The sequence below is a fragment of the Hemicordylus capensis genome, chromosome 3 (genome assembly GCF_027244095.1).
Source record: "Hemicordylus capensis ecotype Gifberg chromosome 3, rHemCap1.1.pri, whole genome shotgun sequence".
NCBI classification, from domain to species: Eukaryota; Metazoa; Chordata; class Lepidosauria; order Squamata; family Cordylidae; genus Hemicordylus; species Hemicordylus capensis.
Window position 1 is genome coordinate 246,622,246 of NC_069659.1, and position 220,737 is coordinate 246,842,982.

Consider the following 220,737-nt stretch of genomic DNA (forward strand, 5'->3'; position numbering starts at 1 on the left):
TGGCTTCCAAGGCCCAATGAAGTTGGTAATGCTGTACCAAGTGTTCAAAGGAGAACATATTATTTGCTAGACCAATGGGATGAACTGTGGATGCAGAATTCTCCATCCCTGCAACAGTCTTTCAGAATATGTTAAACTTATCTTGAGAGCTGAGTGAAGCCATTATTCTTTAATGAGAGCTGAACTGAGTATGCCATCTGACATCACTGTTAGATGTTGATAACAATAACTTCAACTGTGCATTTTATTTAAATTACCAGTGGCAGTTACTGTAATTGCCTCAAGCAAGGCTATTAGGCCTGGAAAATATTATTTACAAAACTACTATACAATTTATGATAAGTAAAAGTTCACCTGGTTGCTCAAGCTAACATCTGTATTTGCCCTGCTAACAGGGAAAGACACTTTTAAGTGGCGGTTCTTTTATATTTAGCAGGGAGAGAGCAAACAGCAGTGTTTAGGATGAGCCCTGAGGCCTTTCACATTATTGTTAATCTTAGTTATAAGATTATTTTATAACTAAAATTATTTTACAGATTATCACTGAGGGAAAGATAATCTGAGAACATCATATATAATGGACAGTAAATTTGTTGCCTTTGAGTTAGCCTTGTCTGTATGGTCATATGCATTCTCCTTTACCTTCTTTTGTGCCAGATTGGACAATATCTCCCTTCCCCCACCGGCCCATGCAGACAAAAAGGGGAATATGCAATACACATTGCCTTCCCAGACGTGTCAACCGTCCTCTCAGTCAGCTCTTTTATGGTGTGTTCAGAGAGGTGCACTTAGGTAATTTTGGAGCCTGGACCTAAAGGCCTTTGGAGCCCCCTCCCTGGTGGAGCCCCCCCCACTGCAAGTTAAGCATCATTCCCCTACACACACAACACACACACACACACACACACACCATGACAAACACAGTATTTTTAACCTGTGGGGTATATTTATGCAAATATGCAGTAGCAGAAACCTTTCAACATGCAACTTAACATATTCTCATCCCACATTCTATTTATTTATTTATTTATTTATTTGATTTTTATACTGCCCTTCCAAAAATGGCTCAGGGCGGTTTACATTACATTACATCCCCCCCCCCCCATTCCCTCCTCTGTCTCTAATCCATCCGGCACAGGTCATAATCACACTCGGCCGCCCAGTGCAGTGCAGGCCAGCAGTGACCACACCACCTGGGACAGTCTAAAGAGGATTGGGGGGGGGGACAGGGGGTGTGGAGGTCCTGGACTTCAGCCCCGAAGTCCAGGGGTAAGAGCATTACTGTGTGTGTTTGAAGTGTTCATCCAAGGTGTTTGGCTTGCATTTTAGAGCTGTGGTTTGGATGAACTTCCCCGACCATGTGATAAAAGGATGTAACAGGAGGACGTCTGGCAAAAGCATCAGGACATGCGTGCTCTTGGTGTATCTCTCTTTTAAACTGTGTACAACAATTCAGGGGGAGTTATTGTCAAAACTGGCTCTCTTAAGCACCTAAATAAAACCTCATTGTGTGCTGGGTTTTTAAATGAAGGATTCTTCTCACTGCATCTTCACCCCATGACACCTTCCACTTGACCACATCTATTTTATTATTGGTATCACAGTGCCCATGCTTTGTTAGTCAGGATGTCAGCCACTGATTAAAATTCATATATCAGGCATAGGGAGGGGAGAAGAAATGCAGCCCCCCACCCCCGCCAGCACACACAGTTATGAAGGGGATGCAACAAGAGTGTATCTATCAGAGTGCCCTTCGTGGACATCCCAATGCCCTCCCAGTGTGTCCCTTTACTGTGTGTGTGTGTAGGCCTTGTTCATCCAAATTGACTGCATGTGCTCCAGGCATCTGGAGTAGGTGTAGGGGGCCATTCAGATGAACGGCTCCCCCATGTGATAAAGTGATGCACCAGAAGGGTGTCACGATGTCCAAACAGGATATCCCAACATGCTCTCTCAGTGCATCCCTTACTAATTGTGTGCTGTGGCTGTATCATGGGAACCAGCCCTTTGCACAGCCTGTATTAGATGTACAGCCTGGCCCCCATCCCCAGGGCTTGTGGAGGGCTAAAATACCATTGAAAATGTTTTCATTGATGTTTTAGGATTGTTTTTAATTTGTTGTTTAATTTGTCTGTCCTGGGATCTTAGAACAAAAGTAAAGGTAAAGGTAAAGTTTTGCCGTCGAGTCGGTGTTGACTCCTGGCGACCACAGAGCCATATTTAGGTGGCTGCTTAGAACACAGGGCAGTATAAAAATATAAATAATAATGGGGGGGATTAGTACAATAATAAACAACCCCACAAAATTCAATTACACTTCCCCAAACTTTCCTGACTTACAGCACGATCTTATGCATGCCTACTCAGAAGCAAAGACCCACTGAGTTCAGTAGGGATGCTTGCTTCCACCTGTGTACAGGTTTGCAGCCCCTAAGCTGTAATCCTATGCACATTTTCCTGGAAGTAAGGCAGCAGCGATATAGGAAGATGCTGAAAGGCATCATCTTATACTGTGTGGGTGATGGCAATGTAAAGCCCTCCAGGCATGTAGGGAGGCTGGTGGTGGACTGTGTTCGGCCACCGCCGCAACCTCCTGGCCCCACATCTGACGTCACATGCAGGGTGCCAGCTAGCTACGCCCTCACATCTGACGTCAGACGCAGAGTGTGATCTCGCTCCCAAACGGGGCTGTGCGATCCCGTTTGGGATCAAAATCAGCACGCGCTGCATTTGCAGCATAGTCGGAGTGACTCTCAAAGGCAGGGAGAGCTGCTCCTGGCCTTGCTGCCAACGCAATGTGGGCTGATCGCCCTCCCAGACAGGGCTGCACGGCATGGAGAGTCACTCCGGCCATACTGTAAACGCAGTGCGGGCCAATTTCAGTCTCAAACGGGGCCTCATGTGAAATAATGCCCCCAGCTTCTGACATCAGACACGAGGGGGGCAGGTGTCTGGGGCCGCGCTCACAGCCCCTGGGGGTGGCAGCCCAGGTTCTTTGAACCCGTCCGCCCAATGGTGGCTCTACCCCTGAAGCCCTCCTGTATTCTACCAAAGAAAATCACATGGCTCTGTGGTCTCCAGGAGTCAACACCACTCAACGGCATAATTTTACCTTTAAGGCTCACCCAACACAGTGGAATTTACTTCCATATAAACATGCAAAGGATTGCTCTTCAGACAAAGTTTTTAAGATCTATTTTGCAGATCCCTAGATGTGTCCCAAACGTGATCCTGAGGCTGGAAGCCTCAGGTATTCCTAGAGTGGAGGCCCGGGTGTGGCTTTCCATTTTAAGTTACTGGCTGAAGTTACATTTCTTTCCTACAGGCCTTGCTCATTTTACCCTTATGGATAGTTTTAACTTCCGGTGGGAATTGTCAATTTTTTTTTGGTAAACTAAGCCTTTAAGGTTTAGCTTAGATGTCCTGCTGAAGACGGGATTCATTCGTCTAAGATTGGCACTAAATCTGGTGGCCTCCCAGCTCCAGGCAGTCTTGGAGGAAACTGACTATCTAAATCCATTTCAAACTGGTTTTCAGATGGGCTATGGGATGGTGACTGCCTTGGTCGGCCTGATGGATGATCTCCAATTAGGACTTGACAGAGGAAGTGTGACTCTGTTGGTCCTTTTGGATCTCTCGATGGCTTTCGATACTATCGACCATAGTAGCCTTCTGGAACGTCTGAGGGAGTTGGGGGTGGGAGGCACTGCTTTGCAGTGGTTCTGCTCCTACCTTTCTGGCAGATTCCAGATGGTGTCGCTTGGAGACTGTTGCTCTTCAAAATCTGAGCTTTTATATGGGGTCCCTCAGGGCTCCATACTGTCTCCAATGCTTTTTAATATCTACATGAAACCTTGGGAGAGATCATCCGGAGATTTGGTGCTGGGTGTTATCAGTATGCTGATGACACCCAAATCTATTTCTCCATGTCAACATTATCAGAAGGCATATCCTCCCTGAATGCCTGATTGGAAGCAGTAATGGGCTGGATGAAGGATAACAAACTAAGACTGAATCAGGACAAGACAGAGGTACTTATTGTGCGTGGTCATCACTCAGGAAGCGATATTGATCTACCTGTTCTAGATGGGGTCACACTTCCTCAGAAGGAACAGGTACGCAGTCTGGAAGTGCTTCTGGATCCACAGCTTTCCCTGGTTCCCCAGGTTGAGGCAGTGGCCAGAAGCGCTTTCTATCAGCTTCGGTTGATAAGCCAGCTGTGTCCATTTCTTGAGGTTAATCTCAAAACAGTAGTACACTTGCTGGTAACCTCCAGACTTGATTACTGCAATGCGCTCTATGTGGGGCTGCCTTTGTACGTAGTCCAGAAACTACGATTAGTACAAAATGCGGCAGCCAGGTTGGTCTCCGGGTCATCTTGAAGAGACCAAATTACTCCTATATTACAGGAGTTGCACTGGCTGCCAATAAGTTTCCGGGCAAAATACAAAGTGCTGGTTATAACCTATAAAGCCCTAAACAGCTTAGGCCCATGGTACTTAAGAGAGCATCTTCTTCTGCATGATCCCCATCTTCCACTGCATTCATCAGGGGAGGCTCGTCTGTGGCTACCTTCATGTCGTCTGGTGGCCACCCAGGGATGGGCCTTCTCTGTTGCTGCCCCGAGACTTTGGAACGCGCTTCCCATGGGAATAAGAGTCTCCCCATCTCTAGTGGCTTTTAAAAAGTGTCTAAAGACTTATCTTTTTACCCAGGCCTTTTAGCGTTTTAACTTTTTAAATCCTGGATTGTTTATTATTTGTTTTAAACTGTTTTTAGTATTTAATTGATTTTAATGTTTTGTTTTTGTTGTGAGACCCTGAGACCTTGGGTTGGGGCAGTATAAAAATGTGCTAAATAAAATTAATTAATTAATTAATTAATTAATTAAAAACAATGGATATATGAAATGGAGGCGCAAATTGATTGGTCTTTAACCCCCAAGGAAGGTTTTTTTGGGGCTACAGCCCTATAACAAACCTGTGAGTTATTTAGATAAACTTACAATTGCTAAATATCGCAGGATGTTCACATTGGCCCGATTTAATGTATTACCTTCTGCTAATTTGGAGGGTAGGTTCAGAAAGATTCCAACAGAACAGAGACTGTGCCTGTGTGATTCTGGAGATTGGGAATAGATTTCCCACATTTTACTTTACTGTTCTCTTTGCAGGGACTTTCGTAAACATTTTACTGCTCTGATATTGGTCGATTATCCAGGGCATACAGACATATTTTATGTTAATTACTTGCTTTCTGATCAGAAGGAAGATATAACAACTAATGTCGCAAAGTTCTGTGTGGTGGCTAGGAAAGTTAGGCATCAGATAGTAGACCAGCTCATGTAACTTGGGGTTTATTTGTTATGCTGGGATATTATACCCAACAAACTACTGTAAGCACTGTTGATTCTTATTTGCACATATGTTTTGCATTCTGGTCTTTGACGGTAAATAAACGTGACTGACTTACTGATTGCTCTCGTCTCTTAAGCCTGAGTACTAAAGACCAGACCAAATGGGTGTCACGTATCACGTCAGGTTTTAAAAAGTGTATTGGGTAGCTGTTTGCTGTCAAATGCCTCAAAGAAGTTAAAAGTGAACCTGAGAAGAGCCATCTTGCATATCGCACCCACCACACACTGTAAAAACTGACGGGACACGTGACCCAGGCAGATGTTACGACGATTCTTAATTGCGAAGAAAAAAAATAAGGGACGACAAATCCCCCTTATGTACGCAGGATCTCCAGAGGAAAACTGTTGACTGCACAGTCCAAGGAGAGAGCACCTGACTTTTCTCTGCAGGAAAGAAAAGGCTTTCCCCATGATCCCTCGGTTTAAGAAAAAAAAGGCGCCTGCCGACGGGGCCTCGAATGAGAGCAGCGCGCGACGTGCCCATCTTAAAACTGGCAAGAGTCTATAATTGGGAGGATGGAGTCGCCCCTGAGAAGGCGCGCTTGCGGCTCGTTCCTTAGCCGGCCCTCTCAAGCGCCAGCCACAGTTTCCGACAGGGTCCTTTTTGCTGAAGGACGCGGATGAGAGGAAAGGCCTAAGCGCGCCGCGCCTCTGCTTTTTCCTCCGGAGCAAGCAAGCCCGTATCACCGTAGGCAGGCTCCGAGTATGGACAAGCCCGAAATGAAGCTGCCCAAGGCAGTAAGTAGCGGCCTTTCCCTGCGAGAGCGGCGGGGAAGGCGCAGGGAGCCCGAGCCTGTCGCCCACTGAGTGGCCTGTGGCGCGCTTCGCTCTTCCTGCCGTGCAAGGAGAAGGGGAAGTCGCTGGGGGTCGGACGGACTTAGCTGGCCCTGTTAAAACTGGCTGGTGACGATGTGCCCCTGTGGGCAGGTGGAAAGGGGAGGCGACAGTTCTCCACGTCAAGGACGTTTTCTACATCCGCGTTTCCATTTCCCTCGTCCCAATTCAGAATTTGGCGCACTCGGTTTCTGCTTTAGCCGAGTCAGTCATTCTGGGTAAAAGCTGCAATGGCTTATGTGTGGTGTGATGGACATAGTGTTAGATTTAAACGAGAGAGGCCAGCGTTCAAATCCTGACTTAACTTACAGCTCACTGGGTAGCTTTGGATCAGTCACTATTTCTCATGTAGATTTTCTTATCGAGGTCGCTCGCAGGGTTGTGAGGATAACATGGGAATCTGTGCACCATAGTGTATCAATATACGAGTTACATTTGGATTCAAAATGGCTCTGTTTCTCTTTCTGAATTATATTGGCAACCTTCACGTACATTAAAAAGCAATTTTAGTGTAGTGTTTGATTAGCCTCAGTTGATGATATGAGTCTACTGACTAAATAAGATCTCACGTGTTCTGCTTTGCTCCTGGGCACTTTCCAGTCTAGCTGCTCAACAGCAGCAAAATGCTTCCGTTCAGGCAAATCACATTTGAAACGTAAACAGCAGGGAGAGCAGTCTCGGGGAAACTAACAACCCGAAAAAACAGCAACCTTTTAACACTGGATACACAACGTCATAGCACTATATCGCAGTGATTAAATTCAAAACAAGGCATCAGAAATGTGAACGGCACCCTGCTGTCATTGTAGGGACTGCCGTGTAACAACACAGGAAGTGTGGAAGCACACGAGATCTGTGACCCCACTGCAGCGTGTAATTTTCCCTCCGGTTCCATATTCACAGTCACTACTGCACTATAGAATTCTAACTTTATTCATAATGTATCAAAAGGGTGGGAAAACATTTCCACAGCACAAAATCATGCATGTTTACTCTGAAGCAAGTCTGGTAGAATTCAGTGGGCCATCAGGCAGCTGCATTTGGTCTCTAGGATGTCACCATTTTCTTATACTCCTTTTGGTCTACTATACTATTTTACAGAGATTCAGAATTTTAGAGAACAGATAGCCTTCACTAAAGCGTGTTTAATCTTGTAGCTTTAACTATTCTAGAGGGAAGATATAAGCAGGCCATATCCTGAGAACATACCTGCCCTTGTGGTCTAAAGACCATAGAAGACCTAGCACACATTATTATCCAGTATCTGCTGTATGAGAAAGGGAATTGCATCTAGGGCATATCCTGCAGAACTATGAGACAATGGCCTCATCCACACAGTAGTTTGAATCTAGGTTTAATGTGGGTTAACACATTTGTGTGATTGTGTTAACCCATTCCAAGGCAGGAATCTCCAGTTATAAACCACCTTGGCATGGGTTCACATAATCATGTCAATGTTGGTAAGCCACATTAAACCTAGATTAGAATGATTGTGTGAACCAGGCCACTCTCAGCCAATGATGCAGTGATAAATGGTTTATCTTGTGTGGACATGAGAAATATGTAACCACAATGGTAGTTTGCTTTTTGTCTGTAGCAATTAATGTTAGAAGAAACTCTTTGAAAGAAAATGCTGTGATTTGCTGGGGGGATTCTGAAATTTAAGTTGATTTAATTTAGGGTTGTATTTTTATTGGTGACTTTCTGCTATGTTTAATTTATTTTATATATTTGTGTGTATATATGTGTGTGTGTGTGTGAATATATATATATATAGAGAGAGAGAGAGAGAGAGAGAGAGAACATATATAACTGGTTATTTTATTGCTATGACTTGATGAATTGTATGACTTTTTATGGCTGTGTATTTTTACCAGTTTTGGCTTTGCTGTGGTCTAATGAATAATGAAAATAAAACCCATCTAGAATCAGTGGGCCTTGCTCCCAAGTTAAGTACATGGGATTGTTCTTATCATGCATATCAGTATATGCATCAGAATATATCATGCATATCAATATATGATATACTCAGTGAAGAATGCTATGAGGTGATTAATCTGTGTGTCCTATCACTGAACTGCCCCAATCTCATTAAGTTTTGTATTATCACTGCAGCCATAGTTGAGAATCTAAAGTAAACTGCAAGAGCAAATCATTCCTTATTAGCAACCAGGGATGCTCTTTCCCCTGGACTTGCGGGTCTAAGTCAGCCCCTAGGGGCCCCCAAATCCTCCACACCCCCTGGGGCCCCCCAAACCTCTTTAGTCTGTCCCTGGTGTTGTGGTTGCCACTCTGTTCTGCCGGCCTGCACTGCACCAGGCGGTCAAGCGTGACTGTGACCTGTGTCGGGTGGCCGAGCGTGACTTCTTTAGAGAGAGGGGGGGAGTGGGGAAAAAATATGTGGGATGGGAATATGTTAAGTCACATATTGAAATGTTTCTGCTAATGCATATTTGTGCAAATATACCTGTTCTATTTCAGTTGATGTTTGTGCCCTCAAGAACCCACATATTAAAAATACTTCATGTGTCACGGGCTGCGTGTGTGTGTGTGCACGTGCGTATGGGTGTGCAGGGGGATGATGCTCAACTTGTATTGCGGGGGTTGGATTCCAAAGGCCTTTAGGTCCATGCTCCAAAATTACCTAGATACAGTTCTGTCAGCAGCCCAAGAAATGGCCGTAGAGCTCTCATTTCTGGAGGCTGGGATAAGAGTTAAGTTCCTTCACCTTCTTCAGGCTGCAAACTTCTTCTATAGTGATGGGTGATAGAAACTATCGTGGGACTTCTTCAAATTAAAAGGCATCTGACTGCTTAGTTATTCTACACCTTTGTACACCATGCCTTTTCATTTGGAATGACAACCACAAATCTAATGTAGAATTCTTCTCTCCCCCACCAATCTGTGGAGAAATATATCCTGTTAAAACTGCAGAACCACTGTATGGTATTTTTAAAACCGTGTGTGTAATTTACATAACAGGACCAGGGGGGAAAAATGCTCACTGCGTTTGAAGTAAATTGGCTGACAGAGCAAGAAACCGCATGGGGAGTGAGCACTATTGCACTAGCACAAGAGGACAGCTTACTTGTGCTAAAAGTGGCAATTGCACAAGACAGCTCTAGTGCTCTTGCACAAACATCAAATCAGATGTCACATGTGCACAACCACAAGGATCCAAACGGTGTTACCATATGTATCCAAACAGAGGACTACTCTGAATTTAAGATATAATCTGTATTTAACCTGTCTGTTTTAAGGGGTTGTCTTAAATTCAGAGTTGACCTCTGTATCTGTTTATCTGAAACAAGGAGAATTCTGAATTTAAGATGACCCTTCCCCCAATTTCTGACATCAACTCTGCTTTATTTAGAGGCTTTGGCTGAAAGGCTGAGGCCAAAGGCAGGACATGGTTGCCTCTGTTATGTCTGAAGGCAGCCATTGTGAAACTACATTGGAAGAGAGTGTGGGTGATCAGGAGCAGCCTCAGAGCTACATAGAACATTATTTCTTAGCCCACTTCTGTTCAAATCATGCAACTCTTCTTTAGCCATTCGAAGGATTACATTCTGAGAAAGTGTGGAAGATGAATCAAGGTTATTCCTTGAATAGATGAAATCAGTTGCCCCTCAGGACTAACTGGGCTACGAAAGCCCAGCCCGTTTTTGCCAGTGCATGTGAACTGCCGGGAACCGCATGGCTCCCGGCGGCAGCACAGCAGCAAACCCTGTTAGGTGTCCCTGCTATTAGCCAGGGCTTAGGGTGCGTGCACCCAAAACCTGGGCTAACAGATCGTGTGTTGGTGCCACACAATTCCTCACGGGACTTACACATGAGTAGCCTCCTGGCCTACATCAGGAGGCTCCCCAGAGTGCACCATGCAGTCTCATGGTGCATTATGGAAGTTCTGGGGGCCTCCTGGCCCCAGAAACCTCCTGCTGCTAGCAGGAGCCAGCCATAATCTGGGCAAGTGACCTGCCCAGAGATTGCAAGGGAGAGCAGATCATCTGTGGGGCAGGTAAGCGTTTCATGGCTTCCCCCCATTGCGCCTTTGGAGTCCTTTCTCCGATCATGAGAAAGGGCTCGCAGATTTGTTGCAGGTCATAAACCACTTTGGCATGGGTTCACATAATCATGCTAATGTCAGTAACCCACATTAAACCTAGTTGTGAATGACTGAGTGAATCAGGCCTGTGTATCATTCTGAAAGGGAGCACGGATATGCAGGGATCTATTGCCTTTTCTTTCCTTGTCTCCTCCTCCTATGCTCCAGTTTGGTTTGCTCCTCTCCTGGGGAAAAGGCATGGAGAAATCTCCTGAGCTTTCCACCCTATTGTACTTCCTCTTGGTTTATTAACCCAGTATGTCAGACTTAGGTCATCTTAAGTGGCTCAGCGGGGAAATGCTTGACTAACAAGCAGAAGGTTGCCGGTACAAATCCCCGCTGTTACGTTTCCCAGAAACTCCTATATCAGGCAGCAGCGATATAGGAAGATGCTGAAAGGCATCATCTCATACTGCGCTGGAGGAGGCAATGGTAAACCCTTCCTGTATTCTACCAAAAGAAAACATCAGGGCTCTGTGAGTGCCAGGAGTCAAAATAGACTTGATGGCACACTTTACCTTGTTCTTATGTCAGACTTATCATAGTTTAGCTTTGTTAACAGCAACTGTTTTTAGTTTTTTAAAATTTGTAGGGGAACTGTGACTGTTGTCTTTTAAGTCAGTGTCTTGTGATCTATTGTCCTTATTAAATTTACTGAGTGCTTTGTTTTGTAATTTCCCCCCAGATCCTTGGCCATGGGGATTATGATTCTGATTTTAGTGATGATGAAACTGGGGAGAAATCTGACCAGCGGAAAAATAGGTAACACACTGTACTGGTAACATTAAAAAGTCTTTGCTTTGTGTCAGTGACATTAAGTCATACTCAACTGTCATTGTTCCACCTATAGAAGATTGTGCATGAAAAACAAACAGAACGGTTTGGTTCCTTTGCCTTTTCCCTCTCAAGCTTGACAAAGCATGCTGTCTCCAAGGAGCAGTGAAGCAGTGTGGGGGGGGGGGGGGGCGTGCAGAGAGAGAAAGCTGCCACGTCCATCTAGTGGCTTTATGCCATCAATTTCTTTCAACTTTGTGCTTCAAGAACAGCACTGAGTGTTGGCTGGTCTTTTTTTTTTTTTTTTTTTTTGCTTTTATTCTGCCACATTTCAGCAGGATTCATCAGGTTATGGAACAAGAGATCAAAGTAGTCAAGGCCAGGTGGCAGCAACCTGTGTAGGAACTGGATACCTGCTGGAAGGAAATTAAGGACTGCTGCTTTTGGCTTATTTTCTATAGCTTCTTCCTGGCAAGTAAAGATGCAATCCTATACATGTTTGTTTTGTTTATTGGTTTGTTAATTTTTTATATCGCCTTTCATTAAAATAATCTCAAGGTGGTTTACAAAGCATTTAATATAAAACCATAAAAATTACACAATAAGAATTAAAATGGAATATAAAAATTATAAATCTAAGTTTAAAAAACATGTACAATATAACCATAAGATACAAAGTAGCAGCAAACAAAACACTCATTTAAAAGCTTGGGTAAAAAGCCAATATTTTACTTGCTTTCTAAAAACTGGTGGAGGCTGGGGAGCGGAAGCCCACCGGGAGAGCATTCCAAAGTCTGGGGGCAATGACTGAGAAGGCCCTGTAATGTGTACATGACAGGCGAGCCTCCCTCATTGTCAGCACATGGAGCAGGGCCCCCTCTGATGACCTCATTGAGTGGACAGAAACCTTTGGGAGCTGGCGGTCCCTCAGTTATCCAGGGCCCAAACCATTTAGGGCTTTAAAGATCAAAACCAGTATCTTGAATTGGACCCGGAAACAGATAGGCAGCCAATGTAGCTCTTTCAAAATGGGGGTAATATGGTTCCAGTGGGCAGCTCTGGATAACATCCTAGTTGCTGCATTTTGCACTAGCTGCAGTTTCCGAATATTCTTTAATAGCAGCCCTATGTAGAGTGTGTTATAGTAATCTAGACATGACGTGACTACGGTGTAGGTAACAGTGTCCAGATCTGCCTTTGAGAAAGGGACACAGCTGGCTCACTAGCTGAAACTGTGCAAAGGCATCCCTGGCTACTGTCTCCTCTTGAGTTTTCAAAAGCAGAGCTGGGTCCAGCAGTATTCCCAAGCTGTGCACTTGCTCTTTCAAGGGGAGTGCAACCCCATCCAGAACCGGTAGAATCTCCTCATCCCGATCGGCTCTCCTACTGACCAACAGTGCCTCCATATTGCCCGGATTCAATCTCAATTTGCTAGCCCACATCCATCCTATCACTGCCTCCAGCCACCAATTCAGGATGTCCACTGCCTCCCTAGCATCAGGTGACAAGGAGAGATATTGCTGAGTGTCATCTGCATATTGCTGACAATTCAGTCCAAGTCCCCAGATGACCTCTCCCAGCAGTTTCATGTAGATGTTAAACAGCATGGGGGACAAAACCGAACTCTTCAGGACCCCACAGGCCAATGGCCATGGAACCGAGCAGTAATCTCCCAGCAGCACCTTCTGGACCAAGAAAGAAAGGACTAACCCAAGAAAGGACCGAAGCCATGGTTGATGGTATTGAATACCGCTGAGAGGTCCAGCAGAACCATCAGGGATGCACTCCTCCTGTCAAGTAACCAAGGCAGTTTCAGTTCCATATCCAGGATGGAAGCCAGATTGAAAAGGATCTAGATAATCCATATCATCCAAAATCCTCTGCACCTGGGACGCCACCACACGCTCTATCACCCTGCCCAAAAAGGGAAGTTTAGAGACAGGTCTATAGTTATCCAGGTTGGAAGGCTCAAGGGAGAACTTTTTAAAATAATGGTTTTACCATTGCCTCCTTGAGGCATGATGGCATCCTGCCCTCCCTTAATGAAGCCATTGATAATCCCTTCCATCTGCCTGTAACCCCCCTGGCAGCTTTTATTAGCCATGAAGGACAAGGGTCAAGAGCACACAATGTTGCCCACACGCAGCCCAGGGTCTTGTCTACATCCTCAGGCTGTATTAACCAAAAAGAATCCAATACAGTAGGACCAGATGGTACCTGAGGCACATCTGCTGGAACTGCCAAAACCCTGGAGTCCAGATTGGCACGGGTGCGAGTGACTTTATCTGAAAAGTGATAACGGATCAAAATGGGCTGTAGATGGTTCTTCCCTCATTACCTGGGGGGATGTGAGGAGCAATTCCTTTGCTCCACAGAACAGCTTCGTTGGTCTGCACTGAGCAGATGCAATGGAGGCGGAGAAAAAACATTCCTTTGCCGACCCCACCGCCACAGAGTCGTCCCTAAAATGGGCTCTAGTTCGTGCTCAGTTGGATTTGTCACGACTCTTTCTCCAGCATCGTTCTAGACATCATCTGAGTTGTTTTATTGCCCTAAGCTCTGAGGAAAACCAAGGCGCAGAACGTGCTCCACCAAGCCGAGGAGAGCGTTTAGGAGCAACCATGTCAATAGCCTGGGGTGTGCTCTTGTGCTCTCACCTTGTGCTCTGCACCCCTGGGGCAGCCTGGTCTTTTATAGCCAACAAGGATCACCTGGAAGGGTGGAGCAGAGGCGGACAGACAGTCAGGCCCCGTCCAAGATGACTTCTCCTCCCTTGACTTTGAAGGAAGCCCGACTGGGCACAGTGGGGTATATTTCCGCTTAAACATTCATATGGTTGTGTTGCCCACCTAGCATCAGGAAAGATTGTTCTTAGGATATATATCAGTTGACAACCATGACTGCTTGTCTCACCTTACCTCCCCAACTGCAGTTGATGAAGGGTCTGTCCTGACATAACATTGCATGTAGATGTTATGAGGCAGACATGGCAGCCACATAGGATGCCAGACCTTTAGGGACACCTGCCTGTCAAGAGGACCACTACCTGCAGTTTCGGAAGAAATGCAGAGAGGCAGCTTTGCAGTTCACTGGCTGAGTACCATCTTCTGCATTCCAGGGGACACAATAAAGACTCCAGTTGTTTCTGTCAACTGCTGGGAGCATAGTGAGAGTTGTAAAAATTAGGAAGTAAAGCTATGACAGCCATTAAAAATGAAAATAAGAAAATAATATCCTGTTCAGCTCCTGGTCATTTAACGTGCTATGCTGTTTGACATTTGATAGGACATGAAGGGGTAAAATTTAGTTTGCCTAAGGCAGCAAAAAAGCCTTGAGCCAACCCCTGGCTATATGATACCACTTTTGGAGTGATTCATTTTGAGAGATGCCCACATGCTAAATTTCTAGAGAGTTGAAGCCTGCCTGGAAGCCAGATCTTACTTGAAAGCCTTTCCTTCTGATCGCTGATATCGAAATCCTACTTATGATTGCTTGATGGTGAAGGAAAGGAATTCTGCACACTCCCAAAACTTCTAATGTTTGATTACTAAACCTTAAATTAAGCCTTGAATTCAAGTGAAAAACTATATTGGAAATTAAAGGTGGTACGGTTCCATTTGTAGAATTATTAGATATACTCTTTGTGTTCATTGATCTTTCATGGAGGGAAAAATCCATGTTGGAAAGACCCCAAGTAGGTGTACTGCAGCAGTCACACTGTGGCCTCAACATAATGCAATGATATACCTCCACCTCTTTGTATAGGATGTAGATTGCCTGCTCCCAATATTGAATTCCTTTAATATTTCCACAATGCTAAACATGATGAGGTCATTCACATAAACAAAATCTCTGGTGCTAGGGAGGCTGGGGTGAAGGCAGGATTTTACCTTTCATCCCTCACGCAACTGCAGTGATTCTCTCGCCATGCCGCTCAGCCGCGCACACTCTTGCTGCGGCGTTCTGGAGGCTGGGGGAATGCAGCCTGGCCTCTAGAAATCCCACAATGCACCGCACAGGAAGTGTAGTGAATTGGGGGATTTCCCCACAGCTGGGCTCTCTAGCTGCCTCTTTCTCTGCTCAGGCAGCCAAGCAGATACACAGCCGGGGACAGGGACTGTGCAAGCCCGGGTAGGGCTGCTTGTGTGAACAGCATCGTTGATTGCTTCCTCATTTTATGATGGGAATAATAGCTCCATTCCCAAATACAGAGAAATTTAGATGTTGAATGATTGCACAGCATGAGGAGCGATGCTCTATGAAACTAGTGGGGAAAGGAACATAATGTAACTTTCTCTGTGTTTTATGCCAGTTGTATGGAGATAGAGAATGAACTGGATTGTATGAGCTGGATAAATGAGAAGTTCCAGATATGGTTCAGTATAAGGCCAATAGGAAGTCCAACTCTGCCTGCATCTACACACATGTTATAAGAACATAAGAAATGCCCTTCTGGATCAGGCCCAAGGCCTATCTAGTCCAGCATCCTGTTTCACACAGTGGTCCACTGTAGCAATTGTGTTTCTTTCAGTTGGCTCTCTTCTAAAATTAGTTTCTGATCATGGCTGTTTTCCCTTATTTAACACCCAAGTTACTGCTATTTTCCTATGTAAATTTTTGAATAGTCAAGCGTGTATATTTTAATGATAACTTTTAAAAAAATATACTAATTTTGTGTTTTTATCCTCCATCCTTCATGGCAAGCAATGAAGATTCAATTCTCAAAAAGCCCTTTCAAAAAGAAAGGCAGAGCAAGGTGGCCCACAGACAGGTGGCGACGGATGAATGGGACAGGTACTTTAACACCTATATGGAATGCTTCGGAAACAGAATTAAGGACATGGCTTGTACAACTGGAATAATATTTTGTTTTTCTAGGGAAGAAGCAAGAAATAGAAGATTTCATTTCATAGCAATGGATGCTGTATCCTTTTAAATATGTACTGTATTGATTAAAAACACACAGCCTTTTGGTTTCTTTGAAATTTGAAACAAATTTGTTTGGGAGGAAAATCTTTCTGAAAGAGAAATGTATATACAGTCTTTAGAAGGTTATTTCCTTCTAAAAGGATGAGATTTCATCTTGTTTCATCACATATGATGAAACATCAGGTTTAAAGAGAACCTGGTATTGTAGGTACTGTATATCAGAGAAATGGATTTTCTCTGTATAAAGTCAAACAGCAGTCACGAATCAATTTGGATAAACTTTGCTACATATGTGATATTGGTTACAGAATGCTTTGCTAATAAGCACTGTGACAGGATACCATCAAACTCTTTTCTGCCATTTGCCTACTCAGTGCCATCTTCAGAGTCCTCCGTGTTCATCAAGGCCATGATAGGGAAAATTTACTAAATACTTTTTCTAGTGCCAACACTCATCCTTGGCTAAACAGAAAACAAGCAATTAAACTGATAAATCTTGGTAGCTAATAAAACAATTGATTTTGTAAGCCAAAAGTAGGGGCTCTGTCCTTCTGTCATGAAACTAGAAGGGAGGATTTCAATCAGTGACCCCTTCCCACTATCAGTTGAATTGCTTAACCCACTTTGGAAACACCCATGTATTCATGAAGCCTTTATTTACCCATACCCCCTTCATTTCCATGGTGCACCTGTTGCTATTATATAATACTTATAATATAATTAAACTTAATATAACTCTTATGTTTAATCTTACGTTGGGGATGTGTCTGAAATGTGATTCAGCATCCTAATCGCAGCACAATCCCTTTAACAGTGAGGGCTTACACAGCCCCTTTAACACGTAGGAGAGCAGGTCCGTACCTGCTCCTTCTCTGCTCGCCGCCACTTCCATAATCACGGCGCTCCCCCCAGCTGTGATTGCGTGCTGGCAGGGTATCCCCCAGCTTTCCCTGTGTGACGTTGATATGCACATGGCCTCCGTGCATGCAAAACATGTGCTCCACTGAGCAGTACTGCACTATAATACATCATATGTGAGATAGGGATGTGCTCGAAACACGATTCAGCATCCGAATTACAGCACAATCCCTTTAAAACTGAGGGCTTACAGAGACCCTTTAACGCAGTGTGTGCTCAACTTTGTGCAGGGGCAGCTGTGAGATACCCCGCCAGCATGCCATAATAGCGGGGGGGAGCCCCGCAGTTACGGAACTGGGGGCTAGAGGAGGAGGAGCAGGTATGGATGCAGCTGGCGTATCAGCTGAAGCTGATAAACGAAACAGTGGCTGGGGAGGAGAGGGGTGTGCCTCACGCTCCCAGCTGGCGAGCACTTCTTTCCCTGAAATGGTGCTAAACTATGGTTAGGGGAAGGGTGTGTGTAGTGGTGGTGGTGGTGGTGGGGAGGAATTTGAGATGATATGAAAGAGGAGCATAGAAGAATAAATTCTGCAGCTTGCTCATGATTACTAAACCATAACTAGCTCTTGGGACTGTTATGTCTCCACTGGTTCATATTCACATACCACTTATTCAGTGTTTAAGCCAGCACTCTGCTACTGTTGACACTACGCAGTGGTTGGTGGAGGGTCGTTGTTGGGATAAAGCATGGAGGCAGAGGATTATATGAAAAAGCATTCCCAACTACATATGCCAGCTTTAGAAATTTGAAAAGAGAATGATATTCGCTCTCGCATACCAACCTTGAAGTTCAGACTCTCCATTAGTACTTTGTGATCATGATTCAAGTAAAGAAAAACAAAGTGTATACCTATTAATGGTTATCCAAACCCTGCCACCGCTCACCGGGAATCTGCTTTTGGGGATCCCCCAAACACCAAGGATAGATGTTTGAGGGATGCAGTGCACTTGACAGAGAAGGGGAAATTGGTGAAATATTGACTCTCCTCTTGCTCAAGTGCAAGATAGTGCAAGTGGATGGCGGAATTCAGATAAATAACAATATTTTGTGTTATTTATTCAGATTGTGTTAATACACAAAAGCTTTAATTAACGCATTACAGTTTAACTTGTTTTCAAAAGACTTAGTTTAGATGTAACAGAGAACCTGAAGATAAGCTCAAGTCTTGCAACGGTTTCAGAGGAGCTGTGTGATGTTGCAAAGTGCTTACATTTCATCTAAGAAGTTCTTGAGAAACTTTAACTTCTTAATAAATATTCCTTAGGAAGCCTGCACAGAACAAGGGAGGAGAGTTGGTCTTGTGATAGCCAGCATGAATGGTCTCCTTTGCTAAGCAGGGTCCACCCTGATTTGCATTTGAATGGGAGACTACATGTGTGAGCACTGTAAGATATTCCCCTGAGGAGATGGGCCGCTCTGGGAAGAGCATATGCATGCTTGCACGCAGAAGGTTTCAGGTTCCCACCTTGGCATCTCCAAGAGAGACTCCTGCCTGCAACATTGGAGAAGCCACTGCCAGTCTGTGTAGACAATACTAAGCTAGATGAACCAATGGTCTGATTCAGTATAAGGCAGCTTCCTCTGTTGCTATCAAGAAGGAAGTTGGAAGATCGGATTTCAAACTAGGAGGGAGGGAGATCAAGCTTGTGTTCCTCCTGCTCAACTGATAAAAGTTAGTAGGTTTGCAACAGCCTGCACATCAACTAGTAAATATCACTGAAATACACCTTTTCCAAAGTTTGTTTGAAAACTTAGTGCTACTTGGTATATCTTAAACATTTGTTTAGTGCTGTATTTTTAACTCTAGGTGTAACCTGACTTCAGAATCTGCCTCTTTACAGTTGATGTACCGTAGAAACTACTTTTTCTCTGTATGCATGAATTAATAGTAAAATGAACAGTTGTTCAGCAGACATTGATAAGAAAATTTTAAAGTGAATTCCTTAATTCTGTTAGTATGCAAGACATAAGAAACTTGTGAATGACTATATTTTGTACTATGGTGGTAAGAAAGAAGACTTTAGACGTTCAGGGTAAGTACAGGTACAGAAGTCTATCCACATTTGTAAGTTACTAAGTGTAGTTCAAGGCTGAGCATGTTGTGAGAATGGGAGGAGAGCTGGTCTTGTGGTAGAGAGCATGAATCATCCCTTTGCTAAGCAGGGTCTGTCCTGGTTTGCTTTTGGATGGGTGACTACATGTGAGCACCTTAGGGGTGGGGCCATAGCTCATTGCAAGAGCATCTACATGCTTGCCTGCAGATGATTCCAGGTTCACTCCCTGGCGTCTCCAGGGAGTTCTCCACACAGCAGGCTTTACTATGAGTTTTCTGAGAGGCTTTTCTGTGAACTCAAAGTTATCCCAGAAACCCAACACAAAAAGTCGATTTTTTTACCCCAGATATAAATTGGGCTGCACTCTAATGCGCAGTAAAAAACCCAAATTGCATGTGAAGTGCTCCCTGATAGCCTGCAGGGACTAGCCTGTCCAATAAGTGAATGCACGCCCTCTATTCCGGAGGAGGTGCGACCTAAAGGGCTTTAAAAGCCCTGTGTGAAAAGCCTCCAGGTAGGGCTGCTTGAAACCTTGGAGTTGCTGCCACTGCCAGTCGACATAGACAGTATTGAATTAGATGGACCAATGGTCTGACTCGATATAAGGAAGCTTTCCTATGTTCCTAATTTACTTATACTTGTTACTTGTTCTGCTGCTTACTCACAATGAGATGAATCCTTGCTTGGTGCTCCAAATGACATGGAGTTTGCGGTTTCTGACCATGAAGACTGAGCTTCTTGTAAGAAATTGTTGAATTATTGAGCTCCTTGTAGGAAATAGCCCAATATTGTTTGTCTGTTTTGCATAGCAATTAGATTTTGAAATGGAAGCAAATTTCAAAAGCTGAGTATGACTGCTCTGGCCTGGGGGCAGGGGAGAACAGTGCAGTTTGCTGCTTAAAGGGGAAATATCTAGTTATCTGCTACCAAGATTGGCCAAAATCGAGATATCTGCTAGCAGGATTGCCCAAAAGAGCTGTTTTCATCCTGTTTTGTAATTTTTAAAGCATGTTGTAAAACCTGGTTTTCTTCTGTGAAATAAATTATGAAGTAAAATGCAACCAGTAAAGGTGTGATTATCTTCTTTCTTTCTAGTTTAAAAAATCCATCTGATAATTAGACATACTTATATGCTTTTTCTTACAGAGCAAATGACAAGACTGACCTTGATATTGTAAGGGAGAACCACAGATTCCTATGGAGAGAGGAAGATGAAGTTGATATGAACTGGTAACTTGGACCATGGTCGAGATCATTTATTTCTCCCTTTTTTCATTCATATACGTCATTTATGGTATAAACTTGCATAAACCATTTAGGAAGTCGAATACTACATCTCTGTGACCATTCATGATGGAAGATAATGAGTTTTTTGAACTGTTAATTTAAAGGAAGCTCATTCTAAAAAGGCCTATAAAATAAGGCATCTCCAAAGGTGTTCCTAATCTGTGCTTTTAAAGTATTTTAAGAAAATATTCCATCTGTAGTTCCTCCCATTGTAATAGTACAGTTTTAAATAATTTTCTGCTGCAAGTAGTAACTATTACTTAAAACAAACTTGCTAGTATTTCTAATTTGCCTGTATCTTAACTAGAATAAACTTCCATCATTTGTCCCCACTTGTATTGTTTTATATAGCTAATCCATAATAATGTCTTCTGCTTTTAGGGAGAAGAGACTTAGCAAGAAATACTATGATAAATTATTCAAAGAGTACTGTATAGCAGATTTAAGTAAATACAAAGAGAACAAGGTATAAGCTTAACTTACATTTAATCATTTTCAAACTGTATATCTTCAAATATCTAAATTTCATCTCCTCCTATAGCCATTAAAATGTATGCTATTGAAGAAGCTATATACATATAGAATATAGTCCAGATCCTGTATTCATGTTAGACAATAATGGATACTCAGAAGAAGAATGAGTATAGGAAGCAGACCACTGGATGGCTAAATTTTCCATTACTGTTCAGTGTCTGCTTCTGACAGTCAGTTTGGAAACCTAAAGATGAGTTTGCCTGTAGTGATTATACCTAGACAATAATTTTTCAAGGACTTACTCCATTGGATTCCACAAAATCATAGGGGCTGTTTGGATTTTACTTTAATACTTGCTTCTGTGTGCATTGAGATTAGGAGTGGGCCTCTGGCTTGCTTCCTTCCTCTCTGACCCACCCATGTCCCATATGTAAGAAGACCAAAGCTTCATCCATTTCAGAATCCTTCCAACAGCCAGATGCTTCTGGAAAGTCTATTAAAAAGGTCTGAAGCCTTCGTCTGCTGCTTGCCCTTCAGCATCTGATATCCGGAGACATCCTGCTTCTGAACCTGAAAATTCCAGTTGATTGTCTTTGCTAAAAGTGTTGATAAATCTTATCTGATACCCTTTAGACCAGGGATTCTCAACTCCCCCAGGTGTTATTGGACTTCAACTCCCATAATCCCCAACCAAAGGCCACTTTTTTCTTATTTTCACATAAACATAAAAGTTGTGCCAGCGAGTCGGTGTCGACTCCTGGCAACCACAGAGCCATGTGGTTTTCTTTTGGTAGAATGCAGGAGGGATTTAACATTGCCATCTCCCGTGCAGTATGAGATGATGCCTTTCAGCATCTTCCTATATCACTGCTGCCTGATATAGGTGTTTCCCATAGTCTGGGAAATGATGGTCTGGAAATTCAAACCAGCAGCCTCTTGCTGTTTGCATCTTGAAGCAAATGCAGAGGTTTAACTGGCCTGGTTTAACTGGCAGAGACAAAAATAGACATAGCCCTATTCTGAGTTACAATGGTCAGAATACTCCTTGGCATGTGATTGTTGCTAAAATGTATTGTGTGACAGTTCCAGTGTGCCTGATGATAAAAAGGGAGTATAGTTGGGTGGCCTATATGTTGGATCTAGGTCAGTATACTAGAACTGCCAACTTTATTGTACAATGTTCTTTGCAGTCTTTCTTGTCTTTCAAAGAGGAGTTGGGGAAAAAGTGCCTTTGAATGAAGGTACACAGAGTAGGCCTATTTGTTATGCAGGGTTTTTAAGTTCAGTTATTGTTGGAGTGGGAGGGAATGGAATAGTTGATCACTGGAATGTGCACACTTAGTATTATTTCCCTTCACCTCTCTCTCTCCTTTTATGTCCATCTGCATGGACAATTCAAATCCTTTATCTTTGTCTTCTCCCCTTTGAATATGATATTTCTCTGTGTGCTTAAAATGTGATTAAATGCTGATGCAATCCCCCGCCCCACAGCTAAATAACATAATGTCAATACTTTGTGGAATCTAATACATATAGCTTTTGTATATTTGAAAACAAATATGTCTGTTACACTCTAAGAAGTGCAAACTGAATGATCTATTTCAGATTACCACATTGCTGGCACCATGTACTTCTTACATGATGCCACTAACCTTGCTGTTGGTGATGCTAATTTAATTTGGGTGATATTTTTTCCTTTAAATAAATTTTGCAAATTAGCTTTTATTTCCATTGTAGGTTTGAACTGAACAAGTTGTAGATATTGGTAACAAGGTATCATTAAGCAGTTAGATTTGGCTTGTATTTGGGGCACGTTTAAGAGTTTTGAACAAATAATTATTTTTTATGGCTAATGTGCAGCTTGCTGCAAGCAGCCAAATGTTTTCAGTGAAAGATTGACACAACACATAAGATGTAAGGAGGGAGTAAATCATTTTCATGAGGAAAAAAGTATCTCTTTGATCTGGATCGTGATCCGTTGCACTCATAGGGTGGGTTCTGTGCCTGCACAGATTGAATTGACTAGCTCCTCGAAGCATTTAGCCCCAGCCCTTGCATGTGGTGTGTTTCCTCAGTTTGGGCGGGCTACTCCTCAGTTCCTTTCTGACCACCATTGGGTCGGCACCTCGGATAGTGAGCTCCTCAGACCGGAACACTTTCTGTGTAAAAAATTACAATAATAGCTTAGTTTATGTGTAACGATTCAGACTGGACCAGACAATTCTTACTCTAAATACTCTCAACTTAGTGGAAATGGATGGACGATTTATTCGGTTATGACCTTGGATTGGACTCGGACTTTAATTCACACACTTGAATATTGTTTCCCTTACTTCTCTACCCTGTTATGGATAAGAAAAAGACTTTTAAGTGCTATGTTTGCTGCAACGCTAAATTCCTGTCAGCAGAATTTAGCTGACAGGTTCATGATTTATGTTTGCTTTGTTTGGGGGAAGAACACAACACCTCCACCTGTAAGATTTGTTTAACTTTCTTTCATCAAACAAGAAAAAATAGAGCACTATGGCTGAGAGCTGTCCTTTACCAAGATCTCCGATTGACGCTCCCGTGCCCTCAACATTAAGTACGATGTTGACGTCGACATTGGGCATGATATCCAAGCCGAAGTTGGGGACTGTGCTGCACAGTCTAAATCCTTGACCCGAGCTTCTGCAGCAGCTTTTACCAGCACATTTAGAGCACCAAAGCCACCTTCGGATTCTTCCCATCGTAAAAGGCATAAGTCCTGGCACTGGGGCTCCAATGCCGGAGAGGTGTCACCACACAAGAAACACTGGGATACGAGTTCCCGGGCTACCACTGAGGAGGCTTCCACCATATCCCTAGCCACTGCTTCCCCGATTATGTTCCAGTTGGTGCTGATGATGCCTCAATCTTGACAAAGGGTCTTTTCTGTGAGACGAAGGACTCCACTATGGAGTCCATCAAGAAATCAAAATCCACTGCAAAAACATTTTTGGCACCTGCCCAATTGTATACTCCTAAGTACTGCCAATATGGTAGGTAGACGGCAGTACTCTTATAAGCTGACAGACAAGAGAGACTTCTGCAAGCCTTACCTACTTTTTGGAAGGAAGCATTTCAACCAAAAGTCTAGGACCTCACAGGGCCAACACCATAAACCTGCTGACTAACAAACAGCATCTTTGATCAGGGGGTCAAGTCTACCGATTCACCTCACCCAAGAGTCTCTACCATCGACTTCTCTCCAAACTAACATCCTAGCCACCTCCAACATCAGGCTGGCAAGTCATGCCTTCGCAAGGCGCAACATAACATCAGACCATTGGATCCTTCCCATAGTCCAAATGGGCTATGCCACTGAGTTCGCAACCCTGCCAGCATTCAATGGGATCACATACACACCTGAATCCCCATTACTGATGGAGGAAGTTTAGACTCTTGGACAAGAGGGCAATATCACTTGTTCGGTGGACAGATCAGTGGCGGGGTTTGTAATCCCACTACTTCCAGTTCCCAAAATGAGACGGGGAACTAAGATCAATCATGGACCTGCGGTGGCTGAACTGTCATGTGGATGTGCACAAGTTTCGCATGGTAACATTGCAGAGCATCCTTTCTCTTCTCCAGGTAGAGGAATGGTACACAATGTTGGATCTCCAGGACGTGTACTTACATATCAGAATCCAACCACAGACAATTTCTAAGGTTTACGGAGGGACACTACGTCTACCAGTACAATGTTCTGCAGTTTGGACTGGCGATGGCACCCTGTGTATTTACGAAATGCATGGCTGTCATCGTAGCTCACCTTCAGGCATAGGGCCTAACCATTTTTCCGTACCTCAATAGTTGGCTTCCGGCAGGAAGACAAAAAACGAGTTAACTTTGCAAGTCTTGACAGTCCTAAGTTTACTCAAGGATCTGGGCATTCAAGTCAATTGGACAAAGTCCAGACTGAAACCTGTCAAGTGCATAGACTACATAGGAGCAGTCCTCAATGTACCAAGGAATGCTTCCTACCCAAAGAACGCTTCCTCTGCATCAAGGCGCTAATGTCTTCCTTTATGATGCAACCCAGCCAGAAAGCCCACAAAATTCAGAAACTACTGGGCCTGATGGAGTCATGAAACTCCACTGTGCAGTTCATCAAATTATGTCTCTGGTGTCTTCAGCTTTGGTTTCTGTCTGTATTTCGTCCGAATGTGGGCAATGCACAGAAGCTCTTAACGATTCCACCACCAATCCTTGTGTCCCTACAATGGTGGACAAAACAGAACAACCTACTGTCTTGAGTTCCCTTCCAAGTACCCCAACCTTCTGCCTCGTTGACGACGGACCCATCCTTACGGGTCTGGGGAGCCCATTGCGGGGATCTTCAAGCTCAAGGTCTGTGGTCACTGAGCCAATGCCAGATGCACATAAACTACTTGGAGCTCTTGGAGGTGTTTCAGGCTCTCAAACCCTTCTAGCCATCCCTAACAGACAACCTCTTCCAAGTCAGCCTGGACTCGAAGAGGTTGCTTAAGGGGTTAAACAACCTTTACCCACCTATCCAGCAACCCACTGATCGATGGAGCCTATCCCTCGTCCTATCAGCCCTGACGGAGCCTCCATTCAAGCCAATGGCTACAGCATCTCCTAAGTTGGTAAAGTTGAAAATGGCTTTTTTATTAGCCATAACGTCGACTTGCCGTGTCAGCGAGCTAAATGTCTCCGAATGGAGAATTTAGTCCCCTTTACTAAGTTTCATGATGACAAGGTGGTGTTTTGCTTGGAATTCAGGCCTAAAGTAATCACTGACTTCCATATTAATAGTGACATCGTTTTACCTATCTTCTTCCAGAACCCCGCGACACCTCTCGAGAGCTCATTGCATTCCCTGGATGTAAGATGTGCTCTCCTCTTCTACTTGAAACTGACCAAGCCCTATAGAAAGACAAAAAGGCTTTTTGTAAGTTACAAAGGTAATGTGAAAGGCTACCAGTTATCAAGACAGAGACTCTCCCACTGGATCATGGAGTTGATATTTCTGGCTTATAATCACCAAACAGTGGACCCTCCTAAAACCATATGGGCCCATTCTATTAGGGCTTATGTTACTTCTGCTGCCCATATGGTAGGAATCGAGCTCAGAGACATCTGCACTGCAGCAACCTGGTCCTCTGAGCATATCTTTGTCAAGCATTATGCCATGGACCTTGGCTCTGCAGTTCAGGCCAACTTCAGGAGGGGTGTGCTGAAAAGGGTCTTACCTTAGCATACTATGCCCACCTTCAGACTGACAGCTTGTTAGTCACCCACTCTTATGAGTGCAACGAATCACGATCCAGATAAACAGGTTGCTCACCTGTAACTATTGATCTGGTAGTGATCCTTTGCAGTCATAAGACCATCCCGCCGGCCCCTGCTGCAGTAAGCAAAGTGACAATATGTCTATTTGCAGAGGAAAAAGAAACTATTTACCTTGTAGAAATGTACACTGATTCCATAAGAACTTTGGATTCCAATGTTGGTCCTCCAGGAACTGAGGAGAAAATGCTAGCCTACCCAAACTGAGGAAACACACCATGTGCAAGGCCGGAGCTAAGTGCTTTGAGGAGCTAGTCAGTTCTTCCCGAATGGTCCCGCACAGGCACAGAACCCACTCTTATGACTGCAACGGATCACTACCAGATCAATAGTTACAGGTGAGCAACCTGTTTTTCCTTCTTACTTCTTTATTTCTTAATTGTTTCAATTTCCTGTCCTCTAGCAGTAATTGGACTCTATGAAATCTGTGCTTATAAATGACTACTGAGCAACATAGCTCAATATCACGTAATAAATTGGGAAAGTTAAATGTTACGCATAAGAGGTGGGGCCTCAGTTACACATATCTTGGATGCCTCCATGCTCCTGGAATTGTTTTAGTTTTTACTGAATGTGTATGTGCAAAATACTCATTGTATGCTTTTCATCTTTCTGACAGTTTGGATTTAGATGGAGACATGAGGGAGAAGTGGTATCAGGAAAAGGCAAGTTTTTCTTTCTCCCTTTCAGCTATAACTTATCTGTTCAGTTTGGGGTTTTTTTGTTCTTACTGACTGACTTATGATATAGTAGCAAAGCTGATCCCCCCCCGCCCGGAGAAGTACAAGTAACACATTGTCCAATTAACTTGTGTAATTATTTTGTCATTATATTTTACGGCTGACATCCAGACCAACGCAGCATTGGAGCTGCTAACTCTGTACTGGTGCTGGGGGAGCAGCAGTGATTTTTGTCTATCTTTCCTTCACTCTGAAACCCATTTACCCATTCTCATTTGTCCCTGAGAATTGCATGGCTCTCAGGGGCATATTTTCAGCAGGCACCGTGGATTCAGACTGAAGGAGACATCAACAAATACCGCCCCACCCACATAGCACAAGTGCAGCGTTAGTGGCATCAGAGCTGCAACAGTCTGGATATCAGCTAACATTTCCAAAGTATTAACTCATCTAGAAGAATAATGGCTGGGGAAATAATTATTTTACTTAGAAATTTTTGTTTCAAAGAATGTTACCACTTTTGTCAATGCAATCATGGGTAGTAAAGGAGACTGGGCAAGAGAATTGCTAATGCCCAATTTTCCTTTTTTGTTAAGAATATGTGCATGTCCTGTGTATATTCTTCTCGTCTTCAGCAATATGACACAGCAACTTCTTTGTACTCTTAAACCCTAGTGAAATGGCTGTGGAATAACTGGGTGGGTGACTACTTGGGCTATGCATCCGAATTGTATGCATCTGCCTAAAAATGTACGTAACAGGTGGTATAAAATTATGATAAATAAATACATACATTTCCATTCCTGACAAAATGCACCACCACCCCCGGCGCTGAGCTGATGCAGGTGTTTCTGGCATGGCCAGCTCCACACAGTACCTGCCATTTCCAGGGCAGGGACATTTTCAGCAGAACTGGAATTGTGCAGGGACACTGGGAGGTTATGCAGGGATGCTGAGAAGGCACTCAGGGATGACTGGGGACAGTTAATTCCCCCCAGAGTAACTACAATTTCCAGATTTGCTCACATGCCTTCTTGGCATCCCCTTCGTACTTCCCTGGTGTCCTCCTGTGCCTCTGGTTCTGCTGAAAAGGTCCCCTCCCAGTGCTGGAAATGGCATGTGGGGCATGAACATGGCAGCACTGGGGGGATGGCACTTTTTAAAATCGGAATCAGACATTCCAAAGCAGAGCCCTAGCACTACTCATTACTCTGCTGCCCAGAATCCAAGCCAACACCTTTTTCTAAACTAGGGCTGGCCTGGAGAACTAAGACCCACCCTTGACTTGTTCCACTTCACTCCAGGCTTGCCAGGTCAGCTGGTCATGAAGGGACAGCCTGGTCTGGATCACATTGAGGAAAGGAGGCACTCAGCCAAATTCCACGGTGCATGGTAAGCCCAAGCACTCAGGTCTGTCTGACCCTGCTTCCCTAGCAGACCTTGCTATCTGTGCGGCTCAGACACATTGCCTGCATTGTCTCATGGCCACATATACCTTCTGGGCTTGCATTCCTTCCTTTTGGAGAGGAAGTCTCATATTGCCAGGACACATAGGACCAAATGACAGAGTTGTGGGAACTCGTGTCTGTGTTTGTGTGTACATGTACAGTGTGCAAGTTCAGGTAAATAATGTACATCTTCCACAACTGTGGTACTAATGATAGTGTGTGACCACAGGTGTTTATTTTAATCATGCGGTAGGCTTCTCATATATATCATGCATTGTAGAGTGGTTCTAATTCGTTTCTGCGTGATAATTTAAGAAGCCTCAAGTTTGCTTCACAAAGATGGCCGTGCTGCTAGAGTGAGTCATCAGCAGGCACTGGCACAGATTAATAATCTAGTTCACCACTAAGGGGTGCAAGCATTCAACATTATAGTAAGGCTTTCTAGATGTAGTTGTGTAGTATATTTTGCTGAACTTATTCTTGCAACTCACCTGTTGCAATATTCTTGTTAGGATTCTACACCTGTTTTGCATACATGCCGATATACAGTAGAGGGAGATCTTACCTGTTTGTTCACTTTATTGTACAGGAGAACCCCATTATCTGAGGGGGGGGTACGGATAGCGAAACCATGGATAACAGGGCAATATGGTAATGGGAATTCACCTAGCCAGCAAAAGGAGAAAAATGGAGTGGGGGGAGTGCCATACCATGCTCTCTGTCCCTGACTGCCCAGAAATGGCTCCAAAATGTGGAAATTTTCATTTCCCCCCCAGCAAAAAATCAGGGTTTGCCCCCCCCCCCTCAAAAGAGCCAGAAAATGGCTCCCTAGCCAGTGAAAAGAGCAAAATAAAGGGAGGGGGAGAAAGTGGGGGGAATGGGGTTGCCCTACCATGCTCTATGTGTCCCCAGGTGTCCAGCAATGCCCACTCAACGCTGAAATTTTCTTTTTTCAGCAAAAAAAATCATGGGGGTTTTGTTGTTGTTGTTGTTTTACATAAACGAGCCAGGAAATGGCTCTCTTACTGGCGGGTGGAAATGACCTCAGAGGCCACTGACCTCAGAAGTCATTTCCGCCCACCCCGACCCATGGATACACGAGTCTTAACCCTTTAGTTGAAAATTTTTCATGTTTATACTGGGTTCAGGTGGCAATTACCTTACCGCAGATATGCAAAACCAGGATGCTGGGTCCACCATTAATGAGGTTTGCCTGTATCTATTACAGGATTTGCTCCCACTGTTCCAGTTCCGAAACTGAAGCACTCAAGGTGGCTTACAGAAAACAAAAATGATAGTACACTAAAGGCAATAATCATTCGAACAAATACTTAAAAACCAGCAACTAAAACCAAAAAAGAGCCCCAAAATAAGCAAAGTATTTCTAGGCAGCAGGTCTAGATAAATAAGCTTGTCAAAACCCAGAAGTCTTCAGTTGATGATGGAACACTGGTGGGGAGATGGAAAACTGAATCTTCCTTGCCTAGGAATTTCACATTCTAGATGTCAGAACAGAAAATATCTGGCTGTGAACAATTATACCTGTTTCAAGTCCTGTGGTTTTTGAAGCACGTGTGTGAAAAATCATCATCAGTAATTGAAAACTGGCTGACATCCAGACCATTGAACTGCATGTGGAAGGATGTTGTGCTAGTGCAAAGCTGTTGCTCTACCTCTGGAGTCCAGACTAGTGTTGTCTGGCTTGCATCAAGCTTACAGTTGCACAGTAGTTGTGCAATTGTGGCATGCCTCATTTGTGTTAATGCAGCGGTTCCCAACCTTTTCTTTTATGCGGACCACTATGTTGCCATCTAACACTTTTGTGGACCACCATCTAAGCAAACCATTTTAAACATTTTTAACATAGTCCTTGACTGACAGGAGTCAAACATATATCAAGGAGTATTAAAAATGCAGCTATTTCTAATAATTTATTATGTTCGCTCACAAACCTATTGCATTCATCACAGTAAATTTACCTGCAGTAGGTCCACCTGTGGGAAAAAGATAACACTTGTGCAACGGGAAGACTGAAAATGGAGGCAGTTTTCTCCAATTCCCCCCCTTCCTTCAGTCCAATTTCTCCCCTAAAAATCTGCCCCTGTGGATTGGGAGATCTTCCAGAGCAGGATGGCATGTGGCTACATAAGAGACACACAGGATATTATTATTTTATATTTATCCCCCCCCCCGCCCCCATGGACCACCTGTAGTACTCTCATGGGAACCACTGTTTTACTGGGAAGTTTTGTGCAAGAGTGCTAATTCTGCAGATACCTGTATTTTAGTGCAACTAAGCTATTTTATGCTAGCACATCTTTGTTCTGCATGGAATTTGTTGCTCTGGATGTTAGCCACTGATATTAATTTACTGTTGACATATTTCTTCTAAAATATTGCTACTTAGGCCAATTAACTATTTTGGTCGCCATTTAGTAAAGCAAGTTATATTTTCCATCAAAGCCAGAATTTTTAGAGAAAAGGTTTTCATTGTAGGTTTCATTGACAGTGTATCTGGATGTATGTTTTGAAACTTAATTAGAAAATGTGCATTATGTAACCCTACGCAGTATTTTACCACCAAAAAAAAGATAGAATTTAAATAGTAATATATTTATGTGAGAAGCCACCTAATGGCGCAGCAGGGAAGTGACTTGCCTAGGGAGCAAGAGGCTGCTGGTTTGAATTCCCAGACCATCATTTCCCAGACTATGGGAAACACCTATATCAGGCAGCAGTGATATAGGAAGATGCTGAAAGGCATCATCTCATACTGCACGGGAGATGGCAATGTTAAATCCCTCCTGCAGTCTACCCAAAGAAAACCACATGGCTCTGTGGTTGCCAGGAGTCGACACCAACTTGATGGCACAACTTTTATATTTATGTGAGAATAAGAAAAAAGGGCTTAACTGGGGTCTCTGTTTAATAACCAAAGAGAGCCAGTGAAAGCTATAGAGGGAGCTTTCTGAACTTTTAGTCTGCAATATATTTTCCCTCCCTGCTAAATTCTCGATGTCATAGAACCGGTTGCTGTTTTACAGCTAGACACGATGTGTAATTGAAGATGATTGGTTAAGTATATTCATTTCTCTCAGTTAGTACTTACATGTAGCTTAAATGTGCAGTTGCTAGGAGTAACTTTGGCTACGTATAATAATCGTGCATGGCATCCAGATCTTCAGTGCAGCCGTGTGCTACTGGTGGAAGGCCCTTTTGAGAATGGAAGGTGAGTTTCACTAATGCAAGGACTCCTTTTGGTCATGCAAGGACTCCTTGTGCAAGTGCAACTTTCCTTCTGTTCACCAAATATGTGTGTGCTGATGGTGCACTCCTGTGCCAAAGGTCTGGATGCCATCATCATATCCATACATGCAGAGGCTGAACATGCCGTATTAGTGTTGTGTACTATTCTTTATGGATCTGTCACATTTGTTTCTCCTGTTTCCTCCAAGAAGGGATACTTGAGAGTGCTGTTGCATTTTCTCCTCCCAACACCTGTGAGAAAGGTTAGGCTAAGAGATAGTGGCATCAGCATGTCAGCAAAGGATGATCTTTTGACATTAAGTGTTAAGTAGCAAGAACATTATCTGCTATTCTACACACTTCATTATACAAGCATCGTAATACCCTTGCAGTAAGTAAGATGTAAAAGCTGTGTTCTGCCATTATAAGCCCTGAACATTCTATTAGGCTGCTCTCACGCACAGCCAAGACTGGTCTAGGGTAGCTAAGCCCAGGCTTGGCTGCCCATGGGAACTGCAGGGAACTGACCAGCTCTGTGCGGTGCCTCAGTGGCAAACCTGGCTAAGAAGCCAGGTTCCTAAACGAGGTTAAGGGAATAAGCACTCCCTTAACCCTGTTTATCTGGCTGTATGTCAGCGCCAGCTGCTTTCAGCCAGTGCCTAAGCACTGATAGGCACCTGCCTGTTGCTGGGGAGAGCCCACAATTCATCGCACACTTGTGTGGTGCATTGTGGGATTTCCAGGGGCTTAGATGAAATGTCCTGACCCCTGCACCTCCACGCTGCCTGTCTGGGCATGCAGTCTTTGTTTGCACACAGCCCCCTCACCCAGATGATCTGCAGGGAAGGCGAGCTGAAAACTGCATTCTTAAATAACCTTACTGGAGAGTAAGCAGTATTGAATACAGTAGAACTTAATTTCCGAGTAAGCATCACATCTACTTAGTCTCCACATTTTATGCAACAACAACTAGAGTCATTGATAGGAACAGTATGAGGTCATTCATACACTCAAAACTGTGTTCTACCTGAGTTTGGGAGCTGTGTGTACTTCCAGTTTTCAGTTGTGTGGAAGCAAGGTAAGAGGAAAACCTGGGTAGAAGTGATTATGTAGAAGCAAGGTAGGAGGAAAAGCTACCCAGGTTTTCCTCCTACCTTGCTTCCACACAATCACTTCTACCCAGGTTTTCCTCTTACCTTGCTTCCACACAACCGAAAATTGGGAGCACACACAGCTTCCAAACTTGGGTAGAACACAGTTTTGGTTGTATGAATGACCTCCATGTCTGTGTTCTTTAAAGTCATTAACTGCATTTTGATTTTCCCCTGTCGTTGATGAAGAATTATGTTATGTCTGAAAACCTGCAGAATAAATAGCCCATTGAAAAGGGAGCCTTTGTTTTCCTTATCCTTTGGGTTTGAGACCAATCATCATGACAAGACTTAAAACACTGGCTGTAATCCCAACTCATTAAAATCAAAGGGAGCCTTGACATTGGCATGGTATTACTTTCCTCCCCTTTTAATGTTAGGATTCATGAATGTACTGAATCTGATGAAATATATGAGGAGGAGAAGCTTTAGCCTTACAACTGGTTTTGCACTGCAGAATTGAAGTATCTGAGGACACTGTCAATCCAATGGTTAGCAGCTTAGGCAGAACATTCTGAGGTTAATCTTTCAAAAACAGTACTGGAGGTGAGCCTATTAATGCAGATCCTTACCACCAGCTAGGCATGTGGATGGATCCTTCTTCAATTGGCTTGCCATCACTTGTCCTATGTACAACCGTGGAAACAGCACTGTGCAAACAAAATCAAATACGAAAGGTTAGGGTTTCACTTAGCAGGGCAACCCTTAAGGCTGACACATACACTGCTCATTTTATGAAGTTTCTGAGAAGTTCTGTATTTTAAGGTAAAAGCTAACATACTGCAACCCAGATAACTGCAATATTAACTGCATGTGCCCAGCAGAACTTTTAACTTGTTTGTTTTGAACAACAGCCCTTCCTTCCCTCAACACAACCCCCAGGGGAGTTAAAAATAATTTAGAGTACTGAATGAGCTGGGGCTGATGTTTAAGGAGTGGAGAATGTCAGAAATATTCTGAGCATGCTAAAAGGAGTTCCCTGTATCTGGGACATAAAGTACCTATTTCTGTCAGTAAGACGTAATTAATAAGTAATGGAAGGTTTTCAGTAATTATATTCATGCATTTTTCTATGTTAGTCACACTTAAAATATTTTATGTTTTGGATCATAAAAGTATGTGTGTGGCATTGTAAGACCATCACTCTTTACTAAGCAAATACTCTTGTAAGATACGAATATGAATACAGTGAATATTTATATACCACTTTTCAACAGAACTTCCCAAAGCAGTTTACACAGATATAAACAATCAAACAAATAAATTAATGAGAAACAGCCAAAATGGGAAAACAGGTAGGAAACAGCCTCATCACAGTTGTTTGATAATTAACTAACTAATGGGTTCCTTTGCCCCCACCCCTTACCCATGCAAAATACCAAAGAGATTAGGTCTGATTTGAACTAGTCTAATCTGTTAAATTGTTTTTCTTCTTTGTAAATATTGGGCAATGTTAAACAAATATAGTGATAGTTTCCTTTAAAATGGATTTCATTGCCAGTAAGTCACCATGACATGTCATGTTATATAATAGTAAAATGGTAGAAGAAGAATAAATCAAATCATGAACTAATTAATTAGTGTTGTTTTCTGTTTTGATCTCTCTGCAGGTCAGTTTGTTTGTGGAAGTAAGCACTGTGATGAAAAAGAAGGCTTGAAGAGTTGGGAGGTGAATTTTGGTTATATTGAGCATGGTGAAAAGAAAAATGCACTTGTTAAATTAAGTGAGTCCTTTATGTAATTAGTGTTGACATTTACGTAAATATGAATGAAGCTTGGTAGTTGCATTTTTAATATTAATGGACACACAGGCTAGATAAGTGCAGTAGGGTACCTCAGTGATACTAAGTCCACCACTGTGTTATGTTTAGCCTCTCCCCAAGCTCCAGTTATAGGTAAATTTAAATAGAGAGTTTATGAAAAGAGAATGCAATCTAGTTCCACTTAAAATCAGTTGGAGCTTGTCTGTTCATTCCTATAGAGAGCTGATGGCATCCACAGTGGCCCAGTCCAACACTCTTGCTTAGCCTCAGAGCCAAAGGAGCCAGAATTGGGGTCCATCTAGTTCAGTATTGTCACTGGCAGCCCTTCACCAGAGCTTCAGACAGGAGTCTTTTCCAGCCCTCCCTGGAGATGCCAAAGATTGAACCTGAGACTACGTGCATGCAAACAAAGTCTACCATTGATTGTTAGCCCTTCCCCAATGCTGTTTTAAAAGGAGCCTTTAGGTAGATTAAGGACAGTTAAATGCTTCTTTTTGCATTTTTTCATAAAGCTAGGACAATGTGCGGGTAGTATGCATATATGTGAAATTATATTTTAGTATGACAATCCTATGAGAATCTGAAAGGAAAAGGTATGGAAAGAAATGTTGTCAAACCTTCACCTGAATAGCAGAATCTCTCATTTTCTTTCTTTCTTTCTTTTTTAAAGGGCTCTGTCCAGAATGCTCTTACAAATTAAATTTTCATCACAGGTAATGCACCACTTGAAGTACACTTGTCACAAACTTTGAGTATTTAAACGGTTTGTCTGTCTATCTTTCCGTCAGTTACAACCACATTTCTTTGGGCAAGGGGAGCCTGGGAGAGTCCTATTAAAATAATAAAACTATGAATATAAATATATGCATTTAGTCCTGGGTATTGAACTGAAGAAGAAAGCCACTACACAGCAACTGTTTGAGGCAAGTGTTTGCACATTAAGCGACACTTTAATCTTCTTCCTGGGTGGAGGCACTGGAATCCACATGCTTTGGTTAAGTGTAGGCAAGACCCAGTTCAGATGAAACCCAGCATACCTGAGTTCAGCTAAAATGAACTCAAAAATGAACTTTGTAGGCATTGAAAAACTCTCCATTTTAAAAGATGAATATAAATGTAACTTATTTTAAATATGTTCCACAAGTTGTTCAGTTTTAACCCTTCAAATGTACAAGGCCAGCTGCTAAGGAATTAAAATCTCCCTCTTGTAGCATATTTCTATATATGCTTGTAGCTGCACGGTCACATTGGAAGAACCTTGACGATTTATTTCTGTTTATAAAGGAGAAGAGAAGTCAAACCAAAGAAAAAGAGAGGGAGCTCTGAACAAAACTCCCAAGTGCTGAAATGTAAGAAGTCAAGATTGTCTTCACCACACAGACACAAGTCAAAGAAAAGAAAGAACCATAAAGGTAAAATACACCTTGGTGCTTAATTTTTTAAAATTTATTTTAACATGCATAATTGGATGTTTGGCCCTGTAATAATAAAAGCTTAATTGTATATTTTGGAAAATTACTTGCTGAGGCTGGAACTCGGTACTTGTGACAGAAGAAGTCAAAGGGGTCATGGGAAGTTGGGAGCCACTGCTGGATTATTTCTCACAGATGGAAGATTCGTCACCAGATAGTTATAACTTTGAAGGTGAAGTGTTCCTTGGAATGAAGAGAAATTGAGGAGGAGGAGACTAACCCTAATCTTGCAGTGCTCTTAACTTGCTATTTGAAACCAAATTCAGGTTTCAGAGTCACAAGAGTATACTCAGATTTGAACATTAGCCCAAACCATTTTTAACTTGTTCAGTGTATGCCAGAAGTTCCTGGCATTTCCCTGTGATCTATTAAAATGCCAAGACATACTGATAAATGTTGTGTGCCATTTATATACATACTAGTGTTTTCTAGCCTGTTGTAATAACGGGCGCTAGTAGGGGAGAGTTTTGCTGCCTTCCGCTGCCGTCTCTGCCTTCCCCGTAGCCCCTGCCCCCGCCCTCGCCCTCTCCCAGCCGGCCCCGCTTGCCTGGCTTTCCCCCGCCGCCTCCTCCACTCGCCGTCCACCGCCAGGCTTCGTTTTTTCAGGGCGGCCGCTTCTGGCCGCCCAAGATGGCCACCGGGTGCCGGTGGTCGTGTCTCCCTTGCCCTGTTCTGCGCCTGCGCTTCGCGCAGGCGCAAAACAGGGCAGGGAGGCACGAACACACACTTGGTGTCCGTCCACGGACGGACACCAAGCGTTTTATTAGAGAGGATACAAATAAATGCATACATAACTAATTCATTATAAAAATTCCTTTCCCCCCTAGATCAGGTATCATCGGATGAATCAGATGACTCTGATAAAGGTAAACAATTTAAATGGTTATCAAGCTTTCAGAAGGTCCTGGGCTAGCCAGCTGGCATCAGGGGAAGGAGCAGATTTTGCCCCCACTTCAGCCATGAATCTAGTGTTTTTCCTTTTCCCGTGGCAGTGAGCAGCAGCCACATCAGGAAAAGTAAAGATCTGCACTCAGGGACATTGTTAAAGAGGCTTTTCTTGAGAGGAGAAAGTGTTTTCCCCTTGTCTTTTGATGCCTGTTTATTTTGTACCAAAAAAACCTAGTGGGCACTGCTGAGGTCAGATGTACCTTCATCCTGGGTTCTGGTTTGAAATCACACCATGGTGAAACAGGGAAAGGAACATATAAGTGTGAGTGTGCGTGCATAAACATGCATGTTTAAGGAAAAGGCACACAGTTCTTAGAAAGGACTTTGTTTTTGAACTCAAACTAGAAAGGAAAGAAACAGAGACTCGATCAACCTCATTCACAGCCCAGTTAGGAGAGAGCATTAAAATGTAAACCCATTGAATATCATTAAAGTCCTTCCATTTACATGTGGTTATACATTCCTAATTCTTGTCCCAATTTAACATGAATCTGTTGGGCAACATCCTAACCAACAAAGTGTGTGCTAGTGTTTCAGATTGGATTGACTAGCTCAGCAAGAGCACTCATGAGGTGGAGGGGGTAAATTTCAGTCATCTCTCTTCCCGTACAGACCTCGGGGAATATTTTCGGGTTACACAGAGGGCTTCAAGAGGAAAGGGAGGTTGTCAGAATTTGCCCCTTCCCACAAGCATTGGTGCTGCATGAGTCTGGAACTGGAACCCTTATGCATCTCACAGAGCACTGGCACTCTGTTAGGATGATAGCCTTTGATTCCGTTGGGCCAAGACTAAGAACAACGTCTTAACTGGGTTGTAGATCCAGCTGCATTAATTTTTTCTTACCATTATGTACAGTGTTGTCTGTTTTTAAAGAAGTCTTGTTAATCAGACATCGTTCAGTATGTGAAAAATGTTGTAGAGTTAGATAAACAAGGTTAAGTCACTGTAACATTATTTAACAGGTTCAGGCAATAATGATGAGCAAGATGGTCCTTCTGATGCTGATTTTTGGAAGGGTCCTCCACAAGACACAGAAGAAAAAACACGGTCAGTCCTGAGACCCTTAGTTTACCTGCTTTAAAACAATCATGCCTGTTTGAAATGAATATATATAGATAATTTGCCTCAGCATTGATAGCCTTTACAGTCTCGTATCTGACTTCAAGTTCAGAATAGGTCCTCAAAAGAACTCCTAAGCAGAGATCCATTTTCCCTTGCTTACTGAAATGTTTGTAAAATATAACTGTAATGCCTGCTCTACCCCTAAACGATGGACAAACTATTGCTAGTTAAAAAATTATTAGCCTTTGGAGGATCCCCTGCCCTGGCACATCCCAGGCTTCCTATGAGTTTTTGTTTGCTGGTCAGATCCCTTTTGCATCTAAAATAACATGTTAATTTGACAATACTGACTGATTTGACAATACTGGTCCTACTATTTGTGCTACTATTATCTTCTTGTGGTATTGGCAAAACATCTCTGCAGTGCTGCCATAACTCAGTGATTTGTAACCATACACTGATATTACATTATGCCCCATTTGAACTACTTTTTGCCATTACAGCTTCTGTTAAAGCACTTATAAGGAGTGAACCTCTGTTATGAGCTTGTACTGCAAGGTAGATGCAGTAACTTTCATATTCTTGAAATCATTCTCAGAGATCTTTGCTTTTGTTTTACAGGGAGGAAGAATTTGATGAGTACTTTCAAGACTTGTTTCTCTGAAACATGATGTGGAAATCTGACATTAAGTGCTTAATGAATCATCAATATGTATATAACCATCACACTTTTAAATTCCATATACCTCTTTTTCTTTAAAGATGGTTTTAATACATTGGAATGGTTTGGCTTATTTTTACTGGCTCCCTTGGACTTTTGGCACAAGATTGCTGACTTTTGCAGCCATGTGACCTCAATAATTTTTTAAGGTGGTACCTCCTTTCAAAAACCATGCTAACATTTTGCTGATATTTTTGCTAGATTCAGCATTCTGAGATGGAAAAAGAAACAGATGTGCAGTCGATGAATGCCAGCCTAAAATTTGAGAAACAAACAGCATGTGGAGACACATGACAAGTGACTTTTTCCCTAATCCTACGAATTAATCTTGTGGGTGTGGGGAGGGAGAGTCCCAAGTCTGATGTAAGGATGCATATCTTACCTTTTCCTGGAGCTCGTACCCCAATGTTCTGGTGGCACAGTGTGAACCACTGATGTAGTCATTACACAACTGTTCTGCATGGGTAGCAGGAGATGGGCTGATGATAAAGTCTTGAGTAGACTCCTGAAGACTGTTTGAGTGGCCCATTTCCCAACACTGGTGCAACCAGTGGTCCTTGATCCTAAATACATTTTCTTAAATGTAGCCTAACCTATTTCAGCAGCTTACTTCTAGAGAAAAGTACTTAGAATAGCAACCAGAGAACAATTTGTATTCATTTGGTGACTCAAAGTGCATTTATTTAAAAGGTCAATTGGAATTGGGTTGAATTACTCCAGGTTAATTGTATTTAAGATGGCATGCTAATTGATAGCTTTGCTGTTATGTATTAGTACCAAAATACATTGAAATATGAAGTACATTTGATTTACCCCAGGCCAGGCGCGGCTCGTGAACGCGCCTCCGGGGGGGGGGGGGGGCGGCGAGCAGCTTCTTTAAGGTAAACGGAGCTGGTGCTCTGTGTTGCCCAGCAGCCCCCATGGCGGGGAATCGCCTCCGCCACTCACCTGGCTCCCGCCGAGGCAAGCCCCCGCCAGCGGCCAGGTGAGTGGCGGAGGTGTTTCCCCACCGCGGGGGCTGCTGGGCGGCATGGAGCACCAGCTCCCTTTACCTTAAAGAAGCCGCCCGCCGCGCCCCCCCCGGAGGAGAGTTAACGAGCCGCGCCTGCCCTAGGCCTCAAAATGTGGTGCTAACATCAGTGATCAGATGTGACACATTCACAAACACCCATATAAGTTTATATTTTTGAAATATAAACACATGAAACTGAGTTGGTAAAATAACTTGAAGGAACTCTATCCTGTCCCTGAAATGGTGGCTAACATGCGCTGTGGCCTTACGAGGGCAGAGCAAGAGCCCCATTCTTGCAAGGAGCCAGAATACTAACTGTGCATGAGACCTGTCTTGCAACGCAGCACAGCGGGAGGAGGATGTGATTTATGCTTTTCTCTCTTCTGTGCAAAGCCTTTTTTGCATCCAGGAATATGTCAGTGAGGTCTGCAGCCCTCACAAACATATTCCTGGACACAAGAAGGGCTTGTGTAGGGAGTGGGGAAAGGCAAAAATAGTTTCCCCCTCCCCCTGTGCTGCGTTGCAAGGCAAACCTTGCACGCAGTTAGTTTACTAGTTCCTTGCGAGGACTGAGCTCTTGCTCTGCCCTCATGGCTGACATCCACAGCAATGCAGCACCGGAAGACACATCCCTGCTGTGGAGAGCATCCCCACCACCACTCTGCCTGCACAGGCAGGGGTGGGAAGTGAGGTGGGGCAATTTTTGCTGCCTCCATATAAGTTCAGGGTTTTGCCTGCCGCAAGTGTGTCCAGATGCAGCAGCCATGGATAAGCTCTTTGGCTGCCTTACAAGCAGCCTCCAGCTGCAAGGATGCTGCTCCCATTGCATCCTAGCTAGGTTGCTCGAGATGTCAGCCAGTATTTTCTTTAACACCTTCTTTATAAAGCTTATTTTGAAGGTTTTGTTTTTCGTTTGTATCAAACAGATAACTGCATTAGCTATATGTTGATAGTGGAACGGTGCAGTTTGTCACGTTTTGTTTTAGTAAATAAAGTAGATGGCTTGCTTTTGAGGGAAAAAGTACATGTGCTTACTCATCCACGGTTTCTGATCACGTTAGCAGTGAATGAATGGTACTTGCTTTAGAGTAGACTGTAATCCCGAGCATGCAACAAGACAAAAAGTGTAATGTTTGCGCCTCACTCTTCCCTCCCTTTAAAACTACAGCATAACTTAAATCTATTGTTCTATATGTTTCCTAAAAAATAGTCTTGCCCAAGAACAATTATATTGTCTGGTACCTGAGCACAGGTGAATCATATGGGAAGTTTTTTAGCCTATTATTGAGGGAAATTTATATTTACTCCATCTGGGAAAACGCAATGCTTATATATCATATAGCATGCCTATCATTTTGAAAGTTGGAAATTAGAAGTGCTTATAATAAATGACCTGACTTTTTAAAAAAAAAAAAAAAACTTAATTGAATCCATTCATAATATATTTATGTACATGTTTTTACATGGTGCACAGCTTGGGAAAGTACCAATAAATCTCTATTTACATTTACTGTTACTTAAAGTAATTACATTTCCATAATTCATACATATAGAAGGAAGGGCAGTATAAAGACACATGCTAAGGGTGTCCTTGAATAGCAAAGAAAGGTAGCCTTCTGTGTGTGAAGGCTTCTTTAGGTAAGAAGTGGATTTAAAGGTTAATACTTTGTTATCCTGCAAGTTTGGTTGAAAGCCAAATCCAATAAGCAGTAATCAGCTTACATCTGTGTAACTTGTCTTAGAGCTTTGGAAGAGTCCGTTGCTATATTTGCTGTTGCAAATACATACATTTGTGGATGTATAACTTTCTTATAGATCTTCACAATGCAGTTATAAGAAGATTGTACCGTATGTATTGAATACACTGATTTTTGTTTAATACAAAGTATACAATTTAACAGTAACCTTCGTATTTCCTCCTTGTATCTACATTTAGTACAGAAAAATAATATATATTTTATGGCATTTTCAAAGTTGCATAAAATATTTGGCCCAGTAATCAAGAATAGAACAAACTGGAGATTTCTTGGAAGACTATATAATTTGCTTATTTTTGTACATTATTTATATTTTGTATATTTCTGACTATTTTCAGAAATCCTTTTGTATCACTTTAGAAGGGCACAGGAGCAAGAATCATACAATGCTATTTGTATATTCAGCCTAAAACTTGTGCCGTAGCTGGAGATAAAAAAACAAAATGGCAGACTTCATGGAATATTTGATAATAAAATGGTTAGTCATAGTCACATAGCACATTCTGAAAAGTTATAATCTTGTCTTGTATACAGAAACCTAGTACACAGCAGATAAACATTTATCTTGATGGGAAAAGTCCTTGTTTGGGGACATGGTTGGCAAGGAAAAGGTTCGTTAGCATAGATTTGATGGTGAGTCTAATCCACAGAGAAGACCCTTCTCCATGTTGCTGAACACCTTGTATACTTCATGGAAGCTATTCCAGTCTAAAGGTTGAGTGGTGGCTATGGAACATCTTCGTTGTTGTTTGTAGGAGCAAGATCACAAATGAAAAAGCCACCACTTTGTGACTACATTTGGGCTGCCATCTTAAACATACTTATATTGAAGTAATGTGTATTGAAATCAAAGGGACTAGATTCCATGTAAATGGCCACCATTCCTTGTTTCTTATAGCACATTTGTGTACACATCAGGAATTCTCCATAAACTTGTTGGAGGGTAGCTCTTAGCTTATGTGAGTGTTGAAGCTATTTTCTTAAAAATATTTTTTAAAAAAAGCCTGATTGCTGGTGACAGGAGAAACTAGGGGGAAGCCTCAATGTGCACTTAGCACTTCTAGATTGACCAGTGCATATTGTGTGAGCACTATCATTCATTCAAGGACCGAACAGTGTATTGTTGGGGAGGGGATATTCAAAGCAACCAAATCTTTTCAGTTTTTTGCTCAAAAAACTTTTTGCTCAGTTTTATAGACTGCTCTTGGTAGCTTACAAGACCATTGACATGTGTGTGAACTGGTGTACACATAGCCTGCATTTTCATGTTATCCTTGTGGCATGGCAACAAAGTACTGCTGCTCTTATCCCACCCCCACATAGGTAATGTGAGGCCATGTTGGAGAAGCTCATACTGTGGTTCTTTTCCACACTAGTACTGTATTGTACTTCTCAAACACTAATGCAATGCTGGCATGGGGTGAGGTCCTACCTACGGTCCAAGGTTTCTGAGCACAAGAAAGAGCCACTCTACTATAACTCCCTTGCTACAAAGCTAATGTGTTGGCGCGCAGAGTTCTTGTGAAGATAGGCCCTCCATTCATTTCAGTGGACATGGCAGATCCAGGTATGTAAAGTAATGGGCACACAGGTCTCCTGTCTCCACTGAAATTAACAGGGCAGTCCTTGTGGGTGGGAGAGTTCTGTGTCTGTACTGGAGCTCCTGCACTCATTTGAAATGACTGGATCAAGGTGTATAAGCGCATGTGCAGTGGGTCTGTCGGTAGGCACAAATCTGATGGTAGATGATTTACAACTTCTAAAACGACATGCTACAATATTTTTTTTTACTAATAAAACAGAAAGAATATCAGATGAAGTAAGTAAACATAGTATAAAACCTATTCCAAATCATTAGTAATTCTGGGGTTACAGGTTGTGCAATGCGGAGCTTATCAAACTGATTGTAAAAATAACAGTTTCCCAATAGTCCTGCACCTTTAATATATTAAATAAAAAACACTCCGTATAAATTGAGAATGACAGTAGCAAATACCCAAGAAATAAACCCATAATCCATTTATTTTGCAAAATAATTGGGTATTTTCCATCCATCTCTCGAGATTTTTCAGTTTTCACTGGATGCTGCCGCTTTTCATTCCATTAATAATGGCAGATATGTCAGTACTGCAAAGTCTATGCTACTTTATCCTTTACAGAAATCCTTTTGGGCACACCTGAAGATCTTCCTAGATTTCTTCCATTGTAGTAGAAATATAGTCCTTGCAATGTTCATGCCATTGGAATTATAAAATTGTACATGTTTTTGATTTGCCGTCATCTCCTCCACCACCACCACCACCTCCTCCTCCTCCTCCTCCTCTGCCTGCTGCTTCAGCTAATAAAAGGCAAAAAATAAGTGTTAGGTAAGATATGTATATTTATGTTAATGGCACTGACAAAGTGCTTAACAAATGTTGATTTGGTTGCATAACAAGCAAGTGTGTTTGACCATTTGAAAACTCCGCATTCTTACATTTTTCAGTGATATTATTCACCAAGTGATAAGATACTTTATAGTAAAAATTTTCAAATGACAAACACACACTGAACCACTTTTACTGGAAAGTTTCAGTGACCAGCTATATACTTAACCCCATGCACAAAATGTAGATGATAACAAGTCGTGGGAGAAGAATAAAGTACTGATGAACACTATCTTCCAGGCTGTTTTTGAGGAAAAAATATGGACAGCTTTTTGTGTTCCCTAAATATGAATGATATTTACATTATTTAAAAAAACCTTTAAGTGAGCTAAAAATTAATTGCCAAATCCCAAACAAGACAGAGGTACTTCTTTTTCCCAGTGCCTTTCAAATGATTCCACAGTTTTTTTGTTTGTCATAGTTCTAATCTTTGTAGTTGAGCAAATTGTTGCTTTCTGGTTCATTTAAATTAACATACCAACATCAGAATTAAAACTTACATTTGAAAGCTGTGGATCACCATGTTACTAGGTTATTTTCGACCCTTTCCACCTGCATTGAAACATGTCACATGATCAGTGCCCTACCCTCTGAAATGTTTGGATATAATTAACAGCATGATATTCAAAATATTGATATTAATTTTGTAATATCTCATATCATCCTGTTTTGTTTTCTGTTCTGAACTTTCCACTGTAGTGGTTCAGCAAATTTTTATTTTAGCCAAGAGGTTAGATTGTACAACACACTATCGCAACTAAGTGATCTAAAGATGTTAGTGTAATTTTACATTGGATCCAAGTCATATTGAAGTTCAGTGGTAAACCTCCCATGGACTTTAATGGTTCTAGGATACAGTTTAATAAACTCCATACGCACATGATGAGTTTAGAATACCGAGGAATATTAATCCATTGATCCACGCTCTATTTAAAATATCCTGATTTTGATGCTTTAGTTATATTGTAACTGATTTCATTGTCTGTAATCAGTTGTATATTTTATACTGTATGTTATCTGAAGTATATCCTATCTTAAATCTTTCCTGTCAAAAACATAACATTTCCAAAGTACCCTATACTTACCTGCAGTAAAAAGAAATCGAATACCAGCTTTCCTTCTCAAAATTAATGTTAGAAAAATCATGTTTAAAAGTTCTTTTAAATTATAGTCCAATCTCCTAGACTTTAGAGCCATTCACACAACTAGGCAGCTGGTTCCACTGTTGCTCCCAGTTAAGTATGCATAGGATTACATAGCCTTAGGGCTATGTAAACCATCTTCTCCAAACTGCTTTACCGCTGCACTTCAGAGGCTTTAACACAAAGTCTTTTAAATACCAATTTTACCAATGAATATAAGAAACCTACACTATATAGTGAACTATATCATCAGAGTTGAGTGAGTCTCAAGTGGACAGCAAGAGAAAAGCAATGTATTCCATGCCACCAATGCTTGTAAAATGTGAAGAACTGTAGAACAGTCTAGGTGATGCAATGAGGCAGACTAAGACTCAGTGTAAGGTGTGACAAAAGAAAAAGGATCCAGATTATAGTCACTGTAGCCTGGGCAAATGTTTCTTTTCACCCCAAGCACTTATTTTTGAAGTGCAAATTAATGCCATTCAGTGACTTGATATTTCTTGAGTTCTTCCACGGTGCTTTGAACAACTTCCACGCTCTCTGGCTTCCTCTTCCAGTGATAGAGCACATCTTCTTCATTAGTGGCCATTTAGAAAGACTTGCAGTCATTGCCAAAGTAAGCCTTTAAAATATTGCATTTACCACATAGCCATAGGTACATTCACAGGATCCACGAAGGGACCTCTTCCCTGGCCATATCTGTTATGAAGGTGACCTATTAATAGTGATATTTCAGGTGAATCTTCATCAAGCAGAAGATTCTGAGCAACCAGCAGCCAATGGAGGCAGGTTGAAGTGTCATTTTACTTTGTTGCATGTGTCATTGCTTTCATAATGAGGATAGTAGCTAACCTAACACTGATTCCCCCCCCCCCACCAAGAATCTAGGAAGATGTCAGGAAACTACAGGCCAATTAGCCTATTGTTCTGGGTTAAGTGGTGGACAGAATTATTGAAAATAGAATGATTAAGGATATGGAACAATAAGACTTGCTGAGGAAGAATCAACATGGATCTACAAAAGGAAGGCCTGCCTCATCAACTTCTTGGAATTCTTTGAAAGCGTCAACAGACAAGTGGAGAAAGGTGATCCAGTAGACATTAAATACTTAGACTTCCAAAAATCTTGGGACAAAGTCCATCATCAAAAGGCTTCTGAGTAACAATAACAGGATAAAGTCTTATGGATTAATAACAATAACAGGAAGTGGAAGGTAGGAGTAAACCAGCCGTTTTCACAATGAAAGGACATAAGCAGTGGGATTCTGCAGAGATCTGTACAATGACAAGTACTCTTTAATAATTCATTGATATGGAGTCGGGTGAGCTGTGAAACGGCCAGGCTTGTGAATGACCCCACATTATTCAAGGTGGTGAAAATTCAAGTGGACCGTGAAGTGCTCCCAAATGATCTCTCCCAGCTGGATGAATAGGCCATAAAATGGCAACTATGGTTCAGTGTAAATAAGTGAAAAATGAGAACATTCTAACTTCACATATAAACTGATGAGAGGTCTGAACTTGCTTGACAAACCAGGCAAAAGATCTTTGATTGTGGTGGATTGCATATGTCAAGACAGTGTGGGTGGCATTGGTAAAAAAAGCAAACCATTCTACAGATTATTAGGGAAATGATTTAAAATAAAATTGACAGTATCAAAATGCCTTTGTTTAAATTTATGGTGTAGATGTCTTTAAAATACAGGCCCACATGTTGCGCAGGTTTACAGTGGCATTCCCAATCAACCAGCGCTACTGTGGGTGTCTAGGGAAATGTTAGTATTCTTGCTCAAGACAAGAGTGCAATTGTGAAAATACTTAAACCAGTGTGCACACACTTCAGGACCACTACTTACAATGGCCATCATGATACACAACACAATGTCAGCGTTGCTGATTGGCTGCTGCTGCTGCACATGTTGCAGGCAGCCCCAGTAGTGTTGTGCAGGTGGGCAGCTGTGCAACTATTTAAAACAGTGCATCCACAGTTGCACAGCACTATATTGGAAATGTAAGTAGCACTGTCGAACTGCGGGTACATTGTTTGAAGTAGTTGCATATCCGCCCACTTATGCAACACTGCTGAGGCTGCCTGCAATGTGTGCAGCAGCACCAGCCAATCAGCAATGCTCTCATTACGTTATACATCATATGGCCCATTGTTTTCAATGTAAGTAGCACTCCTGAAATGTGTGTGTGCTGGTGTAAGTATTTGTGCAATTTCACTCTTGGGCTATGCTTCTTTAGACACCCACAACAGTGTAGGCCAATCAGGAGCACTGGAGTAACTCTGCACAACTTGTGGGCCAGTGTGTTTAGTTCTAATTGCCCAGTTTCAGAAAGGAAAATGTAGGCTGAGAAATATATATAACAGGGCAACTCAAATATTGGAGGATTTTTCTCATGAGGTAAAGCTAAAAGGTTTGTGTCTATTTAGTCTGAAGAAAGCAGAAAGAACTTGGGATAAGATAGAAGAAATCATGCATAGTGTGGAGAAAGTAGATAGATTTTCCCCCCATTGTTCATAATACAAGAACTTGGGGTCGCTCAATGAAACTAATGGGCAGTGGATTCAGGACAGTTTTTAAAAAAAAATTCTTCACACAACACGTAATGGAATCCATTGCCATGAGATGTGGTGACAGCTACTAATTTAAATTATTGTAGACCAATTTATAGAGGGCAGCTCTACCAATGGCCTTCATGCCTTGCTTGCGGGCTTCCTACCCATCTGGTAGGCCACAGAAGGAAACAGGATGCCAGACAAGCAGATCTTTGGCTTGACCAGGGCTCTTCATGTGTTCTTACGACGATTCACAGGAGCAGGGAACTAGTAGCTGGTACAGCCTGGCTCTGCTGTTGACTAATGCATAAGTTCTTGTATGCTCACTTTTCTTGCAACTGTACAGCAGGGCAGGAGTTAATAATCAAGATATATAAGCTATCAACAACCTCTGTAAACTGAAGATCCAAAACACAGGGATGGCAGCCCATATTAACTATGTGTATGTCTGTGTTTAGGGAGGAGGAATTCTCTCAATAACTTTCCACCCTCTCACCCTTGAATTATAGGCACGGCATTTGCCTCAAGAGCTGGGGGAGGAGGTACATGTATTAAGTTCACTCCTTCCTCTGTCAGCAGGAGCAAAAAGCCTGAGCTCCTTTCTGGGAGTCCATCAGACCGACAAACTTCATCCCTGCTGATCTTCTCATCTTCAGCAGCTCCTGCCTTAAATAAAGCCTTACCTTTAGGACACTCCCCCCCTCCTCACTTGCCCTTTCTTCCCTGGCCAAGCAAGTGAATTGGCCACCTAATCCCTTCTTTCCAAAGGGGAGTGGTTCTCCAACTCCACCCCCTCCATGAGTCTTTCTGCACCCATTTTCAGCTGTGGAGCTGATAGCATTGCTATTCCCTCTCCACCATTCAGCTGCCTCTTGGGCTGCACCCGCCCATCCCCCAGCAGCTGTTGCAAATCTCTCTGAGCCCTTCCTGACTCCTGAAAGGTAATTACTGAGGTTATCCTGATGTCTGGACACCCCCATTACTCCCGGAATCCTGCCGTTTGACTGGGTAAACAGCCCTGTCAAACGGAGGAGGGTAGGAAATCCCGACAGTGTATGACTGCTGCTTCACATGATGTGTCCCATGCTTTCTTGATTAACAAACACATCACCAGTGTTGCCTGAACAGTAGACACAATGAAGAAAAAGGATGCAGATCTGGATTGATATCCGTCGAGATCCATAAGTATGGGTTTCTGCGCCTGCGCAGGGACCACATGGTAGCCATGCCTCAGCTTGTCAAGGCGTACAAGCCCCTCCCCCTTGCTGGCTGCGTGCTATTTAAGGGTGGACTGGGCACCATATTCCTCAGTTCTTTCCTGACAGCCGTTGCGTTTGGACTTTGGTCTGCCGCCTCCTGTCGGTTAAGTTCCTCTGTGAGTTCATCTTTCTCTCAAAACTTTTATTTGGACTTTTTTTCTGTGTATGACCCTTGGACTGACTGATGAACTGCGTTTTGGAAAACTGACCTGGTTTGGCTGACGGACTTTGACTGGCTTTCTGACCCAGAATGGCCTTGACTATGCACTTCCACGCCCCATTATGACCGAGGGGGGAAAGACCTTCAAATGGTGCGATGGCTGTAAAGCCAAGCTCCCCTCGAAGGACCTACATGACTTGTGCTTGCTGTGTTTGGGGGAAGAGCACAATATCTCAAACTGTAGGATATGTTTGTCTTTTTCAAAGCAAACACGCAAGAATCGAGCACTACGTCTAAGTGCTGTGATTTACGATGAGGTTTTAAGTCCTTCAACACCAGGCGAACCTCGTCCGTCAACTTTGATATCGAAAATGCCACGGAAGTCGACATCGGCACCAACTTCGGCCCCATCGGTCAAAGTCCATAAAATCAGCATCGACTTCGGCGTCGACACCAGTACGCCCGGCATTGCATCCCTCTGCTTTGATGTCTTCAACAAGTCCAGGGTCCACAACACCGTCTTCGACACCGAGAACTTCCCGTGTTTTATCAAAGCATACTCATTCGATGTCGGCATCCAAACAAACCGTCTTGACACTGGTAGCATCGAAACCCTCGAAACACCTTGCTACGCCAGTTGCGTCTTCACCCTCGCCGAAATGCCAGAAAATGATTGACTTGACATGCACTCCATCTCCACTGTCAGCTCCACATTCACCTTCAGCTCCAGGCCACCCCTCGACATTGGAAATAGCACCGGATGCCTCAACATCGACAATGATCCAGCATCAGTCTCCTCTTGCAATGACACCGGTAGCCTCGATATTGAGAGCTTGATCTCTATCCCCTGCCAGGACACCGATTTCCTCTTTGGCTCCACCGTCTCCTGGTATCTGTAACACCATGCTGCCGGCGTCGACTCTCCATACCCCTAAGGTTTCGATGTCGACTAGGGTGTCTCCTAGCTGCCGGATCCCATTACTGACCTTCGATGTCGACGACAAGGAGATGCATATGAATGCCACGGCAGCGCTGGATCCTTCGAATGCACAGACTCTACTTTTGATGTTGGACTCCACCTCGAGCACATCATCGACATCTACGTTTAAGGATTTCCCCGCTTCAAACACCGAAGCAGGTACAGCCCTTGCACCAGTTCACCCATCGGGGAACACCTTGTCCACTAGTCACCTACACGATGTTTCTACATGGCACACGTTTGGGTTTGCACACCAAACACCAACCACTGGCGAAATTGACAGAATGGGGACCTATTCACCGGGGGCTCCATATCCAGAAGAACCAGCAAGGGCATGGAGGCTGTATACTCCTCTACCTACAGCATTGACAGTCTCGACTTTGTCACAACATCCACTAAAGGCTCCATCCTATGTGGCGAAAACATCACAGACCCCATGTGTGAAACTGGTACAGCAATGTACTCAAACCACTATACCTCAGATACGCTCCATGGGCACACAGACGTGTACTCCACCTCCTACACAGTATGTCACTGTAGAAACACAGACAGTTGTGCCCTCTTCACCGGGACCATCTGGCTCAGAGCATTATGGTCCTCTGACTTTGAGTCAGATCCAGAAGACGTAGATTCCCTAGTGGATCCCCTAGTAGATGTGCCACTGACAACGTATGTGTCTCCCAATGAGGAGATGAGGTCTTATCACAAGCACATATGTGCCATGGCAGAAGCTCTCAGCCTTGACCTCCAATTACAACTGTCTACAATTGATGATCCAGTTTACAACTTTATGTTGCGGATACAGTCTAACCAACCAGTGGCCTTATCCATGCTTCCCGTGATTACGAGAGCAGCAAAATGTGCATGGGAGGTACTCCCCACACCTCAACACTGACAAGTGAGAGGTTGGAAAGCCTTTACCACATACAACAAAAAGACAACACCTACCTGTTGAAACACCCTGCTCCTAATTCACTAGTGGTGGACTGCTCAGCTTCATCGAAATAGGGAAGACGTTATTCAACACTGCCCAAGAAGGAAGGCCGCAAGCTTGACTTACTAGGCAGGAAAATTTATTCCACTTCGTGTCTGTCCATCAAAGTGGTGAATTACGCTGCCTGTATGGCCAAATACAACCACAGCATTTGGGAAACCCTGCAGAGTGAGCTCGATTCTTTGTCCCCAGAGGATTTCAAGAAAAGATACCATCAAACTCTCGAGAGATCAGCCGAACTGACTTGGCAACAACTGAGCACTGCGAAACACCTCACAGAGTCAGAGTCCCACTCCTTAACTGCAGCAGTGACACTTCGCAGACATGCCTGGCTGCGTTCCACCAACCTTCAAATGGATATGAAAGAAAAGATCGAAGGCCTGGCATTTGATGGTACTGGGCTGTTCAGTGAATTCACTGACACAACTATGGAACAGCTCAAAAAATCAAAATTCAGGGCGAAAACATTTTCAGCTCAAGCTTCCACTTCAGCCTATATCCCAAATTATCGCTCCTATTCGGGTAGACAACGGTCTTTGTTCCGTCAACAGAATCGTCGAGATTTCAGGAGACAATACCCGACATACAATAAACGACCCTATTAGGGCAAAAACAAGTCCTCTCAATCTCAACGATCAAAGCAACCTGAATCCCAGAAGCACCTTTGAGATTCAGGACAGCCTGTGTACTCCACTTCACTCCCCATCCCCGCCAGCCTTACCACCAACGCCAAGCAACAACATCAAGCTGGCAAGCCATGCCCCTGCATGGCACCATATAACATCAGACCGTTGGGTCCTGAAAATCATATCATCGGGTTACGCTATAGAGTTCAGGACCACTCAGCATTGTTCCGGGATGAGGATCACTCCACCCTCAGAGGCCTTACAGGAAGAGATGAGGGAGTTGTTGGAGAAGGGTGCAATCACCCGGATTCCGTGGGCATGCAGGCGGGAGGGGTTCTACTCCCACTATTTTCAAATTCTGAAAAAGGATGGTGGGATCTGTCCCATCATGGATCTCCGCCACTTAAACAAGCTGATCAAGGTGAAGGAATTTTGAATGATGGCGTTGCAAGAGATACTTCCGCTGCTCCAGGACGAACAATGGCTTGCAACTCTGGATCTGAAAGATGCCTGCTTTCATATCAGCATCAGGGAACATCACAGAAAATATCTCCACTTAACCATTGGAGATTAAGTATATCAATACAATGTATTGCCATTCGGGTTATGTACCTCGCCCCGGGTCTTTACCAAATGTATGGTGGCAGTGATCACCCATCTCAGGACCCAGGGTGTTACTATCTACCTTTATTTAGATGACTGGCTTATGACATCAAGAAGCAGAGAAGGGTTACTTTCGCAAATTCAGTATGTATTATCACTTCTCCGAGAACTCTGGATCCAAGTGAATTGGAAAAAGTCACGACTGGAACCACTTCAAAGGACCACCTACATAGGCGCAGTCTTGGACACGATAACACAAAAAGCATACTTGCCAGAAGACAGATACAGCTGTATCCAGGGTCTGGTCCATCTCTTCCAACAACAAACCAGATAACCAGCACGTCTCATACAACATCTTCTTGGTCTGATGTCATCATGCACAGCAGTGGTTCCTTATGCCCGGCTGAAGATGCGGAAACTTCAGCTGTGGTTTCTGTCCGTCTTCCATCCCAACAGAGACAGCCAGGGGAAGTGCTTGGAGCTACCTCCGCAAATCCTGAGGTCGCTTACCTGGTGGTTGACTCTGAAAAACCTTCTGAGCAGGGTCCCTTTCAAGGCTCCACCTCCCGTGGTGTGGCTGACGACCGACGCATCCCTCCTTAGATGGGGTGCTCACTGCAATGGCCACCGAACACAAAGGAAGTGGTCTCGGACACAGTCCCGACTTCATTTCAACTTTCTGGAATTATTGGCAGTCTTCCAAGCACTGCAAGCTTTTCTACCACTCGTCCAGAACCAAGTTGTGCAAGTACAACTGGACAATACAGCAGCCCTGGCATATGTCAATCGCCAAGGGGGGACTGTATCTCAAAGCTTGTGTGCCCTAGGTGTTCAACTGTGGCATTGGTGTATCCGACACCAAATCACTCCAATAGCGATACACATCAAATGCCTGGACAATGTTCTGGCAGATGATCTCAGTCAGGTATTTCTACAGGAACGTCATCACGAATGGTCTCTCAAGATGGATTGCATAGCTCCCCTCTTCAGCTGGTGGATCCAACCAACCACAGACCTCTTTGCAACTGCCTTGAACACGAAATGTATACACTATTGTTCAAGGGCAGGACACGACCCTCTGTCCCTGGGGGATGCCTTCCAGCTGGATTGGTCCCAGGAGGTTCCTTACATGTTCCCTCCACAACCAATAATCAAATGGGTGGTTGCCCAACTACTGGCTTCACCTACTTCAGGGATTCTGGTGACGCCATGCTTTCCTCAAGTACTCAAACTATCACAGAGTTGTTTCCTTCCTCTCCCTCAAGTACCGGACCTCCTGTCCCAGGACGACGGGGTAGTCTTACACCCAGACATGCAGACTCTCCGACTCACCGCCTGGCTGATCGGATCTTAGACCGTATTCTGCTCAATCGGCGCAAACATTCCACCAGACGCAACTACTTGAGCAAATGGTGCAGGTTCAAGGCCTATGCTAGGACACATGGTTTCCTCCCCATGCGTGCTTCAGTACAGGAGGTACTTCTTTATCTGACCACCTTGAAGTCTCAAGGCCTAGCGAACATCTATTTGAAAGTCCATCTGGCAGCACTTTCGTCAAAACATCCTGGCTGGGAAGGAAAGACCTTATTCTCACATCCACAAAGTAAGGTCTTTTTAAGAGGGCTCTCCAATGTGTATCCACCCATTCGAGCTCCAGTCCAACCTTGGAGCATTTCCCTGGTTCTTTCATCTCTAACTCAAGCTCCTTTCGAGCCCATGGCCTATGCACCCCTGAAGCTAGTCTCATTGAAAAGTGCATTCTTGGTTGCTATAACAACAGTGCGTCAAGTGAGTGAACTTACAGCGCTGAGGATAGATCCTCCCTTTACTAGATGTTTTCCAGAAAAGGTCCTGATGCATCTAGATCATAATTTCCTACCAAAAGTCATTTTGGACTTCCATCTGAACCAGGATATAGTCCTCCCGACGTTCTTCAGGAACCCCACGTCTGCATTGGAGTGATCTATGCACTCCTTAGACGTCCGCAGGGCCTTACTGTTCTACCTTGCAGCAACTAAAGACTTTCGTACATCTACATGCCTTTTCGTGGCTTACAAGGGCTCAAAGAAAGACACGAACATCACCAGACAGAGGTTATCCTCCTGGCTAGTCGAACTCATCAAGTTTACCTATAAGTTGCAGGGCAAGACGCCCCTGAAGCTATCAAGGCCCATTCAACCTGTGCCTATGCTTCCTCGACCGCACATCTCTCAGGGATATCTTTCATGGGCATTTGCAAAGCAGCTACATGGTCCACGGAGATACCCTTTATCAAACACGATGCGCTAGATGTGCACTCTGCTGTGGAGGCTAATTTCGGGAGAAGTGTTCTTAAAAGGGTGTTGCAATAGCCACTACTGCATCCTCCTCCTTCAAAGGAGCTGGCTAGACACCCATACTTATGGATCTCGACAGATCTCGATCCAGATAAACAGGTTGCTTATCTGTAACTGATGATCTGGAAGAGATCCGTCGACATCCATAAGACCCTCCCGAACCACCCCTCTGCAGTAGGACTACACTATGTGCGTAATGGTGTGTAGGCCGTTCCCTATCTACGGATTCTTCTGCATCAATGAACTCACCTTTGTACATGCATGGTCGTCCTTCATGGCGGTCGTCCAAAGAACTGAGGAATATGGTGCCCAGCCCGCCCTTAAATAGCATGCAGCCAGCATGGGGGCGGGGCTTGGATGCCTCAACAAGCTGAGGCATGGCTACTGCATGGTCCCTGCACAGGCGCAGAACCCATACTTATGGATGTCGACGGATCTCTTCCAGATCATCAGTTACAGGTAAGCAACCTGTTTATTTGTCACTTTAGTTGTGAAAACAGCAGACCACTGAAAGGTACAGTTCTTAAGATCACCAGAGTCAGGCGAGCTAAAAAAAATCTATTTCTTCCTTGAGATAGCAAGATCTTTCCAAAGACAATGACATTCTCCTAACCAGGAGAAAGGACAATGATATCCTGCCAGTGAAATGAAATATTGAAGAACATCTTGTGTGGACTGCAAGTTTCTAAGCTTCAACAATACAACATATTTATTGACTCTGATCTAATTCTATTCATGTGTAAACAAGGTGATAACACATAACTTAGTTACATAAGAATGTGAAATGTCCAGTTCGGGTCCAGAGTATTTAAGAGGGTGCCTCCTTTGTCATGAACCGTGCCGACTGTTAACTATCTTCTGGAGAGTAGGGGTGTGCACGGAACCGCGGAGCTGCGGTCCGGCACTGGGTGGGGGGTTCCAAAAGAGTAGGGGGGGCTTTACTCACCCCCTCAAGAATTTTGACATATTTATTCAAGTAAGCGGGCGGCATACCTCCCTGCCGCCCGCTTCATTCCCCCTCCTCCGGCGGCGCGTGGCTCGGCTTCCTCCTCGTGTTTCAATTGCAATCGGGCGGCAGGGTAGTTCCCAGTCCCTGCCGCCCGGCTCTTCAATCCCCCCGTCTTGGCTGGCGGCCGCCCCCTGAAAAGCCCCAAGACCCCTGGCGCCCCTTCCCTTCCCATACACAGGCGGTCAGCAGGAGAGCTCTCCTGCCAACCGCCTGTGTATGGGAAGGGAAGGGGCGCCAGGGGTCTTGGGGCTTTTCAGGGGGCGGCCGCCAGCCAAGACGGGGGGATTGAAGAGCCGGGCGGCAGGGACTGGGAACTACCCTGCCGCCCGATTGCAATTGAAACACGAGGAGGAAGCCGAGCCACGCGCCGCCGGAGGAGGGGGAATGAAGCGGGCGGCAGGGAGGTATGCCGCCCACTTACTTGAATAAATATGTCAAAATTCTTGAGGGGGTGAGTAAAGCCCCCCCCTACTCTTTTGGAACCCCCCACCTGAACCAAAACCACCCCGTGTCCGGACCGGTCTGGAGGCCTTTAGAATGGCCTCCGAACCGGTCCGTGCACATGCCTACTGGAGAGATCTGGTTACGGTTGCCACCGGCTCGTTTGGTGGCCACCCGGGACCGGGCTTTCTCCGTGGCTGCCCCCAGGCTTTGGAATATGCTCCCTGATGAAATAAGAGCATCTCCTTCTCTGTTTGTTTTCAGGAAGACCGTCAAGACTCACCTGTTCTCAGGCTTTGAATTATAATTAATTTTAATAATTTGTTTTAATAATTGTTTTATGTTACTGTTTTTATGCTACTGTTTTAATTGTGTTGTATTTTGATCTGTGCTGATTTTTAAATGTTTTAAATTTTGTACACTGCCTAGAGATGCACATATCAGGCAGTATAAAATATGACAGACAGACAGATAGATATGTAGGGTGGGTTTAGATGTTGCATGGAACCTTGGTTGAAACTGAACTCCATGAATCTTCCCTTGGCTCTAGGAATGTGCTCTCCCTCTTCCCATCCCCACATGAATGCCTACTTCCTTTCTAGGTTAGGTTGTGCCAAGATTGGTTGCAACGTCTGAACCCTCCAATCTTGAGACAAGATTATTCTAATCTGTTTTATTCAGAGAACCCAAAATCTGAATCTGAAGGTTGTAGTGAGTTCTCTGAAGCAAATAGGTTAGGATAAGCCAAGACTGCTGGGTTCAGCTTTGGACATAGCGACCAATCTTGGCATACCCTACCCTAGAAAGGAAGGAGGCACTAAGGTAGGATAGGATTGGAGGTCACGCACTACTGGGGCTGTCGCATGGAGCTCAGCTTTAGCTGAGGTTCCATGCAATGTCTGAAGCCAGCCACAGAAAATGAGGAAGTGGTTATACTGAATCAGTGTTGGTCCATCTAGCTCAGTACTGTTGGCTGCAACTGGCAACACAGCTCTCTGGGGGTTTCAGACAGGGGTCCTTCCCAGTTCTACCTGGATATTCCAGGAACTGAACCTGGCATCTTTGGTATGTAAAGCATGTGCTCTTTCACTGAGCCCCATCCCCAGGAATGTGATGGGGATGGACACATTAGAATGCCTATTGAAATTTGCCTCTCATTCGAAGCAATGGAGTGTAGATGGGCTGCAGCTCCACTCGGGTCTGATTTATGCCCTCAGCTACAAATCTCATCCGTGATATATGTAAATCTGTTCATGCACGTGACTCTCTTTAGCTGGCTTGGGATGATAGCCTGAGAAAGGTCAAGGCCAGAAGGCAAAGCACACACTTGAACTTGTGTATCTCTCATCCCAGCTGCTACTACCAACAGCATTTCTTCTTGTTTCTGGAAAGGATACTCGTAGTTTTGGCCTTGGGCCTTTGCAAGGAATATTTTAGCTTTTCCTCATAAGGAAATGAAACAAAACTTCAGAAAGGCCAGACTCTTTTTTAAAAAATAGTGAAAACATCAGAACATGGACTAGATTTAAGAGCTAAGTTTTCCTTATCTTCTTAACAAACAGAAAAGTCCAGATTGCAAAGGCTAAAAACTCAATCTCATCCAAAGGTCTTAATTTACTTTAAAAAAATTAGGTTAGAAAGAGATGGCTAGTTCTAATTGTTAACAGAAAATGACACTATTTCTTCAGTTCCTCTGCTGTTGGAACTGGCAAAGTCCTTTTGTTGTAAGGCGAGGTTTTACTGAAGTATTTCAAAAGTGGACTGTTAGATGAACTCAACTCCATTTCCCCAATGTGTTGGTGACTGTCCCATTTAATGTACATGTCACCGACCTGATGGCACAATCTTTCCTTTCCTTTATACTATATTAGATCTCCATTTTTCATTCCACTAAATGTAGTATGTTCTGTCCTCACTTACCATTAAGTGCAGTTCAAAGGAATTTTGCCTTGAATAGCAAGTTTGGGGAAAGCTCCTGGAATTACAGAAGACTGCTGCATACTGAAGTGTTGTCTCACATAGGGATAAATGTTTTAAAAGTGCCTAACCTTTCTTGGCTGCTTCTTCCTCCTGCCTCTTCTTTTCTTCCTCTATAGCTTTCATCTTTTCCTCATATACATCGGCTCGCGACTTCCATTCCACTCGGTTGTTTTGAAGACCATCAAACATAGGTGTGATTTCTTTGTGGAATCTTGAGAATTCCTAAGTAAACAATGTAGATTCACAAATTGACCATTCATAGTGAACGTGGTGCATTTTATCAATTAACTGACATTAAAACATAAGAACAGCCCTGCTGGAGCAGGCTCAAGGCCCATCTAGTCCAGCATCCTGTTTCACACAGTAGCCCACCAGGTGCTCCTGGGAAGCCTATAGGCAGGAGCTGAGGGCATGCCCTCTCTCCTTCTGTTGCTCCCCTCCAACTGGTATTTAGAAGTATCTTACCTCTGAGGCTGGAGGTGGCCTATAGCACTCAGACAAGTAGCCATTGATAGACTTCCATGAATTTATCTAAACCCCTCTTAAAACCATCCATCTTGTTGACTGTCATCACATCTTGTGGCAGAGAATTCCACAACTTGATTATGTGTTGTGTGAAAAAGTACTTCCTTTTGTTGGTCCTAAATTTCTTGGCAATCAGTTTCATGGGATGATCCCAGGTTCTAGTGTTATGGAACATAGGAAATAGGAAGCTGGCATATACTGAGTCAGACCTTTGGTCTATCTAGCTCAGTATTGTCTTCACATACTGGCAGCAGCTTCTCCAAGGTTGCAGGCAGGAATCTCTCTCAGCCCTATCTTGGAGAAGCCAGGGAGGGAACTTGAAACCTTCTACTCTTCCCAGAGCGGCTCCATCTCCTGAGGAAAATATCTTACAGTGCTCACACTTCTAGTCTCCCTTTCATATGCAACCAAGGTGGACCCTGCTTAGCTAAGGGGACAAGTCATGCTTGCTACCACAAGACCAGCTCTCCTCACCATGCGAGAAGGAGAAAATTTCTCTCTATCTACTTTCTCTACACCATGCATGATTTTATAGACCAATATCATGTCTCCCCGCAGTCATCTTTTTCTAAACTAAATAGCCTCAGGCGTTGTCGCCTTGCCTCATAAGGAAGGTGCTCTAGGCCCCTGATCATCTTGGTTGCCCTCTATGCACCTTTTCCAGTTCTACAATGTCCTTCTTTAGATGGGGTGACCAGAATTGTATGCAGTACTCCCAAATGGGGCCGCTGCATAGTTTTGTAGAAAGGCATTATAATATTAACGGTTTTATTATTAGCAGATATTCCTCATATGTATGGCTTTCCTTAAGTGATTTCATTATGTGGCAAATGCAGCGACAAAATGAGATTTATCTTCCTTCATTATTTAAAACACTAGTAGGGCAGAAGCAGATGTTTGGCAGCACAGAGGATTTTCAATGGCCTGAGGGCACATGATACAGCTGCCACCACACTGAAGCTATGTAGGGTTAGGCCTGGTCAGTGTCTGAATAAGCAACCGCTCGGGAACCACATGCAAGCTGCCTTGAATCTTATGATAGAAGAAAAGTGGGGTATACATGTAATAAATAATCTTGGGTTTGCCTTTGATATGCAAAGCTGGGGTGGGTGGGTGGGTGGGTGATATTTATATGGGAAAGGTGGTGGACAGGAGGGGATCTTCCCACCCTCTTGCTGCTCTGCCCACAGCCTGGTTCTGAAAAGAGGTCAAATTCATGATCAAATGTGGAAAAGTGGCTGGGGAAGAGGAAATGAGGGAAGCGATGAAATTCATTGGTTATTGAGTGTATGAAATGCATTATGCTTTTGTGTTCTTTTCCCTCCTTCCACTGTCCCCCCGCCCCCTGTATGTGATATTGGGAGCTGCACAGGAGCTAGGGGAGAGGGGCCCCGTGTTCATCCCTCTCTCTGGCCGCCCCCCAGAGTGAGGGAGATAATGAAGAAAATAGGCAGGGGTGGATCATGGAGGGCCCTCAGGAGCTGGGGGCCCGTGTTATTTCGCTCAACCCTTTCACTCAATTATAGGTACGCCCCTGGGTTGATTGCCTTCAGTTCTTTAGCTGAATCATGGTGTGGAGTTGTATTGAAGTACATGACTCAGCCACCTTTGTATAGCACTGAGGATGATGTCTTACATCGAAACCGTTGCTATTTTGCTACATCTGTGGCTTAGTTTTTAAACTTTTGAATGTTTTTAAACTTTTAAACTTTTAATTTTCAATTACGCATTAAAGAAGATCTTTGAAAAAAGCTATTATGTATTTGTTGTTGAATGTCTAGTTCTCTTCTTAGGGTATGGAAGTGGAATAAGTTAATTTTTTTGGTTTTTTTAAAAAAAGGAAAATATGAAGAGTGCTAGGGGTTAGACATCTTGATATGCAAAACACTGAGTTATACTAGCATAAGAGTTTAAAAGAGCTAAAGGTGACTCAGCATTTTCAGAACATGCACAATCCTATGAGATAAAATTCAGCATACATACTGGACTGCTTCATACAGTCATTTTTGAACTATCACAAAAACTGAACAGTATAAGGTTAAGTGCTTCATCTTACCTTGTACACAAAGGTACATACAAAATCAATGAAGCCAACCTGTAGCTTGGGCAGTTCTTCACCTTTATTTCTATCCATCATAGGCTACAAAGAAATAAAGAAAATATTAAATGGAAGCAGTTGAAGTGTCTTCAACTGCATATCTTTGAAATGAAAACAATATATAAAATCACCTACAATTGGCTGCTGTTGTAGGACTGTCCGTTCAAGATCACCCTGCTCCCAGAATTCATTTGCAACCATGATGGCAACCTGGAAATGATCAATAGAGATTATCTGAATATTCAGAATTATTATTATTATTATATTTTACATTTATATCCCGCTCTTCCTCCAAGGAGCCCAGAGTGATGTACTACATACTTAAGTTTCTCTTTCACATCAACCCTGTGAAGTAGGTTAGGCTGAGAGAGAAGTGACTGGCCCAGAGTCACCCAGCTAGTTTCATGGCTGAATGGGGATTTGAACTCGGGTCTCCTTGGTCCTAATCCAGCACTCTAACCACTACACCATGCTGGCTCTCTAATTGTGCATATTAAACTAGAACAGTAATGAGCCTACGCCACAAAAGCCCAGAAACAGAGTGTATTTCTTGCCATCATAGCTCTGAATATTTAAAAATGTAACTGAAATGTAATGATGTAGTAATCACCTAGAGCTGCCACACATTCTGATTTTGTTGGGATACCACAAGTATCTCCTGTCTCCACGTCCATCCTATTCAGCAAAAGCTCTGAACTTGAATGATTTACAGCAAAGGAAATATGGCATAATTGTATTCCACAAGCACAAGTTGGGCCAGCCTAAATGTGCAATGTGCCACATGTTTGCACATCTCATCCCTCAGTGTACTGTCCTGCCACACATAATCATGGGTGAGGAGGGTCACACATCCAAATTACCCATCACATGCGCAGTGATGGATGGTTTGGGTGCACCACCGTGCTATGTTGATATAGCAATGGGATAACATGCCAGAGAGGAGACATACATGCACATGCTCTTCCCACATGATTCAGTAGGCTGGTCAGGCAGTATCATCCGAACCAGCCCATTGTGTCAGTGAAAAATATTTCGGACTTAGCCAGAAATGCAGTATTTGTTCCAGTGTGGAATGGTATGTTGTTTAACTCGGTAACTTGCTGGCTGTAGCCTGAAGTATGTGGGCAGACATGTTTATGGACAATTGTCTCTCCTGATCAATATGTGAAAAGTCAACAAAAGCAAAAATCACAGTCTGAACCAGCATACCCTCTAATTCTTTTCATCTTTGTGCGGAATGAACTTTGTTCTGGGTGGCAGTATCAAGGCAGTGTGTGAGCATGTGCATTCAGAGTGGGGCCTTCCTGATTCAACTTGAGTGGGATTGAAACTTCCGGACTTAGTTATTTATTTATTTAATACATTTCTAAACCGCCCAAAATGCAAGTTCATAAAAAAACATTTAATAACATGTGCGCGCATGTTTTAGAGGGAACACTGGTCTGAACACAATGTTAACTGCTTGGGCCCAGTATGCCTTAGAGACTAACTCTGTCCATATGTTCCTCCCCACAGTTTGAGATCTGGAGTCCTGCTATTCTTGCCTTGTGAAGTAAAGTTCATTGGTGGGTAGGCTTTTCCTTTTGTGGTGCACATTTGGTGGCACAGCCATCTCAAAGGTTCTTGCCATCATTGACAACATTTGTCCTTTAGCAGATGGCAAATGCTGCTCTGTTCATTCACCAAGGCACTTTAGCCTACCAATATCCGCTTGTAAGCTTATTCAGTTCTCATGCTGCTATTCTATCTTTTTGAAATATTTTTAACATTTTATAGCTGTTCCTTAATCTTTGGGGAGGGGCATTTATGCTTACTTTCGAACGGCAATTAATAAATGCGAAAAACAGAAATAAATGAATACAATTCAGCACTCAATGCAAAGACCGGAGAGCTGATATTATGCAGGGTTTTCTTCCTGATACTGAAGACTCAGCACATAACAGCTATCTTCCACAACAAATGTCTGATACTGTTCTGCAACTAGCTATGAATTCCAGAATTCCTAGTGGGGAAAGACTGAAGCTCAGTGCAAGAGCATCTGCTATGGATGCAAAAGGTCCCAGGTTCAGTCTCTGACATCTCAAAGGGACCTATCTGAAACCTTGGAGAGTTACTGCCAGTCAGAGTGAACAATGCTGAGCTAGATAAGCCAACAGTCTAATTCAGGCTGCGTTCACACAATCACAGTGATCCTAGTTAAAGGATCCTGATTGTCTTTCCTGGTTAAATGTAGTTAACCACAGTGGTTTGACCAGGAGAGTAGGGAGCTTGCCAGGGGCTGTGGGATGAGCTTGACTGGCGGACCCCTGCCCCTTTGCTAATGTGCATCCCTTACCATGACATCATACATAAGGGGCATGGCCACCAGCAGCAAGGTGGGTGAGATGCCTGTCTGCTTGCTGCACTTGGCACCTCGTTTGTGCACCATTGGGGACTTCTCCAATAGCGTGAGAAGGAGGCGCCGAGTGCAGCATGCCGGGAATAGGGAGGGACAAGCACTGGTGGCCCCCAAAAGTATGGGGAAAGTGGAGGTAAGCCTCTGGCAGCCCCTGGAAGTGCTCAGGGTCATGGCGGCTGTGGGACACTCATCCTCCACTGCTCAATGGTGGCCATGTGCCTGGGTTTGACCAGGATTGCCCAGAAAATTCTGGGCTCTCAGAATTTCTCACTATCAGCTCCACAGGGCTTAATGATCCTGATTAAGTATCTAACTAGGATCGCTGTGATTGTGTGGATGAGGCCTCATTAGAAGTCAGCTTCCTATGTAACCTATGTTTGATTTTTAAGCAAGAGTTGTGAAGCATTCTCCAGTCCCTCTAAGGTTCCATCAGTTATGCCACAGAGGCCCCAGCTTTTCCCAGCTGACCTCCTCCAGTCAGTATGGGCATGGACCCACTAGTACATGTGGACACTTACTCATCTCCAAGTACACCCTCTACTACAGAGGAGGATACCAGTTCAAAGTGGTAAGTGGTGAACACTTATTTTACCTAAATATTTATTTATTTATTTATTTATTTATTTATTTGATTGATTGATTGATTGATTGATTGATTTATATTTATATATTTGATTTATATACTTTAAATAAGTTTTATATGACATAATAAAGTATTACCAATATTTAAAATCCTTACAGTTCTTTAAGCTGCCAATTATCAAGGGGTGGGTCAGGAGACACGATCAAATGGGAGCTGAATTTCTGTTTAGACGTTGCTTTCTGCTTTAAAAACAATGCTTTTTGTTTAAAATGGAATGCACATTGGGAAGAAATTCCTAACTTCACAGATCTGAATCGCCCGTGCTCTGACTTATGGTCATGGCCTCCCTTCAGCAGTGCTAGACGGCCATTATAGAACAGAATTGCTCTTCTCTGACTCTAAGTCTGCCATCACATATAGCGTCGCCAGGTACTGTGCGGCTGCACTCAGCATTTGTCGGCAGATGGTAAGCAGTGAGTCCTAGCAGCCTCAGTCTGGCCCTCGGTGACTCAGGGCAGGCTCTACAATTGCTCACTCAGTACTGATTCAATAGAAAGATGCTCCTCCCTTTTTTCTACTGCGCCTTATAGCCTTATAGCCTGGCTGTTACCCAGTTCATTACTCAGGCTTTTATGTATTTCTGTCCTTTCATGTCTTTTAATCTTTTCTTTTTACATCCATTTTTATGCCCTCCCCCACACCTTTTATGCCTTTTATGCATGCTTCTGGTGTGCTTTCTACTGGTGTACTTTCTCCTTTTAGTATTATTATGTACCGCAAGTACCGTTCCATATATAATCACTTTTTATCTACTCTCACTTTTAACGTGTAATCACTCTTATACTTTATGCTGGTCTATGATTGTAATAAAGACTGATTGATTGATTGAACTGCCTGTGACTAATCAGTAAAAAGATTTTCAAGACATGATGGACAACTCAATGAAACCATGTGCAGTGGTGGTGAAAAAGACACATTACATGTTGGGAATTATTAGGATAAATATTGGAAACAATGCTGTTCTCTAATACTTTTTCAACTATTGGTGGTGCATGCAGGACAGATGCACTTATTCACATGATGCATAATTATCTTATAGAATTCCTGGTGACAAGATGTGGTTATGGCCACTGGCTTAGACAGCTTTTAAATCAGATTAGAAATAAAGTCCAGACCCCTCAGTGGCTATTAGCCATGCTTAGAGACCATCTGTGTCTTACTATCAGTGATGTAATGAGTTGAGGCAAACAACAGGGAAGAGTGTTGCCTTCATACGCTACTTGTCGACTTGAGCCATGTCGCTGGTCACTGTTGGGACCTGGATGCTAGGACTAGATCCACCTCTAGTCTGACTCAACACACAAGACTGTTCTTATACTCTTAGAGTTGTTGGCTTTCTGTTTTGTTGTTGGAAGCCACTTGGGAGATGGTGGATGACATACTGCGCAACGTTCCGCCTGAGTTCTAATAGAACATACATGCACTTGTGCAAAACCCAGTTGTGCAATCAATGGCCATTGCATCTGCACAAGTGCCCACATTTGTGAAAGAGCACTCTTGCACAACTGTGTGTCATTCTATTACAAGGTGTGGACACTATGTTGCACAGTATGTCAACTGCTGTCAAAAACCAGGGCATACATTTGGAAATAAAATAAAGACCTTCAGCAATACACATACTCACTTCAACATGAAATGCAACTTTTCTCTTTGAAAGGAAGGAATCATATTTACAGGAATAAATAAATATTTACAGGAATAAATTCTAAGTCATACGTACCTTACTCTGCACCTCCCAAGGTTTCGTAATAGCAGACAAGTCACAACCAGTCATCATCATAGCCCTTTAAAAAATATATAATAGATTACAGAAAGAAGCAAAAAAGAACATTACACGTTGGAGGAAGAACAACATAATATTGACCTACATGACCACTTCTTTTTTGGTGGGGTCCATAGATATATATTTAATAGCATCCTCTTCTTTTTCCATTTTTTCAATTGCATCCACAATCTTTTGAAACATAGTCCTTTTCCTGTGAAAATATTATGACTATTATAATCAGACCAGACACATGTGAGCTACTCTCTTCTGTAGCCTACTTGGGTATTTCAAATCTCAGGATCTCAGTGTGGGCCTCTGGAATCAAATTCTGAAACTGATCAACAAAAAGCCCTGATAAAGATTAAGCACTGAATTTGATTGCTCTGTGGCTCTAATTGCAATAATGACCTGATGGCCTAGCTCTGATTTGCTAAGAAATACAACTGAATCACAATCCCAGTTTTCAGATACCTTTTAAAGTATATACCAGGATGTATTAATGTACACTGTATTTTAATTGGCTGAGATTCAAGAAAAACAAATGTTCACATGAGACATAAATGAAAAAATCATATATTTATTTCATTGTGTTTGTTTAAATATAGTAAACTCAAAGAATGAGAAGCTGTATATAGCAAAATCAATGTTTTTACCATTATTCTGCCAATGGTAATATTTTAAACAACATTTTAAACTGCTGTAGGACAGATATTATTTTAGTAGGAAAGACTGCAGTACTTACTTGAAATATAAAGCCAAGTCAGTAGCTATGATTGCAACTTCAAATAAATGTAAAACAGTCTCAAACTGGCGCTTATTAAGGTTCTGGAAGATGTTTAAACTCTGCAAAATAAAGATTTTTTAAAAAACCAATACTGCTTACAAAGCTGTTTTATTTGTATACTGTAGTATATTACAATGCTTCTACTTGAAGTACATCTACCTTAAAATGTCTTCAAAGAATCCAAAACCAAAATGAATAGGAGGGTTATTACTATCTATAGCTACTGGTTATATTGTTTAGCTGTACCTTATAACAATAATTTTTGCTCAAAATAAGCAAAAATGATTAATTAGAAAGTAGAAACAAACCTCATCTTGCAGCAAAGTTTTACTGTACTCTAGATGATGTCTTTCCAAAATGGAAGAGCCGTGAAGTCTTGCCAGTGGAGCTGCTGATCTGTTGAAACATAATTTCATGGTTAAAAATATTTCATATTGTATAATTTTTCATTAAGGTTGTACTATAAGCTTATCACATTGACTTGCTTTGACTTATTTGCTGGCCTGTCTCTGACTCCTGAACCTGACACAGACTACGGGTGTGCATGGAACCACACACCCCTAGAACTGAATTCGGATCAAACTGCTGGTTAGCAAACTAGTTCGATCTAACTGGACAGTGGCTCGGTTTGTTCTGTCGAACTGGCTTTAAGCATTTATCTAATGTTAAAATGCTACAGTTAGGTGGGCAGAGGGGAGGAAGAGGAGCAGGAAGTGTGGCTTACATGCTACTGAAAGGGGGACAGTGTTGATAGGTCTTTTCATATCATGCTTTGAAAAACAACAAAAAAGCCTTAATAAAGTGTCAATTTTTAAAAAGTTAAACCCAGATTGGGGCTTTATGCGGAAGGAAACAGTGTAAGTTAGGACAAGTTAGGTTGAAAGTATATAAAACACATTTAAGTGTGTATAAGCATAAATAAGCATACATCAGAGTAAATCTGGGCCATTCACATTGATGCTTTTTATTGCACTGATTGATCCATCAGCTGATTATTAATGATATTTTTAAATTTTAGTGAGTCTCATATGTGAATTCCCCCCCACCCCCTGCAATTATCTGTTAGTGAATGTTTGGCTTAATCTTCAAAAAATCATTAAAAATCAAAAGAATCACTGATTAACTTGCAATTAAATGCACAGAGTCCTGCCATCCTCTACTACCTATGTGCCAATTTTCAGACCTCTCTACCCAGCCATTACTGCATTATGTTTTTTTTCCCCTCGTAGATTTTCCTTTTTCCTTTTCCTTTTCCCTTTCCCCCATAGATTTTGGTTTGGGAAGGTGCTCTTGTGTAACTGTGCTACTTCAAAAGGATCTCTGACTTGTTTTATTCCTTTTGCAAGGAATAATGAGCACATGAGCACTTTGTCAAACCAAAATGAGAGAGAAAGAATTCAGAATGTGGTAAGGACTGGGCATGGAACTCTGAAAATTGGCATACAAGTAGGGGTGTGCAGCACTGATTTGCAATGAACCAAAAAAAGGGGCCAGTCTGAGTCTGAACTGAACCGGGCCTGGTTCAACCGGTTTGGGATGCTTGTAAAAGGGAATCCTGTAAGGTGGTGTGGGGGGCACTCCTCCACATCGTTTGCTGGCAGGGGCTGGGGAGGGTGCTGGTGGAGCCTAGAGGAGCCCCCCCAACAGGGTGCTGCCACCACTGCCACAGGTAAGGTGACCTCTCACCCACCACCTGCCCACCCTTTCAACCATTCTTTAGCATTTGGGAGGGATCTCCTTTGCTTGTAAAGGGGGAATCCTTACTGGATTCCCCTTTACAAGCATCCTGAACTAGGTTGAACCAGATTGAACCTAGCCAAACTGGTTTGAATGCACAAACTGAACCACCAGCCGGTTCCAGCGAATTGGTTCGTGGACTGGCAGTTTGGTTCAAATTCATTTCAAATTTGAACCAAATTGCCCAGAACGGTTCCATGCACACCCCTACACACAGGTAGTGAAGGATGTCATAACTCTGTGTATTTAATTTCAGGTAAATTGGTTCATCCATTGGTTTTTATAATTTCAGTTATTCTCAGATGTGATGTTAGTTTTTTGCTGTGATTTTCTCATGTTAGTGCAATTTCAGCTTAATCAACTAACTGATCAATTATGTAGAAAATAAATACATAGAGTCCTGCCATCCTCCACTATACGTGTGCCAAATTTCAGGTCTCTCTGTCCAACCATTACAACACTCTGATTCCCACCCCCACTTTTCCTCATAGATCTTTTAATTTAAAGAGATATTCTTGTGCACCCACTCTGGTTGAAAAGGATCTCCCTCTTGTTTCCATCATTTTGCAATAGCCTGGGTGCGCAAAGACACCATGTCAAACAAAGGAATTTTTAAAAGTTCAGAGAACAACTGTGGCTGCAGTGGGGGCAGGGGGATTGCTCAAACTTCAGAAAGCTGCTGCAGACACCATTTTGTATTTCCACCACCATTTTATCTTTCAATTTTCCAATAATGTTAATATTTCCTGATTATATCCAATCAGATATTGGCTTCTGAGTATAGTACAGAGTGTGAAAGCTGCCATAAATTTTGGATCTGCCTGCTCAGTGTGCCTGTCCATTGTTCTAGCACACCACTGGCAGTGCACGAGAATACTGGAATTTTTTATTTATTTTTTAAATCGAGATTGACCAGAAATTGACTGCAGAGAATAGGAAACAAGTCTGCCTAGGTAAGAACTGGAAGGGGTGGCAGGAGGAGCTGACACTCCCCACAGTCATTCTCAGGCAGGTAGCCACACCTGCACCTCTCGCTTTATCCACTTTATCCATGGGGTCTCTCCACATGGCTCAGCAAAAATGCCGGCGTTTCCTGTACTGCAGTTTTCTTCCAAAGTGCAACTTTTAAAACATGCTTATGTATTAAGGACCAATCATCATGAAAAAAGCTGCTGGCTGTATGACCAATACTTTGCTCTTGTCATATTGAACTAACTGAAAATATCTCTCTCATATGAACTCTCTCTCATATGAACTATGAAGCAGGAGTAAATCACCATTTGAAAAAATTCTAGAGTCAAAGAGGGGCAGCACTCTAAACATCCCCCCATCAAAACAAGATCAAAGGAAACCATCCCTTCCAGGGTCGTAGCTAGGGGAGAGGGGGCCCTTGTTCATCCTTCTCTTTGGCGGCCCCACAGAGTGAGGGTGAAGAAAATAGGGAGTGGTCGAGCTGGAGGGCCCTCAGGAGCTGGGGGCCTGTGTTCTTTGAACCCTTTCGCTCAATTATAGCTACGCCCTTGCCTTTTTCTATTAGTGAAGTACCTCTAACTTTGCCAAAATGTATTTGTTTTGTCCCTAGAAATGAGTAACTTCCAATGATTTCCATGAAAGAAAGAAAAGGGGTGAAAATCAAGGACACCAGTGAGACAGGGGTAAAATCTGTTTTCAATCCATTTGCATTGGATAATCAATGTCTGGGGGTGAATTAATGTCTGGGGATGACCTCAACAGGCTTCCTGATGCAGCCCAAATTTCGCCCCCCTATAGAAACCAATAGAAGTAATTCACTTTTATGGAACCAAAAAAAAAAAGAAGGGGGGGGGAGGAAGCATGTGCCCATTGAAGGGGAGGAAGAAGAAAAAGAACATTCTACTAGGTACATATTGGCTGACATTTTTAGATATAATATTTTTGAACTGTTGTGAAATCACACTTCCTTTAGTGAGAAGATTCTAATATGCATGTCTGTAAATATTATTGATTGATATATTATTTATATACATATTATCGTCTATGTCCATGGCACTTTGCAAAGAATAAGAGGACAGGTTTCTGTTTCAAGGGGCTTACCATCTAGACATAGACAGGGAAAATAGGAAAGAAAAAGAAGAGCAATGGAGGCAGGAGTAATGGGAAGCAAAATAGGCTGTTATTTCCATTAGTGGTACTGATGCTTAATTGCTCTCGGTTATTAGAGCTGTGCCAAAGGCTTCACAGAAAAATAGCACTTACTTCATCTGATACAGGTTATTGGTTCCTCTGTGATCAATGTCATGGCAAAAAGCTGCAGCTACCATAGCAAAGGCTTCTAGGTCAGTATAATATTTCTTGATTCTACCTGTCTATAAAAAGAGAAGTGGTTTTGTTGGTTTTGGCTTCTTTACTTTATATTTCTGCATGCATTTTGTAATATATATTTTGCAGAACTTGTTTTTTGGTTGGTTTGTGTGAAATAAAGTCATGCTTCCTAATGACCTACAGAGACCAAATTTTGTGTACACAATCCTGCCACTGAAATTAACTGAATGCACTACTTTTTACACCAGAATATGTTTGGTGAAAATTTAAATAATTTTTAGATTTTTTTTAGAAGAAATGCTGAATATCATACTTCTCAATGACCTACAGATATCACATTTTGCATTAACAAACCTGCCACTTAAATTAGCTGAATGCACTACTTTTTATACTGGAATATGCTCACTGAAAGCTTTAAATTGTTTTTTGGGGGGTATTTTTAAAAGATTTTTTTAAAAATATATTAATCAGATTTTGTTATTTTTCTCAACAGATTCTTAACACCCCATAATCAGATCAATGAGTCCAAAACCACATCATGCCCCAGAGAAGCAGAAGGTCTTTCTCAGATTGAATCAAATGAACAATGTTTGAAGTTGAAATCCTACAAAGGTCACAAATTGTTCTTTTACTTTCCTTTTACAAGCACATTAATTAAAAAAACCTATTACTTATACAAGTGGCTCTTGAATGGTAGTTTTGCCTATTCACGGGCCACCTCCCTGAATACCAATTTTGTTATCATGGGGAATAGTTTCTATTATTCATTGTTTTCAAACCCTCCAACTAAATTGGTGTAAATAGTTTAAATAGCTGCTCTCCCTGCTTCTCAGCTGGCATACGGGGAGATTTAAAGAAGCAGTGCATGTGGTGCAGCCTGCTCCATCCACTCTCATCTCTTGTGCCACTTCTTTAAACCTCCCCACACATCAGACGAGAAGAGGGGAGGGCCTCTGTTTATACCTCCCTGCAACTCTCCGCTGAAGTCTGCAGTGGTTCAAAGTTTAAATAACCACTCCTTTCAGTTCTCAGCTGACGCACAGGGAGGTTTAAAGTTTAAATAGCCACTCTCCCCACATAGGCTGCTCCTTCCATTCTTGCTGCGAGAGTGGATGGTTTAGCCAAGGAACCGGACCCAATTTTTTAGGTTAGGTAAAGCATTCCGATATCATGGTTTCCATGAATGCTACCCTCGTGGTATTAGAGGCCTCCTGGATTTCATTCCTTGAGCTTTCTTAGCAAAATATCTTTGCCTGGTCAACAACAACGGGCGTCACCTACTAGTATGTTATAATGAAAAGCAAACATTGACATAGGTCCAGAGTAACAACATATACCATCAACAGTGTAAACATGGTCTGTCCAACATTGAATCCATGCCGCCAGTTGTGATAAGTGATATCACGATATCCTTTTCTGACTGTATACATCCATCTTGTAAGTACCTGTGACAAATAAGGAGCATTTAATTCGGCTCACTCTTCAGTCCTCTATATAAGAAACAGTGTTCCCTAACTTCATGAAAATTGGCTGCTTAATACAGCTGAGAGTTGATTTCTTATCTCTAAAGGCTAATTCAGACAATGGACAACATCCAGACTTAGTCAGTCATGATTAAGCACCAGGAAATTAATGGAACTTAAATTGGACACAAATAACTTGTATCTTGATTTCAGTGATGTTTAATCATGAATAACTACCCTGGTTGCTGTTCAATATATTTTCACTTGTCTGAGGATTATTGCTTATCCTGTATGGATATAAATAGCCTCCCAATTGTAATAATATTCAACAAAAGTTAAATAGATATTATTTCAAGCGAGTATGGAAACCTGTTATGGATACTATTAAGGTAAATGGCGTTTAATATAACCCAAGTAAAATTTTGGTTGAAATGATCAGGAAGATGATGGATTGAAATATCAAAAATATGTAATTGTGATTGATATACCTGCTAAATATGGTTATACCAACTGTACATATTGTAAATGTTTAATTTAAAAAAAAATTAATTTTCTTTCTTTTTTATTTTGATGTACCACCAGTGTATTATTCACCTTTAATAATAATGAAAAATAAAATAATAAAATAAAATAAATAGCCACCCAAGACATTTGATGCCTGATGCAGGAAGTCCAAATGATGCCTCCCCCTACATATACACATTAGTTATAGGGGTGTGCTGAACCAGTCAGCTGCAAACTGGGCCGGTTCAACCGCTTTGACCACGGATTGGACTGGCCCTTGCAAAAGGAGTCCAGTCCACGATCGAATTGCAGCTGTAAAGTGAAATCTGGTGAGGATTCCCTTTTGCTTCTGAGGTTAAAAAAGTTTTTTTTTTAAAAGGGCGGAAGAGGAGTGGCGAGCGAGAGTAGCTTTTAAAGTAAAATAGAAGGTGCTTACCGTGGCACCCCCCCCCCCACTTATTTGTTTGTTTGTTTGATTGATTGATTGATTTCTATACTGCTCTTCCAAAAATGACGCAGGGTGGTTTACATTAAAATAAAAACAATTAAAATCAATTAACAGTTCAAATCAAAAACTATAAAAACAATATAAAACCAATTAACAATTAAACCATTTAAAACAGTATTAAAACCCTGGAAAACCAGGCCAAATATTTACAATTTAAAAGCAGTTTAAAAACCCTGGAAGGCCAGGCCAAATAGATAGGTCTTAAGGGCTCTCCTGAAGGCCAATAATGAATTCAGATTACGGATTTCTGCAGGGAGTGCATTCCAGAGCCCAGGAGCAGCTACAGAAAAGGCCTACCTTTGAGTCGCCACCAGACGTACCGGTGGTAACTGGAGACGGATCTCCTCCAATGACCTTAACGTGTGGTGGGGAAGTTATGTTTGCAGCGGTGGTGGCAATATCTGGTCTCCACACACGCACAGAGGCCATTTGCATGGTCAGCTTGAACCAGCGAACTGGTTCAAGGGGTTTGGTCAGATGGACTGGACCAGTCAATAGATTCAACTAAAGCAATTCACAGACCACGGCCCAGTCTAAATTTGATTTTAATTCTGACCGAACTGTGAAAATTGGTAATGCGCACACCCCTAATTAGCTAACAAACAGGACAGATCACCAGAGTATGCTACATACTGTATATCTAATTGAAATGAATCTGAGCTCTTTGGAGAACTACCATATTGCTGAGCAGTTCTAGTTCATTTCAAGAAGGTTTGCACAGGAGAACTTGCTGGTGGAGCATGTCTCATGGGTCACATCTGTGGGACTCCTACTCTGCCACCCTTAAAGGAGCCTAAAAAATCTTCACCATGTAGGCCAACCATGTCATCTTGCCAGAGAGTAGAGGAGCCATAATGCATCATACTCATGGATCACAGCATGGCAATGTTTGTGGCAAAATCCTGGAGGATACCCCCATTGATACAGCTGAATTTGCTCCAACCAAGGTCCATGAACTCCTTGCTCAACACAGCATGGTTGTTCACATAAGTACGTAATTGGAAACTGACAGGAATGCTTGACAAGTGAAAACATAGTCTGATCCAACTGCTATGGTCTTTTATGTGGGCATTTTTTCTCCCCAAAAGCTGTCTTATCTTTCTGATTTAGCAAACTCCCAATTGCTTCATCTTTTTAGCCATTTGGGAGTAGGCAAGGTTTTGCCATATGTTGGAGTTGCATTTCTCATCAAAATATGATCACAGAAATATACTATTCTATAAATCCCATTTGATTTAATTTTCATATCAACGCATTCAAAAAAAATCCACCTAGGATGTGTATATATTTATGGAAAATAATCACAATGGAAAACAGAAAACTGCAGAACAGAGATGGCATGGATGCCAGAGGTGCCAGGGGCAACTGAACACAAGCAGGAGTGCCCATGGGTCTACAGCCTATGAAACAGTTGTGCCTACATTCCAGCTTGCCTTCCTTCTGTCCTGCAGAGATGCCTGCTCCCTAGAGGCAAAACCACCACTTCAAGCATTCTGTGCTGCTCACAACCTGACTCCACCTGAGCTACTCCACCTGAGCTCTGCTGTTGCTGCCCTTTTTCCCCCTGTGGCACCCTCTCGCTCCCAGGACCTGTCCCTCACTGGCTTCACCCCACCTCCTTTGCCAACCCAGGCACTATGTGCCACACTTCCTTATCATGTTAGTTTCAACTGCTGCGGTGTGCTGCTACTGCTGGCTGTTTACATGTGCAAGGCAGTCCAGAGCATGCCTCCCTCAGTGCTGCCTGGCTTCTCCTCTGCTCTGCTAACACCAGCGCTTGCTCTCTCTCTCTCTCTCTCTCTCTCCCCCTCTCCCTCTCCCTCTCTCCCCCCTCTCCCCTCCAGCACCGAACTTGACAAGTGACAAAGCAGATAAATGTGACGCTTGGAAGAGAGAGACAACAGGAGGGGGAGGCAATGCCAGTTTCTCCTCCTCAGCACTGTGTTGCTAAGCTTGCAAAGATGAGAAGCTGGCACTAACGCTCTCTCACCCCACCCCCACCCACCCCTCTCCTCCCTTTCGCCCACTCTCTCTCCCCCTGCCCTCTCCTGCTGTCTCTCCCCTGCTCAAGATGATTCCTGTTAATTAAAATCAGTGGTGAACAAAGCTCGGTCACAGCAACTGGGCTGTGGGCCAGACATTTGTGTAGAGATGAGGAAATGAGCTCATAAAAAGCATGGGTGGTCGCCAAGTATCTGCTTTGTCTTCACACAGGCTTGGTGCTGGAAGGCAGAGCTGGTGTTAGCAGAGGAGAGGAGAGACTACTGGGCACTGCTAGAAGCACTCTCCAGACTGCATGAGGCATTGTCTAAACAGCCAACAGTGGCAGCACACCCCAGCAGCTGAGGCCAGTGTGAGGGAGAAAAGGGGTGTCTGTGCTGGCAGAGGAGGTGGGGCCAGTGGTGGGGGTGTGGCATCAGCACTGGGCCCTGACCAGGCGCAAGGCCAACAAGGGGGTCCAGGGTAGATCATTGCCATCTGCCTCAAGCAACTATGAGCTAGTGCTGTAGCTCACACTTAGGTTTGTGACACACTTGCCAAAAGACTGGCCACTGTTGTTGCAGAAGAAATATAGGCATGCAAAAATATTGCTGTTGTCTCATACAATGCAAAATACATCTGACCTCTGCTGGCACTTTGAACTTCTCCACAACATTTATTTCAAAGAACAGGCGGATTCCACACTTGATCAACTCATGTTCTGTAACAGGGAAGTCACTAAAGCGAAATTCATAAAGTTCTACATTCTTTGGATCGGGCAACTCCTCTCTCTGTTGGGGAACAAAACAAAATTCAGTTTGAGATGTAACAGATATGAAGCAAAAATTGTTTTTGTGCGTTTAACTTTAGTGGGAGTGTTGCCTTGCCAACTGCTTGGAATCAACACCATCATGTGTACATTTCAAGTAACACTTCTAGCAAAATTAGCATTGCATACTAAGGGCCAAAATTGATATGTGGTAACTGTGGCTGTAAAAAGCATGCTTAACACTGAAAGTACCTCTTGATTGACTAAAAGAAATTCTGGTAGAGACTGCAGCCCCATCCAGACATTTTTTAAAAGTACTGGTGTACACGGTTACAATGGCACAAATGAGTCAGAAGTCCCACCTCTGGCCTGTCAGTCATCCTCGTGCCCCACCACTCACACTTAGGGTGGGGTTTGTCTGAAGAGGGAAGTGTCCTACCCATGATGGTCGGTGCTTCTATGATCGGAGGCTGGGGCAATCCAGCCTTGCAATCACAGATGTGCCCACCATCAGGGATAGGGCACTTCCCTGTTCAAACCAACCTGTACACTGTACTGTGTACAGCGGCACTTTTAAATATATATATACATCTGAATAGAGCTTGAGATACATGGTTTGTCTCTTTTCCATCACACTGTTTTCTCACTGAAAATCTCCCCCTACTCTATGCCATGGAAGCAACTACTTACAGCATCCAGTAGATGAATATGTCTGTCACTGATTACCAGTCATTTAGTCATGATGGCGATATCCTATCTCCAGGTTAAGAGGTAGGATGCCTCTGAATACCAGTTGCTGGGAAGCATCCAAGGGAGAGGGCCACTTGTGTACATTTCCTACTTCTTGGCTTCTTAGATAGGGGTGGTCCTTCCATGAGGCAGGGAGAGGTCATTGCTTCAGACGCAGGAAGTAGCAATGTTGGGTCTCTGCTACCATAGGAGCCTGCTGTCTACTGCCACTTCCCTTCAATGCCCCATGGAAAACACTGTTCATTTTCCTCTCCTCAACCTGCTAGGGTACACTTCTCCTTCACTTGAGCTAGAAACACCCCTGCCACCACTGTTGGGCTTGCTGGAATAATCTAAGAGTGTTTACATGTCACTGCTGTTGCCTCAGCAATGCTGAGCACGGACCTGCAGAAGGGTGGGATATCATATTGCCCTTGGACCTGTTCTCAGAGGTCCACTGGGAAACAGGATGCTGGACTAGGTGGACTCCCAGCAGGACCCTTCTTATGCTCTTATGTTTGTCTGATTGATCGGGATGTGCTGAAGTTCAAACTTCTAAGGGAAATGTGGCAGACATAATTTTGCATGTCTATCAGTAAGATTTTCCTTAGCTTTTGTGCAGGACCTGGTAGTACACACTAAACAGCAGAAGATGATGAAAAACTTAATCATAGCTGTGCAAATGAAATCTCAAAAAAGATTGGGGGCGGGGGGTGGGCAGGATATGGCAAAGCCTGACTCAAAACACCCACAAAATACATTCTGAGCTGGTTTGGATGATCTCTGGCCTCTGCATGTGAGGAGGAGGATAGGGTCATGATAAGAGCATGCCCATATGGTCCTGACATCATAAGAACATAAGGACAGTCCTGCTGGATCAGGCCCAAGGCCTATCTAGTCCAGCATCCTGTTTCACACAGTGGCCCACTAGACTAGATGCCTCTGAGAAACCCACAGGCAAGAGATGAGGGCATACCCTCTCTTGCTTTTGCCCATCTGCAACTTGTATTTAGATGCATCTTGGAAGTGGCCTATAGCCACCAGACTAGTAGCCACGGATAGACCTGGGGATCTATGGAATTCCCAGCCATGGATTGTGATGATGGCCACTAGCTTGGACGGCTTTAAAAGGGGCTTAGATAAATCCATGAATTCCTCTAAGCCCATTTAAAGCCACCCAAGCTAGTGGCCATCAACACATCCCATGGCTAAGAATTCCATAGATTAATTATGCATTGTGTGAAAAAGTACTTCCATTTGTTGGTCCTACATCTCCCAGCCTTCAGTTTCATGGGATGACCCCTGGTTCTGGTGCTGTGAGAGAGGGAGAAAACTTTCTCTCTGACCACTCTTTCTACTCCATGCATAATTTTATATACCTCTTTCACGTCTCCTTGTATGTAGTTGCCTGTTTTCTGCACTAAAACACCCCAGATGCTGTAGCCTTCCCTTATAAAGAAAGTGCTCCAGACATTTGATCATCTTGGTAGCCCACTTCTGCATATTTTCCAGTTCTATAATGTCCTTCTTCAGACACGGTAACCAAAGCTGTACACCTAATGTGGCTGCACTATAGATTTGTATAAAAGTAAAGTGTGCCATCAAGTTGATTTCGACTCCCAGCACCCACAGAGATCTGTGGTTTTCTTTGGTAGAATACAGGAGAGGTTTACCATTGTCTTCTCCCGCACAGTATGAGATGATGCCTTTCAACATCTTCCTATATCGCTGCTGCCCAATATAGTACCAGTGGGGATTCGAACCAGCAACCTTCTGCTTGTTAGGCAAGCATTTCCCTACTGCACCACTTAAGGTGAAATAGATTTGTATAAGGGCATTCTGATATTGGCATTTTTATTTTCAATCACCTTTCTAATGATCTCTAGCATGGAATTTGCCTTTTTCACAGTTGCCGCACATTGAGCCAATACTTTCAGCAAGCTTTCCACCACGGCCCCAAGATATCTCTCCTGGTCAGTCACTGACAGCTCAGACCCCATCAGTGTATATATGAAGTTGGGCTTTTTTGCCCCAATATGCATCACTTTACACTTGCTTACTTTGAACTGCATTTGCCATTTTGTCAACCACTCACCAGGTTTGGAGAGATTCTTTTGGAGCTCCTTATAATCTGTTTTGGATTTCAATACCCTAAATAGTTTTGTGTCATCTGCAATTTTGGCCACTTTGCTACTTACCCCAACTTTTAGATTATTTATGAAGAATTTAAAGAGCACTGGTTGCAGTACCGATCCCTACAGAACTCAACTTCTTACTTAGCTGCATTGTGAAAACTGTCTTTTTATTCCTTCCCTCTGTTTCCTGTCTTTCAACCAGTTACCATTCATCACATGAACTTGTCCCTTTATCCAATGACTGCTAAGTTTACTCAAGAGCCCTTGGTGTGAAACTTGTTCAAAAGCTTTTTGGAAGTCCAAAGATAATATGTCAACTGGATCACTTTTATCCACATGCCAGTTGACACTTCAAAGAACTCCAATTTTTTATTAAACATATAAAATTTATCAAAGAAAAGATGAATGCCCCTTTCATGTAGTTAAAGAACACCTTGGTAGCATTCTGGGAAGTTCTTCAGTGATATCAGGATGGGTGGATTCTCAGCGTGACCTCATCCTTGTCATGTGTAAGGCCAGTGATAATCTGAACTGGCTCTCTGTCTAATAAAACTCACACATTTTATGAGAGGCTGGAAAACAGCAAAAGACCCAATAGAATTAGGAACTATATAGTAATTTGTAATCACTTTGTATTATATTGGAATAATTGGCATAATCAGAATATGCTTTGCTTCTTTTAAAAGATTCTTTAAAAGTAAATGCTGCTTTTAAAAAAGTTTTGAGGTTTTTGTATTACTGGATCTATTGTGAGGAATAACAGTTTTCTGTTGGATTAATGCCGTGATGCTCTAAGTTTTTCAATCGTATGCTGTATTGTCAAGTTGTATGGAGAATTATATTTCAGTTAGCAAGTTATGGAATATCTTACTCTTATTTCTTTCTGAAAGATTTTTTTAAAAGACAATAGACCTCTTCTACGGTTATTATTTTGCAAGTCAGGAGGCTCCTTTTTCCATTTATTTTGGTCTCAGGTCAAGGGCAGGAGGCAGTCACTCACTCCTAGCGCAAAGGCAGGTTTAAGATGCAACACCTGCTTTATCCCATTAGTGAGCTGGGATTCCAAGCTTTCTAATAGGATAAAGCCGCTGTATGTGGCAATGCATGAGGGATCAGACCTTAAGTTCAGTTACCCTCCTGTATCAGAAAGTTAGCTGCATTCATCTCAAGGAGTGCTCAGTCCTATGCTTCTCTTTCATAGAAGCTCAGTGGAGAAAGTTACCCCAAGAGCCTTGTAATAGCAATAGCACATTGCCCCTGCCCCATCAAAGACACCTCTGCATGATTGTTGTTTGTCTTCACTTTCTTCCGCTAATTTATTCGTATAGAATCTTTATTTTTATTTTATTTTTGTAGCCATCCCTCACCTCCTTCCTGAAGTGGATTTGCCCCATAATGCCCAGGAAAGGACATATCCCTCCCAGGGCATAAGGAAGTGAGTCAGTGAGGCACACCGGCCAGTATCTCATGGCATGGCACTGATCTAGCTCAGTCTTGTCTACACTGACTGGCAGCAGGTCTCCAAGGTTTTGGGCAGCAGGAGTCTTTCCCCGCCCTACCTAAGGCTGCCTGGGATGAGCCTGGGGCCTTCTGTATGCAAAGCAGTTGCTCTGCAACTGAGCTATGACCCCATGCCCATTGCTAGAGCAGCAACATGATGAGGGCAAGAAAAGGTTCATTCTACCATGCTGTACTTGAACGTCAGTGGCAAAAAGGTGCCGCCTAATACAAGCATGTGAAGTCATACAGATTAATCTTGGCTTTTTAGTAGCTCGCCTCACAAAACCATAGAGATGGAAGGCACTAACAAGAAGAAGTGGGCTATATATCAAAATGGGTAAGCAGAGCTATAAGGATAAAAGGCAAGGAGGCAACTTAATAACTTGCCGTGAGCTATTAGAGAGTTTGTTAGATATGTCCCAAAAGTATAGTGGCTAAAAATGGGCCACTGTGTGAAACAGGGATGCTGGACTAGATGGGTCTTGGGCCTGATCCAGCAGGCTTATGTTCTTATGTTCTTATATATCTAATGCTGGTGAAGTGCCAGGTTTCTTGACACAAACATACATTTGATATAAAGGTTTGACACAAACATACGTTTGATATAAATCTCAAATCTGAAATGTAAATATGCATTTAGCTACCTACCAAAATTTTGATAAGTTGTTTCTCATCAGCGTCTTCACAGGTGTCTAGGTTCAATTTCTCTTTATATTTCTATCAACAAAAGGGAAAACAGTGAATTGATTCTGTAATAAGATTCAGATTTCACTTCTGCACAACTGGAGTGTCACTCACCAATATGGACTGAATTTCAGCAGCGGTGGCCTTTGTCTGGTACATCAGCATTTCCTGAGCAATGTCTTTCCTGTTTTCAAGCTTATTCATTCTGTCATAGGTGTCAGTATTTAAAACAGACCATCCAAGGAACTGAGTGAGCATCTGCAACAGTGCAAAGACATACAAATATTTAGGCCCTTCAATGTGGTGATTGTATTTTACTTATAGTTTATTGCAAGTATTGGAAAGAAACAGGCAATGATATAATGGTTGTCTTACATACACATGTGAAAACTGTTGAACAATACAGTTACAAGCCCTCAGTTACAACACCATAACTGAGGAAAGGAGGATTCAATGAATGATAGTAAAATTATTACACAGGAATCAGGGCCCAATTCCATTCTACGGCCTCTTCCAGGCAGCTTGCTTACTTACTTATTTAAAAGATTGATATGCTACTATTCTTCATAAATGAATTCATGGCAGTGGGCTACAAGAAATTAAAATACAACCTCTAAAATAATGGAAATGCAGTTTAAGGCAATAATTAGAACAGGACTGTCACAGAGAAGTGCATAGAGTTAGGAAAGGCCTGCTGGAATTAAAAACAAGTCTTTAACTTTCATTTAAAACTAAACGGGGGTGTGGGGATGGGGAGACTAAGATCAAGGAGGAGGGAGTTCCAGATAGTTGGGGTCCCGAGTGGGAAGGCTTGACTATGTGTTGCTGACAATCATGTTGCTGACAATCAGTGACAGGACACATAGGAAAGTCACTCCATGTGATCTTACAGGCCGGGCAGAACTATATGGGAGTAGGCAGTCCTTCATGTATTTTGGTCCTAAGCCATTAAGGACTTAGGGTATATAAGAAGGATGCATTGAATTTCATCCTCTGTTTGTCAGGAAGCCCTCTTGTTCCCATCAACCCCAATGAGCTTTCACATGCATACAGTATATGATGGACATCAAATTATCTATCAATATACTGCTAATTGAGGCCACCAGGCAATCTGTCCATCTGTCCTTGTCAACAGCAAGATCATAGGGCCATTCATACGACCTACCAAGTGGGTGGGCCGGTGGAGGGAAGACTTTCCAAATCTTCCCTTCCCCCCCAGATGACTATCCTTTGCTTGGTGGGTGCGCGGAGTGCATTCCCACATGATCCACGCTGCTCTGTGTGCAGTGCAGAGCAGGGCGGATTGCTCTGAAGCCAGGACTTGTGATCCTGACCTCTGGGTATCCCACAGTGCACTGGTGCACTGGAGGATTCTCCCAGGGGACAGGTGCTCTAGGCCTCCGTCTCTTTGTCAGTGTGCACTGCAAGTAGCCCACAATGACACATGAACCCCACAGCTGGGCTAAGAGCTGGTCTTCAGCACTGGGTTTAGCGTCACAGCACTGCCGGGCTTTGTGTGGATCCCAGCGTTTCTCACGGGCAGCCAAATCCAGGCTTGACTGCCGAAGCCTGGGCTTGGCTACTCGTGAGAACAGCCTCCATAACTATTAAGTAGTTCAGTCCCTAAAGTTGTGTGAGTCTTAAATGTTTCTCTGCTGTATAGACTCTTTGTTTAGGGCTGAAAGCATAGATCTCCTGTAGGATTCTGTAGGCTTTGTAAAATGTTAATGGGCATTGTTTTTATTAATAACAACAATCTCTTCAGGAATAACCCTGATATCCCAGTCCTAAAACTTATAATGAGAGCACATTAATGTTTATGGTATGGTATTTTATGCCAACTATATGCCATCAGCTCATGTGATACAACTTTATGTCAGCATTTATGTCAACACCAGTGCAACCCTTTCAAATGAAATTTGCGTATTATCAAAACATCAATATGTGCCCTTTGATATTGAAGGAAGTGTAGGATAGATAATATATTACTTCATATTTTCAATTCTGTTTGAATCCAAATATACAAGAGCTGCTAATAAACTTATTTCATCTGATTTTATCTTATTTGGTTTATTTACTTTATCTGATTTTATCAAAATCTCAGTGGCTTCTGATACCATTGACCATGGTATCCTTTAGGGCTGCCTGGAGGGCAGATCCCAGAAGGTGGTGCTGAGGGACTGCTGCTCAAACCCATAGCCTTTAAATTGCAAAGTCCAAAAAATAAAGGATTTTATTCTGTCCCCCAGCTGCTTAGCAAATGCTTGAGACCAATGGAAAAGGTTGTCCAAGGTTTGGGCTTAGGTGTCATCAATACACAGATGATGCCCAGCTCTGCCCTCTCATTTGCATTGGATATCAGAGAAGCTGTGAATGTGCAGAATGTGTGTCTGGGAGCCACGATGGATTGGATGTGGATCAACAAACTGAAATTAAATGCAGACAAGGCAGAGGTGCTCTTAGGCAGTTGGAAATATTACTAGTGTTGGGTACTGTTCTGGATGGCATTGCATTCTGCTCGAAGGAACAAGTTTATACCTTGTGTGTGCTCCTGGGACCAGCATTGCTCCTGGATTTCCAGGTGGCTACCATGGCCAGCAGTGCCTTAGCACAGCTTTGGTTGGTGCACCAGCTGTACCCCTTTCTGGAAAAGGCAGACCTGACTACTGTCACATGTACCCTGGTTACATCTAGGCTAGACTGTAATAATATGTTCTATTTGGGCTGCCTTTGAAGAGTGTTTGAAAACTGTACTTCAGGGTTTCTTAACCTTGGGCCCCCAGATGTTGTTGGACTACAACTCCCAGAATCCCCAGCCACAAAGGCCATGTCTGGGGATTCTGGGAGTTATAGTCCAACAACATCTGGGGGCCCAAGGTTAAGAAACCCTGCTTGTACTTGGTTCATCATGCTGTTGCCAAACTGCTATCAGGAGCCCAGTATAGGGCCCAGAAAATCCCTTGCTATTTGGCCTGCACTGGCTCCCAATCCATTTCCAGCCCCAGTGCTAAGTGCTGGTTATTACACTTAAGCCCCCTTATAGTTTGGGCCCAGGGTATCTTGGAGAGCAATTCTTCCTATGCTAACTTGTCTTGCCTGTAGAGGTGTGGTTGGCAGTGACATGGGACAGGGCCTCCTTGCTCGTGGTGCCTGGACTGTGGAACTCCTCACAAGTTTGGCTGGGCCTCACACTTGCTGGGTTTTGTCAGGGCAAGAAATAGTTCAGGGCTTGCTGGGCTTTGTCAGGGCATGAAACAGGCATCTGAGCTGTCCAGGCTCTTTTGCCACTTTTAGAATGGCTGTGCTTCTATTAGACTTTTTAAAAAAGATGAATATTGATTTTGCTATTGCTTTATTGATTACTCTGTGTTTGTACATTGTGAGCCACTTTGGATGCATCAGTAGCCTGTTAATTACATAATTAATTAATATTAAATTAACTAAATGTAATTAAATTAACTAATTAACTAAAATGATGAACACTTGAATGGCTATTCAGAATACAAGAGTAATCACCCTCCAGGGCCTCATTGTAACCCAGCAGTGCCAAACTACACGGAGCTTACTTCAGTTAGCTGTTCGTCATGTTCATCAAAGGGTCTGCCATCTTTCCTGTTGTAAAATGTAGCCACACCAACAATTTCTTCCTTTTTGTTGACAATAGGTAAAGATAAGACATTTTTAACAATCCAGCCTGTCTCATCAAAAGCTTCTTTCTGCAAAAAAGCAAAAGAATAGTCAACGCTGAAGACTTATTTTGAAAGGGGTGTGTCTGAGAGAGAGAGGGTGGGGGGAATTGGAAAGTTGGAAGGATCAATGTTGGTATAAAATCATCAAAACTCACTAATGATCTCATCAGAGTGAACCCCCTTTAAGTCATTTTGGTTTCAATGGGAGAGATTTAAACACATGCTTAACGATCACATTGGAATTAATGGGATCTAAAATGACTTTGGCTGGATTCTACCCTCTGATGTTTTAATCAAAAAGCATTGAATATTGTAAGAATGTTTACAGCTGTGCCTGAGCCACAGCTGACTGATGGTGTTTCATAAATATTCCTCCCTATATCCAAACCACCCAGGGTTTGTTTGTTTGTTGGCTTGTTTGTTTTTGCCATTTTGAAAAACTGGAGGCAAAATGGTCTTTCCCCCTGCCCCCATTCAGACTGTGTCCTTTTTCACTGCAGAGTGACAGCAGTGGCACTCCAAAGTGAGTCTGATCAGCTGCTGTTTTTGTGCCATTTCACAGTTTAAAAACAGTGGTGTTCCTCATAGGAACTGAGATGTCATCAAATCTGACTATGCCTTCACTCTGAATTAACTGTGTTTGTTCTCAGTGACATCACCAAATCTGATTCGCTAAGTGATGACAGCACTGTCTATAGAAATAAAACTGATTTGCAGTTAAAGATGGCACCAAAGCAACAGCCAATCACAGCTGTAATAGGTGGAAACAGTGAGCAATGAAAGTTCTACGGAACATTTTGGCTCTTTCACACCGGAAACATTCACCAGGAAATATTCAGTGCAACTCTGTCTGCAACTCACATTTCAGTGCTGAAATACTAGACATTTATGTATTTATTAACACAGTAAAATAAAAGGTTGTTACCTGAAATGTGAAGTAGTCATCTGCTGCTGCATTCATCATGTTACAAATCTAAAGAGAGTAAGAAACACAGTGAAGGGAAGCACCTACATTTCTACAGTAGCCTTTACAATAGATTTTTATTTATTTCTCATATTGCATTTATATCCTACCTGTCCTCCAACATGAAGCTCAAAGGAGCTTACATGGGGTATTACCTAGGCCAGAAGCCTTGCAGGGATGGAGACACCTTAACATCTGCTTCGCAGAGACGGCTGCTGCCCAGTGGTGAGAGCTTGTGTTGCTGTCGTCTGCTGTTGTCAGGCTCCCAGCCTATGTGCCCCCTAACTTGTGGGGCTGTGGCTGCTGCCCTGTGGGTGAGTCTGTGTGGGATTGGAGCCAGGGGAGTGAGTCAGCAGTTCCTTAGGAGGGGCAGTTGTTGTTTCTGGGCTTATTAAAAGGCTTCTGCTCTGTGGCGGCGGGCTTGCCACCGGTGGGGTCACCACCCAAGGGGCAACACCCAAGGGGATCCACCCCTTTGGAAGACAACGCAGGCAAGGGCCAGGTGATAACTTTTTGACTTTGGTTGTGTTTAGGTCCTGGGTGTTTTAGATGTGTCATGGTTTGTCTGGGGATGGGGAAACAGGGGGGGTGTCCACTGACTATGGGGTGTGGCTATTCCGTTGGTGGTGGGGAATAGAAGAAGTAAAGCTGGCAGGTCAGCGAGTCATTACAGGGGATGGGACATCAGAAATCTATTAGCTGTTTCCCCTTCTGGCTGCCCTGCCAGTTCTTAGCCTTGGCGAGCAGCGCCTGCCTCCCACAGACCTCCACCTTGCTCCTCTGTAATGCCAGGTCTGTCCAGAATAAGTCAGAAACCATCCATGACTTGATTCTGGTTGAAGGTATGTCTTACAGAGACTTAGTTGTGGGAGGCTGGTGGCCCAGTCTGATCCCAGCTTCTCCCTTCAGGGTACTCTGTTGAGGAGCGGGTGCGGGGACATGGGTGGGGAGGTGGAGTGGCTGTGTTCTCTCCCTGACCAGGATCCCTGTTGAAGTGTCTGATCATATTGAATGTGAGTACCTAAGTGGGACTTCTGTTGGTGTACCGATCACCCCAATGCCCAATTGAGTCCCTAACTGAGCTGACGCACTTGGTCTCGGGTTTGGCGTTGGAGTCTCCCAGGCTTGTAGTACTGGGGGACTTCAATATCCACTTTGGGAGCAATCTGTCCGGGGCAACTCAGGAGTTCATAGAGGCCATGAAAACTATGGGCCTATCCCAAGGGGTCTCAGGACCGACGCACATTGCTGGTCACACACTTGATCTAGTCTTTCACTCTGATCAGGGTGGTGTCCCATGGGTGGGGACTCCTGTGATTTCCCCATTGTCATGGATGGACCACCATCTGGTTAAGGTTGGATTCACATTCACATCCCATCTTTGCAGGGGTGAGGGGCCCATTAGAATGGTCCACCCAGGAAGCTTATTGGATCAGATTCGGGTACAAAACAAATCACCCCAGATTTGGACCCAAAAGATTTGAAGATTTGGACCTCCATTTTGTGGCCAAAGTGGGTTGGGTGGTATGCCCACTGGGTGGAAGCTACCATCCAAATTTCAAAGAAATTGGGCAAAAGGGGTTAAAGAATTTTTGAAGTTTGTGCATCTTTAAGCTTTCCCCCATAGAGAATAATGGGGATTTCAGCAGCCTTATACCTCCAAGTGCGGGGCACCAGGGTGGCCCAGAACAGATTGTGGTGGGTGGGTGCAAGGAAGTTACCACCCATATTTCAGAGGAATTGGGCAAAGGGAGGCACCAGGGTGGCCCAGAGCTGGTGGTGGCGTAGTGCACATAGGGTGTCAACCACCCCCAGAACGACAAGCCCATGGGGCCCTGGGTTTTGTTGTTTTCAATGTCTGAGGTGTTCTGAGAGTAGATACTCTGGTAGGAAATAAGAGAATCCACTCTCATTTCCTGCCAGAGAATCAACTCTCAGAACACCTCAGACATTGAAAACAACAAAACCCAGTGCCCCATGGGCTTGTAGGTTTGTTGGCGCCCTATGTGCACTACATCATAACCCGCTCTGGGCCACCCTGGTGCCCCCCACATGGAGTTATGGGGCTGCTGAAATCCCCATTATTACCTATGAGGGGAAAGCTTAAAGATGCACAAACTTCAAAAATTCTTTAACCCCCTTTGCCCAATTTCTTTGAAATTTGGGTAGTAGCTTCCACCCATTGGGCATACCACCCAACCCACTTTGGCCACAAAATGGAGGTCCAAATCTTTTGGGTCCAAATCTGGGGTGATTTGTTTTGCACAAACTTCAGAAAAAATTAAAAATCACCCCTTTCATCAATTCTTTAAATTCAGCAATTCTTTAAAAATCACTCCTTTGCCCAATTTCTTTGAAATTTGGGTGATAGCTTCCACCCACTTGGCACTATCATCACCCCACTCTTTTGGCCCTGGGACTGATTTAAAAATCTGAATTGATTCAGATTCAGATTCAGAAAATCCAGGTTATAAGTTTATTTGGTCATTGACCAGCAAACATTTACAATAAACCAGTACGTATTTTACAAATAATATAACAAAACTTGGCCATAACAGAAATAATATCAGTGTCCTCATTAATTAAAAGATAATTTAAGTAAAATTTAAATAAAATTCATCAGACCGCCCAGGCAAATTGTCTAACTTAGGAGATAAAAGTCTAGAATAGAATCTGGGGTGATTCGGGGGTGGCAGATTCTGACCCAAAACAAATTGGGGGTGATTCGATTAAGGTACAAATTGAATTTTAAAAAATCAATTTGTGCACATCCCTAGCCCTGGTGGAGAATTGAAACAGCAAACTCACCAGGGCAGTAGACATGATTGCTCCTAAGCGTCTTCTCAGACTCGCTTCAAAATTGGCCCCTTGGTATACGGAAGAACTACGGGGGCTGAAGCGGTGAGGTAGATGACTGGAGTGCAAGTGGAGGAAGACTCAACTCGAATCCAACAAATTACATCATAGAGCATATTTGAAGATCTATGCTCTGACAATACGGGTGACAAAGATGCAATTCTTTTCAGCCCGTATTGCATCCACAAGTTAATGTCCAGCAGAGTTGTTCGGGGTTGTGAGAGGGCTTATAAGTGCCCCTCCTCCCTTGAATCAAAACTTGGGACCATCTATTACCCGCTGTGACATGTTTAATGAGTTTTTTGTGGATTAAAATATCTCATATTCAGACTGACTTGGATTTAGACCCCACAATTACTGCAGTATCTGAATTGGAGGTGTCCAGAGCGACTCTTCTTATGTGGTCAGGCTGGATCAGTTCCAGTTTGTGACTCGTGAGGATGTGGTCAAGATGCTCAGAACGGTGCGGCCTACCACCTGTTCTCTTGGCCCTTGCCTGACATGGCTTATACTATCTGGCAGGGGGGTTGTTGTAGAAGGCCTAGCAGAGATCATAAATGCTTTTCTGAGGGAGGGCACGATGTCTCCATGCCTTAAGGAGGCAATTATTAGACCTCTTTTTAAGAAGCCTGCATTGGATCCCTCAAAGCTAAGCAACTATAGGCCTGTCTCCAACCTTCCATGGTTGGGCAAGGTATGGTAATTGAGAGGGTAGTGGCCTCCCAACTCCAGGCAGTCTTGGATGAAACTGATTATCTAGACCTGTTTCAAACTGGCTTTCTGTTTCAAACTGGCTATGGGGTGGAGATTGCCTTGGTTGGCCTGATGGATCTCCAATTGGGAACTGACAAAGGAAGTGTGACTCTGTTGGCCCTTTTGGATCACGCAGCAGCTTTCGATACTACCAACCATAGTATCATTCTGGAGCATCTGAGAGGGTTGGGGGTGGGAGGCACTGCTTTGCAGTGGTTCCACTCCTACCTCTCGAGCAGATTCCAGATGGTGTCCCTTGGGGACTATTGTTCTTCAAAATCTGAACATCTGTATGGTGTCCCTTAGGGCTGCGTATTGTCTTCGATGTTGTTTAACATCTACATGAAACCACTGGGAGAGATCATCAGGAGATTTGGTGCAGGGTACTATCAGTATGCTGATGACACCCCAATCTTTTTCTCCATGTCAACATCATCAGGAGAAGGCATAAACTCCCTAAGTGCCTGCCTGGAGGTGGTGATAGGCTGGATGAGAGAAACTGAGACTGAATCCAGATAAGACAGAGGTACTTATTGTACGGGGTGATGATTGTGCAGGGTACTTATTGTGCGGGGTGGCTCAGGAGATTATTTTGATCTGCCTGTTCTGGATGCGGTCACACTTCGCCAGAAAGAACAGGTACAGAACCTAGGGGTGCTTCTTGACACAACCCTCTCTCTGCTGTCCCAGGTTGAGGCAGTGGCCAGAGGTGACTGACACACCAGCTGAGCCTGTTTTTTGAGATAAATGGCCTCAGAACAGTAGTACATCTGCTGATCACCTCCAGACTTGACTACTGCAATGTGTTCTATGTGGCACTGCCTTTGTACATAGTCTGAAAACTGCAGTTGGTCCAGAATGCGGCAGCCAGGTTGGTCTCTGGGTCATCTTGGAGAGACCATATCACTCCTTTCTTAATAGATCTAACCTTGTTGCCAATAAGTTTCTGGGCAAAATACAAGGTTTTTGTTATAACCTAGAAAGCTCTAAACAGATTGGGCCCTGGGTATTTAAGAAAATGTCTTCTTTGCTATGAACCACATCACCCATTGAGATCATCAGGAGAAGTTCATCTGCAGCTGCCACCAGCTCCTCTGGTGGCTACTCGGGGACAGGCCTTCCTCGAGGCTTTGGAACGTGTTCCCTGCTGAAATAAGAGCCTCCCCATCTCTTAAAACTTTTAAAAAGGCAGTCAAGATACATTTGTTCATCCAGGCTTTTAATTAAATACTGTTTTAATAGTTTGATGGTTTTTAATAGTTCTAACGTTGTTTTAAGTTTTAAATCGTTGTAATTTTTAACCTTTTTACTTGTTTTTATTGTTTTGTTGTAAACCGCCTAGAGACTTGCATTTTGGGCAGTATACAAATATGTCAAATGAATGAAACAATGAATGAATGAATGAATGAATGAATGAATGAATAGTCTCCATTCAGGTACGAACCAGACCTAGCCTAGTTTAATGTCAGCAGGGTGGCTGTACATTGTGCCCTCAGGTCATGCCCTGGACCAGATTGTCCAATTGAAGTGCTTTCTCCTGTAGCCTGTTGGGTACAGGAGGATGGTGCTTCCCTAGTAACTGAACAGCCAATGGAACACCAAACCAGAAAAGGAGTACTTGTTTGCACAGAGGGGATTGGATGGAAGTGATGCCATGATGACTGTGATAGTGTTACACACATACACACCAATCTTGCCAATCAGTTTTAATAGTCGCAGGAGAGCAGCACTGTCCCCATTCAGATTGCTGGTGGCCCTGACAATGGGTGCTCCAATTATAAAGGCCAATCACTTGCAAAGCACTATATCTGGAAGTGTCCTTAGCTGGCTTCCTTATCTTGTTATAGCTGGCAACCATAACAAGATAATCATAATCCCATGTTTCCATTTTACTCTTTAGTTATTTAACTTATGGCACACTCCAAAAGTTCTCTTAGAGTGAGCCTCAGACACACAGAATATTTTGAGTTGGAGACTCACCAAGTATAACAAAGGCATAATAAAGAATAATGTTTTGGTAATGATCTCTCTTGCCCTTAGCCTGCAGGACAAACAGGTTGAAAGAAAGAAAGGCAGGAGCAGGAAGGAAAAAAATGATGGCATACAGGCATAATGTGTGCTTTAAGGTCCCTGGGAAGTAGCATCTATGAAACCAATTAACTTATAAAATTGAAAGGACTGTTCAATTGATCCCAGTGCTGACCAGGGATAAAGCATTCTGTTGGTTGGTACTTCTACTCTGGACTGCATTCCAGAGAAGCCCAGATTCTCTGGGCTGGCTTTAAAAGAAGCTTAGACAAATTCATTGAGGACCAGTCTATCAATGGTTACAGACCACTTCTAGACTCAGAGGCAGGATGTCTCTGAATACCAGTTGCAGGGGAGCAACAGCAGGAGAGAGGGCATGCCTTCATCTCCTGCCTGTGGGCTTCCTAAGGGCATCTGGTAGGCCACTGTGGGAAACAAGATGCTGGACTAGATGGGCCTTGGACTTGTCCATCAGGGCTGTTCTTACATTTTTATGTTCTAGGGAGTGACAATTCAAGTATGTGTTGGGGCCCAAGACCAGCAAAAGTCCCAAAGTGCCCCACCAGCACCACCTTTCTCTTCTTGCATGGAGCACTCACAATGGTCAAAGGCTGCATACAACATTTGCGGGGAGGGTTGTATGCCCTGCCTCTTCCATATTAAAGGGTTTACTGAGAGCTTCTTGCACAATAGCTCCCAGTATTCAAGACTCACAATGGGGAAAGCAGATAGAGGGAGTACATATGACAAGTGTCAGGAAAACATGTCTTCATCCTGGAGCTCTGGTCTGGATCCAACGGCTGAAGGAAGCACATCATCTTCCTTCAGTGGTTGGCTCCCGCCTGGAACTCAGCCTGCAGAGCTTCCTCCTCCTGCCAGCCATTTCACTGAAGCATATTATCTGTCATGTGGTGGCATTGTGGTGCATGTTGTTAAAAAAAACACAAATGGCCCCTACAGAAAGTAAATACATTTGAAGGATGCTGGCTGACATGATGAGGAAAATTACTCAGAGTAGCCCTTTGAAATTAAAAAGACAAGTTGACATATAATACAGCTAGTATAATTATTTGATGAAAAGTGATTGTGGTTCTATAGCCTATGTGTATAACCGAATGAAGTATTGATGTTGATAAGGGGAATTGCTCCCACTTAAAAGGTTGTTAGTATGATTTACTTCTGTCTAAAACAAAAGATAAAAGGAATTGGGTGTGTGTACGTGAAAGAATGCATGAGTGAGTAAAAGACATACCGAAGACAGGATAAATGTTGGGAAGAAGATACAGATCACCTCAAAACAACCAGGGAAAACCAGAGTAAAGTGCTGAAGGCAGCAGGAAAGGAGTTGCTCAAACAAGGACCATGGTCAGTCCAGAGATAAGGATGGATGCCAATATAGAACATGAAATAGCTTCAAAGACAGGCAACCCTTTTTAAAGTTAGGCATCAACAGAGATTTTCTCTGAGAAGCACAGAAGATCGTGGGGCGCCCAACTTCTCCCAACACCCCATTTTAAAGACTGATCACCTTTAAATGGGGCTGGTAAGTATGCATGTGTGTGTGAGTGAATGGACTATAGTTTAGCTAATGTTTAGGATGTAACAATAAACTGATGAACTAAATCCAGCTGGTGTCCGGGATCTGTTTTCTTTTGAGAACTTGTATTAGCCTTATCCGAAGCAATACTCCTAATTAAAGGTGACCCCCTTAATAATTGGTCACAAAGTTAGGCAATGCTTAACTTCTCCTTTTAATTTTAATGGGATTACTCTGAGTAATTTTCCTCATAATGTCACCCACTGGTTGCCATTCATTAAACTACAAAATAATAAGAATCAATGTACTCATATATATTTAGATTACTGTGAACCTTGTTATTCATTTGTATAATGATGAGATTTAAGGACATGTACAAAGATATACACAGAACTGCACAGAAACAAAGCTAGAAACTTACAAATCCATTTTCAGCAACGTAAGTCGGCAACCCACTAGAAAGACACCAGTGGTCTGCAGGAGGTGACCTTGAGGAAGAGAATGAGATAAAGTGAGGAGTTGGACCAACATAAACACACCCAACTAGCTACTAACTAAAAGAAAGGCAGTAGACACTCACGGAATGACTTTGATTTCTTCTTTGCCATGTAAAATGTAATCGATTATCTTATAAAATATGACTTCCTAATTGCAAGAGGAAAAAAGCAATGTAATGATCTGTAACCAAGCAGCATTTCAAAAACTGTGATTTGAATGGACAAAAGAATTCTACTCACTCGGCCGTCTGGTGTTTTTGGTCCTTTGTAAGGCTCTGCTTCTCCCAGCTTAATTGGCCATTCATCATAGAACTCCTGAAAATAATGATATATGAATTAGCAATAAGTTTCATAGAGAGTTTATGGAGAGATGACTTTAAAAGTAGAAAATCAAGGTTTGGGTTGATCCTATGCACAGTTAGGCTGTTTCAATCCTGTTGAAGTTGGCTGGAATTAATTAGTAAAACTGGGTGCAGATTTATAGCCTTGGATATATTTTGGAATTACTGTATTTTGAATTACAGTATTTCTAATAGTAAATAAAAAGATGATGACCTTTTCTTTGGTCATGTCCAGCAGACCAACAGAATATCTTTCACAGTTTAAGTAGACTCGGATAGTGTATAATGCTTTGTGAAATTGCCGCTCAATGTCAGTAAGTTCTTCAAATACTTTGTTGGCAGACCATAGAAGCATCTATTGAGAGAGAGAGAGAGAGAGAGAGAGAGAGAGAGAGAGAGAATGAACAAAAGGTAGGGACCATTAACAAACATGGCTGATAGGAAGGAAAAGCAGAAGCGACATTACAGGCAGATATTAAGATATCCACAGCATGTTCAATATGTCTTTATTATTGAAAATAACAATTTTCAAATATTAGTAATAAACAATTAAAAAACAATAACAAGTAATGGGACTTTTCACTGACTTCACATCTAAGTAAGCTAATAAATTATACTTTACCTGACTTTTTCTGTTTTCAATATTGTACAGGTATGAAGTGTGATATTGTTTTAAAGCAAGCGAAAGGAAATTAATGTATTTGGTAAAGACCTGCAATGAGAGAGAGAAAAAACTCAAATGACAGAGACAAAAGAAGTCCTATTGACTTAAGTGGGACAGTAAAGCCCTTCTCTTTTTCCAACTTAAGTCAATAGGCCTTAAAAGTACTGAACTGTGGTTACATTGTGACCTATCGTTTTTGTGACCTTTACATCATGCTTCCTTGGAAAGGTCAGAGGTTATATGTGGTTTCCAGTAGTCTTCCCTCCAGATCCATACCCACTAAGTTGCAACAATGCTTTAGTATCAGGTGCTCCTAGGTTATTATCTTGAGTCCATGGGTTATATCCTAAGGTTGCCTTCCTCCAGAGCAAGGAGTCCTTGTGGAGGAAAAAACCTTTAGGCTACAACCCTATATATTTTGTCTAATTGTAAAAGGGATCGTGATTCCTCTCTCTCTGAGATGTCAGTACTTACCTCTTCATCCTCTTTAGAGAATTCAGGAGCAGTTTGCTTGTTAAGTGCCATGAACACAGCAAGAACTTCCTTGCCTTGCAGAACTGGAGTTGTCAACATGCTGACAGTTGTATAACCAGTTTGTTTATCCACGAAGTCAGAGAAATGATTATTCTGGGGGGGGGCGGGGGCAGAGAGATGAGAATGGTTCATTAGCTTATTAGTAATATTACCACAAATGATTCATTTAGCACTTTTAATTAGTGTTCTATAGTATAGTCTTTGTCAGGCTTGTTCTCACAAAAGTCTTGAGAAGCAGATCACAATTATTCTTTCACACTGGAGGACTGCTTCAGAGAAAGTGTTTTGCCCCAAGGTGACACACTGAGGTGGTTCAGATATTCATTATCTTAACTGATAAATATTTTATGATAGATAAAATAAATAATTGTCTTCTACATGTTGTGGTGTGTGGGCTTACCACTATGAAAAGGAAATCACATTTTTAACCTTGGCTATGCTCAGAACAACATACGTATGACTCATCCAGTGACTGTGATCTCTTGGCACTGGAAGATCTCTGTGTTAGAGATTGTCGATTCTTACCCTCAATAGGTAAAACAGCAGAACATTAAGGAATGAGCACACACACTCCAGTTACAGAGTGGGTAGCAGAGGATGGTTTAGTTATTGCAGCTATTTAGAGAAAACACATGGAGATCCTTGTATAACTTAATACTAAATGTTTAATAGTTAAATACACTTAGGTAGGAAAGACCTATAACTGATCTAAAGGCCTACATAACAGATAGGTAAGAAGAGAGAGAGATGTTTCCATTGGCAAAGGAACCAGTGTACTACCACACTTTTGTAATTTTTTTGGAGATCAGAGCCTAAAACCTTTACTTAGCTGACAACTGCAGCTAAGACTTAGCTATTAAGTAAACAAGCTCTATATATTCTAAATATCCAATAAAACCAGTTACAAAGGTTTTATTGATTAAAATAAATTATTTTATTGAATAAAATCTATTATATTAATTCTCTTAGCTGGTGCGTTTCCTCCTGGATTTGGCGGCGGAACTCTCGCGAGAGTTCCTAGCATTGGGCGAGAGTTGGGGCAAAGAAAAAATGGCGGCCGCCGGGAGGTGGCAGCAGCGGGACAACCTGGCCTGGCCAGGCCATGCTGTCCGGGGTAAGGGGGGGCAGGCGGCGGCAGCAGCAGCAAAGCCTGTCATGTCGACGGGAGGCGGGAGCAGGACAGCCGTCCTGGCCATCCAAGGTAAGGGCAAAGCCCGGTCTGCTGGCGGGAGGCAGCAGCGGGGCAGTGCAGGTAAGGGGGAGGCGGCAGCGAAAGCGGCAAAGCCTGGCCTGCCCGAGGGAGGTGGTGGGTTGCCAGATTGGCTCCCTAGGACAGCTGTCCTGGCAGTACCAGGCAAAAGGGAGGCAGCGGCAGTGGTGGCGAAGCCCGGCTTGGCCGCCGGGGATGGGATGCGGCATGCCAGGCCAGTAAGATAAGAAAGCGGCGGGGAAGCAACGGAGAGACTACAAAGGGGGTGAGTGGGAAAGAGAGAGTGAAGAGTGGGGCAGGAGAGAGGGGGAGGGGGCAAGAGAGAGTGGAGCAAGAGAGAGTGGGGCAGGGGGAGGGGGCAAGAGAGTGGGGCAGGAGAAAGAGCCCCAAATAGCGCACAGATGCTCTGTGCGGGTAGGCTAGTAAAATATTATTTTATTATAATGCCAGCAGGGGAGGGGTTGCTTCCCACTGTATAGCACGGAGTGTTGCATGTATGAATATCTGTCTGAGGGGCAGAAGTGGTTGTGTGCTCTGTGCAAAGAGCTCCTGGCTCCTGGGAACAGGTTTGTGCCATTGAAGCCAAAGTGGCTGATCAGGAGAAGCTCAGGGAGGCTGAGAAGTAGGTAGATGAGACCCTCAGAGACACCCCACTCCCAGGCTGACAGCTCCTCTGGTGTCATGGAGAATAAAGGTCTCAGGGAAGGAGGACATCAGTTTGAGGAATAGGGAAATGCTCCCTTAGAAAGCATCCATTCCTTAGGTGGTGCGCCCATATCTTCTCACACAGAGAATACTCATTTGAGGGTTCAGGGCCTCCTAGTAGTAGATGATTCAATCATTAGGGGCATAGAGAGATGGCTTTGTGATCTGCGTGTAGACTACACAGTGACATCACACAGCATCTAGATAGGCTGTTAGGCAGTGCTGGGGAGGAGTCTGCTGTCTAGTGCACATCAACACCAACCATTTTGAGAAATGCAGTCGGGAAGTTTTGGAAGCCAAATTTAGGCTACTAGGTAGCATATTGAAGACCAGGACCCCCAGGTCTCTGGGGTGCTCTGAAGTGCTGACTGTTCCATGTGCAGGGCTAGTGAGACAGGCAGACCTGAGGGGTCTCAATGCATGGATTAGATGGTGGTATCGGGAGGAGGAGTTTAGATTTGTTAGGCAATGGGATACATTTTGGGGCAAGGGAAGCCTGTACAAAAGGGACAGGCTGCACTTGGACCAAGATGGAACCAGACTACTGGCACTTAAAATCAAAAAGGTCACAGAGCAGCTTTTTAAATGACATCCAGGGGCATTGTCAACAGGATTTGGGTGGTATCTGGTTTGGCAAGTAAGTTCCTCCAAGGTGCGAGGATGCAAACATTTCAGAAAAACCAGAAGGGGACAGAATAGAACCAAGAGTAGAGCAGACGGAAACACATGACAGCTGGTCAAAAAGGTCAAATGACAGTAAGAGACACATACCATCGCCAGGTAAGGGACTCAACATATAGGTGTTTACATACCAATGTCAGAAGCCTTTGAGCCAAGATTTGAACTGGGGTGTTTGTTAATGAAAACACAGATATAGTGGGGATAACAGAAACCTGGTGGAACGGTGAGAACCAGTGGGATACTGTTATTCCTGGATACAAATTCTACAGAAAGGAGGGGCGGACTGAGGGTGGAGTAGCACTGTATTAAAGAAGGGATAGAATCCAAGAAGCTAGACAACCTAGAAGGACTGGACTCCTCCACAAAATCATTATGGGTGACAATACGAAGACTGAAAGGAAATGTGTTACTAGAGACTAGGGATGTGCACGAATGGGTTCATGCACTCCTGGGAGGTGGAGGGTGTTACCTTTAAGGACCAGGGAAGGTGCCCATTCCACCCCCTGCCAGCCGCTTCTGATACAATGCTGACTGGGACTGCAAGGAGGTATGCCGCAGCCCCACACCAGCATTTTTGGATATAGCTACGGTAGGGGGAAAGCAGACGGGAGGGATGGGCACCCCACCTCCGAACCGGTGCAAACATTGGACCTCTGAACCAGTTCATGCTCATCCCTACTAGGGACAAGCTATCACCCCCCGGATCAAAACACTGAGAGTGACCTAGAGTTGGAGAAGCAAATCAGAGACGCATCAAAGAGAGACAGAGCTGTAATAATGGGTGACTCCAATTACCCTCGCATAGACTGAGCAAATTCACGTGTGGGTATTGACAGAGAGCTCATATTTCTAGACATGCTAAATGACTATGCCTTAGAACAGCTGGTCATGGAACCAACTAGAGAGAAGGCAACCTTGGATTTAATCCTGAGTGGTGCCCAGGACCTGGTGCAAGATGTCACAGTTGTAGAACCATTGGGGAACAGTGACCATAGTTTGATCCAATTCAGCTTATAGGCAAGTGGATCATTACCAAGGAAGTTCAACACAGATTGTTGGATTTCAGAAGAGTAAACTTCTCAAAAATGAGGGGTTCAAAAAAGGAAGCTGGAAGGGAAAGACGGGAGTGTCAAATCACTCCAGAAAGCATGCAGCTTATTTAAAACCACAAAAATAGAAGCACAGTTTGAATGCATACCAAGAAGGAGGAAAGGTACCACCAAGTTGAGGAGGACTCCAGCATGACTAACAAGCAGGAAGAAGACTTACTGCAGAAAATGGAAGTTCTGCCCAAATGAAGATAACAGGAAGGAACATAAACACTGGCAAGAAAGAAGTAAAAAAAGAAGTGCAAGAAAACAATAAGGGATTCAAAAAGAGAGTTTGAGAAGCTACAAGTGTCAAGGGGAATAACAAAAACGTATTTAAATTTCTCAGAAGCAGAAAACCTGCCAGGGAGGCAGTTAGACCCTTACATGATGAGGGCATGAAATGGATTATTGCGGGTAAGGAGACTGCAAAGAAGCTGAATGAGTTCTTTGCATCTGTCTTCATGGCGGAGGATACTGCCCATATACCCACTCCAGAACTGAGCTTCTCAGGCGTGGAGGCTGAAGAACTGAGCCAGTTTGAGGTGACAAGAGAGGATGTTCTAAACTGTCTTGAAAAACCAAAAATTAACAAATCACCAGGGCCAGATGGCATCCACCCAAGAGTTCTGAAGGAACTCAAATGTGAATTTGCTGATCGTCTAGCAAAAATATGTAACTTGTCCCTACAATCAGGCTCTGTACCAGAAGACTGGAATGTAGATAATGTAACTCCAATTTTCAAAAAGGGATCTAGGGGGGATCCGGGAAACCACAAGTCCATTAGCTTAACTTCTGGGCTAGGTAAATTGATGGAAAGCATACTTAAGGACTCAGTGCCCAGCAGCTGTGAAAAAGGCAAATTCCAGGAAGGGAATTTTAAAAAATTTAAAATGCTGATATTATAATGCCCTTATACAAATCTATGGTGCGGCTACATTTGGAGTCTTGTGTACAGTTCTGGTCACCATATCTTAAAAAGGACATTGTAGAACTGGAAAAAGTGCAGAAGAGGGCAACCAAGATGATCAGGGGCTTGGAGCACCTTTCTTATGAGGCAAGGCTACAACATCTGGGCCTTTTTAGTCTGGAAAAGAGGCAACTACAGGGAGACACAACAGAGGTGTATGAAATTATGCATGGAGTAGAGAGAGTGGACAGAGAAAAAGTTTTCTACTTCTCTCACAACACTAGAACCAGGAGTCATCCCTTGAAACTGAAGGCTGGAAAATTTAGGACCAACAGAAGGAAATACTTTTTCACACAGCAGATAATTAATCTATGGGATTCTCAGCCAGGGCATGTGGTGATGGCCACTAGCTTGGATGGCTTTAAAATGGGCTTAGACAAATTCATGGAGGACAGGTCTCTCAATGACTACTAGTCTGGTGGCTATAGGCCTCCTCCAGCCTCAGAGGCAAGATTCCTCTCAATACCAGTTGCAGGGGATCAACAGCAAGAGAGAGGATATGTCCTCACCTCTTGCCTGTGGGCTTCTCAGAGGGCCATTGTATGAAAAAGGATCTAGTGGTCCATTGTGTGAAACAGGATACTGGACTACATAGGCCTTGGGCCTGATCCAGGAGGATTGTTCTTATGTTCGTATGGACACCCAAACAGGCATAAGATGCCTCCATGCAGTCTGTATCTTGAAAAAATTGAGGGTATGAATTATGCACAGGCCCCTAGGCATATGGCTTTTTCAACACATGGACACAGGAAGTGGAGCCAGCAGGCAGTCCTAATTAACTCACGTTCATGTATACACAAAATGTACATCAACCCAGGGTTTTGAAGTACAACACAGGTTTTTGATGTTCTCTTCCAAAAGGAGGGAAAGGACAATGGAACATGGACAAATTTTACGTACATTAGCATACCCATGTGCCCTATACACAGTAAGAAACTACAGTTGCACAAACTTTTCAATATATGCTTATTCAAATTCTATGTTCTCACAATCAACTCCACAGGCTAACTGTTCCTGATTAACCTTTTATCCAGGATCCTTGTGATTGTGAGAATGCAGGCTTGGTAATCAATTTCATTTCTTATTTTTACTTATGTGGCATAAAGTCCATTCACTACAGTGGGGCTAAATCCAGTTAAATGAAGTATTTCCACATCACTAGCACTGGTGAAACAAACTTAAGTTGCCATATCTGCCATATCAAGGTTGCTGCTTGATGGATGGTTTTACATATGCCAATGATGCTAATCTGGAAAGCCTGCTACTACTTCAAAGCTCGTGGGGGCTTTAGATCTACCCTTTTGGTCCTGTGTCAATATTTGGATGATCCCTGAGAATCCAAACAGTAGATGAAAAGGTCAGCAATGGTGGCACAAACCAAAAGACTATTTTCTGTTCACCCTCTCTTTCTTTCTTATTTTATGTTTGTTTGTTTGTTTGTTTGTTGATGTAATATACCGCCCAACCCACAGACTCAGGGCAGTGTACAAAACAAGAACAGCATCAAGATTTTTTATTTTATTTTATTTTAAAGTTTTAAAGGGCAAACACCTGATGGAAAAGAAATGTCTTCAATAAGGTTTTTAAGTCTGAATGGGATGAGGCAGACCAAATCTGGGTGGGGGAGAGAGAATTCCAGAGTGAAGGGGCAGCAACAGAGAAAGCCCTTCCATGGGCCCTAGTACTATGGACCTCTCTGAGACCAGGGACTGAAAGAAGGGCAACCTGAGAAGATGTCACAGGGTGGGACAGGAATGGCCAGGAGAGGAGGTCCTGAAGGTAAACAAGCGCTAAGCCCTGAAGGGTTTTAAAGGTGAGAACCAGCACTTTGATTTGGACCCGGAAGCAAATAGGTAACCAGTGCAGTGACCACAAGAGAGGTGTCACACTATCATATCTCCTAGCACCCATAAACAGGCGGGCCGCCACATTCTGAACCAACTGAAGCTTCCGGGTTCTATATTTAGCATTATGTGCTACATGGTTTTCTCTTTCTTGCAATATCTTTGGTAAAGCACTAAACTACCCATGGGGAAAGTTGCTGTTTGGACAAGGCATAAATGCCACATAAAATGTGCTAGTGTGACACCAGGCCAGGACTTGGCTCTAGCTCTGAAGATGGACCACATACATGACTGTGTGGGTCTCCCTGCCATTGGATCTCCTCAGGAGGAGAAAACCAACCTGAATATCAACTCAGGAGGAGAGCTTCAAGAGGAGGCAGGGCCCCTGCCAGCCATAAAGGCCTTCTATCATTGCCTTCCCCGTGCGGGTTCAACAGCTCCCATTAAGAACTCGTGTCTCCAGCTGCCTCACCTGACCCAGGTTCGGACACTATCAAGCCCCTACCTTAAGCCCATGTATCAAGAATGCCTGAAATCTGCACCACCACAATATGCTCAGTCGCCCAATAATTTATTGATTTATTACATTTAAATCCAAGCTTTCTCCTGTGATCCCAGGTTAGCATGCGTAGGATTCACATATGTGGCAAAGCCTCAGGCATGTGAGACTGGCACTGATCCAGACACTGATCAGACTAAGACGTTTTTAGTTTTGCCAAAGTTGCTGCATCATCATGTAACTTCTGGACCATGCCCTAGAACAGGGCAGGTTTCCCAAACTTAGGTCCCCAGATGTTGTTTGATTACAACTCTTATCATCCCCAGTTGTTGTTAATTCAATTTCTATACCGCCCTTCCAAAACTGGCTCAGGGCAGTTTACACAGAGAAATAATAAATAAATAAGATGGATCCCTGTCCCAAAAGGGATCACAATCTAAAAGTTATAATGATGAAAGGCCATTGTGGCTGGGGATGGTGGGAGTTGTAGTCCAACACCATCTCAGGACCCAAGGTTGGGAATTCCTAAGCTAGAAGGTTTAGCCCAGCTGAAAATTCAAAAGGATCATCTGATGTACTGAAAGCTTCTTAAGGTCCTGGCAGCTGTTTTTTTTTTTTTTTTTTTTTTTTTTGACATAGCAATTGTTGCCAGAGAGACTTCCCCTCTGGTTCTGAAAACTCTGGCTTCCAATAGAAGGAAGGCTGAGTGAGGCATGGACAAGCACTTGGTGGCAGGAGGGAAGTTGACCTCTGTTTGGATTCAACAGCTGTGTTATTCAAATCATGTTTCAGTGTAAAAGCTACCTAGGAAAAGGTGACCTCACCCAACCGCTCCACCACCACTGCCACACACAAGTTCTATGCATTCTTAATGAAGCCAGAGTTCCTGACACAGCAAAAAGTTTGAAAAGATAAATACTATTACTGAGAAGCAAGCAGAACACAGCCCAGAATGCAATCAAAGTCAAGTCCCAAATTAGTTATATAGATTTAGCACCATAGAGCCCTTTTGTTCTGTACTCCATCTGAATAGTTATATCTCACTCACACCTTTTCCAAGATCTGTAATGTAATTTTCTCCTTTGTTCTTTTTTTTTTTGTATTTCTAAGTTTTCCTGCCTTTGGAACTTCTTAGAGGGTAAAATCCTATAAAAGGCCTATGCTCTTGAACCCTATTTGCTAAAGTTGTTGTTGTAGAAACCTGGTGGCACACTTTGTCTTCTACTGCCAAGGAGACTGTCCAGGTGAGCACCAACCTGTGGGCTCAAACCCTTTCCCCTAAGCTGAATCACTAGACTGCCAAGGAGTCTGCCCAGGTGAGCACCAACCCTAAGCTGAATCACTAGATTCTTTCCCCTAAGCTGAATCACTAGATCGCTGAGTCTCTAAGGAACACCCTAAGGAACACTTAGGGTTTTCCTTAGGAGCTCCCTAAGGAATCCCATTGGATTTAGAACTCCTGAGCTGAGTTGAAATCACTATCCTTGAGTGTTCCTTGTGTGTTGACCTGTTGTGGGGAGACCTGCATAGGACTGCTATGGCCACTCTTAGAACCGGGTCCTTGGAGTGGTCCATCGATGAGGCAGACAGAGAGGCTAATGATGGGCTAGAGCATCTTCTTAAGAGGAGGAGGAGGAGCCAAGATGGTGGCAGTTCCTTCTTGTGCTTTGGCATGCCACAGTTTACTATTAATAGTTCAGTCATTTTAGGTCAATTTTTAGCAAATAACAGGGGGAAATACAATGTTTTGAAAATCAGCATAGATGTTGAGGATGCTGTTATAAGTAGCATACTAAAAGTTCTGACCATTACAACTTGAGCTTTGGCCACTATCTTGGGAAAATGGCTGCCAAAAAAAATTTTTTTTTTCATATATCTCTCAAACCATTGCTCTGACGGGAAAATGTTAAATACAAAAATTGTAGCGCATCAAATGCACTTTTAAAATGTGGTGTTCAGTGTAGATTTCAATCAACAGTTTTGCAGTAAAGTGAAGGTTTCCTTGGGATGCATCTTCATAGCGACTATTCCATCCCTGATTTTTGTCCGTAGCTCATTAATATAAACTTTTCCTGCAAAACCAAACTTAAATAGAATTAAGGAACATGAAATTTACTGTCATTCACAAGAGGGAGTTTCCTCCTCCTTTTTTGCTACCCAGTTCCAGGAACCCATGGAGGATCAAGTACATACAATTCATGAAACATGCCTCCTATACACTCATTTCCACAGCACTCAAAAGGTGGAGTTCCACCGCAGGTTCTTTTTAATGTGGTATCTCTATTAGGTCTAATCCACAAACTGCAATTTAGAAAAATCTTTTCTTCACAGCTTGGTTTGTACTGGGAGTATCCAATTCATAACTTTGCTCAGAGAAATCACCTTCATCTAAATCAGAATGTTGAAGGTCAATGGCAACGTTGGACATTCCTTCTTCATTTTTAGTTTCAAGTGACTGAAGGTGTGGGTGTGTTCTTCTGGTCAATAGAATCTTTACCTGATTCAGACAAATCTGGTGGGTTTGCATTAAGTCTAAGGCAGGACTGACCATGGCACTAGCCACAAATTGTTGAACATGTCAATCCAGTTTTTCTACAGCTACTGTACATCCCAACTCAAATCTTTGTGAACAATCACATGCAAAAACTGCAAGAGTGTGTCTGGGTGCCTGGCTTTGCATTGGAATGGGAGTAAGGCCAGTGGCTGATGGTTTACAATTCCAAAGTTCAGGAAAGCTGGAAAGAGAGGATGAGCTGTGAATCATTGAACAAGTTTCTAAATGTCTGCATCATCTTTGGCTATGCATTATTCCTTCATATCAAAATGCAGTTCCATGCACTGCAGAAACCTTCTAAACTATTACGTTCATTATGAGCAGCAGGCATTCCCAGAATCCTTCTACTCAACACACTTTCTGACATTCCTCTTCCATGAGTAAGTCATCCTGAAGTTTTCATAGCACGCATCAATGATTGTTCAAACATCATGTCAGACCAAATGCCTCCCCAAAACTTTTCTGTGCTCCTGACCTGATAGTGAAATATCCATTGTTGACAAACTTCTTGTACTCCAATGTGTCAATTTGTGCTTCAGGGTTTAACATGTCTTGCAAATACAGTTGGCATGATTTTGCATATAAGAAGTCACCATTGGCATGAAAATATGGAAGCATGTCTTGCACACAATGAATATATAGGTTACAATTGCCCCTTCTTTCTGCTTGGATTTAGTGCTTCACAATAGTAACCATGTGAAAGTACTGAATCCACAGTTCTGCAGACTGTCACTGTTCTTGGAGCGAGGAATTCACCAAGGCAAACCTTCTGCCCTCCAGCACTAAATTCTAGGTATGGGCACGGCCTCAGAGCTGGTGAAGGAGGGAAGTTTATTCACTCCCTTCTTCTATCAGCGGGAGCAAAAGATCTGATCCCCTCCCTGGGAGACAGTCAGACCAACAAGCCTGTCCCGGCTGATCTCCTCATCCTCGGCAGCCCCTGGCTTAAATAGAGCCCTGAATTTCAGACACTCCTCCCCTCTTCCAACCTGCTCCATCTTCCCTGTCTGGGCAGGTGTAGTGGCCAGCCAACCCCTGGCTCCCAAATGGGACTTGTTCTCTAACTCCACCCCATTCCTTAATATCTCTGCACCTGTTTGCAGCTGTGGAGTTAATATCGTTGCTATCCCCTCTCCACCAAGCTGCCATCTCCTGGGCTGTCCCTGCCCATCCCCCAGCAGCTGTTGCACTTCTCTCTAAGCTCTCCCTGACTCCTGAGAGATAATTACTGGGGTTGCCTTGGCATTTGGAGCCCCCGGCTTCCCTTGACACCCTGCCATTTGGCTGGGTACACAACCCTGTCTCGCGGGGGAGGGGAGGAACTCACAACACAGAGGCACGTAATCTTTCCAGGTTTTGTAGTTGCTCTTTGAATTTTTCTGCAGTCCTTTTCAGTGAAGGTCCATTAAATGCCACTAAAATAGTGAAGGATTTCTTCTAAACAGATTCTGCCCTGGTTTGCATTTAAATGGGAGATTACATGGGAGAACCCACCCAGAGCCTCTGGATGGGCGGTTTATAAATGTAATAAATAAATAAATAAATAAATAAATAAAACCACTGTAAGATATTCCCTGAAAACTATCTGAAGGGCTGCTCTGGGAAGAGCACCTGCATGCTTGCATGCTGAAGGTTCCAAGTTCCCTCTCTGGCATCTCCAAGATAGGGCTGAGACTCCTGCCTGCAACCTTGGAACAGACACTGCCAGTCTGTGTACTGAATTGATGGACAAATACTGAGCTGATGGACTAACGGTTTGACTCAATAGAAGGCAGCTTCCTATGTTCTATGATGTTCACCCTAATATAATAATTGCAAGTGCTGTGTGAACCAGAAAGTGACTTCTTATGCCCCTTGCAAAAGCACAGCCTGGAAACATTTTGTTGATGCTCATGGGTACATAAATACTGCTTAAGATCTCCTTCAATCCACTTTCTCCCACGATGTAACCAACTGATCCCATGAACGACATCAGAAGATGAATAACCACAAGTATAACCAATCTTTTGATAAGGATGCGTCTTCACTGCACATGGAAAAAATGTCTTGAACTTTCATATACAAAGGTTGATCAAATGTCATGAAGCAGATTATCAGGTGCAATGCTGCATTTCTTTCAGCTGCTAAATGCAACACTGTACACACAGCATCATAACTGCCTGATGGTAGGTCAACAAATGGTAAGAACAATACAGTCACTTGAAACTAAAAACAAAGAAGGAAAGTCTACCATTGCTATTGACCTTCAACATTCTGATTTAGATGAAAGTGATGTCCCTGAGCAAAGTTATGAATTGGATACTCCCAGTACAAACCAAGCTGTGAAGAAAATAATATTTTTATAAATTGCAGCTTGTGGATTAGGCCTAATAGGGATATCATGTTTTTAAAAATGCACTGGTACTCCACTTGACAGACAGTAAATTTCATGTTCCTTAATTATATTTATGTTTGGTTTTGCAGGAAAAGTTTATATGAATGAGCTACAGACAAAAATGAGGGATGGTGCAGTCGCCATGAAGTAGCATTCCATGGAAACTTTCACTTTATGGCATTGGTTGAAATCTACATTGAACACCACATTTTAACAGAACATTTGATGCTCTACAATTTTCGTATTTAACATTTTCCTGACGAAGCAATGGTTTGAAAGATAAAAGTGAACAATGATTTTTGGTGGCCCTTTTCCCAAGATGACGGCCAAAGCTCAAGTCATAATGATCAGGACTTTTAGTATGTTACTTACAACAGTGTCCTCAACATCTGAGCCAATTTTCAAAACTTTGAGATCTCTGACCCCCCCCCCCATATTGACTATGAGGAGGGGCAGCATTTAAACAGCCAGGTGCTGTGTGCCACCAGGGATGTGGTGGACTGCCTCAGATGGTGGACTGCCTCAGGCAAAGGCAGATCTTGGGCTGGTCCTGCAACAGAGCCATCAATATCAGAGTGGGGAATGACCAACAAGGATGAAATGCCCCTCTAATGATCCTGAAGAGCTCTGCTGAATTGCAATGTATGGAGGAGATGGTGCCACAGAAGAAGAAGAAACTTTCCTCACTGCCACAGCATGTGGACTTCTGATATGCTTGACTAGATTTGGCAGGTGTCAAAGTCTGCACAACTTGGGATGCAGCATGGATCTACCAAAGAGTTCTGTCACCATTGGTTTCAAGTTGTGCAGGCCTGCTCCAGCCATATACTTCAGTTGTCCACAGCGGCCCTGCACACCCACCCACCCCCCACCAAACCTTGCCCCATCCTAAACCAGGGAATTATTCATGTGAGAGAAAAATGTGATATCCTATCAATGATCTAAATCATCCCCTCATTCTATAGGACAATTGGATCAACAGGATAGTTCTCACTGTTAAAGAGCAACATTCCTAGACAGTTTGAGAAGTCAGCTAGGTCCATAAAACTTCAGCAACAATAGCACTTACTTACATTTATATACCGCTCTACAGCCGGAGCTCTCTAAGTGGTTTACAATGATTTAGCATATTGCCCCCAACATTTCTGGGTACTCATTTTACCGACCTCGGAAGGATGGAAGGCTGAGTCAACCTTGAGCCCCTGGTCAGGATCGAACTTGTAACCTTCTGGTTACAGGGCAGCAGTTTTACCACTGCGCCACCAGGGGCTCTGCTAACAAGTCATCTGAGCTTGTCCCCCATCCCTGCAAAGGAAGAATGAGCAAAGCAACAGAAATCTGAGGCTTATCCAGGTAATGTTCTATCCACGACAAAGCTGACACCACAACCCCTAACCGTATTAACTGTTCCCAGGCCAGTGCAAAATAATAGGTCCAGCATGTGACCTGCTCTATATGAACAGTCCAAACACAGTATATATACTTGTATGACCATAAAGTCCATAAAGTCCTGAGTCATACCAACAAAGCATGAATATTGAAAGCACTGAAGAAATAACCTCTTCCAAATGGAAAAGGTGACAGATATTGATCCACCAGATAACTCATTGGCTCTAAAACAAACATGCATTCCAAGAAAGAGAATGTTCCAGAATCCATAATTTGGGCTCATTGCTGGCCTTCAAGAGAGCCCTAAAAAACATACTTGTTTGGCCCGGCCTTCCAAGGTTTTTAAATTGTTCTTAAGTACTTTTAAGTGGTTTTAAGTGGCTCTGAACTGTTTTACATTTGTTTTTATATTGCTTTAAGCAGGTTTGTTTTAACTGGTGTTTGTTTTTGTTTTTTACTTGCTGTGCACCTCCCAGAGCCTTTGGATGGGGTGGTATAAATATGTAATAAATACATACATAATAAATACATGTCCCTTCCGCAAATTTCAAAAGCCAGTCTGGCAAAACCTCGATTAGGATCACAAAAACTCTTAAGCACGCCGTTGAGCTCCCAAGAGCTATTCAACAAATTGGATGTTAAGCAAAGCCAAAAACGGAGTGGGGAGCTGAGCCTGCAGTAGCGCCAAGTCTGAACTTTAACAGCCTTAAGATGGAGTGTAGGAGGAGTTACACAGACTTAATTAGATAGAGTTGCCTCACAAGGTGTGAGACACAGATTTCAGGATGCACGCTAGGCTTCTGGAACAAAACATAATGGCTGTTCCCCCAGCAAAATCTAAAATCTAGCCGTTACAGGCTGACATCCGGACTAATGAAATGCATGTGCAGCAGCATACTGAGTTCCAGACTAAAGCAGTGCAGGTGCTCACACACAAAGGGAGCTCCCCTTCCCTCTGAAGCACTCTGTGCCACCAGAAGAAAAGAAATGTTCCTGAGGGCTGCCGTCTTACCCAGTGGAACCCGGGAGGAGCTGGGATCGGTGGCAGAAGTAAATGGGCTGGGGCAATCACCTGCCTCATGAAAGGACCAATCCTTGTTCACATGACTGCTCTGCTCATATCTGTTTTCTTTCTTTGCTCATGGTTATTCAATCTTCTGCTGAACAGTTTGATGAAGTCACTGGACGCATAGACCATCCAAAGGTGGATTGAGTGGTTGAGAGATAGTAAACAAGTGCGGTTTATGGCAAATGATTCAGATGATCGGCATCTACCATGAACAAAGATTGTCATAATGAGGAGGGGAAGGAAAGTTGACCATGTGTAAGGTGATCTTGTAAACTGGCCTCAGAAGATTTTCACACTATTACTTAGATTTGAATTGATTGAAAACATGGGCATCATTTATCATAGAACCATAGGGTTGAAAAAGACCCTGGAGGTCTTCTATCTAGTTCAATCTGCTCAGTCCAGGAAATTAAAAAGACCATATCACATGTTTCCACTACCTTTTGACTAATAAAAATATATTTTAAATTTATTGCAGTGAAAATTGGTAAGAGAACCAACATCTTTTACTGGGCTATCTGAATAAATCCAAACTGTACTTATTCCATATGTCCTCTTCTTTCAAACTACTGTGGCAATGATGGGCTACACTTTAATATCTCCTGAAGAAAATAAAATTACTATGTTACAATGTTTTAAGTATTTTATGAAATATTATAAATCACCCTACATGGTATGTTTTAAATGCTGGGTATCAAAAACGATAGAAGCTTTATCCAAAAAGACAAAACTTGTAGGAATGAATAAAACAATCTTTATACACTGAGTGAAGTGAATCTTGATCTCAGTGAAGTAAAAAGATCTGCCATGAACACCAGTAGGGTCACAATCCTACTCAACGATCACTATTTGCTGTGGAGAGCAAATAGGCATTAGAGCTGGTAATGAAACTGGTTTCAGTCAAATGCAAGAGACGGTCAGCAGGCTCAAAATAACCGAATGGAGAAAAGGCACCGGCCACAGTCTTGAATTCCACATGCACAGCTCTGCCTGTGAATTTGGGATTCATTAGCAGGAATATCACAAAAGTCATAGTTTTTAGATTGTGAGCCCTTTGGGGACAGGGATCCATCTTATTTATGTATTATTTCTCTGTGTAAACCGCCCTGAGCCATATTTGGAAGGGTGGTATAGAAATAGAATAAATAATAAATAAAATAATAATAGTAGGAGGAGGGAAACAGGTGGCCACACAGAGCACATGAGTCCAAATACAGATATAAATTTTCCTGACACCCTTTAAAGCCAGATGGGAGGTATATACATACATTTCTCTCTATGAGAAAGAAAGGATATGTGTGTTGCTTTGGTCCTTTGGACTGCTGGCACAGTACAGTATTTAAGCGTTAGAAAGGATATTAATAGGAACAGTTTATACATAATTTGGGGTGGAACTCTTTTATTGTTTTTTTGGGCAAAAGGTTTGATTGCTCTTAATGAAATCTATCTTCTAAAATAGGGAACTAGATGAATATATACAATTATCCCAAGGGCCTCATTATGAAGGTCCTGACAATCTTGCAATCAAAAACCAAATAATGGTTTGTCTTTTAACCAAATTCTGAGAACTTGTATTTATTTATTTTATTTTCAGCACCACAGCGCTCAGGCCTCCAGTGGCTAAAGCATAATGCCTGCAGGTCTGTCTGTTCATCTTCTTCTTCTAGACCACTATGCAGACTTGGAGGGCAATCTGGGAGAGTCTAGAACAGTCTAGAGTGTGGACAAGATAGTAGACTGCATATGAGGAATTTTCAGCCTGACACTTGGGAAGGAGTCCCCTAAATGCCCCAGGAAGTTCATAGAGTGATAGCATAGCTATCCCCTGTATTATGGACCCCTCAGGGCTTTTGTGACATCAGCAGTCATTACACCAATCCCTATCCTTAACTCATGCAACCAACACACATCTCAGTAAGAAAGGTAGCAAGGACACCTGGAAGTCATGGGGCAGCAGTGAATGTTGTGGGCATGTAGTGGTGAGCAACAACCAGCACAACAATCTCTGCACAAGTGCACGATATGATATATTGTGCACATGCACACAGGTATCTATTCCAAATAATATTATCAAGTTAGCAAAAACATGCTTTTAGGGAGATAGGAACATAGGAAATTGCCTTATCCGGAGTCAGACCATTGGTCCATCTAGCTCAGTATTGTTTACACAGACTGGCAGCAGCTCTCCAAGATTGCAGGCAGGAGTTTCTCCTAGCCCTGTCTTGGCAGGGAGGGAATTTTGGGTCACTCCGCATGCAAGCCCCATCCCCTAAAGGGAATATCTTAAAGTGCTCACATATAGTCTCCAATTCAAATGCAAACCAGGAGCAACCCTACTTAGCAAAGGGGACAATTCGTGCTTCTTCCCACAAGACCAGCTCCTTAAATGTTTGATGATTTAGATTTATGAAAGCTCAGCATGCAGCTTTATTTCTTGTTCCTTGTTCATCTCCCCTCCACTGCTCAAAATAAGCCAGACTCTCTTAGAAGAAACTGTTTCCATGCACAGAAGATGGCACTGTAATGCATGTCTTCAATTTTCTAGTTTGAAATCCTAAATGTATGCTAGTGTTAACCAGTACAAAGGTTCATTGGGTGGCCTTGGGCAAGTCACTTGCTGACATCCAGACTCACCCTACACCAATGTATCAGGGCTTTCTATCGCATGGGGGAGAGTGCAGTTGTTGATGTACAACTCCCTCTCTGTGTAGCATAGGAACATAGGAAGCTGCCATATACTGAGTCAGATCATTGGTCCATCTTGCTCAGCATTGTCTACACAGACTGGCAGCGGCTTCTCCAGGATTGCAGGCAGGAATGTCTCTCAGCCCTATCTTGGAGATGCCAGAGAAGGAACTTGGAGCCTAGATGCTCTTCCCAGAGGGGCTCCGTCCCCTGAGGGGAATATCTCACAGTGCTCACACATGTAGTCTCCCTTTCATATGCAACCAAGGCAGACTCTGCTTAGCTAAGGAGACAAGTCATGCTTGCTACCACAAGACCAGCTCTCTTCCTTAGCAGTCAATGCGTCTTAAAACTAAGTCTTTGAGGGCTGGGAGAGCCTTAGGGACTTTGTTTCAGAAAGCATATATGGCTGCAGGAGGATGAGGGGATTGCCTAAAATCCCCTAAAACCCTGCTCTTTGCGTGATGGAAAATGCTGGTGTATCAACATAGGCTTAGCCTAGATATCAGCCACTGTGTCTCAATTAAGCACCACAAAAGGTTATTGTGAGGATACATTCTTTAAGAACTTGTGGTCCGAAAATTGCTGCAGAAGTGAAAAGTGATGTATGCTTACACGTCTGTATGTCTCATACTTCTCTGGGATTTATGTTGCTTTTGCTAGTGTGATAAACTGCCGCGTTTGTAAACAAAAGGAGTTAAATATTAATTGTGTGATATCACACATTGAGTAGTCCTGACGTTAACAGTGAATCAGTCAGAGTTCTTGTTTGAACTCCCAGACTGCCACTGTTTGAACTAAGAAGTGTCTTGATTAACTGAGACCAGAAAAGGTTTTTCCTAGTGAAATGATTCTTGTTTATGAGCAAATGCTGGTAGCCTTATATGCAACCTGTATAAGGCCCAACAATGAAAATAAAAGGGCTTCTTATGATGGCATTGCATAGGGATTTATAGAAGCCTACCACCTATTGTTGATGTATGTAACCAAAAGGGTTAGGGTTAGGAAGTTTCTGTAGCTTCACGATTAACCCCTTATGAAAGCCGCTTTATACGGAGTCAAGCCCTTGGTGCATCCAGGTCAGTCTTCTCCACACTGACGGGCAGCGGTTTCTCCAAGGTTTCAGACAGGAGTCTTTCCTAGCCCTACCAGGCTAGAATAGATTAAATAGATTTAACCTGGAACCTTCTGCAATCTGCATGAAAAGAAAATGCTCTACTATCTGCTTTGCATGCTACAGCCCTATCGCTCGAGTGAAATTGCATAGATTAAAAATAAAATAAACCCAAGGAAATTGCAATTGAAATGGCAACCTAAGGACATTGTCAGAAGAAGGTGGAGGAATGAGGAAACAACTTCAGGAACTCTTTAATTAAAGACAAGAGGTGGTAGGGTTGCCAACAGAGCCACATGATGCAGGAGCATAGATAGGTGGGCCTGGCAGGTGCAGCTTGCTTCCTTCACATGGTGGCGGTGGTAGTGGTGGCAGTGAGAAGTTAGCAGTTAGCTAACTAACTTTACTCAATTAGCAGCTACCCCTGCTGAGTAAAAAGGTACCTTTTAAAGTAGTGAATCTCTTCTATTTATCATGAGGAGAGCAACTGGCCTATCCAACCCCAGCACAGCATTCCTTCAATAGCTGATGCTGGCGTTACCTTGCATTTCTTTTTAGACTGTGAGCCCTTTGGGGACAGGGGCGCATCTTATTATTTATTTTTCTTTGAAAACCACAGTGAAACCTTATGTTGAAAACTAGTGGAGACACTACAAAGTGGAGACTTTGAGGGGACTTTTTTGGTGAAAAGCATCCTCTATTTCCACTTTTTTGGTGATGGATATTGATTTTTTCACCTTCTGGCCCTGGCAACCCTAGAGGTGGGGCAAAATTGTGCCACACATCTTGCCAGTTTCAACTGCATTGTCTCGACTCCTCAAGGAAGAGTTTGCTACCAGGTCTGGGATATGAGATTTCTCAACAGTCCATGGCTCTCAAACGCAGAGGGGAGGAGACAGCACACTTCCTCTGAGCCTGGTTTCAGGGAACCAAAAATCCCCACTGGGGTGGGGGAAGGGAACAAAAGGGAAGGGCTGCCCACCCAATATGCCATGTCCAGTTGTGTGGGTGGAACACAGCAGCATGGAACAACCATACCCCTATATAGTAAGGAAAGTCAATTGTAACTGGATGTCCCTGAAAGCGGAAAAGCAATTATTAGAAAGCAGTAAAACCTTCCAGCCTGAAAGCACCAACAAAAAGATCTACCAGTTGATCCCATTCTGACTTTTCCCTTTAGATGTATGCCTGCCTGTACTAACTAGCAAGATCAACCCAGGCAGCACAACAACCAGAATAGAAAACCAACAATGGCAGCTTTCCACCCTATCATAATTATCATTCGAAGAACTTCCTATTTTAGTTCTGTGTTGGCATGACAGTTGCTAAGGAACATTACAATGGGAAGTACCTTTCTTCGCCGGTATATAATTTCTGTGCAAGGAAGTAACTTGCTTAACCAAGATAATCCAACGTTTGGAGTTAAATGGGGGGAAACCTATACATAATATTTTGAAAAATTGCAACACTTTAGAACACAATCCACAAATGAAACTATTTATGACATCGCCAATGAATAAGCAAATGCACATTTCAGTATATAGCATCTGTGGGAAAACAAACCCCATGCTGAGTTCTTGATGCCTTAATTAAGAAAAACAAATTCCCTGATTTAACACATGATCTTCACTGGTTCTGAACTGGCTTCACTTCATTGACTAGAAAATCATCCTCCTGGTCTTGCGTTACATTCACAGAACTTCGGATTCTGGCCATCACAATCTCTTTGGTTTTCAAGAAGATAGAGAGGCTTAAATACTGAAGCAGGCATAAATCCCTCCTCCTTTACTAATCTTAACCACCCTGACCTCCTTCCTTGGAAACTCCCTTCAACACTGGTCCCATAATCCTCTTCTAGCCTTCAAAGACCAGTAAGGTTCACCCTTCTGCAGCAGATAGACCTCACTAGAATACTGCGTTAATTAGGGACATGACAACTCTTTCTCCTTTGAACTGCCAAAAGCTGGAAATGCTTGCCCCTAAGGGTCAAACTAGACATATGTCAACTTGCCTTAGAAAGAGGCATAATTAATACTGGAGGTTTGTCTTTTAAAAAAAGAACACCAATGGCAGGAGGATTCTCACTGGAAGCCTGGCACCCAAGGAGAGTGAAGTTAGCCCTTTTCCATCATGCCATTTTCTGCCACCATTTCCCCTGAATGTGCTCATCTGTGTATGAGAATGATATTTAAATATTATATTTTGAATTGCTATTGGTATCATAGGATTTTTGCTTACTTCTAGCCTGCTCTATTCTAAGAGCTCAAAGTGGGGTTCAGAAGTTAACAAAGAACTGTTTATCAAGTACTCAACTTTTTAAAGGAACACCTATGGATGGTACTATGGAATACTAGCAAGTCATTACTTCAATGGACCAGGTATAGACCTATATCAGATATGTAAGTTGACATCCTTAACATCTTATTTATGATGATGATAAAGAAGAATATTTATATACTTTTCAATTTTTAAAAAAAACCCATTTTCAACACAGTTTACACAGGAAAAAAGAATAAGATGGTTCCCTGCCCCCAAGGTGCTCACCAACAACAGCCAATGGAAAGATGCTTTGTTGGGTAGAATAGGGAGAGTTGCCTTCTCTTTTTCCAGGATTTAATATCCAGGGGGAAATAGTTACTTTTAATAAGCAATCCATTAGAATGAAATACAAGAAACACTAATTGAAACGAAAATTAAAAGAGACTAAAGATAAAAATGCAAACATATACATCATTAGCTGTATATATATATGAGAGAATGAATACTGTAAAGATAAATGTTCCCATTTCCTAGCATCCTTATTTAATTTCCCCATGGCTGGAGCACTCAGAAATTTTTAAAAAAATCAAGATTAGCTTCTTTAGAAGAAGGGAAAGAAGCCAGGCTATCATACACATACAATTACTATTACAATTTGCTAAATATATGTGCATCTTAAAATGGCTTATTGTTTAACATTGAGGCTGGAATCTTAAATATGATGAACATATTTTAAGACCAGCCAGATGGCAGCATTATAAAAAAGCTGGCAACACACACACACACACACACACACACACACACACACAACACACACACACATCACATTTCTTTTCCTTTTCCTAATTTACTAGGATATATGAAAATACATTTCTATTTCAAGAGAGCATGTCATATCATAAAAGGCCCGCTCTGATGAGGAATTTGCATCTGAGTAGCTGCTTGCAAAGATACGAAATGCCTGGCCATTTGTATGCTTCCACCAGATAGAAGAAACTAAGTAATTAGCAATGAAGCTTCTACACTCTTGCCCTGATGTGACGTCTAAGATCAAATGATCCACAGCCATGTATTCTATTGGTATGTGTGGGAAATTGTCTAGCTTGGTAGAAATGAAATGCAGTTAATGTTATAGTTCATGTGACAGTCTCATTCTCAGGTCAGTCAGTGGACATAGTCGCCTTTCTGTTTCTTGCTACTATTAAATCTTGGATTAAACACTATTAGCTCCTGTGATGAACAGTTCTGTTTTCCTGCTAATCCCTGCTGGGGGAAGGGGGCAGATGCTGCTTCTAAGCTAATTGATGCAGGTCTGGATCTTTCCCTCTGCTTTAATCTTCTAAGCTATTAGTCTGGGTGAGGTGCTTCTTCACGTTTATTGGTAACTTTCCAAGTTTTAAGAAGATAATCCCAGGATAACCAAATGCTGAATATCAGTGAGGATATTCAACCCCACTGCTTCGTTTGGAACATAGGGATATAGAAAGCTGCCATATACTAAGTCAGACCATTGGTCCATCTAGCTCAGTATTGTCTACACAGACTGGCAGTGGCTTCTCCAAGGTTGCAGGCAGGAATCTCTCTCAGCCCTATCCTGGAGATGCCAGGGAGGAAATTGGAACCTAGATGCTCTTCCCAGAGCAGCTTCATCCCCTAAGGGGAATATCTTTCAGTGCTCACACAACAAGCCTCCCATTCATATGCAACCAGGGTGGACCCTGCTTAGCTAAGGGGACAAGTCATGCTTGCTACTACAAGACCAGCTCTCCTCCAATTTGCTACTTAGAGCTGCTGCCTCCTGGTGTAGGCTATGCATCATAAATCTGCATGCCAGGTAGAAATTCAGCTGGTGCATTTTTCCATTCATGCATCTCCATGCGAGCGGTATATAAATATTTGTTCAGGAATCCTGAACATAGTGCATTTCTGCTTGTGAAGTATTAAAGGCCAAGAGCCTTCTGTCAGGATAAAAGGCAGAAAGTCTATAATTGCAGCTGTAAACAAGTCTATGTAATTTAAACAAAGCCAGAAAGGTGTGTATCAGAATCTTGTATTAAATTATTCTAAATAATTATCGCTAATATTTTTATATTATTTTGTATTGTAAGATGCTTCTAAACTGTAAGTGGACTATCATTTTCAATTAAACATATCAATAAATATTATACTAACATGTTTAATTCAAAACTCAATTTGACTTAATAAATTATAATACTCTAAAAGGATAGATCATATTGAGAGTTGAGACTTGATTTCCTGTCAAGACCATCAAAGTAATACTGTGTCTCCCATGAAATAATAAATATCTGTGGTTAAATTCTGCTTTCCTTTGTAGGCTGCTTTCCTTAGAAGGCAAGCTCTGGAAGCACTCCAGATCTGTGTTGGAGCAAATTGTTTGCGAATTACACTTTAAGCGTCATGGGTTCAGTACAAGCAGTAAAGAAATAACACACAGGATCCAGATTAAATTAGTCATGCTTTTCCAACTGATAAAACTGCGGTGTGTTTTAAAATAGCTATTCTTAAAATGACAGAATATTCAGAATAAAATATTTGAATTTTGTTCTCCTTTGCCCCGGAAAAAACCCATTTGGAAGTCTCTCTCTCTCTCTCGGCGCTATGAGACAAAACACAGAGCCAAGAAGCTTCTACTCAAGCTTCCAAAAAGAAGCAGAGAATTCCTTCCGCAGATGACCCAACAGCAGCATGGCTTGTTTTGCTGCCAGCAGTTTCTTTGGCTCCTCCCTCCACCATTCACCCAATCTTGGCTGTTCCTTGGCTGCTCTGCACCAAGCCTCTTCCAACAAGCCAAGATTAATGGCGGGGAGGTGTCAGTTCAGAACCAAGATGATGGCAAATTCAGCCATGCTTAAAACAAACAAGCCAACTATGCACCTTGGTTTCAAAGCTTGGTTTGTTTGATCAAATTGAACCTCGGGTGAATCTGAGAGGTGCATTTGGAAGGAAAAGCACAGCGGGGATTCTCAAATTCAACCAAGGATCCACCACATCGTGTCTGAAACTCTCTCTCTCTCTCTCTCTCTCTCTCTCTCTCTGAATAACAAATATGGCCATGAGAGAATATTTCACACAAAGACCTAGGATTTCCTCATAAATGCTTTTGCTATTATATCTTGGCACAGATTTATAAATTGAGGACATTGTGCTGCTTACCAGAAGACACATTTACTTTCTTTGAAGCAATATGATTTTCATTAAGGAAACTTACATAATTTTATAGGAATTTGAAGCAGACTAATGACTTGTAAAATTATTAACCCACATCACTGGATACGTTAAAGGCCCAGAGCTGAAACCTGTTCTTAAGTAAACTTTCCAATTACATTGATAGTTTTCACTGAAGAATGAGGTGCTTGAAATACATTACTTTCACAATTTTTTTTAACTAGCTTAATTGGAGATGGTCATGTAGAATGCAAAACTATAATTAAAGAGCCAAATAATGATCCTCCACATTTGTGGAGGAAATGAGAAATTTTCAGCAAAAACAACACGATCAGTTTTGGCTCCAAAAGCTGTTGCAAATGACAGATGATTCAGCTACACAGTGGGCTGATTCAGATGTAATGGGAAACCGGAGGTCCCTTTGCTTCCAGTTCCCAAATCTGAATGTTTGAACTGGGTCTTGGAGTTCCAAAAACAAAAATGGAGCTGTGGTTTCCCTCCCCTAACTGCAATGATTGCCTTTAGGTTATATTGAGTAATGCCACCGATAACTGCATTTTGGCAGTGCCTCCGTGATGTCTGATCCAGGGATTGGAGTTTGCCATGACTCAAACTGGTGTTGAGGGAAGAAGCTCCTCCCTTGCTCTGGCTCCTATTGGCTGCATGTGCTGTCCTTCAGGACATAAGGAAGCCTGCACAGACAGCAACCCTGCCTATCTGCAGTTGGTCTGAACTCAGACTGGAGAGTATGGGGTACGGAGGCATGGAACTGCAGTTCCACTGGACCCGCAGTTCCGTATGTCATCTGAACCTGCCTATTTAAATATGATGTTAAAGCTATTGTTTTAGTTTTTAAACTGGATTTATAAGCATGTATAATGATACAGTCTGGCAAAAGCGTTTTGTCTTTGAATGTCTTATTTACTATCAGAAAACCAATTGGTTTGATTTACTGAAGTATAAAGTTCTCAACAAACACAGGCGTTGTGTTAACACATTACACAGAGTACACATAAAATCACTGTTGGATCAGGCCAAGACTCATTTACTCCAGCATCCTGTTTCCCACAGTGGCCAACCAGTTGCCTTTGGGAAGCACACAAACATGAGATAAAGGCATATCCCTCTCCCACTCTTGTTGCCCTACAACTGTCATTCAGAGGCATAGCCATCACGACTAGGAGCCATTGATAAGGATGGTGCTTCATGAACTTGTCTAATCCCCTTTTAAAGCCATCTAAGTTAGTGCCTATCACCACATTTTGCAGCAGTGAATTCTACAGATTAACTATGAGCTGTATGAAGTACTTCCTGTTCTCCGTTGTAAATCTCCTGCCAATCAGTTTAATTAGAAGACCCCTAGTTCTAGTATTGTGAGAAGGAAGAAAAACTTTTCTCTGTCCGCACCATGCATCCTTTTATAAGCCTGAGTCATATCCCCTCTACTCAATAATCTTGTTCTAATATAAAATGTCCCAAATATTTAGCCTTTCCTTGCCCCTCCACTTAATCTCTCGGTTGCCCTCTCCTGCACCTTTTCCAGTTCTGTAGTATGCTGAGAGGTGGTGACCTGAATTGTACACAGTGTTACAGATGAGTACAGATCTATATAAATTTCAGATGCATATAGATTTATATAAAGAAATTTTAATGCCAGTAGTTTTATTTTTGATCCTGTTCCTAATGATCTACATGTCCCAGGATATATATGTTTTTTCACAGCAGCAACACACTGGGTTGGCATTTTCATTGGGCTAGCATCAATCACAACCCAAGATCACTTTCTCAGGGAAGCATGGACAGCTGAGACCCCATCAGTGTATAAGTGAAGTTGGGATATTTTTGCTCCACTGTGTATCACTTTACACTTATTCACACTGAACTGCATATGTCGTTTTGTTCCCCATATAGCCAGTTTGGAGATATCCTTTTGGAGCTCTTTGCAATCTGTTTTGGTTTTTACCACCTTGAATAGTTTGGTGTCATCTGCAAAGTTGGCTACTTTGCTGCTTACCTCTAGCTCCAGATCATTTATGAACAAATTAAAAAGCACTGCTTCCAATGTAGATCCTTGGAGGATCCCACTTCTTATTTCGCTCCATTGTGAAAACTGCCCTTTTATTCCTACTCTCTGCTTCTTGCTCTTTAACTAGTTACCAATTCATAAAAAGACCTGTCCTCATTTCCCATGCTGCTAAATTTATTCAAGAGCTTTTGGCAAAGGACTTTGTCAAAAGCTTTTTAAAAGCCCACCTCTATATTATATTGTGTCACCTCTATCCACATGCCTGTTGGCAATCTCAAAGAATCCTAAGAGGTTTGTGAGGCAGGATTTACCTTTGCAGAAGCCATGCTGATTCTCCCTCAGCAAGGCAAGTTATTCTATATGTTTAATAATTTCCCCAGAACAGACATGAAGCTAATCAGCCTGTAATTTTCTGGATCCCTGCTACATTGGATATCTTCCAGTCCTCTCATACAGAGGTCAATTTTAGGGACAAGTAACATATGCTTTTCTTGGTGCATGAAGAACTATGGAATGATCCAGTCAAAGTTAAACACTTTTCAATCAATGAGAGATAGTTAAGCTGGAATATGCTCCTAGGTTTGGTTTGGTTTTTCTTCATTTAAAACTAAATTAAGCAAATATCATTTGTACTAATACTATCTATACAGCATAGTCTATTTCAATTTAAGGGATAGCTGTAACTCATTAATATTAGAAGAACAGAACTGGGTCTAATGAGATGCATATCTTGATCTCCTTGATCTTTTCTCCTGTAATCTGCCTTATGAATGTAAAGGGATTATCTACCAAGCACGCTTGTTGGTTGCAACAGAAAGGAAGTCAAATATTGCTTGCCATACAAGATGGGCACAAGCCATAAGCAATATTAAAATATTAAGTTATATGCTGCATTGCATGATTTTAAATTTTGCAATCAACTGTTCTTTTCTACCCCACAATTTTTCAGGGCAGGTTGGTAGGTGGACGGGTGGGTGGAGTATCCTGAAAACAGGCTGGCATAAGCCTGTTGCTAAAGCAGCCTGCTTCTTTGATGGAAAGGGGCCAGTCTGACATGCCTCCTTCCCATTCTTATTTCGTGCAGAGAACAATCCAACCAGGAAAATTTTCCTGAGGAAGTCTCATTGAAATGAATCAGAACAATGCAAGACCACAGCAGTGGGTTGACCCCTATGGATCATATCTGTCTGTCTGCCATCCAAAACCTGCCTCACTTTGCCTCCCTCTAGAGAAGTGGTAGGCAACCTTGGGTCTCCAGCTGTTGTTGAACTACAACTCCCATCATCCCCAGCCACAATAAATGGTGGTTGAGAATGATGGGAGTTACATTGTATCAACAAAAGCTGGTGGAGAGCCAAGGTTGTCTAACCCTGCCTTAGGGCCATCTCTGACCAGTTAGAATCTGTGACCAATTAGCTTTGGAATAATTTTATCAAAATCTGTGGGACTGCTCTAGTTTTAAGTGATTGCTGACATCACATAATGAGAACAATAAAGAGATTTCAGGGAAGGGGTCATTTACTACGAATCTAAGAGGCTGTTCACACAAGTAGTCCTATATAGGCTTGGGCAGACCTACCTGGGTAGGGCTGCTTGTGGGAAGTGCCAAGATTGGGCCCGATCCCAGTGCTGCTCTTCTGGGATTTTTACCCGACTGTTTACCTGGGTAAAAGGGCACAAGCGCAGGTACAAAGTCATGTGTATGCTCAGGCTGCTTGCAATCCAAGCAGACACAGAGCCAGGCGCCTAGATCTTGTTGCATGGTGCTTGTTGCATAATGTGTTGTGGGATATCTGGAGGCCAGGACATTTTCCCAGCCTCCAGAATGCTGTGCGGCTTGCAAAAGCACCACACAATGTCATGTGGCCACACAAAAGCTGTGCAGCTCAGGACCACGCCAGATCATCTGGGGGGAAGGTAGGTGTTATCTCACCTTCCCACCCTACCCAGTGCTCTCAAGGGTCGTGTGAACGACCTCTTAATATATTTTACTCAGCAGGATAAACAAATTCTTCAACAGAATATTTAGGCCATTTACATGGATTTTCATATGGTTATTCTTGAGGGACTAAAAACTTCCAAAAAAGAGGTCTCATTACCTTGAGGAACATATAAATATGTAGACATTCTTATAGTTGTTGATATTCGTGCTTTTGTTGTATGTATGTACAAAACTGGTGTGTGTGTGTTCTTTTGAAGGATGCTCATTTAAGCTTTGTATATATTCTAACAATTTTAACATGTTTTATTTACTTTAGATTATTTCTTGAAGAAAGGTTTGACAGCCATATTGGAACTATGAATACTTACTTGATTCAATACATTTTTGGTGCACCTTATTGAATGAAATTGTCTGTGCCACGTGTATTTTTTACCTGCCAAGTGCTCCACAGTTCCTGGATTTTACAGTCCAAGGCAGCAAAATCAGGGTAATTGAGCCCATTGTGGGCCATTACTCATGACTAACAGTCTCCATTTAATTTGTGGGTTACATGGTGTGCATGCCTGGTTTGAAGTTTTCACACATGAGGCTTAAATCAGCTTTCACCTCCTCTCTCACTATTTAAATGAATGTTGTCAAAGCAGAACAGAAAACGGAAGAGATAAAATTCTTTATTTTGGTTTTATATCTATATATTTAATTCTCTTAGGCACACCTGTCACTCATCTCATGCATGGCAACTCTCACGAAAGAACTGCCAATTAGCAACGGGGGACCGGGGTGGAAAGCGGCAGCCCGGTGAATGGCTGGCCACTGGGGGGATCAGGGAGAAGACGGGCAGCTGGTGGACAGGCGAGTGGCCCTGGTGGGCGGCCAGCCAGAGCAGCTGCGACCGGCAAGCCGGCCCAGTAGACGGGTGGCCGGAGCGGCTGCAGTGGCCATGACCAGCGAGCGGGCCAAGTAGATGGGCAGCCGCGAATAGCGGCTGGCTGGCCGCAACTTGCAGGCACCATGACTGATGGGTGGGCAGCCAGAGCGGCAAATGGTGGGCAGCTGAAGCGGCTGCAAATGACAAGTGGGCCCAGCAGAGGGGCAGATGCAGCGGCTGTGGGTGGGGGGAGAAGAAGAGGGGCGGTTAGGAAGAATGCAGTGGGGTGGGGGGACTAGGGGGTGCAGATGCTCTGCGCCAGATCAGCTAGTTCACATTGATAAGCATTTAGGGGAAAGCCACTATGAGTCTCATGTGAAAATGCCTTTATTCCTGTCTAGAAATCTATGGAGTTCTACGAACTTAAAAAGCAAACTCAGAAGATTGCTTTCTAACTCTCAACATATTTCCAAAAGTATTTTTAGAAGTGTTGTGTAAACAAATGACACAGGATTAGACTAAAACTTGTAAAAATGGCACAGAAATTTGGAACAAACATTAGTGATTTAAATGCAGTCATATCATCAGTTGGTCTGACTGGAATTATCCCTGCTGATGTATATGGATCTTTTCCAATTTAGTCTCAGTAGGATGCCATTTCTGCAGCAGAACTCATCTGCACCTTGCTACAGCATAATACATGCATTTCTTCAGCAATCTTATGTGACTTCAGCTTTCCTTGTGACTAAGTGGTTTGGAAACCTGAGAAGTGGATGTCAACAGGAGATAAGGAAAAACCAAGCTCTGAATATAAACACCCATAAATTTTGGAAATGTTTTAAATTCAGAATTGTATCTGATATCATGTGGTATAAGCCCACCTCTGCTCATTTCCCTCCTTGAAAATGAATGACTTCATTAACAAGGATAGGTACCTATCAGACAGAGATTGTGCTATTGGTCATATAATACTAAAGCTCCATTCTTAATTCATTATGCTTGAGATTTATAGGATGCCATCTACCCAGAACTGTTGTTACCGTATTGAAATTAGTGGGAGTTGTACTTCAACTGTACCTTCTCCACCAATAGCTTGGCTATGGCTCTGAGAAGGTCACATCTGAAGTTCACCTGTTGCCAGACCCTCTTCTGAGCTTCGTAATAGCTGCCCCTGTTTAGATGCTCTTCTTCCAGGCTTACATTGCTTAACTTACATGATGCCCACAGAATCTGGACATTCACTAATTTCCTGCACATGATATGAAGCTTTCTGATTTACTGACTGACTTTCCCATATCTTCTCTCCTAATTTCCATCAATATGGTCAGATATGGACTGAACAGAAGAAACAATGGTCATGTCTCAACTCTGCCCTAGAATGGTGTGCCTTTGGTTTAGAGAAGGGACTTTTACCCATTCCCCAGATACAGAAAATATTTCTCACTTACCTTTTTAACATCCGGTATGTTAAACAGCTTCTTGGTATGAGCCACCCACCCCACTATTCCTATGTCCAGAGGAAAAACAACTTCTTTCTCAGGAGGCACCAGATTGCTTTCATATTTGGATGTAGAGGTGACATCCATGAGCCTACTGGCCATCTCTGGAATACCATTGCGGGAGCGGCAAATAAACATGCTACACCGGTCAGCTGCCAGCAACTGTGCCAACCTTGCCAGCACTTTATGGACTATCTTTTCCATAGCACTTGCTTCCTCCTGGACTTCCTTCATCAACTCAAAAAGCAGCTGACATTCCTCCAACTTGGTCATCTCCTTGAAGGAAATCCCATCCTTCACATCCCCAGGGTCAACAGTGAAGACACTCTTTATAGCTTCCAACCGCAGCTTTCGGTCATAATACTCTTTGGCAAATTGTGGGTTGTTCTCCAGGTATTTCTCAACATCGTCTTTACTTATCTCACCCATTTTGCTTGACTTTTCTTTTCTTCTTAGAACTGCATCACCCTTGAAGCAGCAGCAGCCACAGTCAAAAGTCTTACTTTGCTTCTAGCGGGGAAATGGTACGTTGCACATTCTGTATCTCCCATAGGCATAGTCCTGGAGGCTTGCTTTGTGGCTTTCCAACCTTCTAAACCCCTTGAACAGCAGTCCACTGGCTTAGTGTCTTCTTAGTGAAGGATCCAGGAGACTGCTAATTAAAGAGATGTCAGGACACTAAACCCTTGAGCACTCTTAGCTCCTAAATCCAAAGGGAGTCATTTTAGTGTGATAAACTAACCTAGCCATCCCTAGACTGTGCAACACTGTAAAAATGACTATGCAGTTGTGTGCACATTTCTTATCACTTGCTTTCATATGCTCTTTATCATACCTTGACTAAAGATTTTCACTGACATGCAATGTAGAGAGTTTTTCAGTATTTCTTCCTTCTTATATGTTGCAGATAAGTACTTCGCACGTCTGCACGTGCACTCCCATGCACATGCAGAGACACCTTTCAGTACAAATGATACTTATATCTCTGATATACAAAAGCACACTTAGAAGCCATTTAGTACTGAGAAATGCTTTTTTCTGCTCCTCCAAGATAATGGAGTACAATAAAAACTATAGTGGCCCATAACCAGAGTTGCATAAATATGTAAAATGTTCTAAATGCCAAAATCTCTAGACATTGATGACAGTCAGAGAGCCATTTGGAAAGGCTAAGAAGCTTGTTTCATTTGTTTTGAAAAATGTAGAAAATGACCTTAAGGAGTGTCTTGCAGTTTTTTATAATATAGCTTTTTATTTATTTTTATTTAAAATCAACACATTCTAATACTCCTGTTGATAATTACTTAATTCCTGTCCTCAATCCTTTCCTAACAATGCAAAGTGCTTTTTATGGGCTTCATATGTATTACTGTAGTCATCTTAACAATAACTCTGTAAAATAGGCCAGTTATTATCCCCAGATGGTAACTGTATTACTTATAATAAACTCCCAACATAAAAAAGGAAATTAATTAACTTCAATATTTTCAGTTCAGAACATTTATATTTAAAGTTCTGCATACATTTATCAATTACGGAAGATACAGGGGCCATTCACACGATCTACCGGGCAGGTGGGAGAAAGACTTTGCAAACCTTGCTTCCCTCTCAACCATCATGCTGTGCTTGGTGGGAGCGCGGAGCGTGCTTCCACATGATCAGCACTATTCCGTGCAGCATGGAGCAGGGTGAATCGCTCTGAGGCTGGGACTCATCATCCTGGCTTCCAGGTATCCCACAGTGCAGCTCACGCTGAGCGCAAGGCAGTGGGGAATTCCCCTAGGGAATGGACGCTCTAGCCCCCCATCTCTGTGTCCGTGTGAGCTGCAAGCAGCTCGTGCTGACACACGATTCTGGCAGCTGGGTGCGCCCTTAACCTGGACTAAGAGCCGGGCTTTGGCGCTGAGTTTGGCACTGCGGCACCGCCGGATCCCGGTGGATTCCGGTGGTTCTCACCGGCACCCACGCCTGGGCTTATCTGCTCGTGATAACAGCCTCGCCATCTTCAAAAATCTGAAATCAAAAATCTTCCTAGTATTTGAAAAAGGATATTAGCTAAACTCTATTCAGCCTTGCACCCTTCTTTAACCAGACCCATTCACTATGTTACAAAGTAGAGAAAGAGCTAGGGGAACAATGCTATATTAACATAGTTAGGAAAGCAAATTTAAATGCATATTGTTCTCTGTTTAGCCTTCATTTCTTTCCCTTTCCTCTGTTGTCTCCCTTGTGCATAGTAACTGCTGGTCATGTGATTCACACAGTGCATATGGGCAGCATGCATATGGGCAAATAATGATCATATTTTGGTCTAAATTTTGAAGACAAGTAAATTTCTGAGATTACTCAGATTATATTACTGACATTTGAAAAAATTGTAAAAGGTGGAAAGGATTTTTTTTTAAATGTAATCAGCAAGGTTATTAACTGCAAAATGTTGGACAAATGAACGTATACCTTCAGTACACCTTTATAAAAACACACATATTGGTAACCAAGATCTACCCTTGTTGAAATAGAACAAACCAAATCAGTCTGCTACTACCTTTTTCCATATTATTGACAGCTGGTATAGAGTAGCAGCAAAGGGTCTGAGCTGAAAGTCAGGAAGTTTCTGTTTCAAATCTAACCACATTTATGAGCGAAATTTCCAAGTGGTCTTAGGAAATTAACCAAATCTGAGTTCTTCAGTCCCAATGTAGGGATACTAAAATTGACCTCACTGGGATGTTGTAATAATTACTAGGAAGATGTCTGTATAGTGTTTTGCACGCGCACACACACAGAGACACACATAGCAAATGCTTCTACATTGCTCTTCTTTAAAATCATATATTAAAAAGAGATCCTATAACAAAACTCTGTATGGGAAGATAAACTTTCTAAAAAGTATAAGCTCCCACTTAAGGATATGATTGCTACTTTTGTTTTGCTTTTTACTAGCAGCTCTCTCTTTAACAACTGCATAACAGACAGAGATCAACAACCTAGGCTCTTCCTATCACTGCATATCCATTGTACTGAAAACTGCACCTGTTGATTTCTGCTTGATATATAGCTATGAAAGGCACAGCCTGCTTTAAACAAAAGTGAAAGCTTTTTTTCAGGAACTACTAACTGAATGCCAGTTTGCACAAAGTGCTGGACTAGGACCGGGGAGACCCGAGTTCAACTCCCCATTCAGCCTTGATACTTGCTGAGTGACTCTGGGCTAGTCACTTCTCTCTCAGCCTAATTTACTTATTTATTTCACAGGGTTGTTGTGAGGAGAAACCTAAGTATGTAGTGCACCACTTTGGGCTCCATGGAGGAAGAGCGGGATATAAAATGTAATAGGTGGAGAGACAGCTGAATAATCTCCTGCTTTTTCAGGGGGCATGTGCAGCCCTCTCAGCAGGCTTTTAAAGGCACAGATTGCATCTCGTTGCTATATGACCTGTTGCAGTTTGGGCAAACTTACTGGTGTTCAGCCAATAGTGTGAATGGCTTACAACGAACACAGACCAACAGTGTGCATGATTTATGGTGAAACAATTTACAAATAACCAGTAGTGTATGAATGACTTATGATGAACACAATTTGCGAACTACCATAAACCTCTTTCAATCAGGTTGGAAAGTAGCATGCAAAACAGTAGTTTGTGAAGTTGCAATTTATTCATGTAAACGATTTCTATGCCACGATTCTTCATAAATGAATTTGTGGTGGCTTACAACAAAATGCATCTAATTTTTTAAAACCCCACAGTAAAACACCACAAATGAGCGACTACAGACTCAGTTTCCTCCAAGCACAACCCAGAATGGACATGTGTAGTCTCCAAGCATAACAGTTCCAGGTCACTTTTATTGGCAGGCAAGCTGTATTGCAGGCAGCTCCTAGTCAGAACTCCGAGCTCCACAGAACTAGGGAGTCAAAGTCTGTGCCTTGGAATGCGGTCGAAATGACTGGAATGTTGCACTGTCAGGGTATGAGGGCTTTGTGGTAGGATAATGGTAAGGCAGGTGAACTAAAGAAGAGATACTGGTGTGCACTAGGTACTGGTGTGCACTAGGACAGTGGACTAGAAGAAGAAGCAAAGGGCAGGCCTTCTTGTTCATATATATATATATATATATATATATATATTCAGCATATCATGGCTAACGCAAACAATGGCACATATTGAGAATGGTGATTAAACTTAGGAAGAACATAGGAAGCTGCCTTCTACTGAGTCAGACCTTTGGTCCATCTAGCTCAGTATAATCAATACAGACTGGCAATGGCTTCTCCAAGGTTGCAGGCAGGAGTCTCTCTCTGGAGATACCAGGGATAGAACATGGAAACTTCTGCTCTTCCTAGAGAGACCCCACCCCCTAAGGGAAATAGGGGGCCTTTTGGAAGGGCAGTATACGTTTTTAAATAATAAATAAATACATACATATCTGACCAGCACTCCTATCTTGGGTAACTTCACATGTAACAATAGCACCTGAGATTCACATTCACACAGGAACGAACAGGAACAGGAAGGAGAACAGAAATTCCTAGCTAGCCCAACCAGTACTGAGGAAGCTACAGTGCCCCCTCTGGCGCCATAGCAGATTACACACAAACTATATACAGTAAGTTAGGCTGTAGCTGTTACATATCACAGTTTGGGATGTGCACAAACCTGTTCGGAGCAGGTGCGTAACAATGATAGGGCAAGGGGAGACAGTTGTCTGGGGGCCCCACTGCCTGGAGGAGCACCCCAGAGGCACCTCATGTGACTCCCCATTGCCCCCTGCCCAGCCCCATAGCCTCTCAGCCACTTGCCCTCTTCGCCGTCTCTCCTGCTTGTTCTGCTGGCCCGCAACCCAAGCAGCAGGCAAGCTGCAAAGAGCTCCTTTTCTCCCGCCTCTCAGCTGATCGGCGGGTGGGCGGGGCTTCCACGGAGGCCTCCATGTAGGCCGCAGTGAAGCCTGAACTTGAGTAGGGCCCAAGCCAGCCAGAGTGTTCTCTGCAGCAGAAGACCCCTTGCTGCCCTGCTTAACCCAGACCAGCATTTGCCAGGTAGAGTGTGAACTCCTTTTTGTGGTTACCTTTCCCGCCCCACCCCCCATATATAGGGATCTGCTTGCCATAGGGCTTGGATATGGGGGGGGGGAGGGACCGAGAAGTCTCTGAATATTTATTTTGAAACAGCTTGGAAAATTTGCTGACTTAAAAAAAACTATCTAAAAAGTCCTATAAGTGGCTTGTTTCATGGCAGAAAATTGCAAAAACTTCTGGAACAGTATTTTATTAATTTTATTTATTCATTCATTCATTTATAAATGCACTTATGTTCAAGTTGTTTTGCAACCCAGAAGGTCTGAGTGAGAACTGTGAAGCATGTGTGGTGCTTTTATTTTATTTTTCTTGTGTGTGAACTGCTCCCCAATAACTTGCAGGGACTTCAGGGTCAATCTGGCCAACATGTGAATGCAGCACCTCTATTCCAGAGGAGATGTGTCTTAAAGGGCTTTAAAAGCCTCCTGTGAAAAACCTCCTGCAATCAAACTTGACTGAATTTGTTCAGAATTCTGGGAAAACAAACATAGGTTCACCCTGCATGGTTGAAAGTCTCCTTTGCTAATCTGCAGCGAGGGGCCCATTTTAATAATTCATTTTTCTAGTGTGTTCTAGGCATTAAAAGTAATACAAATGTATAGTACTCAATGTATATCACTATATATTGTGATGTGTGTGTGTGTATTCAGTGAAATGTATTTGCAGGCAGCATACTTATTTTGGAATATCAGACTTAAATCCTTGGGGGCCTGGGGTGTGCGGAGGCCCTGGACTTTGGGGGGGGGCATTTTAAAATCTTGTCTCTGGGCCCACTCCAACCTTGCTACGCCCCTGGTTCGGAGGTTCAAACACTGGTCGGTTTGAACATCCAGCTGTGGGTGGGGGGTGGGTAGGACTTTGAGGAAGGGGGAGGGTGCACTTACCCCTCTCCCTGCCACCCTTTCCCCGCTTAGGCCAGAAGTGGCTGGAAGTACCGGGCGTACGTGCACACGCCAGGTGCAAGCATACGCACGTCACATGCGCATTTAAACATGTTAGATAGGCTCATGCATGATCGCGACATGCACGTGTGCCAAGTGCTTCTGGCCACTTCCGGCCAAAGAGGGGGAAGCGGCGGCAGGGAGGTACACTGCCGTCCCGAAAGATTTTACAGGACTCCAGCGCTGGTGCGAGGAAAGCGGGGGAGGGGTAAGTGCACCCTGACCAGCCCTTAAAGTCCTACCCCCCACCCCTTTGAGCCACCCCACCTGGTTCTATGTACATCCCTAATCCCAATAAGTCCATCACTCTAACCACTGCACCATACTGGCTCTCATGTCCTATTGTGCCTGGGTTATGCCACTGGATAGTGCTTATGTGTTTGTTAGAGACCATGATATTTTGATTAATCCTTATAATTAACACTTTTTATCTATTTAGAAGTTCTACATTTGTTTTAGCAAATGAAAGAAGTACTTTTTCTTGTTCTGAGACTCACAAATCCTGCATTATACATATAAATATCCACAAACAGCCCTTTTTATGTCTGTGAAAAGCGTCAGAAGCAAAGGATGTTAGAACTGTGGCTGCAGCAATGCATTACATTTGAGTGTATTATATTTACATGAATCCAAGACTAGGTTTTTTCCAAGTCCTTTGATGTTAGAAATGGTGTGTGTGTGTGTGTGATGTAAGATTCAGGGTCCTCTTCCTTTTGGGTAAATAGTATAACCAGTATTTAACCCATATTTTTAAAGTGGGTCATCTTAAACTCAGGGTCACCTTCTATTCAGGTAAATATTATAACGTTGATTTAGGCAATATTAACAGTGCAGTCCTAAATAGGTTTACTCAGAAATCAGTTCCACTGGCTTACATGATGTGCAGCATTATGGAGACATAACACTCTGCCCTGGAGCTGCTCTGGACTCCTAAAGCAGCCCAGACACTGTTCAGAAGCAGCAGTTGCACAAGCAGCACTAATGCAGTTTCCCCCATTGCTGTGAATGGGGGAAACTACAGTAGCATTGCTTGCACAACCTTTGCTTCTGAACAGCATCAGGACTGCCTTAGGAGCAAATAGCAGCCCTAGGGTGGAGCATTACATCCCCATAACGCTGCATATCATATAAGCCACTTGGTTCAGCGGGACTTGAGAGTAAGTGTGCATTGGATTACAGCCTTAAAGGAAGCAATTCTATGCTCACTTTCTTAGGTAAGTTCATTCATTCGTTCATTCATTCATTCATTCAAAAATGGCTCAGGGTGGTTTACATTAAAACAAATAAATTAAAACCAATTAACAATTAAAAACAGAGACTACAAAACACATAACATGATCAACAGATTTTCACTAACAATCCCAATCCTCTGCACGTTTACTCAGCAAGAAATCCCAATGGGTTCAGTGGGATTAGCTCAAAATTAGTGTGGGAATAAGTCCCATTAGACCCCCGTGGGTTTACTGCTGAGTAAACACAGATAGAATTGCACTGTTATTTACCTTAAACTTAGAGGTGGTTTAACATAACTTTACATTTAAACTAAAATAAACATTATATATAAAGAAATACAATATACGTCAGCGAGGCACTTTTTCCCCACACATATATTTTTAAGCGTAGATTATGAAACCAATTATTTTGTTTTCAGGTCAAAAAGATGGAGAAGCTAGTCCAGGTTTTTGATTCTGACTTTATTCCATACAAATATTACAGCATTTTATAAATGTGATGAGTTAGGTGCTGGGTTGTTGTTGTTGTTTTACAGCACTGTTGTTGTTTCAAAATAATGTTAACATGACGCATGGCTTGTTGTTTTAACATGTATTACATGGTTTTTCTCTGACGATTGCAGTTACTACAGCAAATAAGACTATTTATGGAATGGTTCTTAGTGATACGTCATCCCTGAGCTCCTACAGTACATGGAAACTCCTAAGAAGGATAACCAACAGACATGTGGCTATTTAAATAGACTCAAGTAGCATGTAAATGCCAAAGGTATTTATAAGGTTCCAGTTCTTTGGTTTGGTGTTTACATCTGAGCGTAACCATGGTGACAGCAGCAAATGTGGCTCATTCAGAATGGTTTTTCGAAAGAAAAAGAGAAACAATAATGGTACCTTGGTATTCAAAATATGGATGTCAGTTTTTAATCTACTTGCATATAATGCTTGTGGACAATTTGTTCTGTCAAGGAAAGGGGGTAACTCACTTGCTCTGTTGTTTTTTGCTCTGTGGGACCTAAGTACTTGCTAAGACTCTGATGACTAATCTTTAACAGGCACCTCCACAGCTAAGCTGGAATATTTGGTTGTAAGCCAAGTCTCAAACATATATATGTTTGAGTCACACTGAGGCACACACTGCACGCTATCTCCCGGACAGTGAAAAACTGCACAATATGCCATCATGCTGTCCTCCTGCCCCCTGGTACACTTCATTGTGGTTCATTGCTGGTTGTGAGGGGTGGGGAAATGTTAATACAGTGATACCACATCACACTTGTTTCTTCAATTACACTTTGCTGGGGAGACATGGGTCAGAAGTGCTCATGCATCTCCCTGTTATAAGTGGTTCGGACCCTTAATCATTCCGGTTACAGACCAAGCAGCCAATAACCATTCTTCACTTGTTTTCAACCCACCCCTCTGCCTTGCAGGAGCAGAGTTTGGTTTCTAAAAAATGGGAACCCCACGTTAGACCTAAGGGAGAAAGTTCTTCATTTGGAGAATTCAGTAACTGCTTTTGTAAGAAGTGGTTTTAAGCATCTGAGCCTGTTCTTGGTAAGGGAAACTTTGAATTAATGTAAGCAGTAGTCCTCAAGATGAGCTAGAAAGATATGTTCTACAATCACTTACCACCTTGTATGCAGGACCGAACAGAAAACACAGTGAATGTTTTGCTTCTGGGAAAGTAACATTTGTTTCTGGGAAAGCAGAAAACATACTGAATATTTTGACAAGGCAAGGCATCACTTGCATGTGTCTGAGCACTTCCTTTAAAGTACTACATTGCTGATGCAAGTCCAGAAGCTCTGACTCTGAAAGAACAGACAGAACTGAAGGACTGGCATGCATTTCATGCATGTGTGTATTTACTGATAGAAAGTCACTGTTCTGAACCTTGTACATCACAATATGACTAGCTCACGGTCGTTTTGCAACTGCCAGCACTTTGTTTACAATGAAAAGTTAAACGAAGTAGGGCAGTGACTTTTGGGCTCCAGTGAAGTGTTTTAGGGCAGGAATTCCCATAGGAACATAGGAAGCTGCCTTATACCATGTCAGACTTTAGGTCTATATAGCTCAGTATTGTTTACACAGACTGGCAGCGGCTTCTCCAAGGTTACATGCAGGAGTCTCTCTCAGCCCTATCTTGGAGATGCCAGGGAGGGAACTTGGAACCTTCTGCAAGCAAGCAGACAGCTGCTCTCCCCAGAGCAGCCACATCCCCTCAGGAGAATATTTTATTTATTTTAATTTTATTTAACATATTTATATATTGCTCAAAACCAACATCTAAGAATATCTTACTGTGCTCACATGTAGTCTCCAATTAAAACGCAACCAGGGTGGACCTTGCTTATTGTTACAGTGGATGATGGGAGTTGTATTCCAACAACATCTGGGGACCCAAGGTTGGGAACTCCTGTTCTAGAGCATACTAGGGCTGCACAACTTCAGCCCTCTTGCAGATGCTAGACTACAATTCCCATAAACCCTGAGTACTGGCCACTGTGGCTGGAGGTGATGGGAGTTGTAGTTCAAAAACGGCTGGAGAGCTAAAGCAGTGCAGCCCTGCTCTAGACTGAGCATGCCCAATACTCATCTGAGTCTGTACATTGCAAAGAAAGATCAGTAGTAGCAGACAAGCTATCTTTCAGGGAAGCTTATCTACAATGACTGACTTTCTCTATGTGACATATCACAGGGTTCCCTGGAACTTAAGAACATAAGAGCAGCCCTGCTGGATCAGGCCCAAGGCCTATCTAGTCCAGCATCCTGTATCCCACACTGGCCTACTAGATGCTTTGGGAAGCCCACAGGCAAGAGATGAAGGCATGCCCTCTCTCCTCCTGTTGCTTCCCTGCAACTGGGATTCAAAACTATACTGCCTGTGTGTGTGGAGGCAGCTTATAACCATCAAGACTAGTAGCCATTGATAGACCTGTCCTCCATGAATTTGTCTAAGCCCCTTTTAAAGCCATCCAAGCTGCTACCCATCACCACATCCCATGGCAGAGAATTCCATAGGTTAATAATGCACTGTGTGAAAAAGTACTTCTTTTTGTTGGTCCTACATTTCAGTTTCATGAGATGACACTTGCTTGTAGTCTTGTGAGAGAGGGAGAAATGTTTCTGCACTCTCTCAACACCATACACAATGGTTTATGGAGCTCTATCATGTCTCCCCTTAATCATCTCCCCTTAATCGTCAAACACAGTTTGAAACCCGTGATTTAGCATTTGGAATCTAGTTAGTGCTCTTATTATTTGTTTTATCCTGTCCTTCCTTGTGGCTGAGTACAGTTTGAACACAGGTCTCCATCACAGTCTGACACCCTGTGCACTACACTGCATCACATGGGCTGTACTTTATTCTAGCTTTTATTTGGAATCTGTCACAATATGTGAAACTTGATTCAGTGCATATGTTATGCCCCTTAAAAACACAGAAGTTAAGAAAGAGGTAAGGTCCAAATGAGATGTGGTGCACAATCGTGTCATTTCTCTGATCTCCTTTTAAAAATTAAAAAACCCTAAAAGTTTGAGTGGAGGAATGGGTCTGCTTGGTAGTGGGGTGGGGTGGGGTGGGAGGTGTTGGGCAGGATTTCCATTCTCATCTAGTTTGGGCCTGACTGATGCTGTCATGCTGACTTGCTCTGGATTACATCCCTGGAGAATATTTAACAGAATTTCTCTAATGCTTCTAGAGATGTTGAAACTTCAGCACAAATATTGACCAAGAGGCAATGCAACTTGCCTGAACAGGAGAAAAATAAACCTTTTATATAACAATAAAAGAAATGTAGCAAGAAGGGAAAAAAATATAATTCTAGGGATACTATCTCATAGTTTACATAGAAAGGCTCACAATCCATGGCCAGCATTATTGTGTACATTTGTATCATGTAATTTTATATTCTTCCTGTGTCTGGAAGGACCAAAAACAATACCAGGACTATACTTGTTAATCCCTATAAAAATGGTTCTCAGTTTATTTGAATGTTGGGACTGGTAACTTGAACGGAATATGCAGCAAAGCCCAGTACGTTCTTCAGATGCACAATTAAAGAATAATAATATAAAAATTCTTTTTGTTCTAAGGGGCTTAGACAAATTCATGGAGGGCAGGTCTATCAATGGCTACTAGTCTGGTGGCTAGGGTCTACCTCCAGGCTCAGAAGCACAATGCCTCTAAATACCAGTTGCATGGGAGCAAAAGCAAGAGAGAAGGCTGCTCACCTTTTGCCTGTGGGCTCCCCAGAGGCATCTGTTGGGCCACTGTGTGAAACAGGATGCTGGACTAGAAAGGCCTTGGACCTGATCCAGCAGGACTGTTCTTATGTTCTCTTTTCCAACAGGAAATCAAAATACGAAACGGTAAGTTTTATATTGGGACTGGTGCTTTTTAATTTATTTACAAATGATCTAGAAGTTGGGGTAAGCAGAGCAGTGGCCAGATTTGCAGATGATACTGAACTCTTTTGGGTAGTGAAGTCCAAAACAAATTGTGAGAAGCTCCAAAAGGATCTCTCCAAACTGGGTGTGTGGGCGACAAAATGGCAAATACGGTTCAATGCTGGCAAGTGTAAAGTAATGCACATTGGGACAAAAAACCCCAACTTCGAGTATATGCTGATGGGATCTGAGCTGTCAGTGACTGATCAGGAGAGGGATCTTGGGGTTGTGGTGGACAGCCCATTGAAAGTGTGGACCCAATGTGTGGCAGCTGTGAAAAAGGCCAATTCCATGCTAGGGATCATTAAGAAGGGGACTGAAAATAAAACTGCTAATATTATAATGCCCTTATACAAAACTATGGTGCAGCCACACCTGGAGTAATGCGTACAATTATGGTCACTACATCTAAAAAAGGACATTGTGGAAATAAAAAAGGTGCAGAAGAGGGCAATCAAGATGATCAGGGGCCTAGAGCACCTTCCTTATGAGACAAGGCTACAACACCTGAGGCTTTTTATTTTAGAAAACAGACGACTGCAGGGAGACATGATAAAGGTCTATAAAATCATGCATGGTGTAGAGAAAGTGGATAGAGAGAAATTTCTCTCTCACACAGACATAACGCTAGAACCAGGGGTCATCCCGTGAAACTGGTTGCCAAGAAATTGAGGTCCAACAAACGGAAGCACCTTTGGGAGTCTACAGAGACTTTTGCAATGCCTTAATTGGAAAGAAAGGGCAGAGGCTCAGTTTCTCTTAGTTTGTTATGTTACAAATAAAAACACAATAAACCATTTGGGGTGAGTTTCATGGGGGAAGGAAGCCAAGGCTTCTGGGCTTCTGAAGGGTTTAGCAAGGGAACTGTTTGTTAGCTCACGTTAGATTTCTTTCTTTTTGTGCTATGCAAATCCTTACAAATGATTTATTGTGTTTTTATTTGTAACATAACAAACTAAGAGAACCTGAGCCTCTGCCCTTTCTTTCTAACTAGGGCATTGCAAAAGTCTCTGTAGACTCCCAAAGGTGCTTTTTTCTACTTTCTTACTTTTATGTTTTATGCAACTGGGTAACCACCATTTTTAAAGTGTGCCTCCCCAATATCATTTGAGGGTGCTTCTTGATGTTTTCTTGCAACTACTGAATGTTTCATGTACCTGTAATTAAAAGCTGAGAAAGCCTCAGACGGAAGCAGTCTGTAGTATTTTGAATAAAGCTTTTCTCTTTTTGTTCTTTGTATTTTACCTGTCTATGAGTGGATTTTTAACTCAGGAAAAAGGGGTTTTTACTCTGGTGCAAATACATCTCAAGTCTAATTGCTCAGCAACTCACTCTACCAAGTGTGCTCATCACGTGTAGGCTTCACGTGGGAGGGCTTTTGGACTTTTCCCTTGGAAAAGGGAAGGGGGGGGTCTCCCTGGACATTCACCCAAATGGGGGGGGCAAACCCTATAATAATTAGGGTGTGGTGGCAGCAAATCAGCTACTGAGGAATCAGTTTAAGTTTTTAAAAGGAACAGCCTTTGTTGAGCAAACATGGAGAGAATGATTCAGCATTTTTCTTTCCCCCATGTGGGCTTGCTCTGAGACAAAGGCTGGGCTTAAATACACTACACCCAATAACAGACAGTTTCTGTAGTCCAGAAACTGCAGTTGGTACAGAATGCAGCAGCCTGGTTGGTGTCTGGGTCATCTCGGCAAGACCATATTACTCCTATACTAAAAGAGCCCTAGGTATTTAAGAGAAAATCTTCTTTGCCATGAGCCACACCTACCCTTGAGATCATCCGGAGAGGTTCATCTGCAGTTGCCACCAGTTCATCTGGTGGCTACGCACGGACAGACCTTCTCTGCTGCTGCCCTGTGACTCTGGAACGAACGGACAAACCTTCTCTGCTGCTCCTCCGAGACTCTGGAATGCCCTCCCGGCTGAAATAAGAGCCTCCCCATCTCTGACAACTTTTTAAAAGTCTCGAAATACTTATTTTTTCACCCAATCTTTTAAACTGGTTTGTGATTTTAAATTGTTTTAAGTTTTTTGTTTGTTTTTGTTTTAAATAATCTATTTTATGTTGTTGTAAACCACCCAGAGATGGAAGTTTGGGGCAGTACAAAATTTGAAATATAAATAAAATAAATACAATTGTAAAACAAAGAGCAAATAAAATACCACATACCTTTAAAAGTTACTATGCTGAACACAAGAAAGAGTGTTGGAAGTTAGATCACGTGACTGACCAGGACCAAATCCCATTCCACAGTTGCTGTGTATATGACTTCACACATTACTTGGATGTAACTTCAATGTAGGAGAAACATGTAGTGAAATAAACACTCATGTAAGCTCTGCACGTGATGGCATATATGTTTTGCCTACATGACGATCATGTCCATTTAGGAAATATTTTATGGTAAAGTGGCTCTCAGTCACCTGTGCCTTGCCATCTTTTAGCCTAACATAACTCACAGGGTTGTTGAAAGTACTATAAAGTACTTTGTACACTGCAAAATGCAAAGGATTAAAAAAAAAGATAATAATTTTCAGACTAAATTGTGGACTATGAAGTATTTTACAAGATTTTTTTTAAAAGAGTATGAATGTGACTCTTGGGGAGCCTAACAGGGATATCAAAGAGGACAGAGAGATAGACAGGGATGACTCCAAAGGGTAGCAAGAGGTAGCAGGAGTTTCCCTCAAAATATTTCCTGAAAGCTTCATTAACAAGCTAAATTAACAACATTTGTTGCCTTATTTTTCTAAGTTTTTAAAGTACTTGTATCCTATAAGTACTGTAAAAACTTCACTCTCCTAATAATGTCCTTTGCCACCTCTTTGCTGCCCCAAACTAGATTCGCCCCGGGAAATAGTTAAGTTGCTAAATGACAAATCATGCAGCCCTGGGTTCATATCTTGCTTCTAACAGATTCACTGAGGGGTCTTGGTAAAACTACTGTGTTGGCCTCAGGACCCCCATCTGCAATGAAGGGGTAATAATAATATTAACTTATTTTCCAGAATTGTGTAAGGATTATCAAGATGATTTAAGAGAAGTTCTATGACTACAGTTCCCAACCCTTTCCTTTATGAGGACCACTAAATTACCATCAAAAGCTTTTGCAGACCACCACCTAAGCAAGCCATTTTAAACATTTTAAACATAGCCTTTGACTGATGGGAGTCACTCTTATATATCAAGGCTTATTAAAAATGCAGCTATTTCTAATAATCTATGCTGACTCACAAACAAATTGCATTCATCATAATACATTTACCTGCAGTAGGCCTACTAGAGGGGGAAAATAACACTTACCTAATGGGGAGACACAAAATGGAGGCAATTCCCCCCTTCCTTCAGTCCAACCACCGCCGCCCACCAAATCTGCCCATCTGAGGGTTGGGTGGGATCCTCCAGAGCAGGATGATATGTGGCACAAGAGGCTACATAAGAGACACACAAGATTATATTATTATATTATCTTTATTCCCACCCCCACCCCCATTGGACCACCTGCAGTATCCTCATGGACCACCAGTGATCCACAGACCACAGGTTGGGAATCACTGTGCTATAGAAAATGCTATATGCGAGTTTAGATTCTGTTGCTTTGCCCATCTGCTATATCAACATGATGGCTTTGAATGCTACAAAAGCTATCATAAAATTAAATAACATTTCCCGCTCCCCATTTACAGTGATGACGAATATTATTTTTACAGCAGGTAGCATGGTTTTAAAAACATTTTCTCTTCACATCCAAATGCACACATATCACTACATTACAAGTAATTGTGTGAAACTTCTACCATTGACAATAAATTAAAACTTCATTTGTCCAGGCAAGTAGTGAGTTTTCCAAAAAGCAGCGTGTGAGCCAGAAAGAGGAGCCAAGGGGATCCTGCTGAGCCGGCAATTGCCTGACATTGGTGCAGAGGACGGGGGAGCCCCTGGCCCACGAGAGGACCAGTTCCATTTCCTGTAGCCAGCCAATAGCACCAGTTGAGACAGCGAGGGAGTTGTGGGGAAATAAGCCCTGAAGGATGGCCAGAGGGCAGGTGGAGTGAGTTTAAACCACTGCCCGTACCTCACTGAATAAACACCAGTGGGATCAGCTGCCTGTCTCTGCCTCTTGCCCAGCCCTCCCCTGGGGCATTTTAGAAGGAATTACTGCCAAGGAGGAGGACAGACCCACAGAGTGGAAAGTTAATTATTCTTCATTTCTTGATCAAGTGAGTAGCTTAGTCATTAGTGGCCTAAAATCTCCAGTATTTGCTCACTGCAGACACAGGTAGTCTCTCCCCAAACAGCATTTGTTCATAGCAGCCTCCCAGCACCATGGCTCTCATCGTTTGGAAGCAGAAAGCCATGAAAGCCCTTCTTAATTTACAGCACATCTCATACAATATGTAATTTCCCATAGCATATTTGGATCAACAGTATTTAGGCCAGGGAGAAACCTGGAATTACTAAGTGCATACTTCTAGCATGACTTATTGTGCATGTATCTCAATCTCTCTAGTTTTTAATTTCAGAATGGACTTCTTCATACCCTAGCGCTGGACGAAATGAATCTTACAAGACTTGTGTGATGAACAGTAAGGTTGAGCACACAACCATTTTCTGCAGGAGGGGACGGGGAGGGTGGGGGGGAGGCAAGATCGAGCTTACCTTCCCCCCAGACAATTCTGGTTGGTGTGTGGGACGTGCTGCTTGCACTCCCATGTGATCCATGTGGCTTCTGGCAGCATGGATCTCTAGAGGCTGGGAAAATAAATCTCGGCCACCAAGAATCCCTAAACAAAGCAACGTGGAGCATTTAGCTCAGGCCTGCTCCATTTAGGTTCCCCAGCTGTTTTTGGAATGCAGGTCCCATAATCCCCAGCCACAGTAGCCAACAGCCAGTAATTATGGGAGTGGTAGGCCAACATCTGCAGGAGGGCCGAAGCTGAGCAGCCCTAATTTAGGGATTTCCATGTGAGTTGGGCACTCTAGGCACGCAGCTCTGTGTCTGCTCGGGCTGCACACAGCCCGAGCAAACACACAACTCCAAACCTGGGATAAAGGGCACGCTCGCACCCTTTAACCCAGGTTAAAGCTTAGGGTAAATTCCTATGCTTGTTGGGGAGGCAACGCCAGGATCGGCCTCGATCCCAGTGCTTCACATGGGCAGCCAACCCAGGCAGAGCTGCCCAAGCCTGGGATTAGCTGCTCGTTTGAATAGCCTTAGTATCTCATTATTACTGGTCTTGTGGTAGCAAGCATGACTTGTCCCCATAGCTAAGCAGGGTCTGCCCTGGTTGCATATGAATGGGAGACTTGATGTGTGAGCACTGTAAGGTATTCTCCTCAGGGGATGAAGCCGCTCTGGGAAGAGCAGAAGGTTTCAAGTTCTCTCCCTGGCTTCTCTAAGATAGGGCTGAGAGAGATTCCTGCCTGCAACCTTGGAGAAGCCGCTGCCAGTCTGTGAAGACAATACTGTGCTAGATAGACCAATGGTCTGACTCAGTATATGGCAGTTTCCTATGTTCCTATGTACTCTCACCTGATTAACAGTATCTGTGGTATTAAAATACCACATGATTTTCTGGCCTTAACTTTGTAAATGCTACACATTTTTGCACTGGCAAAAACACAAGCAAGCCTCTCTCTCTTCCCCCCCACCCCACTATGATCCCCTCCTTTCTTGGTCTTGTGTTTATTTTGTGTTATACAAACCTGGGAGGTATCATCTGGTCTAAGACCCAGGGGGAATCATGTGTTTGCAACACCACCTGCATAGCCAGCCGAGCTGGGCCGTCAAAGATCACAGCAGTTCCCTTTGCCCCCTGATGCAGAGTTATGCAAGGACTTTGTTATGAGAAGAGCTTGACCTGCAGCTGGAATCGATCAGGCTCCTGTCTCTCCCCACCTCCCACTAACAATATTGATCTTTTGCCTGCTGGGTTTACAAAGGAGCTGCTTCTCCCCAGTCAGAGCTATAAAGCATGTACACAGCTTCCCGTCCCCTTAGTAGTAGAGCTTGGCTGTTTGGATTCGCACTGCACCTGAACCGACAACTATCCTGCACAACTCTTTGAGTCCCATTTTCTGGTGATTATGGTTATTTTCCCCCCAATACTTTACTACAACCACAGCCCAGTACAACAATACTGGTGATTATGATGCATATTGATGAAAGAGGATAACTCCAGGAAGACCTACAGAGGGGTTTTTCTCTCTCTCTCTCTTTCTCTCTCTCTCTGTTTTTTAATTATTTTTTTAATTTTTGGGGTGGGCTTTTTGATAAACCCCATCTACCAGCTCCATCCTCCATCTGCTTTGAAACAGACTGTACTCCCTCACTTTTCTTTACAGTGTTTTGGGAGACATCTACCTTGTTTCCTTCCCTGAGGATTAACACTGTGTGTTTATTGCAGGATCATTGGAACAAGATGGCGAGCACAATGGGAGTCCTAGCTTGGCTGATGCTGGTGGCCTTGGGGTTGTCGGACAGGGGATGCCTAGCACAGCGGAACTGTCAAGTGAGCAGTTTCAAAGTCCAGGAGAACTTCGACAAGTACCGAGTAGGTTATTTCAGGCTGTCTTTCCTTCTTTTCTACTCCCTGCGTGTAGCAGTTGTAATCTGCATGCAATTTTCTCCTAGGTCCCCTAAATTGTATCATCAGAGCAAAAGGCATCTAGCCACTCCTATTGCACCAGAACCCCAAACTTACTGATGAAGCCAGAAAATCCCTGCTGGACTGCCTCCGTCTAAATTTAGTCTGAAATATGAATATGTACAAAGCAGGAAAAGGAAATTCAGGGCCAACTGCTGAGCTGGATCAGAGAAAAGTATGTGTGGTGGGGGGGGGAGGGTGCTCATCTGTGTGGAATTAGGAAATTAGGTAGTTGCCTTATCCCAAGTCAGAACATTGGTCCATCTTGCTCAGTATTGCCTACACTGTGACTGACTGGCAGCAGTTTCTCCAAGCTTTCAGGCAGGCGTCTCTCCCAGACACCAGGAGCTTTCCCAGAGAACAGGCTTTACCACAGGTTTACTGAGAGACTTTACTGCTAGCTTGAAGTTGCTCCAAAAAACCAATGCAAAAAGTGGAATTTTTTTTTAGTGTCGCCCAGATATAAATCGGGCTGTACTTGCAGAATGAAAAACCCAAAATGTGTGTGAAGTGCTCCCCAATCGTTTGCAGGGACTTGGGTGTAAATTTGACCAATATGAGAACACACACCTCCATTGTAGGGGAGATGTGAACTGAAAGCCAGGTGTGAAGAACTTGCAGGGATTGAACCTGGGACCTTCTGCATGCAAAGCAGATGAATTACCACTGGGCTACAGCACCTCCCCCAGGGTGGCATTCATGGGTCTTCTGTCCAGGCTTCCCAGACCACCCAAGATCTGCTTAGCTCCAGCAAGGTGGCTGTATCATGTGCCCTTAAACCATGCTCTGGGACCCACATTTTCTTATTAAAGGAAAGATTTGGGACTATGTTTCTGTAAAACTGATTCCCTCCCCCCCCCCATATCAATCACTGAATTATCGACAATCATTGGGAATACATTCCATTAGGCAATACAGCTGCATTTAGTACCATCTCTTATATGATATGATTGCTGAATGCAGAAACACTATTTATACTCCTGCTTTCCTCATTGCCTGATTCAGCCCAGGACTGCATGACTGGTGTTAACCAGGCACATCATAACTAGACGTTGCTGGTTTAAGCTCTTTTCTGGGTTGTAAGATTCCATGTTCCACCTTAGGAGCCCTCTGCTAGTGCCTTAGCATGACAGGACAAGTGGCCTTTGGGTCTGATGCCAGCATGAATGCTAACAAAACCAGGTTGCATTGCTGTCTATTTGTGAGAAGGAGTGTTTATACTGCAGGAGTATAACATAATATCGCTGCCTTTCATGCCATAAATAGGAATCATTGCTTTTGTGGTACAACTGCCATTTGCACCAGCTGCCTTGCCTGACAAACACAAAAATGTAGCTGCCCTCTAGTCTAGAAATAGACTGGAGGTGGCCCTCATTATTTGTGGGGGTTCCGTTCTCACTTATAGGCTCAAATACAGAAACTGCAAATAACGAAACCTTAACTCTATGCAAATGAGTGGTGGTGGTTTAGGATCCAAACAGGAAAAAAAATCCTTAAAATGCCTAAAAGGTGGGGAGGAGGGGGAATATAACTGCACAGTACCTTGCTCTCCAGGGCTGCAGAGCTCCAGAAATGCCCCCCCAACTTGAAAAGCAGCCAAATTTTTGGCAAAAATGTTTGTTTTTTAAAGAAAGAGCCTCAGAATGGCTCCATGCTCTAAAATGGCAGCCAGGAGTGACACCAGAAGTCATTTCCAGCCACTCTACAACTGCAAAGAAGTGAATTTTAGACTATTTTCACACCATGGATAAAGAAGCTGGGTGTTTAGTAGGAATGTGCGAAATGATTCAGGTACAAAATGATTCGTACCCGAATCTGGCTGATTTGGGTGATCTGTAGACAAAGCAAATCACCCCTGTCCTCAATTGCCCAGATTCAGGTACAAAAAAAATCACCCCAGATTTGGACCTGAAAAATTTGGAGATTTGGACCTCCACTTTGTGGCCAAAGTGGGTTGAGTTGTAGTGCCCAATGGGTGGAAGCTACCACCCAAATTTCAAAGACATTGGGCAAAGGGGTGATTTTTAAAGAATTTTTTGAAGTTTACGTGTCTTTAAGCTTTTTGCCATAGGAAATAATGGGGATTTCATCAGCCTTAGTTATAACTCCCTGCGGGGGGGCACCAGGGTGGCCCAGAGTGGGTTGTGGTGGATGGTAGTGCACAATGGGCGCAAGGAAGCTACCACCCAGATTTCAAAGGAATTGGGCAAAGGGGTAATTTTTAAAACATTTTTGAAGTTGGCATGTCTTTGAGGCAGATTTGGGGCAAAAAAGGGTTTTAGGGGGTAGAAGAGTGGGTCAGGTGGTAGTGCCCCAATAGGTGCTCACTGCCACCCAGATTTCAAAGAAATTGGTGAAAGGGGTGATTTTAAAAGATTTTCTGAACTTTGCATGTCTTTAAGCTTTTCCCCCATAGGGAATAATGGGGATTTCATCAGCCCCATAATTCCACTTGGGGGGCAACGGGGTGACCCAGAGCGAGTGGTGGTGTAGTGCACATAGGGTACCAACCACCCACAAACAACAAGCCCATGGAGCACTGGGTTTTGTTGTATCTGAGTTGTTCTGAGAGTAGATTCTCTGGTAGGAAATGGGAGTGGATTCAACGTTTTTTCCTGATGTTTATCATGACAATGTTTATATGGCAGCTTCCTATGTTCCTATGAACCTTCACCAATGATGTTATTAAATTTAAATTAGTGATTATTTTTGATAATTACTCAATATTACTAAGGAGTTGCTCTAAAGGACTACTAAATTTTAATAGGACTTTCTTTAGTAAATTTAGTCAGGGTGTCAGCCACTGTTCTGTGAAAGTAGCCTCTTCATTTGGACATATTCTGTCTAACATCTAAAGACAACATAAACCAGACATCAGGTTCCAAGGACTAGATCTCAAATTCTCTTATTTGGATCCTGAGAAGCATACAGTGTGGATGTTTTGATGTCACTTTAGATCATAATCATTTTCCAAATTGTCAAAATACCTGATTAACATCATAAAACTAAACAACATCACAATAAAGGTTGAGCAGAGAAAGTCATTCCTCATGTTGTCATTGGTCTTTCCTCTGAGGCATGCAGAGCAAGGCCTCCCAAAATGACCTCAAGGGGCAAGATGTTTCATTTGGGGAATAGTTGGCTCTGCAGAATTTTAAATGTCTGAATGCTGTTTTAAGTTACACTATGAGCGTCTATGTAAGGTTCTGTAGAAAGACAAATAAAGGTAATAATTTGCATTGGATATCTATGTGATGTGGCTAAGCAGAATGAAGGGTTAGGGAGCTGAGGAAGTAGAATGGACTCTACCACTTCATGCTGCAGGTAGGTAATCTCCTTTACATTAACCTTGCAAACAAAAAACCAGCACAGCAGGCAAATAACTGGAATCGGGCATTTCCCCCTGCTATGATGTTACTGAAAATATTTTGGCATCTCTTGGTATTCTTCAAATGTTTCATTTCAAGAGCAACACTCACATTTCCATCTAATTTCATTTTTTGCAAAAAATTCAGTGACAGCTCTGCTTCTAATGCTATATCAAAAATTAAATCTGTGTCTACATGCAGATTAGCAGCAACAGCAGCCACGAAGCAGTGTCATTTCATATTTCCTCTCCTGATGTTGCATCCTTTATCCTGCTCCTATGTGCGGGCCTGATCAGAGCTTTTTTCCCCTGCAGTACAGTGGAACTTGGTATGCAGTGGCCAAGAAAGACCCTGAAGGATTGTTTCTTCAAGACAATGTGATAGCTCAGTTTTTTGTGGATGAGAATGGAAAGATGACAGCTACTGCCAAGGGACGAGTGCAACTCCTGGAGTGAGTTACTTGGCTCCTTTGCCTTTCGGCTGTTTTCTCTCAAGGATCTGAACATTTTCTTCTTACTCATTTCCCCTTAAAATCCCATCTCTGTATCCCTTTTCCTGTAAGCTCAGGCACAGCCAATGCTGACTGTGTTTTCCATCTCTCCCTTTCCCCAGGAACTGGGAACTCTGTGCTGAGATGGTTGGCACCTTCACAGACACAGAGGAGCCTGCCAAGTTTGGGATGAAGTATTGGGGTGTGGCGGCCTATCTCCAGAAGGGAAGTGAGTATACCTTTTCATCAAGATTTTTAAGAAAAGGGACTAAGGCATGTGAGAGAGAGAACGACACGTGTAATACTTCTATAGAATAGAAGGATAATGGCATTCTTTAACACCCTTAAAATTTAGCTGTGCAGTTTGAATAACTGCATTCTTCTAGAGATCAAATTCTATGGAGGGAGGATTTTGCAGCTCCTTTTTTTACTCCTTTTTAGCTTTTTCTGAGAGTTTGTGTGTAAATAGCTGTACATGCAATAGAGCAAGTTAGCAGAATTCTGAGAGGTGGCAGCATGGACTGTACCACTTAAGACTGTAGCTGATGGTGGGGCAGGGGGGAAGTGGGTGTCACATAATCTTTCACAAATCATGGTCCAGTTTTTGGATCTGATGAAGTCGGCTCTGGACCGTGAAAACATACACCACAATAAATGTGTTCTTCTCTGCTGCAGCAGAAGCCTGTTGTTTTTGAGGCAGCACTGCTACTCTTCTTGAATTTGTCACAGATATCTTTGAGGAAATCCTGTTTCCCCCTTTGGTTTTTGACCTTCTGCAGGGAGCTTACCTTTGCCCAGCCACGACATCAAAACACACAGCTTCCTAAGGATTCAGGGTCCAAAAGGTTGTTGTCCTTATCTATGCCATTATGTTTAATACCAAAGTTGGTGCATCCTTTTGCTGGTTGTTTTCAAATGTTGGCTATGCAGAGTGACTCTATGAGCAAATAAACTGTGAGAAGTCATTACTTTTCTGTCCTTTTGATGGCTTTGGAGATAGAGAGCTGCCCAGGGTTTGTCTCTTTGGGGTCCCCTTGGCCTTTTCTCATATTGCAAACTCAGACTTGCCATGAAAATTACACATGAATCAGGAAACAATGGCTACAGGTTTATGAAACAACTTGCAAACTTAGGTTTGTCCTAGTCACTTTTCACAATTTACATTTTCAAGCATACCAAAATCATATGTAACACATAAAAGACATGTTGGTTTGTGGTTTTTTTGTGTGTGTGCATGCACTCACATGTGCATGTGTGTACTGCTGTAAACTGCCTCTGACAAAAAGGCAGTATAGAAATTTTGAATATTTTAATATCTTTATTTTAAAGTAAAAATAGACTCAACTAAATATTTAAATCTGCCCTAACACATTTTCATTTTAAATACTGCCCAGAGACGGAAGTTTAGGGCCATCTACAAACTTGAAAAACAAATAAGAACACTAATGTTGAAATTAATGAGAATTAATGTTGCCATAAAACAAATTTTATTTCAGTTGTAGGAAGCATATGCTTGCTAGTATCTGAATGACAATGGGGTGTGTTTTCTGCCATACATCAACGCACACAGCTTACCTTTTCCTGAGATGGAGATAAATGTGTAAAACAGCCTTCAAAGTATATGGTGGTGGGACAAAGTATATGGTGGAACTCTCGATACTGAGTTCCTTACTTCTTTTATGGTTTCTCCCAGATGATGCTCACTGGGTCATAAGCACAGACTATGACACATATGCTCTGCACTACTCCTGCCGTGAGCTCAATGAAGATGGCACTTGTGCTGATAGCTATTCCTTTGTGTTCTCTCGGGACCCGAATGGACTATCTCCAGAAGCACAACGAATTGTCAGGCAAAAGCAGATGGAGATCTGCTTAGAAAGGCAATACAGGATTATTGTTCATAATGGTAAGAAATGTCTCCCTGGATTGGGGTGGATAAAGGAGCAGTTGGTATTTCTTGGGGTGTTAGTCTGGCTAGTAGCCACTGTAAGAAAAACACTTTCCTAAGTTACTCCTGAGTAGTCCAATTAAGTAGCCATTTAGCCTAATCCCTGATAAGTACTATTCAGTAAATTAATCTGGATGTTTGTCAGTGACTCTTAGTACCGAGGAAGGAAAAACTAGTGAGTAAGAAATGGCTTGAAGAAAGCAAAAAGTCCCAGAGCCACCGCCAGGCTCAACCTAACCCTTTGCTCCCATTTTCTCCTGCTGCTTTTAGTGTTGGGCAGGGTAGACACAGGGCCTACCAGGGCTCCTGTTGCAGGAAGGGTGAATAGTTTGGTTAGTGGTAGTTCTGCTGAGAAGAGGGGGGGAATAGCTTGCCCTGAACTCTGTGAGGTTCACAGATCAAGAAATACTCAAGTGTGTTAAAGATATCTGATATATAAAAGAAAAGTTGTGCCATCGAGTCGGTGCCGACTCCTGGCAACCACAGAGCCCTGTGGTTGTCTTTGGTAGAATACAGGAGGGGTTGACCATTGCCATTTCCTGTGCAGTATGAGATGATGCCTTTCAGCACCTTCCTATATCGCTGCTGCCTGATATAGGTGTGTACACTAATATTAAATGGGAAATATAGCATTAACCCAGAAATATTCAATCCTCCATATTTAAAGCCTCATAAAGCATGAGTCTTTGGCACAATATATTGACCAATAAAATTTTGGAAATTCTGTTAGGATCAGCCTATTCTCTGCTTCATTGAGCTACATCCCTCATCTAATTTGCACCTCATGTAAAACATGTATACATCAGAGACAAGACTATTTATTATTACATTTGCATTAACACATTTATGTCCTAATAACATAATTTATATTATAACTACTAAGTTACTGTTATTTTGTTATGTTGGCTTAGAAATGTCATCCTTGTTGTTGTTCTTCTTCTTTTAGGATACTGCTCTTAAGGAGAACAGAGTCAGCGGGAGCAATTTTTGTAGTTGTGAAGTTTCTACACTAACTTTTGTGGGAAGTCCTTCAAGTAGAATCATTACGATTTTGAATATATTTATCTGAACTACGCTATTTACCCTGCCACCAAGTAAGTGGAACTTAATAAACTGAGAAGAGTACAACTACAAATTGTTTATGTTGTAAATGTATTCATGCATTTGGTTATGTAATTAAAATGTTGCTGTGGCAAAACATTTTATCGTACTGTTTCTAATTATAAATCCAAGTTATAATATCTGAGTCATTCTTCCTCCCCACCACCAACAATTGCGTTGTTATCATTTTCTTATTTTTAACAGTTAAAAACAACACATAATAATTCCTTTTTATGCTGAATTTTTGGGTCACCACGGTTTTTCTGAGTTGCCAATCCCAGGGTTTTGTTTTGTTTTGTTTAAAACAAACATATTTATTTTGTTTGTTTTCTGAACAGGTTTTAATACAATCACATTTAAAAGCTTTTTCCACAGAAGCAATGACTTGACATTCTGGGTATGATTCACAAAAGTTGCTCTGCAGGTGCTAACTCCCCCGTGGACATGGCTATGGCTCAATGCCCTGTACTGACACCGCAGAAAACCTACCTTGATTGCTCCAAGAGGCACACACTGCATGCGGTGGCGCCCACTCGTCACAGTTGTGACCCACAGTTGACAGCATCAGGCCAAGATGAGTCCATTTCTTCTATGACTAGGTGGATCCATCTTTATTTATTTTTAATTCTCTGTGTAAACTGCTTTGGGGACTTTTCTTGAAAAGCGGCATATAAATATGCACAGTCGTAGTGATAGACCGATGGCAATGAAAAAGGCCAGGATGTAGAGTTCCATTGAACCTAGTGGAATTTAGCATAGGGCTGGGCTGCCCATGGGAATTATCTGCTGTTTAACACTTGGTTACACATTCATAAGGATTAGGTATCATCTAGGGATTTTTGTGAAACTTCTAAGAATACAGACATTACCTTTTTAAAAAAATTAGCAGTACTTGTATTTCAAATTTCCTAGATTTTATTTAGAAACGTGATGTGATACTTTTGCGACCTACTAAAAAGTGAAATTGCAGAGCAGAGTCTTCATGGACTATTGCATGATGACTTCAATATATCCGAACTAGTTTAATTCACTCTTTTAGAGCAGGAATAGCTAGATTCTGTATTATTGGGGTCCACGCTTATTTTCTAACCAGTGCTCAAGGGGCTAGAAGACTATTTTACCTTACCATCAGATTCCTTCAGAAGTGGTGCCATCTAATTAAGCACATTCAGGCATGCCCAGGGTATTACAAACAACACCCAAAAGAGAAGAGTCATGTTAATCTGTGAAATATCTGTTTCTTCCAACTTGCACACTTTTCTTTTCCTTATGAATGAAAGTTTAGATGAAATCTAATCACAGCTTGATAGCATTTCGTACAGCTGCCCCATAAAATTCCTTTCCTGCTTGGCCTTTCCTGCTTTAGATGATAACAAAAACGGGAACACTCACAAAATGATTTTTATTACATTTCTTATTAAACTAAAGATCTGTTAAGCCTCCTGTAATACAAAGAATTATATCTACATCCCTGAATCAAGTAAACCATTTCTGTAACTTAAAACCTGATCCTCTGCTTGTTTGTGCAGAAGTAAATGTCCCTGAATTCAGTGGCCAAACAAGCACACAGTCCTGCAGCTTAGACTCCAGTCCAGGGAACGGGGAGGGCCCTCCATGAGGCAGAATGAAGCAGTCACCTCAGGCGCTAGAAAGAGCACAGGTTGTGGCAATGCTGGGCTCTGCTTCCATAGGAGCTGTCCACTGCTGCTGCCTTTCCAGTTGCAGGGGAGTTGCAGTGGGAGAAAGGGCATGCCCTTAGCTCTTGCCTGTGGGCTTTCCAGAGGCATCTGGTAGGCCACTGTGTGAAACAGGATGCTAGACTAGTTAGGCCTTGGGCCTGATCCAACATGGCTGTTCTTATGTTCTTCACCCTGTTGGGAGTTACTGTTCGTTTTCCTCTCCTACCCCACTGGGATAAATCTCTTCTCCGCCTCCCTCCCCCCACCCGGCAACTTGAGCTTGGAATACGCCTGGCTTCATGGCATAGTCTGAGAGCACTCTCGTTTTGCTGCCACTGCAAGGGAGTTGCATGGGTTGCGAAAACTGAACATTCGCCTTCGGAAGGAAGGGCATCATAGCGTCCCTCACCTCAGGCAGGGAAATGGATGGGACTGCCCCACCACAAAACTAGGAGCACAGCAGGAGGCTGCATACCCATGGCTGCTCTTGAAGAGCTGCTTCCATCCTCTCACGCAACACACAATAGGTTGTGCCTCAGATAGAGAGATTGTGTCTGGGTAAAGTTCCATATTCTACTTGCTCTTCACTCTCCTGTCCAAACTAAGATGCTTCATTCTGCCAGAGCTGTTAAGAGCCCTGGTGCACCCCCATACCCCAGCTGCTTCTTGTACGGGCAGTAGGGATATCTGCAAATGGAGATCTGCATTGGTGGTTTTTTAAAATCTGTTTCTGCACTGGTGTTTTTTTGGGGGGGGGGGGGGGGTTGGCGTATACTAGGCATGTATCCAGCCAATGTGAGAGGAAAAACCCACAGTCATGCTCAAAATGTGCCTTAAAAAATGGTGAACTCCTGTTTGAATGAATGAATAAGTTTCCCTGTATCTGACATTTACTTGTACATTTTCTATTATGAACACAGCAGACACCTGTGAATATTTAGCTGTATTCATGCCACCATTTTTTTTAAGCTAGTATTTTTTAAAGCTGCCTCTTGGCTCACAGGCAAGTGTCTTCAAGTTGAAGAGCCTGTGTTGAAGATCCTGATCACTTTCCTTAGTGTAAGATGGTAAAATATGCAGTTCAGTTCTGCTCCCAACTAAACTATGTTTAAGTTCTGTTCATCAACTCAGTTTCAATACTCCTTGTATTTCACCATGGTAACATCTGAACTGATTGAACAAGGTCATTTTCCATAGCACACAAACAGAATTCTCAGTACCACAACATTCTATACAAGGGCTGCAAACTCTGATTTTTTTGAACTTTTCCACTTTCCTGACTGCTTGCTTGCACGCACAATACTAAAAATCTGGTGTGATTATCCTTGTTGGAAACATCACACAGCTATTTGGAAATAACAGACAGGGTAAAATGTCCATGGTTATTTTGCCTCATAGTAGTGTCTGTTACAGCATCCTTTTTTCTAGAAGGACCTGGACAACAGAAAAAGACTTTCCTCCACACATGTCTGAAATTATATAAAACAGGATTGACAACTGAATTGGCAAATGTGAAGGCCATTATCCAGAAGAAAAAAGAAGGCAAAATGTTCATTTCTGGTTTGAATCTTTGCACTAAAATGAGGAGAATGGTGATTATTATTGGGCTCCACATAACAAAGAATGAGATCATCAATACAAAAAGAGTCCGTAATAGTCTGAAATCTTTTTGAGAAATCCGAATGTGACAACTCTGTGAGTAGGCCATGCTAGCATTTAGACGTCTTCTTGATGCTTTTGCAATCTGCATTAAAATACAAAGAAATTGTTTCATCAATTCTAAAAGCAATTTAAAACACTTTGGAAAATAAATCCTCCTTTTTCTCCAGAAGGCCAATGAAAAGTGGCATAATTAATTTCATACTTAATATTTCCTAATGAAAAAATTACATTTTTTCTAATGATCTATAAGTACTATACAATATGGTTTACCCTCTCACATATTTTTTTAAGGTTTCCATCTCCCTTAAACTGAGATTGAAGTCATTGCCTGGAAAGTCTCCCTGGGATGAATGAGAGCAAAGAATTCAGCCCCCACTACTGCATCCTTGGCAACTGTGCAGTATTAGCTGATAGTGGCTGACATGTTATGCAAGGCAACACTGGCATTTCTGATATGGCAAGGCTGCTTTGCACATGAAAGCCAGCTCTGGTGGTATTGCACAAGAGCAATTGTGCAACTACTTAAAATAATGTGGGGCATTTGCACTGCACAAGAGCCTCGATGCTGTTTTAAATAGTTGCACAACTGCATTTTTGCACAACACTGCTGGAGCTGGCTTTCACGTGCACAGCAGCCTGGCAAGTCAGAAATGCTTTGTGTAAAATGTCAGCCAATATGTATTAGCAGCATATCTGAAACTTGCATCATCACATGGTATCTCCACCCATACGATTTTATTGAACAAGATGACAACTTAATTATATCTCAGATTCAGGGTGGTTTCTCACAACCTGCTTGATGCCGGAGGAAAGGGAAAGATTAGTGAGGCATTTACACTTCCAATTTCTGATTGTAAAAACCTGGAAATTTTCAGTGATGTTGGGTTGTCAGGCAGGCACTGTGCCAACCTGATCTTTAATGGAGATCAGCAACTCTAGATCAAACCCTAGATCACTGACCTCCATTAAATGTTGAGTTGGCATGGTACCAACCTGACATTGGTGGAAATCTTTGGGTTCTTATGACTGGAAATCAGGAGTGCACATGCCTTGCAACTCTCCCCTTTCTTGTTCCTCCATCATTGTGTGGATCATAAGACCCCACTCTCAGGGATGTGTACGGAACATTGGAACAAAGTTTGGCCAGTGTGGCTTCGGGCTTGGCTGAACTGGGTCCAGTCTGGTTCCACCACTAAACTGGGCTGAACCAATTCGCAGGCCAGCTTGGTAGATATACTTGTGAAGGAGAATCCAGCGAAGATTCCCCTTTAAAAGCACAGGGCATTCTCTAGAGAAAAGCCAAGTGTGGGGGAGAGAAAAGGTACTCTTTGCGTTTAAATTTCAGGCAGCAGGGTGGTGCAGGCATCAGGGGGCAGCAGTAGCTGCAACAGTAGCAGCAGAGACATTGGTGGGAGCTCCTCCAACCCCCCCCACCCCGGCCTTCCAAATGCAGAGGCGTAACTATAGGGGGGCAGGGGGGGCACGTGCCCCGGGCGCCATCTTTTCTGGTCACATGGGGGTGCCGACATGACAAAAATATATATATTTTTTAATTTTTTGTTAATACAAATGTTTCCTGCTCAGTGCAGCAGCGCTGCAGCAGTCAAGGGAGCGCGTCGGCAGCCCATCCCCCACGAGCGGTCCCTTCCGCGCTGCCCATGCCCCCCCCTTGCCTTGCTGGCGCCTGGCGGCCAGTCAGTGGCCTGGCTTGGCGGCGGCGGCGGGCGCTTGTGAGGAAAAACCTAAGTATAATGTAGTATGTTGTGGCATGGGGGGTCGTGGGGGGCGCCATTTCAGTGCTTGCCCTGGGCGCCATTTTCCCTAGTTACGCCTCTGTCCAAATGATAGTCCGGACCAGCTGCACACGTGCAGAGGCCATTTGCGTCACCATGTGAACATCATGAAAATGGCATCTACGCTTGCGCAGAGAACCGAAGCAGTCCACAGCCTGCCCGAGATGTCATGGGGGGGTGGAGGAGCTCCTCTGCCTGAGATGTAAAGGTAAAAAGTACCTTTTCTCCCCCACCCCACTTTACTCTAAGGAATGCCCTGTACTTGCAAAGGGGAATCCTCGCTGGATTCCCCTTTACAAACTGGTTCTTAGAACCAGGGGCTGGGCTGGTTCAAACTTGGACTAGCACGCCCCCTTGAAGTGGGGTGGTGGTGGTTTCCAATCAAACCAGTCTCAATCTATGTTCTTAATGAAGTCAGTAAGGAAGAACTGAGATATGCTATAGGTAAAATGTTTCTACAATATAATCTAATATAAAAATAACAGCAACGGAGCAGGTAATAATCGATGGCCCATTTAGCATGAGTTTCTACTCTTGACAGTGGTAGCTACCCAGCTGCTTAAGTGATCCATCCTTTAATATGTGTTACCCACTTCCATTCATCATCATTTCATGCACACACTGAGTATGAAGACACACAACCAAATTACTTATGGACAAGGGTGACCACAGGGCTTTTTCTTGGGGCAGGGGCGAAGCCAGTAATCATACCCCCCCCTTCCCTGGTTGTATGCCCCACTGAATTCAATGGTAACTGCCCCTCTGGCTCCCTCTCTTCTGGATGTGTGTGTGTGTGTGTGTGTGAGAGAGAGAGAGAGAGAGAGAAGAATTTCTAGTAATCTGTGGGTGATATTCAGTGCCCTACATATCTTCTCTTGTCCCTTACCATGATAAGCAGAAGGACCTCTGGGAGCATTTTTAGATAGCAGGTTTTACTGATGGTTTACTTTGAGGCTTTACTGTGAGTTTGAATTTACCCCAAAAAAACTGACACAAACAATGGATTTATTTTTTTTACCCCAGACATAAATCGGGCTGCACTCAAACATGCAATGAAAAGCCTGAACTGTGTCTGGAGTGCTCCCCGGTCGCTTTCAGAGACTTCGGGGTAAATCTGGTCAATATATGAACCCACACCCTCCATTCCAGAGGAGAAGCAAGCTAAAAGCCCCATCTGAAAATGCTCCAAGCAGGGGCTGAAGCTCAATCGCAGAGAACATTCATGGCATGCAGGTTCAATCCCTGGCAACCCCAGGCAGGGCAGGGAGCCCCCTGTCTGAAACTCTGGAGAGAGGACATCTCATGTTGTCCTCCATTAAACAATAAGTAAAGGTAAGACCATATTTGGAACAGCATGCCCAACTCTGAGCACACCATGGTTCAAAAGGATAAACCGAAGAAAATTCAGAGGAGAGCTAAAAAGATGCTAAAGGATCAAGACAGTATGTTTATGTGGTGAAAGGCACCACTGAGATGTTCTTTTACATTTTAAATACAGAGGCAGACATCCTGACTAAATCCTGACTCAGTATGACTCCTCAGGAGTTCCTCTAAAGGACTACTGCATTTCAACTTTAGGTTCTTCTGAGAATTCTCTTTGATGGCAACTGGGTTTAACAGAGCAGGCAAAGGTATTCTTTCTGGCCCGTGGGGTTTTTTATGCTGCCTGTGTTGTTAATTAGATATTGCAGCACCATCTGCTGGCGAATGTACAAAGAAAATATGTCTAGGCAGCAGCTTCCTCCACTCCTGACTGAGCACTGCAGTACACAACCAGGAGCAGGGCTTTTTCACAAGACTGCCTATACTCCATGTAAGGGCAGGATTTGGTTCTGGACACAAAAAATTCAGCATCATAAGAATTACAAGTTTCACTGTGAGCAGTATCTAATAGAGGGAGTGTGCATGAGGGAGGGAGGGAGGGAGAGTGGAGAATTTCTAGTAATCTGGGTGTGGTATTCCGTGCCCTGCATATCTTCTCTTGTCCCATCCCATGATAAGCAGAGTGACTTCCGGGCAGGGGCTGAAGCTCCATGGCAGAGCATTTGCATAGCATGCAGGTTCAATCCCTGGCATCCGATGGATGATCCAGCATTGGATCATCAGATGGATCTGCTGGAGAGCCAGCGTGGTGTAGTGGTTAGAGTGCTGGACTAGGACCAGGGAGACCCGAGTTCAAATCCCCATTCAGCCATGATGCTAGCTGGGTGACTCTGGGCCAGTCACTTCTCTCTCAGCCTAGCCTACTTCCCAGGGTTGTTGTGAAAAGAAACTTAAGTACGTAGTACACCGCTCTGGGCTCCTTGGAGGAAGAGCAGGATATAAATGTTAATCATCATCATCATCATCTCCAGGTAGTGCAGGGAAAGACCTCTGTCTGAAACTCTGGAGAGTGTCAGAATCCACGCTAAGTGAGATGGACCAACGGTCTGACTCAATGGTACAAGGCAGCTTCTCATGTACTATGTAACTAATATATGACTCAAAACAAGCAAGTAGATGTTTAATTTACATATCAGAGGATGCTGGATTGAGCTTTCCTGACACAGAAAATTCTGCACACACAGTTCTTTGCTCTTTGCTCAGGATAATCCCATGATTATCAGCTGTATCTTACTGGATTCTGATTGGGGGATCACCATATTGTTTGTTTTCCTTCCAGTGATGCTGTTGCTGGATAACACCATTCCCACCACCAGGTTATTTGTCTATCAATTACTGCAACCTGTGCAGTATTTCCCAGCATTTCCCAGAATTCACTGGGACAAAATAGGTGCCCTGGCTACCTGGGAACAGTAGTGTAGGGTGCTGACATTCCTATAAGTGTGTCTTATGTGCCATGTTCTCAGTCTTTCAATACATCCATATTTCTTTAATCCAATCTATATATTTATTTCTCCTGGCGTACCTGTTGCTATTCCCATGCGTGGCAGCTCTCGCAAGACTTTGCGAGCAGCTGCCGATAAGCGACAGGGAAGGGGGAGAAAATAGGGATGCCGGCTGGCGGCTGACTGCCCAGCCGGTGGGAGCAGGCGGTGACGGATCGCCTGGCTGGCAGGAGCAGCAGGCGGCAGCAGTGGGCCGGCCCAGCCGCCGGGAATTGGCAGGTGGGAATTGGCAGGTGGGAGGAGGGGACAAGCTGGCTTTCCAGCCAGCCCACCAGCCAGAAAGCGCCAGGTGGGGCGGGAGGGAAGAAGAAGCAGGCTGGTTGGCTAGGCAGCCCACCAGCCCAAAACCATGGGTGGGCGGGGGGGAGGAAGGAGCAGGCAGTGTGGGGGAGAAGTGGGCTGGGGGGAGAAGTGAGCCAGCTGGGCAGCAGAGGCACAGATGCTCTGTGCCCAGCCCAGCTGGTACATTGATATTGCTCTAATCGAGGCCTGCTCAAGCTGTTTTTGGACTACAACTCCCATAATTCTCAGTCACAGCAGCCGATAGCCAGGAATTATGGGAATTGTAGGCCAACATCTGCAGAAGGGCCGAAGTTGAGCAGGCCTGCGTCTAATCCAAATGAACTTCAAATGACCTTAAGATATATCCTAAGCATTTCTTCCTTGAATGGAAGGCACTTCCTGCAGTGCAATGGAGTAATTCTTCTTGCTTCAGCCCCTCATGTCATACACCAACCTGTTCTGGAGGGTCCTGCTCTCCTCCAGGTCAGGGAAGGGTGCAGGGAACTGTAAAGGAAGTGGGAGGGACTAGCGAAAACTGTCCCCCTTGTACAAACAGAAATACATTCCATTTGTGCAGTAAATACTTACAATACCACCCTTGCATAAATTCAGTCTGGAGGATCTGGGGCAACAAGCAGCTCAGGCTTCATTACGATAGCCAATGACCGCAAGTGAACTTCAGCAGAAATGTCACTGACTGGAATGGGTGTGTATTTATCATGGCTTGTACTATCTTACACTTGAGCAAACACTTTTGTTCTGTTATTCCTATCTCTATAACTAAAAATTCATCAGCTATATCTCTGACTAAATAATAATTGTGAGTCATTTTGCTGGTATAAGAAAACAAGATGAAAAAGTACCTGTAATATCTTGGAATAACTAATGACAATGGCCAGTCCTGGTATTAGGAAGATCACAATGGCAAAGGACACATCCCAAGCGATTTCTCCTGCAGCGGAGGGCCAAATCAAGGTGCAAATGTGCACTTTCTGTAAGCAAAGAACAGCAACTCTATAAGTGGTTTCTTTTGGATATTTACTTGCACCATAACATTTCTGAAAAATACATCAGCCTCCTCAGCTTCTGAGAACAGATCATTATTAACCAAACAGGATATATGGAAGTGGTTAATAATCAGAATACATTTATTATTGTAATGTGGAGCATGATCAAATAAAGAGTTTGGCAAGCAAACACAGAATTATTGTGGCAATAAATTAAAGAGCGAAACATATACTAGAGGTAATTGCCATATGTAACTTAATATGTAAGTGGATATGTAATTCACTTGTATCAAACGTGATTGCCTTGAAACAACAGATATAGTATACACACAAAATGAAAAGGTATACTTTCTATTACTGCTGGTCACCTATCTCCTATGGTCAACACATTAATCTTGCATTTTTATATGCACATTTGTTTCTCATATGATTGATGCACAGATACAACAGAGTTTGTGCATTCAACATGAACAATGCAATCTACAAGTATGAACCTACAACAAAATGTTGCAGTATATCCCTGGTGTGAAAAAACAAGAAGTGATGAATGTTGTGAGTTTATTGTGTGTGTACATGTGCACATACAGTGATCAGTAGATTAAGAGATTCAGAGGCTGTTCTCATGAGCAGCCAAGACTGGGCTAAAGCAGCGAAGCCGAGGCTTGGCTACTTGTGAGAACTGCCAGGATCCACGCAGATCCTGGCACTGCAGTGGCGGCAAACGCACCTACGGAGTCCACCAGTTAGCCAAGGCTATGGAGCCCACCAGTTAGCCGAGGTTAAGGGTGCGAACGCACCCATGACTCGGGCTAACAACTCGTGTGTGAACGCAAGATGCTCCCAGCTAGTGTTGGCACATGTGTGGGCTTCTGGCCATTGCTGGGTGGATCACCGCAATGCACCACACACTCTCATGGTGCATTGTGGGATCTCTGGGGGGTGGGATGCATTGACCCGGCCTCCGAAGCTCAGCACTGCAGGCACGCAGCTCTGCTTGTCTGGGAGTGCAGTTCACACTCCTCAAAAAAGAACTCAACCGTCTTAGTTATAGCAAGGAAATATTCTCTAGATTGTATTTCAGTTTTGTTGGGATTGCCTTTTAATTTAGAAGGAATTTCCCTTAATCTATGGAAATGGCTTTCTAGGGCCTTTCTGGTGGCTAAACGTATCATTCTACAAAACTGGAAATGTAAAATACCCTCTAGATATTGAAAAATGGCTCTTCAGTTTGCTTACTCTAGCAGCCCACAAACGTTCTTTTTTCAATACTAGATCTTGTTTTTCTAGGTATGAGGGGATTTAGTCTGAGTTTTTGGAACTATTTGCATTGTAAGTGTATTGTACGTATGTACTTAAAATAAAAATTATTATTATTATTATTATTATTATTATTATTATTATTATTTAAAAAACTCAGTTGTCTGGGGAAAAGGCGAGTTAAAAGCAGCCTTTCCCCCTGAACCCTCCCCGCCTGCTTTCGGCAATCATGAGAATCGCCCCTCAGTGTGCAACTTCACCTCCTATTCCTCAGGAGACTTCACACACACACACACTACAGTAGTTTTTGTTATTTTGGCAGGGGAGGGGGTAACTCCCACACCAAGAGCTTAAATGTATCAAACCCCTTCCCCATCAGAAACACAAAAGTGTGAAATGGCTAGATAAAACTAAAGAGTTCTAGATATCTTTTCTCCTCAGAACACACAGAAGGGGCTGTGACTGTCTTCAGGGAGTATTCATCAAGCTGATAAATTTCCCACTCTTTCCCCCCCACAAGCCCTCCTTCCTCACCACTGAGTTCCATTAGCACCACCCACCTGAATGTCAGTTAAGGGCCATCCAAGTCTATGTACATTCTGCTCCATTAAGTTACATTGGAGCAGTTTGGAGGTGGGGTTTGGGTTCTCCCCCCACCCTTTCTCCTCTTAGGTTTTTCTTTTTTCCCCTCTTCAGATTTTTGTGAAACCAATGAATCTGTGGGTTACCCCAAGTCTGCTGGTACCTCCCTCTCACCAGCAGTCGCTCCAGTGATTTGTCCATAAGGATCATAACATTTCCAGCTCTTATAGATATAAGATACTTCATGAAAGGTTGTTTGGTCCAGTGTTGTAAAGACTAATAATCAATTCATCAATGAAATTACTATTGTCCATTCTGACTTTTCTCATGGTCACTAAAGGTTGAAAAAAGCTGAACAGGAAAGTTGAAAAGAACATAGGAAGCTGCCATATACTGAGTCAGACCATTGGTCTATCTAGCTCAGTATTGTCTTCACAGACTGGCAGCGGCTTCTCCAAGGTTGCAGGCAGGAATCTTTCTCAGCCCTATCTTGGAGATGTTGCCAGGGAGGGAGCTTGGAACCTAGATGCTCTTCCTAGAGCGGCTCCATCCCCTGAGGGGAAGATCTTCCAGTGCTCACACCTCTGGTCTCCCTTTCATATGCAACCAGGGCAGACCCTGCTTAGCTAAGGGGACAAGTCATGTTTGCTGCCACAAGACCAGTTCTCCTCGCCAGAGACTTTCCTTACTCTGCATTTGCATGTAGAACTCACATTTATATAAGAGATTCCTGCCTGCAACCTTACAGAAGCTGCTGCCAATCTGTGCAAACAATACTGAGCTAGATGGACCAATGGTCTGACTCGGTATATGGCAGCTTCCTAAGAATATACATTAAGAATTAGGGTGGAATTTGCAGAAATGTAGCTTAGTTCAAACTCTGCCACTGATTTCCTGTGAGGACTTGGGCAAGACACTTCACCATATTGTGTCCTTGTTCCACTTCACACTTAGAACAGAGACATTCTGCACTGTGGACCCTAAAAGATTGTCAGTGTGGAACTACAATATTTGCCATCATATTTATTCAGTGTAAAATCTTGAGATGCCCCTAAAAAGTAGGAAGAACATTTGGTGCTATAGGGAAAGTACAATATGATTAAATTTTAGTCTAAATTATAGTCTCCAAATAGCTAAGTTGTTTTACTTGGAAATATTTGTTATCAATTACTTTAAAAATAATGCAAATTCTGTTCTCCGTATTGCACAAGAAAACCTTTTACTGCCAGATCTCACTTGTTAAATACAACATACAGTAAAAACAAGGCATAATACACCAAAAAAGGAAAGGGAAATGAGAATTATTCTAACTTTTTGCAGCTACCAGTATACTGAGCATGGGGCCCTTGGGTGCAATGGCTCCAAATGAAGTCAGTCCCGATCTATATCTCAGGGATCTTTCTGTACATCAAAACAAGCCAATAGAAATAACAAAGATCTTTACATTTCCTCAGAAGAATTAATTTACCTAAGTCCACAACCTCTAGTTCTCCCTCAACACAGAGGCTGACATCCAGACTAACCCTGTGCTGATATGCTAGAGTTTTCGATCACACAAAAGCAGTATGTACCATTTTAGCCCCTGCTAAATGGGCAAAGAGGCACTTTTAAAAGTGGTGACTCTGGCACAACACCCTTCCGATGTCTGTTGCTAATGACTACCTTGTGTTTCTTTTTAGACTGTAAGCACGTGTGCATCCTTCATTTGCAGCTGGTTCTGGCCAGGCTGAAGGAGGAAAAACCCCGTTTGGGGCTTTCCTCCTTTCCCACCACCCAGGGAGCTGGCTGCTGGTGGAGCAGCAGTGTGGCGTAGTGGGGTGGGTGGCTGCAAGCCAGCTGCCAGCAGCAGGAGTGGGCAGCTGGCCAATGGGGGGAGGCGAGAGGTGGTTCCAAGATGCTGGACAGCTCATGTTCTTTGAACACGTCTGCCCAGTTACAGCTCCACCCCTGTTTTGCATATGGGATGCTCGCCTGACTTTTTCAATGCAGGAAGTCCTCACAACACAGTTTCTGAAAACTGTGTTTTAAGTCAAAATGTCTCAACCTATTATTCCATAGGAAACAATGTTATAAATGGATGTTTGATTCCTGAACCAAGGGTGGATACCCTATTTCCCCCCGCCACCCTGCTGCCATCAAAACTGGTGGTGTGTCAATCACAGACATGCAGATGTGCAGCAGAGAGGTTGGTGGTAGAGAATCAGAAGTTGCCCACCTTTGTCACCAACTCCATTCCCTTCCATTCCCCGTCCCTTCCTGGCTCTACCATGGAAGGAGAGGAGGCAATTAGGAAGCTCACCTCCACCTCCTCCTCCTACTGGGCAATGGTTAGCTGGAAGGCGGGTGGGCAGGAAGCAGCATATGGGCTGCGAACAAGTCCAGCTTTTACCATCACAGCACATCAGTTAAGCGAGGAGCAGGAGCAGGAGCAGGAGGAGCAGCAGTGTGGCAGCAGTGGCCATGGGAGCCTCTTGGACTAGCCAATCCCACCTCAGATGCTGCTGCAGCTGCTGCCAAGAGTGCCAATCTCAATGACAATGTGAGTCTGAGCTGCCACTGTGCCACCTCCTCCTCCTCTAATCCACATTTGAGCAGTGGTCTAGCAGAGTCTCTCCTTCCATGCTGAGTGTTGTAAAGTGAAACACAGTTGTAAAGTTGAAACATGGTGGCAATTTAAAAACATCTTAAGTGCCATCCATCTTAACTCAGAGTGTCTTAAGTCAAAGACTGCCTGTACTATCCTTCTGCACTCAGAAGCTAAGCAGTCATTTGATATTTTTGTGCCATATTCAAATGTCCCTTAATCTCTTTCCCATTTCTGATTACTACTACTAATACATTCTGAGTGTTCAAAGCACTTTATATACATTATTGGAGAAACCCTTACAGCAACTCTGTGGGCACGACTACATTATTATCCTCATATCTGAAATGGGAATGGGGAGGGGAGGGCTGGAGCTGAAAGATATTGGCAAGCTTTGAACCAGAAGCTCCCCAATTCTCACTCCTGTATGCCACATTACGAAGATGAATATTTATATACCATTTCCCCCCAAAAAATTCCCAAAGCAGTTTATATAGATATAAATAAACAAATAAAGATGGCTCCCCAAAGGGCTCACAGTCTAAAAAAAAGAAACATAAGATACACACCAGCAGCAACAGTCACTGGAGGGACGCTGTGCTGGGGGATGTTGTTCTCCCCCTGCTCAAGAAAGAGAAACTTTACTGAGGACACTACAGTTACTATTCTAGTGCCTGTTTTCTGTTTCTTGAATGGCAAACTCCTGTCACAGCCTGTGACTTGGTTTGCTTGCAAGAGTTAACTCAAGCTACCCACTTCTGAGCACCTGTCGTCTACCTTCTCGTTGCCTTCATGCTACCACCCCAGTTGGTGTAAGTTGGGCTAGGAGGGGTGTGGGGGGGGGCATGTCCAATCTACTTGATCTTGCCTTACAGAAAGGACTGGACTATGTTTTGGTCTCTTCCAGTTCTAACACCACAAATCTAGTTGCTAATCATTGTGCCTCTAATGATCAGCCCCCAAAGAAAAAAGGGTTTGATTTCTCTCCATGTCTCATGCTGTCCCTCCCAGTGTCCAAGGCAGCATCTGTAGTTCACATTCATGAAAACAAATATATTTGAGCCTACTTGATCATGATAAAATGCCCTTTGATATGCCTACGCGATGTACTCTTGGTGAAGCACTCAAAGAACCTGGTAATAAGCAACCAGTCCCAATCTCTCCTTTGGAGAATGCAACTGAAATCTCAGTTCAGCAATGCCTGCCTTTGTCCTGGCTGATAGCAAGGAGCTGCTTCTTCACACAGCTTTGCTTGGGTCTACTAACGGCATTTGCCACATTGTCTCATGCTGCAGCCAGGAGCAAATCCTTCTGTGGTTTAATTCCCTATTAAGCATTTTGTGGGAAGGGCGGGGGCACGAGCAAGTGAGAGACAGATGAGGAATAAGCTGGTTTTAGATTAAGAGCCTAACTACACCTTACATGCTAAATGACACCTTGCATGTTAACATGTAGAGCGCCCTCCACCATGGTTGCTTCCCAGCAACAGGTATTCAGTTGCTGCCTCTGACTCTGGAGGTTCCATATAGCCATCATGGCTAATAGCCACCTATATTTCACAGATGTGTGTCAACCCCTTTTTATAAGCCTCCGCCAACTGCCTCCAATTTCAGAATATTATAGTTCTTCTGGGATGCCCTTTCGTTGTGCTCTACTTTCATATGTAAATTAATAATGGCAGACTCTGTTGTAGCTTTCTCTCTCCTTTGCTTTGCTATTCACTATGCTGGAGAAAAACAGACACTCTTTGAAAACAAAGGATGCTAGCCAGCCCAACCACTTCCATCGCCAAAGGGTCCCATCCTTGTTTGGTTGTTGCTGTTGGTTGTTCCAGATCACCACAGCTCGAGAGAAAAACAATAGATGTTTCTTTGTGGGGTCAGGGTTGGAACAGCTCCCCACTAGAACACAGTCATGGTCTGTCATTTTTGACACATTGTGGAAGTTTCCTTTGCTTTCTTTCCTTGTTGCACTTGCTGACGGTCTGCATCATTGCAATGTTCAAAATTGTTTGTTTGCATAAAGATTTGCATGTTCCCATTCCAATGTATGGCTAGCCTGCCCATCTCCACAACAAGAGACATGAGGAAAAGAACTACTTTGGATTTATTATGATGAGGCAAAAACAAGGTTAGGGTTAGGAAACATGAGAGAGTTGAGCAGGGGTGGCCAAGTGGAGACTCTCCAACTGTTGCTGTACTACAACTCCTATCATCCCCAGCCACCTAGCATCTATCACTACAACACCTATCATCCCCACCCTCAGCTTGGCCACTTCAGAAATCGAGGCTTCTGCTCCCTCCACAGCTGCACAGTGTCACATTGTGCAGTGTTGAAGGGAGCCGAAACCTCAAGTGCAGGGGTGGCCAAGCTGTCCAATGCCACTCTCAGTCAGACAGACTCTACAGCTGTTCAAATGCAGAGGATCTTTCTTGCTACAGGGTTGGCAAGTCCAATCAGAGAACAGTAGAGTCTGCTTCCAGCTCAGAGGGCAAGCAGTGTAGAAGAGTCTTCACAGCTGCTCCCAATTCCATCACCATCTCACCTGCAGATTCAGCGTAGTTGAAGCCTGAACATCTTTCAGAAATGTTTCACAAAATATCTGTTTGATCTGGCTTTTGGGTGGACTAGGTCAAAACTCTTAGAGAGAAGAGCACGGTGAATAGTATTTTGATTTGTGTGAATTTTATTCTGGTTAAATAGGATATTTATTATTTCAATTGTTCCTGACTCTGAAACTTCAGGGTAGAAGATTCTAAAGCAATCCTAGATTGCTTTAGCAAATCTAAAGCAATCCTACTAATCCCTGGCTGAGCTGAGAGGTGCCTTTTAAAGTGGTGATTCTCAGTTGCAAGGGGAGAGCAACTGACCCTATCCAGGGGTGTAGCTATAATTGAGCAGATGGGTTCAAAGAACCTGGACCCCCCAGCTCCACCCCTCCCTATTTTCTTCATTATGTCCCTCATTCCACAGGGCCACCAGGGAGAGGGTTGAACACAGGCCCCCTTTGCTCTAGCTACATACACAGCTGGTCCTATCCTACATCAGCACAGCATCTCTTCAGTAGATGTTGCTGGTATCTGCCTTGTGTTTATTTTTAGAATGCGAGCCCTTTGGAGGCAGAGGACTAACTTTCTTTCTTTCTTTCTTTCTTTCTTTCTTTCTTTCTTTCTTTCTCTCTCTCTCTCTTAAACTGCTTTGAGAACTTTGGTTGAAAAGCAGTATATACATATTCATAGTACTAGTATCGGGCAGCAGCGATAAAGGAAGATGCTGAAAGGCATCATCTCATACTGTGCAGGAGGAGGCAATGGTACCCCTCCTGTATTCTACCAAAAGATAACCACAGGGCTCTGTGGGTGCCAGGAGTTGAAACTGACTTGACAACACACTGTACCTTTACCTTTTAGTAGCGACCTATCATCTTTACACCTTTATAAATGCAACATGGTTGGATTTACAACCATGTCGATTTTCTCTCACTCTTCCAATACATGTTTAGGGGTGATTGGAGAATCCAATCAGTATTCTTGTTTGTTAGTATGGACAAAGGGGTGCTAGATATTCCAGGTCAATTGCTATCTTTGGCTCTTGTGTATGCACTGTAATAAAAAAAAAAGACAATATAGTTCTATTGGTCCAACTTCTCCTTAATAAAAAGTTTAGTTGGCGGGATCCAGGCGAATTTAGTCATGGCTAAGTCCCATTGAGACTAATCAGACTAAATTAGTTATGTCCATGGTGCATAGTCATCACTAAGTCTGGATCCTTCCCGAATGGACTGCGAAGGCTGCCATCCTAAGCAATCTCTAAGTGAAAGTAAATCTCATGAAAACCAGTAGGGCTTACTTCTGAGTGGAGCTATAAAACGTCGCCCATTTCTATGCCAACCGGACCCCGCTGAAAGGCTTGTCCTCTGAATTACCTGGCCTTCTACGTGGGTCGTCACGACGGTGAAGAAGAGGCAGAGCGGGAGGGTGGCCAGGGCCGAGAAGGCCCAGATGAGCAGCAAGACGGCGCCCACCAGCCTGCTCTTGTAGGGCCGCGACGGCCTGAGCCGGACGATGCTGACCACGCGCTCCAGGCTGACGGCGGCCAGCGAGAGGATGGTGACGCTGCCGCTGAGGCTCATCAGGTAGAAGAGCAGGTGGCAGGCGGCGTCGCCCAGCGTCCAGCTCTCGGTCCAGCGCACCGCCACGATGATCGGGATGGCGCTGATGAAGAGCAAGTCGGCGCAGAAGAGGTTGAGCACCAGGCAGCCCGAGATGCCCAGCCGGCCTGTGCGGCGCGCCAGGAGCGCGATGGCGTACACGTTGGCAGCCAAGGCCAGCCCGAAGATCGAGGCCAGCACGGCCGTCTCCAGGGCGCTCAGCGCCTCGCGGTTGGCCTTCTTGAAGTCCGAGAAGAAGAAGAAGAGCGTTTGGTTCTCGGCGCCCGGAGCACCCCAAGAGCTGCTCATCGGGGTGGCCGAGGCGCCGCCCAGGGCATCAGGCAGCCGAGCAAGGCGTAAGAGGAGCCCGATCCCCGGCCCCGACGGGGCGGCCCCGACGGCACCTGTGCCGGCCACAGGACGGAGGGCGACAGACTGCCCAATCTCCTCCTCCTCCTCCTCCTCCCCCCTCTTAGAGCAGCTTGGGATGGGAGCGAGCACTTTGCTTGCCTGCTTGGTGTGTGTCGTCGCCTCTGCAACGAGGAAGTGGCAGGAGACGGCTGAGGAGGGTAAATACTCGCGGTGTCCCGGGACAAAAAGGCTTTACGAGAAAGTGACTAAATTGCGTGAAGGCACGCTGCCTTGGCTGCGATCCATAAGGTGTTGCAGGAGGCGCAGCCCTTGCACCATCAATTAGCCCTCGCGGTTGATGGCAGTGAATGGCCATTGATAGAAAGAGGCGGCAACGCCAATGACAACAAAGTGAACGGCTGGTGGGATTGTCTACAGTCTAGACGATCGCTCACCGGTGGAATGACAGGCTCCCCGATTGACACGAAAGGGAAATTGCACGATCCTGACTGAGAAATGGGTGAAATGACTGGCACTCCCCCATTTAAATGGTGTCAGATTTAAAGCTGACAGCAACGCAGATACTTTGCTGGTCTTGTGGTAGCAAGCCGGACTTGTCCCCTTTGCTAAGCAGGGTTGCATTTGAATGGGAGACTAGACGTGTGAGCACTGTAAGGTATTCCCCTCAGGGGATGGAGCCGCTCTGGGAAGAGCATCTAGGTTCCAAGTTCCCTCCCTGGCAGCCTCTCCAAGATAGGGCTGAGAGGGACTCTTGCCTGCAACCTTGGAGAAGCCGCTCTCAGTCTTTGTAGACGATACTGAGCTAGATGGACCTATGGTCTGACTCAGTATATGGCAGCTTCCTATGTGTTCCCTTCAGATGGAAGCCTGACAGCAAAGAAGTCCAATAGCCAGACCTCATGCACTGTGGTGGACAGCCGGAGATTAATGGAATGAAGGGGTCCCAAAAGGAACAACAGTGGAATGAAGAGGACTAGAGAGGGATGATGACAGGGCAATGGCAGGATCCACCGTTTGACCCAAGAGTAGTCTTGTGGGAAATCAGTAAAGTAACAGGATGGTTAAAAAGAAAATCAGTAGAATGTGGGGTCCTGCGTGAAAATATTGCAGTGCAGGATTTAGAATGCCATGATTGGACTCTTCTTGGCTACATCGGATTAACAGACTATTCTGAAAGCAGAATGATGGAGTCCTCAACAACCAAAAGTGAACTTTTCCTGGCATGTCAGTGAAGACTGTCATGCCACCCAGCAAGCTGCTGTTTTATTGATCCCCCTTGGAATTCCATCTCCCCGCACCTCAACCATTTCTCTCTAGAATCTTGCCATGATACCTGATATAGATAGATAGGTTTATTTACAACCCATGGTCAGCTTACAAATCAACAAGAAATGGTAGAATAAAAGGAATCCTACAAGAGGTTAACAGTTGCTAGAAAATAATAAAACATCAATCATATACAGTACCAATCGAAGACTTAACTTGCAATTGCTAACAATAAAATATAAATATAAACTAAAAATTCAGGAAGAACATACGCATGAAATAAAAAACTGACGTAACCACATAGTATTAGAGCAAAATTTCGCCACCTTATATGTAATAGATGGAGACTGATCTGCCAGAAGATAAGAAACACAAAAATCTTCTGAGCATCCTGGAAAGGGTACCAGACAAAGAGATATCAGGGAGCCTCTTAACTCTCTGTAAAACAGGCAGCAGAGCAATATATGTTGGATGGTTTCAATCTTCCTATAACCACAAGGGCAGATTCGACCTTCCCTACGGTAGGTATACTCTTTATTCTCCCCACCAGCACAGCCAACAGGAGCATGTCATACCTTGCTCTAAAGAAAGCCCTCAGATAGTGCAGGTTCTTTAGGGTGTACAGATAAGTAGTGGGACCCCTGACAGCAATGCATAAACCCAGCCTCCTTCTTGAACATTCAGGGATCATGGAAAGCTTGTGTTGATTTTCAATATCCAGGATTCTCTGCTTCGCCATGATACCTGTTCATATTAATGCTGTATGGAGGCACCAGCACATCAAAATGTTTGGGTGGGGTTTTTGTGTGTGTGTGGGGGGGGAGCAAACACACTGCTACAAATACAAAAAATAAACAAGTAGACATCTTTCCAGATCCCCATTACAGTTCTAAATGCTGAACAAAGAACATAGAGCTAGTGTTCAGAGCAAGTGTGTATCCTAAGCTAGGAGTTGGACCCTGGTGTATTTAGCATCACAAACAGGGCCGTAGCTTGTTTACACTGGGGTCACTCCATTTTACACCAGCATTTCATAGTGTTTCAGTGGGACAGGTATCTTTCTTTACAGAAGAGCTTCCTGGGACATACCACGAGGACGGTGTAAGCAATTAAGTCCCCTCTTTTGTTTACTGATTGTGGAACTTGATTCTTCAGAGCTGTGGTCAAACATGTGTCTGTATATGTCACAATGGATTGACATAGTATTTGCCATCCGAACAGGTGTATTGTGCTGTCTAATGTTTGCAAAATGCTTTGACATCATTGCATTCATGATGTTGATTTTTAGTCATTGCAAAAGAGCCTTGAACAGAGAGTTCACCCAGAAGGCAGTTGAAGTCAACAATTTAGAAGCAAGAGGAAGCAAGGCAATATTTTTTACTGGCCCAGCTAATGGTGAAATATACAGGACAGATGGATCTACCATACGCTGTTAACATCCAGCCCAAAATTGTCTCCTCAAGTTGATAGCAATTCTCCAAGGTCTGAGGCAGGAGGTCTCTCCCCACTAGCCAAGGTTTTTTTAACTGGGTTGAATTTGTCCTCCTGCATCCAAAGCATTTGCCATTGAGCTCAGGATCCTCCAGTAGTTCAAACAGGAGGGACAAGGATAAAGACCCTTCTCTTCTGCTCCTGATTGGCTGGCTGCATGCTGTAGCTTGGCTTACCCCTCTCCTCAGATTGACAGAAAACTAGCACTGTATACTCCCACTGATATTAATAGGGGAAATAAACTTCGTGTAGATGTAAGCCTAAGCAGAACACTTCTTAAATTTGTTTTTGTATGTATCTGTGTATACATACACCCACACACATTTAAGTATGTTATGAGACGGGCTACTTGTTTATATGCAGATTGGGTTATTCATAAGTACTCTGGGGTACCTGAGCTGAAGGTTTGCAACAGAAGGGGTACACCTGTTAAGTAAGATTGGGAACCCCTGCCCTATACCATTGCTTTAAAAGATACTGCCACTGTTGCCATGTTGCAGAGATGCAGGCAATGCCGCTTCCTGCCTCCGCACCCGAGCGGTGGGGCGGGGTTGTGCGCCCGGCCTGAGAGGCAGGCACGGCAGTGCCATCTTGGCCCCCTCCACGTGGCCAGGCCCTGGCCAATCAGGGGATGGGGCCGGGGGAAGGAGCTAGCCCGGCAGCCTCCTCATGTCCAGTCTCTGAGGATAGCTGGTCTTGTGGTAGCAAGCATGACTTGTCCCCATAGCTAAGCAGGGTCTGCCCTGGTTGCATATGAATGGGAGACTACATATGTGAGCACTGTAAGATATTCCCCTCAGGGGATGAAGCTGCTCTGGGAAGAGCAGAAGGTTTCAAGTTCCCTCCCTGGCAGCATCTCCAAGATAGGGCTGAGAGAGATTCCTGCCTGCAACCTTGGAGAAGCTGCTACCAGTCTGTGAAGACAATACTGAGCTAGATAGACCAATGGTCTGACTCAGTATATGGCAGTTTCCTATGTTCCTATGTTCCTCTCTGCTGCCGGGCACCCACCCACCCTCCCGGTACTCAGTGAGGGGTAGCCAGTCGCCTACGAGGGCCCAGTAGGAATTTTTTGGGTTGTGCCAGATTGGCTGGGGTGCGGCCTTTTTTTGTCAACTTCTCACTGAGGCTTAGGAGCTGGGCCATTGGTATCCCTCATTACCTATGGACACTGGGTGGCAGATAGGCATCAGGAATCAATTGGTCACTTTGAAGGAGAGTGCGGGTGTTGGGTAGGTAGAATCAGGGATCAGTGTTTGGCTGGAGGGCCAGTTGGGTGTGTGTGTGTGTCAAGGAACAGCCTTTCAGGGCTTCAACGGCCCATAAGGTTGGGAATGGCCCCCACTCGGGGATGGGTGTGACTCAACGGCTCAGAGCTTTGACGGCTTGGGTTGGGGAGGTGTCGGACCACCCACCCCCCTCGGCGGGGTGGAGCCCTGTGGTGAGAGGAGGTCAGGACTTGGAGCCTGACCAAATCAGGACCCAGCCCTTTGCCCTGGTGTGGGGTGCCCTTCACTAGGAAGGGCCCCCATGCGAGAGGAGTACCCACACTCTGATTAATTGGGATCCCGTTGCAAGTGTCGTTAACTCTGTACAATAATAAAAGTGGCCCTTATTTACTCCAACTAAGCGTGTCCTGTCTTCACTGGGGGTCTGGGGGTGCAATTGAAGACCTGCACCCCCTAATCATTTGCATAACTTCAACCACAAGCATGGCAATGCTTGTACTAAATGCCTATGCTGCCTATTACCATAGAGGATACTTTTCTGACTTATCTTTTACAGCAAACGGGGTGGGGGGGTCAGAAATGAGGAAAATGGCTAGTTTCAGGAGGGTCACATAAGGCAGACTTCAGGCTTGTGAGACCTACTTTTGCTGATGTCGACTAGGACTCTGAGGTTCATCAACCAGAGCCATGTGCAGAATAGTGGCTCAGTTGCTTATGGGCCCCCATGAGCCATAGATTGGGATGAATTATATATGTAAAGCCAAATATATATTTGAGAAACTCTTCACAATCTAATCATTTGGTGATTACTAGTAGATCCAGTTTATCTTCACCCCACACATGAGAATCTTTGGAATATTTTCAGTTGTATACAGAAACGTACCTGTGTCTAAATAAGCCTTGTATATGTTGCATTCTGATATTTTCATATTTCTTTTACATGCAGGAGTTGACGCAGAGTTAAATATTTGAGGCGTTGGTGTGACTTGTTAAACTGTATGCATAAGAAGTGTGCTTTTAAACTGTATTCCAAGTGAGCAGTTGTAAACACAAAATTGTTTATTGCATTCCTCGCATGAAGGCATTCAGTCCCCTATTTGCACGCAGCAAATAAGAGGATACTCAGTTCTTTTCACTGGGGTAAGGCAAACAGATGGCAAAGATGGACTTAATGTGAAGAAACAGATGGCTAGTAGATGGCATGGTGAGTGCGGTAGGCTGGTTATGCCCAAAAAGAGTTGTGCAAGAACAAGGGCACCAGTAAAATGGAAGGGGGCGGGAGGAGGGAAACAAATATGCCCCACCTAGCATTACTGGAGGCTGCACATCTCATCTGTCTACAACCTACACTTTAAAGTACAGTGCTTTCTTTAACTGTCTACAAAGACTAGTGAGGTGTTACATCTGAAGAAGAGTAATCATTTGTAACAGAGATTGCTTTGCCTTACCCTGACAAGAAACATCCAGATTGGACTACAGCAATGCATTGTACATAGGGTTGCTTTTGAAGACATCTCAGAAACAGCATCCAGCCCAAAATACAACTGCTAGATTGGAGACAAGGACCAGCCATATTGATCTCAGCCCTATTCAGAATGTATGTTCCTCTTGTACAAGTGTACAGTGCGCGCAGGTACAGATCTATACATTATGCTGAATGCAGGTACAGCAGTACATTTCCTCTCTGCAGGGGCATAACTATAATAGGGCAAGGGGAGACAGTTGTCTGGGGGCCACTGCCTTGGGGGCCCCCCCAGAGGCAAGTCACATGACTGACTCCCCCAGCCGCGCACCTGCCCGGGCTTCCTTCAGTTGTATTCATCCTCCGAAAATGATGTGAGTGTTAAGACCTGGAGCTACCAGAACAGCATGTCTTTCTCTAGTACCATTAAATGACTTGCATCCTCCACAATTTACAAAACCTTAAAAAAAATAATTTAGGATCTATCTATCTATCTATCTATTCATCACTATGCTTTTTGTTACCACTATTCAGCTTCATTTAAGATTTCTTTACTTCATCAGTGGGGGGGGGCATTTAAAAATCTTGTCTCTGAGCCCACTCCAACCTTTCTACACTCCTGCTTATCTGTATCCTGTATTTCACGGGGGCTATACTCAGGCTTGCTTCTTAAATGAACACCGTTACAGTCATTCACACAAAAACATGTGAGTATGCATTTATACATGCGTACAATATAATGTCTGAATAGGGATACTCTCTCACCAATTTTTAAACAACTGCACTTACTCTGGATCCTTGTCAGAGTGCAGTTCAAAATGCTTGGGACCTGGACACATGAATCATCTTCTACTCCCACATGGATCTGCATGAATGAGATCATCTTCTGATTGAGGCAGGCAAGCAGAGAGAGGGCATTCTCACTTGAGCTGCCCTCTCTGGGCCAAGGGTGCTAAGTTTCATGACTTCCTGGCACCAGGTGAAGACTTTGTTTATCCAGCCATTAACACTGTTTCTAGATGGGTTTTATCCTGTTGGTGAGCAATGTTTTATATTGTCTTTTTAAATTGTAAGCTGTCCCGGATGTTGACAAAATGAAGGACAGCATATGAAATATTTTAAAACATTAAAATTATACCAGGGCTTAGCAGGGTATATTTGTATTCCTAAATTTTAAAAAGGTGCTTTGGAAAGTTTCATCAAAAATAATTGTATTCTGTTTTTGAGTTGCATGACTCTTAATAGGGAAGATGCCCCACATCAGAAGAGCCTAGATTTGGTTCATTTTGTTCAGTTTTTAATCCAGAGTTTCCAATAAGGTCTTCCCTAACCCCACCATGATATGCCAGGGATTGAATCTATAGCATTCTGCATTCAGAGCATATGCTATGAAATTAGGATACATTTATTTAAAACTGAAGTTGCAGAAGCCTTTTGTAGAGTGATGATAAACCCATACAAAAACAGGTTGCTTTCTTATAACTTGTGATCTCTGTGGGGATCCCTGGTCACTCACAAATGGGTCTTTTGCGCCTGCAAAAGAGGCCCACAGAAGAATCAATAGCTCCATATAGGTGCTCTCCAGCCCTTTAAGGCATAGTTATACTGGATCCTACAAAGCCAGCTGTAGAATGCCTCCTTCTTTAGTTCTTGAATTGATTACTATGACGGGACAGAATTTGAGAGATAGAGAAGATAGCAGACAAGTAAATAGTTCATGCCAAGCTAGCAGAGGGGATAGCCAGGCGGGTGTTGTGAGTGACCATGGATCCCCACAGGAGATCATGTTACAGGTAAGCAACCTGTTTATCTCTGTAGGGATCCATGTTCTCTCACAACTGCGTGAGTGACTAGCTCCCGTAAAGAGGTGGGTGCTAGCGGTTACAGGCCACCTGACCAAAATTAGCTTCTGAAGCAAAATGTCAGTCCACAGCATAGTGACCAGCAAAGGGCAGGTCCAAAGACCAGGTGGTAGACCTGCAAATTTCCTTCATGTTGATGCCCAACATTTGGGCAGCTGAGGTAGCCATGGATCTAGTGGAATGCACCCGAATTTTAGAGGGCAAGTGAACGCCATGCATCTTATAACAAAAGAAAATCATTCGCACCAACCATTGGACAATCTTTGTCTAGAAATGGTGAAACCTTTACTAGCTCCTGCATAGGAGATGAACAGTTTGTTTGAACACCTTTGTATGATCCAGGAAATAAAAGGAGACACCAGCGTACATCTAGGGTCTGCATAGAAAGCTCAAGAGGTGTAAATAGGTCACAGAAGAACAATGCCCTGATTGATATGAAAGTCTGAAACAACTTTTGGTCCACTTTGTCCGGGTATAACGTAGTATATGGGGAATCAGCCCTTAGAGCTGTGAGTTCACTTACATGTCTAGCAGATATGATGGCCACAAGGAAGGCAGTCTTCAGGCACAGCAGTTTCATGGATGACAACAGGGGAATGCCTCCATTTGCACATATAGTCCCATCTTGTAGAGGTCTTTCTCTCATTTAACAAAATCTAATCTAAACGTCCAGCCTCCATGCTGTTAGTGAGGGGTCCGAAGGGCATAGTGTAAGGCCAGACCCCCATCTCCCATGAGAAGGTTCCATCAAGGTGGAAGGTGGAAGCAAGAGTTCTTGCATAGCTGAAGGAGAGCTGGGAACCAGGGTTGCCTGGGCCACCAGGGACAGACAGGATGCATTGCGTGTGCTCTTGCAGTATCTTCCCCACCACTCTGGACATTAGTGGGAAGGTGTGGGGAGAGAGGTACTACAGCTTGTCCTTCTATTGCAGCTGGAAGGCATCCCCCTAGTGAGTCTGGGCCGATGCCCGTCCTAGAGCAGGACTCTTCGCATTTTGCACAGTGGCAAATAAGTCAACCTCAGGGACACCCCAGGAGTCAAACACATCTGACAGAACAGAGTCATTCAGTTCCCACTCGAAGGGTAGATAAGAAGAGATCCCGGCCAAGGGAATAAGCCAAATGTTACCCTCCCCCTTAATATGTATAGCCATGGGTAGGATATCAAATCTCAGGCACCATTCCCACAACTGCAATGCAAGGTTGGATACAGTGCGCCCCACCAATGGTTCAAGTAGGCGACAGCCATAGTATCATCAATATGGCCCTGAACCACTTGGCCCTGGATAACAGGTAGGAATGTCTTGAAAGCAAGGAAAACTGCTAGGAATTCCAAGAAATTAATATGGAGCTCCTGCTGCTGGGAGTTCCAAAGGCCAGAGGGAACCACAGTAAGTATCCCAATGCTGCACGGAGGCATGGGTAGTGTATGATTTTATAGGGTTCAGTTCCTGAAAGGGAACCCGTTGCGAAAGGGAATCAGGTAGGGTCCACTAGAGCAGGTCTCGCAAGACATTCTCCAGCATGACCAGCCACTTGTTTTGACTGTCTAGGTTCAGTCAGAAAACAGTAGGGGTGTGCAATTCGGGTTTTCAGTGATTCGGTTCGGGACCTGAACCGAATCATCCCTGTTCTGTTCTGTGCCTGAATCTGGGCTACCCAAATCACCCCTGATTCGGTTCGGATTCGGATTAAATCCAAATCTGAATCGATTCGGGTAAGAAAAACTGGTCCCAGGGGCAAAATAGTGGGGTGGGGTGGTAGTGCCCAATAGTTGGAGGCTACCACCCAAATTTCAGGGGAATTGGGCAAAGGACTGATTTTGGGGGAATTTTTGAAGTTTTAGTGTATTTGGGGCAGTTCGGGGGCATAGCATGGGATCTGGGTAAAAAGAGTGGGGTGGGGTGGTAGTGCCTAATGGGTGGAGGCTACCACCCCAATTTCAGAGTGATTGGGCAGAGGGCTGATTTTTGGGGAATTGTTGAAGTTTATGCATCTTTAAGGTTTTTCCCCATAGAGAAGCATTGAGGTGTCAGCAAATTTATAGCTTCACGCAGGGGGCAAAGGGGTGGCCTAGAGCAGTGTGGGGTTGGTGGTAGTGCCAGGTAGGGTCAAGGAAGCTACCTGAAATTTTTCAAAGGATTTGGGCAGAGGGCTGATTTTTGGGGAATTGTTAAAGTTTACGTTTCTTTAAGGTTTTTCCTCATAGGGTATACATGGAGCTTTCAGCAGCCCCATAAGTGCACTTGGGGGGTGCTGGGGTGGCCCAGAGCGAGTGGTAGTGTAGTGCACATAGGGTTCCAACCACCCCCATGGGTTTCTAACCCATGGGGTACAGGGTTCTGTTGTTTCAGAGGTATTCTGAGTGTGGATTCTATGATAGCTAATGAGATTTTCAATGAAACACCATGAATCCACTCTAATTTGCTATCATAGAATCCACACTCAGAATACCTCTGAAACAACAGAACCCTACAGGTAAGTATACATTCTTCTGGTCGGCATCCAGGATTGCACTGATGTATTGAATGGACACACTGGGGAGTCAGGACAGATTTCTTCAGGCTGACACTGAATATCAGATCTTCCAGGAGAGAGGGGGTAAATTGTAGGTCGAACAACAGTGTAGACTTCTCTCTAGCCATGATAAGCCAGTCATCGAGAAAGGGGAACACAAACACCCTGTACATGCAGATAGGCAATGACAGCTGCCATGCACTTAGTGAAGACTCTAGGGGCAGCACAAAGGCCAAACAGGAGCACCTTGTACTGATAAGCCCTTGTGCCCAGGCAGAAACGTAGGAACTGGCGATGCCGAGGTCTTATGGAGGTGTGGAGGTAGGCATTCTTTAGGTCTAGGGGCACAAACCACTCCTCTTCCCACAAGAATGGAAGAATGGACTGCAGGGAGATCATGCAGAATTTGGAAGTTTTGACAAACTTGTTCAGCTCCCTTAAGTCCAGGGTGGGGCGACTCCCACCATCATGCTTAGGAATCTGGAAGTATCTGGAATAGCAGCCTGAATGCATGGAACAAGATGGAACTGGTTCTATGGTGTCCTTTTGGAGCAGCAAAAAAACCCTCTTCTTCAAGCATAGGAGTTGAGTGGGTATATTTTATGCCCACGTGGGCAGGTAGAGAGTCAAATTCAATAGGATAGCCACTGGCCACTAAGCACAGCACCCAGGCGTCTGATGTCACTTGACACCAGGAAGGAATGGGGCAAGACGAGTAGAGGCTGAGAGAACGGGTATAGATACTTCCAGGTCCTCATCATTACGAGGACTGCTTGGATTGGTCCAGAGGCTTCAATTTTTATTGGCCCTTTTGGTGCTGATGGAAGGGGCACCTAGTGTACTGTCTAGACACATGTCTAAAATTTCCCGTCCTGGGAAGGCTGGGGTTGATATCACAGCTTGTAATTAGGGTGGTACCTATGCTGGAAAGATGAGGTTTGAGATTGAGCACAAGTCTTAGCAGTATATCTAGACTTTTCCAGTTTCTCCATTGTCTCATCTGTTGCTTTTAGAGAATAGTCCTTCGCTGAATGGCAGATTTTTGGGCTCATGCCTGATGCAATTGGTTAGCAGTCTGGAATGTTTATCCTAAACAGGTCATTGGAAGGTGATTTACCAGGGGAGTTCACATATGGGGGTGGGAACTAGTACGATCAATTATTTTGCAATCTCCAGAATATTACTTGATTATATCCTACTTCTGAAAGTTGACTTTAGAGCAGAAAGTGACCATATGCCCTTGACCCTGTGTTTGAGATCCCCAGATTGCAATATTTTTACTTTGGAGGAACCAACCCCTGTTTATGCCGATACTGTCTCCCACTTTCATGTCAGATGGACCAGTGAGATTGTTAAAGGGCTGAGCAACCTTCTTGAGTCAGAGGAACTGTTGCACCTTAGGTCCAATATCCTAATGGCCAGTTTGATATATGAAATTATGGACCATTACCAACCATTGATCGAATTGCAGAGCCCCTTCACCATTGAGAGGTGACCAGGTCCCCTATCCTATAACAGATCCAGACCATGGTTTGACCATGAGTGTGTACTAGCTAAGAAACAGCTGGTTAAAGAACTTAGTCTGTTTAGAGCACGAGCCCCATCAACATTCTCTCAAATCAGTGATGGCCCAGAAGAAAAAATAAATAAAAATCTGATCCACCTTAAGAAAAAACTAGAAATGAGAGTCCTGGCAGGTGCTGATACAGGCTTCTAGCCTGAAAAATTCCTTTAGATTTTGGTCACTAGTCAGAGGGAGAATAAGCTCCAGAACAATCCAAGACCATTACCTGATTTCACCTGGTATTTGGGAAACCCATTTTCGTGCCCTTTTCATGGCTGCCCCAGATTATCTTTATACTACAGATGATAGGGTGGATTCTTCCATCCCAGAATAGCCCCCAGTTACCCCGGGGAGATTATGAATTAGTTGGTCAACAAAGATCTGGGAATATGCCTGGTACTGATTTGGTCCCCATTGAATTGATCAAGTCTAATTTGGCTTGATGGGCCCCAGTATTAGCATCACTGTTCACATCTATCAATCAGCCTGCACGGATCCCTCATGACTGGGCTCTAGCCATAAGTATCCCAATCTTCAAGAAAGGCAATAAAACCAATCCAGCTAATTATAGACCAATTAGCTTCCTCTCCATAATTGGTAAATTTTATGCCAGACACTTATACTGGAAGCTCCTTGATTGGATTGAGCGAGAATGTGTACTGGCAGATGAGAAGGCTAGCTTTAGAGCTGGATGATCTACCTTAGACCAGGGTCTGGTCCTGAGGTATCTAATACACAAGTATAAGAAAAAGCCAGAGGGTGTACTGCATGCTACCTTTGTTGATTTCAAGGCAGCCTTTGATCATATCTCTTGTGATGGGGAAAATTATCAAACTGTTCCATTGACTGACGGTTACTTCTGCTAATAAAAAATCTTTATAGGGGCTCTCACCTAAGAGTACACTGCAATTTGCAAGGACACTTAAACCCCATTAGAGCAGAAAAGGGGGTCCGGCAGGGCTGTATATTAGCTCCACTACTGTTTAACCTCTATATTAATTATATGGAAGACAGACTTTCTGATTTGGAATTTCACCCACCAAAACTGAGCAGTAGACATCTAGCAAGCCTTCTCTATGCAGATGATGCAGTGCTTCTGTCACAATCTCTGGTGGGGATGAGAAAAATGCTGAGAGTTCTGGCTTACTATTGTCATGAAAACTTGCTCTCCTGCAGTTACCAGAAGACTAAGTTTGTAATGTTTGCCAAGAAACCTATTAGGCATAAATGGCAAATTAACAGGGTTGATAATAGCACAGACATTGCAATATAAATATTTGGGGTCATCTTCCAGGCGACAGGTAGCTGGAAAGAGCAAACTAAGGCTATCATAACAAATGCTCAGAGATCTACTACTGTGATTTTGAGATTATTTTTTTCGGCCGGACACAGATATGTTCCAGCTGCCATTAAGGCCTTTCAGACTAAGGTAGTCTCACAGCTTCTTTGTGGCTCACAGATTTGCATATATTGTGACTTTTGTTCACTTGAAAGGATCCAGTTCAAATTTCTCAGGGCTATTTTTTCAACCCCCTGTTGTGTGTCAAAGGTCAAGTTGTGATTGGAAGCTGGTTTGTTAAACTTGGAGTCCTCTACCTGGATTTATATTTTCAACTTCTGGCTGAAATTGATTTTCCCCCCTTCTGGCCTAGCTCCCTTAATCTTTAAGGATGAACACCCTTCTGATTGGACCCACTTAATGATTGAAAAATTAAAAGTATACAAACTGTCAATAGAATTTTTACTCCCTCTGGGTTATGATAATGCCAGAATGATCCTTAACCAGTGTATTATCAATATGGGACACCAGATAGATTTAGGTTGGGCATCAAGTTACAGGTGGTTTGGAGCAGTTAAGCCCTTAAAAAACCAGCCAACTATCTGTATAATCTGACATATCCAACCCACAGAAGAGCCCTGACGCTAGCCCAGATGCATGTGTTGCCCTCTGTGGTATTAGACTGTAGATTTAGGAGGGTTCTTTTGGAGGGAGTGTGTCCTTGTGAGAATGGTGATGTTGAAACAGTAGGTCATGTACTTTTGTATTGCTTGTTTAATCATGATCTGCATCTTAGATTTATTGCTCTTCTTGTTTTTAGATATCCAAATAATTCTGAGTTTTATAGAAACTTATTTCTTTCTGATATGTATACTGATGTCTCACATCTGGTGGCCAAATTCTGTACTGCTGTGATTAAGACTCTCCCATAGTGTATCAGAGATGGTTAAGAGAGGCTCTTAATTTGTTTTGTTTGATTTTGTTATCTTATTCCATTTTGTATTTTATGTAATAGTTCTTAATTGTATAGTTCTTAGTAATAGTTCTTAATTGTATATTTTATGTGTATTTTTATATAGACGCATGCTTTGGTCTCGATGTTCATTTTTGGGGTTCTGAACTGTGTGCTGATCTATGATCGTAATAAACTGAATTTGAATTTGTCCTTCGCCGAATGGCAGATTTACAATTTTATTTTTCATGCCCAGCTCCAAAGGCATGGACCTGAGCCAGGCATGGTGATGGACTCAGTCGGCACTTTTGGACTCTGCTTCCATCAGGTGTTTACCTGTACTCAGATGCGGCCTAGTAAGACTGGCAGACTTGGAGAGTGTCAATAGGAATTTGGCCTTAAATGGCTCAAGAATATCAGCAATGGACTCTTTCAACGTGTCCCAGAAGGACTGCTGCTACTTGGCCATGCAGGCCAAGTAGTTGGCAACTTTTAAGGAAAGGGAAGCAGAGGAGTAGAACCGTCTTCCCACAGAGTCCAGTTTCCAGTCCTCCTTATCCACTGGTGCTGAATGTTTCCATGTGGACTTTGCCTGCTGCGCTGTCTACCACCAGTGAGTTTGGTGCCGGGTGTTTGAACAGAAATGGACAAGAAGCCTCTTGGACCCGATACAGACTCTCCATCTTTTTACTAGCAAGAGCGGATGTTACTGGAGCAGACCAAGCCGCACTGGAAGCAGCCACCAGATCTGGAAGCATGGGCAACACAATTGGTTGAGCTACAGATGTGGTAGAAAGATAGGAGAGGAGAGCTGGTCTTGTGGTAGCAAGCATGACTTGTCCCCATAGCTAAGCAGGGTCTGCCCTGGTTGCATATGAATGGGAGACTTGATGTGTGAGCACTGTGAGATATTCCCCTCAGGGGATGAAGCCGCTCTGGGAAGAGCATCTAGGTCCCAAGTTCCCTCTCTGGCTTCTCCAAGCTAGGGCTGAGAGAGATTCCTGCCTGCAACCTTGGAGAAGCCGCTGCCAGTCTGTGAAGACAATACTGAGCTAGATAGACCAATGGTCTGACTCAGTATATGGCAGTTTCCTATGTTTCCTATAGCCATAAACAGGATCTTTGACTGTATCCTCAGGAGGGGGTGCCTCAAGGACTAAAGCCCTTGTTATCTCCTGTAGTTGCACCCGGAAGGATTAAGTCTCCTCCGTCAGAGAATTAGATGGTTGGTTTGCCACATTCTCGTCTGGTGATGTGCCCAGTGGAGCTTCCGAGACTCAGAGTCAGGGTCAGACACATGAGAAGACTCCCCATCAGTATCAGAATCCTCCCCATCAGAATTAGTAACAGAGTCCTGGGACGGGGTTCCGCAAGAGGAATAGGCTGTGCAGGTACAGATGGTATCATAGGAGCTGCTGGACCTGGCACAGGCACAGATGGGAGCTCAGACATAGGCGGTGGAGCCCTGGGCATTGGCATAACGGGCCTCGAAAGGGCAGCCGGTGTGGCAGGGTATTTAAAAGGATCTGCCGGATCTGGAGTAAAGGGTGCTGGAAGAGTCTCCCAGAGATGCATCGATTTCCATAGCCTGTATTCTTGGAAGTCATATGGCAATGCCAGGGAGATGTAAAGGGAGCGTGAATGGCAGTGCCAAACGCACAGGCAAGAGATGAAGAGCAGTCAACTCAGCGCTGAAAGGTCCACACCTGTGGTGTCAATGGTAGCACCAAAGCCATCGATGCTGGTGAGGGTGAGTGCCTCTGGTCCGAAGGAGTTGATGTCAATGCCAAAACAGGAGGCACAGGCGTCAAAGATGTTGCATGCCTCAGAGCCAGAAGAGTAGGGGTTGATGCCAGTGGAGTCGGCACCAAGTGCACCAAGATCAAGGAATGTTCTGGAGTGCTGAGGTCTCTTGACGCTGAGGGGGCTGGAACCGAAGCTCCCGAAGTCAGAAACTTGGAAGAAGACAAAGGCCAAGGTGAAAACGAGGTGGTCAGCTGAGCTGTATAAAGTGACAGGGTCTTAATAGCAGACGACGACTTAGGCATCGATCTTGGGGCCGAGAGCGACTTTGGCAAAGCTGAGAGTGTTGAACTCTGTGTCAAGGATGAAGCGTGCTTCTCACGCTTCTTGTGCGTTTCTCCTGTAGTCAAGTGGTGTTGGTCATGCTTATGTTTCTGGGAGTGCTCACAGACTCTCTCCAAGGGGTTCTTAAAACTTGCACTCAAAGATGAGGTGGACGTCGATAGGGTCAGCGCCACTGTGGATGCTGATGGTGCCGATTTTGGCAGCGCCTACGGACATGGCCTCAGGGTCCCCAGACAGAGAATATTTTCATACAAAGAGGCCTTCAGTCATAATCCCCCTGCTTAAATGGGTCTTTTTCTTAAATGACAGACCTTGCAGGTACTGGTATTATGACTATCCCCCAAACATATGAGTCAGTCAGCATGGCTGTCAGAGGAGGGCATAGTGCCCCTGCAGGCCACACATCTTTTAAAACTTTTAGGAGCAGACATAGCCAAGTCCAAAAAATTATCTGAGGTCAACCTAATCAGAGATAAATTGCCAAGTCCAGAAACACAGTACAGAGAGCAGAAAAAGACAGTCAGAGGTCAAACAATCCAAATAGCAATAAATCTGAGAATGAAGATTAGTCAAAAACACAGTCCAAGTCGAAGCACAAAGAATTAAAGAGTTGTCAGGAAACAGTCCAAACAACAATATTCACTTTCTCACAGGAACGAGGGAACAGGAGCAGACCCTTCATGAGGCAGCACAAGCAGCAGCAGCAGCAAAAAAACTGAAGAGGGAAGCACTCTACAGCTAGCTTTATAGGTTCACTATGCCTAAAAGGGCCAGAGAGCACCTATACGGAGCTATAGATTCTTTTGTGGGCCTCTTGTGTAGAAAACCCAGTTCTGAGGGACCATGGATCCCTACAGAGATCTTTCTGTTTTCCAGCCCAAATGGTAACCTTAATCTCTTATTGCAATACCCAGAGAAATTGCAGACAAAATAGACAAGACTTTCCCCCAGACTCTTGACTAAAGCAGAATGGGGAGTTAAGGAGACTAAGTTGCCATACCACTCCATTACTGAATGCATTTGCCTGCTCTTTTCAGGAACGATAAATCTTGCCGGGGTGGGGGTAGGTTTTTGACAGGGCACTCATCTCACGCTGCTTCATTTTCCAGGCAATTAAAAGACAGCATTTCATAGAACCAGAGAAGCAATGGCAATACATCTTGGACCAGCATGCAAGCGAACAGATATTTTCAAACTCTATATAAGTTGATTTTATGTTGAAAACCAGGCTTCATCTTTTTTCTACCCCCCAAATGGCTATTTTGTTATCAAGTAATACATGGGTGTAGTTTAACTTGCTTGATGCTTGCTTGATACATCAAGGCTATAGATTTAGAACTGGAATACAATATTTCTTTAATGTCAGTACAACCTCCTAAAAAAGATTAGTAAATTGACAAATTGAAGATGTGAGGTCATTCAAGAATATTAAGTTATATTACTGTTACTCATAGTTTACAATGGTAATCATATATCTATTTTTGAATCACCTGACCTAACAATTACCATTTAAAACTGAAACCTAGATATGTATTCCAATAAAGTCCATGGAGTGAAAGTAAAAATGACAGAAGATAATGCATCAAATTACGTCTGAGTAATTGTTCCCATCACAGTGAAGTCAGCTTTCCCCCGCAAGCTAGTCAAACCCATGTCAACCATAGCCATATCTTATTTGGAGAAAATGCACATTTTCTTGGACCTCTCCAGATGATCTTAATAGGAAGCGGGTTCTTCATGAACCCCACCACCTATTAAGATCATCTGGGAAGGTCCAGTTGTAGTTGCCTAGTTTCAAGTCACCACCAACTGAGCAGGTGGCATTTTCTAGGGTTGCCTCAGGACTGTGGAACGCACTTCCTAATGAAATTAGAGCCTCCCCTTCTCTGAATGTTTTTAAGAAGAAACTGAAGACATGCCTGGTTAGTCAGGCTTTTAGTTTATAGTTTTAAGTTTTAGAGTTTGTATCTGCATTTCAAACTGTTATAATTGTTGTGTTGTTAGATTGTAAACCACCCAGGGACTTGTGTATGGGGCTGTATAAAAATGTGTTCAACAATAATAACAATGGTTAGCAGCCCTGAAGAGCTTTGTTTTTCTTACATTAATAGCAGTCAGATTGGGCCCTACCTCCCTACAGTCCCAATCCACAGGGCCCTGATCTGGCTGATACTTACCTTGGAAGACAGCTTTCCCCCCGGGATAAATAGTAGCTGGATCAGGGTCCCACATTTTGGTACCATGAGGGATAGGGTTAAGGCCCCCCTACTCACAACTGCTATCAGACACAATCTAACTATTAACTAAAGAAATAAACTAAGCCTATCAGGTCTAATGCTTCTTTCAACACCACATGCAGTCTGGCAACCTGCAATAAAGCATGTTGTCACTGCCAGGCCCGATACCTCTGTGCTCCAAGTCATCAAACAATATTGAGTAGATAGAAAACAAGTTGGGAAGAATCTCTGCTGATTTGTAGCGATGTCCCCTTCCTATTCCCCTGGCAAGATTGGAGGAGCATACTATTGAGTGCAATTTTCAGGTAAGTTGGTCACAAAATTGAATATTGAGCCCCAAATGAAAAAGAAAAACCACCTCAGAATTGTACTGGCTCAAAGCCAGACATTCCAAGTTGCATCTCCATCCTTTTCTTTTTTGCTGCATAACATCCAATTCACTAACTGAGCACCCACTGCAATGCTGTCAATCATATCTGTTCTTAGAATGGGGTCTGTCACACCAGCAGGGTGATTGTGCTACAAACAACTTTGCATGCCTAATTGGCAGAAATCCTACCAACAGTGAAGGCACTGCTTTAAGTGTGGAACAATACTTCACTGGGATTTCTGTAGACAAGAAATTACTGTTACAGGCCAAGTTATTTCAGGTTAGAGAACTGGCATGGTGAAAGGCAGGAACTGGACTAGAGGCCATGCAGGAGATCCCCTCCCCTTATGGTAAAAGTATGCCATCAAGTTGGTGGTGACTCCTGGTGACTCCAGAGCCCTGTGGTTGTCTTTGGTAGAGTACAGGAGGGATTTACCATTGCCTCCTCCCACGCAGTATGAGATGATGCCTTTCAGCATCTTCCTGTATCGCTGCTGCCCGATATAGGTGTTTCCCATAGTCTGGGAAACATACCAGCGGGGATTCGAACCGGCAACCTCTGGCTTGGTAGTCAAGACATTTCCCCGAGGGAACACAATTTCCTAAAGTCTGAGGATCTGCATTAAGCACACACCACTGCACAGAGGCAGAATTTAATTTGCATAGCTATTTAGCGAGTACCAAACACAGGCAGAACATCACAGGCATCGCCAATTTTATTTTTAAAGCAATTTCCTTATACATGTTCCCTGATAAATTATATCCCTAGCTTTTAGCTGCGGGATACTGGAGTGCAAACAGGAATGTGTTTCGAAGAAACAAAATGGCTGCAACAAGCTCAAGGGGCACATTGATGCTATCCAGTTTGGATTCATACTTACGACACTTTTTAAAATTCAAGTTAGAAAATTGACTACTGTAGCTATTTTCAGCTACACCTGATTGCCAGTACAGCTTCCCTCACTAAAAAAAGTATGGTCTACACCCTCAAAGAGTCATATTAGAGACCGTTCTTTCTGCAAATATTAGAGGGTCCCAAGATAATGAAATACAGAAACATTTCTGAAGGCAGACAATATGTAGCAGAATATATTAATCTTCTAGTCAAACTGCAGCTGTCCTCAAGATTGCCAGTCCTATTTTGCACATTTATTATTTATTTATTGCATGGACTATCTGGCTATGGAAACTAGATCAAACTAATTGAACATTTCTGCTGGCCCTAACAGTGCAAATACAATCAGTAGTTTAGGATTTAAGGTATCATGCTTGAAACAAAGTTGTTCACTGCTTTTGTCGTCATCATTGCGAAGATCATTCCCCCCACCCCTTTTTAAAAAAGGATAATATAATTAAGCGTTTTAGCTGGAGTATTAATTGAAGTCCTTTAGAATCTTGAGGAGCTGTTTTTTAAAAAGCCAATATTTTTAGTTAAAACATCTGGGTGCAAAGAAGACACATTTACAGGTTTGCCCTTGTGTTTAATCTTCACAGTTATCAATATGAGTTAGTAACTCTCTGTGCTGACTTGTAGGATATTGTGCTTTGCACTTGGGACACTCCAGGAAACTTTCATTAAGAAGATCTGAACGTTTTGGCGAAGAACTTTTGTCTTGTATGATTAGTTTGTCTTCAAAGGCAGTCTGGAAGTTGTGCAATGCTTCTTTACAACCATGCTCTGGAAGCTTCTGAAATATTCAATTTACAAATTAGTATTGTTAACCATGCATAACCAAATGTGTATGATAAATCATGCAGTTTGGCAGTACTTCTTTATGGGGAAGTGTATATGCATATGTATATGTATACATAAGTGTATATGTATATGTATAGCTAAATACATTATAGTGAAAAACTACTATTTGCCAGAATAGTAGAAAACTGCTCTACAAGCTATTATTCTTCAAGTAAAAGATATGCTTTTCAGTTCAGCAATCTAATGATATACATACACATAGAGAAACAGCAGCTCATATATATGCCCTAGAATAAAATACTGCATAGTACTACAAGACTAGTTCAGCTACATAAAAGCACAGGTAAAAATTGCAGTAACAAGGTTAGAGATCAGTTTTTTGATTAAAAAACAGTCAAAAGACAAACAACTGATAAACATGAAAGAGGCACACAGATAGTCAAACAAACAAAACAAACAAACAGGAAGCCTGTGCTATTAAAGGTCTAAAATGTAAAGACTAATGGCCCTATCTCAGTTTTGGTGGAACTTGTCAGTTGGTTTATTTTGAAAGCAAGTATGAACCTCGGCTGTCTTAATGCTAAATGGAATTAACAAGGAAGCCCGTGAGCAGGACTGGATATATACTGCTGCTGAATAGCCAAGTGCTTCTAAAAATGTCTGCAATTACTGTATAAATGCGCTTTTAGACTACTTCTGTTTTTAAGGATTTTGGATAAGCAGTAAGCGGAGTTTGAAAAACATTACAATTGGATATATGAGGGGCAATAGGAGTGGGAAATGATAGTATCTATTGGTATGTAGATAAAGAAACTGAAGTCCTATCTAAATTGTGCTCTGTCAAGAGCAGAGTCTTCAGCAGACACACATGCTTCTCCCACATGTTAAATAATGAAAGCAAAGGTCCTTAAGATAGTGTGTTCTGCACTAGATAAACCAAATCCCACTTGCTTAGGAGCACCCACAGAATGCCCAGAGGCACGAGACACTCAGCAGATGCCATACTACTAACTCCTGTTCTTGAGCCAGTTTAGATCTGCACTCCAACAGGCATGTTGTAGGTGGAAAGCGGGAAGTAAGGAATCCAGAAGAAGCAAGCTTCATTACTTACTGAGGGCTCAAGATGAATTAATTGCTCACTTGCCTTATGCAATGCTTTAAGAACTTTATTCAACTGATGCTGTAAGTTCTGACGATCAAGCTTTTCATTTTCAAAGCTAGACATGCATGCCTGGATCTGGCAAGAAAGGTAGGGTAAACAGTGAGGGAAGTTCCAACATTTTGTAGATTACATGCTATGAACAGAGGTCATTTTAAAGGGCTCATGCAATGTCTTATGTTTTATTGTTTAAGTATGTCCAATTAAAGTTCAGATCATACACAGACCTGCCAAACCAGGAGTTCCTAACCCTTTAAAAAAAGTGTACCCCCTTGTGTCACAAAGCTTCAGCTCAGGTACCCCACAGAGATTTCTGGAGTATGAGTGAGTGTATTTATACACAAATAAATCACTACTCTGGTCACTGGTTTATATCCAGACTAAGTTACTCATGAGTACTCATTAAAATTAATGGGACTAGTTTACTTTTCAGGACTCAGTGCTGATTTTCTGAAGCCTATCAGTCAGACTGAGGGGAGGGGGACACGCAGCCAGCCAATCAGGAGCAGAGAAGGGGGATCTTCACCCTCCTCCCTCCCTTTCTGCAGGGCACGTAGCTGAGGACACATTGTCTTTAAGCCAGCAATGCTCAGATGAAGAACAAATAGTGCAGCTGAAGCATGGGGAGGCAGGAGTGCTCTGAGGGATATGAAATATCCCTGCGGTACTAGTACCCCCTGTTGGGGACCCCTGTGCTAAGGAAGAACCTCTTGGTTTCCAAACCTATTTTAATGAAGAGTGATAAAGGTTATCACAAAATACATAGGGATGCAATTCATATTTTAAAAAGCAATTTGTAACTATTATATGAAAGGTCACAAGTAATAAATCTAGACATTGCATATTCTTATTTGACACGGTAGTGGTGTTACTATTTAAAATAAAGCTAAAACTTACATGTACATCATGGCTTGTGTCAAAAGACTCTATAAAGTGGGGCTACTGAACTTCAGCCCTCCAGCTGTTTTTGGACTACTGCTCCCAGCGGCTAAACTTCAGGGATGATGGCAGTTGGAAAGCCAACATCTGCAGGAGGGGCCAAAGTTGTGTAGCCCTATTATAAAGCTAATCTTCAAAAAGTTAACAAGAACAGAGCACCATTCTTTAAATCCTTATCCTGTTTTAGAATATGTATATCAGCAAACCTCAAGTTAATACCAAGACAAATTGCTACCACCAGGGATATGCACACACTTAATATTGGGAAACAATTCATTTGCTTGGAGCACAGCAGAACTTTAAGGATTAAAATGAATCTTGAATATTATTATGCTTATGGATTTTTGTTCAGACTGAGAAAATAAGAATAGTTATGTCAACAGAGGAACAGTGAAATTTGGCACCTGTTGTTCCAAAATGGCTATCCTTGGATCCTCTTGCTGGTTTAACCAAGACCTGTGAAGCAGTTCAACCTATGACAGGAACAAAAGGCTATATTAACAATGAACAGTTGCACAAGCAGCTTTCAAATACAGGCAACCTCGTTATCAGTGGTTTCAGCACTTGCAGTTTCACATATCCACAGCTGAGGAATAGGCAACCAACCTCGGCATATGGGGGCGGGGGCTGGGGGGGGAGAGAAAGACTTGCGTATCCACAGGTTGGCCACAGCCATGGATAGCAGTGGAGGTGACACGTTACCTTCTAAAATTGCTGCAGATGATGACAGAGGTGGCGGCAACAGCGGGGATTGCATAGAGGCGGTGGTGCATTTTGCCTTTTCAAACTGCCACGTGCTCAGAGAAGCCTGAAATGGGCTCCAGACCAGCCCCTGCAGTCAGCTGGAAGAGAGGCTTGGAGGGAGAAGGAGTCCCCATTGCTGCCTCCACTGCAATCCCTGCTGCTGTGGCCGCCTCCATGGCAATTTGAGAAGGCAAAATACGCCACTGCCTCTATGCAATCCTCACTGTTTCTGCTGCGGCTGTCATCATCTGCAACGATTTTAGAAGGTAAAATGTGTCACCTCAGCCAGCAACCACGGTGATTTTTAAGGGCTTTAAAAAGCCATTTTTGCCTGATTTTTGGCCAATTTCTTTTCTTTTTTTAAACTCCAAAATAGTTTTTGGCCCATTTATCCCCCTTAGGAACCTAACCCCATAGTCCAAGTTACCTGGGTTTTCCTAAATCCATAGACGTGTAAGCGTGTGAACAGATTACGTTTTGTACCTTTTGTTACATAAGGCACTTATCCTTCCGCCATCACACCTATACTTCTTCTCCCTATCCAAAGAGGGAAGCAGCCTTCTGTGGCAAGTCTAAATCAGCCTATAGCTAAATACAGAAACTGTCCATCTACACCAGGCCTGCTCAACTTGCCCCCTCCCCAGCTGTTTTTGGACTACAACTCCCATAATCCCCAGCCACAGTGACTCATAGCCAGGGATTATGGGAGTTGTAGACCCTCTGCAGGAGGGTCAAAGTTGAACAGCCCTGATCTACACTGTGCTACTTACAGAATATGCACTTAATGTGCATTCAAATCAGGGTGGATAAAAATCAATGATTTAAAAAATAAAATAAAATAAATCAGGTTTTTAAAATTTAAATCAGATTTTTTAAAAAATAAAATGCTTTTTGAGGAAAAAATATGTCTAAAGATAGTTTTCTATTTAAGATACATTATAGAGTAATGGATAGCTTGAGAGCTATAATGTATAATAATGTATGGCTTGAGAGCCAGTGTGGTGTAGTGGTTAGAGTGCTGGAATAGGACTGGGGAGCCCCGAGTTCAAATCCCCATTCAGCCATGATACTTGCTGGGTGACTCTGGGTCAGTCACTTCTAGTACACCGCTCTGGGCTCCTTGGAGGAAGAGCGGGATATAAATATCATCAACAACAACAACAACAACAACAACTGCTGCAAAAAATACAAGCTACCTGTAGCCAAGAATTGGTGGGACCATAAAATTGAAAAAGTTGAAGAAAATGAAGATGTAAAAATATTATGGGACTTTCGACTACAGACAAACATCTGCCACACAATACACCAGATATAACTGTAGTCGAGAAGAAAGAAGAAAGATAGATCATTTGGGTTTGGAGAACAAGCACTGGTGGCACAATGCTCTCTGCTTTAGGCTTGCTGCTGTCTTTCTTTCAGCTCAAACTCCCAAGAGCTCTTACACCTGCATGCTGCTCTCTACTGCCAATATTTGCTGGCAGGAGGAAGGCAGCATGCATCTGAAGCTCTTTGCCCTACAAATTTGGAGAAGCAGTACTTTGTACTGGGGGTTCTTCCCAGCCATAGGAACCTGCACACCCCTCTGTGCTTTCTCCCATGATGCCTAGTGGAGAAGTGAGAGTTGCTGCCATTTTTCATATTGAAATTTATTTCCAGTATTCTAATTCCAATTTTCACATATCCCACTAGTCACCAAGCCTTCTCTAAATGATCGAAGCAGAATTCAGTTCATGCAAGAGTCACCACGTTCCAGATATAAGCGCTATGTGCAGCAGTAGAGCACTTTGGTCACATAGCTCATTTTTGGTCACATATTGCTTAGTCGGCAATACTTCTGTCCACAGAACAGGGAAGGAAATGCTTAGCTTTTTAGGGAATAAAGCCAATAACCATGAAGTGTTCTTGGAAGTGATATTTCAGAAAACTCTCAATCATGACTTTTCTTTAAAAATTTTGCATGTGACAGTTTTTAATCACTGGTCCAATTTTCTGGAAGGAATTAAATGCAAGTTCTGGAAGGAGTTTACCTGAACAATATGGGTCGTGGGTTTTGCATTTAATCACCATAAGTGTTAACTATATTGGAGTTGTTATCTTTTTAAAAATCATATATCATGGGTATATTGAAGTAGCACTATAATCTAAATAATCAAATCAACAATAAGACTGGAATTGCATGAAATGATCAGCAGTGTTCCCTCTAACAAGGATTCCCAGATGTTGTAGACTACCACTCCCAGAATCCCCAGCTACAATGACTTTAGCTTAGGGCTGATGGGAGTTGTAGTCCACAACGTCTGGGAATCCCTATTAGAAGAAACACTGAACTGATTTGATTAAGACTGGCGGTTCTGCCTTTATTTTGTTCTCCTTAATGTGTACCCTTATTACTTTTATTGACATTTTTTTCTTACCCCTTTGGTTCTGGGCTATGGTATTCACTGGTCCTGTGATTGCAGGTTTTTTTTAATTTAAATTGTTTTGTTCCTTTCTGCTACTGGTTGATTGTGTGAGATAATACTGGTGGATAGTGATTTTAGTGTTATTTTTAGAGTCTTTTACATGACCTAATGTACCTTCAGAAAGAGAGGCATCTTGCAAACATTATAGATAATCGCAGCAACAATGGCAGACTGACCTGAGATAAGAGAACTTGAGACCGTTTTCTTTCTTCTTCTAGTTTTTCTCTGGTAACTTCATTTTCCAAGGTAAGCCTCTGTAGCATCTGTCCTCTGATGTGGTTTTCCTCCTGAAGAGCCTGCAGGTCACCCTGCTGTTGAGACTGAAGCATGCTATTTAAATTCATCACCTCCTGCTCATGTTTCCTTTTGAATTCATTAAGGTCAGAATGCAGCTGGGCTGTAGTTTGCCTTTCAGCCTCAAGATCGTTTCTGGCAGCTGCCAACATCTGTTCATAATATATTTGTTTTTCTCCTTTCAGAAAGTCATCAGAAGATAAGAGACATGAAATAGAAAGGGGGGGGGAATAATTCAGCAAAAATGCTTAACAAAGTTGCATAGTGCAGCTCAGAAATATGAATTGAATGGCAGGAAACTTCCATCAATATGACTTACAGCCCTCCTATAAATATTTACTCAGAAGCAAGTTATACTGTGTTCAATGAGGTTTCCTCCCCATTGCATTTGCAATGGACATTAATGTCATTTGCAACTGCAGATTAATGTATTGAATACTGGTGTTACTAGAAGTGATAAGAGCCTCTCCCTAGAGATGTTAGTTTAATATCCATAAGACAGCACAGGCCCCCTTCCAAGGACAATCTCAGTTCAGCCATTCCATTGCAACACTCCTTGCAGAGTCCCATCTGGGCAGCTTTTGAATATTCTATGATCACATTCCATGGATGCAATCTTACTGATACCAAGCCCAAAGCAAAACTATTAATTTTAGCAGAGCAGGACTGCAGTGCAAGTCAGAGTTTTTTCTAAGTTTAGTGTTGGTCGAGATATCCTCTGCCAGCATCAACAGAAAGAACTGCCTAATGCCAGTAGGGCCTGTGCCTATAGTAACCAGAGGCTTATATCCTAAATTGTTGTTCCACATACAGCACACATTTCTATTTACTCAAGATGGGAGCAATTTTCACCGATTTCCCCTTCCCTCAGACGATTGCAAATCTGCTCCCAGGGGCTGGGGAATCATTTGGAACAAGTGACATGCCGCACAGGAGAAATACATACAGAAGGAGAGGGGGAGAAATCACCACCCTTGCTCAAAAGGAACTGCCTTCTGCTCACAGAAGATGCACGTAGGAGACAACTCAAAGCGCTGGAGATTTATATATTAAAATGGAAATCTGAGTTCAGATTCCTACTCAGTCATGAGGCTCACTGAGGAGTCTTAAGCCATTCTCTCTCTAAGCCCAACACCACACAAGGTTGCCAAGAGGCTAAGATGTTTCCCTGGACAACACAGAGAGAAGGCAGGATACCCATTTATGTAAACCAATTTGAGAACTTTGTTGGCAAACTGTATATAAATAATAGTAAATATAAGTTTTCTAAATGGCAACAAAAATGACACTTCCAGACTCTGCCTTGCTCTTCACAGTTGGCCAAAAATCACAATGTCTTATTTAAGAGGCAATTATGAATTCGCTTCATAGGTGGGCTAAGTACATCTTACTTTACTGGAAGCAGCCAACTGGTGGTATCCCTGATAGCATTTCCTGTGGCTCTCTTTTACCCGCATGTAACTGCAAGATTCTGCTCCTTCTATTCCAACATCTGCAGGAGGGCCAAAGTACTAGGCTTCCCTGAATACAAGGCTAATCCCATTATATAGCTCCAGGTGTTTTTATGAACCCAAAACCTTTGAAGACAGAACTACTGGGTAGCTTATACTGGGACCTCCTCACAGAACCTCAGTACATAACCCTTGAACGATTATTGCAATAATCAGCTTACAACAGAAGGATGCTTCATGAGTGGGTTGTGCAGAAAAAGTTGATAAAATGAGGTATTAAATGGAAGCTAAGAAACCAGCACAAGCAAAAACAAGTTAGCAAGTGCCAGTAAACTTTCATCAAAAAGTCTTCCCAGAATTTTCTGCTGTGTAGAAGTTTTACTTCTAAGGGAAGTACATACCGCCTAGGTTTACTTTATTTTAAAAAATGAACAAGTTAAAAATGCAGATCCAAGAAACAACAGAATGTGTCTGCTACAAAAGCTAACATGTACGTCTTGAGTAACTGTAAGGCGAAGAATATGAAGCCAGATAAAGAGCAAAAGTAAACCTAAATGGATGCTGGCAGCTAAGCAATGATCAGTACATTTCTCCAATGCAACAGTTTTCACACCAGGAAGTGTCTAGGGTGGGAGGCAGAAGAGCGAGAAGTAGATTTCATCATTTTAAGCGTCCATTGCTAAACAGAAAACTAATCTGGAAGAGCTTCAATATTTGATAACTTCTGTGAATTTTGTTCACTTTGAAGAGTCAGATAATACCTTCTGCCATGGTTCCTTTTGCTTGTTCTTGGTTAAAAGTTTCTAACTGTTGCTCTAGTTCAAAGATTCTTGCCAAAAGGCTATGGACGTAGGCCTCCCGCTGCTGGTCATATATCAGCCACTGTTGGTTTTTCTCCAAAGCCTTTACAGTGAAGAGAATCAGAAAATTAATAAGACACTTTAAAAAAGATCATGCAGTATCCTTTACAGTACCAGAAATACACCGCATTCAAAAAAACCCATTTCAAGAGAAAAAGATCAGGAAAACCATGTAAAGATAGGACACATACATGCACCATCCTTAGATGCAGTTAGCTAATCTCTTGCAAACAATGCTCACTTGAAACAGTCCAGTGCCACTATTTTTAAGTAGTGCCCACAAACTATTTTAGAGGTTTCCCGAAGTGCTGTTAACTCTTTTTGAAACAAAACTTTACAGATTTACATACTGTATTATTTGCAGTAACTGAAGGCAACTACCTACATCATGAATTCTCAAAATACATCTGGCCAGTTCAGACATCACTTAGAACTGCAGTTAAAGTTTGGTTCCCTGCAATGTTCACAAGCACACATGAGAGTCTTAAAAGAAGTCTACTTCTCATTTAGTTTAGAAACAAACCAAGATTGGTCACATTGTTCAAACCAACTAATCATGGTTTATTCTAATGAACTTGCTTGAAATAAAGCTAGATGCAAAACCTTCTTCAAACCTTGATTAGAATAAATCAAGATCAGATGGTATGGACATCATGACTGATCTTGGTTCAATTCCAACATAAAGCAAAAGTACAATTCTTCCAAGACTCATAGGGGAAGAGCGCACACTCCCTAGACACAGGGACTCTGTGCGGAACCAGACTTTAACCACGGTTCCAAGTAACATCTGAACTGGCCCAAAGTTCTAATCGTTTAACAACAAATTTCCCAATCAAGATCAGTTGCTTGTCCACATCCTCAGGAGTCACAAACTGAAACTGACCCAGCCGAACCACATAAGAAATGTTGCTGGACACCTCCAATTCAGGCACCACTATAACTGGGGAGTCTCCATCTAAGGGCCCGAATACGAGAGATTTTGTCTGCAAATAATTCATTAAAAACATCACAGCAGGTAACTGATGGCTCCAAATTCTGATTCAAGGAAGGGGGCACATACTAGCCCCCTCACAACCCTGAACAACTCCGATGGATGTGAGCTCACAGATGCAATACGGGCAGAAAAGAACCGCTTCTTTGCCTCACATATTGCCTGAGCAAATGTGCTCTTTAAATGTGCTCTGTGTTGTAATCTGTCGGATTCGAGTCGAGGTTTTCTCCACTTGCGCTCACTGAATAAATCTTATAGACAGATACAAGTCTGTAATAAGGAGTTAAACCAACTCGGTGGATAAACTGCTCAATTTGTGTCATAGGACAACAGCGGCAAATTTGTTGATGGCAGATCACATATTAATGCAGGATTTTCATCTTCATACATTTATCGTGTTTGACTGGGCAAGTTTGCTTGCCTGAATTGTTACATTTTAGCCATATGAGCACAGCTTGTTAGTCTGCTGTACTGCAGAACTCTTCAGTATTAGCCCTCTTCAGATGCCCTGCCTCTGGCCCTGGGGAGACCATAACGTCTGGCTAGCCACTGCTGGAAACAGGGTGCTGACTAGATAGCTCTTAGTCTGATCCAGCAGAGCTCTTCAGTTTCTTATGACCTTAAGTTTACTGCATGAAGACTGTACTAGGCATGTGCCCGAAACATTTCGGAGGCCATTATAAAGGCCTCCGAAACGTTTCGGTGCTGGGGTTTTTTTGGCACTGGCGAGGGTAGTACTTTAAGGGCGGGGGAGGGTGTACTCACCCCTCTCGCTACATTTCCCCCGTCAGTGCTCTGTTATCTTTAAGCCCCTCGGGGCGACAACATTCCTCTTTGCTGCCCTGTTTCCCCCGTTGGCTGGAAGTAGCGAGCGTGCATGCGCATGGCAGACGGGCACACGCACGCAACAGGTGCACGCGCACTCGCTACTTCTGGCCACTTCCGGCCGATGGGGGAAACAGGGAGGAACGCTGCCGCCCCGAGGGGCTTAGAACGCCAGCGGGGGAAATGCGACGGGAGGGGTGAGTACACCCTCCCCCGCCCTTAAAGTACTACCCCTGCCGACGCCGAAGATATTCGTGCACATCCCCAGGCTGCACTCCTACACACCTTTGAAACTAAGCTCCATTCAGGTCAGTGGGGTTTATTTCTGAGTAAATATGCAACAGATCACACTGATTTGTCTATATTTAGTTCTTTTTCCCTGAAGTATATACACAAAGTGGGTAACATGAGCTAATGTGAATGCTTTGGGCTAGCGAAAGGACATGGTGCAACAACTGAGCACTAAGTTCACCCCTGTTCCAACCCCCCCTGCACAAGACCATGTGCGTGCCAATGAAGAACTCCTTGCACCACCTCTTGCAGAAGCTCTTACATGCGCAGATGGGGAACCTTGCACAAAATGCAGAATTTCTTCTTCTGCTAGTGGAAGCGCAACTTTGCGGAGCAGCTCATTGTGTGAGCGTCACTGTGGATACTGCCCATTGTTTTTTATTACATTAATTTATTTCTTACATCTTTCAGGCAGATTTCAACTTCATTTACATTTCTTGGTGATCCAGAACAGACTGCAGCAGCTTCCTAAGTAACAAACAAGAATTTATTAGTATTCTATTTCATCAGATGGGAACACATGGCACTTTTTGCAGAGCAGAAGGAAACACAACGTCCTTATGGAATACATGTTTCTAAGTACGTGTGCTCAATGTAATGGGTACACTTCTATCATTTTTCAAACCATTGCAGTACTCTGTGCCTTCCAGATCAAATTTCTGCTGAAGAATTATCAGTTTCTTCTTATAGTTTATTGCAAACTGCCCATGTTGAACCATTATATAACAGAGTTCTGCATTCAAGACAGGAATGTATAATCTGCTATGGGGCAAAAGATTTGCAGGTTTTGTCACCTTTAAAGAAGAGGCGTTATTGATGTTCTAGGGCAGGCCAGCTCAACTTCAGCCCTCCTGCAGATGCTGGCCTACAACTCCCATAATCCCTGGCTATTGGCTACTGTGGCTGGGGATTATGGGACTTGTAGTCCAAAAACAGCTGGGGAGCCTAAGCTGAGCAGGCCTGTTCTAAGGCAAGGATTCTAAATGGGGTACTGGTAAACTTAGAGGTACCTGAAAGGCTCTCAGGGGGTACTCAAGGCCCCTCCTGCCTCCCTACACTATTTGTTTCCTATGAGGATTGTTAGCTTGACGTGATCCTCAGTACCCCTCCCTTCAGCCTGACTGACAGGCTTCAGAAAGTTAGCAGAGTACTGCCATTCAAATTAATAGTACATAATCCCATTTAATTTCAGTAAGACTGCTTATGAGTAACTGTAGATGTGAGCCAGTGACTGGAGTAGCCCTTCTTCCTAACTGTAACTCTTAAATACATACACACACGAAGTTCTGAAAACAGCTACTCCGGTCGCTGGTTTACATCTAGATTAAGTTACTCATAAGCAGTCTTACTGAAATTAATGGGACAATTTTACTTGCCCCACTAATTTCAGTGGAATATTCATGAGTAACCTAGTCTGGATACGAACCAATGCCTGAACTAGCCTGCCTCATAACTTGGAACTGGGTTTAATATTGGGTTTAAGTTTATCATACACACTTTCTTGTATGAGTACCTAAGCTGAATGTTTGCAATAGAAGGGGTATATTTGTTTTAAAAGGTTGGGGACCCCTGTTCGAGAGAACTACTGATAGCTGCTCCTGCTAAAGTACTGTAGGTATCAGGGACAATATTCCCATCAGAGACTATACATTTATTTATGCTGTGACCATAATTTGCCAGGCTCTACTTTTCAGATCTGAGGAATAAGATTTATCTTAACCAGGGGAAGAAACCACACATAAAATGTCACAGGAAGCCCTCCAGAATATTAAACCCAATTCTACAACAAGGGGTATATTGTGTGTCAGTAGAAGTTTTTCTCCACACCCATATAACGCTGGGACTTACTACTTCATGTATGATCAACTTTAAGCAGCATTTTTAGTATTTGCCCACACTCTGGCTATAATTCAACACAGACATACTCAAGTCTGTTGAAATCAGTGGGTCAAAGTGCATTTAACTCTATCTTAAATTGTGGCCACTGTCTTGATTAGTAATATTCCGCTATGGCACACTGCATGCAAAATTAGTTACTAACCCATTATTAGAGTACTGGGAACTACAAGAACAGGACTAATTTTTGTTTCTGCAGGTGACAGATTACCAAGAACACATACAATAAGCTTGTTGCTCTTTTTATAACTTATTCTGTTGCCACCTACCTACTTTAAGTGGTACTGCTATAAAAATTCTCTACAATATTCCATCTCAATTCAAAAGCCCTCAAAGAACTAGATTTACTCAGACAGCTTTCTTGAACTATGAATTACTAAAAACGTATTAGTTTGCACTAGAGATGCCCAGAACTGGATTTTTAGGATTAGAAGTGCTTTAGTAATGCAGTTAGTAAAAGCTGTGTAGAAGGGGTATACTTTTCCATGTTTGGTCTACTCTAGCACTTGCTTTCGGAGCAGAACACAACCACACCACAATGCAGCAGCTTCAGCACTAGAGCTTGGTTGCTAGGGAACAAGCCAGAAGCCTTGAGCCAGACTCCAGCTCAAACTATCAAGGGGTCACCTTTGCTTCCTAATACAGAATTCTTCACACACCCCAATAAAAATGGGATATCAAATGCTTTAAAACATTTTATACTACTACTAGTGATTTTAAGCCCATTAAAATAATGGGCGCTAGTAGACCTTTGGGGCCAGCTATCTCCGCCTCCTCTGGCCGCATCGCGTCCTTCTCTTCCCGGCTGGGCCCACCACGTATTTCCCAGCGGCAGGGCTGGTCCCGCCGCTGCCGCCTCTGCCCTCCCCGGTCCCCGCTTCTCCTCCTCCCGGTGCCCGTGGCCGTTTTAGCAGCAGGGCCATTCCCACCGCTGCCACCTCTGCCCTCCCCAGTCCCCGCTTCTCCTCTTCCCGGTGCCCGTGGCCGTTTTAGCGGCAGGGCCGGTCCCGCCGCTGGCGCCTCTGCCCTCCCTGGTCCACGCTTCTCCTCCTCCCGGTGCCCGCGGCCGTTTCAGTGGCAGGGCCGTTCCCGCCGCTGCCGCATCTGCCCTCCCCGTTCCCCGCTTCTCCTCCTCCCGGTGCCCGTGGCCGTTTTAGCAGCAGGGCCGGTCCCGCCGCTGCCACATCTGCCTTCCCTGGTCCCTGCTTCTCCTCTTCCCGGTGCCCGTGGCCGTTTTAGCGGCAGGACTGGTCCCGCCGCTGGCGCCTCTGCCCTTCCTGGTCCACGCTTCTCCTCCTCCCGGTGCCCGCAGCCGTTTCAGTGGCAGGGCCGTTCCCGCCGCTGCCGCATCTGCCCTCCCCATTCCCTGCTTCTCTTCCACCCGGCCCGGGAGCCAACATGGCCGCCTGGTGCCTGCGGCTGTATCTCCCTCGGACGTTCTGGGCATGCGCTCCACGCATGCCCAGAACAGCCGTGGGAGACACGGGCACACACCCAAGGCTTTTATTATAGAGGATGGTCATTGCTAAAAGTATCTTTTAAGCTCAAGTACACAAGGCTACAGTTCTGCAGCGTAAAAAAAAGGTGAAAAAAACAAAAAATTCCCACCTTGCCCCGCAGACACACAGCCAGCTCATGTGCATCAGTTGCAGCTACTGTCACAGCTGATATGGAGTCTGCATGTTGGTAAGGCACAGGAAGTATAATTCAAAGTGATGGCAGCCACGAACCTCTCTTGGATGGAAGATATTATGACTCAACAGCCCATAAGTTGTCTGGGAAAGGATGTTCAAGAAAGCTCACAACCCACTTATCCACCACCACCCCTTTTCTATTTCTGAAACTTAAGCTGTGGCTTTAATTTGAGTTTGTGCAGTTATTTCATTCCTTGTGCTGTGCTTTTATTGGTTTTAATTGTATTTTATTATTGCTTGCTTTAGTTTGAACTTGTGTGATGTTATTTCTATTTTGTATCTATTTTTATTGTGCTATGGTCCATTGACAAGTGTAAATAAAATCTAGATTCACTTCTACTTATATTAAACACAAGGAATACAGGAGAACCTCGCTAATCACCAGCTCCATACCTGCAGTTTCACATACAGTGGTCCCTCTACTTACGAAATTAATCCGTTCCGAATGCACATTTGTAAGTCGAAAAATTCGTAAGTCGAAAAGCGGTTTCCCATAGGAATGCATTGGGAACGGATTAATGCGTTCCGGAGCCTAGAAAAAAGACCCAGACCCCCAGTAAGGCTTGCAAACTGCACAGGAACATTTCTTTTCAAGAATAAACAGGCAGTAAACAGGCAGGCAAGTCAAGGAAACCCCATCTAAAAATTTGTAAGTCGAGGAAACCCCATCTAAAAATTTGTAAGTCGAGGAAACCCCATCTAAAAATTTGTAAGTCGAGGAAACCCCATCTAAAACCGGATCTAAAACTGCCGTTTGTAACTCGAAAAATACTTATGTCGAGTAGTTTGTAAGTCGAGGGACCACTGTATCTGTGTTCGGGGGAATTGGGACCCAACCTCAATATTTGTTGTTTTTTTTAAATGGCAATGAAGGGGTTAATTTTTGCACATCTGTGAGTTGGGGGTGGCTGGAAAAGATTTTGGAGCTTCAAAATGGCTTTTTGCAGGAAAAAAAGACAAAAGAAAAAAATCTTATGGTTTTTTGCTATCAGGGGGCATTGCTGTGCTGCTCCATGGTAAGCTACTACATACACCCCAATTTTGGGGGCCATTCCCCCACCCATTTGGAGGCCCGCAATCCCATTGCCCCATTGTCTCCGTATTCATGGTAGCAGCAGAGAACGGAACCCCTGCAAATACGGAGGTTCTACTGTATCGCACATAATTCTTTGGAACACTGTGAATCTGAGGTCAACTTGAGATTGTTATACTGGAACTAACCTTGACTACACTAGCAAACCACTCCAGAAAGTTTAAAATTACTTGCCTTGATTGAAATACATGGAATTTAAAAGCTTCTAGGGAGGATTTTTTAACAGAAGACTTAATATCTCATTAAAACTTTTATGTACTACACTTTTCAACAAAAATTCTTGTTGTTACTAGGGATGTGCATGGAACTGGGTGGGGGAAGTTCGAAGGCAGGGAGGGAATAACTTTAAGGGTTTAGTAAATTTACACTCCATTAGTAAATGCTCCATCGGGGCAGCAGCATATCTCCCTGCTGCCCCATTCCCTTTGGCCAGAAGTGCCAGGTGTGTGTGTGTGCACACACAAGCGTGATGTGCATGCGCCCACGCACCTGGCATTTCCAGCCAGAGGGAAAAGGGCAGCAGGAAGGTATGCTGCCGCCCTGCCAGAGCATTTACTAACGGAGCGCCGGCGGGGAGAAAGCGGAAGGAGGAGTAAGTGCACCCGCCCCCAGCCTTAAAATTATCCCCCCCACCTTCAAGCCTCCGAACCACCCGATGTCCAAACCTGTTCGTGCTATGTAACATCCCTAGTTGTTACAAAGCAAAAAGAGAGAGAAAATGGTTCCCTGCCCCTAAAGGTTCACCATCTAAAGAAAGCACAAAGGAGACCCCAGCAACAGCTACTGGAAAGAAGCTGAGCTGTGCTGAATAGGGAGAATTGCTCTCACTCTGCTAAATGTTAGATAGCACTACTTTAAGATATGCCTCTTTGCCTAGTTATGGGCATCTACAAATCCAGTTGCCAGCTGGCCAGTGCCCCCAGCCCTCTGGTAATTCAGACACCCAGCACCACCACCACACAGATGTCCATTGTCCTCCCCAGAGGACTCATTTCCACTGCCTTATTGAAAAGGTAAGAACAGCACTCAAATCTCAATACAAATGAGAGAAGACCCACTTTTCTCCCAAGGCCTCTGCTTGTGTGTCAGAAGAGGATCTGAGGGAAGAGTGTGGATTGGTAGCAGCCACAAATAACAGCTGGCTCGTAAACCAAGTTGAAATTTGCTGTTCCCTGTCCAGTTAGCAGGGATAGCAGCACTTGCTCAGATCATTCACAGATCTTTGTGTTCCTAGAGAACCCCTTACTCCACTCACCTCTATGTATAGAGACACAACCATGTTAATTTGTGGGATCCTTTCTGAAAGATGAGGGGTGGGGGACCTGCTAATTTGAACAGGAACTCTTTCCTTCTTTCATCATTTTCCTTCAATCTCATGAATGTGTAAAAAGCAACTAGCAGCTACTTAGTGATCATGTAAAAAAGAAACTTGTAGCACTTTTAAAATTAAAAGTTGTTTTTTTAAATATGCAAGCTAAGTACAGTGACTACTCACAACAGTAACTGGTGATGACAGAACACTTTTATGCTAACAGTTACTACTGTTGTGAAGGATCACTGGGTTTATCTTGTATAGGAACATAGGAAACTGCCATATACTGAGTATACATTTGAGTTTGCAAAGAAATATCTGACTGCATCTCTTGTTTCATGCCTTTTGGGCCCCCGCTCTTTACAGAGAGATCTCTCAACAGATGATACCCCTCATGTATTTGAACAAAGTGGGCTCTAATCACAAGAGCTTAAGCAGGGGCCACAAGACTCCTTTTTATTTTTTGTTTCAACACAGCTATTCCTCCAGAATAAAAAGGATATCTGCCCTCTATGACAATCAATGTACTCACTGAGACAACACTGGGTAAAATGGTAGTGAGAAGATACCATAGATAGGTGAGCAAAAGCCAGGACTAGAGACCCAACTCAGAAGGTTCTCAATTCATCACCACAGTCTTCCCCAAGCAACCCTCCCCATCACCCTGCTTTTCACAGCAAGGGAGAGAGGGCTGCAGCAGAAGCCTCAGGGAGCACGGCTGAGGGCACAATTTGTACTGGAGCCAAGCTTAAGGTAAGATAAGCCACACCTGCTCAGAAATAAGGCCTAAATGATCTCATTTGAATCAACATCATTCTGAACAGGTGGGAATAGCTTGCTCATCAGTACTGCAGAGCAGTGCTAGAGGGATGGCTGGGTGGGAAGACTACAGAAACTCACATAATGTAATCCTTAAACTGATGAAATTTTACCTGGGAAATCTGGAGATTACTAGCTCTATTTTCAAGTTCTGCACATTTTGTAGTAACTGCAGATAATTGGTTTTTCAAACGATCCACCTCTTCTGAGAGAGACGTAAGTAGCTGTTCTCTCTTCGCTATTTCCTTTGTTTTCTCTTCTAGCTGACCAAATAGACTAGCAACCTCATTATTTTTGCTTCTGCTCTTCAGCTTGTCTTTCAGGAGCTGGAATTCTTTCTTTGTTTTTTCGTTTTCAGTTTCAAGGGCAAGTATTTTCTATATGAAACAAAAGCAGGTATTTTATTGTAGAAATAAGCCAGACCAGTTTGAAATCAAATATTCCCAAGTGTACAGGTCAGTCACACTAGCAACCATTAGGAGGCAGCATGGTAAAATTAGAGGTTTTAAGGCACAGAGACAGCTAGGCCACAACTGTTAGCAACAAGAGTGCCTGAAGTTCTGTTTTATGAAGATCACTTTGATCTGGAAAGTTCTTAAACACCAACTTCAGGACTCTAATGAAGTTCTCATTTCAAATAAGGGAGTCTCTGTGACTGTAAAACTTTTTTTTGTAAAAAAAAAGGTAGACCCCCCTCAGTGCCAGACCGCCGGACGGGATCAGAGGCCTCTAACATGGCCTCCGAACCGGTTCGTGCACATCCCTATTGCACAGTTTGCATTCAGAAAGCTAAGAGGTGTATTGTCCAATTCCTACTGATCTTTTGGATCTCTAACTAGTTTTTGAAGATAACACTTGTATTGTGTATCGAGGAATAACACTCAAGGGCACACGTGCAAAAGAAATCTGCTAAAAGGCTATCTGAACAGGAAGAATAGTAAAAAACAGTTAAGTTGAATTTGCTACCCTGAAGCTTGCAGTAATAAGAATGCTCAGTGAACATTTTCTGGGGCAAATTCATTCTCCATCCTCCACCATGAGGGCCACCATAAAGCTGGTCTAGTAATACCTTTATTAGGACCTAGTATATGACAAACTTGAGAGTTAAGTATGGCTTTTGGATTTTTTCTAAACACAGCTACCAACAGCTTTTGTGTGCTTGAATGATACCATACAGATTAAAAATAATTTTTAAAAGGGTCAACATCAGGGTCACCCTGACTTCAGTTGTGTGTATGGAAGTACAAAGCTCTTAGCATAACTAGGATCATTTGAAGCGTCACCATTTTTGCCACTATTCAGAACAGCATAAGAGAAAAAGCAACTATGCTTGGGGAAAGATGCAACAAGGCCAGAAGTGTTTTGTAATAAAGAACCAAATCATTCTTACACTGGAAGGATCAATCTTACACATCTGGAAGCTCCTGCTCTCCACTCTGATAACATGCATGACAGCTGATACCACAGAGAAAGATTGATTTGATTCTTGTGCAGCCACATGACACACTAAACAGCCAAGGCCCAATTTTACACACCAAAATTGCAATCCTATGCAACTTACCTGGAAGCAAGTTCTATTAAAAACATCAGGACTTGCTTCTAATATACACATTATGATGCTATGAGCTCCTAATCAGGATCACTGTGTGCACACCACTATTCACAGACACATCCTGGGAGAGTAGATGTCCCCAAACTGTGAAGGAGCAAGCTCTATACATCAATCCTTTTGGAAATTCCCAAAGGGCTTGTTAAACAAAAAGCCTTTGTGGTTGTCTATTTGGACTTCAATGGTTCAATATAAGGATTCCAATTTCAATTAAAAAGGCAAAACAAAAACCCCTCAAAATTTGCCAGAGTTTAAGCGATCTCATTAAAATCAGCAGTTACACACATAGTTTTAAGATTTTACCTCCAGAAGTCTTTTCCTTTCTTCAGGTGTCATTTTGCTTTTGCCCTTAAGGATTTCTTCCAAAGATTTTTTCAAGGTTGCATTTTCTCTCTTATATAGCTGCAACTCGGTTTCAGATTTGGAATCTCCAGATTTTAATCCCCACTTGCCGATATTCATCTCTTTGGTGGAGTTTGATGTCATATTTGAGATTTTCTAGGGGGGAAACACACTTGGGATAACCTGTGTGATAATTCTTCCAAGGCAAAACTGGCTTATTATAAATGCCTCTCAGTTGGTTAAGTGCAGCTACAATAACTGCATATTCTTCCCACCTACCATGCCTTTATTACTTTCCCATTTCTGCATCAATTGCCTTCTGCTCGCTTCCCTTCCTCTTGTGTGGTTTTCTAGATTGCAAGCCTCTTGGGGAAGGGACTAATCTTCTCATACTTTACAAGATGCCATACACGTGGATGGTATAATAATAGAAAATAAGCTGCAGAACTTGCAAGTCCCAGCCTAATCCTATGCCTGTTTACTCAGAAGCAAACCCAACTGAGTTCAATGGAAGAGCACCTCTTCTCAAAGCCAACAGAAAGATTTCATAGCCAGTGCTCTTTCCAATATCAACGACTGCAACATTTTAAGTCTACAACTTCTCTAAACTGCGGACTGATAACTAGAATCAACAGTACAATTGCAAACATTGTTCTGAAGCATTTAGGATCCCCTTTACAGTGAAATGTTATGAAGTAGCTAGTCACCACACCATAAATACAACTGCTTCTACTACCTCATGGGGGGCTAAGCAAAGGGGATAGAAGTTAAGCGAGGAGTGTTGAACATATTCACTGTTGCCATTAAAATGCTATTTTTAAAAGAGATAGCAGCAGACTTCTAGGCACCCCAAGGCCTGATGACAGTATACCAAAAAGCAAGGAAGCAGGGACAAGCAGCATGCATGGCTGCCTGAGATCCTCCAATCGCCAGCTAAAATAAAATGCAATGAACAAGCTTCAAACTAGGCAGCAGTGTAGAGGGGAGGCGATATTTCCCCCCACCCACAGGGCAAACACCCCGGCAAGGGGAAGGAAGGTTACGGCTCTAAAGAAACTGGCAGCCAGATGAGGGTGCACTTTATTAAAGAAAGCGAGGCACAAGAGCGTGATGCTAACCAATCACAGATCTTCTGTGTCACAGTCTGACCCACGTATTTCGTTTTAAACTGAGATAAGCGCCTGCTGGGATGTCAAAGGAGACTTGACTGGGCGGGCGGAGCGAGCAAAGAAGCAGCTACACAGAAGCTGGATGATGAAGGGCTACTCTTCGAGGCCCGCAGTGCCCGGGGGCTTGAAAATGGGACCCCCACCGACCACAACAGGGAAGCCATCATGGAAGCCCCTTTCAAAGCCGGCGGCTACGGGCCCCCAGACAGACGCTGCTCCGGTTGACAGCCTCTCTCTCTCTCTCTCTGCCCACGACTTCAGCACAGATGTGCTGAGCTCTCCCCTCGCTCTCTTCCCACGGTGTGCCCAGCCTGGTCTTCAGCCACTCGCCGGGGACGCCGTAAGCCGCCTAGTGGGGAGAGGGCAAGTTTTTTTTGGGGGGGGGGGATAGGTGGCGGAGCAGGCCCCTCGCGCTTCAGCGCCCACCCGCCCACTCCTCAGGACTGCCGGTGGCTGCCACCTACTGTGGGACTCCCCTCGCCTCCCACACCGCGGAAGCGCCGTCTCTGTATACCTGCTTGCCGTGCTGCCGCGAGGCGGCGGGGGCGGGGGGGAGAGACACAAACGGACTCACTCGGATTCTTCTCTGGCAGCGGCGGCGGCAGCAGCAACTTGCTCCTCCCCCCACCCGCCCCAACGGCAGCACAGTTCGATTTTCTCGTTCCCGCGCTGCCGTGACGCTCCTGGAAAAGGAGGCGGAGAGAAGCACGATTCACTCACATGTCACATCCCGGCCGGATGTCTCGCGAGACTCAAGCAGCTTCGTGCCTCTTCTGTTCGAAGTTGGCGCGCAGCGGGGAAATGGGGTGTTGCTTGTGCTTTTTGCTGGCGTCTGGCTGCAGAAAGTTACTGGCTGCGTCTGGCCCATTAACACATTATGTCCAATACTCATACAACAAGTGTACACAGGTACAGGTCTGTACACAGGTATGGTCATTCACAGGTTATGCTGAAAGCAGGTACAGAAGTACACCATCTGATGGGCGTGTATCCAGGTTCACTTCTAAAATGAAAACAGCAAGGCGCAGTCATTCGCACAGGAAATGTGTACAAGTGCACAGACATCTGTACACCCATACAGCATAATATCTGAATCGGGCGAAGAGCAAGAAACAAAAGGAGCCTGTGAATATGAGGCCTATTTGCCTGAAGGTTTGCGAGAGGCTACAAAAAGCAGTTCTCCAGCATGGAACAAGTTGGTGTTTGACTCGGGGATCTTTTTGCATTATTGTATGGTCAGGGGGGGTAAAACAGCTTGTCAAAAGGAAAAACAAAACCCAGCAGTGCTGGGATCTCATTGCTTAAAGTATTAAAAAGGGGAAAAAAGCAGTTCAAGGGGAACAAACTGAAGTATTTGAGGTCTGTGAATCTGGGGCAGGTTTATTTAAAACAGTGATGCCTGCTAACTGAGCAAAGAGGCAACCTTCAAAGTGGCGATTATCTTCTATTTAGCGGAGGGAGAGCAACTGGCCCTATCCATCCCCAGCACAGCATCCCTCCAGTGGCTGTTGCTGGTGTCTACCTTGTGTTTCTTTTTGGATTGTGAGCCTTTTGGGACAGGGAACCATCTTATTCATTCATTTATTTATTTATCTATGCAAACTGCTTTGGAAACTTTTGTTGAAAAGCAGTATATAAATAGTAATAGTAGTAGTAGTAAATGGAACAAATTGGATGCTGGAGTCTGAATTTGGGACCTCTGCTCTTTTTCATGGTCGGAAAAAAGTTAATTCAAAGGAACAAATAGAAGTGCTGGTGTCTGAAGCTGGGAGCTCTGCTCCCCCCCCCTTTTTTTCTTTTAAAAAAGGTAGTTCATTAAAGGGGGCACCTCACAGAGTGGAGTTGTAGCTGATGTCTTGGAGGCTGGAGCAGAGGGAGGATTCAGGGAGAGGAGAGGGAACAGAGTAGAAGGGACATGCATGCTGTATTTGCTGCTTGGCGTCAGGTTAATACCCTTTTGTATCCAGGGTAGACTTGTTTTCTGTAAACAGTTATAAATAGTTGAGTGGGTGGTTCAAACAGAGTAACATACACAAATTGACATAGCTGATAATTAAAAAAAAAAAAAATCAAGGGAAGACCTGCCCTTACTTGTTTGCTTGTATAAATGTCAGTGCTTGTATTTATACTTGAGTAAATCTGATCACAATCTTCTAAAGCTGCGTTATAGTTTTTGGAGCATTTACCTTGCAAAAGGGAAAGGATATTGCACAGACACAGGTGTGCTTCTGAATTAAGCTGCCCCAAAAGATTTTGATGCCTGGGATAGAAAACCCAAGTGGTATCACTTCATACTAAATAACTTGATGTAGGAGCTCCTCCCAGTGAATTGGGCCTATCATGGTCTCCTCTCCCCAAGTTCAACATCAGAAGCCACCCCACCCCCACCCCATTAAATCCATCTCTTTAGAAAGCAGGCAGAGGCTGTAGGCTATGAAACAAAATAATTTATATCCCCTTTTGAAGTTACACAGGTGCCACACCCTGCACAGTCTGTCATGTTACTTCACAGCCAAAGTATGAAGTGGAGGCTCACATCTGCAGCAACTGGACTGGGAGTGACTTCCCACCCCTCACCCTCTCCAGATGCCTCACTGTCTCTCCTTATAAGGCCAAACCAAAACTCCTCCTGATCTGCTTTCTCTTCTCTCACCTCCCTTCAGAGTCTCACCACTGGTCTCTTTAAGGCCAGACTTGAATGGACCCTTGTCTGTTCTCCACCCCTTCCTGGTCAAGGTGTTGCTGTATTCTTCACCTTGCTGTATAGCCCTTCCTGGCACCAGGGCCGGATTAAGGGCAACTGATGCCCTAAGCACAGCCCAACAATGGTGCCCCCCCCTTCGGCCCCCTCCATTGCTTAAATGACAAGACATTAAGACTCAAACAAATTATTTACTTATAAATAAGTAAAATCTTTTAGATTTTTTAAGGAAAAACACAACAGTTCCACTGCCTATAATCCTATACCATAAAAAGCTAATGTGTGCGGCCGTGCGGCCCGTGTCTTTTTGGGCCGTTATCGGCCCAAAAAGACACGGCCGCCCAGACACGGGCAGCCATGTTGGAACAGGGGAAGTGGCGGCCTAGGAGAAGCGGCCGCCGCCAATGGGAAAAGAGTGCTGGCGAGGCGGAGGCGGCGGCGGAGCCGCGGTGGAGGCCAGAGGTGGCGGTGGCTGCGGCGGGGCGACTGGCCCTGATGGCGGCCGCCGCCGCCACGCCGAGAATGTGGGTGAGGCGGCGGTGGCCGCGGCGGGCGACTGGCCCCGATGGCGGTGGCACAAGTGCGGGTGAGGCAGTGGCGGCCGCGGCAGGCCGACTGGCCCCCGATGGCGGCGGTGGCCGCCGCCAAGGGAGTACGGGCGAGGAGGCGGCGGAGCTATAGGTACAGCCGAGGCGGCGGGGGAAGCCAGAATGGGGAGGCCGAAGGTGGCGGGGCATACTGGGAAGGACTGGGCTCGCTGGCGGCCACACTTGGGGGGGCCGGGGTGGTCTACTAGCACCCGTTAATCTAACGGGCTGAAAATTGCTAGTTTCTTATAAATAGCCACAATAGAAGGAATGATTAAGAAAAATATTTCATCTTCAAGATCAGATATCATAACATACGATCATCTTTTACGTGAAGTTTTATCAATATTTTGTACTGCTCTTTACAGTAATCTTTCGCAAATCAATGACTTTACTTCAGATACATAGTTATTAGTTTCTTGAAACTTTAGTCGCTTACCGAGCCAAAGAAAACTTTTTTTTAACAATGCAGAGTAAAGTCGAACACAGCAGATAAAAACAATTACAAAAAAGCGACTAAAGTTGAGTGTGGCAGTGAAATGCAAGGTGGCAAAAGAAATGCAAGGTGACAATAAGGGAGGCGAAAAGAGAGTTTGAGGAACATTTAGCTAAAAGCATCAAGGGGAATAACAAAAACTTCTTTAAATACATCAGAAGCAGGAAACCTGCCAGGGAGGTAGTTGGACCATTAGAAAATGAGGGAGTGAAAGGGATTATTAAGGAGGATATGGAGGTTGCAGAGAAGCTGAATGAATTCTTTGCATCTGTCTTCACGGCAGAGGATATACGGAGCGTATACCTGTTCCTGAACCAGGCTTTTTGAGGATGGAGGCTAAAGAACTGAGTCAGATAGTAGTGACAAAAGATTATCTAAACTGTCTGGGCAGGGGCGTAGCAAGGTTGAAGTGGGCCCGGAGACAAGATTTTAAAATGGGCCCCACCTCACTGAAGCTCAGCTCATGAAGTAAAGAAATCTTAATTGAGGCTGAATAGTGGTAACAAAAAGCATAGTAATTACTATGCTTTTTGTTACACTATTCAGCCTCAATTATGATTTCTTTACTTCATGAGCTGAGCTTCAGTGAGGTGTGTTTGTGTATAACCTATGTGCCACAATAGAACATCATCCTAAATTATTTTTAAAAGGTTTTGTAAATTGTGGACGATGCAAGTCATTTAAGGGTACTACTACAGAAAGACATGCTGTTCTGGTAGCTCCAGGTCTTAACACTCACATCAATTTCGGAGGATGGATACAACTGAAAGAAGCCTGGGCGGGTGCGAGGCTGGGGGAGTCAGTCATGTGACTTGCCTCTGTGGGCCCCCCAAGGCAGTGGGCCCCCAGACAACTGTCTCCCCTTGCCCTATTATAGTTACGCCCCTGTGTCTGGGGAAACTGAAAACTGACAAATCGCCAGGGCCAGATGGCATCCATCCAAGAGTCCTCAAAGAACTCAAATGTGAAATTGCCAACCTCCTTGCCGAAATATATAACTTATCCCTGCAATCAGGCTCTGTTCTAGAGGACTGGAAAGTAGCAAATGTAACACCAATTTTCAAAAAGGGATCCAGGGGCGATCCAGGAAATTACAGGCTGGTTAGCTTAATGTCCGTTCCAGAGAAATTGCTGGAAAGCATGCTCAAGGATAAAATTGTAAAGCACATAGAAGAACAGGCCCTGCTGGGAGTGAACCAGTATGTCTTCTGCAAAGGTAAATCTTGCCTCACCAACCTTTTGGAGTTCTTTGAGAGTGTCAACAAGTGTGTGGATCAAGGTGATCCAGTTAACATAGTATACCTGGATTTCCAAAAAGCTTTCAACAAAGTTCCTCATCAAAGACTCCTGAGAAAACTTAACAGTCATGGGATAAGGGGACAAGTACATGTGTGGATTGTTAAGTGGTTGAAGGACAGGAAACAGAGGGTAGGTGTACATGGAGAGTTTTCACAATGAAGGGAAGTAAGAAGTGAGGTCCCCCAGGGATCAGTACTGGGACTGGTGCTTTTTAATTTATTCATGAATGATCTAGAAGTAGGGATAAGCAACAAGGTGGCCAAATTTGCAGATACCAAACTCTTTTGAGTAGTGAAATCCAAAACTGATTGTGAGGAGCTCCAAAAGGATCTCTCCAAACTGGGGGAGTGGATGACAAAATGGCAAATGCAATTCAGTGTTGGCAAGTGTAAAGTGATGCACATTGGGATGAAAAATCCCAACTTCAAGTATACGCTGATGGGATCTGAGCTGTTGGTGACTTACCAGGAGAGGGATCTTGGGGTAGTGGTGGATAGCTTGTTGAAAGTGTCGACTCGATGTGCAGTAGCTATGAAAAAGGCTAATTCCATGTTAGGAAGGGGATTGAAGATAAAACTGCTAATATTATAATGCCCTTATACAAAATGATGGTGCGGCCACACCTGGAGTACTGAGTACAATTCTGGTCACCACATCTAAAAAAGACATTGTAGAACTGGAAAAGGTGCAGAAGAGGGCAACCAGAATGATCAGAGGCCTAGACCACCTTCCTTATGAGGCAAGGCTACAACACCTGGGGCTATTTAGTTTAGAAAAAAGACAACTGCTGGGAGACCTGATAGAGCTCTGTAAAATCTGCATGGTGTGGAGAAGGTGGATAGTGAGAAATTCTTCTCCCTCTCATATAACATTAGAACCAGGGGTCATCCCATGAAACTGATTGCCGGGAAATCTAGGACCAACAAACGGAAGTACTTTTTCACACAACGCATAATCAACTTGTGGAATTCTCTGCCACAAGATGTGGTGACAGCCAACAACCTGGATGACTTTAAGAGGGGTTTGGATAACTTCATGGAGGAGAGGTCTATCAACGGCTACTAGTCGGAAGGCTATAGGCCACCTCCAGCCTCAAAGGCAGGATGCCCCTGAGTACCAGTTGCAGGGGAGTAACAGCAGGAGGGAAGGCATGCCCTCAACTCCTGCCTGTGGGCTTCCAGCAGCATCTGCTGGGCCACTGTGTGAAACAGGATGCTGGACTAGATGGGCCTTGGGCCTGATCCAGTAGGGCTATTCTTATGTTCAGTGAAAGAGTTAAGGGCATGATAGCTAGGGGGGAAACTCTGTGGTGCCCCCCTTCCCTTTATGCCCTAAGCATGTACTTATTTTGCTTAATGGTTAATCCAGGGCTGCCTGGCACCCATCCTATTGCTGGTGTGCACACCCTTTTGGGCTTGAGGTTATGGAGCTCCTGGTAGGAACGATGGGGACCTTGCTCCTGATGGAGCTGCTACTTGTGCAGAAGCCTTTTCTGTCTGCTGACAGTGGCCAGCATCTTCCACAACACTACAAGCGTGGAATAAGAGCTCCACCCTCACAGAGTGGCAGGAGCCTAGCTGCACTGCACGCAGCCCAGCACATGTGAGGAGTAAGGAAGAAAAAATTTATCCTTTCATCCAAAGTCCTTTTATGCTGTCAGAAATGTATCCTTGAGGGTCACACAGCCCTCAGGGACATATTTTTGGCAGCTAAAATGATTTTTGGAGAAAGGGGAGAGAAGCTTCCCTCTGCCCATACTGAGAGCAAAGCTTCAACACATCTAGGCTCCTGTTGCCCTGTGTTTTCCTCCCTCATAGCACTGTGGAAGATGTCATTTACTGCGCCCCATGAATCAGATCTATCTGCCCCCAAACCACCCCCTAAGACAGCAGCCACAATTTATCTACCACAGATGCTTCAGTGTGGTGTCTGGTAGGGATGTGCAAAAAATTTCGGGCACTGAACGAACTGTGCCCGAAACGAACAATTTCGGGTGATTCGGGGCTGAACCGAATCACCCCCGATGTCCCCCGATATTTTTCGGGCACGAGCCGAATCACCCGAATTTCGGGAATGAAAAATTCGGGTGATTCGGTTCACGGTTGATTTTTGGTGATTTTTTAAAGTTTTAGTGACTTTGGGCCAGTTCGGGGGCATAGCATGGGATCTGGGCAAAAGGAGTGGGGTGGGGTGGTAGTGCCTAATGGGTGCAGGCTACCACCCCAATTTCAGGGGGATTGGGCAAAGGGCTGATTTTTGTTAAATTTTTGAAAATTTCATGTCTTTGGGGCAGATTGGGGCATATTGGGGCAGAAAGTGGGGCCTGGGGCAGAATAGTGGGGTGGGGTGGTAGTGCCTAATGGGTGGAGGCTACCACCCCAATTTCAGGGGGTTTGGACAAAGGGCTGATTTTTTGAGAATTTTTGAAGTTTTAGTGACTTTGGGGCAGTTTGGGGGGCAGAAAGTGGATCTGCCCCAAAATAATGGGGTGGGGTGGTAGTGCCTAATGGGTGGAGGCTACCACCCCAATTTCAGGGGGATTGGGCAGAGGGCTGATTTTTTGAGAATTTTTGAAGTTTGGGTGTCTTTGGGGCAGATTGGGGGCAGAAAGTGGATCTGCCCCAAAGGAGTGGGGTGGGCTGGTAGATAGTGCCTAATGGGTGGAGGCTACCACCCACCCCCAATTTAAGAGTGATTGGGCAGAGGGGTGAATTTTGATGAATTTATTTGTATGAGGTTTGTCTTCATAAGGTGAAGTGTGCTAAATTGATTACTTCCTCATATTATTCATAGTAAAGGAAAGTGTGAAAAAGTGAAAGTGGGGTCATGAGAGTTGTTTAATTGAAAAATATCTCATTTGCTATGATAGAATGAGAATTCAAAACTCAGAAAAAACTTCTGAGGTGTGCATTCTCATTCTATCATAGCAAATGAGATATTTTTCAATTAAACAACTCTCATGACCCCACTTTCACTTTTTCACACTTTCCTTTACTATGAATAATATGAGGAAGTAATCAATTTAGCACACTTCACCTTATGAAGACAAACCTCATACAAATAAATTCATCAAAATTCACCCCTCTGCCCAATCACTCTTAAATTGGGGGTGGGTGGTAGCCTCCACCCATTAGGCACTATCTACCAGCCCACCCCACTCCTTTGGGGCAGATCCACTTTCTGCCCCCAATCTGCCCCAAAGACACCCAAACTTCAAAAATTCTCAAAAAATCAGCCCTCTACCCAATCCCCCTGAAATTGGGGTGGTAGCCTCCACCCATTAGGCACTACCACCCCACCCCACTATTCTGCCACAGGCCCCACTTTCTGCCCCAATATGCCCCAATCTGCCCCAAAGACATGAAATTTTCAGAAATTTACCAAAAATCAGCCCTTTGCCCTATCCCCCTGAAATTGGGGTGGTAGCCTGCACCCATTAGGCACTACCACCCCACCCCACTCCTTTTGCCCAGATCCCATGCTATGCCCCCGAACTGCCCCAAAGTCACTATAACTTTAAAAATGCACCAAAAATCAGGATTTTGCCCAATCCCCCTGAAATTGGGGTGGTAGACTCTACCCATTGGGCACTACCACCCCACCCCAAAATTTTGCCCCTGGGCCCCTTTTTACCCCCCCGAATCGATTCGGATTCGGATTAAATCCGAACCGAATCAAGGGTGATTCGGGTGACCCAGATTCGGGCACAAAACAGAACAGGGGTGATTCGGTTCGGGTCCGAGCCGAATCACCCGAAATCCCGAATTGCACACCCCTAGTGTCTGGTATTTTTGGTTAATTCATTCATTGATCCAGGTCAGATTTTGAATGGTGCTTTTAGTTACTTTTTATTCCAGTCCTGGAGTAGAGGCGGAGCTAACAAACAGCCAGCAGCAAGAGCACTGAAGGCAGACTGCACTTGACTCTCTGTAAATAATATCTGTCTAATTAAACCGTTAATATTCCTGATTCAACTCCATTGTCTTGTCCTTGCATACCACAACTCTTTCCTCTGGATCCTACAGTGTCCAGTCCGGAGTTCTCATGGGCATGAAGGCCTCAATGTGTACTTAGCAGGAGCCTCTCCATTCACCTCAGTTGAAAGGAAGGATAAGAAGCATGAAGGAGCCAGCGTGATGTAGTGGTTAGAGTGCTGGACTAGGACTAGGGAGTCCCAAGTTCAAATCTCCATTCAGCCATGATACTAGCTGGGTGACTCTGGGCCAGTCACTTCTCTCTCAGCCTAACTTACTTCACAGGGTTGTTGTGAGGAGGAACTTAAGTATGTAGTACACCACTCTTTGCTCCTTGGATGAAGAGCAGTATATAAAATGTAAAATGATTTTAAAAATAATAAGAAGAATTTTGTTTGTATGCTCAGGATTACTGTTTCTCTGTAATGGAGAGCAAGGTCAGCTTTAGGAGTATGTGACCTGTGCAACTGAACAGGGTGTCACACTGAACAAGATGTCACAACAGGGGGCATGCAGTGGTGTCGTAGCTTGGGGGGGTACCACAGAGGAGGGGTTGCTTGGGCCAATAATACATGTATTTTTCATGGCAAGGTGCTGATTTCAACGTTTGCACAGAGCACCAATTAACCTAGAGCAGACCCTGATAGGAAACCTCCTTAAGCAGGACCTATGTGGGTTCCATAGTGCACACTAGGACTGTGTATGGCTGAAAATGTCAGATTGCAATATGCCAATACACAATATGACAGTAGCACTGATGGGAGGGGCTGTATTGGCCCCTCTCAAATGTTGGGTCAAGTCCTGTCAATGTGGAACCCGGTCGTTAGGTCGGATCCTCCGCTGCTGCCTCCCCCTCCCTGTCTTTTTTCAGGGACTGAGTGGGTGCAGAGGACACACTGCATTGCTTCCTCTTCTCTCCAGAGGGAGCATTCAACCAGCTGCTGCCTACTAGTCAATTGAAGGCTGAGTTTAAAAATATGTTCCCCCATCTATCTCCTTCCAAGTGCCTGAGTGGCTCAGCGGCTCCTGGAAATGGTAGTTTTTTTCTGAGGCCACTCAGGCATCTAGAATGAGAGCTTAAGCGGGGTGGGAGTTGCTTTTAAAATCAAGCTTTTGACAGCTTCCTCCTGCGCAGTGGTGGCCCAGCTGTGGGAGGGGTGGGAAATAAACCACAGTTGCAGCTCATGCGCTGTGCCCTGGCGGCATCTCTCTCCCTCATCTCACCCTGCCGCCCTGTTAACCCCAGTGTGTAGGCTGGCCATTCACTAGGTTGGGGAATTGGGCAAATTACCAGCCTGTGTGCCTCGAGATAACGTGACGTCAGGGCAAAGCGAGAAAGAGTAAGGCAGTTGGGGCGTGACAAGAAGCGTGGAAACACGCCACACCTGTGGCTCATTTCCCATCACCTTCTGCCCCACCCAGAAGGTGGGGAGTGAAGGTAAAGCAACATGCAGGTGTGGAGAAGGGGGAAGAAGGTGTTGGGGAGTGTTAATTTTACCCCCAGTAGGTATTTTGATTGATTTGATTTGATTTGTATACCGCCCTTCCAAAATGGCTCAGGGCGGTTTACAATTAAAACAAACCACTAAAACAGTAAAGAGCTAAAACAAATTAAAAAATAATATAACAATTAACAATTTAAAAACATTTAAAAACAACAATTAAACAATACAGTGATTAAAATCCCATATTTGGGTTTTTAATTTTAAAATAAACCAGATATTAAAACCCCCAAAATTTAGGAAGCTGAGAAAGCTGGGGTGAAAAGATGGGCTTTCCGGTCTTTTTTGAAAATTGCAAGCGATGGGGAGGAGAAACAGCAGAGCACTAAGGAAGAGCACACACTCCAGTTACAGACTAGAGTAGTTAGCACAGAGTTTAGCTGATGCAGCTATTGAGAGAAAACACATGGAGATTCTTGTAGAACTAAATACTAAGTATTTCTTAGTTAAGTACACTTTGGATAGGAAAGACCTAATCCTCATCTAAAGGACTACATAATGAATAGGTAAGGAAGGAGAGAGATGTTTCCATCTACTCTCTAAAAGGAAAAGAAGGGCTGTGAGGGCTCAACAGGATATACCTGAAGAGTCAGATCAGGGGTCATAGAGTAGAGACAGGTAGAACAGTTAGGGAGACTCTTACTCACTACCTCTACTCCCAATGCCCCTAGTGGTCATTAGGATAGTTGGTGCAAAAGGTCAATGAACTGGAACACCATCTCCAACAGAAGAAGAGGCAGAGGAGGAGAGGGCAGCAGGATGGTCCAACAGACATGTTAGAGTTCTGATGGAATTCTGCAACAACAGTAGAGAACCTGTCATCAGTTCTGACTGTTGGATGCTCGCAACTGTTGTAAAACTTGCCGGATAACAGCTGGAATACAGGAAGCTGTCTTCTACCGAGTCAGACCATTGGTCCATCTAGCTCAGAATTGTCTACACAGACTGACAGCGGCTTCTCCAAGGTTTCAGGCAGGAGTACCTCTCAGCCCTATCTTGGAGATGTCAGCCAGGGAGGGAACTTGGAACCTTCTGCATGCAAGAAAGCAGCTGCTCTTCCCAGAACAATCCCATCCCCTAAGGGGAATATCTTACAGTGCTCATGTGTAGTCTCCTATTCAAATGCAAACCAGGATGGACCCTGCTTAGCAAAGGGGACAATTTATGCTTGCTACTAGGGATGTGCAAAATGTTTTGGGCACAGAATGATCTGTGCCTGAAACGACCAATTTCAGGTGATTCGGAGCCGAACCGAATCACCCATGATGAGACCTGATAATTTTTGGACCCGAAACGAATCACCCCTGTTTCGGGTCCGAATTTTTCGGGTGTTTCGGGTCTCCTTTTTGTGCCCTAGAAAAGTGCCAGCCTTGTCTTCTTCTCTTCTTCTTCCCCCTCTGTTTTCAGTTTGACGTCTCTTTGAATTTCCCGCCTTTTTGCCTCCATTGATTTCAATGCAGAAATTGCTTTCCTTTTACTTTAATTGAAAAGGCCCTGGGGCCAAAAGAGTGGGGTGGGGTGGTAGTGCCTAATGGGTGGAGGTTACCACCCCAATTGCAGAGTGATTGGGCAAAGGGCTGATTTTTGGTGGATTTCTGAAGTTTTAGTGTCTTTGGGGCAGATAGGGGGCATAACGTGGGATCTGAGCAAAAAGAGTGGGGTGGGGTGGTAGTGCCTAATGGGTGGAGGCGACCACCCCAATTGCAGAGTGATTGGGCAGAGGGCTGATTTTTGGTGAATTTCTGAAGTTTACACGTCTTTAAGGTTTCCCCCCATTAAGTATAATGGAGGGTATATCGCTTCACGTCGGGGGGAAAGGGGTGGCCTAGAGCGGTGTGGGGTTGGTGGTAGTGCCGGGTAGGGGCAAGGAAGCTACCTGAATTTTTTCAAAGGATTTGGGCAGAGGGCTGATTTTTGGTTAATTGTTGAAGTTTACGCGTCTTTAAGGTTTTTCCTCATACGTTATAATAGAATGGAGCTTGAAAATGAGATTTTCAATGACACACCATGAATCCACTCTAATTTGCTATCATAGAATCCACACTCAGAATACCTCAGAAACAACAGAACCCTGTACGCCATGGGTTATAAACCCATGGGGGTGGTTGCCACCCCATGTGCACTACACCACCACTCACTCTGGGCCACCCCAGCACCCCCCCCAAGTGCACTTATGGGGCTGCTGAAAGCTCCATTCTATTATAACGTATGAGGAAAAACCTTAAAGACGCGTAAACTTCAACAATTAACCAAAAATCAGCCCTCTGCCCAAATCCTTTGAAAAAATTCAGGTAGCTTCCTTGCCCCTACCCGGCACTACCACCAACCCCACACTGCTCTAGGCCACCCCTTTCCCCCGACGTGAAACGATACACCCCCATTCTACCTAGTGGGGGGAAACCTTAAAAACGCGTAAACTTCAGAAATTCACCAAAAATCAGC

The 220,737-nt window shown here is 43.5% G+C and overlaps 5 protein-coding genes across 12 annotated transcripts; 2 read left to right on the forward strand and 3 right to left on the reverse strand.

Moving 5' to 3' along the window:
• Nucleotides 1–5,718: 5,718 nt before the first annotated feature.
• Nucleotides 5,719–38,673, forward strand: LOC128352088 (protein FRA10AC1). The gene is made up of 14 exons (XM_053312301.1): nt 5,719–6,154; nt 11,041–11,117; nt 15,834–15,923; nt 16,008–16,053; nt 18,934–19,010; nt 20,178–20,261; nt 20,700–20,784; nt 26,746–26,791; nt 34,262–34,375; nt 35,085–35,127; nt 35,699–35,826; nt 36,714–36,752; nt 37,798–37,882; nt 38,519–38,673. The coding sequence occupies exons 1-14, from the start codon at nt 6,122–6,124 to the stop codon at nt 38,559–38,561; spliced, it is 990 nt and encodes a 329-aa protein (XP_053168276.1). The 5' UTR covers nt 5,719–6,121; the 3' UTR covers nt 38,562–38,673.
• Nucleotides 38,674–41,059: 2,386 nt separating this feature from the next.
• PDE6C (phosphodiesterase 6C) lies at nt 41,060–129,290 on the reverse strand. Of its 6 annotated transcripts, XM_053311777.1 has the most exons (24): nt 128,678–128,718; nt 124,203–124,956; nt 94,232–94,384; nt 93,716–93,805; nt 93,308–93,448; nt 92,993–93,067; nt 92,836–92,900; nt 92,677–92,743; nt 85,043–85,090; nt 83,995–84,144; nt 80,543–80,686; nt 80,393–80,461; nt 75,256–75,402; nt 71,494–71,601; nt 70,091–70,200; nt 66,427–66,514; nt 66,077–66,177; nt 65,438–65,545; nt 65,290–65,353; nt 60,664–60,738; nt 60,487–60,570; nt 57,974–58,127; nt 44,314–44,365; nt 43,652–43,725 (listed from the first exon to the last, which is right to left on the reverse strand). In XM_053311777.1, exons 2-23 carry the CDS (start codon nt 124,680–124,682, stop codon nt 44,346–44,348), a joined length of 2,541 nt encoding a protein of 846 aa, XP_053167752.1. In that variant the 5' UTR covers nt 124,683–124,956; nt 128,678–128,718; the 3' UTR covers nt 43,652–43,725; nt 44,314–44,345. The 6 variants fall into 6 exon arrangements, with proteins under 6 accessions (XP_053167751.1, XP_053167750.1, XP_053167755.1 ...); XM_053311776.1 differs by lacking the exon at nt 44,314–44,365 and having other exon boundaries at nt 41,060–43,725; nt 124,203–124,908; nt 128,678–128,763; XM_053311775.1 differs by lacking the exon at nt 44,314–44,365 and having other exon boundaries at nt 41,060–43,725; nt 128,678–128,717.
• A 12,600-nt stretch (nt 129,291–141,890) lies between these two features.
• Nucleotides 141,891–149,616, forward strand: RBP4 (retinol binding protein 4). The gene is made up of 6 exons (XM_053311565.1): nt 141,891–142,044; nt 142,371–142,517; nt 146,293–146,429; nt 146,591–146,697; nt 148,162–148,374; nt 149,363–149,616. The coding sequence occupies exons 2-6, from the start codon at nt 142,386–142,388 to the stop codon at nt 149,374–149,376; spliced, it is 603 nt and encodes a 200-aa protein (XP_053167540.1). The 5' UTR covers nt 141,891–142,044; nt 142,371–142,385; the 3' UTR covers nt 149,377–149,616.
• Nucleotides 149,617–150,900: 1,284 nt separating this feature from the next.
• Nucleotides 150,901–167,710, reverse strand: FFAR4 (free fatty acid receptor 4). The gene is made up of 3 exons (XM_053308976.1): nt 167,177–167,710; nt 158,685–158,813; nt 150,901–152,940 (listed from the first exon to the last, which is right to left on the reverse strand). Exons 1-3 carry the CDS (start codon nt 167,708–167,710, stop codon nt 152,542–152,544), a joined length of 1,062 nt encoding a protein of 353 aa, XP_053164951.1. The 3' UTR covers nt 150,901–152,541.
• A 19,078-nt stretch (nt 167,711–186,788) lies between these two features.
• Nucleotides 186,789–208,432, reverse strand: CEP55 (centrosomal protein 55). 3 transcript variants are annotated; one of them, XM_053312235.1, is made up of 9 exons: nt 208,311–208,432; nt 206,529–206,723; nt 204,730–204,993; nt 198,205–198,270; nt 195,597–195,738; nt 193,267–193,562; nt 190,289–190,357; nt 188,931–189,023; nt 186,789–187,778 (listed from the first exon to the last, which is right to left on the reverse strand). In XM_053312235.1, the coding sequence occupies exons 2-9, from the start codon at nt 206,709–206,711 to the stop codon at nt 187,572–187,574; spliced, it is 1,320 nt and encodes a 439-aa protein (XP_053168210.1). In that variant the 5' UTR covers nt 206,712–206,723; nt 208,311–208,432; the 3' UTR covers nt 186,789–187,571. The 3 variants fall into 3 exon arrangements, with proteins under 3 accessions (XP_053168210.1, XP_053168209.1, XP_053168208.1); XM_053312234.1 differs by having other exon boundaries at nt 208,201–208,422; XM_053312233.1 differs by having other exon boundaries at nt 208,251–208,421.
• Between the last annotated feature and the right edge of the window lie 12,305 nt (nt 208,433–220,737).

Bases quoted from the DNA above. Each gene is read 5' to 3' on its own strand.
- LOC128352088 (XM_053312301.1), top strand. From the start codon at position 6,122: ATGGACAAGCCCGAAATGAAGCTGCCCAAGGCA. The intron at 19,011-20,177 runs GTAAGTACAGGT...TTTTTCTTACAG, and splicing joins GAAGACTTTAGACGTTCAGG to AGCAAATGACAAGACTGACC. The intron at 26,792-34,261 runs GCAAGTTTTTCT...ATCTCTCTGCAG, and splicing joins AGAAGTGGTATCAGGAAAAG to GTCAGTTTGTTTGTGGAAGT.
- RBP4 (XM_053311565.1), top strand. From the start codon at position 142,386: ATGGCGAGCACAATGGGAGTCCTAGCTTGGCTGATGCTGGTGGCCTTG. The intron at 146,430-146,590 runs GTGAGTTACTTG...CCCTTTCCCCAG, and splicing joins GGACGAGTGCAACTCCTGGA to GAACTGGGAACTCTGTGCTG. The intron at 146,698-148,161 runs GTGAGTATACCT...GGTTTCTCCCAG, and splicing joins GGCCTATCTCCAGAAGGGAA to ATGATGCTCACTGGGTCATA.
- FFAR4 (XM_053308976.1), bottom strand. From the start codon at position 167,710: ATGAGCAGCTCTTGGGGTGCTCCGGGCGCCGAGAACCAAACGCTCTTC. The intron at 158,814-167,176 runs GTAATTCAGAGG...CTTTGCTTACAG, and splicing joins CGACCCACGTAGAAGGCCAG to AAAGTGCACATTTGCACCTT. The intron at 152,941-158,684 runs GTACTTTTTCAT...ATTTTAATGCAG, and splicing joins GTTATTCCAAGATATTACAG to ATTGCAAAAGCATCAAGAAG.
- CEP55 (XM_053312235.1), bottom strand. From the start codon at position 206,711: ATGACATCAAACTCCACCAAAGAGATGAATATCGGCAAGTGGGGATTA. The intron at 193,563-195,596 runs GTATTATCTGAC...ACTTTCTGAAAG, and splicing joins AAAAGGAACCATGGCAGAAG to GAGAAAAACAAATATATTAT. The intron at 187,779-188,930 runs GCAAGTGAGCAA...TGAATATTTCAG, and splicing joins TTCTTAAAGCATTGCATAAG to AAGCTTCCAGAGCATGGTTG.
- PDE6C (XM_053311776.1), bottom strand. From the start codon at position 124,682: ATGGGTGAGATAAGTAAAGACGATGTTGAGAAATACCTGGAGAACAAC. The intron at 93,449-93,715 runs GTAAAGTATAAT...CTCTCTCAATAG, and splicing joins TTGAAAACAGAAAAAGTCAG to ATGCTTCTATGGTCTGCCAA. The intron at 70,201-71,493 runs GTATATGTTGTT...CTCTTTTTATAG, and splicing joins CCATGTTTACACTGTTGATG to ACAGGTAGAATCAAGAAATA.